Genomic DNA, 279679 nt, shown 5'->3' with positions numbered 1-279679 from the left:
TGGTGGTTACAGTGGGGATTCAGGCACTAAACTGCAAGATACGAGTACCATTGCCATTGATAGCATATCCATTTTATCTTTTAGTACCTAAACACCAAAGTCTAGTTAAATGAAAAAATAGTAACAGGTTCGCTTCTGCTATGCAGTGTGCACATTTAAATCTGGTAATACTAGGGAGCTGGGAATGCAGCTCACTGGGAAGCCCTGGTTTATATTCATAAAATAGGCATTTCCCATCTATCTCAGGTACAGACAGAAATAGTAAACGGCAATGACAGGGTTGTATAGGCAGCACCCTGCACAATGTGTTGGCTCTTGTGAGTTTAAGATGCCAGTTCTCATTCACTGAAAAGTCAGCCTAATGCTTATTTCAGGGTTGTGAGTTCCACTAAAAGCCTAGCACCTATCAATTTGATGGTACAATGCAACATCTAAGACCCTCTGTGAACCTAGTCTTAGACTGACAAGTGATGGGCTGTAACACTAACTTTTTATCCTTAAAATAGCTTTTGTTATTACCAAGTGAATTAGTTATTCTGCAACATTTGTATATACCCCACAACAGCTGGTAATCAACTTACCCCTAAAAGAGATGAGTCATTCTAGTTCTAGTCAGGAACATACTTTTACACTGAAAACACCATGCTGAGCAAGATAAAATTCTAACAGTCTAAACAAATGAAGGAAAATTCTAAAATGTTCATGTAATCTGTCATTACAGAAAAAACTACATTTCCAACATGTCTGTTACAGAATGATACTAGAGAAGGTAGGTTTGTGAAAGGCTGGCGAAGCAAGAGATTATATGAATTACACAAAATAGGGCTAGCATATATCACATATAGGATATATGACTATGAAGAGGGTAGAGTAGGATTAATATCTGAATCACTGGAGAGAGAACCATTGTCTTGATCACTTCAGCAGGAACCTATCTGTGACTGGATCTGATTCAATACTAAAATGAAATAAGCATACATACAGTATCAGTTTATGAATTTGTGCCTGTGTAACTGATTACAGTTTGTATCTGAAATAGTATATATATATAGAACGTGGAATAAGATCCAGGTCAGCTTTTTTTCCAGATTTGGTTGGTTCTTCTCTCCCTATTTTTTACACGGAAGTTTATTTTTAGGTTGAATTTCTCATGTTAAAATGATAAATTCTTTTGTTTCTTGCAAATTTCTCCATACCATATATAGTAGTATGGAAATTGGCTTATTTTCTTTCAGATCAGCATCTTCATTTCCCAAGATTTTCAACAAACCGTAAAACTATCATTAATTGTTACAGATATGCAAATTATATAAAGCCTGCTACCATTGGAGCTGGCATCCTAAAAAAAAATCTCAAGTTTTAAAGACCCTACTGAAGTTACCTTCAGGAACTGTTGCAGCCTTCTGCTTCCGTCTGTCAGCCACATACCTGAACAGGTTTTCTGAGCTTGCAGCCAACACCGCAAGTGGTTAGTCATGAAACCAAAGCTTATGGAAACAAGAAATTCAGAAGTCTAGTTCCATAGAATCATTAAGGTTGGAAAAGATGTCCAAGATCATCTGGTCCAACCATATCCCCACCACTGATATCACCCACTAGACCATGTCCCACCTTTCCCTAAACACCCCCAGGGACGGTGACTCCACCACCTCCCTGGGCAACCCGTCCCAATACCTGACTACTCTTTCTGAGAAGAAATGTCTCCTAATTTCAAACCTGAACCTCCCCTGGCACAACTTGAGGCCATTCCCTCTAGGCCTATCGCTGGTTATCTGCAAGAAGAGGCTGAGTCCCAGCTCCCCACCACTTCCTTTCAGGCAGTTGCAGAGAGCAATAAGGTCTCCCCTGAGCCTCCTCTTCTCCAGACTAAAGAATCCCAGTTCCCTCAGTTGCTCCTCACAGGATTTGTGTTCCAGACCCTTCACCAGCTTCGTAGCCCTTCTCTGGACACGCTCCAGGGCCTCGATGTCCTTCTTGCAGTGAGGGGCCCAAAACTGAACCCAGCACTCGAGGTGCGGCCTCATCAGAGCTGAGTACAGGGGAACGATCACCTCCCTGGTCCTGCTGGCTACACTGTTCCTGATACAAGCCAGGATGCCGTTGGCCTCCTTGGCCACCTGGACACACTGCTGGCTTGTGTTCAGGTGAGCGTCGACCAACACCCCCAGGTCCTTTTCCTCTGCACAGCTTTCCAGCCACTCTGCCCCAAGCCTGTAGTGTTGCATGGGGTTGGTGTGACCAAAGTGCAGGAATCCGCACATAGCCACGTTGAACCTCATCCCACTGCCCTCTGCCCATGTACACGTCGAAAGAAGAAATTAGCCTAAGAAAGCTCAATAGGAAATCCTATGGAAGGGGGATGGAATACTGACTTACAAATGCTCTTTCACGGTTCCTATTTACTTTTTTTGTAGCTTTCATAAGCATGTACTCTTATACCTACATACTTAGAAACACCAGGATATCTGAGGCAAGATTATCTGGCCTGAATCACTTGTGTTTTAAGCAGACTACAAGGGATACCAGCTATCAATTTTTTCATTGCGCCTCTGGGGTTCTTTTTGATTGGTTACAATGAACAGTTGCTGTGGGATTTTAGGTTAAGTTGCTGTTATTAGTTTAATTTTCCACATTTGAAATACTTTGAACATATGTCTATTTTGTACTTGTTTGTACAAACAAAAACAAATAAAAAACAGTTTGGCAATCCTGAGGAATGCCAAGAAGAGGCAGTCCAAGTTAAGAAAAAAAAAAACTTTATGTTCAATGGTTTCTTGGCCTCTGTCTCTACCTTCGATCTTGCAAGACAGTATAACACAACAGCATGAACCTACAGATTAATCTGGACTGTGTCTAATACTGCATGCTTAAGCTTGCTACCAAAGTCATACAAGAAAGTTATGTGATAACACACTTCTGAGCTTGAACATTCCATCAGGATTGCCAAACTGGGAAGATGTGCTAACAAATGACCCTCCCCCTCCTCCTCTAATGAATTGGAGTTACACAGTCAGGTAAGTTACTGCTTGACTAAAACAGCATTTTACAGGCTGTAACACCCAGCTCAGCTGAAAAGCAGTTCTAAAACCATCTCTTTCTCCATTAATAAATTGTCAATTTCTTCTTTTATGGCCTTCCAGCTTCTTCTCTCAGCTCAACTTCCGATGCAATGCTTCCATTATACATAAGGAAACAAACCAATAACAAAGCACAACCAATAGGCTTGTAAAATGGTAAATATAAAAACTGGGCATGTTCTTCTGGACAAGACCATTAACCATAGGTAAAGAAAAAAAGTTGCTTATGATATTTTCTTGTCCTGTAAATCTTCAAAAAGGTGCCTCCTGTATTAGATTAGGCATTAGATTCAAAGAACCTGAAAAACAACTGTTTTTTTACATACATGTATATGTAGATTTTTCTTTCCTTGATTGAATTCAAGTATTGATTTTTCTATTTTTTGAATTTACTGAAAGTGGAATTATTTTTTCATCTACTGAAAACATTCCCTGAGCCTGATAGAAAGAGACTCTACTTTATTTCCATGGTTTAAGCACGTTGGCAATTTAATAACTTTATTTTAAACATACTGCAATAAAGTTGCCTGTTACCACATGACTTTACTGGGCAAATTGTGCCATAGGAGTCATAGAAACATATTTCCATTCACTACCCCCAAAGAACATTGCCTATGGTATTATAGCCATCATAAATGTGTTACTTCCTCATTTGGCTTTGACAGTCAGTGATTATATGGTATTAAATAGTATTTCTATGATCATTTTTTGGTCTTGAAGGTCCCCAGGATTTTGGGCATGAATTTTCCCATCTTCTTATCTTTGGCATCTGTGTCATACTCCTCTTCGCTCTGACTTGTATGTTCATCCTTTTTGCAGAAAACCTCAAATCTACTGTAGACTCTCTTCTCCTTCCGCATATTCTCCATTTTTTTCAGAAGGGTATCTCTATCTTCTGATGGTTGCCGCTGAAGATTTCGTTTTTGGCTTCCAAAACTCTCTGACCTATGGATGTTACAGCTTTTCTCCTTCTCACCTTTCCTTTCCAAGCTTGTAGTTGACTTAGAAAGATCAGGATTACTAGTGGATGGTAGTTGCTTGGCGAGTTCAGCTCTGTTCTTCTGACTGTTTGCAGATATTTGTTCCAAAATCACCTTGGTATCATCACGGAGATTGCTGCTGTACAGGATATTAGCTGTGGATGAAGGAAATCTCCCCTGTGTTGGTTGGCTGCTTTTGGGAGGAAGTGGTGTTGCAAATTTATGGGTTTTTTCTTCCTCCATCATTTCCTGACAGTCCCCTATGGAAGATCTTTTGAGCCCCACAGGCTGTTTGTCAGATTTTCCACTCTCAGAAGTGGGTTCTTCCTCCAATTTCTTATCACCTTTTGGGTTCAAAAGCTGCTTCAACCGTAGTGATCCTTTTCTTAAAAATTCAATTGGATTTTGTTCCTGTTTTGAACAGTCTTCCTCTGATTTATTGAGAGAGCTGTCAGATCCTTGACTTTTAGATAAGTTTTCAAGAGCTGATGCAGTACTTGTCCTAACTTGTGGTTTCTTCAGTTCTGTACTGACTAATTTTTGAGTATCTTCTTTGAATGTCACTCTTTCCTTCTTTTCTGGAAGAGTCAATTTCTGAGTGTCTCCTACAAATATAAGACTCTCCTTCTCTGGAAGAGTGGGTTTATTCTCTATTGGGTAAAACCGAGATGATAATTTGTCCACCTTAGTGCTAATATGTGCTAGGGGATCTTTATTCAATGTGTCAACAAGCTGGGGGGTTGATGAAGCCATTCCAAATGATCTGTCAGCCTCTCCATGCACTTTGTAAGTACTGCAGGAGTCTTTGGAGTCTAGTACCCTACTCTCCAGAATCTTATATTGCACAGATTTGGTACATTTCTTCTCTGTGTTCTGTGATTCTTCTTGGAGAAAACTGGAAACAGCTTTGGTGTGAGTGACTGTAGCTCGCTCTGTGTCTTTGCCCACAGCTTTGTACTTCTCTAAAAGTTCTGCCACTTTAGATGAGGTGGCTGTCTTTATAGTTTCATTATCTTTTGTCAGTTCACTGGACATTTGTTCTTTTTGGATCATCTGAACCTTTTCTATTGTTGTGTTAGGCTGATCTAACTTGGCAGCACTAAAAATCAGAGAAGACCTCAGTCTTGAGCTCCTCTGGATCAAAGGATTTATTCTGGACCTAAAGGCATCTTGTTTCATTATAGGGGTTTCTTCACCTACTCTATCAGGATCTGCAAATTCTTTGGCACTGTCAACTCCCAGTGACTTGCTATTAAAAGACATAGGGGATTTGAATGCTGAGATGAGGTCAGTGGAGTGCTTTGTGAGGGTATCCCCAAGAACATCATTATATGCTTCTGATTCCATAGGCATTGGGAGACCTTCTTCTGGTTCTGACTGATATGCACTAAGGTATGACGAAATCCTCCAGTTACGTAAACCTGTTCTATTTTCCTGGGTGTTCTTGTCCTGATCTTGGTCCTCATCTTTGTCTTGTAGGAACAGGCGCTGTTCCAGGCTTTGTTTCTGTGTAGGAGAAGTTTGGCAAATAAATTTCTGTCCTATATTCTGCCTTCTTAACATCATTCCCATTGGGCCATTGCCTGCAGGGTTCAGCTGATCAGAGCCATGTCTCACTTCCCTGGAAGAATTTGAAGGTACATAATCCAGCCTTAAGGGGAAACCCTCCTGTGGAAAACTGGATTCAAGTTCAGGGTATCTGGGTCCCTCTCCATAGGAAAGAGGTCCTCCCTCTTCCAGTTCATTGAATCCTGGCCTACCACCTCGGATTCTCTCAAAAAGTCCCTGAGGTCTGCCAGAAAGATGGGGATGGTCAAACTGATACTGGTAGAACTGATCCTTCTGAAAATGACTAGACTGGATTTTAAATTCATCCATATTGTTCATGAACATCTGCCTGGCATACTGTTTAGAAGAAGCAAAATTTTCATATGTTCCTTCTGCAAAACTGTGTCTCTTAAAAGCATCTAACTCTAACTGCTTGGAACGGAGAAAACCCCTGACAGGATCCATTTGAGCATTCTCCATTTCTACCTTTTTATACATTCGCATGGCTGACCCCTCCACAGTATGGCGCAACATGTCATCCCGCCTGAAATTTGACAGGAAGTACCTGTCTGGATCAACTCTGTCCATAAAGGAGGGAAAAAGATTGTCATCCCTCTGGAACATCAGGGGTGCTTTTTTTGGAAAGAAGGGCATGTTATTGCCAAAGGGAGTCATGGCAAATGGGTTCTCTGCCTTTGCCAAGACATTGGCTGGAGGAACAAGAGGTTCTGACTGTGCAAACAAAATTCGGAATTCTTCATCAAAGCTGGCCACTAGCTCTCCCTGGAAGATGTGTGCAATGCTTCTGTGAATCTTCTCAAAAGACCACATAAAACTACAAAGAGAAACAGAAGTAAAAATAGTGTTAGCATCAAGTAACTCAGCTGTACTACTTCACATTAAACCATAAGCTTGTCTGAAAAAAATTCTCCTGATACTATGTACTGCTCAGGCAGCCATTCATTACACACTATTGTTCCCAGCCTCTGTAGTTATAAATTTATTGGGCATCACAGCTTGGAAGAGGATTTTATCAGGCAATAAGTGACTTCTGTTCTAAAAAAAAAAGCAATTATCACTAACAACAGCAAGACAGCTGATGATAAGCCATACCAGTGATGTGAAGCAGATGTTATTGCAAATACTTTTTTTTTTTTTTTAACATCTAAAATTTTGTGCCCATCTTTAAAAAGGACAAAGGGATGAACTATGGAACTACATCCAGTCACCCTTACCTCAGTCAGAGGGAAGATTGTTGTCATGGTTTTGGCTGGGATAAAGCTCATTTTCCTCAGAGAGGCTTCTATGATGCTGTGTTTTGGGTTTTTGATGAAAATAGTGGTGATAACACATTGATGTTTTTAGTTGTTGCAAAATACCGCTTTCACTTAGTCAAGGATTTTTCTATTTATGCTGCCCTGCCAGTGAGGAGGCTGGGGGTGCACAAGAAGCTGGGAGAGGACACAGGACAGCTGACCCAAACTGACCAAAGATACCATACCGTATGATGTCACGCTCAGCAATAAAAGCTGGGAGAAAGAAGGAGGTAAGGGGAGACATTTTGAGTGATGGCATTTGTGATGAGCCCTGCTTTCACTGAAGTGACTGAACATCTGCCTGCCTATAGGAAGTAGTGAATTAATTAAGTAGTGATCAGATTGCTCAAAGCTCCATTGAACCTGGCCTTGAGCACTTCCAGGGATGAGGCATCCACAGCTTCTCTAGGCAACCTCTCCCAGTGTCTCAATATCCTTATCATGAAAAATTTCTTCCTTAAATCCAATTGAAGTCTATCATCATTCATTTTAAAACCATTGCCCCTTGTAATGTCATTACAGGCCCTGGCAAAAAGTCTTTCTCCATCTTTTTTATGAGCCCCGCCTTAAGCTCATCAGCCAACAACCCCAGGCCCTTCTTCTCAGGACTGCTCTCAATCCAGTCATGGCCCAGCCTGTATTTGTGTTTGGGATTGCCCTGACCCAGTTACAGGACCTTGCACTTGGCCTTGTAGAATTCCAAGAGGTTCACACAGGCCAACTCTCAAGCCTGTCAAGGTCCTCAATAGTGGCCTCAACAATATGGTTTAATTTTTGGTTAGCCCTGAAGTGGTCAGGCAGTTGAACTAGATGAGCTTCTTTGAAGGTCCCTTCCAACTCAACTCTTCTATTCTATTCTATTCTGTTCTGTTCTGTTCTGTTCTAATTTACTCTGAGACTGAATTACAAATGGTTTCTAATTTCAGCATAATAAAGGTTTACAACTGCCTTCCTATATGACGCTATTTGAGGAGGTTTTTGAGGCTGTGGTAGGGCAATATTAACAGACTAAAGTAAATTTTGGTTATGAGCAAAGATGTAACATAGGTTTCCCTCTAAGAACAGGAAATGGGATACAGTAACATACAACTCTTGATTGATATACTTGGGTATAACATGATTATAGTCAAGTCATTAATAAAGAAGACATGGGTAATTCCATTAAAGTAACTTCTCTTGAAATGTAAAGGCATACTCCTTGGTCTCTTTAACCGTTCTGCTTTGGAATGAGTTGTTGGGTTAGGATTGATTTGTTGGTTCGGATGGCTTTTTTTGTTGACACTTTTTTTTTGAGGCAGGTTTAAAAATTCCTCATTTGGAAGTGCTGAAACACTGCTTTACCCAGCAAACAGCCTATTACTCACTGAGGTTGAGATATAACATTGCAGGGATTCTCACCTGTAGTTGCCGCTCAGCACCACCATGCAGTCCACCAAGAGGAATTTCTCTTTCACATGACCTTTGAAAGACATCCCTGTGCGGCAGTAGTAGGTTGGGCCAGAAACTGTCCTCACCCTTAGGAACTGGAAACCAGACAAGGCACTGACTCAGTTGCAGGCTGTTACTTCACTCCCCCAGTCCCTCTTTCTTCCCCTTGCTCTTTTAATGTCCCTCCTGCCACCATGGTTATACTTCAGCACTAGCAATTCTGTCTGCATACACAGTGGATAAACAACCCTCTTTATCACTGTGTCCTCAGCCTTCAGTCCTGTATTGTTGTGCCAGCTCTCCTGGTTCCTCTTATATTTCTCTAGCCTCTGGCCCAGCTTTCCTCTTTCTCAGGTCTTTACTGTAATGACAGCACAGTGTCCTAGGACATACCCTCCTCAGGATGGGAATTGGCGGGGGGGAGGGGTCTTTGGTTTTCTCACCTCTACGTAGTTAAGATTGACTCTGCATTTAGCAGCTGTATCAAGGAAAAGCTGAGAATTCATTTCATCAAGCAAGATGTACACGGGCACTCTGCGAGCAGCAGCATCCAACACCTCAAACAGCAGATCCACATCAGTGAAAATGTCCATCACTATGGCTACCACCTAGGAAAAGAATGCAAGAAAGTCTTCAGAGATCTGTGTATGCCTATGGCCTGCCTGTTCATGTCCCCCAGCCCTCACATTCCAATGCTGCACTGCTGCAATGGCTCCATTTCAACTTCCTATTTAAACACTGTGGGCTCCAGAATTGGAAACAGAATTATCTGATGTACATATTGTGTATATGAAGGTGTGAGGTGAGGGTAAAACCTCACTGCAACTGATCATTCCCTTACTCGTTAATCCCATGATCACAGCAGGCATTTTCTGGCACCAGAACCACATTGGAAGGATCTATTGGGCTGCTTGGCCACTAACTCCTCATTCCCTCAAACACATAAGTCATTTTTAAATAACTACCTCACCAATTATTCAGTCACTTTATAGCTACCTCTAAATGCTGTTAGATGGGAAGTAGCTTCAAAAAACAAGTAGCTTTAGAAAGCTACTAGTAGCTTTTCTAGCAGATTTTAATAGCTGCTTTTCTAGAAGCTTTAGAAAACAAGACATATGAGGAGTGCCTGAGGGAGCTGGTGCTATTTAGTCTTGAGAAAAGGATGCTGAAGGGAGACTTCATTGCTCTATACTACTACTTGAAAGGAAGTTGCAGCGAGGAGGGTGTTGGTTTCTTTTTCTGAGATGACAAGTGATATGAAGCGAGGCAATGGCCTCAAGCTGTGCCATGGGAGGTTTAGATTGGATACAGGAAGTATTTCCTCATGGAAAGAGTGGTTGGGCATTGGAACAGGCTGCCCAGGGAGGTGGTGGAGTCCCCATCCCTGAAGGTATTTAAGAGACATGCAGATGTGGTTTCGCAGTGGACTTAGTATTAGGTGGCTCATTGGACTTGATGATCTTACGGGTCTTTTCCCCATAAATGACTAAATGACTCTATGACTCTATGATTCAAAGCTCTGTAGGATCTCCCGGTACTTCCCAACTCTTATCAATGGATATAAATACCTGATGGGAAGGAGTAAGGAAGGCAGAGTCAAACTCTTCTCAGTGATAGCCAGTGAAAGGACAAGACACATTGGACACAAATTGAAATATAGGAAATTCCAGTTACAGATAAGAAAAAACTCTTTCACTGTAAGGGTGATTGAAGACTGCAACAGGTTACCCAGACAGATAGTGGAGTCTCCACCCTTGGAGATACTCAAGGACACATCCTAAGTAACTTTCTCTAATTCACCCTGCTTTGAGCAGAGGAGATGGACTAGATGATCTCCAGAGGTCACTTTCCAACCTCAGCTACTGTGATTCTGTGAACTCTTATCATGCTTTAGTATGGCCTTCCACACTTTTCCATGAGTCCAGAGAGCAAAGACTAGCTTTGATGCAGTAAATGGTAGTTTTAGAATCATCTTTCCCCTCTGTCAGTCCTCGGAGCAAAGTTAAGGAAATTAGCAGTGGATCTGATGCATCCTTTCGCACACATACGATCTTTATCTCTGCTCTAGTTGGACTGTTTCATGTCTCACCTGTTGAGCTGCTCGAATCATTCTGCGAGCCTCCTCCTTAATGCTGGGATTGTCTGGGGGTGGCGGTTGCACAAGGGTCGTCACTTCTGTTCCCCTGAACCCAAAGACCATTGGCCAGCCTAGGTCAAGCTCAGGAACAGCAAGGTCTGAGTTCATAGGCCAGTATGTCCCAGAGGATCCATCCATGTCATTGTCACCTGTGGTGTCTGTGCTACCTTCCTGATTGGCATACTGGGGTTTCTGGAGATTCTGTATGATGTGATCCACCTCTGAGTTGCAAAGAAAATCAGGGGCTGCTTCCTCTGCCAGGAAGCGTTCGTAACTTTCTTTGCCCTCTTCAGTAAGGACATCCAGAGCTAAGCGGTAATACTCCTTGTAATGTGGGGGAAGGTAGTTAGGGTCAAGGGGATTGTCCCCCTGTGAGGAGCTTTGAGATCGACGAGCCATGAGGGGAGGGAGAGCTGTAAGGAAAAAAAGCCAACAATGAGAACAGCAGTCAGGCCAGGAGTTTCAGTCCAGTGACACACCAATCCTCATAAATGGTGAAGGTTGAGGGGTCATGATGACAAAATCAAAAGAGAAGAGAATGAAAGTGCAGAGTAATGTTGGAGATAGTTCATTCATAATCAATAAACACCCTAAATTAGGCAAATTACTTTAACATGGTTAAACGTAACATGAGCAAAGTAAGGAACAAATCAATTAGGGCATCACAGCAATGAACAAAGATGATGCGTATAACAGAATGCCCAGCTTTCTCTTTCAGGCTGCTGATAGCTAAGCTTAAACGTGTCTTTTGTTTTAAACCTACCTTTTTTTTTTCTCTGAAGAGCAATGCTGCTTGTTATTATCTGAACTCCACTGAAACTCATTTCCAAATGCTATTAAGATGCTATTGTGTGCAATATGGTAGTAAATGCAAATGCACATGCATGCCTACAAATGCACCCATTGAACCCTTAGAAATTATGTGTTATAATCACCTCAGTATATGAATAGAAGCAAGAGTTTAAGGGGAATGCAGGCAGGTATAAGGATTTCTTACTGTTGTAGCATGGTCAGAAGTCAGACAAGGCCTCAAGATATCCATGAAGAAATGAAAACAAGTGATATGATTGCTTCTTCAATCTCCTGATGGAAAAATCTGGGATTTTGGGAAAATCTGAGCTGAAGGGGCTAATATCCAATATTTGACAAATACTTGCCTGTAGGGAACCCATTACTTGACACTCAAGACAAACCAGTGATTTTAACCAGTTTTTGGAAGAAAGGCTTGTCATGGCACAAATATAACTCACATAATAACAACCAACTGATCTGCAAAGAGCTCCAAAGCTCTTTGGCTTTTGACCCTCAATTAATGCCAATGCTCAGACACACTTTTTCTGCTCCATCACTGATACACCAACAGAAGCTTCCTCAAAGTCAAAAAAAAAAAAAGAAAATGACAGTCCTAGACCTAGACCAAGTTGCTTTAATAGGGACTGTGAGTACAGAGGGTGAAAGTGGCTCCTATTGCCATTACCATTCAACAGAGATGATACTTCCCAAAACAGAAAGGATTGCCATTGATGTGGGAGGAAGGAAAATGACTTCAGGCCCATACTATCACTTTCATTAATCACTTTAAGAGAAAACCTACAATAGTTTTGAGATAAAGCCTGGGAGGACTTCCCCGTCCGAGTACCTGCAGAACACAGATCAGTGAATACCACAAGTTACTCCTACCTCAGACTGTAATTCCTGGTAGAGCTGCGTGATACAACAGGAAAGAATATGGTCTTACAGACTGAATCTAGCAAGTACCTGTGTAAACTACTCCAACAGATAATCGTCTTTACAGTCTACACTCTAGCTATTTGTAATCTGAAATACCCAGCTTTATCTTCCCAGTCTAATTCTCATTTTGTCTTTTTTTCTCTTAGAATAAAAAGCAGACTACTATATACCTCCATTTTGGTGTGCTCATGTCAGCTATGTACTAGCTCTTAATTATTTTAAAAGTGTCTTTAGCTCTTCATTTTAAGGAAATGTTCCCAGAGTTAAATTCATTCTTGGACTTTCCCTTGTTTAACATTCTTCCTGAAACAGACCACAACATTGAAGCAATGAAATAATTAATACTTCAAATAGCAGCATCCTCATTTTTCTTCTCTTAGCTGACATTATCCACTTTTGTCGTACAAAATTCTTAGTCACAGCATTCCACTGGAATTTAATGCTTAGACTCCATGCCCCATGGAGTTCCACAGCTCCACAGGGGTCCCAAGGGCTATGCTGTAGTCCATGCTGTTCAACATATTCAGAAACAATCCATAAAGGGGATGAATAGGCATGCAGATGACAAACTCCTAATAATGCTAGCTTGCTCAGAACAGTGACAGCCAACTGCAAAAACTAAAAGAAAGACGAAGCAGAAGAACCTCATCGTACTGACTGGACAATAAAAATGGCAAAAGAGAATATAACGCTGATAAATGCAAAGTGACAAAATAACCTTAATTTTATATTTTATTGATTAATATATCAATACTGTTATAAATCAAGATGACAAGGATAAACCTTTAAAGGAAAAGTGTCAGCTAATACTAAGCATTGTTTAATAAAGAATACAGATTCAGAGGAACTTACAACCTGAACAGGTTGCAAATATGAGTCTCATTCCTCCCATCTCAAAAAGGCTATTATAAATGTTAACTATGATTCTTTAGCCTAGACAAAAGGTCTACAAAATATGAGAAGGGACAGCTGTCTATTTCCTACTCCACTACAAGAACTAAAAGGGCTTCAACTGAAACTAGCAGGGAATGGGTTCAAATTGAACACCAGGAAAGCTTTTGCTCAATTGTTCTTACTCTGTGGAACTCCTTCCCACAGAATGTTTTAGATATCAAAATTTTACCAGTGTTCAAAAAACAATTAACATCTCAATGGAAAAGAAGAAAATCCTTTGAAGACCATTAACTATAAAGATACTGCTATGGATCTACTCTGACTGACTACTCTGGAGTATTGCTACTCTTCTCTATGCATCTGTGCTTGACATGCTTGGCAAGAAAATACTAGATGTACACATGCCAGTGCTTCCCCTCTTATTTTGACTCTTTTGTTGTTGCCATCATCACTGCACCCTAGGATGCAGAACTCTGTTTTCACTTCAACACAGCATCCAGCTGTATTGACATGCACACAGCCCATATGAGTCTACTTAAACATGTGATTCATATTCTGTAGCAACAAACATTTCACCACGTTGTTCAGTTTCTGATTGCTGACAAAGACCAAGTATCTCTGAGTCAAGAACTAATCACTGAAAAGCAGTCTTAGAAAGGCCTTTTCCCAACTGCATGAAAAAATACCCACTTAAGACTAAACTGTAGAATAAAAAAAACAGTTGGACCCATCCCCATGCAAATCACGAGCCACTGGTATTATCTCCTCTGTCTCTCATAAACTGTGGGTGTGTAAGTTGTCATTTCCCACCAGCAAAGTAAGCCTCACTGGTGAGGTATGTGTGTACCACGGAGTCTCTGTGTGAAGCTCAAGCGGATAAGTGTTGCTGAACCTGGACTGACTTAATGCAGAGCCTGCCTGGATACGTATGTGCATCATTTCTGGAGCAGGAAGCACAAGGCACATTGTGCAGGGTAACAAATAACCAGGTTGGGATGGACTTATGCAGGTACAGCTGGGCTTGTAAGCATGGCTTCAGCACCACTGCTGCAGTAGGTGAGCTGGTAGTGATGGGGCTGAGGAGATGGTGATGGCAGCAGGAGACGGTGCTGGTGCCTGTGGTTAAGGGGAATTCAGCAGAGCAGCTGTGGCTGTGGCCTTGGCAGGAGAGAAAGAGTACAGGAAGTTGGATACAAAAAGATGAGGAAAATTGCCAGTTTTCTTTAAGTGGACATATTGGTCGGCTCCAAGGTTTGCTTGTCCCTTGTACCTCTGACAGTGGGCAACACTAAGTGCCCAAGGAAGCATATATGGGCACGACAGACATATGATACTGTGCCAGAACACTCTTCCACTATCCAACAATTTGTGGCTGGAAAGGTAGGTCAGGAAACAAACGGAAGGGTAAGTAGGGTCGTTTTTACAATAGGGGAAGTCACGTTCCCTAAGGATTTGTGGTAGTCAAATGTATTCATGAACAAGCAAGAATGTACCAGTGAAAAAATACTTTTGATGAAAAAGAAAACCCATCCTCACGCTTTTCTTTAAGCCATTGGCCACAGGGAGAAAACAAACACAGCTGGAGGAACTCCTGGTATGACTGAATATAGCGATCACAGGTGAGGTGGGAGAGCCAGTCCCAGGAGGGTCAGTGGTCTGTTAGAGGCATTCAGAAGGGGACTCGAGTTTCTCATGTAACAGGGAAAGACATCTGCACTCGGCCGTGCTGGCACGCTAAAAACAGCCTCTTAGGAGGGCGTTGCCTCCGCCCATCCGTGTCGGAGGCTATCATTTCGCTGCGTGTGCATTAAGGAGTGTCGGCCTCGGCTGTGAACGCACAGGGTGTCTGCTAAGCCGGGCTCTGTGCAGGCTGGGCAGCGGGTGTGGTGTGGCCGGAGGGCAGGCAGGGAGCAGGTTTGTCAACACCCAGCCTCGGACACGTGTTGGGCCATCAGCTTTCCTGCTGCCAGCCCAGACTATCTCCCACCCAGCGCCATGTTGAGGAGACTCCAGCCCCCGGAGGATCGCCACTGAGACCGGCGCTGGCCGCAGCGCGCCAAGGCCGGGCCTGCCAGGCCCCAGCAGAGCACCCCGGGCACAGCTCGGGGAGGCGGGGCCAGGACGGTTTCCGACGTCACCTTTACCTGAGAAAACAGACCCCGAAGGCCGGAGCAAACACCTGAACTGGATTAGACCAAACACCGGAGCGTGAACAGTCCTGTGGCTGAGTAACAAGGCTAGAAAATCTGCACCGTCACCCTCTTTGGCTAGCAAGGCGAGAACTGAGGGAGATGCTGTGTCTTATTTCAGCCAGCTCCTTCCGCTTAGAAGTTAACGCTGAGAAAGCACCACTAAATTCCACTTGGAGAGAACTTGCAGCCTGCTGAGTGTGCCATTCCTGTGTTTGCCCAGGCAAAGCTCTAATCATTACCCCTCCTCATTTCCTACAGGTACTTTTAATCTCTTCCCAAATACATGCACAAATCTGAGAACCATGAAATAAAACCCAGAAATTATGTCTGCCACTATAAACATAAGTACCTCTGAGCTGCAAGGATAGAAGAACAAGTCCCTCACAAGCGGGAACAATAAATTTAAGCATAGCTATGGTGTTTGACCATTATGCTGTTCCCAAGGAAAGGCAGAAAAGCTGAAAAGCAGTATCTTTTTTCCCCCCAAGGATTCCGTAGATTATGCAGAGCCTGAGTGTGAGGAAATTTCAGATTTGGCTCACTTTTCAAGTATGGCTGCCATGTATTCTGATTTCCCTGAACAGATCCTCTTTTTTTCCTCTCCCCTCCCCCTCCCCCTCCCCCTCCCCCTCCCCCTCCCCCTCCCCCTCCCCCTCCCCCTCCCCTCCCCTCCCCTCCCCTCCCCTCCCCTCCCCTCCCCTCTCCTCTCCTCTCCTCTCCTCTCCTCTCCTCTCCTCATGAAGTTCAGGAAGGTTCTGAACATTTCCTATTTCTATCTGGATTGTCTGACAAGTGGTTTGCAGCAGCAGCTGTAACTGGGCAGCCTGCTATATAGAGGGAGGGTTCATAGATAAACGCTACATTACTTCACAGAAGCCCAGTGCCCCCAGGTAGTGCCAGACTAATAGCGCTAGCGCTGCACAGAAAGTTGTGCACATGCAATGTGGCTGATACACTTGGGACACTTTTACAGCTGCATGGGTAGTACACGTAAGCAGAGCAGCAATTTCAGCTACCTGTACACACTTTGCTTGCTGTGCATGCAGTGGAGTATTTCTCTTCACAGAATCGTAGATAGATCTGTTTTGAAACAGCTTACACAATACCTAAGCAGGAGTTTATTTAAAAAGTCTCCTAAATATTCTGCAACACTTAAAAATAACTTACTGAATGGGATTCTGGAGTGTGAAAGCAGTAGGGCAGTTCCTGGGAAGGCATTCAGAAAGATAGGATTCTGTTGCATGAGTGATGCAATTGCTGGTATATCAGAAGTGGAACAAGTCTCTGCACCTAATGTTTGTGCAAGATGGAAAACTGAGTCTAACGATATAGATTTAGTTCATGGGGAATATATACAGTCTCAAGAGCAACTGGTTGTGTATACATCTGTAAAGATTACTGCAGCTTTTGGATCCAGCCAAAAATTGAAGAGGTTGAAATTTCTGCACAAAAGCAGAAAAAGCTTCAGCAAATCAAGATCTCTGTATCTGTTGCATCAAAAACATAGGAAACTGATTTCCTGGCCCAAAAGGACACTACACAGGCATTTCTGTTCATGTGAGAAGAGAGGTGTGTGATAATATACAGTTATATTCTATATGGCATTTTTCCTTAAGGCTGCTAATCTAAAGTGCTTTCTAGTTAGTAGCTGTAAGCATTTATGTGGCTACAAAAATGTTTAAATGGGTAAGGTGATGTGCTGTGCTTTGTATGTTTTTGAATGCTGCAGAATTGGCTGTCATTCTTCAATTCCCTGTTCTGTGGCAACAACATAATATGTTGATGAATTCTCAGCTTGCATGAATGATGTTGCTTTTTCTCTACCTGTATCATTGATATGGTGTATTTGCACTACACCATTTTTAAGCCCCAAAAAGTATGGGTAGTTTCTGTGAAGAAATCTCCCAGGAACACTCAGCAATGGCATCATCCCAATAACCTCCCTTTGGCTTCTCACATGATGCTATCTACAATGAACATATCCCATGCTGTATATGGCAAAAGATGCACAAAATGACTGTTACTCTTTCAGTAGTCTTTAAAACTACTTTCCTGTCAGGGTAAGCAGGAGGAAAGAAGTTAGCTGCAACTTTAAATGTCATTATCTTTTGTCATATGGTAAACATGAGCTGATCTCAAATCAGTGAATAAGTAAAAGTTTACAAAAGTCATTTAGGTAGCTCCTGGGCAGAAACACTGCTAGGAATGGTAATTCACTATGGTACAGCAAAGTCACCAGAGCTTTTGGATTCCATGCAATTGCAATCTTAGCAAGCATACTCCTGTTACAGTCCATCTTGCAGAATTTCTCCAGGCCCTTATAAAATTTTAGTTAATGTATTAGTGTTTTTTTTCTTAAAGTTACAACTCCTGGGAATAGCTATACGAAACTTGCAGAACTCTGAGATACTGTTTCAAATTTGGTGTGGTTAAGCTGCCATCTCCAAAACTGTCTCTAGTTTTAGGTCAAATAAGCCAGCATTTGATGAGCAATTCCCCTACAAATTAGCAGAAATTATTACATACCATTTATGGCTAATGCTGGTTTCCCACAGTACAGTTTCCTATAGTGTATATATATATATATACACTATCTCTTTACAAAATAAAAGGATACTAAGAACTAAGATACTTCAAAGCATCCAGAGGAAGGCAACAAAGCTGGTAAAAGGGCTGGAATGCATGTCCTTTGAGGACACTTGGGTTGTCTAGTCTGGAGAAAAGAATGTTAAGAGGCGACCTCATTGCTCTCTGCAGCTTCCTGAGGAGCTGAAATGGAGAGGGAGGTGTTGGTACTTCTCCCTGGTAACCAATGATAAAATGTGAGGGAATGGCACAAAGCTGTGTCAAGGGAGGTTCAGACTGGACATTAGGAAAAATTTCTTTACTGTGAGGGATGTAGAACACTGGAACAGGCTTTCACGCAAAGTGGATGATGCCCCATGCCTGTCTGTATTCAGGAGGCATTTAGACGATGCCCTCAGAAATACGCTCTAACTTTGGTTAGCCCTGAAGTGGTCAGGCAGTTGGACTAGATGGTCTCTGTAGGTCCCTTGCAATTGTTCCTAATGATATGTTTTAACTTTGGATTGGCCCTGAAGTATTCTGAAATGGATTTGATCTTTGCAGGTCCCTTGCAACTATTCTATTCTATTCTATTCTACTCTACTCTACTCTACTCTACTCTAATTATCCTATCCTATCCTATCCTAGCCTATCCTATCCTATCCTATCCTCATTCCATTCCATTCCATTCCATTCCTGTTCTTCTGTTCTATGTTAACTAGTTTTGATCCATTCAAACTGTTAGTTATCACAGCGTAATGCTGCGCAGTAATGTTGTTCAGTATCAATTCACATGCCACAGAGATGATTAGAGATATTACTAAATATGCAGTATTACCTCGTTATTGTTTGACTCCAGAACTGGGTATTTCGTTATTTATTTTGTAGGGCATTCAGGACCTAGAATGCCAGGAGGGGCAGCTAACAACAAGCAGTTCCTCATTCTATCTTAAATCTGTGGCAGTTATCATGTAGGAGTTCTGGAAAGAAAAAAATAAAGGAAGTATTTAGCAGAAGAAGCAAAATCAGGGACAGAGCTCTATGAAATGGACAGCCCATCTGGGCCCTTACTTCCTTAGAACTCATTGTCAAAGGCTCTCATTAAAGTTAGATGGCTACTCTTTGCTTTTATGCCTTTATTCCTTTAATGGGAATTCACTGGCTACCTTGTCAAATTTCCTGAATCCATAGTACTGGAAGATTAGGGCACACATTATTTATTAGTATTCTTGCATGATGGCTGGATTTTCCCAGAAGATTATGGTAACATCTAAAACAAAAGAGGAACACCAAGAAGTGGATTGTCCTGTTGCTTGATCTTCAGCTGCAAATCTCTTTACAGCAGCTTCTTTTACCCCAGAAAAAAAAAAAAAGACACCATATATTTGGAAATCTGAACTACTGTAACTGCCGAAGAAACTGAGTCACAAACTGAAAATATACCAAATGTATATGGAAACCTGTAACTACTGTTATTAGAGAACTTTACTTATTTATGTGTTTATTTATTCAATTACATTAGGAATTTCACTTTATTCAATTTGCTAGCCACTGTTTAAAAAATTTAATGACACAAATTGTGGGGAATCTAGTGAAAAATTAAGATGCTAAAAAAAATAATTATGTGGTACCACCATGATGTTCTTGAGAGTATTTATAGAGGGTAACGTGATGTTCTGTATTGGAGTTATAGTTCAGGAACTGAATTGTGTATGTTTACAGGAGAAGAGCTCATATAAATCAGTTACTCCAGCTTCCGAAGTTGTGAGCAGCCATGTGACAAACAATCAGTTCAAGAAGAGCCACTGACCATCCTTTCTTTGATTCATATGATAAGTACTGAAAAAAGTTAAGATCCTTAGTACCGAAGCCACAAAGCCATAAAACCTGCAATGTACTATCAGAAGGGAACTGGAAAGATCAAGCACGCCACCAAAGTCCTTCACACCTTCAGCAGCTGCAATTTTATCTGGAAAAATATCTCAGGAAGCATACTGCCCCTACATTGTACAAGAAAGCAAAGGGCCCCTCTTAAGGGGGACCCCTCCGTATGACCTGGGAGAAAATTTCAGCAAAAATTTCAGCAAATATTTTGAACTTGATTTTATGAGCAGAACACATCAGTATGGGACGTGAGAAGTTATTTCAAGCCATTAAACATGCTGGCATATGCCACCAATTAATTTCCTGTGTAATCCCTGTTGTCTTAGAAAAACCCAAGCCATATTAGGTAGCAAGGGGAAAAGTTCAAACTTCTTCCCGGTATGCAGTCCTTAAGCATTGGATAAACTGAATATAAATAAAGTACAAACTATAACCAGGGGAGCAATTCAGGGGTCTACATACAGCTGTTTAATGTCACTCTGGATGCCCTAAGGTACCTTGCCTGGCTTCCATCTGCTGGTCAAGAAGGGTGCGAGTCTCTCACAGGGCTTGTGCCACATCTGCCATGTTTCAGATACCTTAAAGCACCTAAAAAGGCACTAAACATCTAAGTTTAGGAAAAAGGATTGCTCCCCAACAGTCAGATTTGTTAACTAAATGCCAGTGTATAAAATGTCCACATGCAAAATAATTGCTTTGTAATCCCCTACATAAAATGGAATAAAATGGAATGAGTATGGGATGAGATTCATCTCTTAATACAAACACATTTGGTCAAGTCTTCTCTTAATCTTTCTCCTAGACACATGTCCTGGTTTCAGTTAGGACAGATTAACTGTGTCCTAACTGAAACCAGGACAACACATTAAAAATCAGTCTTCCAAAATTTCACTTCTCAGTCTTCAGTTTTTAACTCCAAAATTACCTTTATCCTGTCATATACATAGGGTTGTTGTGAATGGAGTTAAATACAGTTCATGGCCAGTCACAAGTGGCGTTCCCTGGGGCTCAGTACTTGGTTTTGTTTAATATTTTTATCCATGATATTGATAAGAGGATTGAGTGCACCCTCAGTAAGTTGGCAGACGACACCAAGTTGAGTGGGATTGTTGATTTGCTTGAGAATAAGAAGGCTCTGAAGAGGGATCTGGACAAGCTAGATTGATGGGCCGCATCTGCCTGTATGGCATTCAACAAGGCTAAATGCCGTGAGCTGCACTTGGGTCAGAACAACCCCATGCAGCAGTACAGGCCTGGGGAAACCTGTCTGGAAAAGGCCCTGGGGGTGCTGTTCGACAGGCGGCTGAACTTGAGCTGGCAGTGTGCGCAGGTGGCCAAGAAGGCCAACGCCATCCTGGCCTGCATCACAACTAGTGTGGCCAGCAGGACAAGGGAAGTGACGGCCCTCTGTACTCAGCTCTGGTGAGACAGCACCTCGAGTACTGTGTTTGGTTTTGGGCCCCCTCAGTACACTAAGGACATTGAGTTGCTCAAGGGTGTGCAGAAAAGAGCAATGAAGCTGGTGAGGGGACTGGAAAACAAGAGGTGAGGAGCAGCTGAGGGGCCTGGGGCTGTTTGGTCTGGAGGAGGCTGAGGGGAGACCTCATCGCTCTCCACAATTGCCTGAAAGGGTGCTGCAGCGAGGAGGATGTTGGTCTCTTTTCTCAGGTGGCAAGTGAAAGCATATGAGGGTAGGTTTAAATTAGTTTTCAGGAAGAATTTCTTCATGGAAGAGGTGGTTAGGCTTTGGAACAAACTGCCCAGGGAGGTGGTAGAGTTCCCATTCCTGGAGGTACTTAAGAGACGTGGGTATGACATTAGGGGTATGGTTTAGCAGTGACTTGTAGTTTTAGGTGGATGGTTGGACTTGATGATCTTAAAGGTCTTTTCCAACCTGCTTCTGTGATTCTATACAATCCACTGTCAAGATACAGCTTGAACCTTTCAATACATTATACCAGAACCTGCCGAGCAGGTGGTTTCAGCATTTTCAGTCTTTAAACAGCTGATAAAGAAATTAGAGCAGGTTTTTCACTTTTTCAGTTATATTTTCACACATCTACAGTAGGGCAGAATGCTCTCACCTAACTTCAGGCCTCTCTACTGTAGGCATCTCCGTAAATGACTGGTGTCCATACTCCTATTACCAACCACCAAAATCTGTCAATACAGTGAAGTGAGGAATTGTCTCACACTACAGTAGACTACTACATCAAAGCTGATGAATCCTACAATCGTTGTACAACATTTTGCGAGCCCCCAAACTGTACTAATAGTTCTTCTGTACTTTGTTCATGGTCCATTATAAAATGCATCCAGGACAGCTGAACACAGTATTTTGATTGTTCTCTTACCAATGCTGTATTTAAGATAAAACTGCCTCCCTACTCCTGTTTGTACATCTGTGGCTATTGCCATGGCATTACACTTGACCCCATTGGTTATTCTGGTACTCATTAGGTTTTGAAATGGTTGTTGGGATACAATCTCCTTTTTCTAAGTACTAAATGGATTCTTAGTATGTGTAAAAACTAACTGTGATGCATCTGTTTATCAAGTGACCCAAGATGTTCTGTATACACGCCCTATTATTTTTATTGACCTCCCCAATAATCAAGTATCTAAAGGCTTTATCACAAGTGCTTTTATTTTATTGATCAAAATATTAAATAAACCCTAACACTGAAATTTTTGAAAATCTGCTAAAAGCAAACCTATCCAATGATGACTATTTTTTGAAACAAATCAATATTTTAAAGTGTGCATTTTAATTTTAAAATATCTATTGTCTAGTCAATATCATAACTGTTTTTTAATAAATTAAGAGTACATGAAGGGGGTTAGCTTAGCACTGAATATTGCCAGCCATTGAAAATCTGCCTTGAATTTTGCAACTCATCATTCCACTGTCTCATTCTACCTGTAGCTGTGGTCAGCTGTATCAAAGGAACATGAAAAGCTCTAAATACATTTATCTAGTTGCACCATGAGGAAAACTACTTGCTGATTCCTTCAGACAAGTTCTGCAATATCAGAAGTGATTATCAATTTTATTTTAATATATGCATGGAAGAGCAGTAACCATGCAGCACACAATACTATACAGAAATTCTGACTGGTAGAATCCAGCAGAGCAGAGTGGGTAGAGTAGAGAAGTACTAACACAAAGGGCAGAAAAAGAGCAAAACAATCTATCAGCTTTCACACTGTAGGCTTTTTCACACTGGTGAATACATTCCTCCCAGTAACTGTAGTTAAATTTATATATTAGATAGATTTTATTTTTAAAATACCAGATATCTGTGAGTCAACCATTTTCTTAGCAAGCTACTTCAGTGATCATTTACTTTTCCTTCTGTGACAATGCATCTCTTTTCAAAGTCAAATTAATCTTTATCTTCAGATTTTTTAATGAGCAAAACTGAAAAATTACCTATTACCAGATCTTCTGTGTCTTCAAGTAAATCACTTCTCAGCTTTCTCCATGTTAAGTTGAACTTTCTGTCTTGGTAGGGCCTGTTTACTGACCCTGAAAAATGTTTGGGGCTTTTCCTTATGAATTCTCTGAACTTTGGAAATGTAATCCATCTTTGTATCACAATACCAAAACAAGGAACAGTGTACTTCTAGTGACTTTCATCTTACACTACATTTCATGGTAAAATGACTAAATCTTCAATTCTAACCTTTATTCTGGATTTATGTGTATTGTTTTACATCTTACTACTAAAAATACATTTAACAGAATCACAGAATGGTGAGGTTGGAAGGGACCTCTGGAGATCATCTAGTCCAACCTCCCTGCTCAAGCAGGGTCACCTAGAGCACATTGCACAGGACCATGTCAAAGCAGGTTTTGAATACCTCCAGAGAAGGAGACTCTACAACCTCTCTGGGTAACCTGTTCCAGCGCTCTGTCACCCTCACAGTAAAGAATTTTTTCCTCATATTCAGATGGAACTTCCTGTGTTTCAGTTTGTGCCCATTTTTTCCTGTCCTATTGCTGGGCACCACTGAAAAGAGTCTGGCCCCAACATCTTGTCACCCTCCCTTAAGATACTTAAATACATTGATAAGATCCCCTTTCAGCTTTCTCTTCTCCAGGCTAAACAGGCCCAGCTCCCTCAGCCTTTCCTCCTAAGAGATGCTCCAGCCCCCTACGCATCTTCATAGCACTTCACTGGACTCCCTTCAAGAACTCCAGTAATCAGATTGTGATGTTGCACTTTATATATATATATATGATATTTACTGTTTCAACTTAATATATAACGATATCTACTGTTTCGACAAATTTTACGTTATCCTTGTATGTTATCAGATTATTTACTGATTACCTAAACTCCTTATCAAACTCCTGAGCAGCACTGGACAAAGACTCAATTGCTGGGAAGTCTGATAACAATGAACATTGTTAATACCTTCTCTTTAATGATCAATAGTAATAAATTACTATTTCATTATCTACCTAACACACAAAATCTGTCAACATAATGTAGGATTTTTAATCATATTTCAGAAAGTAGTTATTTAGATTATTTGAAGAAATTTGGGCTCATTATAATAAACATACACCATCACCAACCCAAACTGCATATTCACTTGAATGCCAGAGGGCATATAATTATATCATTTTTTCCCTTTGTATAAATTACCTTGCACCAGCAACACGTGGTTTCATTTGCATTATGCTGGTTAATATGCATTATGCTGGTGCTCTTTCACCTACGTTTGTTAGTTTTTTTTCCAAAGTTACCTGCACTTCTCTCTAGATTTAATAATTTCAGTGTTTATTTTCAGTAAATTTTATGAGAGATCTTATCAATGGCCTTTTGAAAGTAATGTACTTTTATCCACTGAATGATTTTAGCATATTCATCCAACTAACAACTGGCCATTAGGGTACAGACTCAATATACAATTACTGTTAAGTAAGCTGTTTTTGTGGAAACCTAATGATCCACTGTACCTACCATGCACTTTTCTTGTCATGAGTGAAAGGCAATTACTTCTTCAACATAAGTGAACTGCAATACCTTGCATTTACGACAGAGAACTTTACAGTAAGGGTACATGCATATAGGTAGTTGCTATGAAATAGTTACTCTGTGATGACGTGTTATAGTACAAAGCATTTTTGTGTGCAGCCATGCCCTTAATCTGAAACTGTACTCAAAACAACATATTTCAAGCAATTTTCTCTCTGTAAATTACTGAGATGACTTTTCCTCATCTAAATGATGCTGATTTAGATCATAATCCTCCAGAAAGGTTATAGTTTTTCCCAATCCCATTCCATACAGTGTATTATACTATAATCCTATGTACTGAGTTCTTTAGCACTAAATATCTCTACTATAAAAGCCCCTCTGCACATCTCTGCACTTTACCTGCCCTTTCCTCATCTCTATTTGTTTATTTACTTTCTGGCTTCTCTAGATAAAGAATCCCAAAATTCTCAGTCTCTCCAGAATTCATTCTCTCTATGTCTGAACCCTCTCTTTAATATATATTTCTGAAATTGAATGACCAAGGGAGAATAGAGTATAAAAACAGCTGTACAGGTTCAGATCAAATGTCTTGGTAGCCTAGAATCTAATCTCCAGTGGGGTCTGAGAGCAGATGATGTGAAAAATATATAGGGACAGGCCAAGCATTTATAATGCTTCACCAGCTTCTCTAATTCAATGTTAGCTTCTTGAGGTTCAAGAACTTCCTGAGCCAGATATGCTTTATTGACTGTAGACAGCTTCAAAGGATTTTACTATCATAAACTCACATAGAGTTTTCCCAAACCCATATACAATTTCAGCATCTACAACAGCCAGAGGCAAGGAGTTCTACAGCTCAGCTATAAAGAACAGTCTCCTTTGTTTTAGAATCTGCTTCTTGCTCTTTGTCTTTTGCTTTTGATAAAAAACCAGTATCTACTGAACTTCATCGTGCCCCTCTGATTTTATATGTCAACTCCCTCCTCAATCATCACTTTTCTAAATGGAGAACTCTAACTTATTAAACTGTTTATTACATGTTTGCAGTTCTACGTCTCTAGTCTAGTCTCTTCTCTGAATTTTTCACTTCTACTGTGTAATTTTTTGAGATGATGGGAATGGAGCTGCAAGATGAAAGTGAAATATGGCTTTATATACAGTGGTATAATCATAGAATATCCCATGTTGGAAGGGACCCACAAGGATCAACAAGTCCAACTCCTGGTTCCACACAGACCCATCCAAAAATCAAACCACCTGTCTCAGAGCATTGTCCAAATGCTTCTTGAACTCCAGCAGGCTTGGGGCCATGATGACTTCCCTGGGAAGCCTGTTCCACTGCCCAAAAACCCTCTCAGTGAAGAACCATTTCCTAATATCCAGCCTGACCCTCCCCTGTCACAGCTCCATGCTGTTCCCTTGGCTCCTGTTGCTGTTACCAGAGAGAAGAGATCAGTGCCTGCCCCTCTGCTCTGCAAGTAAGGAAACTGTAGCAATGAGGTTGTCCCTGAGTTTCCTCTCCTCTAGGGTGAACAAACCAAGTGAACAAACCTCAGCTAATTCTCATACGTCTTCCCTTCTAGACTCTTCACCATCTTTGTTGTCCTCCTTTGGACACTCTCCAATTGTTTTGTAACCTTCTTATATTGTGGCACCCAAAGCCATACACAGTACTCAAGGTAAGGCTGCACCAGCACAGAATAATGTTTTATGTTGTGTTCCTTTCATAATATTCTATTTTATTATGGACCACTAAGAAGCAATGACTATCCTGCTGATTTATAGGACAGGATTACTATGGTTTGTTTCTTTCTTTCAGTCCTGCTGTTGCTGAATGATTCTAGAGGCACAAAACTAATTTTCCTGAATCCCAAGTGGATACAGGCAAGTATACTTGCTGGTTTCAATCATTTTTCAGTTATAATAAAAGATTCTGATTGGGAGTCAGAATCCCATGGTTGCTAGATGCAATTATTAAATTGGTGCTTGCTTAAGAAGATTTCATAATCTAGATCCCATTAGACATGATATACAGATGGAAAACAAGCAAAGGGTGCAAAGGAACAACAGGGAGATGTGCAAATTTAGCATTTTGCATATCAGTAGTTTTGGAATTATGTGGTTTATAGGCACTGTACTACAGCTAGCTTCTACAGGGAGACAGGAAAAACAATTTTTGATGGAGTTTTTTAACATAAGGAGAACCATCACAATGCCTAAAGAAAAGGCAAAGTAATACCTTTGCATGCATGAGACAGACAAAGTCTTATACAGAACATCATGCTCCACGATAAAGAGTAAATGAATAAAGAGAAAGCAAGTTGTGAATTTACTTTTACAGAGATTCCAGACTAGCTTTCATTTATCATTTGACAAGTCACCACACTGGATCCCATTTTCCCCATACAAAGCTGCAGCGTCACACAGAATTGGCATTTCATGAAGTCTGGAAAAAAATAGTGTTGATTCACAGTGTCCTCTATTTTTTTGTTCTAGAAGGCGGTTGTTATTACTTGGAATTTCATGCAGTTCTCTGCTTTCCTAAATTGTTTATTATTTATCCAGCCCGAGGAAATGGCTTGAAGCTACAACAGGTGCGGTTCAGGTTGGATATCAGGAAAAGGTTCTTCACTGAGAGGGTGGTCGGGCATTGGAACTGGCTCCCCAGGGAAGTGGTCACAGTACTGAGCCTGCCGGAGTTCAAGAAGTGTTTGGACAACGCTCCCTGACACACAGTCTGATTTTTTGGGAGGTCCTTTGGAGACCCAGGAGTTGGATTCGACGATCCTTGTGGGTCCCTTCCAACTCAGGATATTCTATGATTTCATAAAATCATGCTCACAAATTTGTAAGTATCAAAAGCACCAGTCATGAATGAGAACTTTACTATATTAGGTACAGAATGAACCCAAACTACAGAAGTCCCCTCCCAAGAAATTCTTCCTCTAAGCATAGTAGAATACAGACAGGTACAGAGAAGCAGTATAAAGAAACAAGTATTCAGTACACTGCCTCCTCAGAAGTTACTTTTTAGCATGCTAATATGGGACTCTTGTTTTTCTTTAGGAGGAAGCTGACGGAGAAAAGGAAGGCAGACTTTGTAGCTGTTTATGAGTAACTCCTCCCATGCTTAGGGGCAGTGGATAAAGGAAAGCACGAAGGAGCTTTTTGAAAACTTAACAAGTAGGAGATGAAGGCAGATAAAATGGACTGATGAGAGACGGGATTCAATCTCTCAACAGCAAAGATTTCCCCCACCCATCTGCTTAGGCTTTCCCAAAGACACTGCATTGGTTGCTCCTGTGCCAGCGCACCTCTGTACATGTAGTTACTAATGTAATTGCTCCCCTCCCCAGCCAAAACACACTGGCAAGGGAGAAACAGGAGGAGAGAAAGGAGCATGCAGCTATCCCTTTGCAGTTATCAGGACCTGCTGATTTGAGGAGAGAGTCTTCTTGGGAAATCTCCTTCTGGCTTGGCCTGAGGTCTGGTTCTGTTCGCACTGGTGTAATTGGGAGTGACTTTGTTTGATACTTACCACTAGCATTCAGTTTTGTGATCCAGTAAAGCTATCAGATCAGAGAATGTCACCCACTTAATACTGAAAACAGTATGAGATGATGTGATCACAGTCTACGAGTATCTCTGCACAGAAAAAGGTTGTCATAAGGAAATCTTTAATCTAGGCAGAGGAGGGAAAAGTGACAGATAAAGCTAGCTATGTAAAAACCCTCCCTTCAGACTAAAACTAAGATCAGAAAATGGAAAAAATATAGACCTTGTTGGCTTGTGCATCATTTAATGCCTTTTGACATTGTTCCATTTCACTGGACTTTAATTTTTTTTTCTAGAAGAGTACCATGAAATTCTAGTCTCAACAATGCTGTCTGAATGATCACTGTAAGACCACAAAGCCCTACATTAAAAAAAAAAAAAAAAAAAAAAAAAAAAGGCCTGCATTTTTCTTCATTCTCCTCTGTGCCAGGTGTGAATCAAAAGTGATGGATTGTATTTCTCCATGTCTAAGCAAAAGTAAACTGGCTCAGTGTTTCCTTTTCCTCTCATCTGCTGCTGCCTGATGTCAGCCCCTGGTGATGCCTCAGCACCTCAAGCTGGCTCTATCTTCCTTTCCAATGCTGACTCCAGTGCTTGTTGTTACGTGTTTTGCCTGCATGGCGAGTTCCTAGTCTGCCTCTCTCAGATGATGACTTCCCTGGCTGGACCTGCTTCTCTGCTTTAAGACACTCCCAAAAGCTGAGGTCTTTACAGTGCTCTATACACCAGCAGAGGAAACTGCCTGAGAGGAAGCAAAGGCTGTCTCATACTGGTTGGAAAGGGGTAGTAAGATATGATCTCTGCCCAAGACCCCATATTTATATGCAAGTATATGCACAATTTGCTGAGCTTAAACACCTTGTCTTTTCATTGCCCTGGATAACAGCAAGAAAAGAAGGGCAACTTAAAAGTATTTACTTTAGCCTGCTAGTCTCCAAACACAGCCACAAAACCTCTCTCAACTAGCAGTATTTGCCAAACTCAGGTGAAGAAATGAATCAGTGATTTTGAGCGTCATCAAAGTTACATTCTGTAGAAAAATGTGAAGCAGTGATTTTCAAACTGTGATCCAGAAGGCAAGAATGAGCAGGCCACAGCTGGCCCATACAGTCATGTTAAATGACATCATGTATTTCCTTATGATGGGCTGTGAAAAATTTTCAGAATTCCAAAATATTCTGAACCCCCGAAGTCTAGAAACAAACTATTTAAAAATTATATTTGGCTTGATAAAATAGAAGATAGGAAAATAGGTTGCTAATATTCTGGGAGGGTCAGCTTTAGGAGAGAACAGTATTGCCTGTGGTAAAACTACTTGGGCTGGCATTGTGGCAACAAGACATGGAAAATGTTGGTTTGCTCTCAAGAAAATGCTGTAGTAGGTAAACGATTGGGGGGTGGACCTGTCTCCTGGAATACTGTTCGAGGTGTTTGTTTGGTTTTTTGTTTGTTTGTTTTTAATTCTGCATTGTGTAATGGAGGGATGGCTAGTGCTTTGTAATCCTGCTGCAGCAGTCAATTAATAGTGACAGCTATGCTCATCCTTTCTAAGAGCTACTCCTATGGGTGCTAGCTTCCTGTACTAATTATTAAACTTCTTCTGAGAAAGGGTTTCTCAATTTAAGGCCTCTTACTTGCCAATCTCATAGTGACATTCTTGTAGATTAGAAACTTGATGTAGTGTAGAGAACTTTCAGTTTTCAAGGGTATTCCAGAATTTCCTGGTTTAGAAATAATGTATTGCCATGGAAATTTTACAAGAGCTGTGGCTGGAAAAACACTGGATGCTGGACCACACTGGAGACTTAATTACCTTCCTATTAACTGCTCTTCTCACCAAGTAAGGCTTAGATATGTTCTGCAGAGCAGTCTGGTGAATTGTGGGCAGTACTCTGAATTAGACACTTTCTCAGCCACAGCTGCATCTGCTAAATCCTCACAGCAATTATCCTTCCTCTTTCGATCTTCCTTTCTGTATTTTCTGCTGAAGTCTCTGTGTTCACATTCTAAAGTTCTCTTGGTTGTAGGCTGTAGGCTCAAAGCCTGGGTTACTGTTAAAATTTCTGTTTAGAAGATAAAAATATGAAATTTGTTATTCCTATTACAATGTCATATATATAACTATAGGCTTTCTCTTCTGGTTATCTGAGCAGCCTCTACTATCACCCTATGTCAAAGCATCTGAGTGAATGTGATCCTATTCTTTACTCTAGATGGTTTTATATGCATCACAGTCCGCATTTTAAAAAACACTATATTAGCCTGCTGTGGTCTAGGAGTTTAATTTCGTCTGAAGTCACAGACACCAGATAAAAAATTGCTTCGACTCATTTAATCAGTTTGTTCACTGAGCTTCCAGAGATTACAACTTTACCTTCCATATTACATACATTTGCTAGCTCACCCTATGAACTGATATAATAAACTCAATGACCAAGGTGAGTAGTAAACATACTGTGTGCTACCGGCATGTGGCAGAGCAGAACTGGGAACCCGGTCAGCACTTCAGACCACCTGCTGGACTCCCATTCACCTCTGCTTGCTACTCTGTGCAAGGGATCCCACAAAATATTCTTTGCTGTAGCCATACATTCGGAATGTCCATGGGATCTTCCTACAGCACAGTGGAAAGGAAAAGTAGAAGAAAAATTACGTCATAATTTTCCTTGTGAAGTGGTTATTGAGACAGCGTGTCAGGATGTCAATCTTAACTGTCTTATGCAATAAAGAGCATGAAGTGGTATGTGTAAATCCAGCCTGCAGAAAGTTACTAGGCCAAAATTTGATGTTTACAGCTACTTATGTATGCTAAGACAAACTGAAAACTGAAGTGTGATTCTGCATGCAAAAGGGGCCTCTATAGAGAGATTACCTGAAGCGCTGGCAACACTTATGCCAAATTTACTCTCTTTCGGTCAATCCTTTTGCTTGTTCCTTTATGTACTAGAGAACATGAATAACCTCAAGAAAAAGGCCAAATAATGTAACATATAATTTGGAGGACAACTGCATGCAACCCTTGGCCTTTACTCTACCCTGCACTGTGACTTAGATTTTAGAAATCCATTCACAAAACTGTTCTTCCTCATTAAGGCCTGCCAAATGGGGCATGATAAGCAGTCCAAAAGTGTTACACTTATAAAATAGAAATAAGTCCAATACTACAAGGCTTGGGGCTAAATTTTTGTTGCTCAGAAAATTAAGATTGCCTGAACAATAAGATAGAAAAGACAGGTATCTGCTTCCTGTTCCATGATCCTACTCTGTCACAATCAAACCAGACTCTGGTATGACATTTTTGTTTTTTCTTTTGGCATGCAATTTTCCCTGCAGCCACACAATAAGCGTAACTTTTTTCTTCCTCAGTATACTCCTGTTTGCACTGCCAGGTGACAAGCAAATACAGCTCTCAGTAATTCATATACATCTCTGAAGCCCCTCAAACCAATGGGAGTTAGGCCAAAATTAAAATAACTTTGCCTCACCAAACTGCAACCCTCCTGTGCCCCTGCAAAGGGGCGAAGAGGTGCTATATTTTTTCTGTCTGCTTGTCTCTTTCTTTACTCGTTGTTCAATGAAAACACATGCTATTGTAAGCTGTGCAAAGGGATACCGACCACCAGTGTTCTGCAGTATGTTTGTCACTGCTCTGCTTGGGGGCTGGTTTGTTGCCTAGAGTTGTAACTCCGGTATTTACAGCTGAGCTTATTGTAACTTTCATGAATTAATTTCTTCCAGCAAAATAAGGTTTTTAAAGGCTTCTGTCCCTCTCCAAGTGCCTCCTTCCCCTCTAACTGTTTTAGAAGATAGAGAACGTTGGTCCTCAGGCCAGACAAAAGCCATAATTGAATTCTATTGACCTCAGTCATTTTAGTGCCACGAATACAAAACCTTCCCCTTCCTCTCTGCGTACACACAAAACCAGAAGGCTCACATCTGTGGAAAAAATGAGCTATATGCATGTGTGCCTGTGCATGCATGTGTCCACACGCATCTGTCTGTGCTTTTGCATGTACGTGCATGAATGTCTGTGTCGCTGCTTGCAGGCCATGTCAGCAGACAGCTACACACCCATGCATGCGGAGTGAGGTCAAAGCAAGTATGGGTGCAGTGGGCCTCAACAGATGTCTCATGGTTCTTTGCCTACTGCAGACCTTGGCCCTTCCAGCCCTACTACCAGCGAAGTCCTCATCCCAGTCATCTGAGCACACATGCCTACAGGGTTTTCTGTCCAAGGAGATGGCCAGCTCAGACTCTGCCGTGGGAAGCTGAGTCAAGCTGTGAGATCTCCTCCTGAAGACAGGGCTAAGTCTAGAAATGTACCCTCCTTGGGGCTTTCTCAAAGGAGATGGGCCACAGGCTCAGCGAAGCATTCACTGAGAAGTTTTGATCAGGCTACCTAAGGAACAAGAGGTCTCTTCCCTCACTAGCCATGATGCCGTCCGACTGTGCTGGAGCATTCTCCCTCCCCACTCACCTCTTCTGTCTCCTACTGGGTTTCTCCTCCTACTGCAGCAGTCATGACACAGATGGGAGCTCCTGCTACTGGAACCTTTTGGCCCCACAAAGCAGCCATCTCCTGCCCACAAACTACCTGCAGAAAGTCCCTGCCCCAAATCCCGAGCACTGAGTCCTGCACAGAGGAGCAGGAGAGGACCTCCCCAGCCCCTGCCCACCACTTCACGAAGCCATTCAGGTACCCCAGGAGGTGCCTGAACTTCTCCTACCTTCCCAGGTGAGCCAGGGCAGGTGGTGGGTCGTGCTCTCCAGCTCTCCGCTCCCCTGGACGTGCCTGCAGCTTGATTCACGGGCACCTCCAATCCAGCGAGAATCAAGCTCCACCCAGGGCAGAGGGTGAGTAAGAGCGAGAGAAAGGCAAACTCCGGAGAGTTATTCCCTCCCCAGGATTGCAGGGGAGCCAGAGATAAGGGCTGCACATTCCTGAGCCGCAGGCGGCCTCTCCCTTCCGTCTGCCCCGAGCCTGTCAGACCAGCTCAGGCCTGGGCCTTGGAGCAGGCCTAGGAAGCAGGCTCAGTACTGACAGCCGTGCAGGGACCCTGGCTGCCAGTCCCAGGTTTGGCCCATGCACACCGTAGTCCAGTACCTACCCTGGAATTGAGGGTTTGGGCTCAGCACAGACTTGCCATGCTCAGGGGTCCATGCTGGGGAGACCGTTGTGTTGTGCACTGTGTGGCCATAGGGCCTGGGCCATGGCACCATCACAACAGGAGTGATTGGAGTGCTGGACCCTCAGCCTCCCTCTTCCACAGCAGGGCACTGGCATGCCTCTGAAAGGTACCTGAGGCCATGCCCACGCACCCCCATCTTCCTGGGAGTGCCCTTAAAGAGTACCTGAGGCTGTACCCAGGGCCCCTCCTGTCTCCCTGGGGGTGCTGTGCAAAAGTGTATCCGAGGCCATAGCCGTGCCTCCCCCGTCTCCCTGCACGGCCCCCCCGCCCCATACACTGTCATTTGCACCCCGGCCTCGCTGGCAGAGGGGCTGTCCTGCTGGCACTGCAGCCGCGCGTGGAGTTGGAGCCAGCTTCAGGCGCAGGCTGAGAAGGGTTAAGCGAGATTCCCCGCAGCCCCGGGCGTGGCAGCTCCTGTTATTTCGCCTTTCATGTTCTATCTTATTCAGCCTGGCAACCGCCGCGGCTGCTGTGTGCCGGGCGGTGCCCGGGCGGCTGGGAGGGCGCGGCGGGAGGCGGCTCCGCGGGAGGTGGCGGTGACTCAGGCCTGGCAGCCCGGTTCTGGCGGGCCCGGGCACCGCGGCGGGCGGGGGCGGGGGCGGGGCCGGGGCGACGCGGGCGCCATGTTACAGAGGCGGGGAGGGGAGCACCGTCCTGCCTCGGCGCTCGTTGAGTTTATCCTGCTGGCGGCGCCTGGGTGCCCGCGCAGTGCAAGGACGGCGGGACAGGGCCCTGCGGCGGGAGGGCGTGGGGGGAGTCCGGGTACTGTGGGCGAGGGTAAGCGGCACAGAAAGGCCGGGCGCGTCCGGGTTAGCCGTGGTGTGTGGTGCATATGCACTCACAGCGCAGTCAATGCGTGGCCGCGCATCCCATACCGTCTATTCCTGGGTCTTGCTTCCTTCTGTATGGTCATGTATGATAATTTCGTGTGGGTATTACAAAACGTAATTTAATATTGAGGAGCCAAGACAGGAGGGGATGTCTTCAGAATTTGGAAATGTGCATGATTATACAGACTTCAGTAGCATCCTTGTGGGATATTTTTCAGAAGGAACTTATTTCACTCAATGCAAAAGGATGGAGAGAGTTCCAGCTGAGGAGGTAACCAGTAAATACAGCTTTTAATCATCCTTCACTGTGTTGCCCAGGGCATTATTCACCACACGCCACTTAAGCACCACACTGAATGGAGTTATTAACTTCCATGTAGATGTTGCTGTGCTATTCATCAGTATACTACTGGAATGCTTAACAAACACCAATTAAATTCTAAGTACTCAATTGGGCTGTGATGGTGTGATTATCTCTATTTTGGAGGAAAGGAACTGGAGCAGGAATATTCTATTTACAATGCCCCACTTACTTTGAGTGCTTAGTTGACGACTTCAAGAATCATAGCTTTTAGGGATACAAGGAATGCAGGATGGATGGCCACCTATAAAACAATCTTAACTCTGTAGTTTCATATCTGTCAGTGATTTCAGCTACAAGTAGATGCTTTCCAGCAGCACATCATGTGACTAATCTCTGTTTTGTCTTGCTGTTTTCCTCTTCTCTTTGGTATAATTGTGTATGTCTTGGAATATTTTCCTTTGATAAAGTTTTTATGTTGTTCTTGTTTTCAGTGTGTAGGTTGCTATCTTTGTTAGAAAAGGCAAGATCAAATAAATGTTTTGAAATACAAGTAAGCCTAAGCAAATTTGCTCTCTGATGGAAAGTATTGTTGTGCCATTGGGATGGTTATGACAATCTCCATCAAAATTTAGAACTTCAGGTGATCTTTGTATTTTCCATATGCACGCCCTGGAGGTAAGAAGCACAACTTAGAACTTATCCAAACGTGCTTATCCAAAGAAGCCATTGTAAGGGGTACTTGGTCAGTTTGATGCTCTTGTGGTTAACACATTGCTGAGGAAATACTCTGCTGTATTCTGTAAAGTTAAAGCGTGATTGGTTAATGCAGTTGTTCAAAAGCATGAATAACTGTGGTCATCATCCACTGGGATAAGATTGAATCTTCTAGATAATCAAAGACAGGTGAATGTATTAGTTGTTACTGTTATCTGAGTATAGATTAAGAAAGAAATCATAGAATAATTTTGGTTTGAAAGGTGTCATTGGAGACATAGTCCAGCATCCCCATTCAATTCAAAATCCATTAGATCATGTTATTTAGTAGTATTTTCTGTGTTGTTTTTTTTTTTTTTAGTATCTCCAAAGACAGTGATCCCACAGCTTCATTCAGTTCCTATTCCTAAGCTTGACCACCCTCATGGTGATTTGCTTTTTCTAACATTTAATTGAATTTTTTTATTGCAGCTGATGCCTGTGAGTCTGATAATATGTCTGAACTACACACCGACTGCTCCAATTGTGTGTACCTTCAGCCAAAGAAAGGTATACATGATAGAAGGCTTTCCAAAATACTTTCATTTATCTAACATTATGACCATTTTCTTTCTCAGGTTCTGCTTTGACCAGCTGGTTTTCATCCATGAGCTGATCTGAACCTTCTGTGCTGTCTTGATGATGTAGGCAGGTTGTGCCAAGAGATGCACAGAGCTGTGTGCCATTTGTAAGCTGCTTGGCTTTGAGTCCATGTCATCTGGCATTTTCCCTAATGGCAAAGAAAACTAACATTGTAAGTGAAGAGTCTGTTGCAAAGATGAAGCCGATTCCTTCCCTGAGTGAAGTTACCAGAACTCCAGTTCTAATATGGCATCTTTAAGAAGTGAAGAAGGATGTTTGTGAGATTCACAGACAGGAGTATGGCCTGGAGTGTGCTTCCTGAATTACCTAATACTCTGTCGACAATGCTAAAGAAGCAGTTTTAGCACGTTTGTTGTGAAGAAATTTCAAGGTTCTTTCATATCTATTCATTAGTCTAAGAAATTACATTGTCTCCTTTTTTTAAGTGAATAGTTTAAGATACAATCCTGTCTTTATTTGTCCTTCCATTTAATTTTAACTGAAACAACATTCAAAAGGAGGTTATTTTTTTTAAGGTCAGAGGTTGTTTTCATGTTATCTTTTAGATAATATATCTTTCCTACTGTCAGGAAACTTTGAGGCCCAAAAAAGTGATGATACTGCCAATAGTGTCCTGGTAATGATATATGTATTTAAAGCAGAATTTATTTGACTCAACATTGGTGATTACTATGTAGGTGTCCACAACACGGCAAGTTACCCATGATCATTTTATAGTCTTTGGAGGGCTTGTTACTATGTCAGTGGAGCCTAGGATGCAATTCAGACCTTCGAAAACAGAGAGGTGAACTGCAGCTAAACCCCACTGAGTACAGAGGGAGATGAATCAGCTACCTTAGAAACACCTAAATTTAGATGGGATAAGTAGCACTTCTAATCTGAAGATGAGATTTAGGTTGAGTTGAACCAAAGATGACTGTAAGGAAAGCAAGTTTCATTTAGTTTAGGTCTTTTTCCTGTATGATACTGAAACATGAATTTTCAAATCCCCCTGAAGGTCAAATCAAGATTGGTTCGCAATTTTTTTTTTTGTGATTGTTTCACAAAAATTTTCAACAAGGTTTCAGTGTGTGGCTTTACAAACCTTTTATTCCTTAAATAATAATTATTTGTAATAAAGTTTAAAATTATCTGTAAAGGAATGTAAAATCCACATAAACTCTGTCTCTAGTTTCTACCAGCAAGCAAGATCCCATTTGAAGTATTCTTCTTGGGTACCGTATTTGAGGTGAATGTCAGTGTAGTGGCACTTGCCTTCATAGAGCTTATGGCCAGAAAAAACTATCACTCTTCTGCTTCAGTCTCCTATGTTATAACGTACATAGAATTTAGTCTTCTGCATTGAGTCTAGTAACCTATATTTGACTTAAATATTTGTCAGTAATGCAACTAAAATAAACACATCACCTTTCAGTCTTCTCTTCAGTAAATTAAATAAACAACATTTTAAAATATCTTCTCCCATCCTTTAAACTGTATTTACTGAACTTTTTTCTTCTAGCTTAAAAATCTGACTATCAAACTGTACAGATACTTTTATTGTCAGGCTCACTACTGCTGTATACACAAATGAATCAGCAACGTTATGTTATCATTATCAGCTCTTCCAAGTTTTCTGAACTTTAAATAGGTTTGATGTTTCCTGAGCCAGTGTCTGTTATACTCTGGAATGAAAATTATCTAGAATGGCTGATTTTAAGAAGGGCGCTCCTAACAGAGGTGATCTCATTGCTAATGGTCTAAAAAATACTTCATCACACTTACAGCATTAGGGTATTACCTGCATCTTTCCAATCAATAACTAGAATCATAGAATATCCCAAGTTGGAAGGGACCCATAAGGATCATCGAGTCCAACTCCTGGCACCACACAGGTCTACCCAAAAATTCAGTCCATGTGACTAAGTGCACAGTCCAAATGCTTCTTAAACTCCGACAGGCTTGGTGCAGTGACTACTTCCCTGAGGAGCCTGTTCCAGTGTGCGACAACCCTCTCAATGAAGAACCTCTTCCTGATGTCTAGCCTAAACCTCCCCTGCCTCAGCTTGACACCATTCCCTCGGGTCCTATTACTGGTGACTAAAGAGAATGGATCGGTGCCTTCCCCTCCACTCCCCCTCGTGAGGAAGCTGTAGACCGCAATGAGGTGTCCCCTCAGCCTCCTCTTTTCCAGGCTGAACAGGCAAAGTGACCTCAGCCGCTCATCATACATCTTCCCCTCTAGGTCCTTCACCATCTTTGTAGCCCTTCTCTGAACACCCTCCAACAGTTTTATGTCCTTTTTGTATTGTGGTGCCCAGAACTGCACACAGTACTCAAGGTGAAGCCGTACCAGCGCAGAGTAGAGTGGGACAATCCCTTCCCTCGACTGAGTAGCAATGCCATGCTTGATGCACCCCGGGATGTGGTTGGCCCTCCTGGCTGCCAGGGCACGTTGCTGGCTCATATTCAACTTGCTGTCAACCATAACCCCCAGATCTCTCTCTGTGGGGCTGCTCTCCAGCGTCTCGTCGCCCAGTCTGTACGTATAGCCAGGGTTGCCGCGTCTCAGGTGCAGGACGCGGCACCTGCTCTTGTTAACCTTCATGCGGTTGGTGATTGCCCAGCTCTCCAGTCCGTCCAGATCTCTCTGCAAGGCCTTTCCACCCTCAACAGAGTCCACAACTCCTCCAAGTTTAGTGTTATTGGCAAATTTTCTCAAAACACCTTCTAGTCCTACATCCAAATCATTTAAAAAAAACATTGAGGAGGACTGGCCCTAAAATGGAGCCTTGGGGGACCCCACTGGTGACCGTCCACCAGCCTGATGTGTCCCCATTTACCACCACCCTTTGAGCCCCGCCCATCAGCCAATTGCTCACCCATCGTATGATGTTTTTGTTTAGCTGTATGCTGGACATTTTGTCCAGTAGGATCCTATGGGAAACTGTGTCATAACCTTTACTGAAATCCAAAAAGATCACATAAGCTGGTTTCCCTTGACTGACTAGATGGGTGATCTTACCATAAAAGGAAATCAGATTTGTTAAACAGGACCTGCCACTCATGAACCCATGTTGGCTGGGACCTATGACTGCATTGTCCCCCAGGTTTGCTTCAATAACTTCAAGGATAATCTTCTCCATAATTTTACCAGGCACTGATGTGAGACTGACAGGCCTGTAATTGCCAGGGTCTTTTTTCTCGCCCTTCTTGAAAATTGGTACATTTGCCAGCTTCCAGTTCACTGGAACCTCTCCAGGTTCCCAAGATCGTTGAAAAATAATTGAGAGAGGTCCCGCGATGATGTCAGCCAGCTCTCTAAGCACCCGAGGATGAATCCCATCCAGACCCATGCACTTGTATGGATCCAGGTGGCGCAGCAAATCCCGCACATGTTCAGGGGCAGTTGGGAGTTTATCATTCCCACCGTCATTGTTCTCCAGCTCAGGGCACCCTGGGTCCCGAAGCCCATAATTAGCATTGAAGACAGAGGCAAAGAAGGTATTAAAGCTAAAAAGACCAATAAGTTATCTTCTAGGTGCTTTAGGAACCTCCTGGACTTGCTCATGTCAGCTGTGTGGTAATCCCAGTTGATGTCTGGCAAGTTGAAGTCCCCCATAAGGACAAGGGGAGTTGATCTCAAAGCATCTCTTAGTTCCGCAAAGAATAATTCATCAGCGTTGTCATCCTGGCCGGGTGGTCTGTAATAGACTCCCACAACATCCCTTTTATTTGTTCGTCCCTTAATCCTTACCCAGAGGCTCTCAACTTTGCCATCGCCAACTTCCAGTTCCACACAGTCCAGCCTCTGCTTCATGTACATCGCCACCCCCCCAACTATTAATAATGTTTCGCTGCCTTTTTTATTCAGAAGGTTGGTTATGTTTATTTTTTCTTTATTATTTCCAAGATAATACTAGTTATTTTTAAGGAATTGTCATTCAATGCATTTGTTATTTTTTTTTATTTTTATTTTTTTTTTACTATTTTTATGTATGCATTTTCATACTGGATTAATTTAGTAATACCTTTAGATAATTACTATTTGTGACTAATGTCTTCACCAGGGCTCTTTTACGCTGACTGCCTTTAAACAAAGAGCCAGTAGGAAAGAGACGTTTGCTGCCCCAGATTGCTTATAATATGGGTTAATGACATGATGCTACAGTGGGATAAAACAAAGTAATCAGAAATAAGTGTACCTAATTTCAGATTGCAGCAGTTGTTACAGCTGTTAGACTTCAGCACTGGGAGAGAAAGCAGCAAAGTAACAGTGAACCCACTTGAAAAGATGTGCAGGCTATTCTGCATTCTGCTTACATCAGTCCACAGCAGCTTGCTATTCCCTATCCTAGGAAATTTTGTCTGGATCTGTATTTCAACTAGGTCATACAGTAGGCTGAACCAATGCACAGCACAAACATCTGTGTGATCAGTAATGGATATGGCTGATTGCTGCTCACTGAGACACAGTGAATGAAGACAAAACAGGTATACGAACCTTGTGATTGTAGTGGCCTTTGGCTTGAAACAATGATATTCCCACACGCAGGGCTCAGTAATCTCTTTTCTACTCTTAAGGCAGGACTTTGATGATACTTGACTATTGATTAGGTATCATTTTTTTCCTCCAGTTAGATCTTGTGAATACACGCTGTATCAGTCTCATCGGTTCAGATCAATGGTTCTGCAGCCTATTTAATCTCTGAATGAGCTTCTCACCACTTGTATGAATAAACATATGAATAAATGGCTGCAAAATGTTACATAATAGATCATATTTTTCTACACTTATAATTGCATACACCATGTTTTGGTCCAACTGTTCAGTTTTTCTTCTTGTCTGAGGCGGTTAATATTAAGGAATGTTCTAAGTAGCTGTGTCCTCCAGCTATCTGGGGCCTCGTGATTCCTTCTGCCTGCCTGCTGGAACCAAACCTGGTGCCTTCAGCTGAGGTTGCTATCAACAGCAGTCACATTCAACACTACAAGGAGTAACATCAATACAGGCAGTCAAGTCTTGTTTTTCCTATTTGGCTGATCAGTATTGAAGTTCTCAAGGGAAAGCACTCACACTCCCCACTCTCAAGACTCACAAGTACACGCATGCTTTCACGGAACCCTTGAGTATCAGCATGTCTCCAATGTCTGTCCAATACCCCAGCCAGATCTGGAGCCCATATACCCAGCCTACCTGTTTCCCACTTACTGGCTAGTCCAGCTTGTTGTCCACTAGTGAACAAATGCCCACAGTCACACTCTTGTCTCATAGGCACTCCACACTTGCAGATCTCTCAAATACCAATGCAAGTCCTTTAATACTGTTTCCTGGACCCTAGTTGAGCTTGCAGATTACACACACATGTGCCCATGCACACCAGGTGAAGGGAAAGATACATACACTTCTCCCTACTCCCTCCAGCATCTGGCAACAGGTACATGGTAACCTGTGGTCCCACTCCTGCATATATATATGTATATATATATTTTGATGTGACACACGGTGGACACTTCGTTCTTAAAAATTTGTACCCATTTGGGAAAGTGACTCTGCTTTTCCTTATTGCTTAAGGACATTCAGGCTTCTGACCTGCAAAAGAATAAGTGTGTGTCATAAATTACACATATTCACCAGTATGAACTTAAATAGCAGCAGTGGCAGATACATGAAGAAAAGTGATGCTATGGCATCAAGTCATTTTGATGAAATTATATGAAGTTATTTCTCTTGTAAAATTAATGTATATAAAAACACTATCTTATGCAAGGGAGCTATACAATTAAAGTATTCATGAAGCCACAAAAGTTCCATTTCTGGCTGCAGACCTGCAGCACATAGGCTTACCAGGGATGAGGCGGATACTGAAAACAAAAAAGAAGTTAAATAGCTGAGATGACAACATTACGCATAAGCTGAGAATCAATGCAGGAAACCCAGACTAGAACAATTGGTGGAAGAGACAGGAAGAACTTACCCAGAACTTGAGGGAGCTGCTTAAAGTATGATTATTCCATGAAAAATGTTACTGGATTTCCCTGGGTAGTCCACAGTAATGAAGATGCTCTGCATTATTGCGTACTTGTTTGTATCTTGTATTTTTGCACCTATACCTTTGCCACTTCACCATAAACTGAGAAAAATAAAATTTTCTCTTTAAACTTCTTAAATTTTTTGAATTGTTTCTGGATCCATTTCATATAGTGGCTCTGCAAACTAGTGCATTGGCACAATTGGCAGGAAAGGGCAGAAGTGTACTGTAATATGGAAAGGCATGTCTGAGGCTGTATTGTCCTCAGTCCAATTCTAGGATTTGGTTGGCACAGCATGTAGACAAACCTTGCCAAAATACACAAGAAAGACATAAATACCTGCCTCCTGTATATCAGTGTTCATCCTTCTCCTCTGGAAATCACAAAGGACTGGAAGAAAGTGACAGCCTGTGCTTGGAAGGACTTCTGCCTCTAACTGAGCAATGTGAAATCTATGGCCAGGAAGCCAGCTGTTGAGAACCATTCTCATCAGTGATTTATTCAGGCTGGATTATACCTTGAAAACATGACCTAACAGAAGTTTATCTTTCATCATGTCCTCACTCCCTAAGTACACCTCTCACGCTTCAGGGACTGAAGCTTTATTTTGTCTGCCTGTCCTGGTCAAAAACTGTAAGCAAGTTAAAAGGGAAGTAGAAACTGAAAAGGCATTAGTTTTATTCATAGCATTATTGTCATTACTTATCCAACCATTTCATTTCTCTTATAATTTGATTACCTTTGTTCTTGTTTGAAGGTATTATCTGTGCCATTGCTCACACTAGCAAAGACGTTAGCGTTTGTTCTTAGGAAAGACAGTTGCTGCTGTCGTTCTACAACAGTATGCTGGCTAGTAGCTTGTTTATAGCTGTGGGGAAATAATATATTTCCCAGAAGAGAAATTGGAGAGAAGTAAAGTTTGGAGATTGTCAGTGTTATTAGAAGATAGGATGGAACAAGCTCTACTGTTTTCTTATTTGGACTGGCTGAGAATATTTGTCTTTATTTCCAAAGCACCAACTAAAGGTGACCTGCGGAAAGGGCTTGTTTTGCCCTGACAAAGGGCAAAAACACTCCCTAGTTTGCATTTCTAGCTGGTGTATGATCCCACTCTACATGTTGCATCATGCAAGTCAAATTAGCAAGGAACAAGATTCTTAGTAATCAGTGGTGACAAGGGCAGTCCAGAAGAATTCTATGATTTTATGCTTGGTTGTCTCTCCAAATCATTTTCATTTCTCTAAAATTATTTAGCCATATCAGTAACTGTTAGAATCTGAAATTCACAAATTTCATCATTTTATAAATGGCTAGCAGTGACAATGGAATAAATCTCAGATAGGAATGACAAATGTCATAGAGTTTGCAGAGGAGAAACGCAGAAAGAGAGGGGACTAAACATGAATATCCAGTGTAAATATCAGGGCCCTAAGTGCACTAGTAGGCCATAATGGCCCTCACTAGCCTTCAGTCCATGGGCCCCAGGATCTCCATTTCACCTTGAGCCCATGCCTTCTGTCCTGCTTGAGCTACATCATAGGAATATTGGTTTCCAGCCCAGCTACAGCCATGCCCATGCCTGCTTATCTGGGCCCTGAACCATGACTGACTACCCAGCTTCATCTCAGACCTGCTTTGTCATTATGGGCCTGCCCAGCAATCAGCTGTGTCTGAACCTCGTCACCATCACTGGACCTGACCCTGACCAGTGGTCAGACTTCCCAATTTGACCTCAGACCTGCCTTGCCACCACAAGCTTGTCTGGTTGTCTGGACTCTCAGCTGACCCTGTCTCCATCATTGTTCAGTCACTATGGGACTGAGTTCTGGTTGGTGACACTCCTAACCCGGCTTAGGAGACCTTACTATCACGCTTTGCCCCTGGCTCTCCATCCTATAAAGAGCAGTTGGCCTTCTATGATCACTATCAGTATACCAGGAACAGAGACACAGCATCTCCACCGAAGACAGAAACACAGATGAACTGACGTGACCCAGGACCTGGAGGAGAATAGTAACACATCTTTCTTGATCTCTTGAGTTGCTTATTTTAGCATTTCAGATTCTCTGGACTACTATAGTGGAAGAGAAGACAGTGAAGGCTCCTTTTGACTTAACATCTGTGACTAACCCTTTCTGCCCCTTCCATTTTTGATCTGTTCCAGACACTTTATTTGTATATATTACCTTACCTGGGTTAAGTGCAACTTTGCTTTCTCCTATCTATCTAGTCTGAAGCTGTTTAACAAGATCTTCCTGTTCTTATTCCAACTCAGTATCAAGAAGTAATAGCTACCAGCAGGCACTCAGCATAGAACCTGTTTTTTATGCAGCGAACACATGCTTTGTGTATCATTGAAGAACTCATTGTACTCCTGTCTTTGACTTCTCAGCCTTGCTTTGCTCCCAGATACTGAAGGAGTCTCTTCAGAAACTTGCCTCCTTCATTCCCCTCCCAGTTCTTCATGGTAATTATTCATTGTAAAGATTTATTTTTTTTCAAGTGTGGCTGTGGAGAAATCTAACTTTCTTATAACAAGCAGGACTGACATCTGAATGGAAGTATGGGAGTGGGAACATGAATATAAATTTAGTCTTGCCTAATTTCACTATTATGCTTATAGTTTTTTTTGTCTGCTTTTAGTGAAAAAATGCCTTAAATTAACAGTCTAAAATGGGGAATAAGAGGAAGAATCACTACAGTCAATATTGTTGGTATAGCAGCATTCTTTGAGTACCAGCATGTTTTTGTTGTTTTCTTACCAGAATATTCAGTGAATACTCCCATCCTTTTCTCCTGAGGAAAGATGTAGGAGATGATATACAGAATGAAGGTGCCTGTGATGAGATAATCGCACTTTGACATGTGACTAGATTGGTAATCCCCAGTCAGCATAGCGTGGCATTCAAGTTCAGTGTAGCTGAACATCCAGTATGATCTGACATGCATATGCTTGGCCTGGCCAGTTAAAGTCTCCCCACAGAAAAAAAGGCTGGAGGAACAGATCCCCTGTGATCAGAGCTCATCACTCCATTTGCCAAGGTCTCTAGCTTCAGTAGTAAAATTTGCATTTTAATTTCTAATATAATTTTATTTACATAAATCAGTATTGTAGCACGTAGAGAAGACACACAGAGTGTAAAGTCAGTTTAAATGCAGTTGTCTTGCATGAAAAGACCAGAAAAACTAATCATCATTTTGCAGTGAAAACATATTAGAAGAATGTTGGCTTCAATTGATTGATTTGAGAATTCAGCAAAACCGCAGGTAAGTAGTTTCAGTAGTTGAAGAACTGCACCTTTTTATTGTCTGAAGTTGTCAAACTTCAGCTTCCAAACGTGTAGCTCAGGCTCTGTTGCAGACATGTTACTAGGTGCCTTCGCGCATCTAAGCACCCACTGTTACATCCCCTGATCTTATTAATTTAGGCTAACTTGTTTTCTGTGAGCACCCCCCCCAGATTTTTCAATAAGCTTTAAAGAATACTGTACATTCATTGCAGACGTGTCTTTATTCTTCACAGGTACGTACCTTGCATTTGAGTTTATTAAAGCACTTTTGTTCAAACATGCTCCCACTATCAGGATCCGGGCGGCTGAGCACGAACGTGCCACTCTCGCAGTGCCTCCTCCTCCCTCGGTTCTGCTCCATTCAGAGCCACTGGAGTAAGTCTGTGTTCGCTGGAAGGAACGCCCCCGCCGGACAGCGACCCGCCGCCCCGCGGGCCGGCGCCTGGCTGCTGATGGGTCCGCGGCCGAGGGCGCGGGCGGAGCTGGGCGCTGGGGCGGCGCCACTGGGAGGCCTCACCGGGCGGCCTCGCGCTGCCGCCGGGTCCGGGCGGGGCCGCAGCAGGGGGGCAGCGGCCGTGCCGAGACAGGGCGATCGCGCCGTACGGCTGCGGCTCCCGTCGATTCGAGGTGGCTAAACGGCGCCGTCCCTCGCTGTTGGGGCCGCTCGTCGTCGAGCTCTTGCGTCGTCTTCACGCTCCTGGCTCCCGTGGCCCGGCCCGTCTACTACGGCCGGGAGCGGGTTTGCGCTGCGCAGCCGGTGACCCGCGAAGGAACGGCGGTGCCCGGCAACGACGGGTGACCCCGCCGCTGCAGCCCGGCGGCCCGCGGCTGAGCGGTCCCGGCCGCCCCCCCTGCCGGCAGCACTAAGCAGCTCTTCGCCCCGTGCGGCGGCAGCGGCCAGTTGGCGGGACTGTCGGGACTTGGTGACTCAGCCTGCGAGTCGCTTCGTGTCCTTGTGCTGCCACTGACTTCAGGATGTTTTGAGAGTTGGATCAGCGGTGATACAGTACGCACTGTATCAGGAGAACAGAGCCAGTTTAACGTGTATTCCTTAGTGTGTGTGCCCATACAGCTTAGTACCTGATTTTCTTCTTATGTTTTGATTTAGTTGTGACATTTTACCTATGTTTCTTTCCTTTTTGTGGTGTGCCTTTAAATCGTTCCAATGTTCATTCTCAGGCGTAGTTGTAGGTACTTAAATCTTGCTTGAATTGCTTGTTTAAGGCCTTACCAGAAGTGAACTTAAGAGTTGGTCTCTTCACTGCACACGTTTGCAGAGTTGGTTGGACTCGATGATCTTGAGGTCTCTTCGAACCTAGAAATCTGTGTCTGTGTCTGTGTCTGTTGTGCCATTGGATCTTGGAGTTGTAAAAGCAGGTGTTATACGTGAATGGAATAGAACAATTGCAAGGGACCTACAGAGATCATGAAGTCCAACTGCTTGACCCCTTCAGGGCTAACCAAAGTTAAAGCGTATTACTGAGGGCATTGTCTAAATGCCTCTTGAACACAGGGGAATCAATCACTTCACTCGAAAGCTTGTTCCGTTAAAGATTTTTTTCCTAATGACCAGTCTGAACCTCCCCTAGCACAGCTTTGTGCCATTCCCTCACGTTCTATCATTGGTTACCAGGGAGAAGAACCGGTACCTCCCTTTCCATTTCAGCTCCCCAGGAAGCTGCAGAGAGCAATAAGGTTTCTGCTTAGCCTTTTCTCCAGACTAAAAAATCCAAGTGTCCTCACAGGACATGCGTTCCAGCCCTTTTACCAGCTTTGTTGCCCTCCTCTGGACACTTTCAAGTATCTTGATATCCTTTGTATATTGTAGAGCCCAGAACTGTAAACAATAGTCAACGTGAGGCTGCACCAACACTGTCTTTCTGTTCAGGTGTACCAGGTAAATTATACATATGACTTCCTACCTGATTTATTTAGATTATTTATTTGAAGCGTGGAAAGTTTCTGATTTATTTTTATTTTTCCCTTATGCCTCCTGATGAGATAGATATTTCCTTTGGTTGTTGTTTTGCTTTTCCATTTCCATACATTAAAGATTGGTCATATATGAATATAGGACATGACCTCTGAAGTGCTATAGGGAAGCCTTGTTCTCAGATGCTTGGATGGTAAATTTCACTAAAATGCTCACACAAACTGATCACTAGATTTGGGACTGGAAAGGAGTTTTTCTTAGGGTGCAGACCTTGGCAGCTTTTTACTTTCCTCACTAGGCTAGAGCATGGCTTTACCGGTAGGATTCTGTGACAGAATTTCACCTAATTATTTTCCGTTGACAACACATGGATCTTGTTCTCATCTTGAGGCAACTGGAGAATACAAAAGCTTGTAGGTCATTTGGTTCTAAACAGTTAACAAGGCAAAGTATAATGTGTGTGAAATACACCATGCAGGACTAAATTTTCATCATTTCATAGACTTTCTGGATTCTGTGTCCAACACAAGATTGACTTGGATTATAATCTGTGAGATACAGAATGCATCAGATGTAGAATAGAAATCCTCAAATACTACCAGAATCCTATGTTTGTATACTTTTTCATTTTGGAGATGATCCTGGTTTGGCCTGCAGGCTGCTGAAGTGTTACTCAGGGAAACTTCTAGAAGATGCATTATATTTTGAATAAGAAAAGTATTTCATTTTTGTTTCTAGTGCACAATTAAAACTCAGTATTTTTTCTGTGGAGAATAAGAATGGATTTTATACATTTAAATGATGGAAGAATAGCTACGGAAACTCCTACGGAATTTTAGGAACTCTTCTACTACTTTGGTATGCTCCATCAGCAAATTTTCTGCAACACAGTTGTTCTCTTTTATAACCACATCAGATGGTTTTGTTTAGCATCTTTCCTGAAAGCAATAACAGTCAAAAGAAAATCTGTTTAACTAGCAAAGGAAGCTTTGGTTATCTTTTAGTTAGCAGAGGAAAGGTAGGGGAAGATGCCTTATCTCTCTCTTGATTTTGCTACTTTATTTTTCTCACGTTAAGTGAACTTTGTATGCAGGTGGAAATAAAAGGGTAAAATGAGACCAGTGATTAAATGTTGCAGTGTCTGCTTCAGATAAAATTGTAGGATAAATAGATGAAAAGGAGAAATTAATGATTGGTCAAATAAAATTGTACATATATGGTATAGAAGTGCATTGAGTAGGTTGTGAACCCGTAGTACTCAGCCAATGAGGAAACGGGAGAAATCTGGTGTCGAGTAATAGGGAATATAAGGTTATGATAAACTTTTACTGTGCACGCCTGCTTGCAGGATGCCTGCCATTGCAATTGCGAATAAAATAGTTTCACAGAAGGTCCTGTGAAGAAAATTATTGAGATTTTTTTTTTTTTTCTTACATATTTGGAAGAGGGCTAGGGGTGAGCAAGTAGCTTTAAGTAACTCATGATGCAACAACACACTGGAAAGATTCTCTTAAGTATTTTTTTATCTTTGTGATTTAGTGTGCCATCCCTTACAAATTCTGGGAAAGAAATTATGCAACATTTTATTGAGGATAATAGGATTCTTGAATTTTTCTATACCTCCAGCAAGGTAATTCCACTTTCTAATCCTCATTCCTATTAACTATATTTTCCCTTTTTTTTTTTTTTTATACTTCCCGTTTTCAACATCATAGTCCGTTTGAAAGCTGAGGCAAAGTGTGTATTTTCTAAGCTACACTTTGAAATGTAAAGTAAGTTTGATTTGGGGGGAGTTTTCACTTTGTGGTTGTTCTTTTTGACCTATGCTTTCTTTGAGCAGTTTCTTTTTCATTTTTTTTTTTGTAAGTGCTACTATCTACTAATATCGCTTGAGAAATATTCATACAGTTAGATTTAGAATTAACTTTTTACAGTTTTCTTGTTCACTCAGGGTACAGATTTGTGGTAGTTTTACCATTTCTATTTTGAAGAAGAGATTCTTTGGTATTCAAATCAGCCAGACTGAAGAACTTGGAAATAAAGAACCTAGCTAATTTCCCTAGTGGCTTATTTATAAATTGTTTTTATTTGTTCTTTTACTTAATTTATACTGAATCACGGATGGGTGCCCCATCCCTGGAAGTGTTTAAGGCCATGTTGGATGGGGCTTTGAAGAACCTGGTCTAGTGGAAGGTGTCCCTGCCCGTTTTGTGTGGGGTGAGGGTGGGCAGGAGTTGGAATTAGATGATCTTTAAGGTCCCTTCTGTTATAAATGAAGATACAACTCACTCTGAATTTAGTAGTATTTATAAAAGGCAAGTAAACAGCGCTGGGTGCATGGGGAGTCTACGCTCTACCAACACACACACAGAACCGTCGAACTTTCTAAATATATAGAACATTTTTAAATATATAGACCATCTAAATATATAGAACATTTTACATATTCATAAGAAACCCGAGTATGCCTATACATATGTACAATCAGAAAAGGTATCAACTAAAACATAAACATGGCAAAGTTTTCCGAATTCTGGCAAGTGTTTAACAAACAATCCTTTAAGTCTATCACTATTAATGTCCATGACTGGGGGTTAATGTCCATGACTGGGGGAACATAGTTGGAGTTGGTAATCCTGGCTGAAGTGCTCCCATATCTTCCATGACTTCATTAATTTTTCTCAGATCATATAACAGTCTCCATTTTCCATTCCTTTTCTTGATTACAAACACCGGAGAATTCCAGGGCTAGTCGTGGGAACAATGTCTCGCTTTAAGTTGTTAAGCAACTCGGCCTTCGGGCCTTATGTATCCTATTCCTCCCGCATCGAAGGGAAACAGATCCGGCTCCTTTTCAGGGCCTATAGGGCCTGGATCAAAAGGAACGTCCAGGTCACCAGGGGGCGTAACAGCAAAGGCCTGCGATGGCAGTAGCGGCGGGGGGGCCGATGGTGTAGCAGAAGGATCGGTGGACGAGCCCGCAGCTCTCTCACTATCTGGCAAACCACACGTTTCTGATTGTGGTCGCACATGGCTCTTTAAGGCCTCAGAGATTGTTCGCCAGGTGCCGAGCAATCCCGCCGCAACCTTGTCGTTTTTAGTAGCAGAGTCCCACACCTTGACCTCAATTTGGTCCCATGTTTCAGGATCATAAACTGTCTGATTGTTAATAAAGGGAATAAGCTGTAAGGTTACCAGGACAGTCTTTGTTTCTAAGGGCGTATGATTCCCCATAATGCGCAACTGCTTACCTTCGGCCAGCGAGGGGCAGTTGTGTGCGCGGGTCCGCTTCTCTCAGCTTGAGCTTCCTTCCAGCTCCGGTGCGCCTATTTCCAGCGGCTTTCTATACGATACGAACTTCTTAGAGCGGTTTGCTGAGTTTGGCCGAACCCATCTTCATTAGGCGATCAATGTCGCTGTTCCTGTCCTGATCCCTGTTCTGTTAGCCTGTCCCTGTTCCTGTTGTTCACGTCCCTGTTCCTGTTTTCTTCAGGTCCCTGTTCGGGTGCCATTTGTGGCGTAACGACCACACGGACACCAGGGTTCTTTTAGGATCAGTAACTGCTACTACTTTATTGATGACAGAACTTCATCATATCGTGTTGCATCCCATATTGAGGACAGGCTCCCTTCTTATACCATTCGCCCCACAGAAGTCCTTTTCCACTAACTCTTCATTGGTCAACATCTTTGCCCGGCAACCAGCAAACCCCCAGCAACTTCCATGCCTTAACGGCGGGAGAACAAGCAACCCGAGGCGGCATGGCGTCTCCTGAATCACCCTTCTTTGTTCCCTCTAAACTCTACATTCCTGATGGCCTCATCGTTAAGAGTCCGATGTTATCACCAACCATGGGGCTTGTCGACCCCCATGGCCACACTCCCACATCTCCTCCTTCTTTATTAACATTAACCATCTTCTTGACAACAATTATTACTCCATATATCACACTTCCAACATGGCCTTAAACACTTCCAGGGATGGGGCAGCCACAACCACTGGACAACTTGTTCCATGATTCATTTTCTTGCTACTTATGAAGTCTCACGAAGGACTAACGTTTTTCAAGGAATGTTGGAACTCAGACATTCACACACAAATGATTTGATTTGTCACTTTCAAATTATGTGCTTGTCATAAAAAAAAAAAAAGAAAACATTGAAGATAGCACTCTTTAGTGCAGTGGTTATAGAAATGAGGTAGAGTTTAGCGGCAAACGCAGCTGAAATGCTAAGATTCAAATCACACAGGTGAGATTCTGGCAGCCTTGTGGTTAACACTTGCCCCTTCCTCTCTACCCTCCTTTTAAAAGAGATTTTTTTATTTTATTTTATTATTTTATTTTATTTTATTTATTTATTTTATTATTTTTATTGGTGGTGGTTGTTGTTTGTTTTAATTTTTATAGACATCCTTGATTGGTTTGAAAAATCCTTTACAGTTGAATATTCACCTTATTCTTGAAGTAGATACTTATATATTTTTCCCCCCAGATAGATAATATTGGCTAATATCAAAACATAGTGTTGTTGTTTTTTTTTTGTGCTGAGAGCATTTTTTCAGCCAAACAGTCCCTTTGGCAATAAAGTGGCCAGTTATCTTCATGGATAAGCTACTTGAGTTTTACACTGATTTTTGTTGTTGTTTGTTTGTTTTTAATGATTCGTTGTTATGGAATACTGAATTTATGTTACATTCACATTAGACATGACCAAGGGCTGTTGCCATTTCTGGTGACTGTTCACGGGTCTACGCACTGTTTCCAAGTTTCTTTCACATGGTAATATCTTTCATGTTTTTTTGTTAGTATTATCTGTTGGGATTGATACATTCTTTTGTGATGCTAGTGCTATTTTTAGGGACATTGTATGCTGACAATACTGCAAAGACCAATCTCCTGACACATACACAATTAAAATACCTTTTGTTTACCAGCAAGTTCACCTTTTACCCAGAGTACCTCTTGCATTGGAATTGAAGTACATGATACATGCTGTCACAGTGCCGTAGTTCTTTACAGGGTTTATTTCTTCACTTTCGATTGTTTGATTTTTTATTTTTATCCTAAACCTTTTACATACACTTCCTGTTGGGTGTTTGTGAATTCGGGTGTTAAGAACTGTGGGAATAAAAATGTTTTTGCAGAGTCACATTGTTTAAAGGTAAGGAATGGGGTATTGAGATATGATTGCAGTGATAAGAAAACTTAGCAGGCAACCTTGTAAAATGCAGACAACCAGACTCCTTAGAACAATTAGGTGAAAATCACGGTGTTAAGTCAAGTCAGATAAGTGAAGAAACGTTACCACTTCAAACAGTAAAAAAGGCAAAAGAAATTTAAAATTTAACAGGCCAGCAACTGAAGGCCATGCACTGTCTGTGAAGCATCAGATAGATTGTGAACCTGGATTACCCACTCAGTGGAGAAACAGCGGAGGGTCCTGTCATCAAAAAGTATATAAACTGTGTTTTGGAACCAGTAGGTGCGCTCCTGCTTGTGGGATGCCCGCCATTGCAATCGCGAATAAATTACTACTTCACTGAGATCCTCGCCTGAGCCTAAGTTACTGGCTACGGAGTGTTTCTCACAGAACCGGAGACCACTTCTTCTGAGGGACTTCGGTACTTTTGGTTCATGTTTGATACTAGAAACATTAGCCAGGACACATTCTACTTAAAAAAAAAAAATCTAAACCTAAAACCACTCAAACACTTTTTAACATAGACCTGGAAGTAGAAATTTCATTGCAAACTGGGAGGAATAATATGCACGAATATCTTTGAGCTGCAGCCTGTGCCTTAGAAGAAAGTACAATGACTAATCAAACACTGGTCTCATATAAGGGTGCCATAAACTAAAAGAAAACAAGATATCTAAACAGTCTGAGCTGGCAAGCTAAGCCAGTGGCTAAACTGACTTAAACTGCACATGAGACAGTACTAGACATGATGTGAGAAACTGCTGGACATAACAAATAACAATGTAAGAAGCCAACAAAAGATTTGCAAATAGTGCCATGAGAAATGGCTGGATTTCACAGGTAGTTGTGGGTAAATTATGCAAGGAACAAAGGAACTACAGATAACTGGAATACTGGGGACCTTCTGGGGAGTAGAATGTAGTTACGCCAAAAGTCCTTAAGCCACTATATCAGTATACTATACTAAGATTACTTGGGCAACTTATCAGAAATACCAGATTTAGGTATGACTGTATCAAAACTGGGCCCAATAGGGAAGAAATAATTAGTGGCTGTTGTTTTTCTGGGAGGAGACCAAAGTGAAGAAAAGCTGGCATGGGCAGAGAAAGGAATGGTCAAGAAACAGAAAAAAAGATAAGATATGCAAATAATATAATCAAGACTATTCAGCAGTACCCATCAAGCAGACTTATATTTTGTCACGGAACCTTCAGCAGGACAGTAAACCAAGCCTGTTTTTCTGACCACAATGTGTATCAAGCTTCTGCAATCAGGAAGACTATCAGTGCATATGTTGGCGAGCAAGCAATCACCTGGGATGGCTGGATCCAGCATTCTGTTGTCCATTCCTGGTCTGTTGACACTGACATCTTCTTAACTTCCTTATAAAACCCTAATAGGTTGAAATTTCATAGAAGCAGCACCCCAAAAAAAACTCAGATTCTGTCACTGTAGTGCTTAGAATTGTAAATACCAGTGATATCTACCTCTGCCAGACTTTAACATATGTATTCATTGAGCATACTGATTCCCCCTGCTTTTTTTTTTTCTGAGTTTTCCAGAATAAATCCAGAGAGAACTTAAATTCTTCCAGTGAGCATTAGCTTGTGTTTATATATTTGTAAAATTCTGTCTGCTGGTGTGCTGTTTCATAATTATGTTGGGTTACAAACTATAGTTCTCCAAGACACCCCCTCCCCCCCTCTCCCCCCCCATATAGGTAAACGTGTTGTGATTTGCAGCCTCTGTTAGAGTACCTCGTATCTGTTAGTTGAAAATCCTTGAAGAGAATCCTGTAGGTGTTCAGAGGTGCCTACCATTCATTCAATATAAAAGGAAATACAGGGGAGGACAAGAACTTCATCCCTCACTTCTTTACCAGTAACAGACAGGACTTGATCCTGGAGCCACGAAAACTTCCATATAGGACCTGAGAGCTTTGTAGTAAGACTGGGCATAAAATGTAGCCTTAGTGCTTGCTTTGCACTAAGGTTCCTTCCCATCTGCTTGATTTATTCCTTCTGTAAAGTTTGTTCTTTCTTCCCCATAATCCTTAGAGGTGAGGATTCAGGATATGTAGTTATCCCAAAGTCCAAGTGGCTTTTAGATTGCAAATTATTCTTCTCCATTGCTAATCATGTATATTTCTTTGAAAGTTACATTTTTAGATCTAGGCTCTTGATGGCTGAAATTTTGTTAATATGCCTTGCATATTTGTAAGTGTTTTTTTTTTTTATGTTTTTCATGCATTTCTGGGGAAAATTAAGTTTGAATACATGGGCTATGTAAATGCCATAAATTACTCTTGCTGGGACTGCCCTTTGTAGAAGGGCTTTGTCATCTCTACTGCTGTTGAACTTACAGTGAGTCTTTGCCAGCTTTCTACAGAAGGTATATATAACATGCTATGCAATCAGATAATAGTGTCAAGTTCATCAATTCAGTCCACAGTAATGCTGCTCTGCTTTGTTGACAAGGACTGGTCAGTAGCTCCCAGGATCCTCCTTACTACTCTTTTTTAAAATGCGTGTGAGAATCCTTTCTCTTCAGTCATTGGAGACTTTCCTGGGCTGCCATAATTTTTCAAAGATGGTGGAAAGTTTTGCATCAGCCAATTCCCTCAGGGCCTTAAAATGCAGCTTGTCCAGTCCCATGGACTTGTGTATGTTCAGGTTCACCAGGTGGCCTCAAAACTGATCTCCTGTAATGGGAGTGACTTTGTTCCACCAGTTCCTGCCTTGAGGTTCAGGGACTTGAGAGATGTGGGTAGAGTAATTACCAGTGAAAACTGAGGTAAAAAAAAAATTGAGTATCTCAGACTTTTTCACATTGGTTGTCACTTGTTCTCCTCTTATTTATCAGGTGCGTATATTTTCCATATTCCTCCTTTTCTGAGCAACATACCTGTAGAAGCCCTTCTTACTATTCTTCACATTCCTTGCCAAATTCAGCCTCTAGCTTTTCTGATCCTATCCCTACACATCCAGGCAGCATCCTTATATTATCCTCAGGATGTATGCCCCTGGTTCCACTGCATTTCCTTCTCACTTTTTAGTTTGATCAGGAGGGTCTTACTCAACCATGCGGGTCTCATGCCTTTCTTGCCTTATTTCTTACATATGGGAATCGAGAGATCTTGTGCTCCAAGAAAAAAAAATGTCCTTGAAAAGCTGTCAGCTCTGTTCTGCTCTTTTAAGCCTTTAACCCTTCTGCTCAGGGGCAGTTTTCCGGGGGGGTGTCCCATCCAATAATTCTTTAAGCAACTGGAAGTTTGCTCTCCTAAAATTCAAGATCTTACCTCAGGATTGTGAATTCCACAAGGGCATGATCACTGCAGGTCCAGTAATGCTTCTCTTCTGGTTGTGCTGTCTATCACCTGCATTAAAAAATATCCTCAGTGCACTCCAAGAGTCTCCTGGACTGTTTAATCTTGCTGTGCCACTTTTCCATTAAATATCAGGGTGGTTGAAGCCCCTAGCTGGATCAGGCCTGTGAGCATGAAGCTCCTTGTAGCTGAAGTAAGAATGCTTGCTTGGCCTCCAGTTTTTAGCCATAAGCCCTCAATGTGTTCATCACTGTTTTTAAAGAGGTCCCCCTCTGCTCCCCCTCTTCCTTGCCTGTCCCTTCTGAACAGTTTATAGCCACTGACTGCAGCACTCCAGTCATGTGCTTTATCCCACCAAGCTTCAGTGACACCAATTAGATCATAGCTTTCTAGCTGCACAGTGGCTTCCAACTCCTCCTGTTTGTTACCCATGCTACATGTACTGGCATAAAGACACTTTAGTTGGGCTATCGTCCGTGTCACATTTTTAGATGAACATACCCTAATTCCTTTTAGGCATTTCACAGGTGTTTGTTTCCCTGTTGATTCCTAACATACCAGCAGCCTCTGGCTGTTCTCAAAACTTCTTCTGGCTGTTCTCAAAACTTTTACTCAATTACTCAAATTACTCAATTACTCAAAACTTCATCCCCTTTCAGGAAACTATAAGACGGAAAATTACCAGCGAGATTGCTAGATTATACATTTGCTAATCATCAGAAAGAAAGTGTTGGTATAGAAATTGCAGACTTCACACAGGGCAAACCACATTAACTAAAGGTTCTAAAATGTAAAGTAAACTTTATTATCCTTGAACCACAAAATAGATTTCTTTGGTTGTACAAATTTCACTAGTTACAGTCTTGATGCGCTAATTTTCCCTCAGAGTCTCTCAGGAGAGAAGGGGAGAGAACCCAGAACCTGGCACCGGGTACCACAAAGGGAAAGAAAAAAATCACGTTAGTCACCAAAACCAATCCAGGATTGTTTCCAAAATTGCTCTTGTTAAAAAGCATATGCTAAAATTAGATTTAAAAAGGAAAAGCTCAAATTGCTGATGATGGAAGCAGCTATAGCTGCAGCTTGAGATTATCTGAGTTCCCCCTTCAAAGACCTGTAAAATTAAAACATGAAGTCAGTTAAAAATGATCCACTGGATTTTGGCATGAAGGGAGAGTTTCAACTATAAAAAAAATGCATCCAGTCATTCAGCAAATATACAAGCAGAAGCGCCTGCCACTCCCAAGCCCCATCCAGCCACTGAGAGGCTTAAGATACAACTCTGGTCTTACTGATGGACTGGTTCACCAGAGAGCACCATTGTATCCGGGTAGACAGATCAGACTACTATCAAGTTCAGATGTCTTTCTCTCTATTGGAGGCATTAACAAAAACAAACCAAAACAAACAAACAAAACCCAAACAGACAAAAAACAACCAAAAAAAAATCACAAAAAAGAAAAGGGATGTTTTACTTCAGTAGTGGGCAGCAGAGCAGCAGACTGATTTCAGAGCAATAAGCGGTGTCAGTCTCCTCCACAAATGCAGAACTCACTTGATACAGACTGTTCACGGCCCTTTCATGGAAACCAGGAATCACACCCCTGCTCCTTTTTCATTTTTATTTTTTCCTCCTGCATGTATTTGCCCTGTTCTACGTGGGCAGGGGCCTGAAGACAACAAGCTGGCAGAAAGCAGAACTGTGTAGTTATTGCAAGGCATAGGCCAGATCCATCTCACTTCATTGTGCTCCCTGCCTAGCAGGCACTCCTTGAGAGTCCCACACTGAGCACCCCTCATAATATCACATTTCATTTCACAGCTAGTGGGCAACACAATGGAGTCACTTACTAGTATCCTCCTATCTGTAAGACCCTATTACTCCTAACTTGACCCCAGCAATGCCATTTCCTACCCTTCCCCATTTCCTGAATCCTAACCCACTACCTTATCTGCTGTTTACACCTCCTACCTCTGCCACCGTATCCTAATCCCCAACTACTCTGCTCTCTATTGCTGTCACACATGCACACTGCTATACCCTTGCTACACCTTTTCGACTCCTTTCTCATTTCTGCCGCAGTTCACCAAATCAGACATGATGTGGACAGAAGACAGATACCTGGCCTCCTCTGACACTTAGAACAGCATGCAGGTAGAGTGGTTCACGCTGCATGCACACAATTATGTGTATCTCTAGGTAGGTACCTGTCTCCCAGAATAGCACAAAATACTGTCAGGAGCATTTTTCTACATGGGACAGATTGCTGCACTCACAGAGGCAAGTGAAATGGAGCTGGTGCTTCCTAGAGCTGGCACAGGCTCCTGCTTGTTCAGTCATCTTTGCTTGAGTCAGTTGTCAGTGTCAGAGGGAGGCACTTCACTGAAATTCCTTTTTTTTTTTCTTTTTGCCTCCAAGCTACCTACTTCCACACACTCCCAAAAGAAAGTGAGGTGACACAGTGTGGGAGGTGGAAGGAGATGCTTCTTGGCAAAAGACTAGAAATTAAATAGGAGCAAAGGCTGGAACTTCCTTCTAATTCATACCAGAGTAGATGCTCCCATATTAACTATTTAAAAAAATATCCAAGTTGAGGAAATAACAGCTGGAGCCCTACACACTCTTACACTCATATGTTCTCTGTCCTACCCCCTCCCTCCCCCCCAATATTTACAGGCTAACAAACTGCAGCTGCTCACTGTCCTACCCACACCTCCTCTCAATTGGCCATCTTAGTCTAGTGTTGTCCCATTTTGTTTAGGACATGCCCCAGTGCACTATTGGGTGAGAAAAGAGGGTGGTTCACAGCCTTAAAGGAAGTTAGTTAACCACAATGCTCCCTGGGGTGCTCAGTTCCCATCCAGAGTCCAGGAGGCAGTGCTGTTCCCGGAGCACAGGAAGTTCAAGAGCCCTGTGTTGGGCTATTCTATCACCCAGGTGCATCAGATCATCTACGTTGGGACAGCAGTCTCCAGACTGCGCCGGCTGTGTCGGAGTTTGCGTTTGCTGCTGTACAGAGCCATTTCTTCAAGTGCTGATGCAGTAGGTGTTGATGAATCATGTGTTAGTAACGTTTCCTCTTCATCTGGCTGCCCATCTTGCTCCTGAGGAACTGCACAAACAACAGAAGTTGAGATTTTAGGAGAAAGTGTCAGGTTAAGTGTTTAGCTGTACAGTTAATGATGACAGAGGGATATACCCAGGTACTGAATTTGAGACAGTGCTGGAGTCTTTAAATGTGATTTGAAGTAATACCATGCCCAGAACTTTTAGGCGACCTGTACCTAAAGTACTGACTATTGTGGAGTCTGGGAAGAAAGTCACACACCTCAGGTGATATCTGCCCCTAACACCCAGGATTCACTGAAAACAGTATGGAAGCACCAAGCTTTAGGAAAAAATCAAGTACACTGAAGAGACTGAGGTGTATGTTAGTGCTCTAAGCATTTTGCTAGTTTCAAAAGAGTATCAAGCCCTGAAGAGCAGTATGAGCACCAGGATGGTATGCAGTAGCTACTGAGAGAGGTGAGCATTTTGGCCTTGGTTAATGCTGAAGTTGCATGACTAAAGCCCTTTCTGTGAATTTAGACTTCAACTTGGGTCCCCCACCAAAATAACTCACCAGAAAAGATATTCTGGCAGGACTGACCCTCAGTTAACTTGGTCTCAGGCCTTTCAGGATGTATTCCGCATCTGAAGTACACTGCTGTTAAGTGGCTCCTTACTCTCCTGAAAAGAACTGGTGCAGCTTACCCCATGTACTTTTACATACACCTGGAACATAAGCCCCTTGTGATAATATCGCTTGAGCATCTACTGTGAGATACTTGTGTAAAAAGGAAAAAAGTTTCATGAAGCCCCAGAATTTTTCCTTCAAGTACAAACTGGCTCCTGGGAAGCCTGCCTGAAGTCATTGAATTTAATAGAGAACCTCAAATACAGAAATCTATGAAGATATATCAGATCAAAGGTGCACAGTCTGCTGATGTGGAGCTGTACCTGGTAGGCCACCCTCTGCTCTAGAGCCATGTTCCAAGATGTAATGTCCCCCCTTAGTTACACTACCCACATAGGAATATTTGTTATAATCCAGAAGCCTTCCTGAACTAATAACTGTAGCATCAACCTGTTGTTTGAAAAGGCCTCAGAACCAAGTGAACATAGGTGACAAAACTGGTATCTTGAAAGGATTCTGGGATTGACAAATAGATGACTGACTTCTGAACAAAGCAAGCTGGCATAAAACAAAAGCATTGGCAGACATGCAGATAAATTCAAACTGGGGAGAGGAATCAATGTGTCTCAGAGGGAATTCATTGCTCTTAGACCACTAGAATTTCTCAAAGGAGTCATCAAACATGCAAATAAGTATGATCTCAACACAGTGTACTGGACTTTTCAAAAAAATATTTTAATCTTCAGCTAAAGCTCTTAATGAAAATAAGCTGCCATAGGATAAGACGACACATCCTTTAGTGTATAAATAGATACAGCATTGAAAAATTGTGGGAAGAAATTACCTGGCATCACAAAATGGAGTAGCTATCTATAGTAGGGTCAGGTTTTGGTAACTGATGAGGAGTAGAAGTGATTATGACTGCATTGAGAAAAATTGCTGGTTATTCCAAGCTGTGTTATCAGAGTAGTCAGATGAAACTCAGCTACAAAAAGTGTATTAGGATTTTACAGAGTTGACTGGGCAATAACATGGAAGGTGAAAATTACTGCAAATGTGTATTGATTCAAGAAAGAAGCAAACACCTCTGAAATTAAAGGCCTCTGGCTTATAAAATGTAACACCACAGTTTGTTGTAGCCTGGAGCAGTATTCTGGAAAGAATCATGTTAGGCTTCTTTTATGTTCTTTTCTTGGCATTCCCAGTACCTCATGTCAGACTATCCCAAACCTTGTGCTGACATAGTACGTCTACTTTTACACTGTTGGATGAAGCTTAAGCTCAAAAAAAGTAGTATAATACTGATTGTGCATCAAATGCAACATCCTTAAATTGAAATCATGGTTCTGCATCAATTCTATAGTCATTAGGAGAAGCTTTCTGAAAACAATGCAATTCTCAGGAACACAGTTTCACTTTTGATTATTAGATATCAGAAAAGATGGGAGAACATTAGGATTCATTAGAGAAACATTAGAGAAAACATTCTGCTACTGCGTAACTCTTTATATACCTGCATTTGCAATAGTGCATAGTGAGGGAACTCAATACCACAAAGTGTCAAAAAAGATAGAATAAGTAGTTAGAAAGGCTAGATAATTTTTAGAGGATTATTCCGCTGATAATCCAGATACAATACCTGGCTCAAGACATCCATAATTAATAGGTCATTGACGAAAATTGAGAAGATTCATGCAAGCAAGCTCATTTTCTCTGATTGTTACTGTCTTTCCCTAATTTACATAATCATTTATAGCCAAAGATACTGACATATTCTGAACCAGTACAGCCTCCCTTATGTCCTTCCTATCCTGACAGAAGTCAGAAAACAATGGAAAGGAACACATGCATTGCAACTTGTATGAATTTAGAGATTACAATTTTGTGAAATTTTGACATTTTTGTGGTAAAGAATCTGTAAAAAAGAAGTTTGGAAAGCAAAAGGGTGGCTGCTGTTCTTGGGACCAGAGAGGTGGCTGTAGAGGCTCGATGAGGCTAAACTAACATACAAGAAGAAGGTGAAGGGATCATCTTTGTTTCCCATATGTATATGAGCTGCTGAGCAGTGTCCTAGACCAAACTAGTAATACAAGTAGTGATTAGACAAGTGTAGGACAAGAAGATATCTTTCCCATGTAAGTTGCTGTAAACATTAGACATAACAAAGACCATGAGGAGAAAAATAACTTCTTAAATATCATAAATTGGCGTTCAGTAATAAGAGCAATAGAAAGTTAAAATGGATGTATTTCTGAAACCTAACGATTATAAGATTGGAAAGCAAAAGCCACTGGCTGTAAGTGATTTGGAAAAGCTGTATCATAAAGCAAGAACATAGCATGGTCCCACCCTAAAAGTGCTAGTATGTAGTTCATTATCTTCATGGCCTCTTAACAGCCTTGCATTTAATGTTTTTAAACACATTTAAAAGATGATGGTGGGGGACTGCTGCAGACCATGAAGTCAGACTCAAGAATGGAAAGGACTGTTTCTTAGAGCCCATCTGCAATGAGCAGAAAGAAAATCACAGAATGGTTGAGGCTGGAAGGGACCTCTGGAGATCATCTGGGCCAACCCCCTACCAAGCAGGTTCACCTAAGACACGCTGCACAGAATGGCATGCAGGTGGATTTTGAATGTCTCCAGAGAAGGAGACTCCACAACCTCTCTGGGCAACCTGTTCCAGTGCTCTGTTCACCCTTACAATAAATGTTTCCTCATATTCAGCCAGAACTTCCTGTGTTTCAGTTTGTGCCTGTTCCCTCTTGTCCTGTTGCTAGGCACCACTGAAAAGAGTGAAATGTTGTTTTGAAAGATGTAAAGAAGAGGAATATGCTAATGCTTTCCTGCAGTCAGCAGTAAGATTTCTTGGTGTTTCTATTATATTCATTTTCTAGCATAAAGGTTAGGAATTGCTTATGAGTTTACAATATGGTCAAACAGCCATAATTCCATGATCAAGGAAAATTGTGATTATAACCCCAATGCATGTAGAGGAGTACAGAGAAGAGGTGTCGCTAAATGTAGCAATTAGACATGACTAAAGATGTATTAAATACATACCCCTTTAATTTTTGGTAATAGGTTTTCCCTTCCTTTTCCCATTACAGTAAAGAAAAATACAAATAAAAATCACTCCAATTATCAGGAATTTTCTCAGTTGAATATTTTATTCCAAATATTGTCTCCACATATTCTAAGAAAAATATCTGAAAAGAGGCAAACGCAGGACCAGCAGGAGGCTGGAACTGTTGCTGAAAAGGAGAGGTTTTTGAGTCCCAAAACAAATGATAATATTTGCCCAAAAATCAATGTATGCTTCATGAATTTTTATTTTTTTTTAAATCTATATGCTGACTGGAATGTTGCACTTCCTGGAAGAACGAGATGGGAAAAAAATGGAAACAAAGAAAGAAACAAAAATTTGAGAGCTTTCATAGAGTCATTCAGGTTGGAAAAGACATCTAAGATCATCTAGTCTAACTTTTGACCCATACCAAGAGAGTCCAGCTGCATCTTCAGCTGCTATCCTTCCAAATCAATTTTGGAAAACCTGCATCCTTTGTGGTGTATATCACAGCTTCATACAATGGTAACTTAAGGATTAAATAAGAATTAAAGACTGGCTCAAAAAAAAACCAAAACAATCAAACAAAAAACTCTTAATAGAGCACCACCACCTTTTCTTTATGGCCTCTATTCTCTATGAGGATGCAACAGACCAATGACAGGCAATAGTGAAGTCTGAAACCATTGTGCAATTGCTGATTATTTCTTGATCCTTCTGTGACCTGTCTTATGCAGGTTATGGAGACTACGCGAATGGACCACCTCAAAAGGAAAAAACAGGGTTGGTAAGTTTACACAGGCATGAGAAATAGATACTGTTCTCAGGAAAGTACGTTTTTGTTGAACGTCTCTACAGCAGAACCTCCTTTGGAAATGGTCTGTACATTAATCAGCAGTAGAGTGGAGTGCAGCCTTTACCAAGAGAGATTTGCAAAGATAAAATTTACAGCTGAACTGTTTCTTGTGTAAAATAAAAGAAAAATAAATAGCTGTGGAATAGGCAGAAGAAACCCAGCATCAACTGTTGAATGAAACAAAAATACTATTAAGGAGGAGGCAGGCCCTGCTGAGCTCCACGCTACTACTTGAGCCACCTGAAATGATGTGGAAGATAGTCTGAGCGTGTCTGTTACAGCTGGGAACAGAAAGACATACTGTAGCTAGCACAGTCCAAAGAGTCAAAGCTTTAATTAGCATTTATTTAGGTGACCATGCACAAAGATCCACAAGGTGACCTGAAGAGTCACCTGGCTACATCCAAATGCTCTCAAATCCTAAACCAGGATGACTCTAGTTGTTGCTGCTGGCAGTGAGATTCTTTGCTTTAGCAGAATGAGCACAAGGAAGACTGTGAACAATGGACATTATCCACTGCCAGCAGGTGCCAGAGGCCAAAGCTTCCCACCCACGTTCTACTATCATTTGTTACTCCAGAACACAAAACAGGAAGGAGATTAGGCATGCTTGTAACACACAATTCTCAGCAAATTAGCCATCACTGAAGTGCAATGCAGATATCCTACCCAAAACTGAATGTAGCAAGTTTCAAGATTTCATTCTAGAATGGACAAAAAAAACAAAAAAAAAGTCATTGCTTCAAGCAGCAAGAAGTTGAAGTCCTCAGGGATTCCATAAGCAGGCAAAGGTGAACTCTAGAACTGTGATGGCACACAAGCAGTAGTACAAAGAAGAATCCTCTGGCCATCAGCTTACCTGAGTTATTTCTGTCATCTATGTATCTGAGGTCATCAGCTGCATCGGGTGACTGGAAAAGAGCAGAAGACAGAAGCATCCACCTCTGTAACAGCAGTGCCAGATAATTCCCCACCTCCAGCCTTCCAACACACTACAGAGAACTTTTTGCCCTCAAAGGCTCTGGTAATAAAGCAGCCAGGGCATGACCCTCAGTGAATTCACATGTTTACCCCCCAACTACCCAACATGGGGGTTGGACCCGATGATCTCTCGAGGTCCCTTCCAACCCCTACAATTGTGTGTGTGATTACACATTAACCTTTTGAGCTGAAGTCAACCAGCCCAGTGTCTGAATTGTGAGATTAGAGGCATGTCAGCGCACCACATTACTCTCCCATTACTTTGCATGGGTAGGGAGGAGGGGATAGAAAGTGACAGGAAAGGCAAAAAGCATAAAGACAATTTAAAAGGAGTAGAAACATGGGAGGGGAGCAATGACATAAGACAGCTACATTTCTCTGAGAGTCTTGGATCCTAATTCTGTCCCTGCACTGTTCCCAGGCCTAGCTTCTTAGGCAAAAACAAAATTTTTCTTTATTCAGGTGTGTACAGAGAACTGACATGGGATAGAAAGTGCTTACATCCCAACGGGTGGCAGAGACAGCTCTGGAAAAATGGCTAAGTGATAGCTATGAAACTGTACCAGTTCCTGCTAACATTAAAGACTTCACAAAATGAAGCCTGTTCCAACAACCAACCAGAGCTGTCTGTAGTTCACCAGGTCAGTGACAACACAATGAAAAAACAACTTTGCTCATGGTCATAAACTTGAGGTGGCTTGAAAATCAGCACTACTCTGGGCACTGGCATAAATGTCCCAAGTACTGCTTACTTCACTCAAGTAGAAAATTTAATCTAGCTGTGTATAGGACTTCAAGGACCGAAAGGTCAAAGTACTCTGTAAAGGTACTGTTTGCATCAAAAATGGCTGCTTTTATTACTTCTAGTATTCTTTCTAAGTTTGTACACAATACTTACACTGAGCTCAACACTTCCGAGCTATACAAATGTTTCAGAAGAGCTTAGTATTCCACAGGTTTAATAATGACAAATTTCTGAAACTTTTGGCCACCATTGATCAAAATCTTCTTTTAGGAGTCTTCTTGTTCAGCTCAAGAACACAAGTAGAAGCTTAGTTGTAGGATAAAGAATGATGGCTCTATTCACTTCTATGGAAAGCATTAAGGAAGTTTCACAGCTGTGAGAAATACTCCCATTTACGTATAAATTTTGCCTATTTTATGCAAGCAGTGAAATTGGTGAGGGTAGGAAAGAGTGGGAGATGATCTCAGTTCATTGAGTGACTTAGAAATAAAGTGAATGCAAGGTAGAAATCATGTTCTTCGTGAACAGCAGAGAGCAGAACATAGGGAGCTGTGTTGACTTTGGCATGTATTGCTGAGGAACATAGTGCAGCCAAATAGCATTGTGCTGATCCAAAGTGACTGACAGTTGTGTGACTATGGCCAGGAAGAAATACAGCCTTTTAATTAACTGCACTGCTGTGAGAGGTCCAGAGGAACTGCCTGATCACTTGGAGGTGTAGTCTTATCACTTAGAGGTAACTTCTCAGCTGCATAAAGACACAGTGCTGCACTATGACCTCAGCAGAGGCTTGGGGAAACTCAGGTAGCACAGGGCTGCCAGTGGGGCTTGAGTTGCCACTCCCACTCTCTACTCACTTACTTGGCACAAAACCTGGACAAGTGTGCACCACAATAGGGAAGGGATTCTTAGAGAAAAAGATCAGTGACTACGAAGGGCTGGGCAATACAACCAGCAAAAGCCGTCAGCCAAGAATATGAATCAAATGTTTAACTGCCTGAGACTCCTCAAACTGGAACTCTGCTAAAGTCAGCCTGGCATTGGGAAAAAGACCTTTTGGGACCTGGAACATTTGTGTCATGGCAGCAGGTTAAAGCCTAACATGCCAGTATTTGCTAGCTCCCCACGCACACTACAAATGTAAATGCAGGTATCTGCCTCATTGTCTTTTCATAAAGCTAAAACAAAAAAAAAATTACAGATGTATAATATCTGCTCAAATCATCTGTCACATGCAATCAGTTAATGACTAAATCAGACAAATGCAAAAATAGGCAGCTCACATGAACGACAAAGCAGCTTAAATGACATGAGTTTTTTTCCCCCCTCAAGGAACCTTGCCAAGGTGCTCATGCCCCAGACTTGGTGTCCTCTTACCACTATTACTTCATAATTAATCTACAGCAGCGTTACAGCATAAGACAATTGTCAACAGCTGCTTCTTGGGCAGGATGCTGGATACATTCCAGTTTGAAGTTAACATTAACTCCAATTTGCAACTTGTTGGCAATTATTTCTAATAGTTTTTTCTTCCCTTTTAGTTCTCATCTTTCACTTAATATTTCATGATCAGTTAAAGTGAAGATGCAGTTACTTTGTATTTGCAAAGGCTTTGACACTAGTTTTAAAACTGTCTGGAGCAACTTTTTAACAGCTTGACTGAAGTCTCCAATAATTTCTCAATTATACAACATGGTCAGTTGTCATTGCCCCATACACAGTGACTCCGAAGAGTACTTCCTCAAGTCATTCAGCCTCTCTGCTGAAGGTCATCACTTCAAGTGCAGGCAATTCTATCACATCAAACCCTAACCCATCCAATAGATGGCAGAAATTCAGCATGCAGTTTATACCTGGATTTCGTAAACAGGTTTGGAGGAAGGAATAGCAGCAAATTCCCGGTAGTCAAACTTCTTTTCAGACATGGACTAGAAGGGACAGCAAATGAGAAGAAACAGAGAAGAGAGTAAGGAGAGAGAAATGGATGGAGAGAGAGCAGCACAGTGAGTGATCTACGCTGAGTTGGAAGCAGAGCGTCATTCTCAGTTATGGACAACAGTGTCTAGATACAGCCTCTGAAAAAAAAGGCAACTCATGGACACAGTCTTTCATCTATTCTGGTGTGAAGACAGGTGCTCCAAGTTGCAGAGAAAGCATATGCTCTAGTAAACTGCACATACAAAACAGGGTTCTTACGTAACCTAGTGTGTATGGGAAAATCAGTGGCAAGATTCCTGGTAGTTCTAGCACAGCTGATATTTCAGTTTGGAGTTGTCTGTATTGTGTGACCTTAGGCAAAGCTAGGTCCTCTTTCTGTGCAGCTGCTCCCACCATTCTGTGGTCTTACTGATTTTGGCAGTTCTCTGCAACAATGTCCTGTTGCATTCATACAGTGCTTAGAAAAAGTAAGATGTTGATTTCAGTTAAAGTTCTCAGTATTGTGCTATTGAAGAGAAAAGGGGGCAAAGTCTCTAAAGTAAAAGGCTTTCTGAACATGGAGATGGCGTAAAAGAACCAAGAGAAGGATGAAACAGTAAAACAGAGAAATGGAAAACAGATGCTACAGAGTAGCTGTAACAAAGGGGGATGCCTCTAGCAATCAGTATGACAGAGCTCCATCCACACTGCCCTCCTCTTCACAGTTCTGTACATCACGCAGCCAGATTCGGATTAAATGTTTAAATAGGGATCCCATTGTCCAAATGCACTATTCACACCCAAGGTGAGTAACTGAGAAACCCCAGGATTACAGGTAAGAGAACAGAAGCAAGCAGAATATGTCATACCAGCCTTCCCGGTGAAGTGACGTTCCTGGGACTGCAATCTGCAAAAGATAACACAAAAACATTATTCAGTGAATGTCTGTATTATATGCAACACATACACACACAAACTCGCACATTCCACTTAGCAGTATTTAAGTGTGATAAAAGACTAGACTCAGGGAAGACACCACAATCTCAGAATAAATGCCTCTCTCCTTTTTAGTCATGATGCTCCTTTCAGTTCTGCTCTGGTTCCCTGGAACCGTAACTCAAATGTATTGGTCTCTCAAGTTTTCTACGTGTCAGGATTATCTCCTATGCTAAGAAGTGTCATGTGCTTAGAAGGCACTTCCAACCTCAGCTGAACGACGAAACTGCTTTCAGCAAATCTGTTTTCAAATAAGTTAATCTACAGAAGCATTAACTTTTTTTCCTCAGAGATACAGATAGCTGTACAGTACCTTCCAGTGGTGTAGGTGATGGGGTAGGAACAGGTGAAGGTGACTCTGCCAGCTGCTCCAGAGTGCTGCGTTTTTTCCCCTCCTTGGATTTGGCAATGACCATTTGGGCTTTAAGAGCATCCTGTTCAAGGGATTTCATCCTGTCTCAGAAAGGAGGAGGGAGGGAGAAAAAGGCATCAGATATTGCCTTCTCTGTAAAAGATAATGCCCTCTTCTGTGCCCAGCAACTGGACCACAGTCAGTAAGCTGAGTGCAGAAAGGCAGATTAAGCACTTTTGGTTCCCTGAGGCAGACAGATTTTCAAAGCAGGAGAGGAGAACAGCTTGGTTTGCTCTCATCAGACTGCTGTCCTGAAACACACATGCTGTCATGTGTGTTTAAGAGACAGAGCTTGGAGCTAAGCATCAACCCAATGAGATGCTGCAGGCCTTCTCAGAGGTGCCATATAGGAAGGAGAGCAACCCAAATTAGGAAAAAAGGAGGGGAATGGCCAGGACTCAGATGAATAGGGTTTGTTTCACTCTCCTCTTTGCTCTCAGTGTGTTGCATCTTAACCCTCTTATGCCATTAGGAGATTATGAAATACCTAAGAAAAAGTAGGTTCAGCCCTCAGAAATGTCTGCTCCCACCCAACCACACAGACCCAGCATCCCCCCTTCATTCTCATTAACTGTTAGTAGTCTGTGGGACCTTAGGGAAATGAATACCAACAACTGCTAAAAATCTTCTCCCTACCCCTAGCAGGCCACAGCTTGGAGCACTGCATTAGGATGTGGGGACACAGACAGGACAGTTGAGCATGCAGCCAGCAGGGTTGGGGCTGTGCACACCTGGATTGGCTTCCTGACCCAGGGATTCTTGAGGCGTGACTCTGCACTGGACTAGACATCTGAGCTGGCCTGGCCCCGGGAGCAGGTGCCCACTGTCGGGACTGGTACAGCTTCCTGGCCAGATCCTGCTCGTACTGTTTAATACTGTCTTCAAGAGTTGAGGATCTGAGGAGGAGGAAGAGGAGGAGGAGGAGGAAGAAGAGAAGGAGGAGGAAAAGGAAGAGGAGATGATGGTGATGAACATTACAGCGGACAAGCACAGGGAAAGAAAGAAGCAGATACATGAACATACCCTGGCAAGGGGAAGTGTGAGTCTGATAATAGGCATAGCCTTGATTAAAACAGGCTCCTATGTATCTGATCCTGCCCAACACCAACTGCTGTAGAAGAAGCAGCAACCTCCAGAGGGCAGTCTGGGATGATGTACCCAGAAGTGTTATCCTTCAGAGTCTAAGTAGGTGGGCCCTCATGCGCTGGGAGGAAAGGACTAGAAACACGCAGCAGACCAGTGGAAATGCCCAGCAGGTAGTTTCAAAGAAGTGTGTGCATGTATGAAGCAGACTGAGGGCATACAGGACATGAGTGTGTGTATGTGCATGCACATTTGATTGCCTCAGTGTACATTTGCATACATATATCTGACCACCTTTAGCATGCACCTTTGACCATGATAAAATGGGATCATGGAATCACAGAATATCCCCATTTGGAAGGAACACATGACAGTCATTGAGCCCAGCTACTGACTCCATACAGGGCAACCTAAGAGTTAAACTATATCTCTAAGAATGTTGTCCAAATGCTTCTTGAACACCACTAACAGGCTTGGGACCATGACCATGTCTCTGGGGAGCCTGTTCCAGTGCCCAACCACCCTCTCAGTGAAGAAGCTTTCCCTAACACCCAGCCTGACCCTCCCGTCGCAGCTCCATGCTGTTCCCTCAGGTCCTGTCGCTGTCACCAGAGAGCAGAGCTCAGCGCCTGCCCCTCCACTCCCCTTGTGAGGAAGCTGCAGGCCACCATGAGGCCTCCCTTCAGTCTCCTCTTCTCTAGGCTGAACGAACCAAGTGACCTCAGCTGCTCCTCATACATCTTCTCCTCTAGTCCTTTAACCATCTTTGTTGCCCTCCTTTGGGCACATTCTATTATTTTTATATCCTTCTTATATTGCAGAGCCCCAAACCACACACACTACTCAAGGTGAGGCCATACCGGTGCAAAACGGGCATGCACATTATGAAGGGTCTATTTGCCGCAGGCCCTGAAACACTGAGATGAGTGCATCCATATGCGCACACTGGGAAACCTGCCAAGATGCATATAGGCCTTGCTGGACTGCTGTTCCCCCTCTATATGTGCCTGTACCTTCTCAGTCACACTCTTCCTATGGCACCACTGTCAGCAATTGTGTGCACTGAGAACACTTATGTAGCATGGTCCTCAGTGTGTTTGTCCCAACAGAGGACAGGGGAGTGGGTGTGTGGGGGTGGGGTGAGGATGGGGGGGGCATCACATGTCCTATCAGGGCACTGATGACACAGGGAGAAAAAGGAAAGCCCAAGATGGTGCGAATTGATGGGGTCACAAGTGACAGCACACAGATCAGAGAACTGGAAAGAAGCAGAAGACAGAAGATTAGAAAGAAAGTAATAAAACCAGTGGCATGCACTTAAAGAAAATACAGATTAGTGAGGCTGAAGCACCATGTGCAGGACAATCCAGTCCTCCCTCCCACACAGCACATGTGGTGCTGCCTGGGGACCTCTGGAAACAAGACATGAGACCCAGCTGCCATCATGTCATTGCACTTGCTCTAGCATTCACAGAAGATGGCTTCTAAGAAGACCAGATCTGTGAGATCTGTGGTAGCAGGGGACAGTCCATCCTTGTCTTACCAAAGGGAGCTCAATATGGTAACTGACTGATTCCTGCTGATGCCAATAAAAGCAAGGACTTAATGCTACCCAAAGAATCAGCCAGACACTTCTCTTGAGAGCTGAATAAAAAACTACACCTTGCTATCAGAAGCAAAGTGAAGCTGAGAAGCTGGTCTGCATAACTTCAAAACAGTTACACGGAATCTAACAGCTCAAAACCAAGGCAGCTCCAAGCAGTTTCTCCTCATGCATTTTCTTACCTCTCCCTTCCCTAGTTCATTTTCTGTGAACAAAACATGCTTAAAAGGCATGAAGATATGTGATCTATCTCCTGCCAAGAGTGGACAAAAACACTATACTCAACACTCACTAACCCTTCCACAGTGTAATGTAAAACTTGACTGTAATCTAAGCAATTTCAACAAATGCCCAGCTGACCCAGAAGCATCAGCAGGTGTATGGTAATGTTATAGGAGCAAATTATGTGATCAGTTAAAAAAAAAAAAAAAAGAAAAAAAGGAAAAAAGAAAAAAAAAGTTGTTTATTCCCAGCATTTTTCAGATTTCTTTATCTGCTAGCAACAGTAACAAGATCATGTAAGAAGACAGACTCCTGAGGCAAGTGATGTACATTCTGTGACATGGTAGAGTCCTTGTAACGTCTATGTTTTCAAACGTTTGAACATGCAATGTCACGTTCCTCCACTTTATATCCACCATAGACAAGGCTTTTATTATAGAATTACCTGGACATGTTAATGTTTAGGCTTAGGAGGAATCGGAGCTAATACAGCCTGCTCCAGCGTATGAGGAAACATGCATGGAAAGTGGTGGCATGAGGGAGATAAAATCATAGAATCAAGCATAGAACCATAGATTGGCTTGGGTTGGAAGCGACCTTAAAGACCATCTAGTTCCAACCCCCCTAATGTGGGTAGGAATGCCACCCACTAGACCAGGTTGCCCAGAGCCTCATCCAGCCTGGTCTTGAACACCTCCATCCACAACTTCTCTGGGCAACCTGTTCCAATGCCTTACCACCCCTGAGTGAAGAATTTCCTTCTAACACTTAATCTAAGTCTCTCCTCTTTTAGTTTAAAACCCTTTTGTCCTATTATTTTCTGCCCAAGCAAAAAGTTGCGTTCCATGTTTTTTATAAGCCTCCTTTAAGTACTGAAAAGCTGAAGTCTCTGTGAAGCCTTCTCTTCTTCAGGCTGAACATCTGCAGCTCCTTCAGCCTGGCTTCATAGGAGAGGTGCTCCAGCCCTCTGATCATCTTCACGGCCCTCCTCTGGACCTGCTTGAACAGATCCACACCCTTCTTGTGCTGGGGGCCCCAGGCCTGGATGCACTGTGGTTTGTAACCACATATTGGTTCTACAACACCTGCCCAGTTTCTAGCCCCATAATAGAATGACAATGCCTCTATTATGGCAGGCATTGTTCATAAACTTTCTTCCATGTGTCAATATTTTTGTAAAAGGGTTATTCCTGCCTTAATGTGAAAATACAGAACTTCCATTTGCAAACAATGCCTCCTGACAAGTCATGACACTGAAGCCATGGGAACTACAACAACTAGAACAGGGGTGTGATGCCAAATACAGCAGAACATTCAGCAAGTCAGAGTAGCAGACAGAATCCCATAGTATCTGGAGCACGAGACAATAGCACAGGAAGGAAACAATCCTACCAGAGCACACTGTGGTGAGATCCTGACTCATCGCTGTACCTGTATGTAGACACCCCCATGTCTGGGGTGCACGTGAAGGAGAGATTGTTGAGTATAGATTCACTCAGATTGGAAGGGACCTCTGGAGGTCATCTGATCCTAAAGCTGCTCAAAGCAGGGCCAGCTTCAAAGGTATAACAAACATGCTACAAGAAGACAGAAATCATTCTCTTCCAAATTAAGGTTTTGTGTAACAGGTAGGCTTTCCAGTGACTTGATCAGCTTTCTGACACTGCAGGGTAGTGCACTGAAATTAAGGCAATGCTCCAGGAAAAAAAAAATAATCTGAGACAGACCAAAGGGATTATCTAAGGCAATGGAACTGGAGCATGCTAAGAAACTTCTTCCTGAAGGACAAGAGCCCTGGTACTGTGAACATTAGTTGAACCCAGCTCAGCAAAACTATAACCAGATAGATCTGTTATATGATCAAGTAACCATGGGAAGATGTGTACCATCAAAACCCTAGATAAGCATAAGTAGTCAGCTCTCATCATTGGTAATTCCACTATACATTTCTTCATCCTCAGAGCCTCAGAAGAAGGCAGCACCATTATCATCCAAATCTAACCACAAACACTGATATTGCTAGGTGGTACAACTCACAGTAATCCCTCCAACATCCTATCTAGCAGGCTGGCAACGATGAGTTGCTAGCAGTCATGTTCTTCTAAAAGTTCTCACTCAACCCCCCAGAAAGACTGCTGCAGTTATCATCTGAGTGCCTGTTACAGGAGCATTCAGGAAAGAAAAATAATTTGTTACAGCAGCAGCTTGACTAATTCTTAAAAGGAATTATATTACACAGTAAGGGTCTGGACTAGCCTCCAATCTAAAGATCTGAGGTAGGAAGACCTCTTTCAAAACAAATTTTTAATCACTCTTTCACAGCTCATGAACAGTTTGTGAGGATAAGAATGTTCTCATCTTGCTCATTTCTTGGCTTCAGTGAGTCTACCAGTTTAGCAACACTGAATATGTGAAATGCTCTTTCTGTTTTTCATTTTGAATGTGTCACCTCACAGCTTTGATAAATACTATCTTTCCCCACGTGTTACAAAAGAGGGGGGGAACTGTGTGCTGAGAGGAAAGAGATACAGTCACCACCACATAAAGCTGTTTGAGTAGTGTATTTTATAAAACTCAGTCTTCATGACTGTATGAGCACTGTTGAACTATGAGACATCTCACTCATGTAGCTGTCAGAAGCAGATGAGCCCAGCCAAGCAGTAGATGCTTTGCACTGTTTGAACAGATTCAAAGTGCAACTACAACCTCTCCCAGCTTATGACATAGGGAGGTTTCTTTGTTTCCCATTTTTAACACCATGGATTCCAGGACATGCAGCAGCTCCCCTTTCCCTGAACTAGCGTAGTGAAGAGAATAGTGACAGTTCATCTGTCTCACCGTGCTGCCCTCCACATTGCTCGTTTCTCTGCCTCCAGAGCACGACGTTCTGCTGGAGAAAGCTCCTTCTCTTGACTGCTCAGGAGCTCAGGACTCTGCATTCGCAATCGCTCCTGGTGCCGCCGTTCAGCTTTGGCTGTCCGCACAGGTGCCACTGGATCCCCGGCTCCAAGATTTAATGGACTCAACCTTGGCAGAGAGAGAAAAGCAGTGAGAAACAGGCAGGCCTGGTTCAGTATAACTCTGTATGCTCTTCTGAAGGTGAAACGTGATGATCAACATCCACAATCAACTGTTCTGTACCACAATTAGGTCCAAGGATATCATCTTGGGAGATGGAAGGAGGACACAAGATTAAACTTCTGCTAAGAAGTTGGTTCCAATCAATTTCCCTTCTCCACAAAATTCTTCCTTTCACACCCTGTATTTGCTAAAAAGTAGGAGTCACCTGCTCTGTCATCTGGCAGTTTCTGCACAAAGGATATTGCTCATCTACTTACCCAGATATAGAGTTGGTTCTCTGTTCAGGCTTCATTGCCTCTTCCAGTGAATTCCTCTGTGAACTGTTGTTCTCATTAACCTCTGAGGACCTAGACCAAAAAAGCATGTCAGCTAACAGTATCGCAGGCTGGCATATCCAATGAGTGTTCAGAATATCCAAGCTCTAGAATGCAGTAATTAGTTCAGTTTGAAGACACAACCCTTAATGCTTATGCAGAACAGCTTTTTCTCCATTGCTGCAAGCATTTCCTTGTTGATTTCATAACTGTTCATGTTCTCTATGTTCAGAATTCATGTTCCTCATTTTGGCCAACCTCTTTTCAGTGGTTTGTGGGGATAGGAAAAGGGGCAATGGCCAAAAAATGGAGCACAGGAAGTTCTGCACCAACATGCGAAAGAACTTCTTCACGGTGAGGGTGACGGAGCACTGGGACAGGCTGCCCAGGGAGGTTGTGGAGTCTCCTTCTCTGGAGATATTCAAGGCTCGTCTGGATGCCTACCTGGGCAACCTGCTCTAGGGAACCTGCTTTGGCAGGGGGGTTGGACCCGATGATCTCTTGAGGTCCCTTCCAACCCCTACAATTCTGTGATTCTGTGATTTGGAAGTCAACCATGCCCCCTCCACTAACACACACACTCTTCAAATGTAATACACTGTGCTTGCTGACAAGTTCTTGCCCTGCCCTAGTCTGGCTCTTTCCAGCTCCCTGTACACAATGGGCAGCCCCATCGTGTACATCGAATGGCTGCTTCCAGCTTTTTTGTTTGCTGATGCTAGATATGCATAAATGTTAACAAAGGACGATCAATCCTCCTGAGTTGTAAGTGAATGCATGTCTGGGCTAGGGACAAATCCTGAGAGATCTCAGAGCCATGATTCTCAGTGCAGCCACTCTATGCACACTCTGCTTGACACACTGAGGATTTATGTTCATAACCAAATTGCTGCATGTCAGGTCAGCTGAACTGTAGGTCACACTGCACTGCTTTCCAGAGGTTAAGCACATGCCCCCAGTCACTGCTGCTCAGCTGGCAGTCAGAAAGCTTATTAAAAGTTTGAGCCCTTATTGTTACTGCTCAAGTTTATTTTTATTAAATTCCAGTTTCTGTTTCAGCATGACAAGAAAAAAAAATTCAAGATGCACACATTCAGCCTATTCCATTACCTCTACTTCGTACAAGCATGAATCAAAAGTCTTATATAAGCAGTTGCCTATTCTTACACAGATAAGCACTGTAAGCTTGAAGCTGAAAACATTCTCAGAGCCTTCCACCGTTAAAATCACTGCTGACTGAGCAAAGCAATCTGATGGAACCAGGTTTACTCTTCTCTAGCCTCCCACATTTCAATATGAAAAAAGTAGGGATAAGTAGGCCTTTGTACCAAACCAAGCAGCTGGTGTGCATTTGGCTGCTGTCCTTCTTTAGAGTTGACGAGTAATAGGCTAAGGTCAGCACAGAAGGTGGAAGGTTCTGAGTGCATTCATCATGTGAGAAGTTGCTCAACAGAGACTGGATAGAAACAATGGAGAGAAATAAGACTCAAAAAAAACCCAAGACGAGTGTTTTCAGCCTCTGTAAAACTGACCCCCCAAAAAAGTGTTTGGGAAAAAAAGAACATCTGTAACAGACTCAGAAGAGAAAGCCATAGAATCATAGAATGGTTTTGGTTGGAAGGGACCTTAAAGATGATCTAATTCCAATCCCCCTGCCATGGGCAGGGACACCTCTCACTAGACCAGGTTGCTCAAAGCCCCACCCAACCCAGCCTTGAGCACTTCCGGGGATGGGGCATCCACAGCTTCTCTGGGCAACCTGTTCCAGGGCCTCACAACCCTCAGATTAAAGAATTTTTCTTATATCTAATCTTAATCTACCTTCTCCTAGTTTAAAGCCATTACTCTTTGTCCTATCACTACACTCCCTGACAAAGAATCCCTCCCCAGCTTTCCTGTAAGCCCCCTTTAGATATTGGAAAGTTGTTATAAAGTCTTTCCGGAGCCTTTTCTTTTCCCAGCTGAACAACCCCAACTCTCTCATCCTGTCTTCACAGGAGATGTGCTCCAGACCCTTGATCATCTTTGTGGCCCTTGTCTGGCCTTGTTCTAATACATTTGTGTCCTTCTTGTGCTGTGGACCACAGGGCTGAACACAACACTCCAGATGGGGTCTCACGAGAGCAGAGCAGAGAATGGTTGAGGTTGGAAAGGACCTCCGGAGATCACCTAGACCAACCCCCCTGCTCAAGCACCTTGGAAGGGACCTTAAAGATCATCTAATTCCAACTCCCTCCCACCCTCACCCCACACAAAATGGGCAGGGACACCTTCCACTAGACCAGGTTCTTCAAAGCCCCATCCAACATGGCCTTAAACACTTCCAGGGATGGGGCATCCACAACCACTGGACAACCTGTTCCACTGCCTCACCACTCACATAGTAAAGAGTTTCTTCCTTATATCTAATCTAAACCTACCCTCTTCTAGTTTAAAGCCATTATTCCTTGTCCTGTCGCTCCACTCCCTGACAAAGAGTGCCTCCCCAGCTTTCCTGTAACCCCCTTTAGGTAGTAGAAGGTTGTTATAAGGTCTTCTCCAGGCTGAACAACCCCAACTCCCTCAGCCTGTCTTTGTAAGAGAGGTGCTCCAGCCCCTTGACCATCTTTGTGGCCCTCCTCTGGACTCATTCGAATACTTCCATGTCCTTCTTATGCTGGGGGTCCCAGCACTGAACACAGCACTCTAGGGTGAGGTCTCATGAGAGCAGAGTAGCAGGAAGAATCACTTCCCTCAACCTGCTTTTGATGTAGCTCAGGATATGGTTGGTTTTCTGGGCTGTGAGCGCACATTGCTGGCTCACGTCGAGCTTCTCATCCACCAGCACCCCCAGGTCCTTCTCCTCAGGGCTGCTCTCAATCCATTCTTCACCCAGCCTGTATTTGTGCTTGGGATTGCCCTGGCCCAGACACAGGACCTTGCACTTGTTCTAATACTTTTGTGTCCTTCTTGTCCTTGCACTTGGCCTTGTTGATTCTCATGAAGTTCACTAGACACACCTCTCGAGCCTGTCAAGGTCCCTCTGGATGGCATTCCTTCCCTCCAGCATGCTGATCACACCACACAGCCTGGTGTCATCAGCAAACTTGTTGAGGGTGCACTCGATCTCTCGTGACGCCCATCTACAAGAAGGGCCGAAGGGTAGACCCGGGGAACTATAGGCATGTTACTTTGACCTCAGTGCCAGGGAAGCTCACGGAGCAGATTATCTTGAGTGTCATCACGTGGCACTTACAGGGCAACCAGGTGATCAGGCCCAGTCAGCATGGGTTTATGAAAGGCAGGTCCTGCTTGACGAACCTGATCTCCTTCTATAACAAAGTGACACACTTAGTGGATGAGGGAAAGGCTGTGGATGTGGTCTACCTTGACTTCAGTAAGGCTTTTGATACCGTTTCCCACAACATCCTCCTCAAGAAACTGGCTGCTCGTGGCTTGGACTGGCGTACGCTTCGTTGGGTTAAAAACTGGCTGGATAGCTGGACCCAAAGAGTTGTGGCGAATGGAGTCAAATCCAGTTGGAGGCCGGTCACTAGTGGAGTCCCCCAGGGCTCAGTACTGGGGCCAGTCCTCTTCAATATCTTTATCGATGATCTGGATGAGGGGATTGAGCGCACCCTCAGTAAGTTTGCAGATGACACCAAGTTAGGGGCATGTGTTGATCTGCTCGAGGGTAGGAAGGCTCTGCAGGAGGATCTGGATAGGCTGGACCGATGGGCTGAGGCCAACTGTATGAAGTTCAACAAGGCCAAGTGCCGGGTCCTGCACCTGGGGCACAACAACCCCAAGCAGAGCTACAGGCTGGGAGATGAGTGGTTGGAAAGCTGCCTGGCAGAGAAGGACCTGGGAGTACTGATTGATAGTTGGCTGAATATGAGCCAGCAGTGTGCTCAGGTGGCCAAGAAGGCCAACAACATCCTGGGCTTGTATAAGAAGCAGTGTGGCCAGCAGGGCTAGGGAAGTGATTGTCCCTGTACTCAGCTCTGGTGAGGCCGCACCTCGAGTACTGTGTTCTGTTTTGGGCCCCTCGCTACAAGAAGGACATGGAGGTGCTCGAGAGAGTCCAGAGAAGGGCAATGAAGCTGGTGAGGGGTCTGGAGAACAAGTCTTACGAGGCTGAGGAGAGGAGAGCGGCTGAGGGAGCTGGGATTGTTCAGCCTGGAGATGAGGAGGCTCAGGGGCGACCTTATTGCTCTCTATAGGTACCTTAAAGGAGGCTGTAGCGAGGTAGGGGTTGGTCTATTCTCCCACGTGCCTGGTGACAGGACAAGGGGGAATGGGCTAAAGTTGCACCAGGGGAGGTTTAGGATGGATATTAGGAAGAACTTCTTTACCGAAAGGACTGTTAGGCATTGGGATGGGCTGCCCAGGGAAGTGGCTGAGTCACCATCCCTGGAGGTCTTTAAGAGACGTTTAGATGTTGAACTTAGTGATATGGTTTAGTGGAGGACTTGTTAGTGTTAGGTCAGAGGTTGGACTAGGTGATCTTGGAGGTCTCTTCCAACCTAGACGATTCTGTGATCTCACTGTCCATGTTGCCAACAAAGATGTTAAATAGTGCTGGTCCCAATACTGACCCCCGAGGAACACCATTTGTTACTGATCTCCACCTGGACACTGAGCCATTGACTGCAACTCTTTCAGTGCGACCATCCAGCCAATTCCTTACCCACTGAGTTGTCCCTCTGTCAAATCCACGTGTGTCCAATTCAGAGACAAGGATATCATGGAGGACAGTGACAAACGCTTTGAATAAGTTCAGGTACATTAAGTCAGATAAGGACAAATCCAAAGGTGGGTGCTGCAGTTTTATTCTAGTTTTATTCTATTTAGTGCAGCCTTATTTTTATTTGAAGTTTTATGAGAAGCCTTTTCTCATTCCCCAGCTCTGTGCCCAAGAATGAGAAAACAACATCAAAACAACATGGAGAACAAGTCCAGGAGAACCAGGAATCAATATCCTAAAAAATCAAAGGTAGGTCCAGCACCAAGGCTTATCACAAGTTAGCTATTACCAAAAATTAATGGCTCTACATACCAAAGCACAGAGCTGAAGAAGGTATTCTTCTGAAAAGAAAGAGCTGGAAAAACAAAACTCCATACTGTGTGGTTTTATGTTGAAGCTGAGGTAATGTCCAGCCCTCTTCCCTGAAAATTACTGATGCTGAGACACCTCTGACACATGTAGGTGGCACTGAGCTAGCAGTCTTGTCTTACCGAGTTCCTGGAGGCTGGATGCTCCTTCCATTTAGCCTCTCAAACTTGTACTCAACTCCTTCAATGATGACACTGGACTGCATGCTCATCTCAGGCACTTGTTTTATCATCTCATCCTCTTCCACTTCTTCTTCCAACAGAAGGGTACGTTTCTGCTGCAGCTTTCGAGCTGTCAAAATAATACAGACTCATCTTACATCACAAGGCACTCACTAAAACCCCACAGGGATGAAGCCTCTGGGCAGGAACTTATGCTCATCATCCCTTCAAGTCTGTGCTCTTCACCATTTCCTTTGTTTCTCCTCCACTCCACTAATGTTTCAGATGTAACAAGCTCTACTGCATTCCCTCGGTCCTGCCCTCCCTAGTCAATAAGCCTCCAATCCTAGAGGTTTATTGTAGTTTAACCCAGCAGGCAGCTAAGCACCACACAGCCATTTACTCACTCCCCACACACAGTGGGATGAGAGAGAATACTAGAATATACAAAAAAAGTGATGCAGAACCACCACTGACTGATGCCCAGACTACCTGAGCAGCAACAACCCCCCCCCCCCCCATTTTATTGTTCCACATGACATCATATGGGATATCCCTTTGGTCAGTTTGGGCCAGCTGCCCTGGCTGTGTCCCCTCGCAGCTTCTTGTGCACCTCCATCCTCCTCACTGGCATGACAGCATAAGATGCTGAAAAGTCCCTTACTAAGTGTAAGCACTGCTCTATGGCAACTAAAGTATTAGTATGTTTAAGCATTATTCTCATCCTAAATCCAAAACACAGCACCATACCAGCTACTAGGAAGAAAATTAACTCTATCAACTCTATCTCAGCCGGAACCAGGACTGGAGTGCTGAGGAACCCCCTCCTCTTGGCACTGAGTCAAAGGGAACCATTAGGCAGGCAGGTAGCTGCACAGGACCCAAGAGGAACAGGGACAAAAGGGGCCTGTGAATAGGCTACTCTCTGCAGGCAGGTGTTCTGACCAATCTACTGTAACTGCAAAGTAATAACGATGCTTGGCCTCTTTTATTAAATGCTTTTAAAATAAGAAAATGCAAATGGAACACTTGTGCAAGTAAGCGTGCCTAATTCAAAACATGACTAGGGATCTTTATGACAAGATTTAGAAATTTCTAAAGCTGTAGTTTGCTGGCAGTGGGAGCACAAAACAGCAGAAATCTTTGGGTAACTGCTAGAATTGCAGAGATCCAGAGGATGTAATTTATGATTTTGAAGTATTTTACTGGGATATTTCTTCCTGAGTAAGCTAAAATTTCATTTATTATCTGGACAATCTTCACTGTGAGATTTCTCTTCCCCAGGTTTTTTTTTTTAATTCTTGTACTCAGAGTTGTCCTGATTAGAGATTGTGTTTTACACAGTAACCGTGGAGCGGCCAATAAACTCATTAAAGTTCACATATGTCAAGCAGTTACCATGCGTTTTTAATAACCACCCACACACTTTTGCAGGTCTTGGATTCCTGGTGTGTGTGCTATCTCATGCCTCCCATAGAGGTAGGATTCACTTAACAGGCCAAATTTCCCTGCACAGATTGAAGCATACCTTCTTCTTCCTTCATCTTCTTCAGGTCATCCTCTCCTACCAAAGAAACACGCTTGGGAGGCTTATCCATCTGCTGCTGCTTAACCTCAACTTCAAAATACTTCTGCCTCTCACGGAAGGATCGCTGTTCGGGGCTGTGCAGTCCACTTGGCATCAGCACCTGTGGGAGATATACCAGCACTGTCCACAGAGTGACCAAGCCAAGTCTCTCTTCCCATACCACCCTGAATGCATGCCCTGTGCGCGCCCACCCCACTCACATGCTCCATACCTACACCCTCCTCCTCCTCCCCAGCCCTTCAGTGTGTGCCCGCACTGGGATCCGGTCTCCACACCCACAGTCCCGAAAGCCTGAATCCTCTTTGAGTCCCTGTCCTAGTTCATGCTCCAGTCACCAGAATTCACCTCTGGGGCAGTTTTGGGTTTCTCTGTGCTGGTCTGACCAGGCAATTCCTAAGGATACAGAGAAGTGGGCACACTCTAAACAGAGGGTTTTCTACCATCACTCCTCTCCCACAACTAAGTGTCAATGATGCAATATAAAACAGCAGCAGTCAGGGACATCAGCTGATGAACTGGTTCACAGAACAGTCACAGAATTAACACAAGGCAAGGCTGCTTCAGACTTCGCAATTCTGAGTAGTGGGCAAAGAGGATTTAAGTTAATTGAGGGATAAACAGAAACAGATGGTGACAAAAGTTTTTGATTTTAAAAGGGCAGAAACTGAAACTTACAGGGAAATCAATGAATCAAACAGGAGCAGAGGGCTTAGCTTAAGATGGAGGTTTAGATTTTCTTTAAATCAAAGATATAACTACGTAAAATTTACTTCTAAGAAGTGGAAATTTCATTATCAGGAAGAAAAGACATTCTTATTTAGCACAATAAAATAACAGAATATTGGAAGAGTAGAATTACAGGGAAAAGAAGAAATTGATCCACAACATCCATCCGTATACCAGAAATCAGAAACTGTAAGGGTAAAATGAGAACTGCCAAGAGTTATTAAAAATCTCACCCCTGCAGATCACTGTTCAAGAATTCTGAATGAAAAGACCCAAGAAACTCAAAGTCTGACAAGCATCTTTTTTTAATTGACTTGTTTGACTAGGTGGACGTTTATGTCTAAAAGATAGCCAATATCTTGTCAGAATCAAGAAGTAGGCAAAAACAATTTGAGAAGCAGAGCCACCAGTCTAATCTAAGCACTGTAAAAAACTCCAGGACAAATATTCAAGGATGAAAATACAACATGAAAATAAATGGAAAAAAGTATAATGGAACAGGTGCAATGAGGATTAATCTAATACCCTCATTTGATAATATAATTTTTTAAACAAAGAACTGCAAAGATCTGTAGTCTTGAGACTACAAACATCAGTTTTGTGACCAATCTTGGTTAACATTTGCATTGCCAAATTAGAATCAGAAACGAAGGAGGCATGAAAAAAGTTGATGAATGACAAAGAAGACCAGAACACAGATTCACAGAAATGCAGAGTTGTCAAAGGTCTCTGCACTTTATTTCATTCATCCACTCCACTAAATGGAGATAAGTACTGTTAAAATTCAAGAAGGTTTGGAATAGCATCCTGGAATGATAGGTTGCTTTGAGGAGGATGAAAAGAATTTAATTTAGTAGTACAAAATACAAGGTGAGCTACTTCAGGATCAATAATTGCTTCCTAAACCATAACACAGCAGCTAGAACTTGAGAAATCATCTGTGTACAAGATGAGTCAAGACATCTAACTCATGAACCTAGTTCATCCTCAACATCACACACAGCATATTTCTTTGGGGTAAACAAATTGCTACCTCCTTCCTACCCTCGCACTTCCCGTGCTCACTTGCAATATTTTATCTTCTGTGTGTTCCACTGTTTGAGCAACATTCACCCCAGTCAGCACTAGTTACCTGTGTCTCGAGCAGAGGGTGTGACAAGGGTACTGCTGCAAAGGTCTTGTATGCTTGCTTGACATTGATGGGAATCTCGTCAGGAGAGGGTGGTGAAGGTGGCTTTGGCTAAAGGGACAAATACAGAATATAACAAGAATCACAGATTTATAAAAAAACACCACCAACAACAAAACAAACAGAAAACGAGGGAAACACTGCAAAATCCTCAGCGTGCAAAGCCTGGAATACAGAAGGGACAGCTACTGCAGCCTTGTACAGCAAGGTGAGCAGTGGACACTATATACAGCAGCACATGTAACATAGCCCCGTTTTATTTCTTGGATGGTGGAGGACTGATACTTCTGGTGGTACAGATCCACATTGACTTCACCAGAATTTTGTGACTGATCTCTTCGCCAAGGCGTCAGACTACTCTCTTGATCCTTAAGGATTTCCAACCAATTCAACTAGAATGCACTTATTTGAATCAATGGGCTTTGGACGCTGGAATACAGCAGATATACAGTTGACTGACCCTTACTTAGAACTGAATTAGCCAATTTTAGTCTACTAAAAATGGAAGATAAGTCCTGGCTTTATCTAGTATTTCTGACTAAATGAGCCTTCCTCGTGGGAAGGGATCTATCAGTCTCATTCTATTTTTATTTTTTTTTCCCAGTGGCTATTGTGCTTCTGTTTCTAAAATGACCAGTCGATAGTTCTGCACACTTCAAGGCTAATGGTCATAGCCTCCTAAACCAGTGGCAACCCACTCAGGGATCAATAATCTGGAGAAGAATAGACTTTGATCTCAAATCTTCCCTTCACTTATTCAGAGAAATGTCTGTAATTTGCTATAATTTCACATAGGTTTCAATAAAAGGGAAGAGCTATATTACAGGTACACAAGTCATTACAATTCTTACCAAGGCAAAGACCAAAATACCTAATCTTTCTCTCCCATCAACATACATCCCAGATAAAAATAGTCTTTGAAAAACAATTATTTTGCAAATCAAAAAACTTACTATCAGCGAGATGATATTGGCTTTTGCTCCAAGATGCAAGACATTGACAGAAAAGGGTTCTGAATGATTTACGCCTCAACAGAATGCAACAGTTCATAAATAAGGATTTAAAACTAACTGCTGTGAGGATTTCAGCCACAATTCAGTTTCAACAATGCAAGATTTTTGAATGGATAAGTGAAGACACAAGGCAGGCTGGTGAGGCTCTTTTATGTTAGAAAACTGAACAGGACACATTGACTATAACTCTACTTGTAGAGTACGGGTTCTTAATCAGGGCATCCAGTCTGATGCAAATTCAAAACCAGCTTTAGCTAAGGCACATGATCTTTAAACTACAAAGACACCACTGGGAGGCTGTGTTCAGCCTACCCACCAGAAAAAGTGGCACTAGAGCAGCCTAGGACAAGCTTAGCAAGAAAGAACTGCAGGCCACTTACAGAGTTCTGGATACTGGAGCACGGCTCAGGTTGCTGGAAGGCATTGGGGCTGTCCCTGTCCTCCGAATTATGTGAAGCAGCATTTTGACGCACTCGAGAAAGAGGCTGAATGACACCTGGTTTGGTCTGCTTGTGTCAATATCACATAGTAGGGGAAAAAGCAGAGGCATAGAGAGAGAGAAGAGAGGTGAGAAGTTTGGGGAGCAAGGCGTCTCTGGCATGCAAGTGAATAAGACAAATCCATGCACCTGAGCTCAATTCTACCCAATTCAAGTAGTTCAATTCAATTGAGCTACTGAAGCAAACACCAAACACCAAGCAATGCCTATGGTACAAGTACTTGTACAGGCAAAGAGATTCAGACAAGTCAAAGTGATAACAAGAACAACAAAGAGAAAGCCCAGGTCACAAGGAAGAATCTACCATAAAAGTGGCAGCTACAATGGTCAGAGGGGTACGGCACAAGTATGTCGGAGCTGGGAGAATGTACGCATCATGAATGGGAAATGCAGTTGGGAAACATCAGTGATAAATGGGTACTGGCAAAAGCCGGAGGTGCAAATGAATAGAGAACCAGCTAGGCCTCCAATTAGAAATGCAGACACAGATAGGAGCAAAGAGTGGACATAAAAGTCTGAGATTTGACCTAGATGCCATCACTGCTGGTTGTTGTGTGGAAGTGAACAAAACATCACATACTAAAGAGATTAGGAGCAGAACTTGAATAAGCCAGCAAAAAACACGAGTGAAAGCTGCAAGTGTAAACAGGAATAAAAACTGCAAGAACATTTGCATCAAGTTATCAAATTAGGAATATTTAAGTGCATTTGTACAAACTTGACGTGTAATGGAGGACTGAAGGAGAGTACAAGAGCCAACATTGAAACTTACACGGCTGAAAGTAAGCACACACAGAAGAAACAGGTAAGCTCTATGCACTGCAGAACGCATAGGGACATTACAACGAAGTCTCATAACAGATGTACTTACTGATTTACTATCATCCTGTGATGCAATGAAATTAATGGAAGCCTGAAAACAGAAATAAAGGTGTAAATGTGAAGACCAAGCCAGAACCCTTTAGCTAACCCTGCTCCATACAAAAAAAAAAAGATATAAAACTCTTTACCCACACCCCTCTCCCCATACCAGAAAAAAATCTTAAGTCCCATATCAACCCCTGAAATACCTTCTTCAGGTGGGGAGCCCATGTCCAGAGCCCTCCCACAAGAGGAACTGCTCCTAGTTCCTCTGTGATGTGAGGAGGCACTCACAGCTCCCTGTGTATCTCCATGCATTGACCCCCACCCTCTCCTCTTCTGCTCCAGCTCAGCTGATCTTGGCCCTTGTTTACATCCCCTGCACTCTGCACTTGCTACTGCACTCGAGCAAAGCCATCAGCACCACAGCTTCTCTGCCAGAAAGCATTCCCAGATGCCATCTCATCAGTATCTAGTGGGAAAAGCCTCTCATGCCTTGGCTGGCTGCTCTGGCCACTGCTCTCTGCATTGAGCGCGCGGTGCACACCAAGACCAAGAGCTGGGGAGCACAGAGCTGGCGGAAGATGAGATGAGCAGCGGTGCCGGGTGAGAGCAGCACAGAGCAGCAGCACACACTGCACACCAACAGGCACTTACAAAGCGGGTCTCCCTGCCTGACAGGTGAGCAGGCCGAGTGGCTGCAGGTGTCTGGAGAGAGGTAACACCAGAGGATCGCCAGGGGAGAAAATGGAGAGAAAATGAAGAGACCATGGTTCCTGCATGAGAGGCTGAGACAAGTACCTTTCCCAGCACAGAGACTGCAGTTACCCAGAGATGTCAGTGCCCCCCGCAGGTCCTTGCTGCCTGCCGTGGAGGAAGCCCCACTGCTGTCCCCTGTACATACGCCCAACCCCACCACAAACAGATCCTTCCTCCCCCTGCCTTGCTTGCTCCCCATCAGAAGCTGGCAGAACTCAAGGCCAGGCAATACCATCACGATGCCAGCCTCTGGAAAAAGGACTTGACTTCTCTGAATAATTCTCTGAGCTCTGAAATAAGCCTGTAAATTCTGGTTTGACTACAAGATGTCAAAAACAATGAATTTACATTAAAAATAGATGGAGACAAAGAATTAGAGATGCCATTTCTTGGAATTTCTACTTTGGAGCAACAACCTGAAGGTCAGTCTCCTGAAATCCCAGAAAACGTGCAAGCCACATGGCTAGTAATTGCCTTATGTCCTTCAGTATCATCCAGGGGACCTGTTCCATTTTGTGTAACATTCACTGTCCAAAGAGAACTAAATCTACCAGATATAATCTTACCTGACATGCAGGAGACTGCTGTACAAGGTTTTGATTCAAAAAGTATTAAATCATGTAATTGTGACAGAAAGCTCATGTACATAACACGGGTGGAGAATACCACTAGCAAGACTAATGCTTCACTAACTGTGACACCAAAACATCTTCAAGAACCTGAGTCATTAATTCGTAACAAAAAGCATCAGGGGTATCACAAAAGCTGCCAATGACACGTTGGAACTAGGGACATTCTAGCCAAATGCTAGTTTAATTCAAAAAAACCCAAACCAAACCAAACCAAGAAAAAACCACCCAAAACAACAAACTCACAGTGATGGTACTCAAACATTGAAACTTTGGAGATGGTGTCTAGAAAGATGTGGACTGTCAGTCTCTGAAGGTGTTCAGAATTTGAGTGGACATGGACCTCAGTAACCTGATCTAATTGGGTCTATTCCAAGCAGAGTCTTAGTCCAGAGGTCCCTTCCACCCTAAATCACTCTGTGAGCAGATACAGGGCCACCCTTTGAGACCTGTGCTTGTTTTTTAACTGAGAGCGGATGTTCTTTAAATTCAGAGTAAATCAATATCACAGAATCATAGAATAGTTTGGGTTGGAAGGGACCTTAAGGATCATCTAACTCCAAGCCCCCTGCCATAGGCAGGGAAGTCACCCACTCGGGTGATCAGGTTGGCCAGGGCCCCATCCAGCCTGGCCTTGAACACCTCCAGGGATGGGGCATCCACAACTTCTCCAGGCAACCTGTTCCGGTGCCTCACTACCTTACAGTGAAGATTTTCCTCCTAATGTCTAGTCTAAATCTATCCTCTTTTAGTTTAAGATCGTTCCCCCTTGTCCTATCATTATCTACCCGAGCAAAGAGTCCTTCTCCATCTTTTTAATAAGACCCCCTTTAAGTTTTGAAAGGCTGCAAGGAGGTGTCCCCAGAGCCTTCTCTTCTCCGGGCTGAACATCCCCAGCTCTCTCAGCCTTTCTTCATATGTGAAGTGCTCTAGTCCTCTAATCATCTCTGGACTCGTTCCAGTATGTCCATGTCCTTCTTGTGCTGGGGGTCCCAGAGCTGAACACAGTACTCCATATGGGGTCTCACAAGAGCATAGTAGAGGGGGAGAATCACCTCCCTCAACCTGCTGGTCATGCTTCTTTTGATGTAGCCCAGGATATGGTTGGCTTTCTGGGCTGCAAGTGCACATTGCTGGCAATATCTAGATTTCTTTCTGATGTAGAATGAGGAGTATCATCTTCACCCCAAGAATACTTCTTGATAAAAAGACCTTAATCTCAAAGAAAACTGGCAGGTAAACTGCCCAAAATACACCTCTGAGGATCTGCTGTCAAAAAAGCAAATAAACATATGGAGCTAAAACAGAATGCATTGAAATACCATTACTTTAACAAATAGTATCTTCTTCCAATCTTACTGTGTATCTGGTGCTCACTTGATATCAAAGGATCTAAGAATCAAGGAAGATGTAAGATAGGCTACGGAGGCAATAGAAGATGGAGTGAGCTATTGCTCACTACAGCTCCACAGTTGTATTCGCTACCCCCAGCCATGTGGTCCTGACCCTTCTCCTTTGTCAGTGTTAATGGTCACCTCACCCCAAGATGATGTGATTCACCTCATTGAGCAGGCTAAAAATTAACAAAGCAAAAAAGTAGATAGCTTTTGTCAAGCTCAGGTTGCTGATATGACTGAGCCAAAGATCTGTTAGCTGCTGGGTCTGAATAGTAGGAGTGCAGTCATACTCCAAAAGGAATGCAACAGATGCAAAATGAGTAAGAACAGAGTACACGGTACCATTTTCAACTCATTACAGCTCTGTATTGGATTTATGTGGTAAGATTTTGGTATGCGGGGGCTGCAGGAGTGACCTCTGCGAGAAGAATCCGGAAGCTGCTCCATGTTAGATAAGGGCCAATTTCAGCCAGCTCCAAAGGGACCCGCTGCTAGCCAGAGTCGAGCCAGTAAGCAATGCTGTTTGCGCCTCCGTGAGAGTAGACTTAAGGAACGGAAAAAACTGCTGCACAACAGCCGGAGTAAGAACCAACCCTGCAGACACCAAGGTGAGTGCAGCAGGAGGGCAGAAGGTGCTCCAGGCAGCAGCAGTTCCCCTGTGGCCTGTGGAGAGGCCCCTGGTGGAGCAGGCTGTCCTCCTGCAGCCCATGGGTCCCACATGGAGCAGATCTCCATGCTGCAGCCCATGGAGGAGCCCCCCGGTGGAGCAGGTGGCTGTGGCCTGGAGGAGGCTGTGGCCTGTGGCGATCCCCTGCCGGAACAGGCCCCGGGCCGGAGCTGCAGCCCGTGGAGAGGAGCCCACGCAGGAGGAGTTGATCTGGGGGGAGATGTTGCCCATGGGGAACCCATTTGGAGTATTTTGCTCCTGATGGATGGAACCCATGGTGCAGACCCATATCAGAGCAGTTCTTGAAGAGCTGCTGCCTGTGGGAAGCCCATGCAGGCTCAGTTCAGGAAGGACAGCATCCCATGGGAGGAACCCCATGCTGGAGCAGGGGAAGAGAGTGACTGTGAAGGAGCGTCAGAGACTAAGTGTTATGGACTGACCACAGTCCCCGATTCCCCATTCCCCTGTGCCACTCAGGGGGATGATGTAAAAGAGGGTGGATGGGGGGAAGGTGTTTGTAGTTTTGTTTGTTTGTTTGTTTCTCACTGCTCTAGCTTGTTAGTAATAGGTAATACATTTCACTAATGTCTCTATGCTGACTGTTTTGCCTGTGACGATAACTGTTGAGTAATCTCTCTGTCCTTATCTCAACCCTTGAGACCTTTCTACTGCATTTTCTCCCCCTTTCCCTTTGAGAAGGGTGAGTGAGAGAGCAGTTATGGTGGAGCTCAGCTGCCCAGCTGAGTAAAACCACCACAACCTCTTAATACAAAATACAGTTACACATAATGCCTGTAAAGGGAAAATTTCAAAATCCACCTTCAAAAAGAGTGGTCTCATTTCAAAAGGCTTAACTTGCGAAACCTACTGCCACAGGATGAAAAGTGAAATCAAAGACTTTGAAAGATTTAAAAGAAAAGATCATAGCTGATATGGGTAAGAAGAGTTTGCAAGGATAAATAATGCTGTCAAACATCAAAAGTTGCATGAAATTAAGACAAAAAAAAAACACCCCACATTTCAGATTGAAAACTAGCCTCTAACCAAAGTGTTTTAGAAAATCATTCCCTAAACATAGGCTAACCTATAATTGTCTGCTGCAGATTTGATTTTCTTCTGAAGAGATGATGTGGGTTGCCAGCAGAGTCACAGACAAAACTAGGGATAAGTCTGGGAGACCAAGTAGCAATGGTTTACAGACATGAGATGATTCTCCAAATCCTGACTTCTCCATTTCTTCTAAAGTACCAATTGACATAATATAATACAGTCTCATGTAAAGCATTGGTGAGGCCACTCTCAAAAAAGATAGACAACTATCATTTTGTAGTCACTCTAGGTACAACCCTGGCTCATTACCCTAAGAATTAAATTAACCCTCAGAGCAATAACTCTCCACTGAGTTTATGACTAGCTAATTATATTCCTAGGTCTCTGAGATATTTTGAAAAAGCAGAGCTCTTTCCCTAGCTCTCTAGATGCCTCCTGTGGTGGATATTTCACCACCACAAAGGTATCACTCTGAAATACAGAAATTAATCTTGGCTTCTTCTGCCTTTCTGCCCTGGTGCTGTCTTTTCCTGGACACATGCCAGTCTGCCCTTCCCCACATTGCCAGTCCTGGGTGCAGTCTCACCTGCTGGTTACTAGGAGAATAGGGGGTTTCCCTCCGGGAAATTCCTGTCCCAGACTCGCTCGCAGGAGCCTGCAAGAGAGAAGACAAAGATAGTTACTGTACAGCAGCAATGTCCATGTATCTCCCTTTGCAGTGACACCAGGAGGCAAGGGAGAACACTGATATCCAGCCTGATGCCAGCTATTGGCCACTTCACCGCAAGAAACTAGAGTTAGCATTGGTCCAATGACAGTTGTTACGTGGCAGAAACTTGCAAAAAGTACTAGAAATAGCAAGGGAATTACATTGAACATTAGAACTCAGATCACATCAAAATGCCTTGCAAGGCCAACTGAATTAGGTTGAAGCTTTCTGCCTTGTAAGACATTCCTGGAATCTTCTCCCTCCAACCTCCTGTTAGCCCTCAACAGGCTGGACCACAGTTTAGACGGACATTGTGTTGTATAGACACCAAGCAACAAAAGCCGCTCCCAACTGAAAGGAGACAAGATTCATCCCCCGCCACATCCACTGTAGACCCTTTATGAGCAGAGGAGCATAGGAAAGACAGGGCTCTCACCCCTCCTGCAGGAGCCTATGACCAGCAATGCTCTGGCTGAGAGCCAGCCTACATCCAGCCCCAACAGCTGCAACAAGACAGCAGAGCCCCCGATAATTACCATACTGTGCACATGAATAAGGAGCATGATTTGAAAAGTATTTTAGATGCCTAAAGATGGAAACAAGTTGTCTGGGATTTAGACAATTGTTTAAGTAAATTTAGGCTTTTGCAATTAATAGCATACTCATGTACTAGTGAATCCTGTTAACTGGATTCAAGTCAGCCTTGGGCAACTGTATTTCTACTGACCAAGCCAGAAGATGTAATCTGAGGTCTATATTGAAGAACAGAAAACATCTGATTCTTCTTAGCACTCTAGTGACAGAGATGTGGCAGTCTCAACACATCTACTTCCATGCCACTGCTACACTCTCACTCACCCTGCTTCTTAGTACCTCTGTCCAACCCCTCCCTTGTGCGACAACACACAGCCTACCAATCCATCAAGGAGGGAGCTGTTCTACAAAAAAAAAATTCTGAAAAGAAAATACTTAAACTCCCAACGCAGCTGACATACAATTCTGGTGTCAGCACACAGGAGGAGAACATACAGACAAGGGGAATCAATCCCTTTCAACAGCAATGTGGAATTAGATTAGCTCAAGCTAACTGTGACGCCCACCTCCAGACTGATGATAGCTGATCTGGCATAAAACCTGCCTTCAAAAAGGGCCAGTGCTCTGTAACCCCTGCTTTTTTGAATCAACTCTGAAGGTGGATATATTTCTATTATGTCCATACCACAGACTTTGAATATACTGAGAGGTTACAGAGATTCCACTGCATGCCTTGTCCTATTCTTAAAATGCCTACACATACGTGAGAAACAAATTGTCACCAAGGAACTAGGCTATAAATATCTAAGAAAACTATAGCTAGGTGTTGTTTTGTTTTGTTTCCTTCTCTCTCTGTGTGTGTGTGTGTGTGTATTGGGTGGGGTATGGTGTTTGCCTAGTGTTCTTTTGCTTCTCTTGCTCTTTGGATCTCCCAAAAGGCTCAGAAAGGAAGAAGGGAAGTGGGTGTGGTGCTAATCCAGAGCACGCAAGTTTCTGGGCCTAGTCCTCCTTGCTCAGCTATTCGTTTGCTGTGCAGCAGTAAAGAAGCTAAATACAAACAGATTTTCCACAGTGAAAAGCAAAGCTCTCCCTTGAAAACTGAAAGCCCAGATATATTGAAACACGTCACTTCAAGGAACAGCATGCTCCTGGGCTGTAGATTAACTATGTCAGCTGCACTGCCTCTTAGCTTTCAGGGGTCTAAAAATGTCTGTGTTTGTTCAGGCCCAGATACAAATGTGTGACACCATTACCCTTCTTCTACAAGCCCTGCCAAATTCCTGCTCTCACAACTACTGTAGACAAGGAACACCATTGTTCCTGATTTTTGCCTGCCCATAGAGACACTGGTGGAGTTGGGGAGGGAGGGCAGAAGAGAAGGTCCTCCCCAGTCCTTACATCACTGCCTCCTCACAAAGAGGGGCTTAGCAGCATGCATACTTGGCAATAACTGGGGTTCATTAGTGGCTGGAGGACAATTCACTGACTGTCAGTGAATGACTGCCACTGCACACAGAAGCACGTATGTTAGATGGGACCAGCCCCTGCACAGGCCTCGTGCTGCCTGGCATCTGGGGCCCAGTGCATGCGCAGTGGTTTAGTAGGAGGCAGGTGGCTTTAACTGTGTGATTGCATGCCACACACAGCATGCCATGGGACTGCTTGCCTTGAAGTAAAGGTTGGTCTTCAGCACTCCCTCCCTGCCATAGCCCAGGGGTGGGCCCCCCAGACAAGCCTTGCCTGCTGCCTTCCCCTTTCGGTTAGCCACCACAAAGGGGTTCTCACTGAAGAGGATTGGCTGAGAGTCGATCATACACTCTTGCTCTGGCGTCTTTGGCATCTGGTCCTGGGACAGGGGACAACCTGTGGAATCCTGCTTGTCTAGCTGGGGCTTTTCTGCCCCACTTGCACACTGGTTGGGTGATGCAGGGTCCTGGGGAAGGCCAGGCACACGTCTGTTGATCAGGCCTGCAGCTGTTTCTGGGGAGGAGTCCCGGCTATCCTGGGCCACTGGTGGAGACAGCATAGTGCAGTCACCCTCCATTCTGGAGCTGGCCCTATTATACTGAACAAGCTGCGAGGAAACAAAATGATATGAAAGACATGAAGAGAATAAAGGAGAGGAGGCAGAAAATAGAGAGCAGCTGCTGACGCTGAAGGATAGGGGAGAGAAGAATTTCAGTACTACTTCCCATACTACCATCCCCTCCCTCTCTTCTACTCTATCACCGATCTTGTGATCCTTAATACAATTTCCAGGAGACGACTTGTTCTCACAGCATGTAATACATACACCAAGTAATCAACAGGCACATGCATACTCCCTGCATTTTTCCAGCTCTCATACATATTCCAGCTTGCATTTCAGCAGCTCAACAACACTGCTGCTCCTTAGCTAAAGTGACCGCCAAAACCTGCACAAGCACAGTCTTCCACCTCACCACAGCACATTCTCAGCTCCACCATTACATAGCCAAACATCACCTGTCTCACCCCAGCACACTTCCAAGTAGCTCCAGCACTATCTTACAGAATAACATCTCGCATCTTGCTCCAGTGCACTTCCATACAGTCACACAATAACACCATACTGCTCACCCCATGCAGATCCATCATATCTGCATGCACAATCATTCTTTTATGGTCCCATTTCATCAATATGCATATCAACTGCTAGTACCAGAGAGCTAAATAATAGCTAACAGAGCACTGATCTCTTTCAGCACTCTTATTGAAGGCAGAACTGAAACAGAGTTCCAGTTCTGCCTAGGATCAACTGTACCCATCCAAGATGAAGCACTGACCTTTCCTCTTCTAATACTATAAAAGAGTGCTTGTTACCCCAGCCAAAGCCTTCTTCAGGGAAGCAGAGATAATCACAGAACAATGTTCCAAACTCCTTCTGTCCAACTGCCTGCCTGCTGTGGAGCAGAAAGACCCCTTCTGCTTAGAGCACATTCTCCAGTTCCTGTGTCATGGCAGCAGTCACAAAAATAGCTCTCAAGGGCTGGGTGGGCTGGTGACTACAATGGCAGCTGAGAGGCTCAGGAATTTCTGAGGCCCTCCCCCAGCCCCTCAATCCCAACCCAACCTAATGCAGTAGATGGCAGAGCCCTGGCTCATATCAGATTTCTTCAGACAATGAAGCCTGTGCTACCCTTAGAAATACTGTTATTGTAGCTATGTCACTTTCCAATGTAAGACTGCTATCAAAAAAATCACACACCCCCAACCAAAAATCCAACCTTATTTTCCCAAAGTGCCATAATCTACACTAGCAGAGCTGTAGTACACACAAAGTTACACCAGGCAAAAAGCATTTTCAGGAACATTGTTTGTTTGTTTGCTTGTGGATGCAGTAATGAAAACACTACTAGCAATCCACCACTGCAAGGTGGGTTTGCTGGTCCTACAGGCAGACCACTCTGGCACTACTGCCACTTTCCCTTGCCAAACAGGAGAGTACAAATACTGATCAATGTGTATTCCTGGTGAATCCCACAATCACCAAGGCCTACCTTGCTCACACAAAGGGAAAAAAGATAAACGACACTTTTATGGCACTGTGGAGGTGGTCATCTCACCAAGACTGCATGAGGTCTGTTAAACCTCAAAGCCCTGTTTTGTTCACAGACATGACTGGAACTGAGCTTCACACATTCCTCCTTTAATCTCCAGCACTACCGCTGCAGCACTGTATTCTAGTGCAGGATGCCCTGCTCCCTCCTCTCCACAGTGGACTATTTTTATCAAACAAGTAACAATTTCTGTTTTGGGTAAGCAAAGATTTTGGCAATGCAGTGTGCCGTGGAGCTGTCATTCCACAGTCCAGCAGAGAGGACAATAATGTTTTACCATGCATCCTCCATGGAAAATGCATTTGCAGTTCTGATCTATCACTTTGCCCTAACCTGAAATCTCACTGCTACAAAGAAAGAATCAATGACTAGAAATTGAAGAGATTCAGACTAGATAGTACAGACTATTAATTAAATAACAATGGTGACCTGTTACTGACAGATGTAAAGTCTTCTCCATTCTTTTAGTCCAGAAAGCAAAATAAGAGTTTCAATGTTTTGTTGTGGCTAGACACAATCTTTCATGGGTATAGTTTTCATGCCTGTAATATGCAGAAAAATGAGAGACTACAACAGCTCCTTTATTAAAGTGATGGTATTATCCTGAATTTCTAGTGCACTGGGTGCTCTGCAAGACATGGAGTTACTGAGAAGCTGGCATGGCCAGAGGGCATCACTGAGAAGAATATTCTTATGCAGCTTTCAACTGAACATCTATAGTTGGGATTTTAAAGCCATACAAACACAAAAGGCATTCAGCACAGTAAGCCTTTGTAACTCTTAGTCACAAAATGACCGATACACAGCAATACGGACTAATCCAAGATGGACAACCGTCTGCCCTTTCTTTAGGCACAGTTCTTGGGGCATCCCCACGAGAAATTCCACCTGCAAACTACAGCAAAGATATAGCAGAGGTCTGCACCTACTCCTGCTCAACAGTGTGAAGAACAGCAGGCCCTGCACTCCCTTGCAGGGCATTACACAGCAACAGAAGATATGTAAGATGCTGTTTAGGAAATAGTACTTGGTGAGAGAGTTGGGCTAAGTATAGGAAGAAAAAGAAACACACCATGGGAATAGGGCAATAGTATTAGCCCTCTTAATCCAGGCAGGCTATCTGCAGATAGACAACCTGATAACTGAACTGCAGGGATTTCTGCTGGCTGGACTGATCCATGCTTGAATCTTCCAGTCAGTCATCAAATAGGCTAGGTGCAGTTACTGAAGGAAAGCCAGAACCTTGCTGCCCTTGAAGCCCATATCTCACAGTCTGAGCAGATATATTTTTTTCAAACAAAGCAAAGACAAGGCTGTGCAAAAGACAGCTGGAAGAAGATAAACATAGGCACTAATTGGCCCTTCCCCTGAGATGGGACATTTATAGATGCTGCCCTTACACCCTGGCATTCCAATGTGTCCGGCTGCACATTCCAGTGCCCAGCATTCCTGGGCTGACACAGACCGCTAAGGCACAAGCTCCCAAATGCTGCTCTGCTCTGGAAGACACAGGCTGTTCAGCAGGAGGCAGCTGCTTGCATGGGGCTGGCTATCTCCATGCTTCCAGCTACAAAGTTTCATTAAGAGATGCTACAAATACTTTAAACCTTTTCCTGATAAAAGTTTTCTGTGTGAACAGCCAAGAGAGAAAACTCAAAGCTGGGGAGCATGGGGTGGAACAATATGAGTCAAAGCTGGTGGCAAAGAAGATCTCTAATCAGTGTGAAAGTAGAAAAGCAAGAGGGCCTGAAATCAACGAGAGGACAGACGAACAGGAGAGAAGACCTGTCTGGATGGAATGAATGGAGACAAGTAAATGTAAAAGAGATGATCCTGAAACAGTGGAATGGGAACACAGAAAACACCAGGTCTGGTGACACTGGAAAGACAAGAGATACTTAGTCTCTGATGGTATCAGCAAAGGGGTGGTCTTGCTGCAACAGCAGGAAAGGAATAGAGGTTAACACTGAGGATGTGTCTCTGAAGGAGCAGGCAGAAACACAGTAGAATAGGTATGATACAGGGAGGACAAAACAAGACCAAAGGAAACACAGATGGAGAGGTGAGCTGAGACTTTGAACAACACAGGAAAGATGGATGACAGTAATTTGTGAAATCTGTGAAATCTGAATTTTCTCTTTGCTGAGTTGCTACTGTATACCAGGGACTGAAATGCAGAGAGGTGGAAGTATCCACGGCTGTGATAATGTAATCACTTCTACATTGCCTTTTGCAGTTCTAGATGGGTCTTGACTTTGCTTTAATACATTTGCTATCAGTGTTCTGCATCCCTTTTTTTCTCTGCACACAATACTGTTGTCCTCTGTGTCCAGCGTAATCTTCCCCTCCCTATTCTGCAGCTTTCAGTACTTGCCTCCTTCTATGACAACTCCCCACACACTCCCATTCACACACATTCTTTTCTCCTGTTGAGCTGTTCTTTCTGCCTTGTTTGAGACACCTTCTTCTTTGTCTCACCAACTACAGAGGCCGCTTCCCTTTCCAAAATGGAAAGCAACCCGTCTCTCTGCTCTCTCCTCTTTTGCTCATTCTAATCTTTCTGTTACAGCTCCCTCCTGTTTCAGTGTTGGAAGTCTACTACAGTTCTGCTGAGAGTACCATCATCTCTCACACCAGTGCACAAGGTGAGGGCAGGTAAGGGCATGATCACAGCTTCTCCCATGCAGGGACCCACAACTCAACAGCCCCTCACTTACAGTGCGATTGACTCTCTGTAAGCCACTGCTGGGCAAAGCAGCCAGGGTCCGATAGTCCAGTCTCAAAGGTTCACTCGTGATATTCTGGAGAGGGGCAAAGGGGGGAGCAAAAACAAACAAACAAACAAAAACAACACAAACACCAGGAAGAGATCAGGCCAAAAGTCAACTAAATCAACTACAGAGCAGCAATTGAAAGGAAACCACCCCTAGTGATAACCAAGGCCTTATTTCCAAACTATGCAGGAAGTTCCCATGCTTGGAAGTGAACCTGGAAGTGTTCCAAACACAACCATAGGGAAACATGATAGATGCTGGCCTTGAGAAAAACTGCAGAAATCATGCCACAATGGGCCTTTGGTCATTCACTGGTGCACAGATCCTCACCATTTCTCCTGCCCCAGTGTGCACACATCCATTCCCTTACAGGAGGAGAAAAGCATATTATATACACACTTTTTTTTTTTTTTTTAATAGTATCCAGAAAGACTTCCAGTCTGGAGATGGAGGTATTTGAGAAAGTGGTATCTTTTCTCTACCTTAACTCAAACTCATTGTATACTTTTGTTTACTTTCCAGTTGAATTTGTCTGGCTTTCAAATTTTAGCCACTGTTTTTCAGCATTACTTTCTCAATCACATTAAAGACTTCTTCATTCCTGGTATCTTCTCTTATATCCTGAAGTCAAGTCTTTTTGGGGGGTTAGGGGTGAGGGGAGAACACAAATTGAGGGGAATGAGTGCTTCTACTTTTAGACATTTTTCTAGCCTTTAAATCCAGTTGTGGCATTTTTCTATGACTCTCCAACCCTCCCACCATGCTCCTCACCTCCGCCGCCTCCTCCTCAAGTTGCTGTGTGGCTGCCTCCCGCTCCCTACGCATCCACTCCTTCCATGAGACAGGACAGAGTCAGAGCAGCATCCAAGCAGTGCAGGCAAAGAGAGAGGGAAAGAGGTCACCATGCTGGGCAATAATTTGAGGGGAAAACAGAGAGGCATGAACAGAACAGGGCTGGCACCAGGATGGGACAAGCAGAAATCCAGCACGTGAGTTGGGCCCACGGAAAAGAGAAGTTGGCATTCTGCATGAGCTGGGTTACTGCCAGCAAAACGGATGGAAACAGACACCTCACACAATACAAGCCAGGGTGTCACCAGAGGAGGGAAAGAGGGCAGATGTCTCTAAGATCCTCAGCAGGGCCAATCCTAGGGAGAAGGAAGGGGAGCTAAAGCTGCCCACACAGCACAAACCGCACCATCACTGAAGGATAGGAGAAGACTGCTTATTGCTAGAAGAGACATCTTGACAGAGCACAGATTGGGGAAGCTTGGAGGGAATGGAAAAACAAATCTAAAGAGCACAGGCCTTTCCTTTCCATCAAGGAAAAAGACCTAAAAAAATCACATGCTTGTTAATAGCATCACAACCAAAAGGCTATAGAAAGACAGAAATTGTAGGCAGGGCTTAAAACCAGCTGGTTAGCACAGCACAGGAATATCATGAAAGAGTCACCAGTGACTAATCTCATACACCCTACTAGAGCCTTGCCTTAAAGTTGCAAGAAGAAGGTAATAATATGCGTTATTTGTCATAATAGAAGAATGATATCTGTGCATTTTGCGACTTTTCCCCCAGAAGCTATGCTGCAGAGTGAGGGCTGCGGACAAAAGGAGCAGAATTTGTCCATTCTATTGCGTATTCCAACCCTCTCAACTGTTCCCAAACAGCAGCACCCAGATGGTCCAGAAATCCCAAGGCTGGAAATACATCTGAGAAATGCAGAGGGAGCCACCTGAAAATTCTGATACGCACCCAGCTCGCCTCTTCGAAAACCTCTGTGCATTACCACTAGCAAATAATCAATGCCCCACATCACACCTCCAATCTCCAGACAATAATGAGAGACATGAGAAGACAATAATGCTCTGGTGGATCACAGGACTCACTGAGGTATTTAGGGATACTTATGCTAAAGTCTACACTAGAGCTGGTTACACATATTTTGGACAAGTATTATCTGTGATACTGGATATTCAAACTGACAGTAATCTTTCAAGTTCAAATTTTTCATAAAAAGCAATCATAATACCATCAGCACTTTTTAAAATGAGACAGCCAAGGCTACCCACTCAATCATAAAAGCTTTTCTGTCTTTTGGTGGTTATTTGTTTGTTTGTTTGTCTTGACAGTTTCTGGGTGTATTTTTAAGTAATCTCAGCATAAATTTTGGAAAAGCCTTTACCTACCTAAGACTGAACTAATGCAACCTGCTTAGACAGAGCCACATGGTTTTGAAGCAGGACTGGCTCTTGGTTTATCCGGAGGTTTTAGAAATGTGGGTAATGACTTCTAACATCTGAAGGCTATTAGAGAGCTTTCAGATCCATATGCTACCAATTTAAAACTGGTAGGAATATTCTTTGCTGCAACAGTAACACTACAAAAATAGGTTTTCTGAAATCACAACATACCACTCTACTTTCCTTCCTAGGCAAGGAAGGAGAATTTTATAAGAAAAAAATAAATCTTATCTAAGTTGGCTCTGCTCTGAGCAGAGAGCTGAACCAAAAGACCTGTAGAGGTCCCTTTCTGCCTGAATTACTCTATAATTCTATATGGTCCACTGGAAAACTTTCCCTATATGTATAGGTCTCAAACACCATCAGAACACTTTGCAGATCCTTAAGACAGACAACCCTTGTCCAACTCTTGCACATGGTGATGTCAATCTAACCAACCTTTATGCCATCAAAGATGAAAAAAGTTTCAAAAGGGAATCTGTAACTTGCTGAACCCCTTTTGTCTCTCTACTCCAGTCTTTCATAAAGTCACATTCCTGCATAGCCCATACCAGTCAAGGACCAGAGGTTAGGGTAGGATTATATAAATATAAAATACATATATTTAATGATTACACACTGCATGACTGAAAGGTCATAAGACTGTTTTCTTGTTCATTGTTCCGTACTATTACAGCCTGTGCCCATTATTGTTTTTTCCAAAAAATAAAAAAATAAAATCTCAAGTGTTAACTGAACTAGAAAGATAATCTCCATCCAGAACTGCCAACAAAACTGCACTCTTGGGGTATAGCAAATGTAAAAACAAAAACAAAAACCACACAAAAAAATCAGGTTTAGTGAAGTCCATCCAGCTGAGGAATTACAACTACAGATAGAACCTATGGAAATATTAAAGTAGATCTAAATTGGAAACCTGAAAAAATGCCTGCAACATGTACACACATTAATCTGCCAGGAGAACAGATTTACAACTGACAGTACTGAAGAATTTAATTTTCCAGAAGGATCTGACTGAATAAATTACAGTTTTAAGAAGGATAACTAGAAAACCTAAGTACTTGAGGGGCTTGTCTCTACTAATCTATTTCTGTGAAAGACTGAAATAATGGGTAGAAATACAAAATTCTCATGACCAATCAGAAAAATGGCCATGTAAACTGAGGAGCACAAACTTCTGATTGATTAACAGGGTCAATTCTTCAAGCTCAGTGCAACTTTGAGCTGTGTGTTCTCATCTTTGTTCAGAAAAGCTCTGTCAGATCATGGAGTGCTGTATACACAGAACTTATTAAAGTGGGACTTCCAAGATAACAGGTTATTTTCCTCAAAGTTGCAGCTTTGAGAAAACCTTGGTCAGAAAGTACCTGCAGGTAACAAAGACAAACTCCACAAATAACAGTAAGTACCATCAAAGAAGTACGTAGGAAGGTATGGCAAAGCCAAAAAGCAACTACAGTAACTGAGAGGTGCACTATGGAGAGAGATGGCCCAAAGTTCCCCATGGCAATCACATTTAGGTAGAGGTAGTCTGTGGCATTTTCCTTAGGGCTCACAGACTTGGCAGAACTGCTGTCAAGAACAGATTCCACTACATGAAAAGTCTCTCACCACTTTCTCCATTTCTTCTCTCTCCCACTGAGTTGCTTCTCTCACCATTTCCATCTCCTAGGAGAGACCAAAATTAGAGCCACTTCACCCAGTGCTCTCTCCTCACATGGAGCACCTGCAGCCTCATGAAGATTTCAGAGTCAAGTCCTAGTGCATTCCTGATGAAAGTGCTGGGAACTGCTGATCCCATAAAAAGGAAGTCCATTATCCATTATACTGCAGATTCCATGCACTGAGGGATATACTTGAGATTTTTGGAAACGTTTTCCACTCTACATCATTCTCCCAGCTGTAGCCAGAATACTCACCTTTTGTAGGATCTCCAGTTCTTCAGGGCTTAAATCACGATCAATAGATGAGATACTTTCTAGGCTATTCTTCCGCCCAATACCAGCAGCAAAAGGGTTTGCAATAATTCCTGGAGACATCTACAAAGTAAAAAGGGAATAAACATGGTGAAAGCCCATAGTATACCATACAAAAAATTCTACATCCTGGGCTACTAGATGTAGAGTACTAAGATGCTCCTAGGCAAGTCAGAACTGTTTCACAACTTAAAACCTTATTTCAATGGTCAGTTACGCAAGGAAATTGAGGGCTAAGAAAGAAGAATCTGAATTGAAACAGGTACAGAAAGGGGTAAGGTTACCAAGAACTGAGCACATAATCTAGTGAAGGATTAAAAAAAAGCTTACTTGCTAAGCCTCAAAAATTTGATAAGACACAGGCTTGCTATGGGTATTTTCCTGTGGGGAAAGGTGATCTCCAATAGACAGATAGAAATTTACTTTAAAAGTAACATCAGTCAGTACAAGAAAAAATGGGCATAAAATATACCGGATACAATTAGTTTGAAAACTACATTTTCAGTCAGTGCAGTGATATAGTGAAACAGCTCTGTAACCAGCAGAAGATATACAGCCTTGGGAGACTACTGATTTACGAACCAGCAACCACTTCCAGTTCATACAGCAGGAGACCAAACTTTGAAATCTGGGAACTCAAAAAAAAAAATCTACAGCAAAAGGCTGGAAAATCTAGCAATCTTCTTTGCAGAATAGGTGGGATCCTTACAGGATCCTTACAGGTCACTACAAGGGCACCCTGCACTTCACTCTTTACCTCAATGGCAGCTGCAGCCTTGGGATCAAATCCATCACACACCAGCACCAAGAGTGTGTCACCCACACTTCGCAGTATCTGTACTGCTTCTGTATGTGTCATTCCCAGCAAACTCTGATGATTCACCTCCAGGATCCGCATTCCCACCTTCAGACGGCCATCCCGAGCAGCAGCCCCAGAGGAGCTCACCTACAAGGAATGTGCAGAATCAAGATTTTACATCAGGAGTTAAGATGGTCAGGAGACCATCAGGAAGAATCACAGAATCACAGAATATCCTGAATTGGAAGGGACCCACAAGGATGATCAAGTCCAGCTCCTGGCTCCACACAGGTCTACTCAAAAATTACAATTCAGACCATATGACTAAAAGCATAGTCCAAACGCTTCTTAAACTTTGACAGGCTTGGTGCCATGACTATATCCCTGGGGAGCCTGTTCCAGTGTGCGACAACCCTCTTGGTGAAGAACCTTTTCCTGATATCCAGCCTGAACCTCCCCTGTTGCAGCTTGACTCCATTCCCTCGGGTCCTATCACTGGTCACCAGAGAAAAGAGATCAGCACCTGCCTTCTTCTGTGAAGAAGATGAGGCTGGGCCATCAGAGGAACAGGAAGATGAAGATGAGGATATCCAAAAACGATCAATAACTATCTGATAGGCTATGACTGTATCACACACTGATTGGTAAGAGGGTCCATCCAGATGACTGAAAAGCCCCTGTAACTGAGAATTCTAGAAATTCTGTGCAACTATAAGCCACGCTAATGTAGTCCCAAAGCTGGGAAAAAAAAAAACAAGAAAACCTTGAAGAAAATAGGAAGGCCTGTAGCATGTGTAGTCTTTCTATAGCTGGTGTAGTCTTTTAGCTGAAAGAAAGAGACAGGTAGCCTTGAGCTAGCAGAAGCAAGGAAGATAAGCGATAAAAGGTAAAAAAACAAGAAGGAGAAAAACAGCCCCAGACTGACCTATAGTAATCTTTTGCTCATTAAGGATCATTAGCATATTAAAATTACATCTATCAAAATGCTAATGTATGCTAATGTGGGATTTAGTGTGCCCCCCCCGCTGTTCCTCTGTAATGCGCGAACTCAGTGGAGATAAGTTAGGTGAGCTGTAATAGCCAATCAAAAGTAGCCAAAGATAGAGCTTTCACAAGTTTGCTGTGTATAAATCACAGTGATTCGAGTCAGAGGTGTACTTGCTTTGCGAAAGATCGCCAAGCACCTGACTTTGCAGAGTTATATAATTAATTATTTGATTAAAAGACCTTCGTGTGGATTCCGACTGTGTACTTATTGGCGTGCCACACTGGGCATGAACCTATGGACAACACTAAGTGTAAGAAATTGTACATAACAAGCTATGATGGTTGTTAACTTTTTTTTTTTTTTAATGAAATCGTAAATCTCTAATTATAATCACAGCCCTGTGGCCAGTCCTCATTCTGCCAAGAATCCCTAAAGAAGCTGCCTGTCCTCCACAGAGTTGGGTGACAGCAGCCAATTACTACAAAGGATTAACTGGCAGCTATGGAGTGTCCACTGTCCAGCAAGGACTCTTTAGAGTAGGGGCAGAGTTTCCACCCTAACATATGAGCTAGAAAGGGAAACAGTGACACTAATATGAACATCCAAAGCAAGAAAGGGATGTGAAATTACACTCTTCGTCACTATGCTCCCTTGGTAAGAAAGAAGATGCAGTACTTTTTGACAAAGGTCAGGAGAAGCATAAGCTTATATATAGTATTTTGTTGAAAATAAAATGTGTGTTACTTCCTGGAGAAAAGCAACATGACAAATGAGTACGCACACAAGCAGTCACAACGAAAAGGGAAAAATTACACACATGGTGCACTGCACATGAGGTACAGTCAGGAATTAATTCATAATGCTTTCAATGAAAGGAGGAAAATGAATGCATGTTTCAGTGGGCAGAAAGGCCACGAGCACTTGGGGGAAGCAGTAGGAATTGAGGAGAAAAAGAAAGTGTGGGTTTGTGTAATGGAAAAAGAACAAAAGAAAGAGTGCAAGGCAAAATAAAGGTAAACATAGGAAATGAGAAAACAAATTTTACAGCTGTTGTAGAGGAGGAAATATGAAAGGAAACACATGCACATGCTTCAGTGGATGGAGAAAAAACTAAAAACTAAAGGAGAATTAGTGTACCCAGTGAAAAGTGGAGAGAGCACACGAAGCAAATTCCCACAAGGAATCACCTTTCTCCCTATCAGTCCTTGCATGCAACCAAGTTGCAGAATTCGTGATCCGGTACCTTAGAAATGAAGATGCCTTCATCAGTGGGATCAAATGGATTTCCAGCATGACCTTTTGCTCCACCCCGGATGCTGATGCCCAGCTTCTCTCCTGGAGCCTTTTCAATGCATATTTCCTGCAAATACAGAAACAGTCTTCCTTGTTTCTGGGTTAAGTTCAGGCTGGGATTATTGAGGAAAAAGTTTCGGTAATTGGCCATATTCTAAACATAGTGAAAGGAACCTGAATTGGTTTCACTCATTTGGCACAGTTGATTCTTTTTTATGTGGCTCTGCCCTTTCTGTATTTCTGTCTCCCGTTCAAGACCAGTCTTTGTGAAATCTGGGAATGATCAATTATGATCACAGTATCATCATGGTCCTGGCAAGAGACCCTCCACAGCCCTCAACCGTGTATGTACTTACATGAGAATGGATTCCTCCACAAAGGAATTACAGAATCATAGAATGATTTAGGTTGGAAGAGACATTAAATACCACCTAGTTCCAACCCCCCTGCCATGAACAGGGACACTTTCCACTAGATCAGATTGCTCATCCAGCCTGGCCTTGAGCACTTCCAGGGGTGGGGCATCCACAACTTCTCTGGACAACCTGTTCCAGTGCCTCATCACCCTCACCATGAAGAATTTCTTCCTAATATCTAATCTAAATCTATCCTATTTTAGTTTTAAACAGTTATCCCTTGTCCTATCACTATACTCTCAGACGAAAGAGTCCCTCCTCTTCTTTTCTGTAGGCCCCCTTTAAGTACTGGAAGGTTGTTTTAAGGTCTCCCCAGAGCCTCTCTTCTCCAGGCTGAACAACCACAACTCCATCAGCCTATCTTCATATAAAAGGTGTTCCAGCCTTCTGATCATCCTTGTGGCCTTCCTCTGGATCCAGAATCTTTAGCCAGAAGTTTGGTTGCATCCTAGACCCAGACTTCCAACTAGATAAGAAATTGCCTTCAGAGTTGAGCCTTCTATCAAGAAGGGAGTGCAGTTTACCCCAGTGCTATTACTCAGAACCTACCTGCATACCAGGTGGTGGTGGATCGCGTCTTACTAACACAGTCAGCTCCTGGGTGTTGGAGAGTAGGGCATTCACTGCTTCCTGGTGGGTAGCATGGCGCAGGTCAATACTATTCACTTCCAGAATCCTGTCCCCTACACGGAGTCCACTGCGAGATGCCAACCCACGGGGAATGACCTACAAAGAATCGTTAATATTACAACTAGAAAAGAAAATTCCATCTCTCCTTGGAGATACACTGATAAAGCCTGTGGACACGCTTGAAAAACAGATGAACAGTAAGTAAGTGTTACGACTTCAGCAGGAGGAAGCTGTAAGGCCCAATTTTTATCATGTCCCTATGCTATCCTCCAACATCTTAAGGCATGTTTTGACTTCCACAGATAAAGTTCCCCAAGAGGTATTGTATCTGTGAAGAAGCTGCTCAGGTGCATTACTGTGTTACTGACTTTCAGAAAGCCTCCATAAAAAGGTCAGTTCTATCCTCTATGCGCAGTGTACATGCACGTACATGTACTCCCACTCAAACTCTTTCTCATTTGGAGACTTCTGAAGCATTGGAAAAAAGTGCTAAATCACCAGTACCTTGGAAGGCAAGACAGTAGCCAGAGAGATACAAACTCAGCCTTAATGTCACAAAAGTTGAGCTGATGTTGCAAAGATTGAGAAAATGCCTTGAAAATTGTCCATACATCAAGACAGCAAGGAGGCTGTGACACAAGCAGAAAGGACAGATTTTCAGTCATTTGGCAAAACTTGATACAACTGGTACTGCTTATAGTACCATTTATTTGCTACTGGACAATGTTCAAATGGCATTTCCACTTTTGTTGTTAAGACCAGAAGTAGTCAACTAACCCACTGGATGATTATCACAGGTCATTATGCACCACTGCCTTCTGCTCAGAAGAAAACTGTGTTTTAACAGTTATCTCCCAGATGAATATCTAACCTCAATTTGAAGGTGTTCAGGGCTGCAGAAACTATGACCATCTTCGAAAATTTTCCCAGTGAATAATTATTCTTGCTACTTCAAACCTCTCTTCAGTTTTCAGCCCAATATTGTCTGACCTTTTTTTTTTCCCCAAGGTACAGTTTAGTTCTTTTTCATTAGGAAAAAGAACCCCTCAGTACTTCACAATTTCCTCCCTTCCTTATATGACTTTTTTTTCCAGTTTTGAAAAATCTTTGTAGCTTTGAATAATCTTTGTCACTTTTATTTCCTCTTCTCCATCTAAAATCTTTTGAAATTGCAGGTATTTCGACTGACTATGGATTTTGGTTTTGGCTTAGCCAGCACTGCCTTCAGTTGAGTTTTGGTTCCCTTCACTGTCCCTTATTACATATCTGAGTATCACTTGGATGACTGTTTTACAGTGGGAACTCACATTACAGTCCATTTATTATGCTGCTCTTATGCTTTTCAAAGTTACTGCTTTCCAGAAAAAAATAGTGTAAAAGGGAAAACTGGTCTGCACCAACTATATCTAGATGCAAAACCTCATGCTGAGTTACATTAAAGTGTATTTCTTTGAAGAGGAAAAAGTGATCGACTTCAATCTTTCCTCCTCATCATGAATTGCAATTGCAGTATATTTTTGTTCAGTTTCTTGGCTGCAATTTGAGATTTACGTTCACACAGTTGCTAAGGCTGAATAGCATCAGGTCTGGTACAAATGCTTGTAAAATCCACCTGGGAGCCCTCCCATTCACTGACATCCTACCTCTTGAAAACTGCGACCAAGTTTGGAGTCCATTAATATGTTCTGTAATGTTATTACATGGTGCTAACTTTCAATTAGGTGATAATATAGTAATCATCTTGTAGGACTTTTTTTTTTTTTAATATTGTACTAACTCTGGCTGGGATGGAGTTAACTTTTCCCACATCAGCCCATTACAGCAGTGTGCTTTGCACTTGTAGCTAGAACAGCACTGATCCCACACCAATGCTTTGGCTATTGCTGAGCAGTGCTGGCACAGCATTAAGACTCTCTCCAACCCGACTCCAAAGGCCAGTAGCCTTTGGGGTGGGCAAGAAGTGGGAAGGGGACATCGCCAGGACAGCAGACCTAAATCGACCAAAGGAATATTCCATAGCATATGATGTCATGCTCAGCAATAAAAGCTGAGGGGGATGAAGGGAGACGAATGAGGGGTACTCACATTATGAAAGCATTTGTCTTCTGGAGCAACTAGTACATGTATTGAGGCCCTGCTTTCCAGGAAGTGGCTGAGCATTGCTTGCTGACGGGAAATAGAGAATAATCTTTTTTCCTTTTGCTTTTGTGCACAGACTTTGCTTTTCTTTCATTAAACTGCTTCTATCTCAAAAACCCACAACAAGTATCAAGCTACTTCACCAATGAAAAATTTAAAACTGGCACAAAATGAAGTAAGATTTGCTCTAAAATGTCATTCAATGTGTTATGGTCTCACATAAGCTTTTTAACCTGCGTAAGACGTTTGTCATCTTTTCACTATTTTGCTCTGTCTGATGCCAGACTAAACAGGAAATAACTTTCTCACAGGAATTTTGAAAGAACTCAAATGCTTAACTGCAGCACTATTAGCAAAAGTGCATCATCTACCATTATAAATGGTAGACGTCACTACCATTTACTGTACCAGGACTGATAGTGTCAGTACAACTCAAGTCTACAAAGAAGTGCTCTAGAGGGTTATCTTGAGAGCTACAGACCAACAAACCTAACTTCTATTCCTTGTAAAATTATAGAGTCAAGAAAGAGTAAAATCTGTGAGCACATGGATAGGTAGCATTTGTTGGCTAAGAGTTCTAATACTCTCACATCAAAATCCTTCATCTTAACCTCAATAATTAAATAACTCAGGATCATTCACTGCTAGGCTGCCCACACAGGACTTTACCTTTGAAATGAAGACACCTGGTTCATGAATCCCAAATGGATGGCTTGAATGGTCACTGCCTCCTACGATACTGAGTCCCAGGGGACCACCTGCTTTTACAAGGTGTATTTCCTTGAAGGAATAAGAGGTAGAGTTACAGAGAATAAAGGATATCACATAAGGACCACAAACACTGGAAAACATGGAGTCAGGGATGTTCTGTGTGAGTGAGCACAAAGTAATCTCCCACAGGACAAGAGGGTTACCCATTACTTTTCAGTGCTCCAACAACCCAGTGAGCCAGCCCTCATCGCACTACCACTTTTTCATATGAAAAAGTACGAAGATTACACTATACCATGTTCTAACAGACAGGCTCACCTCAATGGGATATTGATCCTCCAGGCTTTTAGACAGATGGTTCCTTTGCAGTTCCTTGCAGGAAGGTGTCTCCTCAGGTGGGCTCTCCCCATGGCTGGGAGGCGGTGGTGGGGAGTGCATGCGCACTCGTGGCACGCCTGGTGAGTCTCCCTCGCTGAGCTGCTCTGCACCCTCTCTCTCTACCAGCAGCACGATGGTGGGGGAGGATGCGGTAAGCAGCGCTACTGCCTGATCATGCCTGGCTTCTGTCATGTCTACCCCATTGATCTAGAACAACCCGCAAACTCAGTGTCAGACCATCACACAAGTACACCCTGTCATTTTAAGCCCTTAGCAAAGCACCCTAAGGGACCCCATTCTGTGAAAACCTGCCCCTTCCCAAAAGTCTGTAACCAAAGCACTCTGTAACTTACCCCACTTCTTCCTATCTGGCAAAAGGACATGGGCACCTGCTCATTCCCAGCTGACCACCATCCTCTTTCCAGACAGACTACCAACCCCTTTCACCTTCCCCTCCAAACCTCCAGGCCCTATCAGCATCAGTGATGCTCCAGAGGACTACAAACACCAAGTATGATGATGCTGTACCTCCTGGAGTGCTACAAAGCTATTGTCAAGACTATGCCCTTGTTCCTTCATTATCAGGAAAGTATCTACGACTCCTTTTTGGCTTTGCATTCCAGCTTTCTTACTTGGCCATGACAAAAGAAACCCAAGAGGTTGCATTAAAGGAATGGGTTCAAAGATCTTAATATGGGAGGAAGGCAAAAAGCAGTGATTCCCAGAAGTGATGTCACAGTACACTAATGCACCATGGCATCAGCTACCTTTGAACTAGGGCATTTGCCCATATCAACCACTCTCAGAGCTCAGACATAGGCACTGAAGAGCTGAAGGACACAATCTGATGTGTGCTAGCTACTGGGCCACTGTTCCCTCATGCTGGGCAAAGTTAAGGCAGTCTTGGGAGGATAGTCCTGTGTTGTCAGTTTTAAGCCATAAAAAGTACCACAGGTATAAAAAGATTTGGAAGCAACAAGAAACAGACTCAGCTAGTCAACAGTGACTGTCTGGCTGACACAAAAAGACAAATAGAAGTATTTTGGACAAGAAGACATTATCCAATATGCTATGCCAAATAATATCAAGAATACAAATATAGTCTTGCTACGGTATTGGTGAAAGAGACAATGCTCTGGACACAGAGATGCTTCCAGTACATACACGGAAGCAGCAATGTCATTTGTACAAAGCACTGAAGAGACCTCATCTGAAAAAATGTATACTATTCTCATACTTCACACTAACGAAATAAGGAAATCTAACATAGGTTATCAAAATGCACAGAGAAATGCTTGTGGGACAAGAAGGGGAACAGAGAGCCTTTCCTACAAAAATAAGATACAAAGTAGCTTGACTAGAAAATCAAAGGAACGGGAAGGATGTGACTGTTCTCCAAGAGGAAGGCTATTCTGTACAAGGGACAGAGCATCAAGAGGAGAGCTACGTTAAAGAATGCTGCCAGAAGCATCAAACTTGCCATGACATCATTAACATTGAAAATTGAAAGGTTTCTAGTCCATAGTTTTTGGAATAGCTTTCCAAAATGAATAACAATGACATGAAAATAATAGCTGTTAAGATGGAGTTTGATCAGCTTATGAAATAATAACATGACTTTTTAACAGCCACAGCAACTGGATTTTGTAGCCTGATTCCTCACTGTCTAATTCCTAGAAATATTGTAACTATTCCCAGGCTCTTTTCAAGAAAGCAGTTTCTGGGCAAAGTTGACTGTGCACTGTCTGACAAGGCTTTGTCCAGAAACTTCATAAACACTACCACCACCCTCAACCAATCTGCACTATCTGATCCACAGTCAAGTGTGCTTACTCTGCTTATGACACGGAAGCTTCAGCCTACAGTGGGGTTTTTGTCAGACTATCAGCAATATTACCCTGCTCACTAGTTATCTTCTGACTATCACATAAAAAGCAGACGAGACAACCCTACACTCCTAGTTGTGACACGGTCAGGAAACTCTCAGCCCCACAGCCTGTCCTCTGATACTCAGACATCTGTCCCAAAGGGACATCTTTGGCACCAACTACAGAGGCCTAACAAGGATGTGAAGATGTGCCAGCCTGCACATACATGCAGGAAGAGGCTCTAGGGAGGATGCAAAAGTACCTGGGTAACGGCTATTCAGCATAAAAGGCAATAAGCAGGAAAGATAATAAATTAAACAGAGAGATGCACAAACCTAATGAAAAGCAGGTGACAGAGACAAGTCTCAAGACACTCATGGATGGATCATTAAACCACTCAAAAGGTAACATTGAAGAAGTGTGACCAAAAACTTGGTAATGAAGATTATTACGGGTTGTCGGAACAGCTCTCACAGGAAAAAGCAAACTCACTACAGGAAGTTTTAAAAGGGATTGTGAGAATGTGCAAAATTTATGATGGGATGTTTAGAGGGAGAATCACACATAGGGAAAGGGAGGGGCCAAGGAGCGGTGAAGAAGGAGTATGGGAACACAGAGAAGGTAGAGAACAAGAGAGGCTGATCACAGGCAAGCAGGCTGCTGGACAGTATGCTTGTCTGGGCAAGCCCTGTGCCTGATCACCACAGTCTGCTCTACCTTTTTATCATATCCTGTTCCTATTTACTGTGTGAATTTGTTCTTTATTCTGCATATGTACTAGCGCAAGACCCACTAGTAAAACTCATGCTGACCTAGCCAGCAAGTAGGAACCCAGTATCTAGAAAAACCCAGCAGCTGGCCCAGAGACTGAATAAAAGGCCCAGGGTCTGACCAAAGAGCTTTGAAGAACTTGATGCTTGGGCCAGAAACTGAAGAGACCTGCAAATGTGAATTTGCATGGTGGTTAAGTGAGGGAGTGCACGTGTATGTTCCGCAAGCAAACCTTAAACCTGATTAGTCATTGGGTAGAAACAGGGTTAAGCCATTTGTGTTGTTCATGCCCTATGAGAATCATTCATCTTTATATGGAAGCCTGAAAAAGTACTTCCTCCTTTCCTGTCTGTGCAAATCCATGGCCAGTTGTGCCTGTAGGGCTGGACCTGGGAATGGGGAAAAGCAGCTGCCTCACATCTAGTGGACTGGTAAGGAAGAATCCTCTTAGGTCCTCCTGTCTGAGGGATGCAGCAATTTTTAACGAGGATGACATGCAGATGCGGCTTGGCCCTTAGGCTTTTATCACCAGATGAAGGCCCTACATGTTTCACAGAGAGACCTGCAGTAGCAGCATGCACCCTTGACTTCATGCATTCCACTCTGAAAAGTGAGCTCTGTTATTCTTCCACCACTGATGAGAATGGTCAGAGCACAAGTATACAGTAGTGCTTCCCCAGACTCCAACGAATGAGGTCACAAGAACTCCCTGAGTCAGAGGTATGTCATATACAACAGCTCTTGACAGCATTTTCCGCATGAGCTTCTCTATTGCCTGGCAATCATGATACCTTCTCAGCTCTTGGACAGCTAGTTTTCAGTGGCCCTTATTGCTGTGTCTCTACATAAGAAGAGAACAAGGGCAACAGGAGCAGCTGAGCTATCAGAAAGCACAGAGGAAGGGAAAGAGTATCATCTGTCCATGCCACAGGGAGCTATAGATCTCTAGCAAATTTCTTAGTGATCAGACTGCTCTTTAGGACCCTCACATATCACTTGGTACCACTACTGTTCTCAGTCTCCCCCAGATTAAGTATTCTTCCTTCTACTCCCAGTTCTATCCCCCCCAAATAGCTGCCCTTAGCCACTGCTCCCAGTCCTGCACCCTCCCTGCTAGATTCCCATCCAATGACTCAAACTCTCCAACATTCCCCCATGCAGCTCCCTGTCCCGTTTGCTTTCTGCCCCATCTTCCACTACCAAGATGACTCTCAAGATGCCTGTCACAATTGTGTCAGGGTGCTATTCATAAGAGACACTAGAATATGAGGAAGGCTGGAGAGTTAGTAATCAATCACCGGTGAGTTTTGTGGGGTGTTAACTTTGAAGAGAGATCTAGGCTGGGCTCTTCAATCCATGTACTCAAAGCTCCCTGAAGAATGTAAAAGGAGCTATCCTGGTCCTTCCCTGTAGAGAAGTCCAGGATGATATAGAGCACAGGGGAAGAATATGAAGCTGTGCTGTATTTCTTCTCCCAAGAAAACAAAAAATCTTTGGCAAAGTGATACAGAAGCATGACTAGGAGACCATGGCTTTGGCAAACAGGCTTCTGCCTGCTGGACCTGTGAAACCACCTGTATCTTAACCAGGGCCCTCTTGCTTTCCCCATAGGGGAACACGAGCAACTTACACAGCATATCCTGTGGATCATGATGTCCTGAAAAGCCCTCCAATAAAAATGGGCCATCAATGCTTCAGAAGAGTTGTGGTAAAGACAGAATTTGTGTGATGCTGTGTGGGCAAGCGTTCTGAAGTGAACAGGCACTCCTTCAACATCCAGTATCACTGGGCCAGGACAGTTCCACAGGTCTGACCTAGCAGCAGATTTGGCCAGAGACAGGGCAAAACTCACACAGCTTGCTCATGAGTCTCTTAGAATGAGCAGAACATCTCAAGGACAACTATCACCAAGAAGATAGGAGAGGCCTCAGGATTTAACACTACCACCACCATGTGGATACTGTGAACCCCACAAGCAGGAAAGGCAGAACAGCAGCTGCTACCAGGAGGCACACCTGCTGGAGTTGCTACAGTTAGACACTTGCTGGAAGGTGCAGAAGTTATGTGAATAGTCTAGACTGGGTAAGGATTCTCCTGAAAGATAATAATTTGTACCTGATTTCTTAAGTGATCACAAGATCTGAGCTGCAACTGATGCTCAACACCACAGCTTTTATGACTGCACATAGTTCAGCACAGGAAATATCCTTGAGAGCAGAAGACCATGTTCGTGGATATATTCCTTACCTATGCAATAACACTGCACATATTGTTGCAGTGAGGTGTGTCAGAGGACTAAGGACAGCAAAACCTTCATCCACATCAAAATCTAACAGTGCTCCTGAGTTCTGTAAGCCTTGGGCTCATACAAAGCAGTCTGAAGACACTGCAAGCTATTACTAGGGAATTAGATCTGCTTTCCTATGAAGATGCCCATGGATATAAATATAGCTGCTAATGGAGGGGTAAATGGGGTTTGACTTCTGACTCCATTCTGAGATCTTGTGTTTCCTTCTTGCCACAGGTAGAGCCAATTAACACCACATGATGGTCTGTGTGCCTGTAATCACGCCTCTCAGTCATGCCTCTGTACCAGTGGAGCATCAAAAGATGAGCAAAACCGAAATAATTTAGGTTATGGGGAGGGACTCTTTTATCAGGGAGTGTAGTGATAGGAGAAAGGGTAACTGCTTTAAAATAAAAGAGGGTATTTGGATTAGATATTAGGAAGAAATTCTTCATGATGAGTGAGGGTGGTGAGGTAGTGGAACAGGTTGCCTAGAGAAGTTATGGATGCCCCCATCCCTGGAAGTGCTCAAGGCTGGGCTGGATGGGGCTTTGGGCAACCCGATCCACTGAAAGAAGACCCTGTCCATGGCAGGGGGGGTGGAACTAGGTGGTCTTTAAGGTCCCTTCCAACCTTCCAAACCGTTCTATGATTCTGCTAATCTGTCTGGCAACAGTCGGGGTCAATGCTTGGTTTTGGGAGGCGGTGGGGAGCCCTAGCAAGGACAGAGAGATGCTGTACCATGGTGTTCAAGTCTCTTGTCAAGATATACCTGTCAGACCTGGGCTAAAGCTCCACTAAAATTTTGTGCCAGAGCAAATACAACACAGCCCCCAGCCTAGGGATAGAGCAGACAGAAGCCAGCACTGACAAGGCTGTATCAGTGTTTACTCACACCAGCTCTGTGGTAACACATGCTCTTACCACAACAGCTGGATCAGAAACCCACCACCAGCACCAGGATGCAGGAGCTTTCACATGGAGGCAGCATGCGAGCTTGGGAAGAGGGTCAGGAGACTCAGCAGACTCTCCCCCACAGGAGGGAGAGGAGGTGACACATTAGGCAGACTTGAGGTTAGAGGCAGCAGTGAGATCCACATCACTGGCACAAACAGGAAGGGAAACTGGGGCCAGAGTTTGAAATGAAAGCAGGGGGAAGCACTCCAATGTGCCCTGCCCAGCTCCACACTGCCATCAGGCAGCCTCCCTCCTCTTCAGCCTATACTGACCCCTGCCACCCTGCAGGGAGCAGCTGTCCACTGTGCCTCAGAACATCCCTTCCCACACATCCTGCTATGGCACAGCTCTCCAAGGCTGTCCTACAAGGCTCTGGAGGGACACCAGGCTAGGGCAGTGCTGTCGTATCACCCATATTACCTCTCTCTAGTACAGCCCTGACTACTGCGTACTGTCCCTGTGGGGACATGCTCACATGCTCCACTCAGGGAAAGGAGGAGACATTAACTGTACCCACTGCCAGTCACAGGCTGCTAAAAGACAGGGAGAGAACCAGCAATATTAAGTGCTCTCACAGAAGACGATGGAGATGAAAAAAAGACCCTCAAAATCCAGGTTCAAAGACAGGAACACATCTCCTGTCTGAGGAAGGGCAGGGAGCTGCATTTGTGCCTGCTGTCCCAAGAGCAGCGAGTCAGACCCCTTCCAGACCCTCCTGCCCTTCCCTGCATACCCGCACTCACCGAGATGACCCGGTCTCCTACATGCAGGATCCCGTCCCTATGGGCTGCACCACCCTCTGCAATTCGTGAGATAAAGATCCCCTGAAAGACAATCAGAAAGGTCAGAGCAGCCTTGTACCTCCCCTCACCAGAGCTTTGCTTTCCAGAATCGCTCCCTGACACCAGGCAGGTCTCAGCTCTTTCCCCTTTGCAGAGCCCTCCCCTGCCCTGGCACTTCCCCTTCATTCCTCACTCAGCACAAACCCTCTTCTGCTTCTGGAGCCATCTGCAGCAAAGTCTTCATGTGGCCAAGAGCCCAGAATATGTCAGGAGGACACTGGCAGGATTAAATGTCACTGGCAGGAATTGTGAGCCTCAGCCCCGCCTCTTTTGAACTTCTCTCTTTCCCTGACTTAAGAGTAGATTCTGGCTCTCAGCGAGACACAGACTGCCTGGCTCAGCAGCTCAGAGTTCCTGGGCAGAGTTCCTATGCTGCCTCAAGCAATGTAAGGAAGACCCCGTGCTGCTCCCTCATGATGTGCCTAGAGTTGGGATTGAGCATCTTCCCTCCCAAGGAATCATTACTAACCGTGTCACCAGCCCGGTAGGGTGTGGAACCTTTGCCACCAGCAATGCTGAAGCCCAGACCCTTCTCATTGCGCATAAGGCAGGTGGAGTATCTCTCCGTGGGAGGTGCCCCCTCAGGCCGCTCTGGGAAGCGTAGGCCACCTCGCCTCTCACGAGGGCTGTAGTCATCCTCAGGGCGAAGCGGTGTGACGGTGATGGCATTCTCTGGCTCCACCATCCGCTCCCGCAGGACTGTCATGGAGACAGAGCTTCCTGATCCACGCAGAGCTTCCACTGCCACATGATGCTCAGCACAATGCAAGGATACGCCATTCACCTGGGGACAAAAAGAGCCAGGCACAACCCTCCCTTTGTGGGGAGATCTTCCAACAGCCTACAAAGACAGCTCCAGTCTTAGCAGTCAGTGTCCAACAAAAACACAGCTCATCTCCTAGCGCTGCAACCCTGTTCCAAGAGGGACACGACAGACCTCACCTGCTACCCCACAAGGGAGCTTCCCTGTACCCGCAAAGCACGTGCTGCCTAAATACATAATACAATGGCTAGTGGGTGGGGCTCAAAGGGTTGTACTGAATGGGGTAAAATCATCTTAGCAGCCAGTCACTAGTGGGGTTCCACAGGGCTCCATTTTAGGGCCAGATCCCTTTAATGTTTTTATAAACAATCTGAATGCAGGACTCAAATGCATACTAAGCAAGTTTGCAGACAACACTGAATTAGGAAGAACTGGTGACTCCCTTGAGGGTAGAGAGGCCTTGCAGAGAGGTCTGGACAAATTAGAAGGCTGGACAGTCACCAACTTCAAGAAATTTAGCAAAAGCAAGTGCTGGATTCTGCACCTGAGATGGGGCAACCCTGCATATATGGACAGACTGGGGGATGAGAGGCTGGAGAGCAGCCCCACAGGAATAGATCTGGGGGTTCTGGTTGACAGCAAGTTGAGTATGAGTCAACAGTGTGCCCTGGCAGCCAAAAGGGCCAATTGATCCTGAGGTGCATCAGGCACGGCATTGCTAGCCAACTGAGGGAAGTGATTGTCTTACTCTACTCTGAGGTAGTGCGGCATCACCTTGAGTACTGTGTACAGTTTTGGGTGCCACAATATAAGAAGGACATAAAACTATTAGAGAGTGTCCAAATGAGGGTGACACATCTAGAGGGGAAGACGTATGAGGAGCAGCTGAGGTCACCTGGATTGTTCAGCCCCGAGAACAGACTGAGGGGAGGTCTCATCGCAGCCTGCAGCTTCCTCACGAGGGGAGTGGAGGGGCAGGCGCTGAGCTCTTCTCTCTGGTGACAGCGACAGGACCCGAGGGAATGGCATGGAGGTGGGACAGGGGAGTGTCAGGCTGGATATTAGGAACAGACTCTTCACTGAGAGGGTGGCTGGGCACTGGAACAGGTTCCCCAGGGACATGGTCATGGCCCCAAGCCTGCTGGAGTTTAAGAGGCTTTGAACAATGCTCTCAGAAATATGGTTTGATTTTTGGGTGCTCCTGTGTGGACCCGGGAATTGGACTTGATGATCCTTGTGGGCCCCTTCCAACACAAAATTTTCTATGGTTATGCAATACATCTCCAAGGTAGCCCCTGCCAAGCATAGGAAAGGCCCTTTCTGTGAAGGGGAATTCTCTTCCACAGGAAGCCTCATCCTCCCCATCACCTCTACCATCCCCATGAGGCAGCAAACCCCAGGCAGCTAACTAAAAGATAAATGGCAACGTTAATTAAACAACCTACTCTTTGAGCTAGGGCAGGTTTTGTTTTCTCCTTGTGCAGCTCCTGATGCTTAATTTGGCTTACAGACTAGTGCAATGCACTTATGCATCAACCCACACCTCTCCATCCACTCTCTAGTCATTAGAAATATTAGCTAGGTTCTTACCTCCAGAAGCTTGTCCCCAACACGAACCCCTGCACGAGCTGCAGGTCCCTCTTCTGACACACGGGAAATAAAGATGCCCTGGAAAAACACTCTATGTTAAAAGAAGTGGAGTCCATTCCTCAACCATGTAAAGTGTGGAAGGAAAGTAGTCCACCCCATTCAACTTAAGGGAAAGGGGAAATCCCTTGCCAATCCCATACCCTGGCTGTGGGGACAAGACATCCACATCACTCTGTTCAGGAGTTGGTGGAAAGGGGAAAAAAATTCCCGTTCCAGGGCTACCCCACATGTGACAAAAAGGAAAAGGGAAGGAAACGATAATCCTTTTCCAGTAGGATGAGAACAGCACAGCTGATGCTATCACGTGTGGAAGACAACCCTATACTTTTCTCCTTTTGAGTCCTGTACATCAGGACACAAGTGGGAAAGAAACTGCTGCTCTCATTGCTGCTCTTGGTGGTCAGTAGCCTGAATGTTTGAGAAGTTGTGCTCCAGCCCCCTGCTCCTTGGCAGGTCAAGGGTTGCTCTCCACCTTGCTCTGTGAAAGCCCAGTCCAACCGCCACAAAGCTCTTACATATGGAAATCCAATGTCCATCTACAGAGAACTAGTCCCTGAAAAGTGGGTGCTTCAATAATTATGCAGTCCAAGGTCTTACCTCATCGTCACCCTTATAGGGGGTGGAGCCCTTGCCCCCTGCGATGCTGATGCCCAGCCCCCCTGTCTGCCGCACGATTGTCAATGTCAACTGGAAGCAGAATGAACACAGGTTACAGGTCAGTGCAGGCATAGAAGATGCCAAAAACATCTTGAAGAGCAAGAGATGACTACTTCAGAGAATAAGCACAAGAGTATAGACTTTATCTGCATGCATCTGCTCATGTATTTGTGTAAGCTGTGGTGTCGATGCCTCAAAGGTACCAAAGTTGCGATACATATAAACAAACCAGTTTTCACAGTTGAGTTCTGAACTATATCTCAAGACCAAACGTTAGTTTGCCTGTATTGAACACACTGGAATGAGATGTCCACCACAAAGTAAACTGAGAAAGAGTGGGATAGGACTGGATAAGAAAACAGGGATAGTGTTCATATCACAGCCCAGATCTACCACATAGCTCTCTTTGAGGTGCAATTCCATACAGCTACTGTGAGATTAAGGATCACCCTAATGTAACATGCAGTAACAAGAATGGCACATGTTCCAGAATACACTGGGACACATACTTGGCTTTACTCTGTTGATGGAAATCAATGTGTGATTCTGGAAAAGCCATCTGTCTTGTTCAGTGGCTCCTTCCTCTTCTCCCCTCTCCACGTGCAGGCTCAGAAATGTAGTTGTGCAATCCAGAAGCCTCTTCTTCCTATCTCCCATTTCCACATACCAAATTAAGGCCCCTTCCAATAGCAAAACTCTCCTCAAACTTGAACTGAAATTGCCTATATTCAGGACATTAGCATGAACTATTTGTGTTGCCCCAAGTCATGAGAAGGAAGGTAAGGAGCATGTGGTAGGAAACGGAAAGGAATGGGATAGGCAGGGCTCCCTCGGGGATCTGTCAGGGCCAAGGACCAAGGAGCTGGTGATGCAAGTGATGGAAATGTACACAGACTTCTGGAGAGAATCCAATTTACTGTCCTCCAGACAGTAAATTGATTCCAGCTTCTCTGGAAACAAAGTCCAGAACAGAGAGCGGCTGCTGCAGAGGTTTCTAGCTTCAACATCAGATCCGCTTGGCTTTGGCCAGGCCACAAGGCAGTCAACAAAGGAAGCAGGAGAGCCTTTCCTTAATGCCCTCCCTTCAGATTTTTCTTCATTTTCTACAGTGACAAAAGCAACAGCTTGCGGGGCCTTCACATTCTACTAAGATCAAAAACCCCAGGAAACGCAGAATTAGACTGAGGATCTTTGCTATTTCCTTTGTGCCCAGTCAATGGTGTAGTAGAAAGGTGCCAGAATCTTCACAAGCTAACCCTGAATTCTAGACAGACCATACATACATTGTCTGTAGTGCAAGACCTAGAGACTGAGTTAAATCCAAGTACTGAAAGACACGGATTATTCAGATGAGACAAAAATGTGGTGGGCATAAAATAGCATTGTATATCATCGATAGCACACTTTAAAACCACTTATACATTACATAAACTCTTCTTGTGTGAAAAAGTCTATTAGGATCTAAGTGAAAATACTCATTTTATTCTCCAGTCTCACTGGATTTTGATAATGCTATAAAGGCTTTTATCTAATTTGATTAAGAATTGTCAATTTGTCTACGGAAAACTTGGTTTCCATATGTAGATTAAAGAGAATTCTAATAACAGGATCCAGATATTTCTGAGTAAGATAGCTGATGATTTTGCTCAGTGACTGAATATGACAAGATTACTGTTTTTGACTTGCTTTTGACAATGAACAAGGAATATATGATGTCACTGGTTGAAGTCACTTTCAGTTTCACGCTAAGTTGATTGTTGAAACTAACTGAAAGATAAACCACAAAACAACGGATTTCACAAATTCACAGAAACCAGACCAAAAATATCAGGAAATCTGCCAGAAAAGTCAACTGTGCTGAGGGTTAAGAACCGCAGGTCTATCAATGTAAATTGAAAAAACAAAACGCCAATGAGGAACCAAGTGTAACTAAATTTAAAGACACTGCTGGAATAACAGCAAATGGGGTTGCATGGGACATAAATATATTTAGGCTAGAAAGAAGATTTCCAACTCCCAAAGCAAATAAGTTCTCCCATAAAATATTGTGGTAAGAAACCAAACTGGTGAATGTTTGTTTGAAGTCTATGGAAAGACTATGAAATTAATATGTACCTGACAAAAAAGAAACCTTACAAAAAAGGTTCCAGTAGCCTATACGTGTCTTTTAGTTTTACATTCAGTGCTAAGATGATGATGGAGGGTCTAGAACGGAAGATGTATGAAGAGCAGTTGAAGTCACTTAGTTTGTTCAGTGCAGATCAGAAGAGGCTGAGGGGAGGCCTCATGGCAGCCTGCAGCTTCCTCACGAGGGGAGTGGAGACGCAGGCGCTGAGCTCCGCTCTCTGGTGACAGCGACAGGACCCGAGGGAACGGCGTGGAGCTGGGACAGGGGAGGGTCAGGCTGGATATTAGGAACAGGTTCTTAACTGAGAGAGTGGTTGGGCTCTGGAACAGGTTCCCCAGGGACATGGTCATGGCCCCAAGCCTGCTGGAGTTTGAGAAGCCTTTGGACAATGCTATCACACATATGGTCTGACTTCTGGGTGCTCCTGCGTAGAGCCAGGAATTGGACTTGATGATCCTTGTGGGTTCTTTCTAAGTTGGGATATTCTATGACTTTATTTCATACAATGGCTAAGACACTGCTTTTTGCACTGAAATACGAAATTACGCCTTCCTAAAAGTGTAACTGTCCTAGAGCTGCTTCGACTTTCATTCAAGAAAACATTTGTCCTAACAGCAGGGGATGGCACTGTTACCACCCCTGCACACTCTTGTCAACGACTTTTCTGTGTATTTATTTCTCTTCTTGCATTTATGCTCTTAGAATCACAGATCCACCCACCACCCAACAGTGGTTCATCTCAGGCTTAACAACAGATCTGTGATATTCCCCACCTAGAAACATGCTGCTCATCTGATTCTGGTTCCTTACAGCAGCAGAACAGGCAAATGTTCATTAAGTGGGCAACATGTCTGGATCAATTCCTCTGTGGAAATGTGCTGCTGGGACAGGAGTAAAGTGAGAAAATGGCAAAGACCACCACTTCAGCCTGAAGTTGGCATTTCCCTGAACTGGAGACTAGGAAAAAAAAACATTTATCAGACTGATTGCACCAAAGTAAAAAACCAACAGATACACTTCCCTCCCCTCTCCTCTACCTCCCTCAGTCTCATCTGTGTTTCTGCCTCTAAGTCTCTGGGGAACACACTCAAACAAAGGCAAGAGTGAGTAGGGCTGATTGATAGGGCTTTAAACTAGATTTGAAGGAGGAAAGGGACAGAACTGGGCCTGCCAGTGATAAGCTATGGGACTGCATGCCAAAAATTGAGGGACTGTGTGCTAGCAAGACCCTTCAGTCTGCCCCACGAGGGGCTAGGTTCAATGAAGCACATCTGAAATGTTTCTACACAATTGCACGCAGCATGAAAAACAAGCAAGAGAAGCTAGAAGCCCTGGTCCAGTTCCAGAGTTATGACATCGTTGTCATAAGTGAAACCTGTTGGGAAGAGGTCTGTGACTGGTGTGTTATAATGGACGGTTACAGGCTCTTCAGAAAGAATAGGCAGGGCAGGCAAAGTGGGAGGGTGGCACTCTATGTAATGGAAGCACTGGACTATACAGAGCTTGCGGTTGGCAACAATGCAGTTGATAGGCTCTGGGTAAGGATTAACAGACAAATATAAAGGAGATGTCATTGTAAGAGTCTACTACAGACCACCTGGCCAGGATGACAATGACACTGATGAATTATCCCTTAAGGAACTGAGAGAGACTTCTAGATTGGCTGTCCTTGTCCTTATGGGGGACTTCAGGACTTCAACCTGCCAGATGTCAACTGGGAACATCACATAGCTGAGACAAAAAGGTCCAGGAGATTCCTGAAGCACCTTGATGGGCTAAAGTTGCGCCAGGGGAGGTTTAGGTTGGATATTAGGAAGAACTTCTTTACTGAAAGGGTTGTTAGGCATTGGAATGGGCTGCCCAGGGAAGTGGTTCAGTCACCATTCCTGGAGGTCTTTAAAAGACATTTAGATGTAGAACTTAGTGATATGGTTTAGTAGAGGACTTAGTGTTAGGTCAGAGGTTGGACTAGGTGATCTTGGAGGTCTCTTCCAACCTAGATGATTCTGTGATTGATGATAACTTAGTACTTGTACTAAGAGAGCTGACTAAGAAAGGTACCCTCTAGGACCTGTTGCTTGTAAACAGGGAGGGTCTTGTGGATGAAGTTGCAATAGGTGGTCGCCTTGGCCATAGTGACCACGAAGTAGCCGAGTTTAAAATCTTTGGCGATAGGAGGAAAACTGCCACCAAACTTCAACCTTGGACTGGGGGAAAGCAGACTTCAGACAGCTCAGGGAACTAGTTAGTGAGGTCCCCTGGAAAGTGCTTTTAAACACACTGGGGTCCAACGTTACTAGTCATTTTTTAAGTAGCACCTCCTAAGAGCACAGGAACAGGGAATTCCAAAATGTTGGAAGTCAAGCAGGAGGGACAGGCTGGCCTGGCTGAGCATGGATCTCCTTCAAGTGCTTAGGCAGAAAAAGAAAGTATACGGTCACCAGAAACAAGGTTGGGTGACATGGGAGAACCACACAGAATCACAGAATGGTTGAAGTTGGAAGGGACCTCTGGAGATCATCTAGTTCAACGTTGCTGCTGAACACGATCACCTAGGGCACATTACACAGGATCGCACTCAGGCGGGTTTTGAATATCTCCTAAGAAGGAGGTTCCACAACCTCTCTGAGCAACCTGTTCCAGTGCTCTGTTCACCCTTACAGTAAAGAAATGTATCCTCATATTCATCCAGAACTTCCTGTGTTTCAGTTTGTGCCCGTTGCATCTTGTCTTGTCACTGGGCTCCACCGAAAAGAGTCCAGCGCCATCCTCTTGACACGCTCCCTTCAGATAGTTGTACGCATTGATCAGATCCCCTTCACAGTCTCCTCTTCTCCAGGCTAAGCAGGCCCAGCTCCCTCAGCCTGTCCTCGTGCAATAGGTGCTCCACTCCCCTAATCATCTTTGTAGCCCTCCTGGACTCACTCCAGGAGCTCCATGTCCCTCTTGTACTGGGGAGCCCAGAACTGGACACAATACTCCAGGAGAGGTATCACCAGCGCTAAGTAGAAGGGCAGGATCACCTCCCTTGACTTGATGGCAACACTCTTCCTAATGCACCCCAGGATACTGTTGGCCTTCTTGGCCACAAGGGCACATTGCTGGCTCATGGTTAACCTGCTGTCCACCAGGACTCCCAGGTTCTTCTCTGCAGGCCTGCTCTCCAGCAGGTCAGCTCCCAGCCTTTACAGGTGCATAGAGTTACTCTGCCCGAGGTGCAGACCCTGCATTTGCCTTTGCTGAACTTCATGAGGTCCCTTACTGCCCAGTGCTCCAGCTTGTCCAGGTATGGATGGCAGCACAGACCTCTGCGGGGTTACAGGGATTCTGCTCACCTTTGTAGGGAGAGAATTTGTGCGGGCAAGGCTCAATTAGAGTTGAAGCTGGAGAGCATTGTGTGGGACAATAAAAAAGGGTTTTTTAAGTATGTTAACAGGAAAAGGAGGACCAGAGCAAACATTGGTCTGATACTTGATGAGGACGGTCACCTAACAAACAGGGACATAAACAAAGCAGAGATGTTTAATGCATTTTTCACCTCTGTCTTCAACACCAGTGATGGGCTCTGGGACCCCAGCTGCCCTGAATGGGAGGACCGTGACTGCAGGAACGATAAACTCCCAGTCAACCCCAAACTTGTGCGGGATTTGCTGCTCCACCTGGGTACATATAAGTCCATGGGGCCTGAAGGAATTAATCCCAGGGTACTGAGAGAGCTGGCTGATGTCATTGCAGGACCTCTCTCAATTATTTTTTAATGGTCTTAGGAATCTGGAGAGGTCCCAATTGACTGGAAGCTGGCAAATGTGGTCCCAATTTTCAAGAAGGGCACGAAAAAAGATCCTGGCAATTACAGGCCTGTAAGTCTCACTCAGTGCCTGGTAAAATTATGGAGAAGATTATTCTAGGAGTTATTGAAAAACACCTGAAGGACAACACAGACAGTGGTTGTAGCCAACATGAATTCACAAATTTCCTTTTACGATAAGATCACCCATCCAGATGACCAAAGGAAGCTGGTCAATGTAATCTTTCTGGATTTCAGTAAAGCTTTCAATACTGTCTCTCACAGTATCTTTCTGGACAAAACGACCAGAATACAGTTAGATAAGAGCATAATAAGATGGGTGAACAATTGGCTGACAGGTTGGGCCCAAAGGGTTCTTGTAAGTGAGGTTGCATTAGGATGGCAACCTGTCAGTAGTGGGGTTCCCCAGGGCTCCATTTTAGGATGATTCCTCTTCAATGTTTTCATAAACAATTTGGATGTAGGACTTGAAGGTGTTTTGAGCAAGGTCACTGGTGATACAAAATGGGGTGGAGCTGTTGACTTTGTCGAGGGTGGTGAGACCTTGCAAAGAGATCACAGAATCATAGAATATCCTGAGTTGGAAGGGCCCCAGAAGGATCATCAAGTCCAACTTCTGGCTCCACATAGGTCTACCCAAAAATCAGAATTCAGACCTTATCACTGACAGCATAGTCTAAACACTTCTGAAACTCCGGCAGACTTGGTGCTGTGACTACGTATTTGTCCAGATCTACGATCTGGACAAATTAGAGAGCTAGGCAGTCACCAACAATATGAAGTTTAATAAGAGCAAGTGCCGGGTCCTGCAGCTGGGAAGGGGCAGCCCTGGCTATACACACAGACTGAGGACAAGATGTTGGAGAGCAACTGCACAGAAAGAGATCTGGGGCTTTTGGTTGACAGCAAGCTGAATATGAGCCAGCAGTGTGCCCTGGCAGCCAGGAGTGCCAACCGTATCCTGGGATACATCAAGCACAGCATTGCTAGCCGGTCAAGGGAAGAGATTGTCCCTTTATACTCTGCGTTGGTGCGGCCTCACCTCAAGTACTGTGTGCAGTTTTGGGCGTCACAGTATAAGAAAGACATAAAACTATTAGAGAGTGTCCAAAGGAAGGCTACAAAGATGGTGAAAGGTCTGGAGGGGAAGACATACGAGGAGTGGCTGAAGTCACTTGGATTGTTCAGCCTGGAGAAGACTGAAGGGAGACCTCACAGTGGTCTACAGCTTCCTCACAAGGGGGAGCGGAGGGGCAGGTGCTGATCTCTTCTCTCTGATGACCAGCAATAGGACCCAAGGAAACATCTTGAAGCTGTGACAGGGGCATTTCAGGCTGGATATTAGGAACAGGCTCTTCACTGAGAGGGTGGTCAGGCACTGGAACAGGCTCCCCAGGGAAGAGGTCACGGCACCAAACCTGCTGGAATTCAAGAGGCATTTGGGCAACGCTCTCAAACACATGGTCAGATATTTTGTGTGGTCCTTTGAGAACCTAGGAGTTGGACTCAATGATCCTTGAGTCCCTTCCAACTTGGAATATTCTCTGATTCTAAAGACTGGTTTGAGTCTAACCTATTTTTCATAGATTTTTGATATAGCTATCTTTTAACAGATTCTCTTGATCCTGTGAGATTTTCCAAATTACACTGAGTAAATGTATACCTTTCTAGAGAAACTAGAAGCATTGCGCATATGGTCAGGCTTACTTTTCTCTAGCAGCTGGGGATATCTGAATATTGCCCAACAGACTTGGAATAGTATTTAGTGCTGTGTCCTACAAACTGCCAACCAAGGATTTTTGCAACTTGTTCTTGGCAGGGGCACAGCAGATACAGAGGCAGAAATCTAGACATTTACAGGGTTAAACAGACCAAGTATGGAACTGCTGCTCTTCAGAGCCTGCTGAAAGACCAAGTTGTTCCTCCAGACATACGCAAAGGAGTGAGGGTTTAAGGGCTTTATTTCCGGAAGGCAGCAAGTTTCTGCATGCATAGACATCTTTTTATAGCATGCTATACATTTAGAGGCAGTGTCTGATCCCTGGATTTACTCCACTTGAAACTTTAGATGAGACTGGGTTGTCAACAGTGACTTGGAAAAGGCAAATATTCAATAACTACTTCTGATCTGTACTTAGAAATAAGATAATGCATACATATCATGTAAGTCACATTTCACTCCAACAGGAGCTAGAGAATCCATTAAATACCATCAAAATGAATAATCACTTAAAAATTAGAAGAACTAGATAACCTGTACCCAAGAGTCCTAACAATTGACCAAGGTCTCCAATATACTTACAGAGTACTTATAAAATTCTGGAAACTTGATACCCTGAAATAGCATTTACGTTGTGCTGTTAAATTAAGATATTAAAAGATGATGCCTACAACTACCAGTCAGTCATCCTAGCACCATTTCCAGAAAAGAAACAGAAGAACTAGTATGCATGTCCCTTACTGAGCAGACAGAAATAACATTCATATCAAGCAGCTGAATATTATGAAAATTAGGTCTTTCAAACAAGCAAAAAAACCTACACCATTATTCCATTCCTTGACAAGATTCTAAACTTGGCTGACAGATTAATAGTATAAATCTAATAAGCAGGCTTTTGTAAAACATGAAACTTCTTATCACAAGACATTCTCACTGACATCATAGGATGCTGGGTTTAGTTTTACATTATACAAACTAAGAACTAACTGAAATAAAGAAGAACCATGAAGTAGGGTTCTGCAGAGATCTTTATCAGGCCTGATGTTATTTTGAATCCCTGACAGAAAAAAATGTTAATTGTTCTGTTTGAGAGGAGCATAGCATCCTTCCAGTATGGGAGAGGATGGGATAAATTTTTTTTTTTATTTTATTTTATTTTTTTTATCTTTTTCATGACATTAATGACTTTATAGGAAAAGATTATTCCATGCTTGTAGCAACAAAGGAATTAGGGATCACAGAATGGCTTGGGTTGGTAGGGACCTTGAAGAGATCATCCAATTCCAACCCCTCTGCCATGGGCTGGGACACCTTCCACTAGACCAGATTGCCATTGGATACCCAATGAATTTTCAGCAGCAGTCTTAAAAGAAAACCTTTTCAATGCAAAAGTACAATTAAATTGCACAATTTACTGCCAGTGAATACTGTAGAATAAAAGTGTATCAATGGGATTGGAGAGCTGAGACAAATTCATGGACAGCAGCTCCACTGTATCTAGTACAATGGTATGAACAGTTCAGAAATCCTTAATAACATATTACAAGAACCTGGGAAAATACCAGTGAAAGGATCACAATGCCTCACTAAAAACTGCACTTCATAATTCCCAAATAAAGACCTGCATACCCACCAAGAGAGGTGTCTTTACACAGATATCACATTCAACCCTGTGTCCGTTTCCAGGAACACCCCAGCAAAATAGAAAGTAGTTACAGAAGAGACACATAACAGTTCAGAAGCCAGAGGCACTGACTCACCAGGAAAGATTAGAAGAGCTAAATCTGTCTGGCTTCAGTAAACAGTAACTCATGAGGACATAGGGACAGGCTGAAAATATCAGTGAGCAAATGGAAGGTAAGACATCACTGCATGAGATGTTGAGAACTAAATTAAAAATGAACAATGGAAAAAGGAACACGAAGGAAAAATCCTGCCCTGGCAGAAGAGCCGATCTGAAGATTTTCTGGCTCTGATTTTGCTTATTCCTCCTCTATAACGTTTTGTTAGTTACAAGGGGAATGGATACCTGGCAAGGCAGAGATGGCAGTGTACTAATGACTGACAGTAGCATGAAGAGCAGACAGGACAGGTGACCTGCAATGCTAAATGCTCAGGTGTACTCCTACAGACCCCCTTCTCCAAAGAGGCTCCAAGACAATGGATGACATGACATTAAGTGAGGATGATGGAAAGAATGCAATATATTAAATGTACCTCTTGATGATGACTTTTGAACCATATAAACCTCTGGGTTCATATAGATATAGTTAGTTCCTCCATTAATTCCAGAAATAGGGATTTAAGGAGCTAGTCCTTCCTCCTCATCACAATAGGCACACAGGTTTCCTACAGCCATGGAAACATCAACAGCAAAAGAGAGGTTCCTGAAAGAACTGGACTGGCTAAACCATGGTACACAACAGGACAGAGTCCTTCTGAAAATGAAAACACTCAACTGCATAGATAAACAAAATCAGTATTGGACAAAGATAAAATCATAGAATGGCAGCTGATTCCCTGCCAAATACAGAAGCATAGAATGGCTTGGGTTGGAAGGGACCTTAAGGATCATCTAATTCCAAGCCCCCTGCCATAGGCAGGGAAGTCACCCACTCAGGTGATCAGGTAGGCCAAGGCCCCCATCCAGCCTGGTCTTGAACACCTCCAGGGATGGGGCAAGTGAAGAATTTCCTCCTAATGTCTAGTCTAAATCTATCCTCTTTTAGTTTAAGATCGTTCCCCCTTGTCCTATCATTATCTACCCAAGCAAAGAGTCCTTCTCCATCTTTTTTATGACCCCTTTAATTACTGAAAGGCTGCAAGGAGGTGTCCCCGGAGCCTTCTCTTCTCCAGGCTGAACATCCCCAGCTCTCTCAGCCTTTCTTCATAGAAGAGGTACTCCAGCCCTCTTCTGATCATCTTTGTTGCCCTCCTCTGGACTCGCTTTCTTGTGCTGGGTGCCCCAAACCTGGATGCAGTACTCCAGGTGGGGCCTCATGAGGGCAGAGCAGAGGGGAACAATCACCTCCCTCCCCTGCTGGTCACACCTCTTTTGATGGAGCTCAGGACACAGTTGGCCTTCTGGGCTGCAAGCACACACTGCTAGCTTATGTTGAGCCTTTTGTCCACCAGAACCCCCAAGTCCTTCTCCACAGGGCTGCTCTCAGTGAGTTCTTCTCCCAGTGTGTATTCATCTGGGATTGTCCCAACCCAGGTACAAAGACACAGAGCATTGAACCATTCCCAGAACTAGAACAAAAACCTAGACATGGAAATCCTGCAGACTGAGCTAGAATGACTGATACTGAAATGCATTATATTTTTTCCCCTCTTTAGCAGTAATGGATTTTCATTCCTATTCTTATTGATGCTCTTTTGTGCTAAAATGATTGGTATAGTCATTCATTTTGTATAATTCTGACTAAAAATTTTCACATTGAAACTCCTTTGCAGCCCAGAAATTTCTTATTGTTTTAAAGGTCCATTTTAGGAATATGGAATTAAAACGGCAGTATGTAATTAAATGACAGAATACCGGGAAATTTATGAAACTCTTCTAAAATTTGTTTCATTGACTAGCCTCACACCAAGAATTGCTTCATTTCCATTCTGTGCTGCTAAGGACAGCACACTAGAAAAGTGTTTGTCCAAAGTGACAACGAGTTAAAAGGAAAATTCTTGCACTAAACCTGACATCGCTCATTTTAAAACATACAATCAGAGATATGCTTAAGAGATAATATTAGCAGTCTGGAGAACAAAAACTCACTGAGAACCTTGACACTGAATGGAGGAATAAAAACAAGGTAGCTAAAGAGAATTCCTATTCATAAACAGAATCTGCCACACCCTAAGTGGAAGAAAAACTATGGAATACAGTGTAACGAAGACTGAATAAACTCTGTTATCTTATCAACAGTCAACAAGTTTGAGTTCAAGTAGAACAGGTGCACGAAAGGGCAGTGAGAAAGACAAGATATAGAGAATAAATCATAGAAGAGAAGACCAAAAGAATCTTCTTTTAATCTAGCAAAATGAAGGCTGGAAGGAGTTGTGACTGACATCCATAAAAATGCACAAAGGATAAAGGGTCAGACAGCAGAAAAGATTTTTCAGGAAAAGAATATAATGAAAACAATGAATAAACAAATGCAAGTTTAGTTCGAAATCAAGTTCTCCAGTCATTCAAGAAGTAGAAATCTGGAACAGCCTCCCAGTAGAAGAAACCTGAGTGTGCATGTATGTATTGGGAAAGTGGAAAACACAATCTATATTAAATAAAATGTTTGACTGAGTTGTGAAATACAGTACAAACTCAGTGATCTAAATGATGTGGCACAGTATACCCTCAGCAAGTTTGCAGACAACACTAATCTGGGAGGAGTGGTGGACACACCAGAGGATCCTGCTGCTGTCCAGAGGGACCTCGAGAGGCTGGAGAAATGGGCTGATAGGAACCTCATGGAGTTGAGCAAGAAGTGCAAACTCAGCACTTGGGGAGGAAGAACCCCGGGCACCCGGGCATGCTGGGGGCCACCCGCCTGGAAAGCAGCTTGGCGGAAAAGACCCTGGAGCCAGCAGTGTGCCCTTGTCACTAAGAGACTAAGGGTATCCTTGGCTGCATTAGGCAAAGCATTGCCAGCAGGTCAAGGGAGGTGATCCTGCCCCTATGCTCAGCACTGGCGAGGTCACATCTGGAGGGCTGGGTCCAGTTCTGGGCTTCCCAGTACAAGAGAGAAATGGGCATACTGGAGAGAGTCCAGCAAAGGCCTACAAATACGAGGAAGGGCCTGCAGCACCTCTCCTGTGAGGAGAGCCTGAGAGAGCTGAGACTGTTGAGCCTGGAGAAGAGGAGGCTCAGGGGAATCTTACCAATGTCTAGAAACACCTGAAGGGAGGGTGCAAAGAGGATGGAGCCATGCTCTTGTCAGTGGTGCCCGGTTGCCAGCACAAGAGACAATGGGCACAAACTGGAACACAAGAGATTCCCTCTGATTGCCAAGAAACATTTTGTTGTGCAGGTGACAGAGCACTGGCACAGGTTGCCCAGAGAGGCTGTGGAGTCTCGCCCCGTGGAGATCTTCAAAACCCACCCGGACATGGTCCTGGGCAACCTGGTCTAGGTGACCCTGACTGAGCAGGGGGAATGGGGACCAGATAACCTCCAGAGGTCCCTTCCAATCTCAAGCATTCTGGGATTCTGCTGCTAGTTGGTGATGGTAGGAGACTTGACTTCAGGATTTCTTCCAAATCTATGTCATCCTTAAATTTAGCTAATTGCTTCTGGATTGAATATAGGTTGTTTTTGGTTAAAGTGTATCTTCCGTAAATGTCAACCTATCATCATTTTTTTCTCATTTCAGTTCCTGGATCTAAGCTGGAAATTACATTCTTCATTACAAGGTCTCAAAACTATTCAACAAGTTCTCTTTTCTGCTATTGACACAGTCAGAAAATGCAATTTGTTTTTCCAGTAGAGAACAATTTTTAAAGGCTTGCAAATGCCCCATTTATTTCTAGAGGCATTTTTGAAATTACTAGTTTTTTTTATGTAATGCTGGTCCTAAGCAATGTGACCTGTATCTGTTGTATACATCCTGTTTTCTTGTTTCAAATGGGAGGATCAGATTTGCAGTGTAGTGTTTTGTTTAAACAAGGTGTCTTTTCTCTCTTTGTTAAAACCCACTTCTCTATTGCTTTTTTTTTTTTTGAGAAAGGAACTAAATGAGTGAAAAGGAAACTGCAGGTAGCTCTTCACGTGAGTGAGAAATCATTCTACAGTTTACTACTCAGTCCTTAAGAAATCTCCATAGGAGACAAGATTTGCACTTGACAGCAATATATTATGATGAATGAGCTGCAATCAGACAAGTAATCTGTCATTTTATAGGTGAATCATATTCAAACTGTGACTTAATAGACCTGAATGAGAAATCGTACATCTAAGAGGGGAAGATTACCGTCTCTACATCCAAACTGTTATAGGGCGATAGCATAAGAAAGAATACTGAGGGACCTTTCATCTCACTAGGAAAAGGTTAAAAAAAATGTATTGCAAGAAATCAAAAGCCAAAAAAAATTTGAACAGAAGTTACATCACATTTTCCTTGCTCAATGGGATGATTAAATATTTTAAAAAACTTTTCAAAGTTCAACCCCACTTAAAACTGGATGCTTCAGGACCACGCTGTGTTGTCACAGTCTGCCTCTGGCAAACAACAATTGTTGTGCCAAGCATGAAGCCTGCATTCAAACACAAATGGTAACATTTCTGAGCAATTTCCACAGGATAAGACTGCTTTAACGAGAAGACTTGACTTGCTTCTGACTCCAGAGCAACAAGATCTGGCATCTGAGCAGAGGAAGCTGACAGGATCTTTTCCACCCTCCAGCAAGGAAGTCAAGAACCTTCAACCTCTAAGATCAGCCTAGCTTTTTCACAGGGATGGAAATCACCAAAATATCCTCTTTATACAATCTAGTACAGCTGTGAGAACGTCATGTCAGAAGAAGCAAAAATGTATAAAACTCTTCAATCAGCACAAGCTTGCCCATGCAGGGCACTTCATGACTCATATTTTCAGGTTCTCTGTAAAAGACAAGTTAACACTGGGCAAACACAGAAGGATGACACCAGCCGTTACTGCAGACAAAGCAGCATTGCTCACTTAAGCAGAACTTGGGACCTCCTTTGCATTGTTGTCATCTTCAATTTGCACAGCAGTTCTTTCTGGACTATTTCTTCGAAAATTCTCTCAAACTAAGCAGATTTCAGGTAAAAACTCATGCCTTCAAATAGGAGCTTGATATACTATTTTTCTCTTCCAGAAGCCTCCTTTACAACCCAGATACAGCCGTTTCTATAGTAGAGATGGAGACTACGACAAAACATTGGGAACTAACTCAGCAGTAGAATCCAGATATCAATAAGTCCTGTGCTTTTACGAAGTTATTTCTTCCCCTGCAGCAGAGTACCACTTACCCTAACAGGCAAAGGAACTCTGGAAGTACCAGCTGCATGCACAGCGCTAGGCTCCCTACTGTGTTACAGTGATGTCAGAAGTCACGCAGATGTCTCCAGCTCTACTCTGGTGAGGCCAGTCTTTGTGTTAACTCTAAACCATAATCCTGAAACAACATCAGTAGTTTCCTCTCTGTAAGAGCTGCATAAAATTATACAAGGAATGTGATAGCAACATTATGAACTTACTCTGTGCTGAACAAGAGACACCAGGGATTCCACTCTGCAATGGCCTTGCTCAGGGAAATAGCCCATTGGTTTAGCTATAACAGACTGGTTTAGCTATAACAGATTCTTCTCAAGTATATGAAATCATCCCTGGAAACAGTAGGTAGATTGTATTTCTGGTATCAGTCACTTCCCAAGCTGATTCTCTACTCAGACACTATGTAGTCTTTAAGGCCCTAAATATTTCTCCTGTTGCCCTACTCATTGAGAGGTACATGTTTCCTAGAACATCACAGTTGATGTTCTAGGAAAAGATGGCAAGGGATGCACTCTGCAAAAAGATGCACTCTGAGCATGAGTGAGGTGTCCCACCAGGACAGTGCACAAATCCAGCTCTCACAGAACTGTCAGCTTGAGTCCCACAGTTTGCTTTCACTGATGCTTTTGGAGACTAACTCTTCCATACGGGCTGCTGTCCTGATTTGTGCTCAGCATGACTCCACTAAAATGACAGATTATCACTGACTGGAGAGATCAGCAACTATCCACTGAGCTGACTGCTCTCCATGAGCTGTAGGACAATCAACTGCTTCCCAAAGCTGTATTGCTCTAGGGTGACTTTGGCCATCACCTCCACCCATTTTGTGGATCTCCAAAATGTTTGTCCTTGGGAGCTGCACCACCATCTCACATCCTACATGGCACTACCACACTAGTCTTTTACAGTGAGGCAACAGATGTGTATAAAGAAGGAAACGATACTGCAGGGACTTCAGAGCAACTTGGGGCATCTAACCAGCTACCCTCCCCAGTTGACTCAAAGTTGTTCTGAGCACTTTGATCAGATGTAGGTGGAACATGGGCAGGACAAAAGGAAGAGGCAGGCAGACTGTGTCCAATACAAGGCTGAGGTTTCTTGGACTACTGCGCGTGAGGAGCAAGAAGACTGCATATGGAATTCGAGGTCTAGCAGCTAGAAAGGAGGACCAAGAGCAGTGTGTTGCTAATCGAGGGACCAGGAAGCACTTGTAGTGAGTTTTTTGTCTCTTTACTGATGGTAGAAGAGTTATACAAAGAGAAATGCAAGAAATGTGAACGTGTTTTCGAAAGATCTACAGATAAGGAGATTGAAAAATCTTCAGAGCACACCAACACACCATGTATAAGCCAGATCACATTTCAATGGGAGTATGTGCCACCTCCTTCCCAGAAAGTCTTACTCCAAAACCAAGAAAGAAAAGCCTCCATTTCACACCTGAGGAAGGAGCACAGAGGCAAGTTCACAGAGACAAATAGGCCAGCACTCACAAGTAATACATGGGTACGAATGTACTGTTCCAAGGAAAGTATCTTTCATGCAAGCAGTTAGTACTGACAACAGCTTCTGCCTCTTACCAGGGGCAGTAGCACTCTGCCTCCAAGAGTTCTCTGGAAACACCACCTGCAGAAAGCCCACTAACACAAAGGATAAGGCAAGCCTACTGAAAACTTGTAAACAAATTCAGGAAGTTAAAGTCAGAGGATGAGCTATGGCAGCATGACAAAGGACTTTAAGCTTGGGTGCAGAACACCATACATATGACAGGGACCTTACAGCCCCCCTAATGCCACCTGCTCCTTTCTGATATCCCAAAGTGCTGCATGTGAAGACTTTGCATGAGGGGATGCATGAGATGCAAGAATCATTAGCTCCAGTCCACCTTTCTCATGCAATTGCAGTGTCCTGAGGTTGATTATCCTCCCTACCCCAAAGGGTCATACACAGCATTCAGCGGATTCTTGAGGCCTCTACTCCTGAGTTACCACCACTCCTGAATGTATGCATTTATTTTCTTCCACCTTCTTTTTCCTCAGTGCACAGCAAATAGGAACTTTCCACCTGTGCGCCCTTTGGTTTTTCACATTTCTTCCATCTCATTCCTGATCTGCAGCAGCCATTCTCACCTCAGGTATGGAAAGTAGGGAAAGGAGGTAAAAGCAGGGGAGGAAACAATCATTGTGTTTTTACAATCAGTCAGGTCCAGAAGCCACTTGACCCAGATAGATCAGAGTTTCCCCTACAACAATGGGTGAGCCTGGGAAGCAAATCAAGCAGATTGAATGATTTTTGGCAGAGAGAGAACAGTAGGAGTGGTACAGACCTCTTCCTCCTCAATGCGAGCAGGTTCAATCAGCAGATTATTGGCTTGATCAAACGACACCCCCTGTTAGGACAGGAACCAGCAAAGAGGCATGCGGATTAGTGGAGCATAAACCAAACCCACCACCACTACCACCACCACCCAACACACAAACGCACACCACTCTGATAGGTCTGGCCACACAGCACCAGAGCAGACCCCACTCATACCACTGCTGATTACCACCTACCAGCAAGTACCTGCGACAGGGCTGCGACCATGGCTCACAACATGCAGAGTGTCAGCATTCTTTGGCCTAGCTAACTGGAAACCACATCTTAAAGGCCATATTTTGTCTGTGTTGACACACTGAGGCTGTGACCATCAAGCTCACAAGCTAAACACCATTAGCTGGTTTTACCCACTCTGTACCAAGTCTTTCAGTGAGGGAGGAAGGATTAATCAACATAGAAGAAAACTGCAAAGGGCCCTCTGGTGCCACCTAGCTGCCGCACAGGAATGAAGCTATCCCAAATCAAACTTCACTGGTCCCCCCTGTGAAGGGAAATGCCTCCGGTGGAAGTAAGTGTCAGATGCTCAGTCATCCTGCTCCCAGATACAGGAAATCTTAGAATTTCTATTGAAAACCAACTGTCTTTGGGGGGAAAAAAAAAAAAAAAGAAAAAAAGAAAAAAGAAGAAAAACAAAACAAAACAAAACAAAAAGAAGAAAAGCAACTCTGATTTAAGGACTTGGCCTCCTGCACACCTTGTCCTACCTTCTTACTTAATGCATGTATACCGCATTCCTCACTTGAAACTCTGTGGGGACATTGCTACCCACATTCCTACTTCTGGAAGACAGCTCAGGAGGCAAGCTAACAAACCTGCCTTCATGGAGCAAGCATTCAACCCAGCCCCAAGAAAAGGAGAATTGCGATTTCCAGGCAGAAGGTTTAGCCTCTAATAAGGACAACTTTTTTAACAGCGATACCAAACCCATGACCTCAACACCTATGTAGTCTTCACAGGTTTTGCCAATGGGTCAGTGTGTCCTTGGCTTTGAGTCCCAGACTAAAATAAATGAGCCTTTTGGGTCAGGGCATTTCACATGTACGGCAAGTCTTAAATACAGGTGATCTAGGATGGCTTCACACACTCTTATAAGCAGCAGCAACAACGCATTTTCACTCTGAAGAACTTTGCAAATGGTAAGGAAACTGCATGTCTCATCCCTAGGGATCAAATATCAGCTCAGATACATCAAGGCAAGCATCCACTGAAGGAAAGGCTCCAATGGAAACTTCAGTGCAAGAACTTTCCCTGTGCAATCTGAACTCCAGCGTGGGGTTGAAAAGATCCCAATAGTCTGGAGTATGTGCAGTAACAACAAGAATAGGTTTTACTCCAGCATATTACACTAGTTCAGAGACCTACATCTCTCCCATAAGATTTGCTGGTGTCATACTCTATATAACGTAGATTCAGCTGCATCCTAACCCCTGCCCGTTAAGTACACCTCACAAAATCATCAATTTCAGTACCAATTTCAGTAAGAACTGGTCTGACCTCAGGCAATATCCCTCATAAGTATATTCCTATTCTATTGTGAGCATCTTCCTCAACCAAGAATCTGGATGTCCCTGATGAAACATGGTGATTCACCTGAGTAGAGCCAAGAACCTTTTAACTCATCAGCCCCGACCATGACCAGAAAGGCTCATTGTGGCCCCATGGCAATGGCAGAACGCCATAACACAGGCTCCCTCAAGTCCCTATACACATTTCATCAGACTGCACCTGTGCTGGGCAGGCACTGGGTAGAACCAATGAGAATGGCATGCTCCTAGCTGCTCTCACTACCACTCCTCTTCAGGACCTGAACTGTGGCAGAAAAGCAACTGTTAGCAGTCTGAACATAAGGCTGAGGAGATTAGATCCATCCAGGGACATGGCTCATCCTGTAGCAAATGAGGTGCAACAACCAGCAAGCAAGGAGGTCATTTTTTCAAAGGAATGAAAAAACCCGTCAGTGATGGGACAAAAGAACTGTTCTTGCAGCACAGATCACAACATCGCACATAAGGGGAGCGTGCAAGCATTTGGACATAGCATGAGAAGTCAGACATAAGCAACATGGCACAGCTCTTGGACAATTGTATAAGCCCCAGAAAGAACTTCAGTTCTCCTGCCCTCAGCATGTTTCTCCTGAAGTGCTGGAGCCTCTTGAGAACATTTTCATTGGTACTGCATCAACCTGGCTGGTAGTTCAAAGCAGCAGAAGGGTGGTCTGGCACCCCTCTGACCTTTCCCCCTCCCCTCAAGACCTTACCTTCACTGATGGCTGAGCAGATAAAGCTCCATTTTTTCTGTCATCCTCATCCCATGCTTCCTCTTGATCCTCAGGCTCCACATTGTTATTGCGGCTTCCCAGCTCCTCTTCCTCTTTTGGGACTCCATCACTGTTCAGCCCCTGTAGGAGTGCCACCACTGCCTCTGGCTTGGGCAGTTTAGTTATCTTAAAGTGTTTCTTATAATGGGGTGTGTCCTTGCGGATAAGCCTCTGTTTCTCCACTGGGAATGGTCGCTCTTCATCTTCATCCTCATCTTCACTCCTTATTAGTGTGTCCTCAGCAAAGTGTACAGTGGGCTGCAATGGCAAAGCCCCAGAAAGGCTGTGAGCCTCAGATAACAGCCATAGCTGCAGGCAGCACATAAATCTGCTGTCCCTCTACTACCAACACAGGTAAAGTCAGCATTTCTGCTTTAATGCTAAGGAAGATTAAGGAATACTCAAATTTCCCCATACTTGTTTTCACCCCATCCCCCATATCAACTCCTTCACCTAGACACATCTGTCAGCTTCATGGACTGAGGGCACTCAGACCTGTAACCCTGATTTTTGCACAGTCCCTGCCTCATTCCCATGCTATCTTTCCTAGTCTTTGATGGACCCTGCTCCCCTGGGCTCCCTGAATCTCTACTTGCAGTTAGCTTCCAGGGCCTTTACTTGCCTCCAGCAATGCCTAAATCACACTCTGTAAATCCATTTATCATTTTCTCTGAAACTTTCAAATCCTTCCACTTTTTAACATGACCCTGATGCAGTTCCTAGATTCCTACCTCATTGTATTCCACTTCTACATCTTCCTCCTCTTGGACAGCTGCTTCTTTATGCTCCTCTTCAGCTTTTGGCTTTACTACCTTCTCCGGCTCCTGCATCTCAGACAGCTGCCCATTTGGCCAGCTCCTTTGTCCCTCCTCTCCCTGCTCCTCTCCCCTGAAGTCAGCAGAGGCGGTGCTGTTAGAAAGGTGTGAGTCCTCACTGCGATTTGATGTGGCACTCAGTCTTTTCTCCTGGGAAGATGATAGATTACAAAAATCAAGACGGAAACCAAAGTAGGAAATGGATCAGTATAATTTGATTGGTGCAGGGTGGGGTATGGTCCACTGCCAACAGAACCAGCTTTTTCAAGTTGCCCACTACCTTCCTAGCTCTACCCCTATTTCACCATCTATGTGGGCATTTATTGTCAGTATCACACCTGGGCAGCAAGGCAACATCCCCCAGTACTCTATTCCCATCAATCTTTATTCAGTATATCAGAGCCTTCTTTTTCTCTCCCTGTTTTGTGACAGAAGTGGCACTGAGGCACACAATCCCCGTTATGGCCTTTTCTGCATCTTGTGCCATCTCAGTGGCCCCAGCAGATACCACAAGGTAGGTTCTAATTCATGAAATGCAGACAATCCATGCTCGGTCCGTTCCCACGTTTCCCAAAAGTTAAGTTCCTTCTGCCCAGCTTACAAACACTGCCTCTCCATTCCCCACATCTGCTACATGTTCTGTATGGTTATCCATTTCTTAGTGAACAGCACTCACTTCTGACTTAGGTGAATTCAGGTCTGTGCCAGGTTTTGCAGCATGTACCTCATTGCGCCGAACTTCAATCACTTTCTTCATAACCTTCAGCTCACTGGGATGAGGGGTTGCTCTGCGCTGTAGGCCCTAGCAAAGAAAAAGCATGCATGCAGAGCATGAGATTTAACAGTCAGAGGAATACGTGTCATGCCTCAAGATTGAATCAATTCAAATGACATGTTTTATCAGACCACTAGAGCCCCAGGTGGACACGAACTAAATGTCACAATCTGATCTGGACTTCTCTGCTATTACAGCGTGCAGCTGGGAAGAGGAGAGAAATGGAAGATGACACTTATCAGATCCATCTCACAGACATTAACCTCCTCTCCATCTGACACAGGGTCTGGAAGAAATTATAAACACGGGAAGTTTTTATTTGTGTTTGTCTTAGTAAATGCCAATCAGCCAACACAGAATCCCCCTAAAGGAACGCTCAGGTAGATTTTCTTCTTAATCTGCCTGGTGCTTCTTAATATGCCTGACAAGCTTGTGTGTCAGCAGAACTTATGATGCTTAGCTAGGTCCATCCAAGCTAAAAGTCAAGAAAAACAGTATTATAAAATTAATAAGTGTTAAAAGAAAGAAGAAAAAAATAAAAACACCCAAACCCTAACCAGTAAACCTCCAAACACCAGCAGGAAAATTATCTCCATGCTGGAAGGACAGATACATTTTTTACATTTCATTAGAAGGAATCAGATCTCTAGATAATGTCTCTCCACAAGATAAAAAGGAAGAAGTTCAGCAGGAGATTTAAACCAATAGAATACCTGCTGAAAAGTGAAACTTCTATCCTCCCCTTTGCATCTGCAATTAAAGTAAAATGATCTGCCATATTTTTTGAGGCTGCCTGTCTACAACTATAATGTTTAGCTACCTTAGTAGCACTACAGTCCACAGCACAGGCTTACTTCTGGCTCCAGGCTGGAAGATTGCCTAGCACAAGTTTGGGTGTACAGCTTTTCCCTGTGGAGGGCACCAACTAAAATCCAGTCCTGACACTGCTGTGACCATTAGGATCTCTAGACTACCTGATTGATCTGCGGGCAGTTTAGCAATCATAACTCAGTTCCTGTGGGACAGCCACCAAACTGTAAGTCTGCATAAATGCTCTCAAGGAAATAAATCTTTTATACCTTTTTGTCCTCTTAGGACACCTAATGCCCTCCTTACTGCAAAAATTTAGTACAAACCTACAGCAATATCATAGGAGCTGTGAGATGGGAACACCATAATTGTTCCTTGTCCTAGGAAAAAACTGTAGATTGTGCCCATGCTTCCATAGGCAGATAGCAAGCCACCAGAAAACTCCTTACCCGTCTCTCAGCTCCAGACTCCTCTTCATCATCCACTTTGGGTTCATCCAGAAACTGAATCACACTGACTCTGTTTAAATTGGTGTCTGTCCAGCTCTCATCCACACTGTTCTGCAAAAGATTCTCTGGGAAGAAAAATAACAGACTGGGAGCTACTTTCTGAACATTCAGGGATGTGGTCTTAGATGAAAGACAGTTCTCAACTCATTAGGGCACTTTTGTCTCATCTGCCCACGGCATCAAGCTGCAGAGGCTTTGAAGACATAGGATCTAGCCTCCACATGTTGTCACCTCTTGTATGTCTCCTACCAGATCCACGGCAGCCTCTACAAAAGGTACTGAAGGTTTCAGCTCTAGCATATCTTACCCAAGAACTAACAAAAAAGGTAGGATTAAGGCACGAATCAGAAGTACTAACACAAAAACATCAACACGACAGGAAGCAAACCTTACAGACTATGAACTCCTCAGTCAGTAAATATAAGCAGAAGATTTGAAGACTAGGCTGCAGCTTTTTCACCACATGGTAGAGAAGCAATTTGTCAGTTTTAGCAATCTGCCTTGGAAATCAACAGCAGCCAGTCAGGAGCTTAGGTGCACTACAGCTACCACAGTAACCAAGAACAGTCCAGCCAAGCAGAGAAGGTTCACGTTCTCTTCCCTACATCACTCTCTGCAGGACACAGTACTGCAGACAGCATTCATAATGTAGTCTCTCACCTAGGCTAGGAGAAGGCTGCTGGGGAAGCAGGTAACAAGTGAGAACTTTTTCTCCTGTCTTTTCATCATCCTCTGTTTGGAATTTCAGCATGGGCTGGGACTGATTTTCTGCCAGCCACAGGGCTTTCAGGTTAAGATTCGTCAAAGCAAACGGCAAGTTTTGTAGTCTGCAAGAGGAAAGAAGAACTGTTGGTTAAACTTATTTAGTAATGACGGCAATTCCACTCAGCTCCAGACTGCCTCATCTGCATTAAAGAAGGACAGAGTCTAGCCACTAAGGGAATCCCTCACTTCTGTACACACAGAAGCAGCTGGCTCAAGCTGCATGCGGCTCTGCCACAGCCAGGGACTGGTCTCTGCAAACCACAAGGAACCTGAATCAGTTTTTAGCAGGTGACAACTCCTATCATTTCGCATGTGGAAAATGGTGAACTCTGGAGAGGGGTTTGGAAACCAAAAAGATGCTGCTTTAATGCACTACTGTACAGACGATGTTCCAAACAGAAGCTCTGGTCAGCTTTCAACGGCTACAAAAATACCAGCCTCAGCTAACAGAACTGCAGCTAAAATCTGCAGAAGCTTTCAGACCAGATCACAAGTGTTTGCACACTGTGGTTATTTTTTCCTGTTTGTTTGTTTTAAATGGAAGTTTTTGAACTAGTCTACCTGCAGACTCTATTTTGTAAATAGCAAAGCCCCAAATCACACTGCTGTATGTGACATGGCACCTGGTAGAAATTTCATCTTCCCACAGTCAGAGTATGGAAACACCCACTGAATCACATGCAAACCAGGAAAGAAAATGTCTCCATCCCTGCATGAACTGCAGACCTGTAGTAGGCTACAAACAGTTGATTGCTGAGTGGTTCAAAGCACAGCTCAGGCTGTGCTTTGTACAGGTCCACTGATCAGACTGAATTGTACTCTGTAGATGCTGACAGTCCCATTGAGACACCTAAGCAGCATAGAAAACACTGGTAAAACCATAGCCACATTGGCAAAACAATGGAGAAATTGAGCTGTCACTGGCCGGAGAGAAAACCTGAAGAAAAAGAGCCAGGTGTGCCCAGTGTCACTCTCAGATACACGGAATCAAGCAAATAAAATTATGTTTGTATTTGCACAGAACTGACAGTGAGCCCAACACCCACTTCAGACCACTGCCAGGGGCTGAAGGCAGAACACTCTTGGCACGGGAAACAGATAGAGCCAAAAGCCACCCTAAAGCTTACATGTTACGATGAAGACGGTGCATGTTGAGTTGGGGGTGTCAATGAGAGCAGGAGGAGGAGAAGGTGTTCTTCTACTGAACTGGGAAAAGCATAAGGCTCAGACACCAGTTACCTGAGGATTGATGACATACAACTACAAAATTTGGAGGCATTAATACAGTGGACCAGGGATTTCCCTGGGTCTTTGTTTCACACATGGAAAAACATCCCCATGCATCCGTATCAATTCTACCCTATGCTTTGCAGGCAAAAAGCTTGAGAGACACAACCTCTTTCCAGAGCTTTAAGCAACCTCTCTAAACTGCTGATCCCATGATCAGCACAGATCCAGAGTCTCCCAAAACACACCATGGCCCAGCCCATAGTGCTTCTTCCCAGCAGCTTCCTTAGGAATACACCTACAAGACTGTTTACCCCTCTTGCTGCTAACCTGTTCCCAGCCACATCAAGGACGTGAAGCTCGGTGGTGTTGGCAAGCTCTGCTGGCAGGAGGGACAGGCGATTGTCTCGCAAGGACAGCACATTCAGATTGGCACAGCCTCCAATCTCAGCTGGAAGGGATGTTAGTCGGTTCCGATCCACATTCAGGTTCGTCAGCTTGGTCAGCTTCCCAAGGGACTTTGGTAAGGCCTAGGAAGGACATGATTCAGTAGCTGCTAAAGATAAGACAGCAGAATGGGCATAAAATCCTCTATTGGATGGGAAAAAAAAAGCTGCCTTCTGTCCAAACAGAGATGAGATTTCAGTATAGTTTCCACAACCTCAGGATAGGTTTTCCCTCAGGTTCACAGGCTGTTACACGCCACCTATTTATCTCAGCACAGCACACACAGAACACCACTGGTCAAGACATTTCTCCTGTTCACCTGTCCATTTCCAATATTGGTGTATTAACGAATAAATTGTGAGCAGTTTGGATAAGGGAGATTTTAAACTACGCTACACCATGGCCCCTTGCCAAATATAGCTCTTCTTGTAGACCTTCTCCCATGAGACTGGATGCATTTCGGCATTGATCCGTCCTGGTTATCCTAGATAATTTTTCTGAGAAAAAATACCAAGAAAGCAGCTTCCACCAGGGTCTTCAAGAGTCTCTGGGCTAGGTGAACCTCTGTGCTGAAAGGAAGCTAAGAGGACAGCAGCTGGAACACACTAAAGAACCTGCCTCAGAGGTGAGAAGATAGGATAAGATCCCTGACATGTAGCTACTGAACAGCACAGGAGAGGAGGATTGACTGCTGGTGTACTTACTGTCAACATGTTCTCTGTCAAGATGAGTTCCGACAGATTTTCACAGTCCCCAATTGACTCTGTCACCTCTGTCAGCCGATTCTGGTCCACCTTGAGGATGGAGAGCTGCTTCAGCTGACCTGGCCAGGGCAACAAGCTAGGTGTGAACTAAGCCACAGAGATAATGACACTGTCCCATGTTTGCCTGCCTGAAATGCCTCCCATCAGGGATTACCTAACCTAACAATATAGGCACTATCCTTCTTCCCAACCATGCCTGTTCACAGGTTTCATCTATGCATGATGCAGATCAAGAACCTGAACACATCCTGTAGAGTTCTGCTCACCAGCATCATCTGCTGCTTCTGCACTCACCTACAGAAACTACGTCCATCAAGCCTTAATACTCTGTTACATACTGTCTTGCCTGAAGCCTCCCCACAGGAGCACTTCTGGGGCAGTTCAAGCCCTGCTCTGCTCCCCATCCCACAATACTCACCAATCCCATCTGGAATGCATTCCAACAGGTTCTGTGACAGAAGCAAGTCTGTCAGTGCTACTAGCCCGCTGACCTCATTGGGCAACTGCTCTAGTTTGTTCTCTGACACATCCAGACAGACCAAACGGCGGAGATTACCCAGCTCCTAGGATCAGAAAGGAGACACTGTGGTTCAAGGGAGCAGTACAGGGAGGGAGCAAAGCAGCGAAGCAATGGACTGAACAAGTACTCACTGGAGGCAGGGCTGAGAGTTGGTTCCGGTCTAACCAAAGCTCGCGCAAGTTTGGTAGCGCTCCCAGAGTATCTGGCTGTAACAGAGCAGGACAGTAGCAGTGTCAGTCCTTTCCAGGGGAGAAACTGCTCTAGGATATTCCAAATCACACTAAAGGTCTGCAAAACTAGATACTGTTACCGCTTTCACACCTCCTAAAACCACTCATCAAATGGTTTATGAAACTAATGTGTTGGTGTGCCACAATACTGCAGCAAATATGTTTGGAAGTGTCTGGGCTAGCATACTGGCTGCAGAAGCTCCCAACAGGAAACATGGAAGACAACAGCAAGGACTGTCCAGTAGCAAGCAAGACAAGAACCAAACAAGGTTTTGGAAATGCTGGCCCCACAGTAGAAATGTGTCTTTCTCTCCCTCCTCCCAGACATGAATAAAAGCTTGTGGTTAACACTGGCAATCCCAACATGACATAGCAGCGCTATCAGCTATGGTAGACGTGTTCATAGCATTGCTCCTTTTGTTACCTATAAACACAACACACACTGATGAACATTTGGTTTAGGAGTTAAAGCACCACTCAAGTGCAGTTCAAGTGTCAGCCAACTGTTCTCACAAGCAGGGTGCAGCTTTGTGCACAGGAAGCTGCAAAATCTTGTTTGTCTCCCATTTTAGTTGGCTTTCTGCCAAAAAGCATTTCAGAACATTAAGAACAGGATTCAGTAACAACTTGATCCACAACTGCAAAGTTAAAGAATATCACTGGATTTCCCCCAATGTCAAGATGAGCTGTAATTCAGTATTATGCACTGGCTCTCAGCATGCTTAGGCATAGAGCCCTCCATGGAGGCACCCCGATCCAGAGGGTACACACCACATGCTGGGCTGACGTAACTGTCAGGAACAACATGGAATGGTCCTGTACTTCCTAGAGGAGAAATTAAATTACGAAGGAAAAGGCAGAAAGTCAGCCCAGCAGAAGTGAAAAACAACAGCTGGTGGCAGTGTAACACAGCAGAGAAAGAAAGTACCAGACAGAATCTCATTGGAAAGGAAAGATCCTTAAGCAGCTAGATAGCAACAAAGAACGTCTCAGAGCAAAAGGGCTTGGAAAAAGCAGAACAAAATGTGTATGAGGATAGTAGAAAGTGAGACAGGGCCAAAACACAAAGAAAACATTATACTGGGAACAATGACTAAGCCATCCTGGGCAGATCAGAATCTTCCCAAACAACCCGAGGGTCTATTTCTTTGCATTTCAGACAAAAAAAAAAACCACTTCCACAAAGGTACAGGTGCTACCCCTACCAACCACCCATATTCCCTCCCCACCATCCCTCACCTACCAGTACTTCCAGGTCATTGCCACCAAGATCCAACTGTTCTAACTTGACAAGGAATGAGAGTGAACTGCAAGATACAGGGAATAGAAAGGGGAAAATAGAAAAAGTGAAAGAAAGAAAGAAAAAAAGAAGGAAAGAAAGAAAGGAGGGTTAGCATCAGGGACACACATCTCACAAATAACATAATTTTGACTAATTCCTAAAACTGGTGGGGCAATCCTGCCCCTTTTCACACTCCCTCTGAGCCAAGCAGTTTAGGAGAGCTGGTACCCTTCCCCAGGCCAGACCATGTGCACCAGGGAATTGGGTTCATTAGCACCATCAGTCCCAAAGTGGTCAGTTTCCACTCTGATACCAATTTGCCCTCTCCCCCTCCCACTATAAAAAATACTCTTTGAGCAAAAACATGATAGATGACAAGCCACACCTTAACATTGATGCCAATTTTTGTTGCAAGGATGGGGACCTGAGCACAGAGTTATAAATAACAGGAATCAGCAGAGGACAATACGTATGTGGGAGGCAAGGGGAGAATAGCTGCAGGGAGAGGCAGGAATGACAAATTTAAGAGCCCCAATCTCCCCAAATGGGATGGACAAGCTGTTTAAGACAAAAGGAAAGACAACACTGGCATGATGCCTCAGAAAAGGTTAAGATGTACAGACAAGAAGCTCACTAGGCAAGATACCGCAAGAAACCTACACAGGAATTGTGCTACAAAGCCTGCCAACACTGGTGGTCCCAAGGATGCACCCCACTATCCAAACACATTATGAACCTCTGATGAAAAGTCAACACCACAACACCAGGATTCAGTTCTTCTGAGTTGGTCCAGGTGTCCACAAGTTTTCAGCTTTCAGCCCCACCCCACCAACTTCAACACCCACTCTCCCAAACAGGGGTTGCTGCCTCTTGCTTTACGCTAAGGCAGAATTCCCATTTAAAGCCTGCCTATGTCCCCAGAATGGATGGTCTTCAGTGCTTATTTTTTTCTTTATAGGGAAACGTTCTCATAAAGAAATCACTGCATTTGTTTGTAAATACAGCTATGCATCTCAACACCACCCAAACTCAGGAAGTTGGAGGCTGGAAACCTGTGAGAAAAGAAAAAACAAAAAGAAAAAACCAAATAGATCTGTGTTGCCTGGAGCAGGCTATAAAAATATTGGGACTACACAGGAAGAACAAGTACTCACCTTCTGAAGTGGTAGATTTTGAGAAATTATATTCACTCAATCAAAGGTCTATCAACACTATTGTCAGAAGGATTCTATTGTACAGCAGTATCTCATTATGACTGTACATTTGTTCTTTGACTTCTCTGAAGGGTGGAGCAGCCGTGACTCTCCCTTAGCATCTTCAGTTTGAATTCCCAAAATAGGGAAAAGTGAGCCATGGAATTCATGTTGATACACGAGGTCTTACAACATGCTTCAAGTACAGATCTCTCTATACCATTCCATGAGAATACATCAATGTGAGCCACGCTTCCCAACTGATTGGCAAGCTGTGCCCCACCTACGTGGAAGAGATGAGGAGTGATAACCAGTTGTACAAGATGAACTCTTTCAGAAGTCAGTTGACAGAAAGCCAACCACTGAATTTAAGTTTTAACAAGTCAAGGTCACTGCAAGCTGGATCTTTTAAGACACTGAATGACTACAGCAAAAACTGGAAGGACACTGTCACAAATGCAGAGTACCTAAGCCTGTCTATCTACTGCGCTCAGTAAACTTGCAAAATGAAAACACCATCCATTTTTATAAGTCATTCTACTCTTTGGCAAGATCACTTGGACTTGTTTAGACCCATTATTGGGCACAGTTTGTAACCACACTAAGAACAGATCTCATGTTTGACTGATAGACCTGACAAAAATTGCCTTGGTCTTTTAAGGCTCTTTCTACTTTTGGAAATCATCCTGTCAATTGGGAAAAATGAAAAGAAGCTGGAATTGCACTGCAGGATGAATATTAAGTATGGACTTAACTCTCAGAGAAAAATCCCCAAACTCAGAACATGCTACAAGCATCATTCTAGGCAGTACAGAGGCTTCACTCAGGGAAACAAGGGAACACTGGGCATGAGAGATCTCCCCAGAAACCATGAGTCTGTTCACAGACTGAATTCTCAAAATTCATTTACTTGCTGATTCCTAGATGGTGAAAAGCCACTCATTCTTCGCTGCAGTTTAAAAGCCAGCTCTGGATGTAGCTATTGCTCCTCTTTGCTTATGTAGTTTATCATAGTGGTGGCATCTGCCTGCGTGAACACAGAACACACGAAACAGACAGCAGCGGGTCCCAATACCAGGGCCCAAACTTCTCTGTCTTGTCTGTTCTCAGCCTGACATGAGGAGCTTCAGCTCTTGCTTTCTCCCTTGTGGCTATGTTCCACGTGGGGCCACCTCAGCTGTCCTCTTAACATCACCTTTCTGTGACAGTGCTTCAATGCTCTCGACTTCTGTGCGCAAAAGATCCAGCAACTTTGGCATCAGAGACAAGATGACAGTGTTAGTTTGAACTGTGTGTCTATCACTGTGTAGTCACCAGGTATGAAGGCTGGGAGGTGACCAGTGCAGACTGTCAGCTCCCTTTTGGAAATGTCTTGTCTAAAGGGTCAAAACTGACACATTAATTCTACAACCAGATAAACCCTGTACTTGCAAAGCCCAGAGGAAAATAACCATCTGTAAGAAGACGTGCATGAGTCACAGCAACGTCCTGCAGTGAGGGAGGCACAGCTACCACAGAAGAAACAAAACTAAAGCCTGAACTGCTTACTGATACTGCTTATTATCAAAGCCCTGCTTGAACACCACATCATTAGAAGCCTCTTTTGCCCACTTATTTAAATAAAGCAGGGGAGCATGGAGGAAAACATAGGTAGCCAGACTGAATGCTTGCCATGAATAATAAGAGGACACTAAGGAAGGGTGACAATAGTTGCTTACTTCACGCAGTCACTGGGGAGTTTGTGTAGCCCCAAAACTTACTGCTACTCAAAAAAGTCAGGTGGAATCCCTTCCAATGTATATTCAAGGAAGACCGGGGTTGTAACCAACTGGATGGATAAGCAGGCAGAAAACAAGCTGACAGTGCTAATGAAACCTCAGAGAAAACTCAGCAGACAATTCTTATGGGCTCCAGATCAAAGATTGATGTACAGCTTTATAAATTCTCCACATTCTATTTATTTGATAGCATCAGCTGCATCAAACAGATCTTCTGCCAGAAAGTTAGCTCTATTCCTAACTCTCTGAAACATTTAATGTAACTTACCTTTTCTACCTTGATGGCTTATTCCTTTGCCAGCTTATTTTTTACCCATTGCAGAAAAGCCAGTTATCCCACCCATTCCCACAAACTGCTCAACCAGGACAATCAGAAAGAAAATAAACATAAGAAGCAAAATATACTGTAGACATATTCAAATTACTAACTTCATTGTATACAGAGTTCTTCCAACACCCACATCAGTACGTATTTCTCTTTTTCCAAACAATCGTCATTTGTTCCACCTCTCAAGGAAAAAAGGTTCCCACAATCTCCAGCAGCTTTTGTGTGGAACCCTGTCTATTCCAAATCATTTGACACAGAAGCTGAGGATAGACTCTAAATATTTTTCCCTGCTCTTGAGACCTGTACTCTCTATCTCTCTCCCTCCTCAACACAATCTACAGAAAACCAGCATGATGCAGCTAACTTATTCAAAGGTTTGAGCCCTCCCAATCAAAGTGCTAAATCTTGTACTATAGAAAAAGCAAGCCCATGAGTCTGAACTATCAGGCAGGAGACTCCTGAAGCCACCAGATACTCACGTTGGTAGAGTCTTTAGCAGGTTCTCACGTAGTTCCAAAGTCACCAGGTTTGCTAAACTGTAAGAGAAAAGGGAGTGAGAAAGCCAAATTCATTCAATAGGGCTTCAGAGATACCAAGGAGATGTTCATATCCCTTGCCTTGTGACGGTATCTCATGTCCTGCACAAATGCATATGCTTAAGTATGTACACACAAATGGAGATGAGGGAAAGGGGGAAATATATCTTAAGTTACTTGTAATGATGGTGACACCTTATTGCAAAATCAGAGGGCTACAACACAGTGTCCAAATTTGGGGCAAGATAACACGATATCACATAAAGGACTGTCTGCCCAAAAAGATAAAAATCCCTCACATGTAGAAAGCCAAATCCCATGGGAGGGGCACTGCAGCTCATGGACAAAGCACCACGAGATTTCCCCCTTGGTTATTTGCTAGAAGCATGAGTCACTTCAACATCACAGGACAGACCAAACCTGTTTGGAAACGGGCACTCATAAAAGGAGAGAAGATAGAGGATTTGAGAGACCTGGATTTACGCCTTGCCTGTGCCACTGACTGTGGAAGAGTAGAAGCAGCTGAGTCCAGGAAAGAAACTTTTAAAACGGTTGCCTTTCAATAAGAATAATGCTTAGAGGTGCTCAGATAGCATATTCAGTACAGCAGCAAGCTGTAGCTGGGAGAGCACGCTCTTGCCCAACAAGTCCTGCTAGCACTGCCACCCCCAATAGCACAGTGCTCCTACCCTGGCCCTCCCCTCCTTTCTGAGGAACAGGGGCATACTCACTTTCCAATGTCATTAGGGAGGCTCTGCAGGGACACATCATTCAGGGCCAAATGGCCCAGGCTCCGCAACTGTGTGAAACCCTCAGGAAGTCTGTGAAAACATGACAGAATAAAGTGCCATCAATTCCGCATGCAAAACCAGTGCTGAACTCACTCAAATCCCGCAAAAGCCAGTCTTATTCCAATTGGTATAAACAGGTACAAATGAGACAGGCAGGAACCAATTCTGACCCCAGCTCCTGACCCATTTCCAAGACACAATACTCCTTGCAACAAAGTCACTACATGTCCAAGTATGCACACTTGTCTCTGCAGTATTTAAGCATGAACCACAGACTAAGTTACATTATGCAATCATTTATTTAAACCTGGAAGGAGGGAGGGCTACTAAGAAATCCAAATACCCAGTTAAGGATAGTGCTGCAGAGGACACTGCTGAATTCCCCAGGACCAAGTAGTATAATCACAACAGCTCCAAAGTACAATAGAGCAGGGAAGAGACCCACAAAGCAGAGAAATCCTTCTTTCTTGATGAATTCTGGGCCACAAAAAGACTGACAAATAACTTGTAGGGTAAGAAATGCTCCTCATTCCTGTGGCATGGGGATTCTCAAAGACTGAAAAGTTTCTCCCATTCTGACAGCGTTTGGCACCACAAGAGGGAAGCAGAGAGTTAAATCTATTTAAAGGGTGACAGGCAGCACTTGCCCAGGAACACAAGAGCAGCAGGCATCTGGCATCAGGCTGGCATCTCCAGGGACCCTTGCAGACAATACATAAGACATCAGTGCCTTAAAGTATAGCTCGTTGAGGCAGAGAAGCCACACCTAAATTCCCAGATCATTATGCATTAAGAGCTTTAGAAAGAGAATACTAGAGAAGGCAGATCCCTGTTCCTGGACATAGTTCTGGGCATTGTGTTACTAGGGAAACTGATCAAACAGGTTCAAAGAACGGCCACCCTAGATTATAAGCGAGAAGACAGAGAGCAAAAAGGACTGAGAGAGCAAAGGATAGCATGCAAGGCCTTCAGTACTCCTTCGTAACACAACCAGTCTCCATCCGTTCTGTTTTGTGCAGCATGGTGAAGGAGTAGGGAAAGAGTGACAAACTTATTCCAAGAGGACAGAAGTCTCTCACACCAGTGTCATCAGTATGAATAAAGCCTCAGAAGTCCAAACTTATGAGAACCCTGCAGAAGAGAGAGGCCACGCCAACTTTCCCCTATGCTGAGTGTTCCACACGTCAGGAGAGCAGACAGCTGCAGGTCTTTGCAAAAGCAGGGTGATCCTAGGCCTTAACTTCAAGGGAAGATGATTACAAGATGAAGACCAGAGAAAGCTAGGGAGGATGAGGAACTTCAACTCTCATTCTCAGCTGTACAAAAAGGCTGCATACACCTTCCTACCTGGAGAGGGGATTCCCGCTGAAGTCTGCGATCTCCAAGGATTTGCAGAATTTGATGCTTTCAGGAATTTCTGGAATGTCTGGAAAAAAGACATGAAAGAAAAAGAGGCTTGAGAAGAATCTATCATATGGAAAATGGGACACCAGGTACTGGTGGCAACCTGAGACACAGTAAGACAACAAATTTTCACAGCTCCGGACCCATGACAGATCACTCTGCAGGACTGTGAACTGTTCTGACTCTCAGAACAGAAATGCACAGGGAAGTGCAGTATGCAAAGAAGCAGGACTGTGGGACATCTATTCCCCCACTGAGCTCTGACCTTACCGTTACGGGAGATGTCCAGTTCCACCAGCTGCATGAAGTTGGCAACCTCAGGGGGAAGTCTCTGTATTTCATTGTCGCTCAGGCCCAGTTTGCGCAGGTTCAGAAGCCTAAAGAAAGGCTAGGACAGGAAGAGAACAAAACTGGGTCACCAGCAGTTCTGTGGAAAATGTGTCGTCTCACCTCAGGGCAAAATTGAACATCCAACCTTGGAGACAAATGCCATCTCCTCTCAATCTCTCTCCTCCTGAGGGCCCCAAAGTGCAGTCACTGCACAGATGAGAACCCCAATTAAGGTCTACAAGAGACAAGGGTGAAAACCTGAATTTAATGAGTTTAGCTTAATGATTTATTTAATATCTCTATTATCCCACTGCCCTTCTCCTTCCTGTGTAGGATGCAAAATGAACAGGTACCTTACGAAACACAGAACATCCATCCTAGGCATTCACATACTCCCATCATGAGGAAGTCACAACAAAGTAGCTCACAAACAGACCTGACAATGTTTATGAGTATGGTTCAGAGAAGCCAACAAAGGAGAAACATAAGAGGACTTTCAGACTGAAGTCCTGTCCCTGCTGTCATAAACATTCCTGCTGTCCAGTACATCTTGTCAAGACATCAGTCTCAGGTTCCTACAACAATAGGGAGAACATTTGTGCCACTTGTACTAGAAAAGGAATGAGCAAACTACCTGTAGGGCCCAAGTAACCAAGAATTAGAGAAGGAAAGCAAATTCCTTTCTAGAAACATCAGTCATAGAAATGTTGACTCAAAGGGACCTCTAGAGGTGTGCTAGTCCAATAACATCCAATTTCTTCACACCTACTCTTGTTCTCAGAAGTGAATTACATTACCTATAAGAAGTAAATTAGAACATTCAACCGTCATCCTCTTTTAGACATAAACAGCCTCTCAGTATGTTTACTAAACATAACATACTATAATTATTAACTTGACAAATCTTGCAGCTGCTTCTAGCTATTGTTGGTCATAGGATATAGGACAGGATGGAAACCAAGGCTGTGGCGTTTGCTGTATTTCCTGGATTGTTTTAGAATGGCTGGGAATAACAAACAAACATTATTAACCTGATGCAGAAAGAGACAGTTTCAAGATGCTTACCCATAACCTACAAATAGATCGAGGCAGACTGTTACACGTGTAATAACACTGAAGCAAGACTGATTATGTGTTTGGGTTCTGCCACATCACAGATGAGTACTCTAAGTTATCTCTAACAGCTTTTGAGTTTTAGATGACCAAACCTTAAAAGGTAATAACTCAACCCATGATGAAAAAGAAAATTGAAAAGAAGCTTGGTAAAAACTCATGTCTATGAAGTGACAAGGACAAGCCACTTCTAATCCATGTAATCACCTTGTTTGTGCTAAACCAGACGCAGAAACGTAGTTACACTAAGCAAGAGAAAATGCAATCTCAAACTTATTTACAGTTCAGAAAACAGGTTCAGAGAGTCAGGGCTGCCTACACAGCCTCACTGAGAAGGACCAAACAAGAATTTGAGGTCAGAACCTTCTTTCTCAGTTACCTTTCCAGTAATCCATCTGCATAAAAGGCTGCTGAAACAGACTTGCCCTGGGAACAGCTAAGGGGGTATTGAAATTCATTCAGTTTGGGGTGGGAGGGCACCCACAGCTATCACTCATAACACTGCAAAACACAATAACACAAGCCAGACAAGGGACGGGGAAGGCAGTAAAGGTGATGCAAAACGTGACTGTGAAAAGATACACAGACAATGAAGAGAGCTGCTCACCCCACCAGACGGGCTAACAAGTTCTATGCACCTGGTTTGAGAGCTTCTGTGCTGTAGACCCAAACCTCTGCTGTTTCCCATAGAGGTGTCTCAGCCCGGAAGCACTGCTGGGCGCGTGTGCAGTGTGAGGGACTGCCCAACACGGCCGCTGCTACACCGAGGTTGTCATGCTTCCACATCACCCCCCCCACAAAGAGCAAGAAATGCTCAGGCTGAACAGCACCAATACTGAACACTGTACTGCTTTAGGACATCGGGAGTATGAAAAGCTTTATCAGGAGAAGAGTAAATTCGGTTTGACTTTGAGCAGCATGAGCTCTTCGTAATTCAGTTTATCTAATGTAAAATCAGTTTAAGAAAAAAGGAAGTAGGTGAAAGTCTAAATGACAGCAAAGCCTCAAGCCCGAGCAGGACATTTAGAGACTTGATTTGCTATTGTTTCTTAGATCCTTCTCCTAATTTTAGAATGTAAGGAAATTCCAGGCAAGACATTGTGTTGACCTGCTAGAGTCTGCAAGTTAGAAAATAACAAAGGGAACGGAACATCTATAGTCCAAACTTCTAGTGCTTCTGGCTACAGATTTTAAACAGTCTCAAATTAGATGTGCAGACTTTAAAAAAAAAAAAAAGAATTTACTAAATAAAATCATGCTATACATTGCACTGCAGGATACATGGGAAGTATTTATTGACACAGTAGGGATTTAAAAATAGTCATCTGTGGAGGGAACTGCTAGCTGTGAACAACGACTTCTCTTTCGCCTACAGTTAAGTCACTTTCTTAGCTAGGCCATCCAAAAAAAAGCACTTGTTAAAAAAAACACTTCTTTGGCACAGCAGTTGTATCCATGCAGTTTATCGCAATCTAACAAAACAAACTGCTTAACAGGCATTTTACTAGCATAGCTATGTTATGGAAAATAATCAGAACCTACATGCACACAGACATGCTTTTGAAGCTAAGTGCAGACCAAGCCTCAGAATTAGGCTGCTGTGACAATCTCAATTCTTCACACTCAATTAACTTCACTTCTGGGAGTCATCTACTAAACACAACATTGCAAGATACCTTGTTTTGTATATTGTTTTACACCTATTAAACAACCTATATATAATCCTATATTTTTACACCTATTAAACAACCTGGTTTTTTTCCTGACACAGCCTTTTTTTTTTGGTGACCAAATAAACTCAAAACTTCACAGTACTGACAGACCATTATCAGATATGTGCAGAAATTTCCATTCAGCAAACACCAAAACATCAGAGTAGTACATCCCGCTCCTTAAAAGTCAGTTAAGCTGGACTTAAAAAAAAAAATATATATATATATATATAGATAGATAGATAGATGTGACAAAAATTCAAATTAGTTAGAAGTCATCAGGGGAAATCACAAAAGACAGGTGTAGAATTAGTGTTCTTGTGCAAGAATTAAGATTTTTTATTTGCAAGAGAAGAAAGTTAAACAGGACCCAAGTGACCCGCCATGTCCAGTCTGACTAGAAAGAACATGTTTTTAATTCTGTTAGGTAACAGCTACTTAGTCCTCACTGTTAACCCCTTACCAACAGGACTGTGTCAGTGAAATGCTGGCAGCTGAAGCACAGATGCACCAAGTCTGTATTTTCCCTTTACAGACTGCTTTGTTCAATACTGTTTTCACTAACAGCACAAAGAGTTTTGCCAGGACAGCTTATCGGTGATTCCATAACTGGTGTAGTACTGACTTATGTGTCATTACAGTAAAAATGCGTAAGTAGATAGACGAGCACTGCTGAAACAAACATACGCTGGTTGTTCAGCTGCTGTTCAGGGGTGAGTCTTTCTGCAGGAGGAAACAAAAGTGCGCTTCCCATTTACACTAGCAAAGCTTTTAGGAAAACTATCAAGCAGTCAAGTTTGCTCTTATCTCTACTAAGACTGTAAATTTAGTATGATGTAATGCATGACAACATGATGTAATCAAGAACTGAGAAGACCACAAACGCTAGATCTAGCATGATGCATGCAATTTTCAATTCACTATTTTGGAAACTGGATACTTCAACTTGTAACTCCAACAGCCAGAGTTACAAAACGTGACCGCACAACAGAATCACTTGTGACACTGGAAGAACAAATTAATTTTAAGATTGTTACTGGAACTAAGAGTGAAAGCCCAAGCAAATGTCTCTTTGGAGACCAGTAATTATCCCTTTTTCTAATCACTGTTAATCATGTTTCACACAGCTGGCAAAAAAAAAATCACAAATTTAGCACCATACTGTATGTCTCTATTGAAACACATACAACTTCAAGATTTTCTGAGCACCAAAACACACACACACACAGAAAAACCACCAAAGCTGCATGATTTAGATCCTTCCAACTAGAGTGATATAATATCGAAACCACAAGTTTCGATAGAAGAGAAAAACGAATGACAAACTTTCACAGTTTACTAGCAAACCAGAAGCCCAAAGACCACACAGAGCCAACATGGATTAGTGAAACAAGACTCTGATGCAGAGGAATTCAGCCAGCTCAGAGTACGATGGAGATTACGACACATAAAAAAGAGGCCCGACACAAAGATGTGAGGGTACAATATATATATTAATATATTAACAGTGTAGCTGGGTAACTGGGTGGGAGGAAAGGCTTTTGTGAATCAGAATATATTACTAAGACATTTTATTGTTGAAGTAAGTGAATGACTACAGGATGCCTAAGATGGAAAGCAACTACAAAATTGTCTTGCAAATACAATTCAGGTGGCGTAAATTTTTAGAATATCCAGAGCAGTGCTACTGCAACATAACAGACTGAAAATACATAAGCCGTCGCTCTCATTAATGTACTGACAGGCTGAAAATTAGTGAAAAGTATAAAGAGCCTCTAGAGCACTTTAAGATGAAAGATAAATAACTTCACTGCTCAAAATTATAACATTGCAAAAAATACAGAAAAATGTGAAATACAGGCTCTGCAGCATGTTTTCAGCAGTGACATCCTCGTTCAGGAGCCCCTCTAAAGACAAAATCAGGCAAACACTTGAAAAGTCACTCGAGTTTATCTATGATTCTGAAATAAAATTTGATTACTTCAATCTCTTACAAAACAAGACAAACTAGATCCATGGGTTTTTCAGTCCAAAGGGACAATGAAGTAATATCCCCTTAATCCCTTGTACCTCACAGACTTTTATCACAGAATCATGAAATCATTCAGGTTGGAAGGAACCTCGGGAGGTCTCTAGTCCAATCTCTTGCTCCAAGGGTCAACTATGAAGTTGGACCAGGTTGCTCAGGCCTTTGTCTAGTCAAGTCTTCAAAACCTCCAACGACGGAGGATCAAAAAATTCTCTAGACCCCTGCACCTGCCACTTAATTATCCTCACTGCGCCTCCCTGTACCAGTCAGAACCTCCTAGTCCAACAATACCCCATGCCTCTCCTACTCCTGCCAGGCACCACCGGGCTCCATCACCTTGATAACCCACTTCTCCATGCTGAAGAAGTCCCTTTGGCTTATCCTATCACAGCAAGTGCTTCAGCCCCCACACACCTTACCGACCCCCCTCCCCTCACACCAATTCGTCCATGCTGTTCTTGTATTGCGGGCTCTGAACTGGAAAACTGGACATGGCATCAAGGTGTGCTCTGTGGAGCGCTAGGTAGAAGGGAATAATCACTTCCCCAGTCTCCAGGTGAGCTCCTAGTGATACACCCAGGAGGGTGGCCTGCTGGCCTTCTTCAATGCCAGGGCATTCTGCCAGACCCTACAAGGAGATGAACATGGGGACAAATTATGGAAACTGAACACCTCTGAGCACAATGTCCAAAAGGACGAGAGGAGGTGACCAAGTACGACATGCAAAGAACATTATCAACGGTAGTACATGTAAGGTGAGGTCAAAATCACAGGCATGTTTGCATAACCAAAGAAAAAGCCTCAAGCTCAACCCGCCCCCAACACCCTTTTTTTTTTTTTTCTATTGGGAAAAGGGAGAGAAGCATTAGCTTCAAACTGAAATATTACCAACAGCCAAGCAGTGAGCCATCCCAACCACAAAACACTCATCTTCAACAGTCAGGTCAGCCCTACTCAAAGAACATTTCCAAACAGCATATTGTGGTTTTACTCAAGACAAACAACAGGCTCTAACCATTTATGAAAACAAGAAACACTGGTAGCAGCAAATACTGGACCCATTTGGCAGATTCACCTTTGGCTTCCGCTGAGGAACTAGAAAACTTATATATTGAAAAAGTACTGAGCCTCACATACTGATGCTAAGGACCAAAGATCTAGAACTTGTTTCTTGCTCATAATGTGAGGATGCCTGCCATCCCACTTTGCATAGCTTCTCACCACTGGCATCCACTGTCTCAAGCAGTTCAGTATACGTGAAACGCTATGCCTCCACTTAATTTATGAGCCTGGTTAGCCTGTGGCTCCTGCTTTGGTCAATGCTGTGCTCTTACTTAGAAAAGCAGAGTGAACATAGGAAGGAGTAAATACTAACCTGATTTAGAAATGAGCTTTCAGTCTCACATCCTTCACGTATCATGACTGCTTCCTAGCAACGCAGGTGGGTGGGACTAGAGGTGGTGCTGACCAAAATGAAGAGAGGGAGATGCCTAAATCCTGAGAGGGAAGTTTGACAGTCCCCTACTTCCCTCCAACACTTGAGGAACACTGACCATCCAACTCCAAGACTAGCTGCCTCAGCCTTCTCCTGTTCTACAAGAGAAGGAATGGAGCTAGTCACCCCTACCTTCACACACAACCTCTATCAATCAGATAGAGGCAGACATCCCACTGCCTAGGGATACTAGCATAGAGCTTCCAGAAAAATCAGACGGCACAGTAAGCTTCTAGACAGCCAGTGTCTGCCAAACTGCGAAAGAGCACATAGCAAGGTCAGTAAGTGAAGGATGCAGATTTTCAAACACAGTAGTTCTCTCAAAAAGGCAATCTGCATCACTGGGGCAGGTCCAGCAGAATCACAGAATGGTTGCACTTGGAAGGGATCTCTCAAGATCAGCTTATCCAACCCTTGCCCAAGGCAGGGTCAGCTACAGCAGGTTTCCCAGGGCTGTGTCCAGTTGGGTTTTGAATAATGGCCAGTTTGCAAACTCACTGGGCAACATGTTTCAGTATTCAACAATGCTTTCAGTTAAAAGAGAAAAAAAATGTGTTTCATTCTGTTTAAACTGAATTTCCTCTAATTCACTCTTCACCCATCACCTCTTTTTCCTGTCACTGGACACTACTGAGAAGTCTAGCTCCATCTTCTTTACTCCCTGACAGGTTATATACACTTGTAAATTTCCTCTCAGCCTTCTCTTCTCCAGGATGAACAGTCCCAATTCTCTCAGCTTCTCCCTGTATCACAGATGCTCCAGTCCTTTAACCTTAACCATCTTTGTGGCCCTACACTGGACACAATCTTGTCCATCCATGTATTTTCTGCACTGGAAAGACCCACTCTGACACTGTCCTCCAGATATGCTTTCACCAGTGCTGAGCACAGCACAAGGACCACCTCTAGTGACCTGCTGTCAATGCTCTTCCTATCTGGGGGTCAACTTCTTGTCCATCAGGACCCCCTGGTATTTCCGCAAAACTTCTTTTGGTGGTCATTTCCTTGACTGTAATGGTGTGTGAGATTATTCCTCCCTGGGTGCAGAACTTGGCATTTCCCTTTGTTGAACTGCATGAGACTCCTGTCGGCCCATTTCTCTAGCTGTCATGGTCCCTCTGAATGGCAACACAACCATCAAGTACATGCAAAGTTGCACACAACACGTATATACACAGCAAAATCCTAAAAAGCCCTTATAAACTATTGCTAGTCTACAAGAGGTCCTAGGAAATGTCTGAGGCTCCTTCCTCCTCTCTGCAATTAGCATACCTCCACCTAAGTTGTGTTTCTTCAGTTTGCTGAAATGGCTTACTCTTCTGAACTTTAATCCTGCCTCTGTCTACTTTCATATCCACAAAGCTCCCAGCATTACTACTGAGGCTGTGGCAAAGCCCCAGGACGTAAACAAAAGGTTAATGGAGCTACTGGGTTAGCTTGGAGAACCGCAGTATTCAGATAGTGATGCTGGGAATTTGGATGCCACCCCCAAGGGCTTCCCTTCTGCTGAAGTACAACGCTTAGCAGAGCCATGCCTCCTTTCTCTGCTCACTTAGTCAGATCAAGAGGTGGAAAATGAAAAAAGGAGAAAGGACGAGTGAAAGGATCAGAACAAACCCTTTGAAATACCACTCAACTATGCCATTTCCCAGAAACAACAAAATCCTGAGGGCAGACCTGGAAAGCCAATCATTCCCCAAACAGGATTAATGGCTGAAGAGCCAGCCCCGCTCGGCAGGGGGACAGCCCCCTCTCCTGCACACATGCAGTGCTGGGTGACCCCAGCCACCACAGCTGCCTGTGCAGGAGAGGCACAGGGGAACTGGCCCCCTGCTTCGGCAGGAAGGGTTTCAGTACGGGAACGACCAAGGCAGCGCGGTAATAAGTGGCAGGGCCAGGGACAGAGACGCATCCAAAACCACCACGCACCTTGTGCTGACTGGCAATGCCTGCCACAGAGGGTGACTGAGCGCACCCTCACTAAGTTTGCAGACGACACCAAGTTGGGTGCATGTGTCAATCTGCCAGAGGGTAGGAAGGCCCTGCAGAGGGACCTGGACAGGATGGGTCGATGGGCACAGGCCAGTGGGATGAGGTTCAATGTGGCTAAGTGCGGATTCCTGCACTTTGGTCACACCAACCCCATGCAACACTACAGGCTTGGGGCAGGGTGGCTGGAAAGCTGTGCAGAGGAAAAGGACCTGGGGGTGTTGGTCAACGCTCACCTGAACACAAGCCAGCAGTGTGTCCAGGTGGCCAAGGAGGCCAACAGCATCCTGGCTTGTATCAGGAACAGTGTAGCCAGCAGGACCAGGGAGGTGATCGTTCCCCTGTACTCAGCTCTGATGAGGCCGCACCTCGAGTACTGTGCTCAGTTTTGGGCCCCTCACTTCAAGAAAGACATCGAGGCCCTGGAGCGTGTCCAGAGAAGGGCTATGAAGCTGGTGAAGGGTCTGGAACACAAGTCCTGTGAGAAGTGACTGAGGGAACTGGGATTCTTTAGTCTGGAGAAGAGGAGGCTCAGGGGAGACCTTATTGCTCTCTGCAACTGTCTGAAAGGAAGTGGTGGGGAGCTGGGACTCAGCCTCTTCTTGCAGATAACCAGCGATAGGCCTAGAGGGAATGGCCTCAAGTTGTGCCAGGGGAGGTTTAGGTCAGAAATTAGGAGACATTTCTTCTCAGAAAGAGCAGTCAGGCATTGGGACGGGTTGCCCAGGGAGGTGGTGGAGTCACCGTCCCTGGGGGTGTTCAAGGAAAGGTTGGACGTGGTGCTTAGGGACAGGGTTTAGTGGGTGACATTGGTGGTAGGGGGACAGTTGCACTAGATGTTCTTGGAGGTCCTTTCCAACCATAATGATTCTATGATTCAGCCTGCAGCACCTGCAAGCCCAGAGTTACTGCAGCCAAGGCCAGAGTCCTGTGCCTACCCACGACTCATATGATGGAAAAATGAGCCTGTATGCCCCACACCTCCCATCCCACATGCAGAAAGATACACTTTCACAGCCAAGCAAGCAGAGAAAACGTCTTTGGTGCTGAAGCACCCAAGGGATGATGAAAATACCCACTACTTCTGATGCAGACCTTCCAGGTCTGCCTGAGGCTTGGGTTGGTTTCTTAACTCTTTTCTGAACCTTGGTTTTCTTGAGGGCATAGAAGAAAGAGCTTCTGGCCTCTCTGAGGCAGAACCCCAGCTCTCCACTCAACTGCTGCTAATGTAAGGAGACCCTTTGCACTCCCCATACTGAAGCTAACATAGAGACAGGCATGAAGCCGTCCACATGTCTGCACAGACATGGTTCTTCCGTTTCACAACCCAAACATCAGTCCTGCCAAAGGCACTGTGCCTACTGCCTGGGGATGGGGACCAGGACACAGGTGCCTTTGTTCCCTGGTGTCACCTTGCTGCTCTCTGATGGCCAGCCTCACGCTCCTGTAGGAGAGCCATCCCCACAGAGGCCAGGAGTGGAGGGAAGAGGGCGATGCCATGTCCCAGCTCCTCTCCCATTTTCTCACAAGAAGCAGCAGGCTGCTCGCGGGGGCTGCCTCAGTGCCAGGACCCCTCCTGCACACAGCAGCCAGGAGGTGGCTGTCAAGAGCTACCAGGTTGCAGGGACATTTGCCTCCTCAGCCAAGCATGCTTTAAGCAGACTTCAACAAAATGCTTTATAAAGATTCAGCATTTCTCAAGCTCAGCAGCACTTAGGGGGAGCCAGGTGCATGCCAGAGGACGAGGAGTCAGACACCCAACTTATACAGCCACAGAGCCACAATGATCTGACACACAGGCCAATGTTTTTGAAATAAGGCAGTGACAACTTATATATGTGGAGACATATATCTAGAGGAACTGGGTCTACACTGTAAACATGGTGTTCACACCAGAATTGCACAAAACCTTCTTGCTTCTGCAGTCAAAACTATTTGGGTGTTCCTAAGTTCAGCTAGCCAAACAGCAGGTCAAACATCTCCCTGTTTCCTCAGAAACAACCCGTGACCCACAGGCTGCTTCAGACGCAAAGGCCCAGAGCCAGAGAGGTGTTTGGGTTGGGTGACTTTGCTGCAAGGAGTGAGCAAACCAACAGTGCCTGAGTAACTCTGCTGCACTGTGGGGTTTCCCCTGCTGGAGGGAAGGAATGTCATCCAGAACCTTCACAGGCTCGAGAGGTGGACCTGTGCAAACCTCAGGAGGTTCAACAAGGCCAAGTGCAAGGTCCTGTGTCTGGGCCAGGGCAATCCCAAGCACAAATACAGGCTGGGTGAAGAATGGATTGAGAGCAGCCCTGAGGAGAAGGACCTGGGGGTGCTGGTGGATGAGAAGCTCGACATGAGCCAGCAATGTGCGCTCACAGCCCAGAAAACCAACCATATCCTGGGCTACATCAAAAGCAGGTTGAGGGAAGTGATTCTTCCTGCTACTCTGCTCTCATGAGACCTCACCTAGAGTGCTGTGTTCAGTGCTGGGACCCCCAGCATAAGAAGGACATGGAAGTATTCGAATGAGTCCAGAGGAGGGCCACAAAGATGATCAAGGGGCTGGAGCACCTCTCTTACAAAGACAGGCTGAGGGAGTTGGGGTTGTTCAGCCTGGAGAAGACCTTATAACAACCTTCTACTACCTAAAGGGGGTTACAGGAAAGCTGGGGAGGCACTCTTTGTCAGGGAGTGGAGCGACAGGACAAGGAATAATGGCTTTAAACTAGAAGAGGGTAGATTTACATTAGATATAAGGAAGATATTCTTCACTCAGAGGCTGTTGAGGCAGTGGAACAAGTTGCTCAGGGAAGTTGTGGATGCCCCATCCCCGGAAGTGCTCAAGCCCATGTTGGATGGGGCTTTGAGCAACCTGGTCTAGTGGGAAGTGCCACTGCCCATGACAGGGGTGTTAGAATTAGATGATCTTTAAGGTCTCTTCCGACCAAAACCATTCCATGATTCTATGATCTCATTACTCTTAGGAGAATTTCAAGTCCAGCTGTCAAACCCTGCTGGTACAGTCCCACTGCCTTCAGCAGGACAGCACACGTTTAATTAAAGGCAGGATCGACTGTGTAGCCGGAAAATAATTGCGATGCTCCTGGTGATTCATGAGCAAGACCAGGGCCTGGTTTCCCATGCTTTCAATGCTACCATGGGCTGGGGTCACAGGAACATGCAGCAACATTCTGTGTTCATCTCCAACCAGAACAAACACAGAGGACTCAGCCACCACAGGCAGGAGGTGTCATCAGTGAAATACAGCGGCTTGAGCAGCTCCTCAAAATTTTCACAGCAATATCAGGCCGCATATTTGAGCCTTATGCTTCATTCACATTGTCCTGGTTAACATGGGCTTTACATCTAAAGCATTGCCTATGGAGGCAGCAAGAGACTGTTGTGCGCTCCACTGCCAAGGTGGCAGTACGCTGGAGCACGTGTCAGATCTAGCAATAGAAGTGTTAACAGAACTGGGGTTCCTGCTCTTACGTCTGTGATAAAAGAAAGAGACGGTCTTTGATGACCGTACCAGTGGGATTGCCTTTGGGGAAGCCAGCTGTATGGGAGAGATTCAAGGAGAGCTGGGAGCAAAAAAAAAAAAAAAAACAAAGCAAAGCACTTCAGAGTTGCTCAGCTTTAAGGTTAAACTCAGTCCTTCCAAATCACTATGCTGAAAGCCAACTCCTTACAGGTGAGGCCAAAGAACCAGAAAGACTTCTATCCCATAGCCGAACAATGCAGGCAGGACGTCAGTCCCAGGACTGTGCAGCTCTCTCGGCAGAGCAGGAGTCAGTCCACTTGAGAAGACCCAAGCACCACCAGACAGCACTAAGATTCACCACCAGAGCAGTAAACTCTAGACAGACCTTTCCGTATCCTGAGAGAAACGATCCAAGCAATATATATTGCCAGAACGGCTTGAAGCAAGAAAAAGAATCATTCCCACCTGAAATATAGTGAGGTTTATGGACTTAACAGTGGCAGAGGTCAAAAAAATGATCATCGCCACTGAGTGATCAGAACACCCGCAGTTTGGAGCTTCAGTGGAGAGGCCGCACCCCAGCCTTATAGGGAAGCCCTGATGCCAAGAGAAAGGCATCAGTACCACCATTCAGGTATACCCTCACACCAGGACATTCCTCAGAGATCCCTATGCCCGTTGTCAGGTTACTCTGTCGGACTTACCCGAGTGAGCATGTGACAAGACTACAGGCAGTGGATATGCATCCATCTGCCATCCCAAACAAGGGATCCTCCCAAATAGCCAACTCCAATCATAGCGGTGTTCCATTCTCCACTCTTGCGCTAAACTAGCTTTAGCCTCTTCTGACCACAAGCACATAATCACAAACACCCAAAAGGCAGCCACTCAGCAGAGTCCCAAGGAGAAGCAGCTGATCCTCTGTGACAGCCAAACACCAGCCACACGAGCCTTTGGCCAGGCTCGCATTTGCAGCCAGACCCCCACGGAGAGGTCACCATTCCCTACGGCTTCAGCAAGGATGGCAATGGGCTGTCCTCCAGCCCCCCCCAAACATGACATGGGGCCGTTCCCCACCCTCCCACCCCAGGCAGAACACAACATGGAGACACTGGTGTGCAGCAGGGGAGACCCATGCACAGGGGCCTGGCTCCTCCTGGCTCACAGGACAGGACAGCACGCAGCGGCTCCGCGTGCCCCCGCACATACCAGAACTGGAGAGGAGACCTACGCACAGGCAGGCTGCTCCCTGGCTGCAGGATGCAGCCCTCCGTAATGCAGACTGGCCGGATTTCCGACTATTTAACCCCACATATCAGGCCCTGAGGAATGCATTTCAAATATATAAAAGTACTTAAGCATCAGGGACACATTCCAGCTAAGACAAAGCAAGCTGTCTCTGAGCCAAAGGCGCACCAGCTGCTTCATCCCAGGCATTTAATTGGGGACTGAGGAATGCAGCCCCCTCAGGGGTAGAATGCAGCAACTGTTCGACTGCAAACACCAAGAATGCCCAAGCATTTAATGCAGAAGCAAAGTGAAATCTCTGGTCCACATGAAACGACAAACTAATTCAGGGCTGCAGAAAGGAAATCCCCAAGCCAGACTTAGATCACCACAATTAACACTTTGCTCTTGCAGAGCTGTGGGGGTTTTCACTGACTGCAGCAATTCATGGTCTTAGAGTGCATCTCAAAGGAAGAAGCAACACCATACAAACCCTTAAGCAGAGGGGCCCTGCTGAAACCAGAGCACAAGCAGCCTCTACCCTGAGTCCTGTACAGGCGAGCTGGAAGAGTGCCACCACCAACACACCCTGATTACCCAGTGACATCTCCCACTGAAATCCTGCAGAAACATTCATCTGGAAAGATCTACTGAGATCACTTCATGGGACAGGACTCTGGCGACAGATGAAGCAGCAAAACAACACACCCCAAGTACTATCCAAAGACCTGTCCCTTGTCTTATCAATTCTACCTTTTATCTGTTCCCACCCGCTCCTTTCCCAGAATGCCAGCCTCTCAGGAATGGCCTTTTCCAGTCTCCACCACTCCAGCCTTACAAAGGGACCCGATGCACCCACCTAGTTCTCTTCTTCTAAACCATCTTCTGACCAAAGAAAGGTCAGGTAGCAATTATAACAAGAAAAGAAAAAAATTACTTACCCGTAACGCCACAAATGTTAGCAAAGGAGAACAATGTCAAGAGTTAGACAATTACCTGTTCCAATTGTTTCAAGTGGGAATGTATTTTCTTGAGGCAAAAATCATATTGCCCTATACATTTACACAACAGACATCTCCAGCACTGCTAGTGACTTTGAGATGCACGATAAAAAACAACAACAAAAAGCGACCAAAAAAAAAGCCAGAGAAAACAAACAAAACCACAAATAAACTCTAATCCTGAAACCGAGAAACTGAGACAAGGCAGACAACATCAAGTTTATGAATTGGTACAGAGCAGGGTATTCGGAGTATAGCGAATTCTAATCTCGGTGTTCACAGAAGTGCATTTGGTCGACTGAAAATGTTTTTAAGAAGAGTTAAATGTCCCTGTGTGGAAGGAGACTGCAGGAGATTCTCAGACACAAAAGACAAAAATAATTCCTCTGAACAGGAAGAGCACAAATTGGAAGGTGCCAAAGTAGCTCTCTGGGGATCAGCTCAGACACACCGCATTAAATACCTTGAGCTAGAAATGGAAGAGGGTGGAGTCTGAAGCCACAATGGACCTTGCAATGCAAGAGCTCTGCAGGCCACCACATCCCTCTGCCACAGCACACACCATGTCTTACGATCCACCACAATCTTTCATCACTGTGCCCTGCCTCGTTCAAGTTTCTGTCAGGCAGACAGTGAAGCAATGTTATGAAATCAAGTGCCCAAAGACTGGAGGAAAGCAAATGCCACTCCTATCTTCAAGAAGGGCAAGGAAGACATCCTAAAGAACTACAGGCTGGTCAGCCTCACCTCGATCCCTGGGAAGGTGATGGAGCAGTTCATCCTGGAAACTATTTCCACGCACGTGAAGGAGAAGAAAATCAACAGGAGCGGTCAGCATGGATTCACCAAGGGGAAGTCACGCCTGACCAACCTGATAAGCTTCTACAATGAAATGACCGGCCGGCCGGATGGCAGGGAGAGCATCGTGCCCAAAACTCCCTCACGGAGATGCCGCTGATGTACAGGCTGGATGAGCAGACAGCAAGGTGGATCGAAAACTGGCTGAACTGAACGGCTGGGCTCAGAAGGTGGTCAGTGGTGCAAAGTCTAGTTGGAGGCCTGTAAGGCTCAAGAGTACCCCAAGGGTTAATAGTGAGTCCGGTCCTATTTAACATCTTCATTAATGATCTGGACAGTGGGACAGAGTGCACCCTCAGTAAGCTGGCATGAAACTGGGAGGAGTGGTGGACACACCACAGGACTGTGCAGCCACCCAGAAGGAGCTTGACAGGCTGGAGAAATGGGCTGACAAGGATCTCAAAAGGTCCAAGTCCTATGCCTGGGGAGGAAGAACCCCGGGCACCAGGGCATGCTGGGGGCCACCTGCCTGGAAAGCAGCTTGGCGGAAAAGACCCTGGAGCCAGCAGTGTGCCCTTGTCACTAAGAGACTAAGGGTATCCTTGGCTGCATTAGGCAAAGCATTGCCAGCAGGTCAAGGGAGGTGATCCTGCCCCTATGCTCAGCACTGGCGAGGTCACATCTGGAGGGCTGGGTCCAGTTCTGGGCTTCCCAGTACAAGAGAGAAATGGGCATACTGGAGAGAGTCCAGCAAAGGCCTACAAATACGAGGAAGGGCCTGCAGCACCTCTCCTGTGAGGAGAGCCTGAGAGAGCTGAGACTGTTGAGCCTGGAGAAGAGGAGGCTCAGGGGAATCTTACCAATGTCTAGAAACACCTGAAGGGAGGGTGCAAAGAGGATGGAGCCATGCTCTTGTCAGTGGTGCCCGGTTGCCAGCACAAGAGACAATGGGCACAAACTGGAACACAAGAGATTCCCTCTGATTGCCAAGAAACATTTTGTTGTGCAGGTGACAGAGCACTGGCACAGGTTGCCCAGAGAGGCTGTGGAGTCTCGCCCCGTGGAGATCTTCAAAACCCACCCGGACATGGTCCTGGGCAACCTGGTCTAGGTGACCCTGACTGAGCAGGGGGAATGGGGACCAGATGACCTCCAGAGGTCCCCTCCAACCTCATCCATTCTGTGATTCCATGAAATTCAGGAATTTCATGGACCTAAAGAGGTTCACCTAGTCCTGCCTTTAGCCCTAAGCATCAGTGAGACACCCCCCCCAAATTATTCCTGGCAGGTGCTCAGAAAATAGTCAAAGAGAATAAAGAGAGATCTTACATGCAAGCAGATCAGGTAATGATCAAATGATCCGCAGGGCCACTGTGATGCTGTACTTATTCTTTAGAGGCCTGGAACAGGAGCAGGGGAAGGTGAACCTATGGTAGGAGTTGTCACTGAGGAATAAGAAAAATCTCAAAGGTACAAATGCAGCCGATGTACCCAAAGGTACGGAAGACATTATTGACATTATACAGAGACATATCTAGAAGTTTACACAATACTAAGATGAGCTGAACCCAAAGGAGAGACTGAGTAGGTATTTCCATTGATTCACTTCATTGCACAAAACCAATGGAAGGGAAGATTTGGTAAGAAGCAGCACCGTTTAGGCCACAGCACCAAAATCTTCACGAACCCTTTGCTTCACTGAACCTCATCTCCCAGTACGCCTTTTTACGTCACTGTTACACTCCTTTGAACTAAGCTCTTTTCGAGATCCACACATGGCAACACACCTATACACTGTGCAAAAAGCAAAGCCGACTACACACCTTGGAGCTCACTGAGAAATGACTATTAATGGTCAATTCTTATTTGTAGGCCCTAGAACATAAAATTACTTCCTTCTTCCTCTTTCCTGTTCTCTTGTTTGCATGTCCAAGAGTTGTATTGGCTTTTTTTTTCCATAACTGAGCTTATTCTCAGCTATTACCACTCCAGCACAAGTCCTTACGCCCCTAGTCACCATCCAGGATTTACGAGACAGAAGGTTACTGTACAGAGAGAGAAGGATAAGGGAGAAATAGCCTGCAGTATTTCAACGTCTGGACAGCAGCACATCCAGAATATCTGGCTTTTGGAAAAATAAAACCACATCCATTTGTACACATTAACTCATATGGCTCCTGAAAGGCACTGAGAAGCATGCCAACTCTGTGCACAGGTCTCATAACAATCAAGTGAAACCAGTTTCTTGGCTAGTTTTGTTAAGCAAATGCAGCTTGCCGTTTTGACAAAGCCTGTGATGCAGAGAATTCACATGCAGGAAAAGAGAAGGTGCCCAGCGCACATTCAGCCCTCACTGGGCACCCAAGCATGCTCAGTCTCGTTATGGCAGGGTGAAACACTGAGGAGGCCAGTCAGTGATGATTCACGGCTCCCCGACTTTCTCAGGGAAGGGCTATTAGCACGCAGAGATTAAAAGGAATGGAGGCTTCACTCCTCCGTGGAAGTAAATAAAAGCCGAGATCCTCCTTGCAAGCCCCAGATGCCAGGAAATTAAAAGCTGCTCTTAATTAGGCTTGCAACGCCCCACCTTGTCTTGGGAAAGTGACAAATACCACTCTCGGGTTTCACCCTGCTCAGAGCAGCAGGATCCCAGGCCTGGGACAAAGGACACGGATGCTGCTGCCCCGGGCTAACTGCAGCCAAACAGGAGGAACCGCTGAAACCCGGAGTGCTTCTACCAGCTTCGAAGTTGCCTTGCCATGATGCAAATAGCAACAAGCCAGAACAGGAAGGAATCTGCAGCAGACCTAAAAGGCCTCCCTTCTCTCCTTGGAGTTCTAGCCAGGCATCCATCTGCTCTATTTTTCAGTGCGAGATGAAAACACCTCGCTGGACAGCTGGGGGCGGGAAGTCTTCTGCACTGGACCCACTTTATCATGGGAGTTTGGGTAAGGAAAAAGCGATGGAACAGAACTGCACCCCCTCAATTAGACATTCCTAAGGGCTTGCCTCTTCAGCACCATCACTATTCAAAAACTCGGTATCAAATCTAGTTCTATTGTTTCCTCCTTTCTTCCCCACTCTTCGTATGATCCTTCAGCCTGCCCCACCCGAACTCACTTCACTCCCTGCCAGGTATCCTTCCAGCAAAAGGTCTCCAGCGCACCGCTGCTGACACTGATTGGATGTCTCCTCCCTGCTCCACATCAACTTGCTCACTATTTTCAGTCCCTGCTCAGCTCCACCTTCTCCTCCTCCCACACACACCAGGTCCTACAATCTCTGCTCCACCCAGGTTTCTTCTGACATCTCCCTTTTGCCTTCCCATACTCCAACCCCAGCACTCCTCAGAAAACACACCGAGAGTCTGGATCCCTCCTGACTACGATCTGCTCTGTCCACTGCCTCCAAGTTCTTCTGCTGAATGCCAGACTACCTTCTTTCCTTTCTGGTGAGACCTGCACCTCTGAACTGCTCTCACAGTGGACTGTGCGAGTCAGGTGCCTCTTGTAGCTCTAATCTAGCGATCTAGCAAGCTGCATTCTTGAAAACCACGTCCCTAGCTGAAGGGCTTCATCCTGCTGCTGTGATGTGCTATGCACTCACAGTCCTGCAGAAATCACTTTATACAAGCGAGGCAGGGAATAGGTCAGCATAGAGCAAGGCACGTTGTCCTCTAGAATTCAGGCACCCCAGTGAAGAGCGCAGAGAACTTATCAAATAAAATTCACCACTTTCCATTAAACACCATGCTGTATCACCCTGGCAGCAAATCCTTGCAACAAGGCAGCAGATGTTCCTAACATAGATTTAATCTATCACTTCAAATAACCAGAGTTCAGTCACCATAATGAAAAATCTGTACTCAAAACAAGAAAGATTCCACATGGGACAAATAAAAAAGGAGCAAGAGCAGACAGATGACTATTCAACACTGCAGAAAGGAAAGAAACAAGCATTCACTTCCACAACTTGGAAGAAAGAGTTCAGGAAAGTGTGGTGTCATTAAGAAATGCCAGGAGGCAGACAGATCATCTAATCAGATCAAAAGCGAAACAGTAGCAGGGAAGGGACCTGGGAAGTTCTGGAACACAAGAAAATGATGCCACAGAAGGAACAAGACATTGCCAGTGTCTCTGGACTCCGGATTAAACAGAATAAAGATAAATAAGAGTATGTCAGACAGAAATGGCCTGGTAAGGGGAGGTAAGAAAGAAAACCCACAGAGGAGGGGTCAGATAAATTCAAACATTTTAAAAGGAAGTTCTTTCATAACTGTAAAACAGAAGGACCTTTTCAAAAGTCAGCCTCCCCTCCATTCTTTTGCTTAGAAAACCACCTCCACACAGATGCCTTCCCCAAAAAACTTCCTGAGCCCTTAAAAACAAGCATGCTCTGGTCACGCTTGCTTTAGAGCCCGTGTGTTCTCTCTCATTCACATTCTTCTAACTCATCTCCATTTGCGGCTCTCGTCTCCCTCCTGTACACACACCTCAGTATTCCTCTAAAACCGCCCCCCCAAGGAACAGGCACGTGCAGCTCTACTCCGTGAAACCAGCATGTTTTCTTGTCCCTGTGTCTTCCTTCATGGTACGCACAAATCCTCCTCCCCGCGTCTCTCTCACACAAAAGGAACATCTTTCTGTGAAGTGCTTCTCAACTGGAAAGCGCCTTCCCCACCCCTACCAAAGACCTCTCTGATTGCTGTCCCTGAGGAAAACGTGTGCCCAAAGCACGCACTGCTGTCCTCTGTTTCCCTGGTGAAAGGGCAGTTTACTTTCAATTTTCATCCGCCATCCACCTCGCCTAACATGCAGATTCTTACTCCTCTATTAGATATATGTCGACAACCACATAGTCCACAGCAGTAGTATCCCTTAATAACGTCCTTCCTGCATGTGATTTGTGTGTAGAGAACGACACCTGGGACTAAAAAGCACAGCTGTGCACTGCAGGAAACACGAGGACATACTGGGTCATGCCGCAGGTGGGTCTAACCTTGCAGCCTTGTTCTACCAAACTGCAGACCTCCTCATCAACTTCACCTGGACTACCTGACCATCCGCGTCACCAGCTGGAAGAAACGTGGTAGGGGTGGCTGGAAAGCGAAAAACTGTAGGACCTATTTCTGCTCGCTCTTCCTGACATGTCTCCAGGGCACGGCATATCTCGACAGCATTCACCAGCTCCTTTGCTTTTTTCAAGAGTGGCCAGCACTTAGAGGTACTATGCTCATTGCCCCAGCTACATGTATTTGCCTCTCGCCTTGCTTGTGAGGGAGAGGGCATTTAGATTTTGCTAGAGATGGCTGATGTCTCTCACTACTGGAGAAAGCCCATGCCAGCTGCAGACAGTATTCGATACAAAAGAGTGTGACTACATGAAGTCCAAAACAGTACTTCTTTTAGGTCTCTTCCAGGATATGCAGCACAAGCCACTTCTCAGCCAAACATGATGTCTTTGTATTTATTCATTTTTGGTTGTCTTCTCTTTCACAAGCTCATGTAAACTTTGCGCATCTGTTATGTCATACGACAAGTAATTCCACACTTCAGCTTAACTACAACATGCATGAAAAATTGTTTCTGAACTGAGCCTTTTGTGGTTTCAGTTAACCTCCTCAGTCCTTGGGCTGCAAGAACCAGTGGTCAGTCGCTCCCTGTTCAATCCCTGCAGGCCATTTGTGACCAGACATCTACCATCTGACGGAGGAATGGCACTATCTTTTTCAGACTGAGGAGACCTCGCAAACTTTTCTTTACCTTGTGCGAAAGCTGTTGCATACCTCCTATCAAGCCTTCTGTTCCCCATTCTCTGTACCCCTTCTGACTTTACATCTCTTTTGAGATTGGAGGACCAGAAGCACCATTCATGACCATATAATCTTATTTTTCTCTTCCCTATTGCTTTTTCTAATAATCCCTCACCAGAAAACTCTAGAAACTGGGGACAACTCAATCACCAGAAAGGGAACCCTTGATCCCGGGACAGGTCACAGCAAGAACTCTGATGGTCCAAAGCAGAACAGATGTAACACCTGGAGTTTAACAACCGTGTTCACAAGTACAAGTAGTTTGAGTGACAACAGGAAGGAGATGGTGGTTAGGACAGATACACAGTACCTGCTTTCACAGACAGCATTATACCTATCTGATCACTGACCAGATAAAGTGCCAGTATAAAATTTGCATTTATTGTGCAAAAGATGCTTTTCAAAAGCCAACATAAAAAAAACAGTATCTTCAGCTTATGTAGAAGTCTAACCTGCTTCTACGTAAACACAAAGACTGACTGACTATTCAGAGGGATAAGGAGTTGCGCAGTGCGAGGATCAGCAAGTTCATTGCAGATGTGTTGCAATTAGCCTCCTCTGCAAAAGAGACTGATACTCATTTGTAAGTCCTAACCTGCCTGTAACACAATTTTTCCAGTAGTTTGAGAAATATCCCCACCTAAATTATACAATGATCCCCAGATACCCGATGGAAGAAAGCTGACAAAAGAAGGATCATACTAGTGTTGCTGTAACTGAAAAGCAAGGGTGGTTTGTCCTTTTTTTTCCAGATTCTTTTTTCCCCCAATTTTACATAAATAAGAAAAACACTAGTAGTTTAACAAGAAACTTTAAAATAAAGAAAAATTACCTTTTTTCTTAATGTTTTTAATAAAAAGGTGACTTAGACCAATGAGCACCTATCCAAACGTGCTACAGTGAAATACTTTTTCCAGCACAAAACTTTTTTTAACTGAAAAGTTCGTTAAGTATCACTAACTAATGGTGGGAAGCAGTCACAGCAGCAAGCCTGCTGGAGTTCAAGAAGCATTTGAACCACACTTCAGACATGGTTTGATCTTTGGGTGCTCCTGTGTGAAGCCAGGAGTTGGACTCCATGATTCTTGTGGGTCCCTTTCAACTTAGGATACTCCATAATTTTTAAAAATTGTACAATTTTGACATGGAATACATGGAAAAACTTCCTCTATAACACCCTATAGCCCAGTAACGTTTAAAGGTGCTCTCCTTCCTGAGAGGCAAGCACACGCACAGGTTCAAATTCCAGTTCTTGTTTGCAGTATTCTATGCTTCAGATTAACCAGCAGAACAGGAACACCATCGTTTCTGCTTTGGCTGAACGGTACTGTAAGGAAAAAATAAAGGCTCTGTCTTGTGAAAGTAAACCCTTTAGGAGTCAGAGGTGTCTGGGCCAAGCCCACAGCTGACTGTAGAGCAGATCTCCCATCCTCTACTACAGAAGAATCACACTGGCATGGTGTGCGGCGACATACAAAGCATTTATCACCAGCATTATCTGCACGGAGAGCACTGAGGTTAAACAGAACAGTGGAAGAAGTTACAACCGCAGGCTTAAGCCCCAGACAATAAGAATAAAATGCTTCTTCGATACCTGCTACGGTTTACAGGTTAAAGCAGAGCTTTTACATTCACACCGCGCCTCTCTTAGCAGCCAGCACGGCTTACGGGACCCCTGGCAGGCCGCCCCTTCGCAGGGCAGGTTCGCTCGCTTCCCCGGCACCCACCGATCGGCGGCACAGGGCCCCGCGTCCCGACACGTCCCACGCGGGGCTCCCGCTGCGAGCGGCGGCGCGGCGCCCACCCGCCTTCCCCCGGGAGCACGACGGAGGGGGCCGGGAGGGGGCCGGCGCTGGACGGGGGAAGGCCGCGCTCCCTGCGGGGCGAGCGGGGAGCAGGACGCGGCGCGGCCCCGGCGGAGGCCGCTCCCGGGAGCAGAGCAGGCCGGGGTCGGCCGCGGGGTCCCCTCGCCGAGCCGGGACAGCGCCCGCCCGCGGGCCGCCGCAGGGACGGGGGCGGCCGAGGGGAGAAGCCACCGGCGGCCCCGGGCCCCCGGCAGCACGGCGGAACGGGACCGGCCGAGCCGCCCCCAGGCTCCGCCCGGCGCCCGGCGAGGAGGCAGGTGGGCGACGCTCGGGCCGGGCCGGGCCGGGGGCAGCGCCCGGAGCTCCGCGGACCGAGGGAGGCCAGGGCCGGGGCCAGGCCCGCGGCTGCGCGCTCGGCCGGGCCGGGACGGGCGGGCCGCGGCCTCACCTTGGGCAGCTCGCGGAGCTGGTTGGCGTCCAGCAGCAGCTCCTCCAGCGAACGGCTGTAGCGGTAGATCTCCTCGGGCACGGCCTGCAGCGAGCAGTGCCGCCGGTCCAGCGCCTCCACGTGCCGGTTGCAGCGCCAGAGCGGCGGCATGCACCGCAGCATCGCGCCGGGCCGCGCCGGGGCTCGGCCGCGATCGGCTTCGGCGCGCAGGGGCGGGCCCGGGCGGGAGCGGCCGCGCCGGGAAGGGGCCGCCCGAGGGAGGGCCCGGATGTGCGGCGGGGCGGGCGCTGCGCTAGGGCCGGGCCGGGCCGGGCCGCAGCCCCGGAACCCCCCGGCGTCCGCCGCCGGGCCGCGCCCCTGGTCCGCGCCGCCCCTCGGCTCGGGCCTGGCCGCCGCGCTCGGGCCCCGCCGCTCCCGCCCGGGCCCGGTCTGCGCCCGGGGCCGCGCCGCCCCCCGCGAGCGTCCCTGGGAAACGGAGTCCGCGGCCGCCGCCGCTCCCGCCCTGCCCCGCGACGCCCGCCCCGGCCCCGCCCGGCCCCGCCCGGCCGCCCCTGCGCCGCCCTCGGGCCGGGCCGCTCAGCGCAGGAGGGCCCGGGGGGAGCAGACGGCCCGGGGGCGGCGGGGAGCGGCGGCTCCGCGGAGCGGGGCCGCCGGTACCGAGCGGGGCCCGGCGGAGGTCGGCTGCTCTCGCCTCAGCGCCGGGCGTTCGCAGGAGCCGGCTTCGAAAGCAGCGGCAGCGGCGTTGCCGATAGCGGCGTTCCGCAGCCCGTGGTGCTGCGCCTCGCCCCTAAAACCGGCGGAACGAAACCGAGAATCGTGGCGGTCAGCCTCCAGCCCCAGAGCCGCTCCGTCTGCACACGCGAAAACCAACAGCCGAAGGGAAACATAACCCCTGTTTTATACGGGGAGGCTCCACGTTAGCCGTGACCATTTACTAGAACTGTACACACGTGCACCCACGTGCTTATGGGCTGCTTCTGGATGTCAAGCTTATAACGCGAAAAATGATTTGGAAAGCACTGTGGAGAAGAAGAAGGAAAAAAAACTTATATGCCATTATGTAAAGCAGTACGATGCACCGACGCCTGATGATTTTAGGTTGGATATTAGGAAGAACTTCTTTACCGAAAGGACTGTTAGGCATTGGAATGGGCTGCCCAGGGAAGTGGCTAAGTCACCATCCCTGGAGGTCTTTAAGAGACGCTTACATGTTGAGTTTAGTGATATGGTTTAGTGGAGGACTTGTTAGGGTTAGGTCAGAGGTTGGACTAGGTGATCTTGGAGGTCTCTTCCAACCTAGGTGATTCTGTGATTCTGATGGTCCTTGCCCTTGCCAAGTTACAAAGGCAATCAAAAACATGATTTTTGTTTTTTATGAAGATAGCTCAAACAATGCCTCCACGCAGAAATACATGAGTCAAGGGAGCACAACAGAAGTCTGTAAAGCCCAAGTACTCTGAAAGAAACAACAGCAACGATCATCTCCCCCCTCCACCTCCTTCCACCCCCCAAAAAGAAGCATAAATAATCAGCCGATTAGGTACTTGTAGACATCTGAAATGCATAGGTTCAAGGAAAGGTTCTATTTCCTTATAGTTCAAGGAAAAAAAGTCTTGACATTGTGTCTCTATTCAGACTAAACCCATCAGAATAAGTGATTTTTTTTAAAGAAAAGGATTATATTTATCTAGCCTACTGAAACTCTAATAATAGCAATACATCATATGATTTATCCTCTCCCTAACGAGGGAAAAAAAAAAACATTTAAGCTTAATGAAGATGTTAATACAAGAGCAGGCATGAAACTGATTCTTAATGCTATGTTTCCAACTTCAACAAGTTGGGAAAATCATCTGTAAATCTCAGCATTCAAGATCAAGAGCTTCGTACATCTTCCCTGTGCTAACTCCATTTTGATACTACTCTCAAGGGCCCTGTTTTACTTAAGGGGTCATAACATCAAGGTACAACAAAAACACTGCAAGGGCTTTGAGCAGCAGAAGCCATTTAACAGCAGCTCCCCCAAGGGCATAGTGCTTGTCAGCTCATAGTTACAGAAGCTCCCAAGGCACATACATTGCTCATCTCAAACCATCAAGAGATGGAGACAGCTGAACATAGCTGACAAATCTGAGGATGACATGCTTTTCTCTGGAAGCCTATCTTCCCTAATTAGTAAACACTGAAACTACATTTTCTGTTTTAAGCTTGTCTTGCTCTATCCAGCTGTTAGACATATAGGACTAAGCCAGCTCTGCCTGTGCTGCAGTTCTTCCACGGGCTGAACTGCTGTCGAGGTTTTATCAACCCACCACTGGAAGGGTCTGATGCTGAATCAGGGCTAACACACACTGACTTGCAAGACAAACTGAAGATAAAGATTATCATGGATTACTTGAAAAATCCCATCATGGCCTTGTTCCCATCTGTATTTGGTGCTGTCATAATCTGCAGGGCTGTTTCTGAGATGACCAGGTTTCTGTGAACAGACATTATTATACTTGAACGCTTGGCTGCTGCAGAGCAGACACTGACTGCCGAACCCCACAGAGTGCAGACTGGGATAAGAACACCATTGCTCTGCCCTGCAGTACTCCAAAAATTAAAGCTAATCAGTTACAGACTACTGCCCTGTATCAGCTCATTTTACCAGTACATTCTTCCTACAGCATCAAAACTCTGCTAGAACTTTGCCAGATTTATTAAATGTGGAGTTACCCAGAGCAGTATCATCAGGAAGTTCACTAGAACAGGCCCAGAGAGACCCTTCTCTAGAAACAGTTAAGTACGTCAGCTTCCTAGCTGACTAGAAGAGGGTCAAGGTGGGAGAAACAGAGCCATGTACAAAGGGATCAATGCATGATCATCTGATAGCCACCCTTCACTATTTCAGCATGACTTGCACCAATTACAGGATGAGAAATTCACTTAGTCCAATGCTGCATTACGTCCAAGAAACTGAGGATTTAGATAGCAGTGCGTAGATGGACACAACCTCTACTTTAGGAAAACCCTTACCTATCAGTTGTTGGCCTCTGAACCATATTCATTCCATGCTTGCCCCTCCCTACACTTTTGCCTAGAAACCTGCATATCATTCACTGCCTTGGACAAGATGGGCCCTTTTGTCTAAAACAGTAGAATCATAGAATGGTTTGAGTTGGAAGAGACCTTAAAGACCAACTACTTCTAACCCCCCTCCCGTGGGCAGGGGCACTTTCCGTTAGACCAGTCTACCCAAAGCCCCATCCAACTTGGCCTTGAATGCTTCTAGGAAGGAGGCATCCACAACTTCCCTGTGCAACCTGCTTAAATATCTTGACACCCTCAGAATAAAGAATTTGTTCCTTATATCTAATCTAAATCTACCCTCTTTTAGTTTAAAACCATTGTCCCTTTTCCGGTCACTACACTCCCTGATAAAGAGTCTGTCTCCAGCTTTTGTGTAGGCCCCCTTTGGGTACTGGAAGGCCACTGTCAGGTCTCCCTGCAGCCTTCTCTTCTCCCAGCTGAACAACCCCAACTCTCTCAGCCTGTCTTCGTAGGAGAGGTGTTAGGATAGGTGCCCTTGATCATCTTCATGGCCCTCCTCTGGACTCGTTCTAATACTTCTGTGTCCTTGTGCTGGGGATCCCAGAGCTGAATGCAGTACTCCAAGTGGGGTCTCATGAGAGCAGAGCAGAGCGGGAGAATCACCTCCCTTGAACTGCTGGTCATACTTCTTTTGACGCAGCCCAGGATACGGTTGGCTTTCTGGGCTGCAAGTGCACGTTGCTGGCTCATCTTCAATATTTTGTCCACCAATACCTTCAAGTCCTTACCCACAGGGCTGCTCTCTATCCACTAATTGCCTTATCTGTATCTGTGTGTTTGAGATTGCCCCAACCCAGGTGCGTGATCTGGCACTTGGTCTTACTGAAATTCATGAAGTTCATGCGTGCTCACCTCTCAAGCCTGTCAAGGTCCCTCTGGATGGCATCCCTTCTCTCTAGCATGTCAACCACACCACATGTCTTAGTGTCATCTGCAAACTTACTGAGCATGCACTTGATGCTACTGTCCAAAACACCAAGAAAGATGTTAAATAGTGCTGCTCCCAGCACAGACACTGAGGGACATCACTTGTTACTGACCTCCACCTGGACATTGAGATGTTGACCGCAACTCTGAACATGACCATCCAGCCAATTCCTTATCCACCAGGTGGTGCAACCATCAAATCCATGTGTCTCCATTTTAAAGACAAGCATACCATGGGGGACAGTGTCAAATGCTTTGCACAAGTCTGGGTAGATATTGTCGGTCTCTCTTCCCTTATCCACCAATGTTGCAACCCCGTAACAGAAGGCCACCAGTTTGTCAGGCACAATCTGCCCTTAGTGAAGCCACGTTGGCTGTCAATCACCTCCTTATTTTCCATGTGCCTCAGCACAGCTTCCAGGAGGATCTGCTCCATGATCTTGCCAGGCACAGAGGTGAGACTGACTGGCCTGTAGTTCCCCAGGTCCTCCTTTTTTCCCTTTTTGAAAATAGGGGTTACGTTTCCCATTTTCCAATCACTGGGAACTTCACCAGACTGCCACTTTTCAAATATGATAGTGGCTTTGCAACTTCAGATGCATCTCATCAGGTCTCATGGACTTGTGTACATCCAGGTGCCTTAAATGGTCTCAAACCTGATCTCTTACAGTGGGCAGTACTTCGTTTTCCCAGTCCCTGACTTTGGATTCTGTGAATTGGGCAGTGTGGCTAGAGCACTTCCTAGAGAAGACTGAGGCAGAGAAGGCTGAAGTGCTCAGTAACTTCTTTATGTCAGCTGTAGCCAGGTCTCCTGTTTCACTTATCTTAAGTGTATAGTTTCCTTCGTCTTCCCTTGTTGTCCTGTGTACCCGATGAAAGCCTTATTTTTATTTGTTGTTGTTTTGGCTTTCCTGCCGCTCTCCCTGCACCCTAGGGACGTAAATTATAATCATCCCAGGATGTATATCTCTGCCTCCACTGCCTATGTATGATGTTTTTGTGTTTTAGTTTGGCTTAGAGGTCTCGTTTTAGTCAAGCTGCCCTCCTGCCTCTCTTGCCAGGCATCTTGCAAGTCGGGTAGTAACATTCCATAGACATGCCAGTGAAGAGTGAGGGAATTAGCTCTTATGAAAAAAAAAATCCTGACCTTAAATTCAGGCTATTTCAACTACCCTTGTGTTGAGCTAAAGGACTATTGCCTTAGAAGCACAAGTGTTAACTAGCCCTCTACAGTACTATTAACTCTTCTATTCTGATTAGGTATGGTTTTAGAACAATGAGGGCACTCATGCCTATGTTAGCAACATACAGCTCTATTGCTCTGCTGTCTCACACAAAGACCATAGCCACAAGATCCTACACGAGGCAGCACATACAGGAAAGTGCTGACAAATCAGGATTCAAATCAGGATTTTACCTTATTCATAGTAAAAGTTGAACCATTTACCTGGAATAAAGACGATGTGGACAGATAGTCTTCCCAAGTACTGATGAAGTATGGAAAAAACTCATGCATTTTATTTCAGACTGCTACTTCCCAAGTTATTTGGTCTCTTTCTGCTCATCTACTATGCAGGAATACACCAGCAATCCACGGGAATTACCCACGTTAAACTTCTATAGAAGTCAACAACAGGAACTAGACAAAGAACAGCATTCTATATGTTGAGGCCCTGAAATTTGAGGTCCTGGGCCAAAGAAAGCAGTGGTATGCAGCTCTATAGTTAGGTGTATACATGCAAGATTTAAAATGGGGATTAGTTACCCGTTTATTCCAAGCATTCAAATTTAAGACAAGGGACTCAGAAGAAACTGTTTCAAAGCTGGGGAAAAACAGGAGGGACAGAAACAGGAATGGACTAGAACCAGTTTTATGACAAAACTCAAATGAGTCTCTTGGAATCACGAAATACCTGACTGAGCTTATTCAGCACCTTTATCCATTGGAGGCAAGACTTCAAGCCTTGTTTTTCAGGGAAGCAATCCTGTATAGGCAGGAGAGGAAATGGCAAAGGTGCAGGACCTGACAAACTTTCTTTTCCCTGTTATTCTGAAAATATCTAACTCAAAATTTAAGAACCAGTCTCGCTCAGCTGGCATCAGGCTTCTGTGATGATTTATTTTTCTTTACCTCAACTTAAGCTGCATCCTCTTGGAACAGTACCTACAGGCCTACAGGAAAGGCTCACATTCTTTTGAGAGAAGAATTTTCTGACCACTAATGCAGAAACAGCGATCTGGAGTCAATACATGAGGGCCCTGTCTAGAGCAGGCTATCGGCCTCTGCTTTTCACCAGTGCCATTTACTTTAGGGATTAGAAAATTAAAAAAAAAAAAAAAAAAAAAGGAACTTGGTGATCAGGCCAAGGCTGTAAGGTCCAGCACTGCAGCAAAAAGATTTCATCCTTACCCCCAAACATTTCTGGGATTTTTTATTAGAACCTGGAGCCTCCTGACAGTTGCCACCAGATACAGCTGTTCAATAGTTTGTGCAGCTGCACCGTAACATCTTGCTGCCATGAATAAGTAAAGGCAACAAAGCACCTTCAGCAACTACATGAAAACAATAAGAATTTGGACAGGTTTAGGCTTCTCATGTCTTTCAAGCAATTACTGCAGAACCACGCCAGAATCTTAATGAGATCAGGACAGTTCCTGGACCTAATTTAGGGAATCAAATCTAGCAAAGTCCACTGCTGTGGAGCCACATGGCAAGCCTTCCAGACATTGAAGTTGCTTCTGTAAAATGCTCACTCTGAGTTGCCCACATTTTCCAAATAATTCACCCTTGACGATCACTACTGTCAAGGAATCAATTGAGAAAGCCCTACACAGCTATAACTAGCTGAAAATTACTACGCTGCAGAGTGGTGTATTCTGTCAATAGGAAAGTCTGAAGGTGAAGGAATTTAGATTCCTTGTCAGAAAGCTGTTCAGATCACAACCGTTTAAGAACAGAGATACACTGAAAGGTTAAAGCCTGACTACACAGGCTGATGCAGAGGTACCCTTTCTTTCATCTCCTCTACCAGATCCATGCTGCACCTAAAGACATGTACAGCTTTTTCCAATTTGCTGAGAAAGCATGGCAGGAAATAACTGGAAAAATACACGATTAATTGGGAGTTGGTGCTTGCACAGGCATCTCTAAAGCATCATATATGATGGAATGATGAGGGATTATCCCCAGTCTTCACTCTTTTCCGAGTTTCAGCTTCTCAAGTCAGAATCCCCCATTCCTTACTGGGGAATACACCACTTTACACTTAAAATACAGAACAAAGCAGATTATATCCTCTTATACCAACCCTAACATCCTAGTGACCTGTCATCCTGTTAAATAGACATACCTACATCTGTTTCAAAATCCTAAATCATTAAGGATGTATACATTTAACCTAAATCAGATTTCTATGGGATCCCAGGGAAAAAGCCCTTCGTTAATGTTTTTTTAATTTACTTTCTTATTTTGAAATTTGTTTGTTACTTATCCACAGTCAATGTTTAGCTCACACTGTAGCATTTTAATTAGTGTTGTATGACACCTGACCTTTTGTCAGACACTTTACCTGTCAAGATCTGAAGTTCCTTTTCTTAATATAAACTTGTAAAATATCTTGTCAGCCAGGTAAGATTGATCACACACACAAAAAAAAAGCTTAGGCACTCATCCTTAAGTCTGTGCTTTCTCCTTGCATCTAATTTTATCTTTGTTTCCCCCTTCTTTCTCTTTTGGAGCTATCAACAACAAAATGAAGCTCCCAGTACCGCCTTATACTCCTAAATCCAGTCAACAGGACAGGAACAAGTACCAGAAAATAGAAGCTAGACAGAACAGTGGTAACACTGGAACAAGTTGAAAATGGTGAACTTTCTTCTGTATTACAGACAAAAGCAGCAGAAAAGCTGTAGTGCATTACCAAAACGGGAAATTATGAACTACCAGTGTGCTGTGGCTGTTTGTTAAAGAACTCAATGGGATCACAGATTACATGGGATGAGGCATTTGCAGGACAGGTAAGAAAGGAAGAATGCCACTATGCCACGCCCTAGGAAGGGTTCATCTGGAATCTATTAAAAAACTCAAATCAACTACTTCTGAGAAACAAACTCAAGCTAACAAATGCAAAGAAGGATTGCTAAGCCAGATGATGAGGAAAAGAGCAAGCTGAACCCAAGATACCTTGGCTATCAAAGGTTGAAAAAGAGAGGCTTGCTGTTACCAGGAAAGAAAGGTTATTTATGCTAACAGACAATATTAAAACAAAAGTTAACAAATTAACTGTAAATACAGTTAGACTGCAAATACAGATTTCTAACCTATAACAGAAGTTTGAGTGTTTGAAACAAAATTCAAAAAATAAGTCTCTAAGCTTAGAGACAGCTTGCAGCAGCAGCAGCAGGCTCAATTCAGACCTCCCTTCTGAAGTTCCTCTGAGATCATTCTTCTGTTATTTGAATTTCTAAATTAAAATGAGTATTTCCTTTGAATCTGTGCTGTCTCTAGCAGTTTTGCACAACAAACAATGTCATAGCCCCTTACGTGTTTAGAGTATTTAAAATCATTAATACAAGCTAATTCTGTTCCTGCTCATTAAACAAAGATCATAAAATAAATGCATTCAGGCTCTGTAAATATTACAAAAACTTTGGGTCCTCAACAGCAAACTTTCCTTTCAGGCGAGGCATATGTTCTATATCGCTGTCCATAATACAAGGACTAGATTTATTTAATAAATACACTCTAGGTGCTGCAGATCAACACTACTCCCACTCTCATCCCATCTGTGATGCCTCAGCCTGACTTGATGGAAATATTTTGGCACATTTAGGAAGGATCAGTTAGGGTAACTCTGATGCATCAACAAAACTGTGAAATCCAAACTACAATATCAGAATACACAGGATGTGAATACCCCAGAAGACCCAGCTGGTTCACTTTCTGGACTCTGCTTCATGTTTGGGCTCCTGGAAGCCCAAGCTCAAGATGCAAGTCCTCAGCAGGAAGACTCCCTGCCAGAACTGCCCAAGCTCTCCTCCACTGTTGTTCATGAAGTATTTCAGCAGCACCCCTGAGTGCTGTTATAATACTTAGAGACTGCCTCCTCCATTCAACCATGTATAGCCCATCTTTGAAGAAAATTGCTATCCCAGTCCCTCAAAAGTGCAGTGGGATCTTGACCTGAGTGTTTTTGAAGTGACCACAGCGTAAGGCAGGAGCAAAAACAGCAACCTCTCTTCAGGCTCTGGCCCCACTCTTCTAGGTTGATGAGGCTACACTCATGCCAGACTTGGTTGGCAGGATATTAGCCCCTTTAACACACACAAAAACACACACTAGCTTTCTTTGCGCTTTTATCCAAACTACAAGTACATCACAGAGATCTGCGCCCACCCTGGAGCATTCTTTACACATGGCTAAAAAAACAGACAGGCAGAAGGGGTAGGGGTGAAGTCCTCCAAGTAGAGTTCATGCTGACAGGTCACTGTTATCAAATCTCTCCTGGTCATACACCTCTGCCACCACTTTTCTTCCTGCAAACCAGCGCCCATTCAAAGCCTGAATGGCTTTGTGAGTCTCTGAGGCCATGGAGAACTCCACAAATATCTTGACAATGATCTCAGCATCCTCCTCTTCTCCCTGCTTCTCCTGGTAGATGATGACCCTGTTTACAGCCCCGAATTTGCCACACTCTTCTGTCACTTCTCCCTCTAGGTCATCATCAATGTCCTTTGGATCCACCATGTTGCGAAGCACCATCACAGTGGACTGCCGAGAGAAGGAACAATACAAGTACATTAATATAATTGAGACACTAAAGTTAAATACAAACAAAAAACCTACCAAGCTCTTCTTAGACACATCTTTGTAGCACAGGTGACTTGAACTATCTGATTTTTCTTGTGCTGTTGCTATCCAGTTATTTTATTTATTTTTACTTTGTTACCTTCAAGATTTTTGTTTAATTTTTCCTTATGTCTGAATACAGTAGGAAGTTTAACTTTTTTTTTCAGACCTCTGACATTTAATGGCTGACCAGGTACTTTAGTTAAAGCATCAACCACAGCGTAACAACAAGAGCTTTTCAGAGTGCCTGCAACACACCTTTAGTACATATCCCCCACTAAAACTTTTTTGCTTTTTTTGCTGACAAAGCACTTCTCTGTATCACAGAACAATAGATGTTTTAAGACAGATGATCAGGATCACCTGATTCAAACCTAGTTCTCAAGCAAGGCAACCTTGAGCAGGTTGCCCGGGACCATGCCCGCACAGCTTTTGAATATCTCCAGGGATAGACTACACAAACTCTCTGTGCAGCCTCTATGTTTTTGCATGTTAGAGACCCAGCTCTACCACATCCTTTCTTCCCATTGATGGCTCTACCCAACATCACAGTTTAGTGGTCATGGCATTTCAGAGTCAGTTTACCACGTACAAAGCTGCAGAGCTACACCACATGAAGATAGACCTAAAACTAGGTATCTCATTTGCTGATAACTGGAACCAGCTCAGGGTAGCCACATTACACTCACCTCCTGTTTACGAAGCAATTTCTGCATCACCATATGACGGGCACTGCTGCCAGATATGCTCATGTGTTCCTGTTCACTTAGCATCTCTGGCCTCTCTGACTCCTGGAATACCTCCTCCTCTTCCTTTTCCTTTTTGACCTCCATCAGGCCCAACGCTGGGGGACTGGCCAGGATAGGATTCACAACTCCCACTTGGGGGATAGTGACAGGAATTGGAGGTCGGGCAGGGGTTACACCTGTAAGAGTACAAACTCTGTAGCATAAAGAAAAGAACTGATGTTCTGCAACATTTCAATACACACCACTCAGTAATAAAGAGGATCAAAGAATCTATAGGGTTTCATTGGCTCTACACAAACGACCAGGGAGGCATACACAGCAACTTGGTCAACAATATGGGATATATGCACTCAATATATTCATCACATTCATCATATGCCCAGAAGTGAGACAGAGAACAGGTCTTTGCATGGGGTAACAACTATCCACAGTTTCACTCAGGGTACTACGCATTCCTGCTGTGAATCTCATGTCCCTATTGTATCTATATACCAAAATAAACTCCTGCTATGCTGTACAAATATCAGCTCTTGACAAAGTCAGGCAGGGAAGAGGATTTCAGCTTCAAATTCTCCTTAATCGTGACCCAAGCTGTAAAGAACCATGCACTGTAACAGTTACACAAGTGACAAAATGAGGAATAAACATACCTGTAATTACTCCTGGTGCCTGCGCTGCCATTACAGCCTGTGGCAATGCCCCTAATGGCTGGGCAAGAGTCAGTGCTGGAGATACTAGCCCAGGGGTAGCCAAAGTGCCAAGAACTGCAGCTCCTGCCACTGCTTCCTACAACAGAAAAACAAGCACTAATTCTGTATCAAGAAGTCGTGTTATGGGTATGTTCAGCTGAGGCTCAGCCCTTGTCACACTTAAGAAAATACTGGGTATATAGATTCTGAGGATGACAGCTCTCCAGGGCTACTATAAAAAACAAACAAACAAGCAAAAATTTATGGCACCCACAGAAATGTGGAAACTATGAGATATCAGGAACTGGAAGAAAAACGCTCAAATTTCATCTATCCTCTCAAGCTGCTAGGCAGGTTACTGAATGAAAAACATCAAGGAATTCAGTACAGGATCTGCAAAATGCATGCAATTCCAGAACAGGAAGAATCTCTACTTGCTTCCACCTGCTGATGCTCTAGAAGACCTTAAGAGCTCCTCAAGCAACTGTTTAAAGCAATCAAGAAAAAGGCAATGTTTAATAGCTACTACACAAAGCTTTTTACTAATGCTAAGGAATGTGATCCACTTAAACATATCGACAGGAGCTCCCAACCCGCCGCCTTTGATGGAGCTTTTCTTCAAACTTTCAGCCTTGATAACTGAAGCATTTTTTTTTTTAACTACGTTCTTTTGTCCATATTGTCTGAACTTCTTCTCCCATTACCTACATGTCTCCATATGGACTGTACATAAGCGAAAATTGGATGACTTTTCAGCTTTTTTTCCTACAGTTACACCAAGTCACTTTTTCTAGTTTTCTCCTGCATATCGGGTTTTCCATTTCCCTGAATAACTACGATATTCCTTTATACCTGCTATAATCCAAATAAACGTTCTCACTCTAGATGAGCAGAATTCAACCATATCGTTTAACAAGACGAAAACATTTCCACAAAGCTATCAAAAATAACACGCATAATATATCCTAGGATCCCTTTTGTTTTGGTTGTTTTCCAGGCTATTGTACTCATAATTTAGTTACTCAGATCCTTCTCCTTCTCTCTTTTCATGGGCATCATATAAGCCCTGACATACCAGAGCAAAAATTCTGGGGTTTTTGTCATTAAATGTCACATTTTGTACTCAACTGGTAAACGCTGTACATGTTTCTTACTCCAGTCTTCTCTGATACTCAATTCTCCTCTACATTAACAATGCTTCTCATCAATGTGTTACCAGCTAATTTCATCAGTACTCTTTTCCTAATGCCTACAATATGATCGCTAATATTTTTGTGTATGGAGATAAATCAAGGACAATTTATAAGTAACTTCACCAAGAAAGTGAAGTGTAAGCAACTTCTAGCACAGCACTAGCACCTCTCTTCTCACCTGGTTATACTCCTTGACACTAATTGTAGTAGTCTTGGTCTTATACGTAACAGCTTCTTATACGCATATGGGTGTCTAACTTCTGAATTGTTCACAGAATATATAGTAAATGTTTTTGCTAATTAAGTGCAATAGTAGTCTTAACAAAAAGTTATGTTCATTTGATGTTTTCCTAAAACATCTAAATACATCACGTAGCTGTTTGTTCTTCCTTAAAGCTCGTTTTCAATCTTTCCCTACCACTGTCAGAAGAAAGTCCACAGAGATCTGTTTTCTATCCTACCTTAAACCCAAGTATCATATTTGCTATTCTTCAGTCATACAGCAATAGCCTGACTTGACAGACTAATCACAAAAAAACACGAAACTTAAGTGTACAACCACACGTGATAAACTCTTGGTGGATATAAACCCACCAAGGTTGCAGTAATTCCATGTGTACCATTAGCCAGTTTGCCTTATGCTTCTAACGAAGGGGAAGAATACTTATGTAAGCATTCCGTGCTGCAGTAAGACTACCATAATTTTGACTACACTGGTAGTTAGCTGTGTCACTTTTTTCTTAAGTGGCCAAAGAAACTTTTTCTAATAACTTTAGTTTCTTATTTTCTGTTGCAAGACTGACTTTTTTACTGTGACTGTCAAGACAACCATAGTCACAGTTGTCCTAGTTTAAGTGTGGAAACGCTTCCTCCTCCTTTGACTTGCACGTGAATTCCAAACTGCAGTTGCATTTCAGATCCAAAGTTGCATCTCTTACTTGAAAGTTTCCCTCTCATGCCCATGATTTCTTCAATCCCACTGAGTTTACTAATTAACTTCTCTGAATCACAAAAAATACATGAAACTAAAGCTCTTACAGACTATGTTGGCCTATGTTCTTACTAACAATAAGCTGTTCCATACAGGAACTGTACTGGGGGCATAAACTACAGATGCCTTTTTTAACTGATCTAATTATTACTCTTCTCTAGTTATCTAAAACTACTATCATGGCAAATCAGACTGGTGATCTAGGTCTCTACCACGTCTAAGTAAAGGGAACAAGACTGCCAAGTATCTCTGAGGTCCTTCAAAACCAATACTCTATATACAGAATTTAAAATTTTCCTCACAGTAACAAATCCTGCCATATTTTACAGAAAGAAATTATAAAATTTATCCAGATCTGTAAGAGATCTCTACTAAAGAGAGGAGTTAATAGTTCTTCCCTAAGGTGATTTTGATCCAAAACGTAGCCATGCCTCAGCTTGCTTCCTTAGTCAAATGCAGAGGTTTCCAGATTGTAGTGAACTTACTACTGGGGACATGCAAACCACTTTAGAGTTTCACGCAAATAGCGGCTCCCTCCTCCCCCCATTTCTACCTGTACCTTGTGATTCAAAGAAATACTAGTACCACATATAAGCTGGACACCTCAGCAGTGTTTTTTTTTGTTCTGGCTCCAGAGCATCCAAGAACTGAACAGTGCTAGAACTTGTTTCTTTCTTGGGCAGCAGGGATGCAGGAAGAGATCCTGTCCTCCCAAGGCAAAGAATACAGGCATAGATAAGCAGGTTACTGTGAAAGGTAATTTTCCTCAATCAACACTTATAGGTCATAGCCAGGAGCTTCTATTATTTTCAGCAAACTAAGTTTGAGAACCGCTAGACTCCTGCATCAACATCCAATTCTGCTGAACCCACTGTATTTCCTACTTTCTGGACAGCTTAAAGCCATGACAGGCCAACTTTCACCTTACTATACAGGCAGAGTCTTCAACAGCAGTGTTGCTCATGCAACTATTACTGCCCCCACTACTGTCTGCCTATTCACATAGTATTTTAAGGCATTCTTTTAGCCTCTGTTATAACCGCATCCCTAATTGTTTGTACGCCTACCAACAAGGAATCCTCTCCAATTTATCCCTCATCATTTAAAAAATAAAAGTTCTGATCAGGCAGGCCAGATGCCATTCTAAATGCTGGTGTATCAGACTCTCACAAGTATGTCCTGGGCAAGCTTCTACGTGTGAAGTCCTGGAAACAGAGTACAATCTAGGCTTGGAGCCTTCATTCAAACTAGAGAACACAACTGGTTGGAAGAGTTTGCATGCTTGTTTTTAGCAGGGTGACAATAAACATCCACTTCTTTCAGTCACAGCAACTTATGTCTTACCTGTGCTGTAATCTTTGCTGTCGCAGCTGCTGCAGCAACAGCTGCTGCTGGAGGTAATCCCCCTGGCGTAGCAGGTGTCAGGAGCGGCATTGGAGGAGTCACAGCTTTACCAACTCGGAGATATTGACCCCCAAGGTCAAAGAGGTTCATAGAGGAAACTGCATCTTGAGAAGACTGTGCTTTCTCATATTCTACAATGAGAAGGAGGAATATTTGCAAGTGACCCTTTTTACTCCTAAGTTCAACTCTCTTACTGCACAATTATGATTTATCTTTGTTTAAAAAAGCAACCCCTCAGCGCTTAGATTGCTCATCTCTCTCCTCTGATCACATAAGTACTGTTGAGAACAGCAAGCATAGCAAAATCTCTCAACCCACGTAAATGGTGAGTAAAAGTATCTGGCTACTAATTAGACTTCTAAATACAAATTTATCTCTATCCCGTTTAAAGTAATTCTTCCACTAGAATAAAAAACAACGAGGATGATCCCAACTACCTTCCTTACCCCAGAACAAATATCAGATAGATATTTTACCAATGAAACCATAGCCTTTGTGTTTTCCTGTCGTGGGATCTCTGGCTAGCGTGCAGGATTTGATCTTTCCAAAGGCCTCAAACACACTCTTGATGTCATCATCTGAAAGGTCCTGATGAACAGAGGCCACATAGATGCGGTTGAAAGCCCGTGCCTCTTCTGCTAGCTGGTCTATAATTGGTTGTGCCTGACCTATATTACTAGGTCTCCCCACCTGCAGAGAACAGGAAACAGTCCATTAAACGGTCTGGAGAGCAGCAGCATGACTTGCCAAGACATACAGTAGGTAAGCACTCAACCACTTGACTTCCTTTTCAAACCACATAACCCCTCATAAGGTCAAAATTAACAAAAGGCAACAGCTGACTCTCAGCTCTGGGATACAACCTGCTCTATGATTCTAGAAGTACTGGGAGCCTGGACTGACTCTGTCCCTCTCCTTCCCCCTTCCTCCTAGGTAAGCGTTATCTTCCCTAACCTGCCCAACTTCCACGAAGCAAAAACAATGCTGAAAGCAAAACACAATGTTTCTATAACCTTCTTTTGAAGGCTCCTAAACCCCTAACACTGCAGAAATGCATCAGAGATAAATGCAGGATGTAAAACACTTTGCAGAAAATGCTAGCTTCCTCCCCAGATTTCAATCTCCAAAGTTCCACCTTTCAGAGATCATCTCTTACTTATTGCCTGAAAACACACAGCTACAAACCTTAGTTCTTTTCAGTTTGTGCTGAACGCCTCCTTTTTGTATGGCAAGGTACTTAAAATTCCTCATGCTACTCACAGGCAAAAAAAGTGCCTGACGCTACTTATCTACCATCCACACAGGCACAGCATATGAAGAACACCAAGTATCATGAATCATCTTTGTTTTGTGCTTAAGAAATTTCCATACTGTGTGTGTGTGTGTAAGGGGGAACTGTCAGCTTATAAGAACGAGTTTCTTGACTTTATTAGCACGCTGGGTGGTTCTCCTCAGGGAGTGAGGGACTAACAGACACTATGTACTTAGTGGGTTGAAAATGAAGATTTATCCTGGAACAGGCTTTAGGTTATCTTCCATGCTACAGTGCTATGGGAAGCATTTCTAGGCATCAAAACCTTTATTCAAAGTAAAGAGAACTAGGAATTTTCAAGGCATGCCTGTTACTCACCTTTATATTTCTTCCTCCCAACATGACAGAATTCATCTGCTCCAAGGCCAGCTGAGCAGCTTCAGGCACCTCATATTCCACAAAAGCAAAACCCTAGGACAGAAGGAATACTCCTGTTGAATTGTACCAGTCGCATCTTGTCAACCCCTGTGCCAGCTAATGCAGCCAAGAATTCCCACATACTAGATTCTTACTATTGTGGTCTGAGAAGACTTTTCCTTCAAGGCTACCTGTTTTCAGAGTCTCTCATGCCTAGAGGCCTAGCAGAGAAAGGCTACTGCATACAGGACTGCTAGCTGTTTAGCATCTTTTGTGCACACCAGACCCACGCACATATGGTTCCCACAACAGAATACTGCAAAAATAAGCAGAGCGAGCAGATACAAACAATTTCTTAAAATCAAAATGCTAAAGCAGCCTTCTCTCTATGAGGACGAACATTCCTTCTTCTCCTGGATACACTCACAAAAGCCTTGGAGAGAAGAAAAACATCACTCAAGGCCTGTTAACCAACCTTATGCTTCATCGTAACCGAGTCCCAGGACATATCAATGCTTTTTATAGGTCCAAATGGGGCAAAGGCCTGGCGAATGGTATCTTCTCCAAGTTCATAGTATATGGAGCCCACATAAACGCGACACATGATGGCCAAGGCGCGCTGCCTCTGAGCTGCCATCTGTATTGGAAAGAAGAACTGGCTGGTTAGATCAGGGGGTGGTCACGGATGTCAGGACCTCCTTCCCTTCCTCCTTCCCTCCCAGGAGCTATGACCCAACAGCAGGTAGCTCCTCACTGGGCTGCAGCACAGCCTGGTACACGTAGTAATAAAGAAGTGTTTTCCTGCTCAATGCACAGACTGCTGGAGCGGATAAGCAGTACAGCTCACTCCTGGGGCAGTCAAATCTTTGATGGGGTCTGCCACTTCAGGAGCCTTAACTCCAACCCCACTGATAAGGTCTAACCCTCCCCAGCATGATCGCATCTCCAGCAACACTTGCAGGAGGAGGAAATAACTTCATTCTAGGACAGCTTCCCCCTCCAGGCAGCAAAGGTCTCCATTCTAGGCACTATCAGCAATCCCTCCCATTCCCTCCCACAAGGGGCAGCAAGAGATCCAGTATTGGGCACCACCTAGTCACTCCCTCCCCCACCCCATCCTCCCAGGCAGCAAAGGATCTGGAATTGGGTACCTCTTCCCCACCCCCTCAAGCATCACACACCACCTCCTCCCCTCCACCCACCCCAGGCAGTACAGGATCCAGTACTAGGCACCACTTCCACCACACATTTCAAAAGCAAAGCAAACAAAAATAAAAAATAAAAATCACATGGTTAAATGAAACTTCTTAGTTAAGTGTGTGGTGCTAGTACTTATCACTGCCTGTTGTTACTGGCTCAGATAGTGGTGCAGCCCCCAAAGACTCCGCCCTTATCAGTTTCGGTGCAGAGAAGGTCTCTGTGCTATTTTCTCCTAAGTATGCCTGAAAACCTGTTTGCAAGACAAATCCAGAAATTTCTTAAAGCAGGTATCCAAAAAAGCAGTATCCTTCAATTATTTTTCACCCATATTACAATTCTAAAATTGCTACTACTAATAAACATTATTTTGGAAGATGCTGCCTACTAAAATCACAGGTTTGGCCAGCATATCCTATCAGCACGTCTTGGGACCAAGGCAGAAATGAAGGCTCTGTACAGGCAGCTCCCTATGATCAGCAAGACTGAGTTACAGTGCGTTGGAGATGCGCACAGGGCTTCGTTCCTGTTCTGCATGGAACAGATGGAACAAACATACGGCAGTAAGGGCTACGGACTGTTGCAGAGTAGGCAAATGCAGCGTTAAGCTTGATGCCTTTCTTCCTTCCCAGCACTACAGTGCTTGGCATGAAGGTAGGGAGCGCTGGAAACTGCGCCTTCCCCACGACCTCTGCTTAAGGGGGTCTGTAATCGAGGCCTTTACAAGAGACCCACCTTCAGAGTGCTGCAACAAGCATGAGCACAATGAGCTCTGACGTGTCTGGGGACGTTACAACTTGCATGGCAAAACAGAAGGGACTGCATTTCATCTGTGACAGTCAAAGGATCGTGGACACGAACAGTACCTGAAGAAATCCTTCTCCCTCGTAACACATGTGACATTGACCATAGGAGGAAACAAACTGTAAAGGTTCAACTCCTATTATTCCATACAACAGGGATACTATAAACAGGAATGGTTCTCACCCCATACTGCTGCTCCTGAAGTGTATTAAACTTGCCTCTTGACTGGGTTTAATATTTCACACAGTTAAAAATAAGTTGCTTTTCAATAGCTCTGCAATGCTGTGACTGGGAGGACTATGGCACGTGTACACGCAGGACAGCTGACATGTTGTCTCCCAGGTTCTCCAACACCTTCACAGCTTTGGTGCATGAAAGCCAGTGATCAGTAGCCCCTCAATTTGTGTAGTGCGTCCATTTACAGGTTCAGAGCCATCACCATTCTAACCCAAGTGTCTGAGTGAAGTGCCTCACCCGTGGCGACACAGACTGTGGCAAAAATTTAGTGTTTTACTAGGAGTGCTCTTGGACAAGACACTGCAGCCCTGCACCAGGCAGAGGTAATTCCCACCTTCTGAAGTCTATATATGCAAACAGGACATTCCCTTCTTTTCAGTTATCAATGCAACAGTGGCAAGAAAAATGGCATTTGTCCTCTCCCATGGCAGCAACCTTTACAGGAGGATATCCACATCTTACACTGCTGCATAGACTCTAATGAAATAGGTGGGGCAGAGCTAGGAAGACTTATGTTACATCTGGAACATATTAGAAATCTGGAGCTACAAAGGCAGAATTTAGGTAGACCATGATGACTACAGGCATGTGTGGATCACTAACAGGAATCAGCATCAATTTAGGGGAAATGATGTAATATATACCTGCGAACTAAGCACAGGACTAAGTGTCAGGAACTCATGAATAGAAATTTTATTGCTTTCACTAGCTATATTAAATCATTTTTGCTGGCCACTGGCCCTTTTACTCAATGTACAAAAATGGAGCTTAAGGAATCTGCAGTCTTCATTGGAAAGGCAACAGCTAGTATTTGTACATATGAAATATTGCTGATAAGTGCTTATAAAGGTTATTTTAAGGACAAGCCAAAACATCATATTGGAATGGTGCTTTAAATGAAAGAGGCAATGCAAAAACATCACCACTAGCTCCAATTTTAATACAACAACGCCAGGGAATTGTGCTCATGTTGCTGAACTGACATGGGAATCTTGAGCTGTAATTCTTAGCAGATTAGGTAGACAGGAAGCTTTAATCACAGGCACTGAGATACTGCAATAGGAAGTTCAGACTGCACTTCCTTCATGTAGGAATCGATGACTCTTGTCAACAGGAAAACGTGTTGTACACAGGCCTGTTTGCATTTCCTACATTCCTGATGGGCTTTGGGATAAAGCATTTGCTGAGAAACGAGTACCAAAACTATACTCAACTGTAGCACAGCTGAATGGTTCGGAAGACTCCTAGGTTCTGTCCCATCAGCAGTAGCCTACAATTGCCTACAGTCTTAGGGAAAGGATTCACAATACTAACTATGCCCCTGAGGCTAATGAGAAATTGAACATTTCCCGTTACATTATCAGTATGTGCTTTTCATCTATTGCCCAGCTGTGAATACGAGCTGTAAGGTTTTTTTAAAGCAAAATTGGTGGTGTTAATGCTATTGAGTACGCATCTACATTAACTGTACGTTTACTGGTAGAGGTTTCTTGGGCACACGGGTTCAGAAACCACCTGTGCAAAAATTCACGTTGAGATACAGGTTTCTATTCCAATCCAAACTTACATATTCCCATAAATTTTATTTTGGCTCCCCTGCTGACATGCTACCTACCGTGAGAGTGTTATACGAGGGAAAACAGGTGGTTTTAGATTTAGTGCATATTTCATTTTGGAGGACAGGCCTCCAGTTGCATTTTACCTACTCAACATTGCATTTCAGCAAGATGGGAAAATACTTGCAAATGAACCTTTGCATGCAGAGTGGAGGTTATAGGACACTTTCTCCAGTGGCCATTGTTCAACATCTCTGGAAAAAGGAGGGAACTGATAATCCCAGGTAATCATAGAATCATGGATCATATAATTAAGCTCTTTGTGACAGCTGATTAGAAACTCCAGTACTAAAGGACCACATGGGTTCTCTGAATAGTTCTGCAGTTCTGTTACTTCCATCCTGCTTCTTTTTTGTTTTTCAACTTTACTTGAAACATGACGTATTCACCTAGTCTGGAAACATGCATAGTAAGAGCAGTCTTACAACCTGGGCTACAATATGTTCTGCAAGCCTGTAGTGCCCCCGTCTTCCCCAGCACCATAGCTGCCAGGCCTCTGGTGCTGTGAGTTTGCTTCATAAGAAATTGCCCATTTGTGAGTTACCTTGGCAGTTAGTTTTAGGTCAGGACCTCAGAACTGTAGCATCCCTAGAAATGCAGCTCCCACAATTTCACAGGTGTGTTCAGTACTGTTCGAAATCTAAAGCTTTCTTTGCCAACTGACTCCAGGACCCCGACTGCCAGTGTCACAGCAGACTGCACCCAGCCCATGATGTTCCTCTGGGGAGTTTACACTTTGCCTCTGCTTGTTGTGCTTGTCCATAACAGGTGGGTATGTGGGAGGGTTGTGCTGGGTTGAATTAAGAGCATTGTATTACCACTACATACTTCCCCACTCTAGGCCCTGACTAAGACAAAGTGCCCAAGAAGAAGTGAATATGTCTATTGACCGATTGTAAAGGTGAGAGAGGATCTCCAAAGCCCATTGTCACTGCTGCCATCTGAAAGACAGTAAAGACAGAGTTCAGTCTGTTGGAGCTGAGCATACTACGGCTGTTTGTAAAAACTCAAGCAGAGCGGCGGCACAGGGAACCTGCGAGAGAGGCCTCTCCTTCCTTGCCCCTCACTGCCTGGTCCCAAGGACTGTCCAGCGCTGGGACCCTGCAGATTCCAGTCCCACCAGGTCAGGGTGGAGTTGTGCTGCTGCCACTGCCTCAGGAAGCAGGGTCTTCTCCCAGGGGGGACTCAAGGCAATAGTAACCTCTGCAACCACTGTCGTTGATTCACCCCCAGCATTTAAAAAGGAGCCCCTCAACTAGATCAGCCACTCAGAAACATGCACAGCCCTGAAAGGCCAGAGCTGCTTAATGTGGCAAGCACATCCACAGTGACACTTCATTAAAAATATCCAAGACCCCAAAGCTGTAATTTTGGGATTCCTAACTTTGAATAGGAGGCAGCGATATCTGTTCAAGAAATCTCCAAAGGAAGGGAGATTTAAATGGCTATTAAGGGTTCTCCCAGTACATAGGCCTTCCAGCGTTAACAGGAACAGCCAACTGAACTTCTCAGTGAGGCTGGCAGGGTACCTGGGTGAAGGGGAGGGAAATGGGTCTGCACTGTTGATAACACGAGGGAGAGGGGTACCCTCCCCTCAAGCAGAAGAGATGGGGAAAGGATACACAGTAACCCTAGGCACCACCTTAAATGTAAGTTGAAGGTGAAACCCACAGCAAATTCTTTGGCTTCTGGTGATTCAAGAAACATTTAGGCAGCCAACAGGTGAGAAAATTTCTCCCCAACAGGAGAAAAAACTCTGGGGGCAATTTGTACAGGTGAGTAAAGGGCATTTCTTTAGAGGGCTCAGGACTGTATACTTTAATTTCACTGTGGAAACAGAAGTGCTTTCACCTGGCTCCGGGCAGGCCTCAGGGCTGTGCTCTGGTTCTAAGTGCAAAAAGAACTCCACCTTGTTGGGGAGAGTAAGACAGAAAGAGCATCTCAGAAGGTCTCTCACCTGCAGGTTGGTGAGTTGCTGTTGCTGGTGGGCGATGGTTTGCTTCACCAGCACACTCTTGATACTCTGCTCCATCGCATACTTCTTTGCCTAGGAAGAAACACAGACTTTGTAGTCACAGCCTAATACCGCAGAACAGGGAATGACGTTTGACTTCACACCATAGCTCCCCAGAACCACGCAACTGGCTGCCAATGGTGCTTTCTGATGCTCCAGCCCTAAGCTCTAAGGCACTGAACATTAGCCGGTGGCAAACAGCTTACTAATGCCTTGGTCTGCATCTTGGAGTTGCGAGCCCTGAAATACAGCATAATGCTTGAGCAAAGGATTGGATGGACTCAATCTGCAGCAGGCACAACGTTAGGAAAGCAGCATGCACTACACACTCAGCATTTTCCCTCTTCCTCCCTCTGCCCCTTAGATCCCACCATAGCACCTTACCTGCTGGGATGAGGGCAGGACAGATAGCCTCCTTCAAGTCCTTTCCACTCAGAGAACATCTGGACAAAGAGGTTCTACAAAAGGGAAGGGGGCTCCTAATCCCCATGCCCAGTCTCTTGACTGTGCGCTACCCCTCCCTTTCTTTATCATATTTGGACTATTCAAATTTGGAGGACCCACTGCTCTCTTGCTCACTAAAATGCTCCAGCTCTCTTTCTCCAATTCCTAGGCTGAGGATACAAAGCTGAGTTGTCTTTTTTGTTCAGTCTTCTATAAATTTGACAAAGCCTGAGCTTTACACTCAGTGGTGTTAACATGAGGCTCTTTGTCAAGGGAAACCTAATACCCACACGTGCCTGTTCCCAGTGGAGGGTACAAACACATTCAGCCAACCCCTCAGGCACCTGCTTTCCATGGCTGTACGTGTTTGGGAGGTGCCAGGGAACAGTAGGCTCTAAACCGTGGATTTGAGACGTGTGCTTCGGAAACCTGGAAACGGACAAGGGGATTTACATCTGTCAGCTATGGAGAAGCCAGAGGAAACGAGGCCGTTTCACACTGTGAGCCAAACACACACACAAGCAGCTTCAGCATTACGGGAACATTCACATGAAGCCTACCCAGAACAATGCTATACTTGCCTCAACTGAATACATAACACACCTATCCCACAATTCCCACATTCCTTGGTTTTGTTTCCTTCCCCCTCTTTTCCCAGTTCTGCTCTCCTCAGCAAGCCAGGCACCACTCTCTCTCACCAGCAAAGTGGGCCAGAAGTTGGCAGTAACCTCCCCACCAGCTGTACAAAACAGGACCAACAACCAAAAATCAGAGCTGGTCTGAAATTTTATCTAGATTGAGACACGTCAATTCAAGTGGGGTTGAAAATACTTGCCACATGCTACTGGGTCTCTTTACATGGAAAGGAGCGTAAGGGAAAAACAGACTAATGTTTGTGTGTGGACAGAATAAAAGATCAGCTGGAGCATATCAGAAACCTATTTCTTGTGGGGTAGTCTTCTCTTCACAGTAACTTTATGGCAGTTGCACAGTGTCTCAGAATTACAATATGTTCTTAAGTTGTTATGATTACTTATGATTTTGATTTTTTTTTTTTTTTTAAGGAAGAGCACTCCCCCTACCACAACAGGGAATTCCATGTTGTGCTCCCCAAAAAGCATCTATAAACTCCAAACCAAGACACAGTTCTCGGGCACAATTTTGAAGATGTGAATCCACACAGATTACAGTCATTATCCCATATGTAATCTTGACAGGTGAGCTCTTTTTTTTTTTTAAGTAACATCAGGAAAAAATGTGAGCTTAAAAAAAAGAACCAACCAACCAAAAAAGAATGCTAAGATGTAAGTTCACGTCAAGTATACTCACTTTCTGGAGAGCTTCCTGCTGTTCTGGTGTGAGGGGAGGAAGCCCCAGCTTAGCTGCTGTGCTTTGTCCATTTTCCATCTTAATGGACTCTGTACCCTAAGAAAACAGAAACACACTCATGGAAAAGCTATTCTCACAAATCTGACCCATTTCTTCATTCCCAGAAACTCAACGCACTTGTCAGAGTCTTAGGAAGACTTTTTAGCCAACTATTAGTAACTCATGAAAAACTGTTTTTTTTACTATTATAGCCACTTCCCATGGGAGAGCTATCCCACCAACTGTACAAATTGATGAACAGGTTGGATACTTAACCTAAAGAGTTCCCTAATCATATTTTCAGTGAAGAAAAACGCAATAAACCCCAGTCTTCACTTATATCATCTCCATCCTACATCTCAACAGTTAAACTCTATCAAATGTAACTGTATATTCTCCTTCCATCTCTTCCCATACTGTTTTTTTACCCTTGATTTCTCAAGTTCTATTTTTAAAATCTTCTCTTAAAGTTTTCCAAATTTCACACACTGTTCTAGGTACTGAGTCACAAATAAACATTCCCATACTTGGTATGATGCATATTACCTGCACATGCAGACACTCAAACCCAACATTAGAGCAGACCTAGAAAGAAGCTTCTGGGCCACTGGACTAATTTTTGTGTGTGATTTCACAGATGTACATGCAACTAACAAACCTTAGCCTTCTTTGGGTCTTAGGTATTCTACTGACTTCTTTGCCTCATGCTTGTGCTTTACACTGAAGTTCCTTCCTGTGAAATAACCGCTCAATTATTCCTACCACGTTAAGTAACACTAAGTTTCTCTGAAGTATATAGATCAAACTGGTTTTGGTTAAAGCGATTCAACAGCTTGTGTCTTTCTGGTAAGCATCTACCAACTTGTATTCTTAAGGAATAATTCTTTAGTGGCCCAAACATAGTCACATAATTGATAGTCAAAGTAAAGGTGAGGTTATCAATAAAAGCCTGTTAAGATATATCTCAGTTCTCCAGTTAAAAAGAAAACAAACAAAAAACCCACTAAATACTCTAACAAGAACAGACCAAAAAAATAAAAAAGGATCAGAGCCATTCAGACAGCAAAACAAGAACAGCTTTCCTGACACAGCAACAAAGCTGTCACATGGGGAAAAAAATAGTACTAAAGTAGTTGGCAGCTTAGCAGAAGAACAGCAAGTATTCCTGCTCATTTGGTTCCCATTCATTCAGAACAGATCATTGGCTCACAGCACTTGCTAGTGAGTTTTCCTGCAGGCACAAATGCTTCTGAAAGACCACTGGTCTTCTCCAGGAAAAAAAAAAAAGAAAAAACACCACACAATTCACTGGAACATCAAGAGCCTACAAATATAATACCAAAACGGAGAACAACAAAAAGCTATTCTTGTATATAGCTGAAGCCTCAGAGAGGAAAAATGCAGTCTTTCGGAAGCAGATCCTGCATCATGTCTGCACACAAACTGCACATTTCATTGCATCTTCTTTATCCTACCACGAGGCAAAGGGGAACACACGTTACTGAACAGACAACCTGCTGCTACAACTCTCAGCATGAGACAACAGAACTGCCAGCTAAGCTTAGTAATAGCAGAGTGCCTCAGGTCTAAGTACACACACTTCAATGAGGAGAGCCACATGCTGTACATCTGACTGCCCAGGACAACACCAGCACAGTTCCTTCACTGTGTCTACCATGGTAACAGCACAGCACAGGCCAGTTATCCGTTTCCTCCAGCAACACAACTTCATTGACAGTCCTGTTTTTCACTTATATTTTCTGATTTGTTTTATTTACTGATAAAAACAGAATGTTCAGCTTTTGTCAGGGAAGAAAACTACAAAATAGCTGTAAGGTATTCTGAGCAGAAAGATTCTTTCCTGAAGTCATAGATACCACCTAAATATAAGTGAAGCTCGAGCACATCCACATTATTCTCAATATAGAGAAATAACTTGTTATTTTCATGGAAATTTAGAAATAAAACAATGTCAAGTTCAAGTAAACAGCAGAAGAGGTGAGAGAAGAAACATCTTATGCATTCTCAGAAGACATCGTGGAGGCACAGACTCAATCTGGTAACAATCTTTGAGTCCTCCCACTAAAAAGGAGTTAAATAAGGGCACACCCCCCCCCCCCCCCAAATTCGAGGCCTCCTAAGCAGCCTGCTTTATCTAGAGTAGTTGCAAGTTCAACATGTAAGATCAGAAGCTTAAGTGTGACAATCCTTAAATATCACAACCACCACGTACCTGCCATGCGGACTGTGATCCCCAGCTGTATTTGTTGGCCCGTTTGCTCCTGTTGCTCATGCACTGGAGTCATGACCACGGTATTACTTTCTACGCCACCCTCACTGACACTCCTGATGTTACAGAGGGACCGCACCTACTCCTCCCCTGAGGCAGGGCTGCCACTAATCCTTTCCCACAGCTGATGTGGGGGATGCCTGATGCTAAATGCTTAGTCAGGTCATTAACTAAACTTTTATTTTCCTCTCCGGGTATAAAGTGGGGTCACATTCCTTTTAAGAAAGGAAACCCTAATTAGTGCATGCAGGAAAAGGCTATCTTACAACCTGCCACAGCACATACAGTCAGTTCGTTTTCCCTAGCACACACACTGCTTTTTATGTTCTAACCTATTAAACACCACATTTGCCATCACATTACCTAGTCATTCTTTATCTTGAAATCCTCTGGCAATTCATTTACCTTAATGGCTCACAGTCAGGGGAGGTTCAGACTAAGTATCAGGAAAAACTACTTTGCCAAGAGGGCAGTTAAGTCGCTGGAACAGGCTTGTTAGAGAGGTAGCTGATACACCATTCCTGCCCATGCTTAAAAGGAGTTTAGATAAAGCTCTTAATGATGTGTTTTAACTTTGGGTTGGCCCTGAAGTAGTCTGAGGTGGACTTGATCTTTGTTGGTCCCTTCCAACAGGAACTATTTTATTCTAGTCTACATGGCAGCAGCTGAAGTGTCCTATCGGACTAGAGATTTCTTCTGATGAAGAAATGAACTGTGTTCATTTTCCCAACAGAATCTTGCCCATTTCTTGTACAGAACTGGTCTGACTTTGCTTCAAATGTACACACCATCCATAGGGGAACTGCTTTCCTACAGGATCAATGCAACGGAGGAAGAAGCAAGAGTGTGACTACAGCACAATTGTCCCATTGCTGCAGGCACCCATTTCAGAGTTGGACTGCCTTCTTGGCCTAAAGAAGCAGAATCTGGACCTGCCTTTGTTGTTCACCTAAATCCTGTCTCCCAACTCAGTGTTCAGAGCCAACCATTTAAAATACCAGAATGGACAAATAACCTTATCTGTTCAGTAGCAGATACATGTTAGGCTGAACAGACTTGTGCCTGTGAAATTATATCAGTATAAAAGCTACCATGGGGAAAAGCTAGATTTTTGCTTTCTGCTATTAACAAGTACATCCTTTACTCACTGCAGTTTCTCCCAGATTAGCCATTTGTCTCAAGTCCATCAGCAACCCATCTGCCTCCTACCAGGCTACAATGCTTCCTTTGTTTTTTAGGAGCTATTAAGGGCAAGGAGTAGGACCTCACCTACCTTAAAAACAAACAAATCATCCTGCGGCTTTGAGTTTGATGATGTTCAGAGATATACAGCCTAGATCATTCTTAGTCTCTGTTTTATAGGATCAGTTGAAACTTCTGTTTGTCAGTCTCAAGTTTACCATGAGGTGTTTGAGAGCATTTTCTAGGAACCATGAACATTGAAAGGAGAAGCCAAATAAATCCTCCTAACATAAAAACCTATTCCACAAGCATCTGAATACAGTGTTCTAGAGTTGCAATCACTTCACCGGTCCCTATAGATTGAACTTCACAGCTACTTTAAATAGCCCACATGGACCTAAGGAGAATCAAAGTGCAACAAAAAAAACGATACACGAATCAAAACAGAGACAGTTGGAACCATTTTATGCTTGCAAACTGGGAAACTTAAGTACACAATACTGATCAAAAGATAGTACTGCATAGTCCAGTTGTAGTCCCAAAGCTGGGGAAAAAAAACAAACAAGGAAACCTTGAAGAAAATAGGGAGACCTTCGCGTGGATTTTGACTGTGCGCTTATTGGTGCAGTGCACCAGGCACGAACCTACGGACAACGTGGTCAAACTGAAAACAAATAATCAACAAAGCAATACAGTAATGGCGATCTGTTTGATGCAGGAAGGCTGTATCATCTCAGAGACTAATTCTGATTGTGCAACACTGAAAAAAAAAGTCATTCTGGTTCTTAACTAAGTGGCTAAAAAAAAATATTTCCCAGCTCTGTAGGGTCCCCTTCCCATTTCTTTACATCTTCTGTACATGCTATTGTACAGTCACCTCCTGACACTTCCTTAGTTTCCTTAGGGAAGGCACCTTTTTCTACTCCTATTTCTGTTTCCCCATAGCTTTTAAAAATTGAGTGATTGCAATGTAGGAGTAATGAGATATGGGACAAGCAAAACATAGTGAAAGGCATATCAAGTTTAACAATTCACAACAGAAAAAGCTATTCCAGTGACCACATTTTAGTAGGATTCATAAGAGAGAGACTATCTATATCTACATTTAATGCAATGTTAACATTTGAGCTCACTAAAAGGCATAGCTTCTGAATACTGGTTGATAACATCCAACTTCCAGCACAGATGGAATAATCAAAACTAAGGACGACAAACTGACCTAGAAGTCACAGGGTATTCAAGAAGCTAGACCCAGACACTACTTAACTGGTTGGTTCCAAGCTCTTTGCCATCAAACATCTCTCTGAAGAGACCAAAGATACATATGCCTTTCCTGATCAATGGTACAGCTGTAATGAAAACTTATCACCACATACCTTTTAACACAGTTTCTTCAAGGAAGATTACTAACCTCTCTGTTACTCCAGAGTATTTGAAAAGCAACAGATGATATAAAATGATCCCAATCTCTATTGCCAGTCACAGGAAATTGAGACTATCACTTCTCTTTTTCCAGGCACATTAGGGTAATACCACTAAGGAGAAAAGGCTTGGCACAATTAATTTGAATCTGCTAGGCGGCAATGTAACAGTACCTGTTGGTGCAGTTGGTGCTTTATGCTAACACCAGCCACCTCGAAAACTGCCTTATTTAAACACATGGAAACAAGAGGGAACAAGAAAAACGCATGAGAAGTTGACAACAGAAGCAGAAGAATGCGAGCTTCCTTTAAAATAGAAATAAATAGAAACTGTATACCTGGTGCTATGAACATTGCTTCTGAGCGTTGCTTGGCCCTTTAAGGTGGTTTGAACTCCAAGAGTTCAGGCACATTCGTTGGAAATTTATTACATGGCTGAGAATTTCTCTGAAGTATAAACACACACAAGAGAAAAAGAAAAATACAGAATCTTGTTTATTTTAGGAACCATAACAAGCAAACAACACAAAAGATTAAATAAGACAGAAGTGGAAAAAGGACTGATGATAGTTAGGAGTCATTAACAAACAGAAGCTTCACCTAAAAATACCTGGCCCGTATAATTAGTTTACTCCTTGCTCTATTACTTGCACCAGTGCTTGGGAACCTGCATCGATCTGAATGTTTTCATGCGGCAACACCCCATGCCAGCAGTGAAGTTGGAAGAAGCATCAGCTGAGTGCCTTGTCAGAGGCAGTATTTTTATTCACACAATAGGCTTACTTTTCAGAAAGAGTCCTCCTTCATGTATATAAAAACATTTAAGGATTTTGCCCCTTATTACTATTTAAATTTGTAGATTCCACTCTAAGTTCCATAACTTTGCAAGTCTTTCTGTGCACTATGACTTTCTGCTATTCCCAAATTACTTTAGCAACTACTACTTTTCACCCCCCCCCATGTAGACCACTTTGCTCAGATGGAAGAAACAGCAGAGCTAGTTTCCATGACTGTAAGCATGTGCAACAAATGTACTACCAGAATGGAGAGCATAGGGCACATACAAGTTTTTTGTCAACGCCACCAGATACACTACACAGAGAATGGGCACATATTTAAACCTTTCAAAATGTCACCTTTATAGCATCTCATGACCAAAGTGCTTAAATAAACACATCTGTGTAAACAACATCTCTTTCCTTTAGATGAAAAAGGAAATTAAATGTCACTAATGCTGCCCAGTAGCATATTCGGTTCTCCCTGAGCACTAAATTCAACCAAAGTAAAACTTCTGAAAACATTAAAAGTCTTAAAAACACATGCATACAAATGAACTACATACCCCCAAACAATTCCTTCTGATGCTTTTTCATTTGGTAGATTCCTTCTGATGCCTTGCATTTGATAGAACTACTCTCAGCTCCATCAGAGCTGAGAAAAAAATACCTTCTGGATGTTACCTGTACATGCAGAATGCTCTGCACTGTCACGTATCTGCCACGGAACCCAGAAATCACAACGCATCTCAATATTCGACTCTCAGAGGAAGAAAACTGCTGTTTCTGACAATCTACAACAGTGCTAAAATGAATTACAACACACATGATCTTATTTCTCTCGATTACAAACAGGACAGTAAGACAAGCCAACACATTCATCCTTTCCTAAAGGAAAGGCTGCTTCCCCTGACCATCGTCTCACCTCCTTATCAACAAGTCAACAATTGTCCAATCAAGTTGTCAATTTGTCAATCAGCAACAGCAAGAAGTTCAACAACAGAAAATGCTGGGTTCTGCACCTGGGTTGGAACAATGCCGGACACAGGTCCGGGCAGGGAGACGCGTGGCTGGAGAGCAGCACTGCACAAAGGGATCTGGGGGTGCTGGTGACAGCAGGCTCAACGTGAGCCAGCTGAGTGCTCCAGCAGCCAAGAGGGCGAAGCACATTTTGGGGTGCAATAAACACAGCACAGCCAGCTGGTCAAAGGAGATGATTGTCTCGCTATATTTAGTGTTGGCATCACCTCGAAAGTTGTGTGCACTTCTGGGTTCCACAATATAAAAAGGCTGTTAAGGTCCTTAACATCATGGAGAAGAGGGCAACAAAGCTGGTAAAAGGGCTGGAAGGCATGTCCTGTGAGGACACGTGGGTTGTCTCGTCTGGAGAAAAGAAGGCTAAGAGGCGACCTCATTGCTCTCTGCAGCTTCCCGAGGAAACAGAGAGGGAGGTGTTGGTTCTTCTTCCTGGTAACCGATGATAAAATGTGAGGGAATGGCACAAAGCTGTGTCAAGGGAGGTTCAGACTGGTCATTAGGAAAGATTTCTTTATTGTGAGGATGGTTGAACACTAGGACAGGCTTCCTTCCTAGAGGCAGTTAATGCCCCATGCCTGTCCATGTTCCAGAGGCATTTGTATAATGCCCTCAGTAATACGCTTTAACGTTGGTTAGCCCTGACGTGCTCAGGCAGTTGGACTGGCTGATCTTTGTAGGTCCCTTCCAACTGCACTATTCTATTCCAAACCCTTCAGCTAGTACATGCAGCTGTAGAGCTTGCATATAGCTTCAACATGCATGCTGGGTCCCCCTGCACTGCAAGTTCTACAAGACCCACCGCTGGGTGCTCCTCTCTCCCTCCCAGAGGAAGCTCCAACCACTCGTAGTGCCAGGCAGAGCGGGCAGTCACGGCACACAAACACACGCCCCCAAATTAGTTCTCAGGTCTGTTTAAAAGTTAACCATCCTGACAAGAGGTATTCACAAGAAATTTGCCTTAGCCTCATTAAAATACAAACAGATCCACGGAAACCTGTAGTAACAACATCAGTGCTCTGGAACTGCACAGAACACCCAAGTGAACTTAATTTTGGCTGATAAAGCTTGCTACCACTTCCCCGGCAGAGAACATGCACGCCTCCTACGGGAAAGGACCAATTATCTAACAGAGCTGTGATTTTAAGACTGCAAAAAGAATGACAGGTAAGCAATTGCACGAGTATATTATGTGATGACAGAAAGGTCCAACTACATTACTGAATGCACAGAAATCAGGTAAGTACCAAAATGGCAAGCACTGCTTATCATTCTGAAGTACCACCACAGTGGGCGAGGAGACTACGGAGCTTTCAAGGAGCATCTGCAATGAAATTGTATCAAGAATCAGTGCTTAAAGCTACAGCACACAACACTCACGGCACTGCTACCAAAAGCAGTGGCACCAAACGTTTCCGGCACTGAAATGGTTTAAAATATAAGTTTCTTCAGCAAGACGTTAATTATTTAACCAGTTATAACTATGTATTCCATTTCTACTGCAACAAGGTACCGACTAAATTACTGAATAAATTAAATGAAAATTGCATTAATTATCAATTACACCTTTATAAGAACTCTGTATTTACTGCCCACTGTCTCCACAGGTGGCACACACAGATAGTCCACTCTGTGTTGTTGCACTATATGGTCCCCCTGGAAGGGGACAGGAGGCATTAGGCGCTGCACACCTTCATCTTACACGCACACACACTGCTCAGCCTGACCGACTGGGCATGCGGACAATAACAAAGAGGGAGAAAAAAAGTTGTTGCAGCTATGATGGCAGGAGGAAGAGAGCCTGCCATGCCGGAAATCTGCCTGTATTGCAGAGGTGCATGGCCTGTAACACTGGGCGGATAACAGAATCAAGAGCAGGCAGATCTAACCCAGGAGAGCAACGGGGCGTGTCACAACAGGCTGGGTAAGAAAATGCAGTAGTACGCATCTTTCATGCGTATCAATACGTATGTTTCATTGTAATCAACAGCATTAACAATTCTATGATTATATTCAGAAAATTAGCTGCAAGCAAAATCTAAGTTTACCAAACTCCAGAACTGTGCTGGGTTCCTCTTTATTGAGGTTACTTTGTCCTTAATTCTCAAGCTTTTCTAGATAGCCATCACGATTTAAATTGTCCCTGAACAACAAGAAGAAACTGTTGCAGCTGTCCTGATAAAAGCAATCCCTGCAGAAGCACTGAACTCACTTCAGGGCAATTTTCTGCTGGTATCATAGAGCAGCCTGTCTTCTTTCCAGCATGGAAAGGAGATTTACAGGAGAGAGAGGCACTAACATTGAACGTGGCAGGAAAGATGCCAGTGATCACACGAAAAGTGATTGCTGGGATATTTGAATTCTTTGTTTTAAGAACCACTAACACTAGGTCCATGTGTCAGGTTTGGTTTTTTTGTTTGTTTTTTTAAGCACAAGGTAAAACACATAGTGGCACAAATCCTGATGAATTAACACGTGATATTGGATGTTCAGATCCACTTTCCAGTAAGATCAGAGCAGAACTCACATAAAAACACACGGATTATTAAAAAAACGACCTGGAAGTGCTTTAACTCAATGTGTGAAGCTGACGAGAACGAATGCTCTATTTAAGAAGTTTAACAGCTCTGAAGTTCAAAATAAACTTCATACCACCAACACTGAACCCAGCATGAATAAACGCATGCAGCACTCTGGCAAGCCAGTATGCTTGCTCCTGAAAGGCTGTCTTTTATACTGTCACTTAAACACTGATATACCACCTCATCTGGGAGCAAGTGAAGTAAGAAAGGCATTTCTTCCCATCTCAAGGTTTGTGTTCTTGCTCTAACAAGATCTTTAACTAATCCTTCCAGTTTTCTTTGGTCCCAGTATCTGAGTCTTCTCAAAACACGATGGAAGTGACAGATTTACCAACACACACGTAGTTTACATCAACTACTCTGAATTCTTCTGTAGCCAAACACTGCTGAAAAAGAGCTGCACATTAGAATCATAGAATCACCTAGGCTGGAATGGACCTTCAAGATCACCAAGTCCAACCTTCAACCTGACCTACTGAGTCCCAACACTAAGCCATGTCCACCCATCTCTTAAATACCTCCAAGGATGGGGACTCCACCACTTCCCATTCCAGTGCTCGAGCACCCTTTCTGTGAATAAGGTGATAGATTAAAAATATGCACCTTACTCCTTGCCTCCCATACATCACAGTATTTATGTGCTTCCTTTGGTCACAAGACTGCTGCTGCCAATTTCTAGGGCTCATCTACAGACCAGTGCTATCTCCTTGCCCCTGCTTATACAGCCTCCCATTACAGTAACACCAGCTCTGAAGGTAAATTTTAAGAACTGGCTCTACGAAGAGCCAATGTAACTCTCACTCCCGGTTCCAGGAATAACGGCAGCCTCACTAAGGCTTCCTTTGACCCTGGTGCAATGCTTCACCTGTGACAGGACCATAACTCTGAGTGGGAATGTCCATTCTGAACAAACAGTGCAAGCTAACAGGTTTCAGCTTGAATGCCTGGTGCTTGAAGATGATTAAAAATAATCAGACTCAATGTTTACTGTACTCTGCTCAACTCTTAAAAACAGGCATTCCAAATACCAGGTTCATAGAAAAGTAACTCAATAGTTTCTTTTATAGTGTTGATTAAATCAGTTTATGATAGGCAATATACATACGTAAGTAGAACCCCTGACGCACAGAAAATTATTTTCCTTTTTTATGTTGTAAGGCACTGGTGATTTCCAGTAAACAAGCATACAACTCTAAGAGCCTTCTGTTTGCCCAGCCACCGCATCACTTCCCTTGCATGCAGCAAAACCATGCAGCGGCTTGCTGTTAGAGAGTTAGCAAGTTATTTTAGTTTTGAAACGCGTGTATTGTCCTTTTAAAATATGCATATACCAAAATATACAGTGACACCAGAGAAACTGGCTGAAACAATGTGCTGTGAGATAAAGGACGGCCATTACCTTAACGTGGGATGTCCTCACACATCCTAAGAAATATAACACTCCCTTGGATTTTGATCATCTTTGGATTCACATTTATCCTCACATGCTCAAAGCCTGAACACTCGTTCCCAGCTTTAACTTGGCAAAAACCCTAATCTAATAAAGTCCTAACCAAGCAAGGATAAGACAGGAATCAAAGTGTGAGTTGTCTGCATTAACTCCTGATTATGAGCACCAATATTTGCAAATCCAAAAAAGGAAGACCATAAAAAACAACTCCTTTGCAGTTCAAAGAGAGACTTTTTAGAGAGTTCAAAAGTAGCAGCTTCAGAATTAGTATGATTTGTGACCAAAAAAAAAAAAAACACACCAGCAAACACTGAAAACAATGGGGGGGTAGAAAAAAAAAAACATTAAGAAATATCCTGCTGTGTCACACCAGCAGTCCATCCAGCCCCCTTAGCAGCAGATGGTATCTGCAGGGAGCATGAGAGCCTGGCCACCTGCTTTGCAGTTTCCCAGCATCCACAACTATTGTACTACAGGCTACCTTCCCTAGCAGCTTGACACCTAAGAGGTTACGTATTTTCATTTTGCACAATTCCATACACTACTCCATATTTCACTAAGAATAAGAAGGACTAGGATGAGGAATGCTGAATAACGCCCTACTGAACTACTTAATTTCTACGATTTAAGACTAATTCGCACAGAAAATAAGTCAGTCTCTGAAATGAGACTATTCCGGTGTCTTACAACATTAGTGGCCACTTCAGCAGAAGTCTAAAGAACCTTCTGAAAACACAATGAACTCTCATGAAAGTCGATAACGTCGGGATCCTTTCACGAGTAGGTAAAATAAACAATAGCAAATATAAAAATAGCCACCGGTTACGGGGCATCACGTCCCTCTGGTCAATAAAGGTAACCCACAGCTCACATCTTAGCCTCAGCGCTGCACACTACAAGGCTCTGTGGAAGAGAAATTCCTACTAAAACCCTCTCAAGAAGCCCCACCACCTACCTGGACCTTTCTAAACACGCAGGTTCGTGAAACCATCACACGAACCGGTACGAACCGGCCTGCGCGAACCTCAGCACGGGGAGAACTCAGGTCCCACACAAAACCCCGCCGCACCCCGGGCGCCACACGCCCGCCTGCGCAGCCGCCGGCCCGGGCCCCTTGGGCAGCCCCGGGCTCGCCCTGCCCAGATCCGGCCCCGCGCTCCTTGCGGCCGGAGGCGGCCGCTGAGCTCCGCCGGGGCTGCGGCTCCCGGGGAGGGCAGCGCGGCGCCCCAGCCCCGCCCGCTGCGCGAGGAAGGCGGCCTCGGGGAGCAGGAGGCGCGGCCCCGCCGCCCGAAAGGAGGCCCGCCGGCACCGAGCGCACAGCGCCGCCGGGCCCCGGCCTGCCCCCGCCGGCCCGGGAGAGCCGCGGGCGCACCGGGCGGAGGCCGGCACGGACGGCGCCCCCGAGGGATCCGGGCCGGGCCGAGCCGCCCGCCCAGCAGCGCGGCGCCGCCACTCACCAGGGAGATGGTGGTCGTGGCCGCCATCTTGTCCACCCCGTCGGCACGGAGCGCGGCGCTCTCGCGAGAACTTCAGGGCGCGCGCGGAACGGCGAGCTCTCGCGAGCGCTCCTCAGGCAAGCGGCGGGAGGACGTCTCGCGAGAGTTTCGGGTAGCGGCGTGACCAGGGGCGGGGCGGCGGGGTTGGCGGCGGGTCCCGTCAGGGCCCCGTCCCTGTCACGGAGCCGAGCCCCGCCCCGCCCGCTGCCGCTTCGTGCCGCGTCCCGGGGGCTGCAGCGCCGCGGGGGGGCCGGTGAGGTGTCTGCCCGGGCCGCTGCCGCACCAGCGATCCTCCTGCTCGGCGTGCCGAGGAGCTGTTGGTGCCGCCGGCAGCGGGACTGGCGCTGCTCGGGACGAAGGTGGCGCCTGCACGCACCGGAGGCGCCAGGAGCTGAGTCCCGCCCGTCACGAGAGGGCCCGCGTTGGTGCCACGGGCCGCGGAGCTGCGAGGCCGGAGCGCCAGGTGTTGGGAGATCGGCGTTAGCTGAACGCACAAACTGAGAGCTACCGAACTGCTGTAGTCCCGGTGCCTGAATCTGTGCGCAGCCCTTCCCGTGTGCTCTGCTCTTTTCAGGTGGCTCCAGTCTCTTACATGCAAATTAAAATACACGGGCAAAGGCGAGGTCAAACGGCCGAGAGCAGATGATCTCTGTCACGGGACGGAAATGCCGCTGAAATAAAAAGGGCCCCAAAAAGACACTGCCTCTAGAGGAGGCTATTTTTCAAAGGAAGAATCCCCTCAGCAAGGAACAGATGTGTTGTTACGCTCTGCACTTAATTATTTAAAGGGCCGTGAGAATGACCTGGCCTGCTGGCCGTGCTACAAACAAGATAGAAGGCTAGGGAAAAAGCTCTGAGAAGTTTACAGGTTCCAAAAGTCTATCTGACTGATAAAAGATTTAGAAAGCTAAAAACAATAAAGCTCACCAAAAGCCTCTGAAGGATGACTTAATATCTAAGTACTCTTAACATGATAAATCTTGCACTGCAAAAGTTCCTTTATCTAGCAGATAAAGGTACAATGTCTGAATTTGAACATAAAAACGTGAACCATATTTCTAATCCGAATTTAAGTGACTGCCGTTAACCACTGGAAAACATTAATTATTGAGACACAGTGGATTCCTACATTATGCAATCTTTAAAGACTAGATATTCTACTAAAAGATGTGCAGTACCACAACTATAACATGGGCAAGAATTACAACCGTAATTAGCTGATCAGACTTGACCAGCTGTGTCTGAGGACACATCTTTCTTGTCTGACTTGCAAATGTGAGGGCAGGATTTCCATTCTTGTGATGGTGCCAGTTTTGCAAAGAAGGCCATGCACATCGTGCTGGACACCAAGCTGACTGTGAGCCAGCAATCACAGAATCACAGAATCATTAAGGTTGGAAAAGCCCTCCAGGATCATCTGGTCCAACTGTCCCCCTACCACCAATGTCACCCACTAAACCCTGTCCCTAAGCACCACGTCCAACCTTCCCTTGAACACCCCCAGGGACGGTGACTCCACCACCTCCCTGGGCAACCCGTCCCAATGCCTGACTGCTCTTTCTGAGAAGAAATGTCTCCTAATTTCCGACCTAAACCTCCCCTGGCACAACTTGAGGCCATTCCCTCTAGGCCTATCACTGGTTACCTGTGAGAAGAGGCCGACCCCCAGCTCCCCACACCTTCCTTTCAGGCAGTTGCAGAGAGCAATAAGGTCTCCCCTGAGCCTCCTCTTCTCCAGACTAAACACCCCCAGTTCCCTCAGTCGCTCCTCACAGGACTTGTGTTCTAGAACGTGCTCTTGCAATGTGTTCTTACAGCAGAGAAGGCCAATGGTATCCTGGGCTGCACCAGGGAAAGCCTTGCTAGCTGGCTGAGGGAAGGTCCTTCCTCTGCTCAGTGCTGGCGAGGCCACATCTGGAGTGCTGGACCCCATGCTGGGCTCCCAGGGACAAGAAAGAGATGGACTTACTGGAGTGAGTCTGGTGCAGGGTCACCAAGATGGGGAAGGGACTGAAGCATCTGTTGTAGGAGAGGCGGAGAGCAGGGGCTGCTCAGCCTGGAGAGGCTTGCAGTGGCTCATCAATGCATACAAATGCCTGATTAGAGGCTGAAGAAGATGGAGCTATGCCCTTCTCAGCAGATCCCAGTGTCAGGACAAGAGACAATGGGCCCAAACTGAAAAATGGGAAATTCCATTTGAACACAGGAGGACGCTTTTCTTCAGTGAGGCTGGCTGAACACTGGCACAGCTTGCTGAGAGAAGCTGTGGTGTCTCTATCCGTGGCGATACTCCAACCTGACTGGACATGGCCCTGGGTGACCCAGCTCGAGCAAGGGGCTTTGGGCTGGAAGACCGCTGAGGGCGGAAGGGACCTCCTGGGATCTTGAGTGGTCCCTACCAACCTCGCCTCTTCTGTGATTCTATGTCTACAGCCCGTCATGTATTCAAAACATCCAACAATAGCTGGTTAACGAACTCTTAACTGCTGAGTGCATCATGGCCAGTAGGAGGGGGAACCATCACTCAAACTGAGTGGTAACAATGTTAAAAGAAACAATTAAACCGGGTGAAATGTGTTAAAGAAGAGCTAATGAGCTCATCAGGGAAATGGAGTAACTGGTATAGGAAGGAATTTCTCAGTTTGCAAAAGCAAGTGCAAGCTTGTTCTGGAGAAGGAGCAATTTTTGAATCATGCAGCTGAATGATGTTTCTCTACTGGATTCCTCCTCTACCCAATTTACCTGATTCTGTGGATAAGTCTGTTGAACACAAGGAAGCTTTTTTACTCTTCTTAACTGTAAGAGTGACTAAGAAATTATTGAGTGTTTTGCTCAGTGGATCAGCTCCTCTGATGAGATAAGCTGCTTTCAATGGCTTTATTGATTTGTCAGTTTCTGTAAAGTTGGCACAACGCAGCACAAATGGGAAAACAGCATAATTTGACAGCTCAGCGTAGCATCGTAGCATGGCAAACCCAGCCCAGTGTAATACAGTTGGTGCAACACTGCAAAGCGTAATGCAGGCACGGAGGACCTGGCACAGCACAGCACAGCACACCAGCACAGCACAGCGTGAGGCTGCTGGCACCATACGGCACAACGTGAACAGCATGGAGCAGCACTGCATAGCTCTTGCTACACAAATAATTCCTGTTTGCAATTTTCACCAATTGAGCCTGACATGCACTGCAGCTAAGATTGCCCCTTTCTCCACACTAATGACAGAAGTTACAAATACTCTAGGAGAAACAGAGGAGGAAGAGACACCAGGGGTTTCCCCCTTAAGATGTCATGAGATTTTGGAAGGCCTAAGACAAACAGGAGAATGACAAGGGTTTGTTCAGCACCAGTGGCGTTTCCACGTTTTTGACATGTTAGGATCCAGCTGGTAGATTTGGATTTCTGGAATCGTCTGCCGTGTCAAGTCCAGCTCACAAAGTCCACTCTTCAGCTTATACCAAAGTGTGCAATTCTAATTACAAGGCATCACAGTGTTTTATCTGTGCTGGAGAAATCAAAACAGGAATAACTGGATATAAAGAACAGAATGTGGCAGATTGGAAACTGCACCAGAGCTTTCCAATCCTGCTCCTCTCCTCTCTTCTGCATGTATCACCAACTGGCAAAGAGGAAAAAAAATAGCTTTGGGACCTGCAGTGAGAAAAGCTTATAATTCCCAGAGGCAAATTTATCAGTTTGGGGAAGTCTTGCAGCAGCTTTGTATCTTCACAAATAACATCAGCAAGGGGTTGAAGAAGTGCTACCGCACTCCCTCATGCCTCACAACTCCCTCTGGCTTACTGCTGCATGAGTGGGGGCCAGAGCACATACTCGTGCACAGGCCGTCCCCTATTTGCTGGTTACTCCTCCACTTGCTGTTGTCTTTCCACACCACAGCTAAGGCATACACGTCTCATGGACTGCAAAGATTCAGTCTGGAGCGAGTGGTCTGGTCAGTCCCACTGGAGGAAGTTCAGTCAGAAGCCCTGCAGCCTTCTCGTCTGGTGTGCTGCCTGTCCCTGTGGCACAGGAGACCCTGCTGTCCCGGACTGCAGCAAAGTGACTCACAAGGGAGGAGACCGGTATTTGTGGAAGGCATTTTCCAGGAAGTTAGCCAGCTTTTCACAGTCATCCTAAAATAAAAGAAAAAGCAAGCCAACAGATTAATTTGGCTTGGTACCTTGGATATCTCCTTCCTTACATGATTGTGTGTATTCCTTCCTTACATGATTCCATCTCAAGTCACCAGATTTTATATCTGAGGTTTGATATGGGAAGAGAACAACTCACAAGCAGTTCTGGAACATACCACTACTAATTATTGCATTTACTGAATTACGCCAAATGACCAATCAATCAAGAATGGAACCTTATTGTGTCAGGTGCTGTATAAAGGCAAAAGTCAATTCTTTGGAGTGTCCAATCTGAAGGAAGAAAACAGGTCCAGCTCTTTTTGTTTAGTTTAATTTCAACTTAACTAACTTACCACTGGATCTAAAATTATTTTCTATGGCTACCTGTTTTTATAGTATCCTTATTGCTAATTAAAATAATTTTTAAAATGGTATCACTTTTTGTTGGTTTGGCAACTATTTTGTACAGAAATCTTTTTTTTCTAACACATTCAGGAGTAGTTGTTTTATAATACAATTAGAATGTTTATTCATTAAGAATTACTGAAATACATTATGATATGTAAAGGATGCAAAACACCCACATGTTGTGTCATAAAGGGTTTTTGGAACTGCCAGAAACTAACTCAAAATACTTACTCCAAAAAAAAAAAAAGTGACTTGTTTTCTCATTGCTTAGAGGCACTCTCCTGTCCCTATTGTTGATAAATTACTACCTTTCTATTAAGGAAAAATTTGTATTTTGAAGACAAGATTTGTAAGGCATAGATGGTATCTTTTGTTAGACAAACCACTCTTACAGCTGGAAAAGCAAATGAGCATTTGGGTACACAAGTCCTTCAGATTAGAAAAAAGCAGCATACTTCCAAGCTAAATACAAGCTCAGGACATTTGCTCAGTTTAACAAGATGTACATCAGTTACACCATCTGAGAGAAAAAGTAGTCACTACCTGTGGAGTTAAAAAGATGTTAGAGAGGGAAAGATGTTTTAAAAGGAGATTATCTCCTAGGAGAAAGAAAGAAAAAGATAATTTGCAGTCTGGAACACAGACCAGTGAAGTATATTCTACAGTTCTAGAATGCCCCAAATGCCATGTATTTTCCAGAGCACAGGAGAAAGCACCCCATTGTTTCAGTGCCAAGCTGCACAATCACCATGCTCAGATGAAGAAAGGAAGAAAGTCTAAATGTACTTTTTCTCAGGTGTACTCACATATATTTTTCATTCAGTGAAGCTGACCCCTTCCTTGTCTAATGTCAGCATCCAGAATGAGGAATTCTCCAAAACTTTGCCTACAGCCCCAGAATTCCTAACTTGTACAAAATAAAAATAGATATATTTTTAATTCTCTCCATGCTGTCTTTCCTTGAGGCTATTATGCTGTCGGAATGACAGGGCAGTTCTGCATTCTCACTTGGAACTGTCTGTAAACACCAAGGGAGAGCCTGGAAGTGCAGTGTTGGGGTAGGTCACTTCTGGCAGGCAGAAATTTGCAAAGTGACGTAAGAGCAGCTGTCTGAGCAACACAGACTACTGGAGCAGTTTCTCTGGGAGACAGGAGGTGGCCTTGACTTCCTTTCCCGTCACTCTGGTTTTCACATTCAAAATCAGTGTAAGGTTGATGTAATTAGTGTTGTGACCCTGCCACCACAATACAGCTGTCCCTTCATGCCCAACAGCATGGGCAAAGTATGGAGGGGAAAAAAAAAAAGTGTCACTCACTGCAAAGGGAATTAGCACAGCATGGAGCTGCAGGCTGGGCATTGTGACTGCTCCTGGCTGCCAGGCAGGGAATGGAGGAGCTCCTACTCCTCTGAAGCATGAGGTGTCACATGGATTTGGGGACTGCTGTTGCAGCACTGTGCATGCACAGCTGAGATGGCAAGGAATGGCAAGCAGGCTTACCTCGTGGATGAATCCGTAATGCACCAGCTCTGTGGCCAAGTCCTTGGAGTTATCAGCTGCAGGGAGGAGGAACAGTGAGAACATGAACGTTCATGCACCTCAGTTTCTCTTCTACTCGTAAAGCACACCTATTCTAGCTCACAGCACACCCGCATTATGCTTCATTATGCTTCAGGGGTATATGCAGTGTATTTCTGGCTGGCTAAGTAATTGCTAAGGAATCCTGGGGCAAATAAAGTACAGCAGTGAGCAAGGAATTAAAGCAGAACAAAGCACCAGTCAGGAACAAGCTCCAGCCCCAAATCACACAAAGCACAATAGTATTGGCAGTGTCACTTTGAGATTTTTTGCTTGTTTTGGCTCAGCATGAAAAGAAAGCAGGCCACTACCTGTAGGCAGAAAAACACAAGGAGCTGGTGAAGCAGCAACTCCCAAGCATTAGTTCCCAAGCTTTATGTTGTAGTTTTGTCTGTAAGGCAGTCAATGGATGCTAGCTGCACGGCTCCCATAGGACTTCTGCATGTTTTAGGAAGGAGCCGCTGTGTTGGACCTACTCCAAGGAGAAGCACCGTTCCCCAGAGCCACAGGACTCCCTTAGAGGACAAGTCACCTTTTCCTTTGAAAGGTATTGCAGAGACTGCACCAGTGCTGGGGAATGAGGGTAGAATTCACTCATTCACTAGTATTTCCCTTGGAACTCCATGTCCCAAATTTCAGTCTTCAATGCATGCTCTTGATGGCCACTCACTGGACTGCCAAAGTTCACTACTTTAGAGTGCATGCTAGTACTACATGCCAGAGTGGATAAGAACAGGGGTCACATGGTTATTATGGTTTGTTCTGCTTTCCCAGTATGAGAAGGAAAGAAAAATTGACTTTAAGCACAATCTGTGTCTAACATACTCTGAGCCTAAACCTCACCAGGGCTACCAGGCAATAAATCTGCATTCATACACAAAAAACAAGTAAACCTACTGGGCAGCAAGTCGTAGCTCAACTGTCGATGCAATTTGTCCTCCAAAATCAGCAGAAGAGTGAGCTGCAGAAAGAAAAGAGTGATCTTTACAAACACCAGTTTCTCTGTAAGAGACAACAGTGCTGGCTCTTTCATCAGCACTAGAAGCTGTTGGCAGGGTGAGCAGAGAGGGTGTTGGTAACTGCTAACATGCTGGATGTCTTTGAGGGGTACTTTGAGTGTCTTACAGAAATGTTCTCTAAGCAGTCACAGATAAGCTGCAACTGTTAAGTTAGAAAGAAGTAGAGTTAAAAGACATCCAGACAAAGATATCAAGGACTACTGTCCCGAAGCCAGGGGGCTCTGGTGGCTTCACTCTTCTTTGGGCTTCTTTTGTTGTAAAGAGACAAGAGTAGATTCTTCAGGTACTGCAGCAAACTAGCTGAGACCAAACTTCGTCACAGTTGGATGCCAGAGTTGGGTACAGAGAGCAGGTCTTGCTCCAGTGCCTCATGTGGAGTTGCTGGAGCTGAATACTTACATGCCACTGGGTCTTGTCTTCATTCAGCTCCATGTTACATTGCATTTGCACCACCTAGAAGAGGGCAAAGTAAACATCAGCCTGGACACAGCCCCTTTAGTTCCCCCAGGTCTGCTTTGCTCCTGATTTCCAAGCATGACTCTCAAAATCCTATTTAAAACCTGTAATTCCAACTGCCAGCCTGATCTTTCCCCCTGCCCACATTTCTAGGAATTGTCCAGGTGGAGCAGCTGAGGCATAATTTAGTCCAACATCCAGTTACAAACTGTCGTCATCAGCTGGTGGAGAGGTGGGTAAGCGAGGAGTCCTGTGCAAGGTGTTGTTCTGGGATAGCTTTACAGCCAGGATGAATTATCCTGCTTCATTTGTCAGGGGTAGGTTCCCCCTAGAATCCTGCCAAAACTCTTAGTTACATTTTAGTACTGTACTTGTTCATGTCCTTGAGGGATGACCAATTCTTAAATCAGACAAAAGTGCAAAACTGAAATCCCAAGTATTATTGAAGTGAAATACAGGGTTTCTTTTGGAACCAGGACTGCATCACATCACAGAACATTCAAATGTGTTAGATAAATATGGATTTTTATTAATATGTTTGAGTTCCTATGAAGTAACAAGATGGTTCACACCAGAAGTCATGTTGTCTGGGTAAAAGAAAGAGAGACAGCATGCCATTGGTCAACCCAGAAGACAGGAAACCTAGTGAGGAATCAACATCCATGTTCCAAGCAGATTCTAACAGGATTTCATATATATTCCTTGATTTCAGGCCTATGCTCAGAGGACAGTTATATGCTTATTCCTTTCTCTTGCCCAGTACCCCTCTATTACAACTCCTTGCTATGACAAATATCTCCAGGCATTTAACACTCTTCTCAGTTGGAAAACTCGCTGTCCTCTGACCTTTATCATCTCCAGGCCATCTCTTTCTCTTCCAAGAACTGACCAACATGACTGTATGCCCAAGGTGGGTGCCCTTTCCTTTACACTGAGTAATGCCAGCACACTGTCTGGCCATGCGCTCCTTTGTTTATGCACTGAATTACCTTGAACTGCCCAGCATCTTGCACATATCATCAGAGAGAAGGCTGATGATGTCTGAGTGCATCACTGCCACCTGTTCTCCATCTCTCTTTACCTGATACCCATGATCAAAGAATCATCCAGGTGGGAAGGGACATCAGGAGGTCTCTAGTCCAACCGCCTACTCAAAACAAGACAAACAGTGAATTCAGACCAGGCTGCCAAAAGCCCTGCCTGACTCAGTTTTGAAAACCTCCAAGGATGGAGATCCCATAACCTCTTTGTGCCCTGGTCCACTGTTTAACCATCCTCACCGTGAAAAAAATTTTCCTTGGATCCATCCAGAATGTACCCATTTCAATCTGTCTCTTCGCCCAGTGTGCACCTCTGTAAAGAGCCTGGCTCCTACACAAAGAACATGGCTTCCTCCATCTTCTCAGCAATCCCCTCACAGGTATGGGCAGGTTGCCATTAGGTGCTCCAAAGCCTTCCCTTTATGCAGAGCAAGCCCCGCTCCCGCAGCCTCTTCTCCCAGGACTAATGCTCCAGCCCTGCACTGTTTTACTGGCCCTCCATTGAACTTGTTCCAGTTTATCAATGCCTTTCTTCAGTGTCCAGATGCAGAATAATGACAGCGTGCATGTTTCTTTGCCCAACAGTCCCACAGACATCTCATCCTAAATAGTTTTATTCACAAGCTGCAACACTCAGATAGTTCTTAACAGTCAGAGAATGAAGAGTAGATGTCATTTTGGATGCTGAAGAAACCAGTGCTTTAGGGAAGCACTGTGGGATTTCACCCTGACCTCCTGACCCACCTGACCACAGCAAAAAAACCCACATAGACTAAAAGGAGTAGCTGTACACCACGCTAAAATGGACATTTCTATTTGTCACCATCTCCTGTAGCCTGTCTTTGCAGTTTTAATACAGCTCTAATATTTGGTTTTGGAGCACAGGTGCTGATTATTGTTAGAGAGGGCTGAGCTGTGAGTGTGTGCATGATCCACACGTTATCAACATCCTCTTTTATCTCTTCTCACTCTTGCGTCTCTTTCTCACCTCTTCTGCTTCTTACATCTCTTCCCAGCTAAATCACACTACACAGATGAACTAGTAGTTTGTACACTCTCCTGTGAGAAGAAATACAGTACAACTGGTATAACCTAATCAAGAGGAGTATTTCCATAAAGGAATGATGAAATATCACACTGCATTGCACTTAAGAAGCCTAAAGAGGCTAGAAACATTTTCACTTCAGTTTAAATTAACTGTTGTTAATGGTAACTCATAAGCACATGATCTTGAATGTGCTGCAGCACCTCCTGGATGGAGACAACTCCAAGGGCCTGCACCAGCAGCACAAGAACCTGTCATGTGGCATCAAGTTCACTCATTAATTTCAGCTGCTCTGGTCACGGTGCAGAGCACAAGTCCTGTGCTCTACTTTCCACCTCTTTATTCCCTCCCTTGGGGCTTGCACAGCTTGGGCGGTAGGTACTTGGGTGGTAAGTTACCAGCTCACCCATGCTGCTGAAAATGAATTCTTCTTGGTAGAGCTTATCTCCAGCCAAATCAGCCAGCTGACCTCACCTATTGCAGGAGTGCATAAAGGGAAGTCGCCAGGGATGTGATAAGGACAGAGCTGTCTGATTCTTTGGCAGGGTTGTCACAGTTAAACTAGCTCTGAAATTCAGGATTAGTACTTTTAGAGCTACTGTCAGAGAGCTAAGGGTGATGCTAAGTGAATTTCGCTAGGAGAAAAAAATGTGAGTAAAAATGTGACTGAAATGCAAAACTATTTAGAAGCAAATTTTTCAGCAGGCCAAAAGTATGATCCCTAAGACAGATGGAAGATAGATAGGTAAAAGCTGGCCTTTGCCAGGGCCTCTGGCAAAGTAGGAGGTAAGTCAGACTCTCAAGAAGAAAGGCAGCCTGGTTGCCCGCACTCTGTACCGTCCAGCTGCCTTTCCCTGCTTTCTCCACGCACATGCATAGGCCCCAGGTTCTGATGTTCATTCCATAGAATCACAGAATCACAGAATCACCTAGGTTGGAAGAGACCTCCAAGATCACCCAGTCCAACCTCTGACCTAACACTAACAAGTCCCCCACTAAACCATATCACTAAGCTCTACATCTAAACGTCTTTTAAAGACCTCCAGGGATGGTGACTCAGACACTTCCCTGGGCAGCCCATTCCAATGCCTAACAGTCCTTTCGGTAAAGAAGTTCTTCCTAATATCCATCCTAAACCTCCCCTGGCGCAACTTTAGCCCATTCCCCCTCGTCCTGTCACCTGGCACGTGGGAGAATAGACCAACCCCTACCTCTCTACAGCCTCCTTTAAGGTACCTGTGGAGTACGATAAGGTCGCCCCTGAGCCTCCTCTTTTCCAGGCTGAACAATCCCAACTCCCTCAGCCGCTCCTCGTAAGACTTGTTCTCCAGACCCCTCACCAGCTTCGTTGCCCTTCTCTGGACTCGCTCGAGCACCTCCATGTGCTTCTTGTAGTGAGGGGCCCAAAGCTGAACACAGCACTTGAGGTGCGGCCTCACCAGAGCAAAGTACAGGGGGACAATCACTTCCCTAGCCCTGCTGGCCACACTGTTTCTGATACAAGCCAGGATGCTGTTGGCCTTTTGGCCACCTGAGCACACTGCTGGTTCATATTCAGCCGACTATCAACCAATACTCCCAGGTCCTTCTCTGCCAGGCAGCTTTCTAACCACTCCTCTCCCAGCTGTAGCGCTGCTTGGGGTTGTTGTGCCCCAAATGCAGGACCTGGCACTTGGCCTTGTTGAACTTCATACAGTTGGCCTCAGCCCATCGGTCCAGCCTATCCAGATCCTCCAGATCCTCCTATCCAGATGACACTCAAGATAATCTGCTCCATGAGCTTCCCTGGCACTGAAGTCAGACTGACAGGCCTATAGTTTCCCGGGTCTACCTTCCAGCCCCTCTTGTAGATGGGCATCACGTTTGCTAGCCGCCAGTCGACTGGGACCTCCCCTGATAGCCAGGACTGCTGACAAATGATGGAAAGCAGCTTGGTCAGCACTTCCAACAGTTCTCTCAGTACCCTCGGGTGGATTCCATCTGGCCCCATCGACTTGTGTACATCTAAGTGCTGTAGAAGGTTGCCAACCATTTCCTCATGGATTATGAGGGCCACATTCTGCTCCCCATTCCCTTCCACCAGCTCAGGGGGCTGCGTACCCAGAGAACAACTGGTCTTGCTGCTAAAGACTGAGGCAAAGAAGGCATTAAGCACCTCAGCCTTTTCCTCATCTCTTGTCACAAAGTTTCCCCCCGTATCCAGTAAAGGATGGAGATTCTCCTTAGTCTTCCTTCTTGTGTTTATTTATTTTTAAAAACATTTTTTTTATCTTTAACAGCAGTAGCCAGATTGAGCTCCAGATGAGCTTTGGCCTTTCTAATTTTGTCCCTGCGTAGCCTCGCAACATCCTTATAGTCCTCCTGAGTGGCCCGCCCTCTTTTCCAAAGGTCATAAACCCTCTTTTTCTTCCCATGCAGTGCCGCAGCCTCTCCTGCACATTCCCCACCTCGACAACTGCACAAGGGGCTGCAGCAGTCATGGTGCAGGTCTGCCCATGGGGGCTTGCTGGGCATCCTGCTGCTGCCTCCCAGAACAGAGTCTGCACTGCAGCCATGCTTGTTTGGGACTTGCAGGTTTGCCCAGCTGCAAGTTTTCATGAAATGTGTGGAAACTTAGCGCCTTTGAGATCACTACTCCTTTGTCAATTTGAGGAAAAACTGTGTGTTTTGTTTGTTTGTTTGTTTGTTTGTTTTAAACAGTTGTTGAACACATTGGTCAGACAGGTAACATACTTGCAGCACTTTACTTGAGGCACTAGGTGAAAAAGCATATAACATATAACAAGTATATAACAAATGCAAAGAGGGGAGAAGATAAATGCTTAGGTTTACATTTACATTTCTCTAACATATCCAACTGAGCACCACAGCAATCTCTCTAAAAATAAGCACTGAGCCCTATGAATAAAGCATAACTTAAGTGCACTGAAAGCTGATTCTCAGACTGTTATGAAGAAACCGCTGATGATATATTTTTGAAGGAAGGCATTTCACAGAATCTTGCAGGAATGAGAATTAGGTTTAGTCCTCCATAGCACTTTTAACATTAATTCAATGTAAGTATGAAATTCCATTTGTACCATCCATGGTAACACAAAGACAGTGCCATAGGTGATTGATGACAAATGACTTGAAAGTGTCAGTACAGGGAGATACCCTGTACGGGGAAATAACAGGTCCAAATTTTTTTTTTTATTTTTTTTTAAGAAACAGAGGTACATACAGACCGGTGAGCTCCTCTGCCTAATCTCAAAGATGGCTAGCAGTTCAGAAGACAGAAGTCATGATAAGAAGTGCCATGCTCAAGCTGTACCCTGATGACAGCAGCCAACAACCTTGTCTCCCCATGGACACAGCCAGCATACTGAGGGAAGGAATTATTCCCCTATGCTCAGCATTTGTTTAATTACACAGAATGACTCACGTTGGAAGGGACCTTAAAGATCATCTAGTTCCAACCCCCCTGCCATAGGGGGTCTACATAGGGGTCTACATCCAGGGGTAGACTCAATTTTTAGCCTCCAATAGACAAATTACATTGATAAAGTGGAGCAAGTTCAATGGAGTGCCAGCAAAATGATGCTGGGCTGGAGCACTTACGCTGGGAGGAGAGGCTGGGGAAGTTAGAAGGTTATGGAATCTCCATCCTCAGAGGTTTTTGGGACCCAGTTAGATTACTGACGTCCCTTCCCACATGAATAATTGCATGACAGAACAAGACTCAGCACTGGAAACCAAATCCAGGCTGGTCTCAATGGGAAATGAAGCGCACACAGTTCCCTCGGTAGGAGTGACTAATCCCAGGAACCTGGTCCTCAGAGAAGTGGTGGATTTGTCATTTCAAAATGCTGTCAAATCCATGCTGCCCACCCTTCCTGCAAACAACCATTAGACAAATAGATACAGAGTCATTGATTCAGAGACACTGAGTGAAATCCAAGAACCTGGGAGACAGAGATTATCTTGCAGATCCTAGTCCTGGCACCTGAAACTGATTCTCGTACATTAATAATAGAGTAAATCATGAAAGAAGCCTGCAAAAGTACGCTGCCACCACAGACTCCCCAAAAACAAGGGCTGAAAGGGATATCAGGATGGCATCCTGCCCCAAACCAGACCCACCCGTCCTTGGCCACTCCCAAGACATTTCTGACCTGAGTTAGACTTCCACAAGTGGGGACTTTGCACCTTCCCAACTGCCCATTCATTCTTACCACCATCAGAAACCTCATCCTAACATCCTTCCTGCAGTTTATACCTGTGATATTCTGTTCTGTCCCCCAGGTGAAGAACAGGTGCCTGTTCTCTTGCTGTGACAATCACTTGCATACTTCAGCCCATCTCTAATCTGTCTTCTCTTCCTTAAGCCAAACAGTGCCAGTTCTTGGGCTTTTCTAACAAGGCAAGTTTTCCAGCTTTGTTCTTTACTGGATGCCTCCAATCAGCCCCATCTTCCTCAGAGCACACGGTCCCATGCTGCAGCGTTGATGTGCTCTGTTCAGCAAGGGATTACATCACGGTTTTGGAAGGCCTCACTGCTGCATAAAGCACCCTGGTGTTGTGTTGGGCCTCCCTTGCCCTCCACCCTTCCACTCCCATCCGAGATCCATATACCCACTTGCAACAACCTTGCTGCCTGTGACTTCAGTGTCAGGTCGAGCAATCTCGTCTGCAGTGACAGGCAGAACAGGCCCTGATCTCAGATGGCATCTAGGTTGCTCTCAGATACTGTTAGTACCAAATTTGATACTGATGATCAATTGATCAAATGAGGAGGAGGTTTCAAACCTGAACCCCAGCAACAAGGCACAGGAGATGCTGTGCCACCAAGCTGCCTGCAGATGTGTGAGGAAAGAAGGCAGAGCCAAAGAATCAGAAGCAATGGGGCTGCTCCAGAAGGTCTCAGGTGAAATGGACATCACCAGCTCCAGCCAAAAGGAGCGTCGCAGCCCTGGGGCAGCCAAGGCACCAAGAACAGCTCTCACCTGAGCTAGAGTTCAGTGCATGGCTAACAGGAGAGATCCTGCAGTCAGGAATGGAGACTTTCTGCTTATTCCTAGTGGAGAACTGTCACCACCTGGATCTGACCTTACCTTCCTAGTCTCCACATCAAAGGGCTCTGGGGTGGGGGTCTTGGCTTTCTGAGTGTCCTCCTGGGGCTGGGATAGTGCGCGTGGGAGGGCATGGGGTCTGGAAACAGCGAAGTTCATCAGAGGATAAATCCCATTCCTGGTGCAGACACAGAGAGAGGACAAACAACTGAGCCCTGTTGTCTTACAGCCCTGGTGAAGGTCTACATGGAGGGTCATGGAGCAGAGCAGGGCGGTCTGAACCTGTGGAGCAGCAGCACTGGCAGGCAGGTAGCACAGTGAGGAGATGGCAGACCATTGAGCTCACCTCACCTGGCACTGCAACCCAGCTCTGCTCACCCACACACGGGGAGTCACAGAGGGGCTCCAAGGAATGACCAAGCACTCTCCTAAAAACGGGACGCTCCACATGTGCTGCAGCACAGGCCCCTGACTCTGCCTCCCTGTTGTCCAGGGAGTGGAAGGCAGAGAGACACCTTGGATGGAAGCTGGGTGTACACATTACAGGCCAGACAGCACCACTTTCATGTCTGCAGTCAGGGCTATTTGCCTTTCTGGAGCCACAGCAGTGCCGGGCAATGCTTCCAGATATTGCAGCTTGATTGTCTGTGCTTTCAAAGGTTTAACATGGTCCCCCGTGTGGCTCGCCCAGATCAACTGCCACCCTCTCAAACTGCACCCTAGAGTTAGTGGGAGATAGGGGACAAGCAATTCAGATGTAGGTGCTCTTCTGGAGAGAAGGAAGACTTCTCAACAGGAGCACAGGCCCAAAGAATGGGGTGAGTAATGGGATCCTGGGGACATGCCCACAACCTACCTGACATCTTCTAAGAATTTGTCAAGTTCAAGGAAGGAAACCTCTGAGTACCTGGGAGAGAAGCAGAACAGGAAGATTACTGGGGGAAGCGGGAGAGAAGAGCAGCACAGTCTACGCCACGATGCCAGGATCATCACACTGGATAAAAATCCTGGGCTCAAACCTTTGTCTGCTCCAAAATCACCCTGCTAATCCTTACCTCCACTGTGCTCCAGGCCGACCCTCTCGCCGGATCTCTGCCATCACCATGTTCAGGTCCAGTTCCTTTATCTTCTCCTCCACCACATTCTCCGGCATCAGATCTAGGGCAAAGCCAGAAAAGGGCATTAGCTGGGAGGTCCTGCACATGTGGGTCCTGCAGCATAGTGCCCAGGGAAGGTCTGTGGGTCACTGCCTTTTTCCTCAGGCTCTGTTGGGGCTGGAATACAAGCTCGAATGGGGCAGGCTGACCTCTCACAGTTACTCACACTGGTTGTTGATGAAGCAATGTGCTGCCAGCAGCTTAAGGGAATGGACCTCAAAAAGCACGCGGTGGAAGAGCAGGTTGTTAGCCGTCGGTCGCTTGTCTGGGTTGAGGGTCAAGCATGACAGAATGAACTCCTGAGGGTCAAATAAAAGGCATAAACTGGAGACAAAGCAGGACATGGTCCTGCTTCATCTGCATCACTGCCAGCCCTGGCTGCCTCTCATGGGAAGCAGATGTGAGCAGCTGCTTCCCACAGCACAGCACCAATACTGAGGGTGCTGCAGGTGGGCAGCATTCTGCTGGGTATCCACCAACGGTCCAGCTGCAGAACTCTGCTCCTGGCTTGCTTTCATCCAGGTAGGAGTATGCAACGCAAGCCCAGGTGTAAGGAGAAAAGGCAGGGGTGTATCCTGGCAGCCAGTCAGGGTCAGCTCTGAGAGCAGCAGCCCTCCAAAGAGATGCTGGTGGGTCTGGAGAAAGGGCAGATGGAGCCAGCTGGAGGGATTCCTGACAGCAGCAGGGGAGGAGGGAGGCATCTGCCCGTTTCTACTTCCTGATGGCAGAAAAGCAAGATCTTCAGCTTTGCATGACACATGCTTCTTCTGAATGCTCCACTCTAGGGCCTGTCCCTTTCAAATGTCCCTTGCTGTTTCTGTACGCCAGATACCGTCTGGCTAGGGCTGCTCAGAACAGACACAAAGACAAAAAGAGGACCAGAGGAGAGATGTCTGTGTGGGTGCCCACACAGCCTACCCCTCATGGCCACCAGCAGTGAGCAGTGACACTGTCTGTCCCTGGTGCTAATCTCTCAGCAAAAGAAACTCTCAGGGACGCTGTGCAAACAAGGGGGCTGCCGTGTAAAGGGGGACAAGGTTTATTATGGGATGTCTGGGGGAATTCTGGGATCAAACGAGATAATGTGGGGCATGTACAAACTTATGGGATGTTTCAGGGATGGGCCAAAGGAGGAGGACGGGAGGGGTTGAGTGGATCAGGGAGGAACGTGGAGGGGGTAAAAGATGCATGCTGCAGGCCAGTGCACTTTTCTGGCTGAGCCCTGCACCTGGTCTCTTCAATCTGTCCTGTTTTCTTATTAAGCTCTGTTCCTAAGTATCATAGAATCACAGAATGATAGAATGGCTTGGGTTGGAAGGGACTTCAAAGATCATCTTGTTCCAACCCCCCTGCCATAGGCAGGGACGCCATCAGGTTGCTCAGGGCCTCGTCTAACCTGGTCTTAAACACCTCCAGGGATGGGACATCCACAACCTCTCTGGGCAACCTGTTCCAGTGCCTCGCCACCCTCTGAGTGAAGAATTTCCTCCTAATCTCTAATGCATGGCATAAGTATGCACGGCATGAGTTTGCATGACATCCTCTAGTGAACGTCAAGCCAGGTTAGCTGGTAAGTAAAATGAATGCTTGGGGTGGGGAACAAGAGACCAGAGGGACCTCAGGGCTTACTTGGCAACCTGTAGGACAGGGCTGACACCCCAGTGACCTGCAAAAGGGATCGCCCTCAGTATAGGTCCTTAGAAGCAGAATGCAGCTATTCACACTGTCTGTATCTATGTGGGTGCCATGAATGCGGTGCTCCCTGGCCTCCGCTGAACTGTTTTCAGTTGGCCACATCTGTACAGCATGCGTGTGTGCGGGCACATGCGTGTACATGGGCGCCTGTTGGGAATTTACACTCAGCATCACTACTTGGCAGGACTGGGAAACGGGTGGGGACCATCCTCCCATCCTGACCTGCCCAGGGGGAGGAATCCCTGTGCCCTTCAGCCCACCAGACTGGCTTCCCTCTGGTTTCCAAGAGGTTACTGTCTCTGTGCCCCTTTCCGAGTGCCAGTGTCACCTGGAGCGCACAGGAGCACCAGGCTGCCTCCGTCCTTCAGATGCCAGCCAAAGGGAGGTGTCCAAGGAGGGGGGAGTTGCCCCCAAGAGGGATGCCTGAGCCTCACTGGTGGGTCAGGCTGCAGCCCGGCGGCTCGGCCCCGGGCTCTATCAGCTGCACTCACCCGCATGTTGGGATCGTCCAGAGAATGTCGTGCCCGCACGATTGCCTCCTCCGAGACTCGTGTGTCCCCGTTGGTCTGGATCTCCAACACTGCCATCTGGGGAAGGAGGAGAGCAGCTGTGTCTGCAGGCAGCCGAGCCCTGGCTCGGCCCTTGAGGGCTTCCCAAGACACACCCCCTGTCAGGGTGGCAGCAGTGGAGCACCTCAGCAGGACACATGGCCCAGCCAGGCCTGCCTCAGGCCCTGGCACACCTCTGCCCACAAGGTCCAGATCTCCAGGGGCTTCCCAGGGCTCCCTGGCAGCTCTGCCCTTGGGGCCTATTTCTCTCCACCCCAGCACTCCGGGCTGCCCACACACGGAGCAGATGCAGGGGGCTGCTCTCTGGGCACTGTGCAGAGGGGTGGACAGCACAGAGAGCACCAACAGCCCCACAGTCTGCCTGGACAAGCTATGCAGGGCAGTGCATGTCCCCCGGGAGCAGCACAGCCCGTTGCTGCCCTCCACAATGACCCTTCCCGGGGCTGCCACAGCCTGCAGAGACACCGTCAGAGGTGGCTGAGGTGCACCAGCTGGGCACAGGACGGGGAAGTGAAGCTCTCTGCTGTGCCCAGGGCTGGGCCATGGCAGCAGTGGCTGTTTTGCTGCACCCATAAGCGATGTCTCCATTACGGCAAGGGACCCCCAGCTCACAGAAAGGCTTGGAGAAGGGCAGGGAGACCTCTCGGGGAGCTCCCAAGGCCAGCCAGCAGGCACCACAAGGGCAAACCTGTCAAGCAGGAGTCCCTGCAGATTCCCAGGCTCTGCAGCAGCCCTACTCCATACCTCCAGTGCACACATCCCAAAGGAGAAGATGTCCACAGCAGTCCCATCAGCCTTTTCTGCAAAACCAAGCCAAAAGCACATCACACCAGAGGCAGAGGCCATCACCCACTGACGTTGGGAACAATGGGCCCAATGCCTCATCCCTACAGACACCTCCCCACACACTGCACTCTCTCCCTGCCCAGCCAGCCTCACTCTGCCCGCGCCTCTGCTCATGCCTGCTTCTCCTACCCCTGGCATGCTTTTTCTCCCAGATACCCTGCACAAAACTTTCCCATTTACTCCCCTCAAATTTGCCCCAGAATAGTCATGACGGGGATCACACTGATTTTGCACATGGCACAAAGACTCCTTACTCCTTCCTTTTTCCCTGGTCCCTGTAACATTTTACACGCTTTTGAGTGTTGCCGAGCCATAACCTTTTCAGAGAGCAATCCGTGGTCATACCGAGACCTTGTTCCTAACCAGTAATAGCTAATGCACAGTCCATTACTGTGTAGGCACAACTGTTTTTCCCACATGCACAGCTCTGCACTAATCAACACTAAATTCTACCTACAATGTTATCGCACAGTCACAAGATCTTCTGTGACTCATGGCTGAGAGCTTTAGTTATGAATGCACTGAATAGCTCCGTATTGTAGCAAACCCGCTGTGCCCACGCTGTGCACAGGACCCCTCCAACGCCCTGGGCCTCGCTCTGCCTGCACCCCCTGGCAGACAGAGTCCCACTCACGGCCATACTCCGGGGGAAAGAAATGCAAATTGCGCAGCTCTTCCCTCTCAATCCTGATGGGGCTTCGCAGGTCGTCTGGAAGGGCTGCATGGGGAACAAGAAATGCTCTGAGACACGGCTCTTCCGAGTTGGTTCCCCAGGAGCACCTGGAGCACAGGTGGGAGCTCCAGGGTAGTAGGGATTTCAGTGTATACCCCTGCCCACAAAGAGACCAAGCAGACCACGTGGGGGGGCACTCAGTTCCCCTGCTTGCAGGACCCCTGCTCCTGCAACGGGAGTAGCAATTCCCCTCCTGCCCGTAGAGCCCAGGACCACCCCTTGGTGCTTTAGATCCTCACTGCCAAGAGGTGCCCAGGGCCCACTGGGGAGCAAAGTCCACCCAATGATGGGTGATGGGATGGATGGGCTGGAGAGGTGGCAGAGGGACACTCACCATTTGCAAACACTCTGTGCCAAACTGCCGGTCAGTGCCGATCCCAAAGAAGGTAAGTAAGAAGGCGTGGAGCAGAGGACACAAACAGAAGAGAAGGTAATGCTACACTTTGCACAGATGATGCACATGTTGGTGACGCTCAGGTGATCCCCCAAGGGACCCTGCAGCTCTCACCTCTTCCCCAGCCAGCACCCACTCATCACAGCATCCTGCACAGCCCCTCTGCCTCCCTGGCTCTGAGTCTCACTCGGCTGGCACCTCCCTCCTGCTGATCCTTCTCATAAGCACTCAGAGCCACAGGGCTGCAAGAGCAGCAGCATCCTACCTGAACCAATCTTTATGAGCCCGTTGTGCTGGATGAAGATAGTGTCACTGGTGAGATTGCCATGGATGATTGGAGGCTCACAGGAGTGCAGGAAGCTGGGGACGTACACAGTTGCCCTGAGTGTGCTGCCGGTGCCCAGCCAGAAGGAGGATGGCCAGTGGCAGCAAGCTTACCTGAGAGCAGACAGGATCTGAGTGCACCAGCGTTTCCAGGCCTAGAGCAGAGACCAGAGCTCTCCATCAGACGGGGCACACATCAGAGCCCGGCAGCAGATAAGGTCAGTCCTACCTATCACCCAGAAGCTGGGTAAATCAGCTTTCCACTAGCCCTGTAGGGACTGTTACTCAAATATGACCCACACAGTGTCCCAGCCACAACAGTCTCCTTTCCAATCCCTGTTCAAAAAACACCATCAGAGCTGAGAACATTGGTGCCACAAACCTTATCAGCAGACAGAGCTCTCCAGGGCACCAAAACCCTGGTGGGAGCATGGAAGGGCACATCACAAGGGGGGGCAAAAGCTAGGTATGGTTATGGGGACCATGCACATGGTTTGCATCAACAGTAAGTTCCAGTTCTGTGAGTACATAACTGCACTGGTGTGGTAGTGAGCTCATATTGCAGGCGAGGGCTTTGAGGTTCAGCATGGGGCCCCTAGAACTCTCATCTGGGTGACTCAGGGAGTGACCACATGCACTCGCTCTGCACTGTAAGAGACCCTCTCCCAGCAGGCACAGAACCACCCAATTCACCTGGGACACTTCCTATGTGCTCTCAGGGAACCTACCCTGGCATTCATGGCCTTGTGGTTTTTCTTGGTTTTCTTCAGGAACTGTTTCAGGCTCCCTGAGGACACATATTCTGTGATGAAGATGACCTGAGAGAGGACAGAGGTATCAGCTTTCCAGCCTCCCTGCACAGCCAGCACTGAGTGCAGCCCGTGGGCAGCACCAGCACACAGCCTGAGTGGGGCTCTGCATAAGGCTGAGAGCAGGCTTCTGGCCACGGTGACCCAGAGAAGGAAGGGGAGTCCAGGGGGTGGGGTAAGCAGAGCTGGGATCCCACCCGCATCCCTCCAGCCTGGCACCCCCAGACACCCCCTCTCTGAGTCCTCCTTACCCGCGCCTTCGAGTCCTTCACATCCAGCCAGTATTTGTGAAGCTTCACAATGTTGGGTGATCCACAAGCACCAGCTGCTCAAACATGGTCTTGATCTTCTCCTATGGGCAAAGAGGGGAAAGATGAGGTGGCAGCTCCTGGGACTCTGCAGGACACCTCAGAGAGCAAGGGAAGCTCGGACTGTGAAGCAGGCTGGGCCCAGGTCACAGGGAAAGCTGGTTTTGGGGTACAGAAGAAACATGGGGCTGGGGGCACACTCTCCAACGGGGAGGGATGGCTCACCTCATGTGCTTTAAAGGCCTTCTTGTCAGTGAAAAGCAGCTCATTCCACACCACCTCCACACCCTCCTCTGTGTCCATGGCAAGGAAGGTGCTCTGGATGCCCGGCATGTTTCCCTGATTCACCTGCAAGGCACAGGAATGCGTGAGACTGCTGAGGAGAATGCCCTGCCCCCAGCTCCCAGCCCCACTGGCAGCCCTGTGCAGAGAAACATGATGCTTGGACGTGGATGGGCTTCAGCATCCTGCTCCTGAGCAGGATCCTTGCCCATAGGAGGCTCTGCCCAGGACACAGGGAGCTGATCAAACCCCCAGCCTGCTGCCTGCCCTGCCTGGCCCTCAGGACCTGCCTGCCTGGGAGCTTGGGTCCTGCAGCAGCCGGTACCGCTCCTCCAGGACACGAGTGTGCAAGACAGAGCCAATGATTCAGAGCAGCTCCCAGGCCAGCCCCTTTCCTCTCTTCCAGCCCGGAGAGAAGCTGGCCACAGCAGCCACCTGCCAGCACCACTCTTGCACACAGACCCCACATGGACTCCACATCCCAGCAGACATCAGGGAGCAACCCACGTTTGCAGCTGATGACCACAGACACTCACAATGGATGGGGCAAACTGGAAGGTGCAGACAAACCAAAGCTGTGACATCATCTCTTTTAACGTCTTGAGGTGACTGGGGCCACTTCTCCATGCCCCAGGGTCTGTCTGATGAGTTTCCATCCCCAAAGGTCACAGAGCTGCATCCCTGGGCCCTGCAGAGAGCAGCTCTGCCATCATCACCTTTGTGAGCCACATCCAGCATGGACGCAGCTGCGGCAGCACTGCCCCTGTGCCAGGTCACTGCTGAACTTGCCTCGAGATCAGCACCAGATTGCCCATCCTCAGGACAGTGGGAGCCCAGCTCCAGCCCACAGAAAACCTGTTCAGAAGGCACCCAGTTCTGATAAGGGCTCAATAGCATGGAGACACCCCCACCAAGGACCAGGGTCCTGCCTGCCAGGAAAGGCGCCTGCTGTATCCTGAACTGCTGGCTGCGCTGGCTGCATGCGGTCACTGCCCTTGCTCTTCCCCCATCAGCATCACTGCACAGGAGATCACCTGCAGCCGGTGATCTTCCTTCCCTTCTCCTGTGGGTTGGGGTCACCCTGCCAGCCCCTGCAACTTGGGCAGAGGCAGCACTGCCCGCTCCCGTTGGCATGTGGCAGGGGCGGCGCAGAGCTGCCGCAGCCAGATGAAAAGCAGGATTGTTCTGCTGCTGCCAGGGGCCGGCACGCAGCATCCCACTACTGGGGCTTGGACTGCTACAGCACAGGGCAGCTGTGGGTGCAGGCACGGAAGGGTCACACAGCACCCCCAGCTCATTAGCAGGGAACAGACGGCCAGCTTGTGGCCCAGTTCCTGCTGCGGAGGCACAAAGCACCTCTATTATTTGTTCTCTCTGCTCACAGGCTCCACGTGCTTCGCACAAAGCCCAGCACAGCCAGTGATGGGGCCAGCTGGCCTTACCAGCTTCAGCCGTTCCCACAAGTCCCCACGGCCTGCCTGGGCTCCAGTACGATCAGCCAGCACCGAGCCAAGGCAGGTCTCAATGGAGGCTCTGCTGGGAGGGAGGGTGGCTGGGGGCAAGCACCCAAGAACCATGAGGGGGCCATTGGTCTGAGTACTCCATGAAGTTGCTCTTCTGCCTCTCTCAAAAAATGCCACTCAAAAATCCTCTCATGATCTTGACAAAAACCCTGTCCTGAACCCAACAAGTGGTCATGAGGCCTCAAGCAAACGTCAGGTGGGGAGCATGGCCCTGACAGTCTCTCCATCACCATGAGGACATGTAGGAGCTGCACAGCACTGTGTTGAGGTTACTGATGCCTGGCTCGAAGGCACGGCTAGGTCTGAAAAGCTCTGGTGTCACCTCCACCCACCTCTCTGTGTTGCAATGAGGGACCCAGCCTGCAGGACCCCAGACCCACATACCAACTGCTCCCACCCTTGATGAAGTGGGTGCTGATGGGTGCCTCCCGCCCCTGGGCAGCACCAAGAACTTGATGTGAGCTCTCAGCACAGGGATGTGAACGCACTCAGTCTTGTGCTGAATGGCAACAAAACCCACGCTGAACAGCTGTCTTGTGCGCTGAGCTCTCAGACTGCATAAATAAATAAATGCTGCATATAAACATACAGGTGACCGAGGGCAAAAGGAGTTGGCTGCAGGTCACTGTCATTATCTGATACCATGCCTTTCAGGGGCTCTGTGGACACCACATGGATTTGGACTAACAGGCAAAAACTCTAAAGCCAGACTGGGAAAATTCCCTGTTCAGACTGCTTCCAGAAAGCCCTTGGCAGGAGCTGAGGCCAGCCTGAAGAGATCACTGGGGACGAGTAAGTGAAGGTTTACAAAAGATCAGATCGCATCTTACAATATATCACTCCCTTTTGTGCTTTTCATGTTATGGAGACTGAAACAGTCAACAGAAGAAGGCTTAGTGATATAGTGTTGGGGTCTCGGGAGAGCAGTGGTTAAACAAGGAAAGCCAGAAAAGCAATAGGCAGGAGAGGCCTGTTTTGGAGAACAGAAGAAGGACATGATATGTTGTTATTCTTCTGGGGTGCCTCTAGCAGACGGAGAAGACGTGGACATAGCACCTGGAGGAGAGGGGACTGCGCATCTCCTGTTTCCTTCCAGACACCCACACATGTTGGCCCTATCCCTCAGCAGAAACATCACCCTGTCCTCCATCCACCCTTCATGCCATCTAGATCAGCACTCCCTGACCACTGTGGGAGGCAGAGGACAGCATGGTCCTGGAGGCCTCTTCTGCTGGTGGCCACACTCACAGGACCTTGGCACAAGAGCAGAATTGTGGCAGGTTGGCAGCTTCTGGCCGAGAGAAGGGGTCCAGCCCCAGCATGGCTGTGGGCACCAAATGCTGGAGCTGGGCCCCCTCCCATGCCTGAGCAGCATCTCGCACCCTCAGCCCCCAGCACACACGGAATCATAGAATCTTTTAGGTGGAAAAGATCCATAAGATCATCAAGGCCAACCATCACCTAACACTACCAAGTCTACTGCTAAACCATGTCCCTAAGCACAACCTCCAGGGATGGCAATTCCACCACTGCTCTGGGCAGCCTGTTCCAATGCCCAACCACTCCTTCCGTGAAGAAATTCCTCTTGTGTCCAACCCAACCCTCCCCTGGCACAACTTGAGGCTGTTGCCTCGCGTCCTATCACTTGTCACCTGCGAAAAGAGACCGGCACCCTCCTCGCTGCAGCACCCTTTCAGGAGGTTGTGGGGAGCGATGAGGTCTCCCCTCAGCCTCCTCCAGACCAAACAGCCCCAGACCCCTCAGCTGCTCCTCACCTCTTGTTTTCCAGTCCCCTCACCAGCTTCGTTGCTCTTTTCTGCACACCCTTGAGCAACTCAATGTCCTTAGTGTACTGAGGGGGCCCAAAACCAAACACAGTACTCGAGGTGCTGTCTCACCAGAGCTGAGTACAGAGGGCCGTCACTTCCCTCGTCCTGCTGGCCACACTAGTTGTGATGCAGGCCAGGATGGCATTGGCCTTCTTGGCCACCTGCGCACACTGCCAGCTCCCGTTCAGCCACCTGTCGAACAGCACCCCCAGGGCCTTTTCTGCTGGATGGCTTTCCAGCCAGATTTGTCCTCCTGCATGCCAGAGGCCGGAGAAACTCCCAGTGTGGCTCCAACCCAGCAGGGCTGCCTGACTTCAAGAGAGACCAGCTCCTGCCCACAGGACCTTTACCTGAATCATTTCTAAAGTTTGGCTTAGGTTTGATGCTTCATCTCCAAGGCAACCAGGCAGGGCAAAGCCTCAGCCCTCGGCCCCTGGTCAGCTGAGCAGTGCAGGGTCACATTACCGTCATTGTGGCACTGGCACAAAACACCTGGCACTGTTTGCACCACTGCACAGCGCACAGCAGACCCTGCCTGGAAACATGTGTTCACCTTAATGCACAGCAGAGGGATAATCTGAAGGTGGCTCCAAAATGAGCCCAAGGCACTAATGGAGCCCACTCTGCCTGACCTGGCAGGAGCTGTTGGGAGAACCAAGCACCGGCTGCGCTACTGGGATGGGGCCGGCTGGCTGGAACGAAAGGCGGGCAGGGGCGGCAGGCTGGGAAGGGGTTGGGAAGGGGCTGACAGGTCTGCAGGTGGCATTGCATAGACACTCACCCCCCATTCCTGAAGGGTCTCTTTGCCTCCCTCCAGGCCCATTGCTGCTGGGGCTGAGATGCAAAGTGACTGCAGGGAAGGGGAGGGAAATGATGTGGGTACTTCTCACAGCCTGAGCTCAGACATCACCTCTGCGTACCCATCCAGAAAAATACCATATGAACAGAAACACAGAGGGGCCATTCAAGAGGCCAGGGGAGACCTGACAAGCCTGGCAGTTACACCAGAAGGCTGACCCTTCTGGTGGGATAGCTCACATGACTGGAATGCTGTCATAGGAAGGCTATGTGCTTATGAGAAAAGACCAGCCAGGAAGGCGAGGTGGTGGAGTTGTTCTTTATGTGACAGAACAACTGGAATGTGTGGAGCTCTGCCTAGGGGTGGATGAAGAGCAAATTGAGAGCTTATGGATAAGGATTAAAGGGCAGGCTACCATGGCTGACACTGTTGTGGGTGTTTGCTACAGGCCACATGATCAGAAAGAGGAGGTAGATGAAGCCTTCTTCAGACAGCTCAAAGTAGCCGCAGTCACAAGCCCTAAAAGAATAATCCCAAGCACCAGTACAGGCTGGGGGCTGACACCTGCTGGAGAACAGCTCTGCAGAGAGGGACCTGGCAGTCCTGGTGGACAGCAGGCTGACCGGGAGGGAGGCAGCAATGTGCCCTTGTGGCCAAGAAGGTCAACGGTATCCTGAGGTGCATTCAGAAGAGTGTTGCCAGCAGGTCGAGGGAAGTGATTGTCCCCCTCTGGGGGGGAGGAGGCCACACATGGAGTATTGTGCCCAGTTCTGGGCTCCCCAGTACCAGAGGGACATAGAACTAATGGAGCAAGTTTGGAGGAGGACTACGAAGATGATTAGGGGACTGGAGCACCTATCGTACAAGGCTGAGAGAACTGTGCCTGCTTAGCCTGGAGGAGACTGAGGGGAGACCTCATCAATGTGTATAAATACCTGAGGGGACAGTGTCAAGAGGATGGAGACAGTCTCTTTTCAGTTGTGCCCAGCGACAGGATGAGGGGCAACAGGCACAAGCTGAAGCAGAGGAGGTTTCAGCTCAATATGAGGGCGTACTTCTTTACTGTGAGGGTGACAGAGCATTACAACAGGTTGCCCGGAGAGGTTGTGGAGTCTCCTTCTCTGGAGATATTCAAAACCCGCCTGGACACCATCCTGCACAACGTGCTCTAGATGATCCTGCTCGGCAGGGGGATTAGACTAGATGATCTCTAGAGGTCCCTTCCAACCTCAGCCATTCTGTGATTCTGTGACTCACGGATGCTGTACATCCCACAACTGGAAGCAAGAGGACCTAACCTCTTCAGGGGTTTTCTGGACTGGTGCTAAGACAGAGACCAGGGGAAAGATGAAGCTTTAGGAATCAAAGGCCCTTGGGCATGCAGGAGAGCAAGGCAGCTGCAAGTCTGCACACTGACTGGAGCTGAGTTGGGTGTGCTGCCTGAGCCGCTGCTGGCCCAAGGTGCATGGGGCTGTGCGGGACGGAGCCCTTCCCACCCACCACAGGCTGGCAGCAGTGCTGAGAGCACCCCATGCTAGCCTGTGCACTGCTGCCTCTGCTGCCCCAGCCACCACTCCAGGTGCTGGGGATGGTGCTGGGACAGAAGGGCAGGAAGAAATGGCACCTTCTGAAGGACAGAGGGGAAACTGACAAACCCAAAGAGTGAGCCCAGCAAGGAAAAGCAGAAACCTGTCTTACAGAGCCTCAGGTTCTCAGGGCACAGAACAAAGCTCACCAAGACCTGGTGTGAGAGCACCAGGTGCCCCCTGGTGACACAGTGACCGCAGGTATTTGTTGGTGCCACAGGTCACAGCCTCCGTGCTTCATGGCCCAGGGAGCAGTGCCAGAACTGCTCTGCCATGGAGCAGAAACCCCTGGTTGCAGCACTAGAAGGAGGACTAGCAGGGCATGAAGATGGTGATGCTCACAGCTGGCACAGGTTACCTGACTCCCCGTGACACTACAGCATTTTATCCCTTTTGGCACTGGGAACCTGCAGGATTTTCTGGGGCCACAAGGCTGAGCAGGGAACACAATGCGCAGAACACTTTTGCAGAGTAAATCCCCAACCTGCTCCTCTGCTCCAGGATCTCATTAGCCTGGGTGACAGCAAAGGCTGTGTGTGGGCTCTCAAGGGACTTCTGTTCAGGTTGCAGTTAGCACACAGGTGCTGCTAAGGCTCACGAACACACCTCAGATGGCAGAGCCTGTCCTCCTGGAGCAGCACATGCAAGCAGCAGAGACAGAGGACTGTGTCTCTACAGGGCCTCCCTTCCCAGCCTGAAGCTGGACTCCCTTTGCCTTTCCAAATCACAGGGATGTTCTCCTGTGTTCCCTGGCCCTGACAGAGGCTGTAATCCTCTCTCCAGCACCCCACACTCTGTAACACGCAGGGTAGGGGTGACTGTTGCAATACAGAAATAATGCTTTTAAAATATGTAAAAGGGGAAAAAAAGAGCTTAGATAGCTGAAGCTACACTGACACCTGTGCTGCTCCCCTCAGCTTACCAAGGGGTAGGGACAAGAAGAAATAGTGGTGGCAGACTGCACGAGGAGCATAAGCTGGTGCAGGTCCTGCGGGAGCAGCAGTGCACATGTAGGATGCACCCAGCAGATGAGGGGGGCTCATCCATGGTCCTGCTGTGCGCATTAGTGATTCTTAGGGTGAACAGCTGACAACCCCATGATCCTGAGCTGGGAGCACTCTGCCAAGGGTCTGAGACTCTGTGGCATGGATCTGAGCTCTGCTTCCAGGGCCCTGTTTCAAGCACTAACAGCCCTTTGGTCCCTGGTGTGGGAGCAGGGAAGAGCAGCAGCCCTGAGCAATTAGGGAGCAATCTGCTCCCAGGCCTGCCTGTGCTGCTGCACAATTTCACCTGGCAGCAGGTACACCAAAGGCTGTGACAAAAGAGGCAGCTGGGTGACATCCACCCATCCTGCTATCTGCAGTCCACAGCAAAACAACAGACCAAGCCTAGTGTCCTGTGACAGAGCAGGAGCAGGATGAGGGATCTGTGCTGCCAGATAAACCTGTTTTCTCTGCGTGATCATGTTACACAATTAGCAGGTGAAGGGAACACATGAGATGGAAAATATTTTGATTCCAGTGAAGCACTTGATCCTACCTCTCACAAAAACATATTCTCCGCAGTAGTTCAGACCAGTGTGGATAGACAGCTAATGCACTATCAACCGAAGAGACTCAGCTGAGCAGGGATGGTGGAGTGCCACGCATGGGGTCAGGGGTGCTTGCACAGGTCAAGGCAAACTCTGCTGCAGTTTAATATCTTCTGTGCAATGATGGAGTGAAGCGGTGCAGGTGCTGGTGTCCCTGGTCTGGACAGTGCTGGGGGAGTGGTGGACCTCAAAGAGGAGAGAAGCAGCACGGCAGAAGGCAAGAAGTGGCATTCGACCAATCAACCAGGAAAAAAACCCACAAAACCCAGGTGCCCAGCTCCACTGCAGGCAGGAGAGATGGAGGGAGGAGAACAGGCACGTGGCCAACACAGCAGAACATACAGCAGCAAAAACCTCCTGTCCCAGGGCAGAAGGAGCACCCATTTCATCCAGCTCCTTCCATGAACTTTCTCTCCCCATCCCCATGAGGTCCCCTTCCTGTCAGCAGCGGCAGGATGGCTCTGGTTTGAGAGCTGCAACCTCCCCCAGCAGAATTCACAGCATTCCCCTCAGCCTGAGCCTGCTGCCCATAGGTGGGAGGGCTGGGCGCTGTTCCCTTCTCCCATACCCACTCCTGCCCTTCCCTCTCGCCCAGCGGCTGCTGGAACAAACCCTGAGATCCCTGACCTCTCCTTCCACTGCTGGGAAGGGGGCACAGAAGTGTATTTTTCCACTGCCCAGATAAGAGCCAGGCGAGATCCTGCAGGCATAAGTGTTGTTACTTCCAGGGCAGACTGACGAGCACTGCACAGATGCCTGGCTGGTGACGGGAAACCGTTTGCTTTATCCCAGGGCACCGTGCAGCCCTGGGGAGGTGCGAGCCTGTGGCTGGAGGAGGTGCCCCAGGACAGGAGATGCGGTGTCCCCACCCGCTACTGCAGGCCCCCCTATGCCCGCCCACCTGAACCTGGGGCAAGCGCCTAGGGGTGGGCTTGCAGTGCTCATGGAGAGAGTGATGGGCAGCGCGAGCTGGCCATCCAAGCCCATCCTGAAGATGACTGACAGCCACCCTTCACGAGACAGGCACAAGCAGTGACCAGTATAAATTAGGCCAATTAACAGGAATTTGGTGTCATTTACCCCTCAGACTGTGTGGGGAGAGTATTTGCCCTCTTGCTGTGATGGTGCAGAGCAAACCCAAGCTGAACACACAGGATGCCATAATTCCATTTCCATGAAAGGTAACAAGAGCTCATTTCTGATCCCAATATGATCACATCGGGGAATGCTAAAACACTGCCTTTCATGTGCTTATTGTGCTAACTTGTGAAATGGAAGAGCAAACCAATGAGCATTTGACCATCTTTGAACCCATTTTGTAACATGACCATGGGACGCCTCCTTTGTCCCAGAGTGAAATAAAAAAGCTTCTGGGATCGTGTGTGTTCTCAGGTTACATCAGAGAAAAAGGAGGAAGTAGACAAGGGACACTTAAGGTGTATAAGCTCGCAAGGTTCATATGAGATGTCTGGCCACTGTAAACAAAAATACCTGCATGCAAAAACAAATGGAAGGGGGGAAAAAAAAAAGCTTGGTAAAAACAGAAAGGGGTCAAAACATGGAGAATCCTGGTAATTTTAACAGCTCTCTTTGGTGTCTAGTTTGAGGGAACAAAGAAGGAGCAGCTGCATGCATTCGTGACATGGCGAGAAGCTGGAGCAGACAGTGTCTTAGCAAGGAGCACACCAAGTAGCCCAGGAGCAAAGAGCTGTAAACAGATAGGCATTCTTGTGGAGTATGTGGATAGAAATAAAAGAGCATGTTACCGCACGAAAAAGGACAAGTTTCTGCACTAACCTTTACCACCCAGCTAAGTCACCGCCCTCCTCAGCAATGAGAACAAGGTGGAGGATTGTTGTGACCAGGAAGATCATGAAGGATTAAAGGATCCTTGAAACAGAGAAAGTAGCAAGGGAAAGCAGACCCAAAGCAAAAGGTGAAACAGTCTCCCTGTTCATCGCCCACACAAACTGGAAGTGTGATGACGAGGACACTAAAACTAGCATGAAAAGTCTTGTTTGTTGCCAAACAGTCAGAAAACATGCTGAGAAGAGGACTTCACTGTCTGCTTCCAATTAAGTTTACCTACTGGTGAGTTACGCCACCTTAGTTCAGACAACTTCATCTTTCTCTCACTAATATCCTCAGCTAAAACCACTTGGGATGCTCCACTTCCTACCTGGAGCCCAGAGTAAAGCCTTGTGATGATGCTATGAACCTGTCTGATCAGCTGAGGCCAGCAGGTTTGCAAGTAAACTCATCCTGGAAAGTTAAACAAACTGCAAACAAAAGCCATAAAACCAGTAAGCGGAAGAAAAAAATAGATGGCATGAAAAGAAAGAGCTGAGTCCTTCAGCTGATCCCCTCTGCTCTGGAAAAGCACTTCACAACAAAGCACGCTTCAAGTCCTAGTCTCCTGGGAGGGCTGGCAGCAAAGCAGCTTTTAAAAATAACTCTGGTGGCAAATATTAAATACTTGGGTGCTTTCCAGACAATGTATCACAGAACTGGTTATCCTCACTGCAAACATCATGAATACCCAAAAAAGGGGGAACTCCCTTCCACCTCAGTGTATTAAATCCTTGGATTATTTCTCCATATGTTGTTTTCAGTTTTAGGTCTGGGGGAAGCTATAACAACATTTCAAAATCTCCCCCTCTTGCAGCTTTTCTCAAGTCACTTTATTTTCTTCAAAATCTGTTTAAGCATTTCTTTTCTTTCCTTCTATTACCGTTTCTCTTTTTCCTCCCCTTCCTCCTGTTGGTTTTAGAAGTTGGCTAAAGCTCATAGTTCAAGGGCTCTGTATCATTATACAAGCAGTCATTAACCCTTTTATTAAACAAAGTGACCAAAAGGGGAGCAATAGGCTATTTAGAGCAAAACTCCGACCAGCCCTATTTTAGCAATCAGCAGCTGCACTGGAGCTGCCAGCTCTGCAAAGCAGAATGCGGGGCTTGTGATGTCAGGGTTACACGCAGAGAATGGGACCTAACAGTCAGTCCTGTGAACGACAGCACAGCCCTGCCAGAGCAAGCATGCGCTCACATGCAAAAAGAAAGGGTCAGGAATGCTGAAGGCAACCCAGGGCACACTTGATCCTGGACACTCTCGTGTGGAGCACAAGAGGCAGACCTGTCCGTCTGGGACACCCGCAGGGATGGATGAGAAAGGTGCTGGAGACGGCCTGAACCAGGGGTACATTACCGATTAATGCCACGGTACCAGTGCTCGTGAACAGCAGAGTCAGCAAATGCCTACTGGTCATAACAGCCCCCTTTCCAAAGGGATAAAGGTTTTGCAAATGCAAAGCAACATGGATACATAAACATTTGTTTTTAGCAACATGGTGCTAGAGTTTACTCAGGAAACTGTAATCAGACTAGGAACCCCACCGCATGGGAAAAGTTTTGCAAAACTTTTTAAAAAGCAGTATATCAGGTTTCATCTTCCTTATTACTCTTACTCCACAGGACGGGTGGAAAAAGTAAATGAAGTCATCAAACCAACGCTGAAAAAAACATATCTTCCTAAATGGAAAAGTCTACAGCAGCAGCATTCCTTTGCTGCACTTTCACACTAGTAGCAGGGAGAGAAGTGAGGGAGGCAGAACATGGGTTGTGCTGATGCTGAATGTGAAGTTAGTGAAGGATTCATGTGACTGTTTCTCCAGATAAGTTGCAAAAATACTTTAAGTGCTTCCATTTCCTAAACTGTGACTTCATATGCATCATAAATACATGCATCATGAACAGACAACGGAAGTTGTGAAGGGAAGTATTCTCCTCTTTGGTGTGTACGGCCAGACCCAGCACAGCGGTAGGAACTGGCACCATGCACAGCACATTCACGCTGTTGCACCCGTACCTGAACTGGGTGTAATAACGCACTCTGTAGGGCTGCAGAGAATGGCTGTAACTGCTACATGTGAAAACAAAGGTGCAGTCCTTGGGTACATGTTATTAATAGATACACACTAGGAATTTATCATAACACGCTTCTCAGCCTGCACCACAGGGCACCATGGTTTAAGCCTCAGAAGCCTGAGCAGGGTGCTCACCCCCGCTCACTTCAGCTCTCCGGGCTCTGTACGCTGCTGCAGACTGCACGTCTGCACTCTCCCACCCCTCCGGACCCATTCTTGCAACAGCAGGACCTTGGATCAAGCACAGCACCATGGGTCCCATACAGGACTCAACTGTTCTGACAAAAGCAAGTTAAGGAAAATAAATAATTATACTAAGTTATCAGGATAAGGAGGGAAAATCCCTATTGGTAAAAATACTCGATGTGCTTATGGAAATCAGAATGTTTGTTAAACAGAATGGCTGTTTATCTACATTAGAAGATAACAGCTTACAAATAGCAAACTGTTTTCTTCCTGGTACATAACTGAAGCATTTAGGAATATGCAATAACTAGTCTCTTACACAAAACTTCCTTCACTTTCATTTGCAATGTTAGGCAGTGCTGCCACTTCCCTGTTCGAATTCATGCACGCTTTTGTCGCGGCAGCTTTACAGCTCATGGCCCCTGTCCCTGTTAAGCAAACAGCTCTCCTCGGGTCGCTCACCTGAATGCACCCTTTCCCGAGGCATGCAGCTCTGCCATGGGCGAACAGTCATCATGTGATGTGACGAGCCCCTTGCTCATCAGGAGATGTGATGATGGCAGCACTGTAACTCACCTCTTTGTTGTGTGGCCACCTCTCAAACCCCTGAGACACACAAGACATACAAGCTTTCCTGCCACCCCCTGCTGTCCTGCAACACCCACAAAAGGTCAATCCTCCCCTCCCACCTCTCCATCTAGAAACACCACAGACGGGTGGCACGGCACAGTGACCAATTACCAAAACTTCTGCGTGGAAATGTCACTGATGGTGCTGTGCACCTCATTTGTTTCCACCTCTCCCACGCACTGCACAAGGCGACAAACCTCCAGGGGACGGTTCCAGCCACTGCAATGCCACTGTGGAGAGCTCAGAGCTCACTTGTTGAGTTACATGTTAAAATATACATCATTAAATGTCACCTTTGGGTCAAAATAGACAGGGATTGTTCAGACAGGAAATGACCTCCAAGTCATGTCTTTGCCAAGGACAAGTAGGGTGCTCAGATGGTTTTGGTGGGTCACAGATTAAAACACATCATCCAAGAACTCTGTGAAAACACACAGTGTGACTACAGGTCAGATGCCATTAAATTACACGAATTATTCAGTACAGCCCAAACGGTTCCCCCCTATTGCTCACTTCCAACACACAGTGGAGGTCATTTTGTGCCTGTAGGTCTAATTGCAGGAGCATCAGGGTGTTCTCAGCCAAAAATCTGCTTTCCTGACAGCTCTTCTCAGCCCTTCAGCTGTCCTGCAGAGCCACCTGGCAGAGACCACGGGGTCTGCCGGCTGCTCCTCCATTGCCACTCCAGGCCTCACCGGCAGCACGTGGCGGCCGCCTGGGGCCGAGGGACGTGCCGCAACGCCTGCACCAGCAGCCAGAGCTCAGCGCCTGCCGGCTGCAGGGTGCAGGTGGTTGGATGGACGGCTGATGATGGGTGCCAGCAAAGCCAGTCCCAAAGAAGATTTGGGAAACGACATAAGGCAAAAATACATCTGGCTCAGATGTGGTGCACAGGTGGGATCTGATACCCCAGGAGAGCAAAGGGCAAGGTGGGAAAGAAGACGTGGGATTTTGAACGTGGAGTCAGGCCCTGGCACCCACCACGTGGCACACGCACCACTGCATGCGTGCTGTGGCACAAGGCTGCAGCACTAGCCATGTGGAACGTACCCATGCGAGGCCCTGATACGCAGCAGAGGTGTTGAGGTAGCGGGAAAGAGAGATCAAACTGTGATGTGTGGGCATAGAAGTGCCAGAAAGCACAGAGCGACACAGGAAAGGCAGGTGCTGGTGGCACCAATACAGGCAGGTTATCAACATCTCAGCAAAGCCCAGGCTGGGATGAAGGACAGCCTAAAACATGAAGAGCCTGCAGCCCAGCTGGGGCACTGGATGGACTGCAGAAAGGCTGTTAGCAGGCAGTGGGAAGATAAAGAACAGGATTAGCCTGGGATGGGCCCTTTTACCCTTTAGAAGCTGTGATCGCTGTCCCACCTCCGCCTGGGGTGAGGATTTACCTACTGACTTTGATCCCGATTCCTGGGTGCCCTGACAGAGGCAGGGAGACTCGGGCTCCACTTTCAGGGGGAGAGGCATTGCACTGACATGAGGGACACGTCTGGAGGAGAGAGGTCAGGGGTGATGATGGGAGCTCTGAACAACACAGGACGCACTGCAGGAGGGCTCTGCTGTGCCCCTGGGCTGGCAGATGAGCTGCAACAGTCCAAAGCTCTTCTCTGGAGAGCAGGAACCGGATTCTCCAGCCCTGGGGGCAGTAGCGCAGGGGCCAGCCCCCATCACCGCCATGCCCCGCGATCTGCCCGGCAAGTCCTCATTCCTGCAGTTCCCCGGCCCCCAGACCCGCAGTTACCGACGTGCCACGGTACCAGGGACACCGGGCACGGCTCGAGGAGCACGGCCAGCGAAAGCCTCCAGGACGGGGCTCGCCGCCGGCTCCAGCGGCGCCCAGCCTCCTTCCCGCGGCCACCAGTGCCCTCCGCTGCGGGCTGCGCGCCCGGGACCGCCCGGCTGCCCCTGGCACGGCCCGGCTCCCCGCACCGGGGCTCCCCGCACCGGGGCTCCCCGCACCGGGGCACGCACAGCCCCGCTCTCCGCGCCTCCGGCCGCCCCCGTCCCTCGCTGCCCCGCGGGGCTGCTCCTGCACCCCGGCCGCGGCCATCGCCCTCAGCGGGCACCTGCGGGCGCCGAGCGGGTCCCGGCAGCGCCGCCCGCGCCCGGGGCGGGTTGCGGGCTGCGGCGGGGCCGGGGGCAGCGCTGCCGCCCCGCACAGCCCGGGGCCCCGCGAGGCCCGGCGGCGGCTCCCGGCTCCCGGCCGCCGCGCCCGGCGCCCACCTGCTCGCGGCGCTTCTGCCAGCGCCCGCAGGGGCTCTCCTCCAGGATCTCGCTCTCCTCCTCGCTCTCCTCCTCCTTCTCCTGCGCCAGCCGCGCGTCCGGCTCCGGCACCGCCATCCCCGCGCTGCACCGAGCCGCACCGAGACGAGCGGAGCCGAGCCGAGCGGAGCCCCGCCGCGGGCTGACAGCACCCCCAGCCCCGCCGCGCGGGGGCCGTCCCGGGCTCGTCCCGCCCCGCTCCGGACGTGCGGCCGCGCACGGCCCGCCCCGCCGGTACCGGGGGGCCGCTGGCCCCCGGAGCGCGGCCGGTCCTGGCGCGTGCCCCTGCCCCGGGACCCGACCCCCAGGAGGCTCCCCCTGGCCCCCGGGCAGCGGTGCTGTGCCGGAGCCCTGGCACCGGGACCGGGGGCTGGGGGCTCCTCCGGGCGCTCCCCGAACCCGCTCGGGCGTGGGGCTGGGCAGCGGCCGGGGGGCCCTGGTGGGGAGGGGAGGACCCGGGGGTCCCTTCCCACCTCAACCCTTCTGTGATTGTGTGATCCGAGTGCCCGTGGTCCTCGCAGCAACTCTTTGCATTTCTCCTGCAGCCGAACGCTGCCATCTTGCCATCTTCCCAGGCAGCCGCTGGTCGGTGCTGGGTGCCGGGTGCTGCGCCCCGGGCACGAGCACCCAGCTGGGCTCCCATGCCTGCTGAGGTACTGTGCACCCAGAAAGCACTTCAGCCGCTCTAAGCAAGAAATCTTCCAGATGTTTTCATTCCTCTGGAAAGTTTCTGGCTCATTCACTGTTTTTCTTTTATTTCTGGCCGTCTCCGGTTTCTTTTAGCGTGTTCATTATTTGTCCCACCCTCCTTGTTCCACACTGGTGCCTGCTTTCTGTTTTGGGAAATGTTCCCTCACCCCAGACTGTTGCCCTTTTTAGCTGGTGTGGTTAAGCAGGAGGGACTGTGGTGAGTGTAGCTGCTGGATGAGGAGGCACTGGTGGCACACTGGGTATCCTGAGCTTTGTTAGCCTCAGAGTGTGCATGCAAAGTCCCACTCCCTGCAGCACAGCATAAATGAAGGGGAGGTGTTTCACTGTGTGGGTGTACCAGGTCCTGCTCTGACCACAGAATGCCTACAGGGAAACTGGTGCCACCATTTCCAGCCCCGTGGCGCTGCCATGGGCACTCGTCAGGGCCTGATCTGCTGCTGTCTGCTCCCCACGGCAGACACTTGTCTGAGCCCATGTGGGTAAATCCCAGCCCCAAAGCTGTCCACTGTCAGTGTCAGCCCTGTGTGAAACCTGGCAGATCGTGTCACCACCTCCTGGACTACAAAAGCCCATCCCAGGCCAGGGCTACCTCCAGGCACCCACACCAGTTACACCTGTGCCTACCAGAACAGACCTGTGGGTAAGTAAGTCACTGGTTCTTACCAAAGTGGAAGAGAAAAATTCAGCTGGGAATAAGCACAAGGGCAGGGAATAAAGGGCTGGAACCAGACAAAAACTACACACCACGCCTCAGGGACCTTTCCTATTGACTCCCTGTGAGTCCCTTTTCTGTGGATGCTGTTTTCCTGTTGCAGATCTGCCCATTGTCCACCAGTTTCAGTGTAAGTGCTAGGTGGATAACCTGTGCTGGAGTTGATCTACCGGTTTCAACAGATATCCTTTACAAGTAGAAACTGCCACAACAAGGAAGACAGATCAAATACAGGCTGAAAGAGATTTTGAAAAATAACTGGCCAAAGATAAAAAATGGTGCTCAAAGACACTGAAGGTAAGAATGTGAGCAGAAGATACGTAGAGCCAGGGGATGATGAGGGTCTAAATGGGGTCGCTGGAGAGATAGGACTATAGTAAAACAGCAAATTGTAGCATTTACTATGGAGGAGGTCACAAATGAACCCTTTCTCTACATGAGGAAAATCAGAGGATTTGTCTCAAAATGAGGTGGCAAAAGATCAGATTATGAAGCTAATCAATAATAGGAATCGTGACAAAGTGCCAGGGTGAAATATTTGCCTAAGAGGTTTGTAGGAATGCAAATGTTTAATTGCCAGAGTGTTTACAATGGTACATAAGGCAGACTTGGTACCACCAGGCATTGCTGTTCAATACGTTCACAAACAATCCAGAAAAGGGATGAACAGTAAGTTGGCAGAGTTTGCTAATGACAGCAAAGTATTCAGGACAGTCAGCTCTAAAGCTGCCTGTGAAGAGCTGCAGAGACTCTTGTGACACAGGAAGGGGTATCAAGAGCGTGGACAAGCTTTCACATGAAGCAAAATACTCAGCTTGGAGAGCGATTGCTGAGCTGGGGATATGCAGATGGACTGCACCATGAGTGGTACAGAGCGCACACAGGAATGATTATTCACCATGTTGCACAAACTGGTGTTTGGGATGCCCAGTAAAAAGGCTACGCAAGAGTTTTTAAAAAAATGAATGGGAGTAATTTTTTACTGAGGGTTTCTTGGGGGGAATGTTAGTGGGTGAAACATTGTGGAATTCATTGCCACAGGGTGTTTACAGGGTCCAAAGTAGAAAAGGATTTTAAAAGCCATTAGGCAAATTTGTGGGAGAAAAATTGATTGAGAGCTATTAAACACAAAGACGCAGATGTAGCCTCTGGTTCAAGAGGGCTCTAAGCTGCAGTTTGTCAGAAGCTGCTACTCTGCAAAAGTCAAATATTGTTCAGTCCCTGCTCTGGATCCTGTGCTCTTCCTCTTGGGATCAGCTATTAGCAACTTGCAAAAATAGGATTCAGGGATATGCAGGATTTATGTCTTACCCAGGGGAGTTGCTCTCATGCTGTCTGCTGCTCCATGTTTTCTGAGGAGGAAACACTTTTCATCTTCACGTGTTCTTTGAAGACCTCTGCTGTTTTCATTTCTGCAGGTGCTAGACATGTCCTTAGCTGGGTTTGGCTGCCTCCCTGGACTGTCCATGCTCTTTGTGCACAGGCAGCTCATAGAGAAACCTTTAAGATCCTTTAAGGCATACAAGTTACCTCCAGCAGCTTGAATTGCCTGGATCCTGGATGTCTTTATTCCAACTCAGTCGTTCTGAGTGCAGCATTCTCAGCATGTGACACCTGCGGCTTCCTTGGGATGTTACAGGAATGGAGGTGATGTCCAGACAGGAGCAGAGGTGATACAGAATTGGTGGATGTTTCCAGAGCAGTAATGTGCCCCTATGTCATCACTGATCCCGCACCTCCACCTTGACAACAGCCCTACATCCCACTGCCTCTTTCCCTGCTCATCATCCTCAATGCCTCATCCGCATCATAGTAAACCTCTGTATTTTCTTTGTATGGCTTCCTTTTCGCTTGCTAAATAACAAACAATGGAGCATATTTATCTTGCTTGTTCATTTTCAGGCATGAGTCATACAGTCTTGCATTCGCTGGTTGTCCTGTCACATAAAGAGTAAGCAGGAGAAACCTGGTCCATTCTGGTGGCCTCCACATCTCTGCTGAATGTGCCCTCCTGAAGCATCCATCTCCCTCGGCGGTGCACTGGGGAGAGCAGACCTGAGTTTCTGCTGCCAAACACTCCCACTGGGTGCTGCTGAAGTGTGACAGAGGCCCTCATCTCCATGAGACCAGCTGGGGCTCTGCTCTGTGCATGTGCTTGGAGACCAGGTCTCTGCGTGCCAGGGGTCTGGTGCTCTGCAGCACAGCTCTGGGAGCTGGCTGCTGCTACCTTCTGTTGGGGATGCCCTGGTGCATGGCATGCTGCCCCGTCCATCTGCTGGGCCTTAGAATCATATAATCATTAAGGTTGGAAAGGACCTCCAAGATCATCTGGTCGAACCATCACCCTATTAACAATGTCACCTACTAAACCGTGTCCCTAAGCACCATGCCCAACCTTTCTTTGAACACCCCCAGGGACGGTGACTCCACCACCTCCCTGGGCAACCCGTCCCAATGCCTGACTACTCTTTCTGAGAAGAAATGTCTCCTAATTTCCAACCTGAACCTCCCCTGGCACAACTTGAGGCCATTCCCTCCAGGCCTATCACTGGTTACCTGTGAGAAGAGGCCGACCCCCAGCTCCCCACACCTTCCTTTCAGGCAGTTGCAGAGAGCAATGAGGTCTCCCCTGAGCCTCCTCTTCTCCAGACTAAACAACCCCAGTTCCCTCAGCAGCTCCTCACAGGATTTGTGTTCCAGGCCCTTCACCAGCTTCGTAGCCCTTCTCTGGACACGCTCCAGGGCCTCGATGTCCTTCTTGCAGTGAGGGGCCCAAAACTGAACCCAGCACTTGAGGTGCAGCCTCACCAGAGCAGAGTACAGGGGGACGATCACCTCCCTGGTCCTGCTGGTTACACTATTCCTGACACAAGCCAGGATGCCGTTGGCCTTCTTGGCCACCTGGGCACGCTGCCGGCTCATGTTCAGGTGAGCATCAACCGGCACCCCCAGGTCCTTTTCCTCTGCACAGCCTTGCTCTGTTTGGTCCTCTACTTTGTCTCACCTCATGCCACCACCAGCCTGTAGTCTTGAACCCAGTCTGGGGCAGGTCTCCCTGCGTCCTGCAGCACAAAGTCAGGAGGCAGGGCTGCTGGCAGGACTGCCCTGAAGTCACAAGGCTGCTGCTGCCATCAGCCCCTCTCACCATGAACTCCTCCTTTGTTTTTGCAAGGAGAGGGACTCCTCCAGTGAGCCACCATTTGGGCTGGGGCTCTTGGCTGAGGAGATTAGGGATATCAGTGAGATAACTGGTCTAAAGGTACAGAATTTGCTTTGCTGCTTGGAGTGGTTTCTCCTTTTCCACTCTCTCGAAAGAATGGGCCAGTTCTGCTAAGCAGCTACTGGTCACTGGCAAGGGGGTTCTCAGAGGTGTGGACCTGGGCCTCCTTTCTGGTCTCGTTCAGTTTAATCAGATGTCCTGGACGCTGCTGCCTCAAGGACTCTGGTTTGAACTGCACTGCTGCGCTTTTAACCATGGTGTGGCTGGAAGAGCGCAGAGGATCTGAAAGCTGCTTTACAGCATGGTAGTCCTGAGGGGTTTGTCATGCAGTGATGTGCAGCTAGGCAGGGGCTCCTTGTTTTACTTAATGTGCATGTTCCCCTTGAGCAGGGAGGTTGGACCAGATGACCTCCAGAGGTCCCTTCCAACCTCAGCCATTCTGTGTTTCTGTATCATTTTGGGTGTGCTCTGACTTTGAATTGCTGGAGTCTGATGGGATTTTAGAACCCCCTTTGGGATTAGTGTGCATGCTTCCCTCTCCAGAGCTCTCTGAAGGATCTGGGATGTGCAGGGGAGCCCAGGGGACGCAGCGCAGCTGTGACCATCCCTCCCTGCTTTGGCTGGGCAGCACCAGCTCCTGCAGTGCGCTGGTGTCTGCGGTGCTGAGGTTTGGGCTGAAGCTCCACGTCTCCCTTCCTCCCCTGCCTGCTAGGAGGCCCCTCTTGGCTTGCCGTCTATTTTTATCCACATTTGATGGATTGGACCGGGATGTAATGACGTCACGTGTTTTTGCGCAACTTGCACTTTGTTACGGTTTAAGGTTCAGTCTAGGTGCCAGACTGACTCTGGGAAGCTGACAAACATCTTCCCTGCTGCGTTGCCTTCTTTCAGCACATTTGTTAGTGGTTTCTGCAGGGCAAACATGTGGCCAGCAAATAGCTCCTCTGGAATCTGCTTGTGTTTACTGAGTTAATACATAAGGCTGTAACCTCCCGTTCTGCAGCTCCTCGCTCTTGTCCTTCACAGACGCACAGCCTACATGTGAGTGTGACCTGCTGGTGTCAGCAGGCAATTCAGATGTGTGAATTCACAGGAGGGCAGGCCAGCATTCATTTAATGCTGCAGGACCAGACCCCTCCTGAGAGCACGGCAGAGCAGTTTCCTGTACTTCTTACAGCTATTACTGCTGAAAGCATCTCCGTGGTCACCCTGGGGATGGTGCATCCTTCTGCAAACATCTCAGGGCAGAGTTCAGGCCAGAGAGCTCGGGGAGGGGCTGCAGACTTTCCTAGTGTCTAAGCTATGCTCGTTCAAGCTGTGCCTGTGTTCCCACTGGCAGCTCCCACACAGTGCAGGGAACACGTCCCCAGCTTGGCCACATGTGGTTCCACGAGCGGAAAGCGCGCCAGCGTGCGTAGCAGTGCTCTGCACAAACAGGGGTGAAGCTGGCCGCAGGATCAGGCGCAGTGTGGGCGTGTTGTGGGATGAGGGCGCTTGCTGAAACTGGTCTCAGCTAGCCCAGTGCTAAAAACGGCATGGTTTGAGTCTCTGTGGGAGTCTGCGAGGGACTGGGGCATGCAGGTGATGGCAGCCGGTCCAGCGCCAGGGAAAGCGGAGGGACGGGCTGCTTGCAGTGGGGGGGCTGCGGCAGTGCACTCACCTGCAGATGTGAGAGCACTGCCCAGGGCTCAGGACAGGCTGGGGGCCATGGGGGAACTGGGCCCCGTGAGAGGCACTGAGGGGGCACTGAAGGGAGGGGGTGTCCCTGTCTGACCGGGGGTGGTGGGAGGGAGCGGCACAGAGGGGCAGCAAGGGGTGAAGGGAGCGGAGTCAGGGGCAGGGACAGCAGGCAGAGGTGGGGGCCGAGCCCTGGGGGCACTGGAGGAGCATTATCAGGGATGGCCAGCTGTCAGAGCCAGCGAGGGTGCTGCTTGGACCAGAGAAGGCTGGCTTTCTTTTGTTCTTTGCTTGTAGCTGGCCGCGCACAAAGGGCGCCTGGATTATGTCAGACCTTGTTCCCTGCTCCCCCTTTCTTGGCAGGCTCCTGCAGTATCTGGAAGGGCTCAGGGTTGCTCGGGAGCCCTGGCAGGAGGCTTGATCACAGTTTCCTGACTCCTGGCCTGTTTTGCAAAGAGGTAGGCCTGGCTGCAGGTAGTGGTGCTCAGGGGAGCACAGCGCAGTCAGTGCAGCAGCACACACTGTGCTGTGCAGGGCTGGGCTGGACCCAGACACTCGTGTTTCCATGTCCTGGCCTCCTGTGTTTGGCTGCCAGGGAATTTCCTGCCCCTCAGCCTGTGGTTTCCTTTCGTAAATCTCAGCCGATTCCTTTCGGTCCCTCCTGGCTTGGCTCCCCCTGCAGCCCTGCTGCTCCCCAGGACTTGCAGCCCCCCCAGAAACTCCTGTCCTGAGGCGTGGCAGGCACCGGGCTCTGCCCCTGCACCTGCTCAGAGGTGGTGGCCCTGGGGGACACCGGTGGGTGCAGGGGAGCAGGGACAGGCAGAGCCCATGGATGCTCAGCAGTGCATGGCGGGGTCAGCGCAATGCAGTGCTGAGGTCCTGCAGCAGGTCCAAACCTCCCCACCCTGCCCACGCACAGCCCGTGTGGGGAGAGGAGGACGTGCGCCTGCTGCACCTGGGTTGGCTCCAGCCCAGGGGACTTGAGGAAGTGACCCAGTCCTTGCTCTTATAGCACTAAGGAGTTAAGTGCAGCTTGGGCTATCACATTATAACTGGTGAGTTTCCTGTTCCAACAGCTTTTAAAAACTTTTTTGACCTTTTATAAGAAAAAGAAGCAGAACCAGTTAAGTGGAAAATTAAGCTAGGCTTTCATCATAATGCTATCTTTTGTTCCTTTTTTTCTCTGACTTAAAAACTTTCATTGGGAGAAAATAATAGACTTTCAGCTGAGCTTAAAGATGATATAGCAGTCATCTTTGGGGTAGGAGAAAAAAGTGGAGACACCCTGGAACTTTGTTGCTACCCCTCACTCCCCCTTTGTGTTGTTAAGACAAAATCAAGATAATTGCACAAAACAGCAGATCGGGAGAGTAGCAAAAACAAAAAAGTAACTTCTGCTTCCCATAGCAGCCTTGCTGCTGCATAGGTGTAGATGCAGCCAGCGTTCTATCTGCCACCGGGAGATTGGATTGTGCTGAAAGGGGAATATGGGCTCCAAGAGCCAAAAAATGTAATACTTTCATCAAAGACTTCATTGCAGAATATCAGGTGCATGTCAGTGAGTTTAGCTAAGAGGTGAGATAGTGGAAATGTGGAGCAGAGGGCTGGAATAACTTTCAGGATTGACAATGGATGACATTGAAGGCTGGACTAATAGTCATGAGAGGAGACGGAATGGTACAAAACACAAAGTCATGCCCTGGACTTACTGGACAAACATTTATGCTATAAATTAGGATCCTGGATTTGGAAGTGATTAAGGAAGAAAAGGCCAACATGCATTCAGCAGCATCAGGATGAATGTAGACTGCCATGTATGCAGCCACGAAGACTCGGTGCATTAACTCTGCTGGGATCTGTGTCCAGAAAAGGCAGTGCCAGCACTGTTGGACAGAACAAGATTTACAGACCATGAGCCAGTGTTGACCAGCCATGCTGTAAAATATTCATTATAGGAAAGGTGCAGAGAAGAGCAGCTGAGATGACCGAGGGAATGCAGAGAGGAGTTGGGAGCAGCTCAGTTAGATAGCCTGTCAAAACAGACGCTGAGGGTTGATAAGATTGCTCAGGGTGCTTTATCAGTGAAAAACACTGGAGCAGGAGGAGACCTGCTTAAACTGATGGATGGGTTTTGCATACAGAGGAAATCAGTCCAAACTGGCTGAAAACTAGGAGGCTTCGAGCTGCTGGGGGTGGAAGACTGGATCAAACTCCCAGAGCAGAGGTATAGAAAGCCTCCACATTTTGCAAAAGGTTTTCTTTGGTAAACTGCTGCATGGCACGGCGCAGACCTGCTGACCCAGGCGCACCTTCCTGACTACATTGGCTTTGTTTGTGTGGGTTGGTGTGCTCCAGCTGGGGCAATGAGCCTGGCTATGTCCCAGACCTGGGGGTACTGTCATGGGGTGCTCCCACAGGTGGGGGAACACCATCACTCAACAAGGAAAGCTGTCTGTGCTGTGGGCATTCTACCTGCTTTGTCACTTGTGACTTTGGCTTGGCCTGGCTTGTGGGCACACTGATGGGCTTGCTAGTTTCCTGTTCCTATCCCAACAAAGCATGTCTGGGGGCTTTTACTCTAAACCCCCATCTTCTCCCACAAAACAGAGAAGTTACCCAGTGCATCCACTGTGGTGCGATGTTCCCACAGGGACTGGGCAGGAGACACAGTCTGCCTGACCCTTTCTTTTCCCCTATTGCCCTCATGCCTCCAAAGAGTATTCAGATACTATTCAGATGCATTCAGTTATGCAACTAGCTTATAACTATGCAAATGTATGCAGCTTTTCCCTTACACAATGTCCTGTTTTCTTTCAGCTTCTTTTTTGGAAATTCAGCACTTCCTGTGGGAGTGCAATCTGAGCCCCAGGAAGCCATCTGGAGCCCTCCCAGCCTTGGCTCCCCAGGCAGGCTGAAGCTGGCACCAACTCCTTTCAGAAGTCCTCTTGCCCACAGTCCTCTGCTTGCCTGCACCACCCTGGCCGCTTGGTCCACAACAGGGCCTGTAGCACAGACTGGTGCCAACCCCCTGCAAAGAGCAGAAACGCTGAGGGTCTCTGCGGCCCGTCCAACTCCATAACCTGGCACCGGCCAACAGCAGGTGTGTAGGAAGCAGCAGCATAAGAGCAAGGCAAGTGTACACCAACACTTCTTTGGTACATCCTGTTGTGCTCCAGGGGTTTTTGGCTCTGGTAGTTCCTGAGACATAGATCTGGCTTCCTATTTAGTAACCCTTGATGGATCTTCCTCCATGGCTTACTCTGATTGCTCTTTGGATCAGTATAAACTTTCAGCATCCAGGACATCCTGCAGCAGGGAGCCCCTCAGCTCAGCTGCCCAGTGTGTAGAAAAATACGTGTTTGACCTAAACTGGCTTTGTGCTGGATTCTGCAATATCCCCTAATCCCTGTGTTGGAAAAGATGGTGAACACATAATCATCTCCCCTGCGCCAACCACTATGCTGTCCACCTTGGTCATCTCTTCTAGACTGTGAAGTCTAATCAATTCTTCCTCTTTTCTTCCCTGTGTTTCACCATTCTTGTGCTTCTTTGTGTTCTCATGATATGAGACAATGAGCTGTGACAATGAACACCTCAGGAGATGGTGTTCTATTCTCTGCTCGCTTCCTAGTAATTTACAACACCTCTGTTCCCTCTGTGGAGTGGTGATTAAATCTGAAAGTCCCTGTGACGCTGCATGTTTCTGTTAGCCCTGTGTTAGTCTTCTTGTTAGTGAGCTTCTGCTGGTGGAGTGGCTCCCTTGGCTCCCTTGCCTCTGGGACTGAAGTGCCATGGGAAGCTCCACTAGCACCTTCCTGTGCTTCCCCAGCACAGATGTATGCTCCAGCCTGTGGGCTGTGTCCTGGAGCTGCAGGCTGTGTGTGGTGCACTGGGTTTTTGTTGCCATCCACGTGCACTATGAGGGTGGCTGGGATGAGGCCATTTGCCCAGCCCTGGGGACAGCCCATTTGACTGGCTCTCCCAGTGCTCTCGCATGGCTCCAGGGCTCTGTACATGAGGAGTGTTCTCCAGAGGCACCCACAACCATGACAGGCACATCCAGGGTTCCCCCCTTAGCCTCTCCCTGCAGATGCTCCTTGTGGTGGCTTAAACCATGTGCCATCCACAGCACGCACAGTGTGCCTGGTGAGGTGGCTGAACCTGCCAGCTGAACCTGCTGGCAGCCTCTGTAACTCTCAGGGTCTGAAAAGGCCTCACAAATGTGTCACTCTCCCCTGTGCGTGCCTCAGTGGTGGGACTCATCCCTGGGAGCTCTGGCTAAAGGACTGGCTTGCATCCTCACTGTTCCTTTGCGAGCAGAGAGCTGGGAAGGCAGCAAGCATGGTGCAATGTGTGAGCTCCAGTGTGAAGCAGGGCTGTGCAACACACTGAGTGCTGTTCTCCATCTCCAGTTACGGCTGGCAGGGCTGGGGCACACAACCCTGTGTGTTCAAGAGCCCAGCGGAGCACCTTGGCCCCAGCACTGTGGCCCTGTGTGGATGGCAGAGGTTTTGGGGACCCCAGGCATGGCGCTGGTTCTGGGGTGCAAAGCAGGGAGGCCATGCCATGCCCACCCCCAAGACAGGGGGACCTTGAGCAGGGGACTACAGGGACCTGCTGGGTGGTGATGAGACCCCATGGGATGGCCGGCCGAGGCCTGGGTGCCCAAGTCAGGGTTGGAGCTGTTGGTTTGGACAGTGGGGGCCATGGGATTCCCCATGCTGTAGGGGGCTTTGTCTGTGGGAGCCTTGGGGGTCCTGGGGGGCTTTGGGATGTGTGGGGCCCAGGCTAGGGGTCCCTATCTTGGGACCTGGACTGGGTCAACTGGTGAATGGTACAGGAGTGCCGGCCAGCGCATGTCTGTCACTGGGAGAAGCTGAATTCCCAGGCTGAATGGGGCTGGGGGTTTCAGGCTGCAGGCTGAGAGACAGCCATGCCCCTCGTGGCCTCACACTGGCAGATGGGCTGACACAGCCAAGCTGGGCAAGACAAGGTGCAGCAGTGAAGGGCAGCTCCAGCCCAGGACAGCGGCATGGGGCAGCTGCGGGTCCGTGGCCAGGGGCCCTGACTCAGGCCCTGGCCCACCTGAGTCCTGGCTGCGGGGCCTGGCTGAGGCCCTGGCTGAGGGAGGGCTTGGCCCGGCTGAAGGCCCAGGATGAGGCCCAGGATGAGGGTCTGGCTGAGGGCCCAGCTGAGGGCCTGGTTGAAGCCTGCTGTGCCGTCAGGGGGCAGCACTGGTGTCACACGCAGTGTCACATCCACACAGACATGGCACTGTAACAGGGACATGTACAGGTACACGTACACACACACCCCCCTGTAACGGTGACACATGCACACGCAAACACAGACACATGCTGCAGGCTGTGCCTCACCCCCCCCATGTCTGAACGCAATGCTGGACTCCCCAGGGCATGGTAGGTCCAGCCCCACATGCGGTGCTGTGCACGCATGGCTCTGTGGTACCTGCATGCATGCTCAGTGCTTACGCTTTGCAGCACACGTGCATGGCTGCTCAGGTCAGTGCCAGGCAGCATGGGGATGCTCTCATAGCTGCTTTCCCTCCCCAGTGGGCAGTGACCTTCAAGGGCACAGGGACTCGGGGTGTCCCTGGCACACGCAGGAGCACCCTTCCCTGTGGTATCCCCTTGCCCCTGATAGCTCTGGACTCCTGCAAGTGCACCCAGCAGCTGCTCACCATTGCAGGCATCAGAGCCCTGGCACCAGAAGCCCAATCCCACTTCAAGTTCATGCATGCAAAATGTCCTGCAGGTGACCACAGCCATGTGTGCTGCCCACACTGCTTGCTCCTCAGCAGGGCCAGGGTCCCAGCTATCCCGTGCAGAGGTGGTCTGTCCCTCTGTAGCTCTTCTGGGGCTGCCAGTTGTGCTGACAATAGCTCCTGCTTTGGGGTTTCTGCCTGATCCCATTGGTAGCAGTCTCCGACCCATCTGCTGTGGGTGCTAACCCCACATTTCCCTATCCTTTGTCAGTGCCTGTGTGAGTCTGGTAGAAAGTCACAGCCACAAGCCTTCCCCAGCCCTCCCTAGAATCCCTGCCCCCCTCCCCCCAGGAATGCTCCACTGGGCAAAAACATTCTCAATGAAGTAGTAGTTGAGACAGGATAGAGTTTAACCAGGAGACCACCCTGTTCCACACACAGGTTCATCACCACTCTTTCCTGTCCATAACTGTATTGCATGGAGAGCCAATTCTCAGAAGAGCCCAGGTTGCATTTTCCATAGGAGGTAGAGCTTAATCCTCTTCTGGGGCAGGTAGTGCTAGTGGTCCTGGTGGTGTCTCTTCTTTCCCTGTGGGCCCGTGACTACAGTGGTGGTGATGGTGATCTTGTTCACAGTCAGCCCCCCTGTGCCGTAAGTGTCAAGATGTGCCTCTCGTTTGTACTCAGAGACTTGCTTGGTGGAGAGGAGCTCCCATACTGACACCCTCTGCTCCTGAAATTGGCCAAAGGTAATGTAGGAGCCCTCAGACTGGAGGAGATCCACTGTCTGCTGGGGAAGGGTTGCAAGTTTCCTTTCTTTGCTGGCAATTGCAATGCTGCTGATGGTGCTGATGAGTTGCTGAATGGGGAGTGTTCCAGCACAGTACAGCTCCAGAAGCTCCTGCCTTTTGTCCTCAGGGATGTAGTCAGAGAAGAGCAGGTCCCACACGGAGACTTGCCTCCCCTGGAACTCATCCACTGCCATCTCAACTGTGGTTGACTTCAGGGTTTCTTCCCAGGTCCTGTCCTCTTGCAGGTGGTGTGTGTGCTCAGCTTCAGGGACTGTTGTCTCTGCCGTTGGACTACTCTCATGTGCTGATTGCTCTGCTCTTGCTTCCTCTGCCTTGGTTACAATAGTGCTGACAACAGTTTTCACCTGCTCAAGGGTTAACTCTCCTGCCTGGTACAGCTCTAGCAGCTCCTTTCTGTTCTCCTCGGGGATATACTTCGAGTGGAGCAAGTCCCACACAGAGACCTTGTGGCCCTGAAACTCTCCAGCCTCCATATCGACAACTGTGTTTTTCAAGGCTGTTTCCCATGGTTCTTCTTTGGAGGAGTCAGCATCCTTCTCTCCTGCCACTGGCACAGTGTCCTTGTTGAAAGTCTTCACTGCAATTAGGAATTTCCTGCCTGTAGATTCTTTTTTCTTAATGAGGGTGGTGACAACAGTTATCATCTGCTCCAAGGCCAGTGTCCCAGTACAGTACAACTCCAGAAGCTCCTGCCTTTTGTCCTCAGAGATGTAGTCAGAGAAGAGCAGGTCCCACAAGGAGACTTGCCTCCCCTGGAACTCATCCACTGCCATCTCAACTGTGGTTGACTTCAGGGTTTCTTCCCAGGTCCTGTCCTCTTGCAGGTGGTGCGTGTGCTCAGCTTCAGGGACTGTTGTCTCTGCCGTTGGACTACTCTCATGTGCTGATTGCTCTGCTCTTGCTTCCTCTGCCTTGGTTACAATAGTGCTGACAACAGTTTTCACCTGCTCAAGGGTTAACTCTCCTGCCTGGTACAGCTCTAGCAGCTCCTTTCTGTTCTCCTCGGGGATATACTTCGAGTGGAGCAAGTCCCACACAGAGACCTTGTGGCCCTGAAACTCTCCAGCCTCCATGTCGACAACTGTGTTTTTCAAGGCTGTTTCCCATGGTTCTTCTTTGGAGGAGTCAGCATCCTTCTCTCCTGCCACTGGCACAGTGTCCTTGTTGGAAGTCTTCACTGCAATTAGGAATTTCCTGCCTGTAGATTCTTTTTTCTTAATGAGGGTGGTGACAACAGTTATCATCTTCTCCAGGGTTAATACCCTTCCACGGTAGAGCTCCAGAAGCTCCTGCCTTTTTTCCTCAGGGATGTAGTCAGAGAAGAGCAGGTCCCACACAGAGAACTCACCAGCTGGCATGTCAATGGTGGTAGACTTCAAGACGTTATCTAGTTGTGCATCTTGTGCTGAAACATCATCTCCATTTTCCTCTGCCCTTGTCACCACCTTCTGTGGACTTCTGGTATTTGCTGTGAGTGTGGTATTGGCAGCTTCTGTTTTGTTGATCGTGGTGGTGACGACAGTAGCCACCTGTTCTGTGGTCAGTATGCCTGCTCTGTACAGCTCCAGCAGCTCCTGCCGCTTCCCCTGAGGGATATATTTGGAAAAGAGCAGATCCAGCAAGGAAACATTTTGTCCCTGGAACTCACCAGCAGTGACATAGATGGTCGCAGACTTTAATGACTTTCTCAACTGCTGCTCCTGGGAGTGTGTGTCCTGTACAGGTTGTGGCGATCCCACCTCACAGCTGGGTGTTACTGTGGATGAGCTCAGATCCTGGTTTCCTGTTTCTGCCTTGGTGATGATGGCAGTGAGAGTGGTGATCATTTCTGGGATGGTCACCGTCCCCACCTTATATTTCCTCAGCAGCTCCTCTCTCTGGCGATCAGAGATGTAGCGAGAGAAGAGGAGCTCCCAGACGGTGACGCTCTGGCCCTGGAAGAGCCCCACGCTGACGGTGGTGCGGGCAGCCTGCAGGGCTTTGCGGGCGTCCTCGGTCAGCTGGTAGAGCACCGAGCCCTTGTCCATCACTTGGAGCATGAGCAGCCCTGTGTCCGGGTCGGGCACGCAGCGGCGGAGGAGCTGTGTATAAGTGAGGTTTTCATGCGTGTTGGGGTCAAAACAACTTCTTGTTTGATTCTTGTGGTTCAGAAGAAACTGGCACATTTCCTGGTCCAAGTAGCCTTGCTGGTAGGCCACCTTCACGGGGAGGCGGTGGCTGTTGATGGGGTCGATGATGCCGCCGGTGGCGATCTGGGCCTCAAGCAGGCGGATAGCGTGCTCCTTGACGATGAACTCTTTCTTCATGGCCTGGAAGAGGGAGATCTTGTGTCCTGTGTATGGCTCTGTGTACCCTGTCACGGCTCCCTCTGCTGACAAAAGCTTCTCATAAAAATCTCTGCCTATAAGTCCCGCAGTCAGTGCCTCTTTCACTGATAGCTTGGCATTCCTTACCGGGTCAGTGAGGAACCCTGAGGCAGCCTGCGCCTCCAGCAGCACCAGGGCCGTACCTGGCGTCAGGAGCCCCCTCATCATGGCATCATAGATGCTCATCTTCTTATTCTTGGCCTGGATGAAGACACCAGCTATGAAGTTACTCCCACCACCACACATCTCCGTGTGTTCACTTCCAATCAGGTTGCTTCCTGTGTTGCTTGACTCGTTGTTCTGAAGGGGTCCACTCATCTTCTATCTCTGGGCAACAGTCCTGCTGCTGTGGAGCACTGTGTTTTTCTGAGGAGAGAGAAAGAGAAGACTTGGTGAGACACAGGTTCTTGAGCACGTGTCGTGGTGTGTGTGAAGATAACCCATCTCTCTGGATGTAGAAGCAGGAATCCACAGAGAAGCGGGAAGCAGGAACTGGAGCATTGCTACTGACCCTCTTTCTCAGCAGGAGTCTCAGGGTCAGCTCCCACTCAAACAGCGGGTGATAACTCTCTGGAAGCAGTAGTGACAGCCCAGCTGGGGTGTTTGCTCTGTGTTTGCCTGTGCAGCATGCTGTGCACCTCCCAGCTGCAGTGCCTGGCTCTACACATCTCCATGCAACTGGATGTCTTTGCATTGAGATTCTGCAGTGTCATGAGAAGGCTTGGTGCCTATCCCTAACAGCACCCGTACTCAGAAAAACTGACTACAGCTTTTCCCCAAAAAAATAAGTTTTTTTCCTCAGCACTCAGTTTTTCTCTTCCAAAACTGAGTGCTGGTGCCACAGGCATGCTCGCACTGCTCTGTGGCCCACACTAATGTTTAATTTCACGTGGGGATCATCTGTGGGATGGCTGGGTGGCCCATGCCAAACACCATCCTGGGGACCATTCTAACCAGTTCCAGTGCCTGGGGATAAGGGTGTGGTCAATGGGAAAATTTGTTTGGCTGCGTGCTGTCTCTGCAGCAGGACAGGGGTTCTCTCTCCAGATATTTAGGGAAACTGGTGTAGGAACAACAGGATGGTAAAGACTGATCCTGCTGGCCGAACCCTTTGGCATGCAGCGCACCAGACCGCCTGGGCTGTGCTTGCCCCAGACCACCCTCTGTTAGCCACCACAGGCTTTCATCCATGGATCTGTGCAGTTGTGGCTGTGAGTCTGGGTCTGGTGCCAGCCTCTGCAACATCCCGAGGTAATGACAACAGTGATTTAATCATACTTTGCAGGGGAAGTCTTTTCACTGGTAGCTCCTAGACCCTGTGCTGCAGGAGGTAGTAAATGGTCATTCTTTGTTTTAGCTAATTGTTATGTAGGTAAAGTGGCAGATAAAATTATGTATATCTATATATATATGTATGTAAAATTACAGAGTTGTGGTGGACTAAGAGCCGGTACCTCAGGGAGCCTGCTGTAAGTGGCTGCTTGGAGTGGTTTCTCCCATTTGTACAGGTACTTAGCAATTACTGTGATGAGTCACAGTCAATCTAGCGGGTACCCTCAGATATAAAAGCAGCCCTGCCAACCAAGATACCAGTTGTGCTGTCTGAAATGTGCTAGAGGAAGGAGGCTGTGCTCTTGAGCAGACATCTGAACAACTATGCAGAGTCTGACCAAGGGTCGGTGTAGCCCAGGGTCTCGTTTCCATCTTGAGCTATAAGTGGACAACAGGGGAAGAATGAAAATGGGGCAACATACATAACATTTACTTGGTTTCTGTGGTAATCTCTAACTGTTTTTAGCACAGTGGATTTCATAAACTGGATGCCTTTTGAGTCTGTTTAGTAATTCTTGAGGGATCTCTGCCGTGCAGTCACCTGGTTTCTTCTGGAAGCCCTGTAAACTTTCAGCATCCCCAGTATCATGTGGTGATGAGGCCACAGTCTTGTAAAAATGGCAAAAACAAACTCCCAAACATTTCTTTGGGAACACCCATCTCCCATAAAGCTACAGTGACTGATGTTAATGATATGTTTAACTCATTAATTATCAAGGTCACAGCTTAATTCCCTGACTGTTTACCTAACTGATCTAAAAGCCTCTGAGTCATTGCTTTTGATGCATTTAAATATTGGATTGATGCTGGTGTAGATGGATCATGCTGCGAGAGCTGGATCCCAACAGCTGTAGACCAGTCCCTGCCTCTTGGAGACCCTGCCCATGGCTCCAGGCTCTTTCTCACGTGGGTGCTCTGGCCCACCTTGGGGCTCTGGCCCTAGAGAGCTGCTTCTTTTCACTCTCTTGCCTCCATTGATGCAGCGCTCGCAGGGTGATGGGCTCGTTGTGCCGCCTGCTCGGGTGGCACTTGGTGCAGGGCAAGGCAGAGTGCCGGTGTCACGCCCTGGAGCAGGCGACACCTATATAGGCCACAGATGTCGTGTGAACACCCTATTCTGAAGAGACATTGCCCAACAGGCAGGTTGTCATTAGCTCGTCTCTAATCAGGCCTCCTGATGCCGGGGCTTGGCTGCACACGCAGCTCCCGGGGCAGGAGCTGGCTGTCCTTTCAAGCTGTCACAGCAGCCCAGCCCGAGAGGCCCTGGTGGAAGCGGTTTTTCCAACTGGGGTGAGCAGGGGTGGCCTGGCAGTGCCGTGGTCCCGAGCCCTGCCTGCACCCCAGGGAGCACGAGCGTGTCGGCACAGCCCCCAGCCCGGTGCTCGCCTCACGGGCTCCCGCTGCCGGGCCCCCAGCTGAGACCCACCGCGCCAGTTGGCACCGTCTCCTGCAGGCTCGGGCAGGTCCCACGGCTCCGGCTGCCTCCCTCCCGTGTCCCAGTGTCCTGACCTGCTCAGCTCAAGTGCAGAGGACGCAAAGCGCGTCGCGTGGAGCAGTGGCTCCATCCAGCCCTGGCATCCAGCCGCTCTGTCGCTTCGTCCCTTCTTAGAAAGGACCGCCTCGTGCCCAGAGACCTCCTGCACACCAAAGCCCCGGGCTTCAGCAGCTGCCCTCTGAATGGTAGGTTTTGGGGTAGAGGCAAGGTCTCCGCATCCCTTGCAGGCCTCTGGTATCTGCATGGAGCGTGCAAGGCAGGAGTTGTGCTAGGCTGTGTGGTGGCCCCAGTGCCCCCTCTGGACAGGCTGTGTCCTACCTGCTGGACACGAATCCAGAGCGGCTTGCTCACCAGCAGGCTCCGGTCCTCCTCCTCCTCCTCCCGCCGCCTCTCAGCCAGGATGAGCAGCTGAGGCAGGTGCCTAATTTAAATCCTTCGCTTCCCCGCCCCTGGGGATGACACACCAGCCCTGCCCCATGCTACAAGCCAGCCAATATACATCCGACCACCCCAGTGTGACGATGCCTTTGCAGTGTCACAGCAGCCCCTGTCCTGGGAGCCCAGCTGGGGTGGCAGGGTCTGGGGCAGGGGGACAGTGACCAGTTACACTGCAAGATGTGGGGTGTGTCTGTGGTGGGAGCTTGGGTGAATGATGGCTGTGGAGGATGCAGGGGCATGGTGCAGCTTCTGGACCCTGCCACCACCGTCTCCTGACAGGTGCCCAGCACGATTGCTCATGGACTGCTCTGCCTGGGGTCCCAGATGACTTGGAGGTCTCTGCACATCTGGGCTTGTTCAACCTGCCTTGGCTCTGCCCCTTGGCTGGGGTAGGGAGCTGCAGCCACCTCCTGCGGCTGTCTCTGCTCCCATGGGGGACAGAGATCGAGCCTGTCCCCTGATGGGGTTGTGAATTGGACCATACAGGCACAGGAGCTCCTTGCAGCAGGTGGGTTTGGGTGGTCAGTGCCTGGGGCTGAAGCAGCTCCAGGATGGAAACCTCTCAGAATCACAGAATGGTTGAAATTGGAAGGGTTCTCTGGAGGTCATCTGGTCCATCCCCTCCGCTCAAGCAGGGCCACCTACAGCAAGTTGCCCAGGACCATGTCTAGGTGGGTTTTGAAGACCTCCATGGAGCGAGACTCCACAGCCTCTCTGGGGAGCCTGTTCCAGTGCTTCATCACACTCATACTCCTGGTGAGCAGGGGAGCCAGCCCAATGCCTGGCCAGTGGCTCCCCGGGAGCTCAGGGTGCCTGGTCGACCCCTTGTTTGCAGAGAACTCATGCTGGCTGGCAGGGCAGGCTGGTGGCTCTGGCCAGCTTTGGGCTGAGTTGGGCTGAAGCAGTCCCGTGTTTGGGCCATGTCCCATCAGACCACAGCCACAGCTCTGGTGAACAGGCTTACCCAGTGCCCACTTCCAGCACAAGGGTGGTTTTGGTTGGATTCTTCTGGTGTGCAATTGTGCAGCTGACTACGTGCTCAGGTGCTGGTTGTGTCTGTGGCTGTGTGCATCTGTGACTGCATATGTGCTCACATAAATCTGCACGTGTGACCGTGCCTCTGATGTGTGTGACTGTATGTGCTCAAGTAGCTGTGTGAGTGTGCACACGTGACTGTGCTTGTGCAGGGGAGAGCACACACATGCTCACGCATCTATGCCTGTGTGAGCTGGCATGTGCAGCTGCACACGTGTGTGTGCTGGTGTGACCCTGGCCCTGTGTGGGTGTGCGTGAGTTGGTGCCCCTGTGTGGAGGAGGTGTTGCCTGCCCCTGCCCTTCCTTCCCTGGCTGTCCTGCTTTGGGTGCACATTCCTACCTGCGTAGGTGCTTGCCAGACTGGATGATCAGCACATGAATGCATTTTCCCTCTGACTCACCGAGATCAGTTTGGCTCTGAGGAACACACCTGGGCAGGAGGTCCCACTGCTCTTGGGGATGAAGGTGGACACAGGACCTGTTTCCGTCGTCTTTACTCACTCCTCAGAAGCCCTTCCTTGCCTAACATCTGTTTTCAGCCTGCATTATGTTGGCTAGAGTTACTGATGCCACAAGTACGCTGCTAACTGCATTTCACTGTAGGTTTTAAGGTTCAGCTATTTGGGCTGGGCTACAGGAAAGGCTTTGTTCTGGGCTGCATCCTTGGCACAAGCTGAGTGTAAGGGGTGCAAAGAGTGCCTGTGCCAGGAAGGAGGATCCCGTCTCTCTTCTCTCAGCATCCTGCTCTGTGCAGCAAGGACCCTGTGCACAAGCCTGGCTGGGTGGGTACCAGCAGGCAGTGTTAAGTTGCTCTGCTCTGTGGTCCTCCTGCACTCCCCAGGCACCACTCAACGCTGACCACAGCCATGCAGCGTGCTCCCCTGAGCTGTCCCAGTGACACTGGGCCACTATCTGGAGCTGGCCCAGCTTGTTTAGACACCTCTGAAGTGCTGGCAGTTGGTGGCTTCCCTTGATGATGCGTTACTTTGCATTTGTCAGAACAGAGGCTATGATTTATCTCGCCACAGTGGACGCCTCCTGTGGAGCTGGAGCCCAGGCTCCCGTTACAGCCATGGAGAGCACATCAGGACACTCACCCAAGTCCAGAGCATGACTACTCTGACCATGTGAACACATCTGCTGTAGGATGTGTCCACAAAGCAACCACCGACTGCATGGACCTGCTCCACCTTGGCTGCCCAGGGCAGCTGGGTGACCTACAGTGCACACAAGCATCAGCTGCAGTGAATCAGCCCTGAATGTCACCTCCTGGTCACAGGTACCAGGTGGCTTAAACAGAGCTGTATCTCTTGGAAACGATGGTGTCTCACCGGGACCCTGTTCCCAGCTTGTTCCCTCATTAGCAGAGAGCTGGATGACTCTTCCCTGATGAGGACTGAGTATTTTATCCTACCTACTAGTCTGTTTCTGAAACATGATGGAACTGTTTCGTTTGAACCCTGAAGCAACTTATTTCTTCCAGGACCTGTTCTAAGGCACTACCCAAGGCTGTTTGGAGATGGGTTAAGTGAGCTGATCTCTGCTGTATTTTCTGTTGTCTCCAGAGAGGTATTTCCCCGGGAGCTGTTGAAGAGGAAGGGTGCCCACAAGGCAGACGTTCCTGTGTCCCATGGGTGACTCTGGCACCTGCACACCTTTCCCAGGGAAAGGGAATACAGCCCAGGCAACGCTGAGCCTCTCACCTTCCTAAATAACAACCCCTGTGATACAGAACTGAAACCCCGCTCCCCCTGGTTGGGGCTGCATGTGTGCTGCATACCAGACCTCAGTCCCTTCTAGTTCACTCACTGCTTTGGCTACCTGCTGTTAGACACGGTCATGTTTCTTCTGGCCTTCGGCATTGTCTTTGTGGCTTGAGCTCAAATTCCCTCAGCCCCACTCCCAAAGCTGCCATGCACTGGTGTGTTAAAGGCACGGGGATGCAGGGCCTGGCTTGAGTACTCTGCAGCCAGTGCCTGGGTGTGCACGACTGTGCTGTCTCCAGACCTGCCTCCATCCCTCCCCCCTGCTCCTGGGGCTTGTAATTAGCCTTGAGATTTGAAGGAGGGCTCCTGTCTCTCTGTCTGCTGCCTGGGAGCATCACCAGCATCCTACCTGGTGACGCTGATGTCACGGGGCCTGCTTCTCGTTCTCCTGAAGCTGTTCCTCAGGTCTGCTCCCAGTCTGCCCCTGGTCCTGGAGGCATTTCAGACAGGATGCCTTTCAGGCCACCACCTGCCCTGGGTGGTGGCTGCTGCAGGTCCATTGAGAGGCAGATGGCACGGTCTATCCTAGCAGTATGCATGCTGTGAACAGCGATAGGACCTTTTAGCAAGTGAAAGCACTAGAACACAGCCTACAGATAATTTGGAAACAGTGTTCTTGCTGAGCAATGCCGATTGTTTTACCCATTCCATCTTACTTCTCTGAAAGGCAGCGGCAAGCTGACACTGTACCTCTTGTAATTTGCATATGATCACAGGACTTTGGATTGGACTGCAGTTGCTATTTTGGTTTACAAGCCAAAATACAGTGACTTCCCATTTCACATGCCTGTAATGCCAGGAGCTGGATGTTTGTGAGAATGGAGACGAAACTGTGCTCAAGCTGTCTTGAGAGGAATGTTGACTTCTCGCTTGGCTTCAGGCCTGGGTGTTAACTGACCTGCAGTCGCCCTTCCCAGACAGCTTGAGTAGCAGCTTGGAGCTGCCTGGGCGTCAGGGCGCTGTCACTTGCACGCTACAGGCCCATTATCCAGCCAGCATTTCTGGATATACTGCACTCTGGACTCTGGCACAGGGCTCTTTGGAGACAACACCTCCTTGTCACCCACCTGACAGACGGCTGCTGTCCTCCCTTCAGTCAGGGGCTAAGGCTGGCAGCATGCAAGCTGCTGTGGGAGAAGCTGGGAAAAGTGCAGCAGCTGCTGCAGATGGGGTCTGACCTGAGCAGGGGGACCCAATCCTGCCTGCCAAGTCCTGGCCGTGCTGCGGCACCCCCCAGTATGCTGTGCCTCTGTGCCTGAGGAGAGTGAGGGGCTTCGAGGTACCGCACATCCTGTGCTTGGGGAGAGGGCAGGAAGGCGACAGCATCACCGTCTGGGGAGAGTTTGTGTCATGTCAGGATCTGTGCATGTGGCGCTGGATTGCCATGGCTGCCATGCAGCTGCAGCCAGCCCTATCTGATTGTATACAGCTGTCTGGTAAGTAAAGAAAACCCATGTGAGCGTGCAGGCCTCAGGTGGTGCCTGAAACCCCAGCATTTGCTGCCTCCACCTCTCTAAGTGTCCCTTGCTGCAGTTCTATGTAAAGCAAAGCTGGGGCGCAGACCCATGGGATGCTCCGTGCCCCGCAGTGCAGCACAGCGGTGCTCCGTGACTCACCGCCCGGTCCTGCAGCTTCCCTGCAGCCTGGTATGGAGGCACCTTGGCCTGGGTATCACTGCCATGGCCTGGCCTTGCCTGCTGGAAGGTGTAGGTGTCCTTGGCTGAAGCAGCCACGAACCACATCAGAGAGCTGGGAGACAGCTTTCTCAGGGATGCTTTGGCAATGGGGTGTTTGGGAAATGTTGTTTTCCTGTAGCATTTGAGTTGGGAAACCTCCTCTGCCAGAGCTCAGGTGCTGACACAACTCCCTCCCAGCTGGTCCCTGCAGCCACGCAGCCCTGGATGTAATGCTGCTGGTGCACAGCAGTCCCCAGACACGGGCGGAGGGTGACACACAGCAACCAACAGCCTCCTGCCTGACATGGAGAGGGCAGGGCCCTCCTGCTGCAACCACACACAGGCAGCCTCCGCACGCAGCAGGGGACACTATTAGCAAAGAAAACCAGACCCACGGTGTGGAGCTCTCACACCAAGATTCCCTGCGGCAGAGGTGCCTGGAGGTGTAGAGTTGCCTATGCACTCCTGCCTGGCATGGAGCTGGCGTGGGACCTGCTGAGCCACGTGAGCTGGCAGTGCTGGACCTCAAGGGAGTTGAGCTGAACAATGTAGGAAAAAATACAAAAAAATTGTCCCACGCTACTCTGTGCTGATGCAACCTCACCTTGAGTACTGCATACAGTTTTGGATGCCACAATATAAGGACATAAAACTATTAGAGAGCATCCTAAGGAGGGCTATGAAGATGGTGAAGGGTCTCGAGCGTAAAACATATGAGGAGTGGCTGAGTTCCCTTATTTTGTTCAGACCAGAGAAGAGGAGACTGAAGGGAGGCCTCACAGTGGTCTGCAGCTTCCTCATGAGGGGAGCGGAGGGGCAAGTGCTGAGCTTTTCCTTCTGGTGACCAACAACAAGACCCAAGGGAATGGCGTGGAGCTGCGACAGGGGAGGGTCAGGCTGGGTGTTAGGAACAGGCTCGTCACTGAGAGGGTGATTGGGCACCAGGACAGGCTCCCCAGGGACATGGTTATGGCACTGAGCCTGTCGCTATTAAAGAAGACAATGCTCTGAGGCACATGGTTTGATTTTTGGGTGGTTCTGTGTGGAGCCAGGAGTTGGACTCAGTGATCCTTGTGGATCCCTCCCAACTCAGGAGATTCTATGATTCTATGTGCTCTTTTAACAACCGCGATGAACTGGCCAAACCCAGCACCAAAGGGATGGGCACAGGCAGCAACCATAGGCAAACAGAAAAGACAAAAATCCTTTTTATTCTGGCTTGGAGATAAGCAGTTGCACAACTTTGTACTCTGTGGGAAAGAAACTCTCAAGCATCTTTCACCCAGACACGTGATTCCTGGGAAATGGGGATCAGCGAGAGTTTCGCTGGTGCTTCAGGCCACCTGGCCTGCGGCAGGGCAGGGAGGACAATAATCCCCAGGGTGGTTGGGGTGGTGCCAGCAGTGTACAGACACTGCTTCCTGACACCTTTCCAGAGAACTTGCTTATCTTTTGACTTCCCAGCTTCCTGGCATAAGAGTTTTGCTCTGCGGCTCCTGGGCACATTGGGGGTATACATGCTTATGGAGGGGCCCAGGTCCCCCTCCCATGCTCCTGTTGTCTTCTGAGGGTGTGTGGGGAGATGGCACAGACACAGCTCCAGCTCCGGTGGGGGCTGCAGGGCACCTCGGCATGACACAGACTTGCAGAGCAGAGCCTTGGCCATGAGGGACATCTGCAGAGCTGGCCTTGGGCACTGTGGGATGTGCAGAGCTGAATGCAGCTGGTGGGGTCTGCCCTGCTCTGCTGCCCTTCTCCGAGAGTCAAGCGGCTGTCTGCGGACACAGGCAATGGATGGTGGTGCCTGGCAGAACAGCCTGCTAAGAGCAGCTGGGGAAAGCTGCGACATAGACACTGGGATCGAGTGCACCCTCAGCAAATTTGTAGATGACACACCAAGCTGAGTGGTGTGGTTGATACGATAGAAGGAAGGGATGCCATCCAAAGGGACCTGGACAGGCTTGAAAAGTGGGCCTACGTGAACATAATGAGGTTCAACAAGTCTAAATACAAGGTGCTGCACTTGGGCCGGGGCAATCCCGGACATGAGTATAGACTGGGAGAAGAGCTCACTGAGAGCAGCCCTGCAGAGAAGGACTTGGGGGGCATCCAACTTCTGTTGGACAAAAAGCTCGACATGAGCCAGCAGTGCGCACTTGCAGCCCAGAAGGCCAACTGTGTCCTGGGCTGTGTCACCAGAGGGGTGACCAGCAGGGGAGGGAGGTGATTGCCCTCCTCTGCTCTGCCCTCATGAGGCCCCACCTGGAGTGCTGCGTCCAGCCCTCAGCACAAGAAGGATGTGGGGCTGTTAGAGCAGGCCCAGAGGAGGGCCACAAAGATGATCAAGGGGCTGGAGCACCTCTCCTAGGAAAAAAGGCTGAGAGAGCTGGGAATGTTCAGCCTGGAGAAGAGAAGGCTCTGGGCTGACCTCATTGCGGTCTTTCAGTACTTGAAGGGGGCTTATAAAAAAGATGGAGAGTAACTCTTTGCTCAATCAGATATTGACAGGATGAGGGGGAATGGTTTTAAACTAAAAGAGGGGAGATTTAGATTAGAGGTTAGGAGGAAATTCTTTGCTCAGAGGTTGGTGAGGCAGTGGAACAGGTTGCCCAGAGAGGCTGTGGATGCCCCATCCCTGGAGGTGTTCAAGGCCGGGTTGGATGAGGCCCTGAGCAACCTGATCTAGAGGGTGGTGTCCCTGCCTATGACAGGGGGCTTGGAACTGGGTGATCTTTGAGGGCCCTTCTAACCCGAGCCATTCTATGATTCTGTGAGTCTTTCCCCGTTCTCTGCTCCATCCCTAATCTTAACATTTAAGTTACTCTGGCTGTTGCTGAGCACTCATCAAATACTCTATTACAATTCTTGCTGCTGAACTGCAACAGTTCAGAGCTGAGTATGTGCACAGTAGGGCTGCTTCTCCCCATGTGTGCTTTTTTTACCTATGTTGAACATAATCTGCCTTTTTTATTCCACTCACTGTATGTTGTTTGGTCTTCCAGCAGTCTTTGCAGCTGGCACATGTCTTTACTAACCCGAATAACTTAATACTATCTGCTCCCTTGCTGTTCACAGCATTTCCCAGCCTATGTCTGCATGCGTTAAGCAGCCTTGCTCCCAGCATGCGCATCCCCCTCCCAACACATGCAGTCCCACTGATGGCTCCCTTGCTAAGAGGCCTTGTCTTGCCTTACCTTGCCTTACCTTTCCTCAGCTCTTGCAGCAATTTCCTCATCCCAGCAGCAATTGCCACAGTTTGACTGTGTGCTGTGTGCAGAAATCGCCCTGTTGCTTCTCCACAACCCAGTTCTTAGGGGAAACAGCAAATACGCATTACCTGCTTGCCTGCTGTGTGTAATTTATGTTTCCATGCCCCTTTTATGTCTCCACTCAGAGTCTGCCCTCCCTTCTGCCAGCAGAAGACACTTTACCCAGCTCAGTCCTGGCACAGAGGGGCCCTCCCGTCTGGATGCTCACCTTGCCCCCGCCCAGCTCCCCAGTGTCAGCCTGCACAGGGATTGCAGGGCTCTGTGTTGGTCTGTTTCATCACTTTGTCTGATCCAGCTCTACGCTCTCTCTGATGAACACCCTCCTCTGCTGTTCCTCTGCACTTCCTACTTCAGCGTTACAGTGCCTTCCTGGTGAGCCTCCTCCCAACAAGCCCATGGCATGCTGATGTTTCGCTGAGGATTAAGCTATTCTAGTTCCTCAGCCATATCTCCCTATTTATGAGCTGGCAATGTGCGCTTGCAGACCAGAAGGCCAACCATATCCTGGGCTGCATCAAAAGAAGTGTGACCAGCAGCTCAAGGGAGGTGATTCTCCCCCTCTACTCTGCTCTTGTGAGACCCCACTTGGAGTATTCCATTCAGTTCTGGGGCCCCCAACACAAGAAGGAAATGGACGTATTGGAAAAAGTCCAGAGGAGAGCCACAAAAGATGATCAAGGGTCTGGAGCACCTCTGCTACAAAGACAGGCTGAGAGATTTGGGGTAGTTCAGCCTGGAGAAGAGAAGGCTCTGGGGAGACCTTACAGTGGCCTTCCAGTACCTAAAGGGGGCTGCAGGCTGCAGGCTGAGGAGGGACTGTTGGTCAAGGGGTGTAGTGACAGGACAAGGAGTAATGGCTTTAAACTAGAAGAGAGTAGATTTATGTTAGATATAAGGAAGAAATTCTTTACTCTGAGGGTGGTGAGGCCCAGGAACAGGCTGCCTCAAGAAGTTGTGGATTCCCCATCTCTGGAAGTGCTCAAAGTCAGGCTGGATGGGGCTTTGAGTAACCTGGTCTAGTGGAAGGTGTCACTGCCCATGGCAGAGGGGTTAGAATTAGATCATCTTTAAGGTCCCTCCCAACCCAAACCATTCCATGATTCTGTGATTCTGATAGGAATGGCTGTGCTGTACCAGGGCAAGAGCCTGTCCATCCAGTGTTTTCTCTCACGCAGCAGCTGGTCATGGGCCCTCTTACACCATAGCACCATGTAGGACTGTGAGATCTGGAGACACATATGGGCCATTCAGGCTGATTTTGGCTATGCATTTTCTAATCTATTTCCAGGAAAGAGCAGAAGTCTAGAAGATGAATATGAAGCCTTTTGTTTTGCATGGGAGCCTAAATCATCGACTCCCTCTGGAGCTGGAATTACAGTGCCTGCAGGTTGGTGTGGGAGGAAGCTGAACTAACTCCAATATGAAGTGCAGAGAGGCCTGAGAGCTATAAAATATCCCCTTGAGAGTGTGTCACTTCAAGTGAATTGCAGCATTTCCAGTGTTTCCAAGTGCTCATAATTCAGATGGTGGCAAGGACAATTGCAGTTAAATCAGCCCAGAGCACAGGTCTGCATTTCCACTATGCTGCAGCCAGCTTTGTCTGGTATCAGAGCCTACATTGAGCATGTAACAACAGTGCAAGCCCATACTGATACCTCCCTGATCATGGCTCCCATCTCCAAGTAAACTGTGGCTCAGGAACCTCCTGGGACCGAGTATTTCCATGCATTTAACAGCCCACTCCCAGTAATTTGTCCCATCCCTTTTTGAGCCCATGCGATTCTCTGGACTACACAGCAGTTTATGGTAAGGAGTTCCACAGCTAATCTACACTTGCTTTCACCTATCAGCTACAAAAACTGGTGAGAACTCAATTTTTCGAGGATGCAACTGAGTTAATTAAGGCAAATAGCCAAAGACAATGAATTTAAGGTTTGTATGTTTCCTTTTATTAAGCAGTAGTAGAATTATTCAGTACTGAACTGTATGGCACAGTGGTCCAGAGGCTGTCTGTACTCCAGGAACATGCACATGGGCTGCACCTGAAGGGAGGAAAAGTCAACTCAGGACACGGAATGGCAAAAGGAGCTGAGAAATGTACTGGAGGAAACAGCTGGAGGTAGCAGATTCTGTACCACCAGCTCCCCTTACTGCTGGCTGCCTACAGGGACAGCTTTGGCTAGAAGTACAGAATGACAACATATGCTACTGTTTCTCAGCTCTTGCATGGATCCCACAAAACAACTCTCTATAGAGGCTCTCAGGAGAGCTGGACAACTGAAGGCAGGGAAAGCAAAAAACTTGAGTGATTTGATTGTACACATCAGAGAGAGACCAAACCACTCTCAGTTAAGGGTATATGTGGTCTAGAGGCCTCCAGAAATATTGGATGGACTGAGGCAGTAACAGCAAACACAGATAATGTATACCAGCCCAGTAACACCTAACTTCGGCCTGACATCATGCCTACATGGAAATGTGCTCTCCATGCAGGAGACAGGCTTGCAAAACTAAAACTATGGCAATAGTTTAAAAGTATAATAGTAAAAAAAATGTTCCCCATAAGTAAGGATACAGACAAGAGAAGGAATAAAAATCCAATTCTCACTACAGTTCATAAAACGTGAAAGACATCCTTAGACTTAAAGAAATATAAAGGAAAAAGTACAACATCTTGCACCAAAATGGCTGGACATAAGACAGTCTGATTCATTAATTCCAGTTAGGTTATAGAAGACAATGGATTAAAACACTATACTGTAATGCTCAGATGAATCACCTAAAACCTGTAACTGCCGTATTACAAAACATGAAAGAGAAGAAGGAAATACTCTACAAACAATAAGAAAAGAAAAAGAACACATAAAAAAATGACAAAAATGCCAGCAGCAAAACAAGTCTCAACAACGAAAAAATTCATCACCAATGCAATAGAACAGAAAAAAATGTAAAGGGTTTTATGATTAACTAGAGAAAACATTAAGGAAATAAAGATTAGAGTCTGGGTCAAGCACGCAGCGTCGCAGGAGCTGCATGTAGGTGAGGTTCTCGTGTGTGTTGGGGTCGAAGAAGCCTTTGGTGTCGTCGCTGGGGTCGGAGAGGATCTGGTTCATCTCCTGGTCAAAGTAGCCGCGCTTGTAGGCAGCTTCTACGGGGAGGCGGTGGCTGTGCACGGGGTCGATGATGCCGCCGGTGGCGATCTGGGCCTCGAGCAGGCGGATGCCGTGCTCCTTGACGATGAGCTCCTTCTTCATGGCCTGGAAGAGGGAGATCTGGTCGCCGGTGTAGGGGTCGGTGTAGCCCGTCACGGCCCTCTCGGCCGACAGGAGCTTCTCGTGCAGCTCGCTGCCCACCAGCCCGGACGAGACGGCCTCGTCCACAGAGAGCTTCTGGTTGGTGAGCGGGTCGACGAGGAAGCCGGTGGCAGCCTGCGCCTCCAGCAGCACCAGGGCCGTGCCCTGCCTCAGGATGCCCTTCCACATGGCCTGGTAGATGCTCATCTTCTCCATCTTGGCCGGGTTGGCCTTGGACGGCACCAGCACGCCGGCGATGCAGCCCGTGCCGTCCAGGTAGCGCTTGACGGAGGCCATTTCCGTCACCTGCTGCACCGTCTTGGAGCCCTGGACGAGGTCGGCCAGCGTGTCCTTGTCGATGATGCCCGAGTCCAGCAGGTCCGAGGCGGTCACCTGCCGCCTGAGGCCTGTGAATTTCACCTTGCTGCTCTGCTCCACCGCCTCCTGGATGAGGACGGTGAGGAGCCTCGCCAGCTCGTCCAGCGCCAGGCTGCCGTCGCGGACCTTCCCCAGCAGCTCCTGCCTCTTCGCCTCGGAGACGTACTTGGAGAAGAGGAGCTCCCACAGGGAGACCTTCCTGCCGTGGAAGCCGCCTGCCGAGACCTCGACGGTGTGGGACGTCAGGGCCCGCTCCAGCTCCAGCTCCCGCTCCCGCTCCAGCTCCAGGTCCCGCTCCCGCTCCCGCTCCCGCTCCCGCTCCCGCCGGGAGCCCGCGGCCTCGCCGTTCTCAGCCGGCGGTGGGGCCTCCCGCTGCGTCGGCTGGCGGGCCAGGGCGGCGCCGTGGCCCTGGCCCTCGGCCCCGGTGATGATGGCGGTGAGGAGGGTGATCATCTCGGAGATGGCCAGCGTCCCCGCCTTGTACTTCCGCAGGAGGTCCTGGCGCCGGTGGTCGGGGATGTAGCGAGAGAAGAGGAGCTCCCAGACGGTGACGCTCTGGCCCTGGAAGAGCCCCACGCTGACGGTGGTGCGGGCAGCCTGCAGGGCTTTGCGGGCGTCCTCGGTCAGCTGGTAGAGCACCGAGCCCTTGTCCATCAGCTGCAGCATGAGCAGCCCCGTGTCCGGGTCGGGCACGCAGCGTCGCAGGAGCTGCATGTAGGTGAGGTTCTCGTGTGTGTTGGGGTCGAAGAAGCCTTTGGTGTCGTCGCTGGGGTCGGAGAGGATCTGGTTCATCTCCTGGTCAAAGTAGCCGCGCTTGTAGGCAGCTTCTACGGGGAGGCGGTGGCTGTGCACGGGGTCGATGATGCCGCCGGTGGCGATCTGGGCCTCGAGCAGGCGGATGCCGTGCTCCTTGACGATGAGCTCCTTCTTCATGGCCTGGAAGAGGGAGATCTGGTCGCCGGTGTAGGGGTCGGTGTAGCCCGTCACGGCCCTCTCGGCCGACAGGAGCTTCTCGTGCAGCTCGCTGCCCACCAGCCCGGACGAGACGGCCTCATCCACAGAGAGCTT

At 46.1% G+C, this 279679-nt stretch overlaps 5 protein-coding genes and 1 long non-coding RNA gene across 15 annotated transcripts in view; 1 reads left to right on the top strand and 5 right to left on the bottom strand.

Moving 5' to 3' along the window:
* Nucleotides 1-2602: 2602 nt before the first annotated feature.
* Nucleotides 2603-33992, bottom strand: FAM83H (family with sequence similarity 83 member H). 2 transcript variants are annotated; one of them, XM_035570172.1, is made up of 6 exons: nucleotides 33026-33974; nucleotides 18707-18848; nucleotides 10439-10899; nucleotides 8793-8957; nucleotides 8320-8444; nucleotides 2603-6440 (listed from the first exon to the last, which is right to left on the bottom strand). In XM_035570172.1, the coding sequence occupies exons 3-6, from the start codon at nucleotides 10883-10885 to the stop codon at nucleotides 3779-3781; spliced, it is 3399 nt and encodes a 1132-aa protein (XP_035426065.1). In that variant the 5' UTR covers nucleotides 10886-10899; nucleotides 18707-18848; nucleotides 33026-33974; the 3' UTR covers nucleotides 2603-3778. The 2 variants fall into 2 exon arrangements, with proteins under 2 accessions (XP_035426065.1, XP_035426064.1); XM_035570171.1 differs by lacking the exon at nucleotides 18707-18848 and having other exon boundaries at nucleotides 3512-6440; nucleotides 33026-33992.
* Nucleotides 33993-34274: 282 nt separating this feature from the next.
* Nucleotides 34275-37429, top strand: LOC118260135 (uncharacterized). The gene is made up of 2 exons (XR_004782186.2): nucleotides 34275-34588; nucleotides 35953-37429. It is a non-coding gene; the product is annotated as an uncharacterized LOC118260135 (long non-coding RNA).
* Nucleotides 37430-56524: 19095 nt separating this feature from the next.
* SCRIB (scribble planar cell polarity protein) lies at nucleotides 56525-176268 on the bottom strand. Of its 6 annotated transcripts, XM_050709146.1 has the most exons (40): nucleotides 176052-176268; nucleotides 153094-153211; nucleotides 152767-152845; nucleotides 151360-151449; nucleotides 150572-150628; nucleotides 146755-146818; nucleotides 145413-145487; nucleotides 145180-145324; nucleotides 144702-144820; nucleotides 143881-144080; nucleotides 142219-142385; nucleotides 141499-141623; nucleotides 140141-140266; nucleotides 139381-139614; nucleotides 138590-138907; nucleotides 136280-136342; nucleotides 119231-119320; nucleotides 118574-118651; nucleotides 116690-117004; nucleotides 116122-116202; nucleotides 109436-109702; nucleotides 109076-109186; nucleotides 106187-106363; nucleotides 105172-105288; nucleotides 102899-103087; nucleotides 102085-102204; nucleotides 101777-101833; nucleotides 97866-97949; nucleotides 90914-90982; nucleotides 85836-85877; nucleotides 84846-84971; nucleotides 83396-83503; nucleotides 81478-81637; nucleotides 79911-80079; nucleotides 74637-74726; nucleotides 74137-74325; nucleotides 68292-68431; nucleotides 67852-67889; nucleotides 64199-64250; nucleotides 58692-58852 (listed from the first exon to the last, which is right to left on the bottom strand). In XM_050709146.1, exons 1-40 carry the CDS (start codon nucleotides 176211-176213, stop codon nucleotides 58692-58694), a joined length of 5172 nt encoding a protein of 1723 aa, XP_050565103.1. In that variant the 5' UTR covers nucleotides 176214-176268. The 6 variants fall into 6 exon arrangements, with proteins under 6 accessions (XP_050565104.1, XP_035426067.2, XP_050565105.1 ...); XM_050709147.1 differs by lacking the exons at nucleotides 97866-97949; nucleotides 101777-101833 and having other exon boundaries at nucleotides 56525-58852; XM_035570174.2 differs by lacking the exons at nucleotides 84846-84971; nucleotides 97866-97949 and having other exon boundaries at nucleotides 56526-58852; nucleotides 176052-176240.
* A 9145-nt stretch (nucleotides 176269-185413) lies between these two features.
* On the bottom strand, nucleotides 185414-217087 carry PUF60 (poly(U) binding splicing factor 60). Of its 4 annotated transcripts, none has more exons than XM_035570123.2 (11): nucleotides 212488-217087; nucleotides 200256-200351; nucleotides 198426-198515; nucleotides 197359-197409; nucleotides 193090-193251; nucleotides 192576-192668; nucleotides 191422-191635; nucleotides 190886-191076; nucleotides 187319-187454; nucleotides 186609-186844; nucleotides 185414-185841 (listed from the first exon to the last, which is right to left on the bottom strand). In XM_035570123.2, exons 1-11 carry the CDS (start codon nucleotides 212512-212514, stop codon nucleotides 185542-185544), a joined length of 1596 nt encoding a protein of 531 aa, XP_035426016.1. In that variant the 5' UTR covers nucleotides 212515-217087; the 3' UTR covers nucleotides 185414-185541. The 4 variants fall into 4 exon arrangements, with proteins under 4 accessions (XP_035426016.1, XP_035426015.1, XP_035426019.1 ...); XM_035570122.2 differs by lacking the exon at nucleotides 212488-217087 and adding an exon at nucleotides 211986-212119; XM_035570126.2 differs by lacking the exon at nucleotides 197359-197409.
* NRBP2 (nuclear receptor binding protein 2) lies at nucleotides 216517-248857 on the bottom strand. The gene is given in 19 exon segments (XM_035570127.2): nucleotides 216517-216659; nucleotides 218567-218622; nucleotides 219542-219605; nucleotides 220063-220116; nucleotides 227298-227433; nucleotides 228112-228162; nucleotides 228311-228413; nucleotides 228579-228711; nucleotides 230599-230694; nucleotides 231421-231476; nucleotides 232157-232240; nucleotides 232590-232613; nucleotides 232915-233009; nucleotides 233088-233128; nucleotides 233702-233791; nucleotides 234034-234086; nucleotides 234089-234134; nucleotides 234316-234438; nucleotides 248671-248857. Coding segments are annotated over 19 exon segments (1491 nt in total). The 5' UTR covers nucleotides 248788-248857; the 3' UTR covers nucleotides 216517-216590.
* Nucleotides 248858-261310: 12453 nt separating this feature from the next.
* LOC118260125 (epiplakin) overlaps nucleotides 261311-279679 on the bottom strand; it is a gene marked incomplete at its 5' end in the record, with an annotated part of 28164 nt that continues 9795 nt past the window's right edge. Inside the window, 4 exons of the mRNA XM_050708795.1 lie at nucleotides 261311-264229; nucleotides 271612-271715; nucleotides 276919-276982; nucleotides 277919-279679. The exon at nucleotides 277919-279679 is cut by the window's right edge and continues 552 nt beyond it. Coding sequence (XP_050564752.1) covers nucleotides 261311-264229; nucleotides 271612-271715; nucleotides 276919-276982; nucleotides 277919-279679 — 4848 coding nt within the window. The remainder of the gene's footprint in view (nucleotides 264230-271611; nucleotides 271716-276918; nucleotides 276983-277918) is intronic.

This window comes from Cygnus atratus, chromosome 2 (genome assembly GCF_013377495.2).
Source record: "Cygnus atratus isolate AKBS03 ecotype Queensland, Australia chromosome 2, CAtr_DNAZoo_HiC_assembly, whole genome shotgun sequence".
NCBI classification, from domain to species: domain Eukaryota; kingdom Metazoa; phylum Chordata; class Aves; order Anseriformes; family Anatidae; genus Cygnus; species Cygnus atratus.
Note: the sequence above shows the minus strand (reverse complement) of the source record. Positions and strands in the feature narration are given on the sequence as shown.

Coding starts and splice junctions, on each gene's coding strand:
- PUF60 (XM_035570122.2), bottom strand. CDS start 212,021: ATGGTTTCACGAACCTGCGTGTTTAGAAAGGTCCAG. Junction 191,077..191,421: donor CAAAGGCTATGGTTTCATTG/GTAAAATATCTA, acceptor TTCTCATTGTAG/AATATGAGAAAGCACAGTCT. Junction 185,842..186,608: donor AATTGCTTCGTAAACAGGAG/GTGAGTGTAATG, acceptor TTCTCTCGGCAG/TCCACTGTGATGGTGCTTCG.
- FAM83H (XM_035570171.1), bottom strand. CDS start 10,885: ATGGCTCGTCGATCTCAAAGCTCCTCACAGGGGGACAATCCCCTTGAC. Junction 8,958..10,438: donor TGATTCGAGCAGCTCAACAG/GTGAGACATGAA, acceptor TTCTTTTCCTAG/GTGGTAGCCATAGTGATGGA. Junction 8,445..8,792: donor TCAATCTTAACTACGTAGAG/GTGAGAAAACCA, acceptor TCTGGTTTCCAG/TTCCTAAGGGTGAGGACAGT.
- SCRIB (XM_050709146.1), bottom strand. CDS start 176,213: ATGCTGCGGTGCATGCCGCCGCTCTGGCGCTGCAACCGGCACGTGGAG. Junction 146,819..150,571: donor CTGCTAAAGACTCTACCAAC/GTGAGTATCTGG, acceptor TGTATCTTGCAG/TTCACTCTCATTCCTTGTCA. Junction 109,187..109,435: donor AGGATCAATATCCCATTGAG/GTGAGCCTGTCT, acceptor TATTCCTTCAAG/GAAATACACCTTGTAAAAGC.